The 237,953-nt window shown below is 37.5% G+C and overlaps 10 protein-coding genes across 33 annotated transcripts; 6 read left to right on the top strand and 4 right to left on the bottom strand.

Annotated features, from left to right (window-relative positions):
- Positions 1-9,072: 9,072 nt before the first annotated feature.
- Positions 9,073-61,111, top strand: LOC132129442 (voltage-gated potassium channel subunit beta-2-like). 9 transcript variants are annotated; one of them, XM_059541053.1, is made up of 17 exons: positions 9,082-9,188; positions 13,706-13,788; positions 19,070-19,191; positions 19,334-19,375; positions 47,505-47,548; positions 47,664-47,701; positions 48,020-48,099; positions 49,723-49,767; positions 51,210-51,254; positions 51,529-51,572; positions 51,814-51,900; positions 55,414-55,499; positions 56,215-56,335; positions 56,430-56,548; positions 57,693-57,813; positions 59,517-59,605; positions 60,782-61,111. In XM_059541053.1, the coding sequence occupies exons 3-17, from the start codon at positions 19,124-19,126 to the stop codon at positions 60,869-60,871; spliced, it is 1,119 nt and encodes a 372-aa protein (XP_059397036.1). In that variant the 5' UTR covers positions 9,082-9,188; positions 13,706-13,788; positions 19,070-19,123; the 3' UTR covers positions 60,872-61,111. The 9 variants fall into 9 exon arrangements, with proteins under 9 accessions (XP_059397037.1, XP_059397036.1, XP_059397038.1 ...); XM_059541054.1 differs by lacking the exon at positions 13,706-13,788 and having other exon boundaries at positions 9,073-9,188; XM_059541055.1 differs by lacking the exons at positions 9,082-9,188; positions 13,706-13,788; positions 19,070-19,191; positions 19,334-19,375 and adding exons at positions 23,398-23,967; positions 53,177-53,221 and having other exon boundaries at positions 56,454-56,548.
- A 2,891-nt stretch (positions 61,112-64,002) lies between these two features.
- On the bottom strand, positions 64,003-121,606 carry LOC132129692 (multiple epidermal growth factor-like domains protein 6). 2 transcript variants are annotated; one of them, XM_059541356.1, is made up of 36 exons: positions 121,378-121,606; positions 120,801-120,935; positions 120,113-120,222; positions 95,311-95,433; positions 89,434-89,559; positions 86,868-86,990; positions 86,334-86,456; positions 85,076-85,213; positions 84,630-84,752; positions 84,350-84,472; positions 79,224-79,391; positions 79,013-79,144; positions 78,445-78,573; positions 76,540-76,668; positions 75,579-75,713; positions 75,365-75,499; positions 73,811-73,936; positions 72,704-72,835; positions 72,380-72,508; positions 70,912-71,043; positions 70,711-70,839; positions 70,485-70,613; positions 70,066-70,194; positions 69,737-69,865; positions 69,469-69,597; positions 69,244-69,372; positions 69,014-69,142; positions 68,761-68,892; positions 67,704-67,832; positions 67,444-67,572; positions 67,218-67,346; positions 65,377-65,505; positions 65,138-65,266; positions 64,739-64,867; positions 64,518-64,658; positions 64,003-64,440 (listed from the first exon to the last, which is right to left on the bottom strand). In XM_059541356.1, exons 1-36 carry the CDS (start codon positions 121,458-121,460, stop codon positions 64,385-64,387), a joined length of 4,560 nt encoding a protein of 1,519 aa, XP_059397339.1. In that variant the 5' UTR covers positions 121,461-121,606; the 3' UTR covers positions 64,003-64,384. The 2 variants fall into 2 exon arrangements, with proteins under 2 accessions (XP_059397339.1, XP_059397340.1); XM_059541357.1 differs by lacking the exons at positions 120,113-120,222; positions 120,801-120,935; positions 121,378-121,606 and adding an exon at positions 100,766-101,129.
- A 1,028-nt stretch (positions 121,607-122,634) lies between these two features.
- Positions 122,635-133,999, top strand: LOC132129693 (ER membrane protein complex subunit 1-like). Its single transcript, XM_059541358.1, has 22 exons — positions 122,635-122,750; positions 122,929-123,056; positions 125,397-125,462; positions 125,543-125,636; positions 125,710-125,838; positions 125,945-126,071; positions 126,434-126,589; positions 126,683-126,850; positions 126,979-127,050; positions 127,133-127,231; positions 127,319-127,415; positions 127,792-127,908; positions 128,879-129,078; positions 129,160-129,309; positions 129,755-129,916; positions 129,989-130,108; positions 130,182-130,319; positions 130,423-130,596; positions 130,705-130,915; positions 133,086-133,170; positions 133,278-133,407; positions 133,551-133,999. Exons 1-22 carry the CDS (start codon positions 122,659-122,661, stop codon positions 133,728-133,730), a joined length of 2,895 nt encoding a protein of 964 aa, XP_059397341.1. The 5' UTR covers positions 122,635-122,658; the 3' UTR covers positions 133,731-133,999.
- A 1,749-nt stretch (positions 134,000-135,748) lies between these two features.
- On the top strand, positions 135,749-184,799 carry LOC132129754 (E3 ubiquitin-protein ligase UBR4). 13 transcript variants are annotated; one of them, XM_059541475.1, is made up of 106 exons: positions 135,749-135,906; positions 138,050-138,147; positions 138,282-138,385; positions 138,478-138,607; positions 142,105-142,244; positions 142,372-142,474; positions 142,707-142,848; positions 142,933-143,057; positions 143,136-143,260; positions 143,351-143,410; positions 143,494-143,684; positions 144,208-144,307; positions 144,393-144,530; positions 144,619-144,736; positions 147,187-147,228; positions 147,406-147,593; positions 148,277-148,433; positions 148,518-148,603; positions 148,718-148,887; positions 149,042-149,321; positions 149,404-149,542; positions 149,685-149,764; positions 151,583-151,711; positions 151,797-151,979; positions 152,097-152,219; positions 152,308-152,537; positions 152,890-153,008; positions 153,105-153,202; positions 153,286-153,443; positions 153,527-153,733; positions 153,825-153,926; positions 154,017-154,117; positions 154,199-154,586; positions 155,094-155,157; positions 155,242-155,433; positions 155,518-155,588; positions 155,681-155,873; positions 157,478-157,711; positions 157,786-157,956; positions 158,046-158,228; positions 158,320-158,478; positions 158,569-158,721; positions 159,325-159,552; positions 159,672-159,829; positions 159,932-160,103; positions 160,920-161,121; positions 161,208-161,371; positions 161,493-161,709; positions 162,099-162,315; positions 162,682-162,714; positions 163,031-163,094; positions 163,414-163,548; positions 163,651-163,825; positions 163,909-164,049; positions 164,143-164,264; positions 164,352-164,463; positions 164,563-164,693; positions 165,636-165,813; positions 166,300-166,404; positions 167,425-167,580; positions 167,687-167,855; positions 168,720-168,924; positions 169,012-169,125; positions 170,383-170,592; positions 170,679-170,828; positions 170,906-171,133; positions 171,220-171,298; positions 171,519-171,737; positions 171,845-172,013; positions 172,129-172,273; positions 172,498-172,583; positions 172,678-172,765; positions 172,856-173,049; positions 173,137-173,376; positions 173,470-173,608; positions 173,808-173,933; positions 174,051-174,179; positions 175,066-175,409; positions 175,510-175,600; positions 175,727-175,811; positions 175,958-176,085; positions 176,164-176,293; positions 176,382-176,539; positions 176,623-176,732; positions 176,858-176,999; positions 177,086-177,167; positions 177,249-177,422; positions 177,494-177,615; positions 177,699-177,896; positions 178,157-178,237; positions 178,335-178,422; positions 178,522-178,649; positions 178,737-178,844; positions 178,928-179,047; positions 179,142-179,332; positions 179,432-179,605; positions 180,402-180,501; positions 180,605-180,823; positions 180,915-181,028; positions 181,107-181,249; positions 181,582-181,707; positions 181,789-181,983; positions 182,062-182,286; positions 183,104-183,194; positions 183,306-183,468; positions 183,583-184,799. In XM_059541475.1, exons 1-106 carry the CDS (start codon positions 135,782-135,784, stop codon positions 183,645-183,647), a joined length of 15,594 nt encoding a protein of 5,197 aa, XP_059397458.1. In that variant the 5' UTR covers positions 135,749-135,781; the 3' UTR covers positions 183,648-184,799. The 13 variants fall into 13 exon arrangements, with proteins under 13 accessions (XP_059397458.1, XP_059397461.1, XP_059397463.1 ...); XM_059541478.1 differs by having other exon boundaries at positions 167,443-167,580; XM_059541480.1 differs by having other exon boundaries at positions 167,449-167,580.
- Positions 184,800-185,677: 878 nt separating this feature from the next.
- On the top strand, positions 185,678-203,778 carry LOC132129391 (intermediate filament family orphan 2-like). Of its 2 annotated transcripts, none has more exons than XM_059540970.1 (9): positions 185,678-186,700; positions 197,606-197,666; positions 197,990-198,088; positions 199,078-199,254; positions 199,558-199,703; positions 201,156-201,345; positions 201,512-201,601; positions 201,687-201,823; positions 201,944-203,778. In XM_059540970.1, the coding sequence occupies exons 1-9, from the start codon at positions 186,153-186,155 to the stop codon at positions 202,077-202,079; spliced, it is 1,584 nt and encodes a 527-aa protein (XP_059396953.1). In that variant the 5' UTR covers positions 185,678-186,152; the 3' UTR covers positions 202,080-203,778. The 2 variants fall into 2 exon arrangements, with proteins under 2 accessions (XP_059396953.1, XP_059396954.1); XM_059540971.1 differs by having other exon boundaries at positions 185,682-186,700; positions 201,186-201,345.
- Positions 203,779-208,430: 4,652 nt separating this feature from the next.
- On the top strand, positions 208,431-213,285 carry LOC132129589 (taste receptor type 1 member 1). Its single transcript, XM_059541223.1, has 7 exons — positions 208,431-208,626; positions 208,843-209,131; positions 209,292-210,047; positions 210,144-210,365; positions 211,044-211,164; positions 211,826-212,196; positions 212,681-213,285. Exons 1-7 carry the CDS (start codon positions 208,466-208,468, stop codon positions 213,233-213,235), a joined length of 2,475 nt encoding a protein of 824 aa, XP_059397206.1. The 5' UTR covers positions 208,431-208,465; the 3' UTR covers positions 213,236-213,285.
- Positions 213,286-215,858: 2,573 nt separating this feature from the next.
- On the bottom strand, positions 215,859-217,293 carry her12 (hairy-related 12). 2 transcript variants are annotated; one of them, XM_059540610.1, is made up of 2 exons: positions 217,153-217,293; positions 215,859-217,051 (listed from the first exon to the last, which is right to left on the bottom strand). In XM_059540610.1, the coding sequence occupies exons 1-2, from the start codon at positions 217,219-217,221 to the stop codon at positions 216,629-216,631; spliced, it is 492 nt and encodes a 163-aa protein (XP_059396593.1). In that variant the 5' UTR covers positions 217,222-217,293; the 3' UTR covers positions 215,859-216,628. The 2 variants fall into 2 exon arrangements, with proteins under 2 accessions (XP_059396593.1, XP_059396594.1); XM_059540611.1 differs by having other exon boundaries at positions 215,859-217,048; positions 217,153-217,287.
- Positions 217,294-221,634: 4,341 nt separating this feature from the next.
- On the bottom strand, positions 221,635-222,967 carry LOC132129179 (transcription factor HES-5-like). Its single transcript, XM_059540670.1, has 2 exons — positions 222,512-222,967; positions 221,635-222,398 (listed from the first exon to the last, which is right to left on the bottom strand). The coding sequence occupies exons 1-2, from the start codon at positions 222,569-222,571 to the stop codon at positions 222,081-222,083; spliced, it is 378 nt and encodes a 125-aa protein (XP_059396653.1). The 5' UTR covers positions 222,572-222,967; the 3' UTR covers positions 221,635-222,080.
- A 1,017-nt stretch (positions 222,968-223,984) lies between these two features.
- Positions 223,985-224,460, top strand: LOC132129643 (transcription factor HES-5-like). Its single transcript, XM_059541283.1, has 2 exons — positions 223,985-224,159; positions 224,252-224,460. The coding sequence occupies exons 1-2, from the start codon at positions 224,100-224,102 to the stop codon at positions 224,447-224,449; spliced, it is 258 nt and encodes an 85-aa protein (XP_059397266.1). The 5' UTR covers positions 223,985-224,099; the 3' UTR covers positions 224,450-224,460.
- Positions 224,461-231,817: 7,357 nt separating this feature from the next.
- Positions 231,818-233,202, bottom strand: LOC132129151 (transcription factor HES-5-like). The gene is made up of 2 exons (XM_059540627.1): positions 232,993-233,202; positions 231,818-232,879 (listed from the first exon to the last, which is right to left on the bottom strand). Exons 1-2 carry the CDS (start codon positions 233,050-233,052, stop codon positions 232,466-232,468), a joined length of 474 nt encoding a protein of 157 aa, XP_059396610.1. The 5' UTR covers positions 233,053-233,202; the 3' UTR covers positions 231,818-232,465.
- Between the last annotated feature and the right edge of the window lie 4,751 nt (positions 233,203-237,953).

The raw sequence follows: 237,953 nt of genomic DNA on the forward strand, positions 1-237,953 counted from the left end.
TCTTCTTCTTCTTCTTCTTCTTCTTCTTCTTCTTCTTCTTCTTCTTCTTCTTCTCTGAAATGAATCGCATTTTTGAGGGCCTAAACATGCTCCAAAACTCACGAAACTTTGCACACGCATCAGGACTGGCGAAAATTTACATCTGATATAGGTTTTAGAAGTGGGTGTGGCAAAATGGCTCGATAGCGCCACCTGTTAAATTTCAACGGAGTGCGCCTCGAGCTGTGTTTCACGTACATTCATGAAAATCGGTACACACATGTAACACACCATTACCTACAAAAAAGTTTCTTGGTACAAAATCCAAAACCCAACAGGAAGTAAGTTATTTTGAATTTCCTGTATGATTTTTGTGCAGTTTTTGCCATTTCCATGCCTCGTACTTTGACGAACTCCTCCTACAGTTTTAATCGGATTATCTTAAAATTTGGTGAGGGTCATCATAAGACCTTTGTGATGTTAAATTGCGAAGGTTTTGAGTTGTTGTCAAGGGGTGTGTCCCTGGCGGCCTGACAAAGTTTGATGTTTCGCCGTGAAACAGGAAGTTGCTGTAACTCAGGCAAGCAATGTCCGATCTTCCCCAAACTTCACAGGTGTGATAGGTGTTCTGTCCTGAACAAACACCCATGACCAAATTCAGTTATAGTCATAGCGCCACCTGCTGGTAATAGGAAGTGACATGGTTAACACTGTTACAGATTCCTAGGAACAAATTAAAAAGTGTAAACAAGTGTTAAATAGGCTGGCAACATACTAGATACATACTAATACATGCTAGCAACACTTAGGCCTGGTTTCATAGACAGGGCTTAGCCTAAACCAGGATTAGGCCATAGTTCAATTAGGACATTTAAGTAATTTTTATAAACATGCCTTAGAAAAAAACATTACTGGTGTGCATCTTGAGACAAAACAAAGGCACTGATATATTTTAAGATCAATCAGTACAAGTTTCTTTCATTTGAAACAACTCAGACTTGCATTTTAGTCTAGGACTAGGCTTAAGCCTTGTCTGTTAAACCGGGGGTTAGCTAAGTGCTAAAGCATGCTACTAATGTAGTGAAAAAGGAAGTTGCTTTAACTCAGCCAAGCAATGTCCGATCTTCCCCAAACTTCACAGGTGTGATAGGTGTTCTGTCCTGAACAAACACCCATGACCAAATTCAGTTAAAGTCATAGCGCCACCTACTGGTAACAGGAAGTGACATGGTTAACACTGTTAAAGACTCCTAGGAACATATTAAAAAGTGTAAACAAGTGTTAAATAGGCTGGCAACATACTAGATACATACTAAAACATGCTAGCAACACGTAGCTAAGTGCTAACGCATGCTAATAATGTAGTGAAAAAGGAAGTTGCTGTATATCAGGCAAGCAATGTCTGATCTTCCCCAAACTTCACACGTGTGATAGGTGTTTTGTTCCAAACAAACACCAATGACCAAATTCAGTTATAGTCATAGCGCCACCTGCTGGTAACAGGAAGTGAAAATGTTATCACTGTTATGGATTCCTAGGGACAAATTAAAACCTGTCAAAAAGAGTTAAATAGGCTGGCAAAATTCTAGAAACATAATAAAACATGCTATCAACATTTAGCTAAGTGTCAAAGCATGCTACTAATTCAGTGAAAAAGGAAGATGCTGTAACTCAGACAAGCAATGTCCGATCTGCCCCAAACTTCACACGTTTGACAAGGGTCCTGTCCTAAATAAATCAACATGCCCATATTTGGTTATAGTCATAGCGCCACCTGCAGGCAACAGGAAGTGTTATTTTTAACACTTTTATGTACTATTTGCAACACAGTAAAATATGCCATTGTGTGTTAATCATGCTAGAAATATTTTCAAACATTCCAGCAACACTTAGTATGTCCAAAATGATGCTATTAATACTATAAAACAGGAAGTTGTTGTAACTCATGCATACAATTCCCCATCTGACCCAAACATCACATGTTTTATAAGAGTACTGGCCTGAACACAACTAAAGGCCAATATTCAATTATAAGTATAGCGCTGCCTGCTGGCAACAGGAAATGACTTATTGTATACTAACTTAAACATGACTTGTCTGATCTGCCCGAAACTTTGCATGTTTGGTAAGAGTCCTGGCCTGAAGACATTTACATGTCGATATTCAGTTATAATCATAGCGCCACCTGTTGGCAGCAGGAAATGTGGCACAAATATTTACTATTTTATGAGCATATGGCCCAACGTTCACTGTTCCTCCTATGGGCACCGGGTGGTGGTGAGCCCGAGTGCGAGGGCCCTTTCATCGCTGCTTGCAGCTTTAATATTTTATTGCAATTGCTTTTATCCACTTCCACACTTGGTTATTTTTAAGTAGAGAGAAGAATCGTATAGAATTTCACTTTATTTTTAATTGCTCATAAAAAAAAAAAAAAAAAAAAAAAAAAAAAAAAAAAATATATATATATATATATATATATATAAATAGGCATTTAACACAATTCTGTGTTTACAGTTTTTTAGAGGTGGCTTAAATGTGATCCAGTAACAAGCTTTTATTATTTAATGACAATAGTAAACACACAGAAATGTGGAAACATTTATTTCAATTATAAAATACCATTGATGAAATGCATGTGTGTATATTTACATGTTTTCATATTATTAACCACCGTTCCATCTAATTAATTTTTCTTGCTGAGCAAACAATTCTCTATTATGCAGAGATGAGCAAAAACAGTGCACACACAAAACCTTTTTTTTTTCAGTGGTGTGTTACCAAGAATTTCTATTAAAAATCTTTTCTTTCTTTCTTTTTTTTTTTTAAATATCACGCAGAACAGTTTAATTCTTTATAGTTATATCATATAAACTATAATTATGTATTATGTTTATAATATAATAAACTGAAGCATTTAACAAACTGAAGTAATTAAACTGATAGGATTTAATTGAATAGAAAAAAAACTGAAGCATTTTAAATTTCAAAATACGTGATCATGTGAATTCTTATATAGTTATCTAAACCATGCCCATGTAGTTTGCACACTACTACACCTGTGTCTGTTTCAAGCACTTAATCAAGAAACTCTTCTTTAAAACATGATGATGTTCTCTTTCTATGAAACCTGTAAACCGCGTTCACCGGTTCTAACTCTATAGTGAAACCAAATCTATAGTGGTTTGCCCAAGAATTGCAATCATTTCGCATTTACTAGAATTCAGCTAAATGTCTTTCCCAAGTAATTTTCAGACTACATTGTTTGCAAAGAATAGCTCCGTATGAAACCACTCCCTATCCCCTGTATAGTGCACTATAGTGGTTGTCGGGCATTTTGTATTGGTCTCAATTCGGAATGAACAATTTCATTCCCTTCATTAGTTTACTCCTTTTTCATATAGTGCACTCAACTGCCATACACGTGTATTAGTGAACAAGTGAGCGATTTCAGACACAGTTTGATTTTCATTCACTAAAAATACATACACACACAAAACAACTCAATATAATCTGGTACTCAGTTCTTTTCCACATTCTTATTTATATACACAACACGGCCATGCAATGGTTAAATCACTGACAGTAGCCCACAGAAGACATCAGGGAGCAACTGGGTGGGCAAATCCCATTGAAGCGGAGGCGCCATGCACTGCACAAGACTAAGATGGCAGCTAAATTCTGCTGTCCTTCCACCGGATCCCACAATGCACACGTAGCAACCGACACGCATGCTATGTGAGAGAGGCCTGGGGATGGATACCCAGCTTCACTGACCTGCATTAGAAAAGTTCAGCCATCCTCTTCAGCTGTGGCACATGGCAGTGACTGGAAGTCTTCATTGGTCAAGTGGCTGAAACATCAATTTTCACCCTTTAAGAGGGACAAACAGCTGTTCAAAATTAAAACAAACTGAATCAGATCAAAAATAGAATATAGTGAGCTGTAGTCATTTTTTTATATGTGTATTTTGAATTTCCTCCTTTACATCCCAAGATTAACAGTAGAAAAAGTAGCAAAGTCTGTGCATTTTCATTTGTGAATTTAGAGAGCTTTTCAGAGTCACAATTAAATGGGTAGGTTGCATATACAAGCTCCAAATTGCAAATATCATTTTCTGGATCATTCCACTGTCATCCATCTTTATGATGCAACCCGCTGGGCAGCCGGAAAGCAAAAGATAAATATGTGATGGTGAGTGACTCACTGAAGACAAATTTGACTTGTCTTATAACATGTGGGTTCGAACAGAGGCAAGAGAGGGATGTAGATAAGGAAACATCTGTCCAGTTCTTCAATATGGAAAAGCCTGTTTCTCTGTGCACATTTGTTTCCAATTTACTGGTAGTCAGTAAAAAGAGCTTATTTTTTTAACAGGAGAGGATGGGGCACAGCCTGAGCTGATCTCTCGATTTCTTGTATCTTGATAGTATTCAAGATATATATTTTATCAGTGCATTCCTTGAGAATCTAACCTTTGACCTTAAAGGGGTGGTTCACCCAAAAATTAAAATTCTGTTAGCATTCACTAACCCTCATGTTCTACCAATGTGTATTCATTTCTATCTTTTGTTGAACATAAAAGAATATGTTTTGCATAAGTGTTTAACCAAATGGAAAAAAATAATGAAGTCAATGGCTGCCAGTAACTGTTTGATTAATTATCTTCTTATGTATTCAGTAAAAGAAAGAAACCTGTGAGTGAGTAAATGGTGGCCAAATTTTCATTTTTGAGTGAACTATATTTTTAACATTGGTAACAGTAAATATCTCCAATCTTTTTTTATTATGATGAATGCACAGAAAATTAAATGTGCAAACATGTGACTATCCCATGGTCTTTACAAAGTCTGTTTTTTATTATGAACATTGAATATCACTGTTTAGTGCACTGTTTAATTGTAATTTTAATTAAATAAATACATTTTTATTTGAAGAACAGTCAGAATGTTTAAGTTTCACACATTAATGTTTCCCTGATTGAAAGTTTTAGAAAATTAAAAAAGATAAAATGTTTTATTTTTTATATTTTTATTTTTACAAAAATAAATAATTTGTGCTTTTCTTTGAGAAAATATATTTAAAATCAAATAATCAAATGGAATAAAATGTGAGAATTCTTTAAATCCATATTAATCGACACAGTATTTTAATATTACGTTTTAATATAACATTTTATATAATATTGTTCCAGCCACCAATAGATATTCTTAATGTGTCAAAAACTCAAAAAATGCTGTAATAAAAGCATGTTAATTGGTAAACTGTAAATTACCTTATGGTGAAAAACTGTAAATAGCTTACCATTATATTACAAATAATTTAAATGTAAGTATAAAATATAAAATACCACATCATTTATATGAAAACAGTAAAAGAACATCAGGAGTCACTGCTCATTACATATGATTATATTTGATGTGAATGAATTTTGTTATCAGTAATGTACATGGTGTTTAGTGTTTGATTTTATTATAATTAATATTAATTGCATTATTTTATGTATGTAGAGAAATATATTGTCACAGTTTTTTGTGTTTTTAAACAATTAATTTTTGGCACCACATCTGCCGAAGAGTACAGAAAATTGTAATTGTTCAGCAGAAAGAGTGAAGACAAGATTTAGTTTGCAAAGCTGATTTTGGCCAGATTATCCAAGGCTCTTTACAGTACTGTGATATGTGTGAATAATCTCATGTGGCCTCTTAGTGCTGGCTAATGAAGTGTTACAAACATGTAAACCAAGCCAAGTATTAACAGAAAAACCTCTGTTCTCCATTACCATTGCTATGTGAACTCATAGCACTCAGCACCATGACCAACAACCCAAATGCAAACAGTATAAAAGTCAGTGAAAGAGTAGGAACAAAGAGAGTAAGGGGAATGGAACATTATACCATGATGTTTTGGGTGTAAATCTCCCGTGTGTAAGGGGATTTTGAGGTTTTCAGAGGAAGGGATGGTAAATAGATGAAGTCCATATGGTCACGGAGGTCAGGGTATTCTGTATGTGACATTACACATTGCAAAATCAGAGCCGGCTACTAGATGAAGGCAAATATGACCTGTGTGGAAGCTACCATGCGAAACAAAGGAAAAGGATCCTAATTAATTCATAAAAATAATAACTATAATAGAAGCATTACTTCAGTTCAGTTAAATTCAGGGTCACAATATCCTTCAGAAATCTTTCTTGGAAGCTACTGTTTGAAACAAGGGGAAGATATTGCTATCCATCATTCTGCAGCAGCATATTTATACATGAATATAGTCTATAGTCCAGAAGATTGACCTGTAACTGTAAGACTGACTAAACTGTATTCTGTAAATTCGACTCATATCCTGTAAGAAGTATCACAAATCTTCATGGTAAGGTTCATCTCCACATTGTGTCCCACTCGATGCATAGTGAACTGGTAAATTGCCCTCTCCCTCTACCAACTAAATAGCCTGTAAATCTAATCATGGGCTTATCCAGCCCTCCTCAGATTCCTCCTCAATGGCTCCTCTTGTTTCCCCATTCGAGAGGATCGCGCTATGCAACATTTCATCACCATCGCCTCATAAAGACATCAGTCTCTCCCATGATGGCAGTAAGAAGGAGGGACACTGTGAGCAGTGAGTCATTGCTGTAATCCCAGTGTCTTTATTACTCGGTATGGCAACATTTCCTACAGCTGCGTGCTGTCGCGGGATCAGTTGTCTCCTCACGCGGGAGGAGGCTGTTTGCTGTGGGCTTGCTGAAGGTGTTGATTTGACATTAGGTGCGAGTGATACAAGGCATGTGAGGCTGGTCTGGGGAGAGAGAGAAGAAACTCAGAAAGCTCTACAGGCATACATGTCATGCATATTGTATCTAAGACATGTTGGAAGCATAATAAAAACACCCTGTTATGTGGAGCAACACAGTGCTGCTCTGAAAATTGTGAAGTTTAAGGTATTTTAGAGGTTCTTTATATGATTCATGTATGGACGTAGGTACTTATTGAGCTTACATTTTCTTTTTTTAATTCCCTTTTTTAGCAAGAGGAAATTAGTGTAATATGGTCATATTTACTTAATTACCCATACAAAAGGTTAATAAAATAGTGAAAAATAGTAAAAGAGAAATCTGTTAACCCCAAAACCACTACATTTTAGATTAGATAATCTTTCCATGACATACATAATTCACAATACCATTCAAAGCTGTACAAAATATTTTACAATGTTTTTTTTAAAGAAGTCATAGCATTTATTTGATCAAAAATACAGTAAAAACAGATATTACATGTACAAATTTTCTATTTGAGTACATTTTAAAATGTAATTTATTCCTTTTATCTATTATTAAACAGTTCCGCTGCTTGATATTTTTGTGAAAACTGTGAAACTTTTTTACGATCCTTTAATGAATATAAAGTTCAAACGAACAGCATTTATTTAAAATAAAAAACTTTTGTAACATTATAAGCGCTTTCTTGTCACTTTTGATCAATTTAAGGCATCCTTGCTGAATTAAAATAATAATAATAATACTATATTTAGATATTAATTGGATACTAATAATTTGAGGATGACAAGATGTGTGATCATCTTTAAGCTATCAAACTGTTATTTTTAATGCTTTCAGATGTTCATTATAAATATAGAGAGCAAAATAATATACTCTGTTAAAAAAACACACTTTAAAATGTGATGAGAGTAATTGTTTTAAATTCATTATGATGGAGATTTCTGATTAACCACATTTCTATGTCATGTCTAATATCTCTTTAAATGTCTTTGTGGAACCATTTATTTTGATGAGTCTGTGTTATTGTGAAAAGGTAGTTTGTTACAAAGACAAAGATTACTAACTCCAGACAAAACCTGCAAAGTTTTAAGGGATGCTGCACAATACAGTGGATTGTTCATTTCTGCTGTGTAGGCAGAAATTGAGAACAAATCTTAATTGATCATAAAAAAAGATGTTTTTATTTGCAGGAGGGAAAAGAATAGCTCTGAGTAATTAGTTTACAAAAGGCTTTTTGTTCCTTCCCTCTCTGAGTCTGGAGCGGCTTTCCCCTGCTTTACGACAACAAAGAGGGCAAGAAAAGAAAGTTGGGTGTTTAGGAAGATAGTATGCTATGGAAGATTTAAGTTTGCAGAATTTCACAGATGGCACAGAGGGTGTATTTGCATCGTTAGTGTTTCTCAATCTAATCCCCATTCTTATGAGGTTACCTGGTTTACAAGCAAGTTTAATAAGTGTTTTCTCACTATGATCATATGCACATCATAAGCTTCTTTTGTGAGGAATAAAATAAATAAATAAAAACACTTAAGACGCCTGTGTAGGAAGAAATAGCTGGTGAATCTCTGTTGCTGCTGGATTTGCACTCATAGAAAGAGGCTGGATAAAGCCACCCAAATCTTTCTTTAATCCGTTGTTTCAGTGAATGCTTTTAAGGCACCCAGCTATTATATATAGTTGTATGTGACATTAAAATTAACATTAAACATTAAAGTGGCTACTTATTATATGTTCATTGGATACAAATCAAATGTGTGAGTAGCCTATATTATGAATGATGATACTTTGTGACCAGTACCCTCTTATCTTCCAACCTGACCCTGATTTATTTGCACTCCTGTATGCACTCTTTATTCATCAAATAAAAACATTTATCTTTAACATTTAACTAATCATTTTGAAATCACACTTGTGAAGCCAGTTATCTAGCAAAAGCTAATACTACCATCTAGCGGCAGAGTTGGGAAATCATTTTTTTAGCCTTCGTCTGGAATTAATACAACAATTAAACGTTTAATCTGTAAAGAAGCACGAAACTTATGCAACGTATCTTCGCGTTAAAGAATAATTGCCAGTAATTGCATTTTGACCACTTTGGCATGCGCGATTACGTCATGTCATAACGTTTAGTGCAGGGAGGGATAGGCAACTCCGGTCCTGGAGGGCCACTATCCTGCAGAGTTTAGCTCCAACCCTAATTTAACACACCTGAACAAGGCAATCAGTGTTTTCGGGATTACTATACAGGCAGGTGAGTTTATATGAGGGCTGAAGCTAAACTCTGCAGGATAGTGGCCCTCCAGGACCGGAGTGGATTACCTCATACACAGCGACTCTCACAAATGGCGTCATAAACACCGGTTTGCTTCCTACCACTCCACCGATGCCCAATGACAGCAGCTCGCGTGCATCCGTGGCGCGTGGCTTTGCGATAGAGGTGAGAGCAGAGGGAGTTGTTCAATGTCTATGTATGGAGTTCCCGACACCATCTTACAGCGACAACAACTAGTATGCAAGGCAAATTTGGTGAAATGTTTTTAGCATTATATATATATATATATATATATATATATATATATATATAGGTCCACATGTGGTGTATTCATCTCTGCCAAGGACAGTTCGGGATATGAACCATTAAAAGGTCTATAAATCAGTTAGATGACCTAACATTCTACATGACTTTATCTGTGTAGAGCATTTAAGAGTGAATATCCATATTCATTCAGTTTTAACACACAAATATATGAGACATGATTGCATTTAATTGGGGGAAAAGTGGATGTGATTGTCCTAATTTTGTGCAAAATTGATTTTATATTTGCAAAGAGTCTGTCAATATCAGGTATTTATATGTGGAGGTTTTTTTTTTTTTTTTTTTTTTTTTTTTACAACAACAAGTTATCAAATTTCTGTTTTCTCAGCAGGTGACATCAGTATTTGACCTCTAAATGAAATGTAATATCCATTGTCTTGAAAACGTATAGGCAGTCACTGCTCTTTTTGCTCAGTGCTATCGACCTTGTTAAAAAAGACCAACCGCCCTAATCAGGGCCGTAGCCATCTTTTCAGAAGTGAGGGGGACAGAAATCACACACACACACACACACACACACACATATATAACATTAAGATATAACATTTCTGTAATCTAGCTATATAGGGAAGTCGTGGCCTAATGGTTAGAGAGTCAGACTCCCAATCGAAAGGTTGTGAGTTCGAGTCCCGGGCTGGCAGGAATTGTGGGTGGGGGGAGTGCATGTACAGTTCTCTCTCCACCTTCAATACCACGACTTAGGTGCCCTTGAGCAAGGCACCGAACCCCCAACTGCTCCCCGGGCGCCGCAGCATAAATGGCTGCCCACTGCTCCGGGTGTGTGCTCACAGTGTGTGTGTGTGTTCACTGCTCTGTGTGTGTGCATTTCGGATGGGTTAAATGCAGAGCACAAATTCTGAGTATGGGTCACCATACTTGGCTGAATGTCACTTCACTCCACTTCACTTCATATAGCCTAGGCCTACTAGTCAAAAGTTTTTTAACAGTAAGATTTTTAGTCTCTTCTGCTCACGAAGCCTACCTTTATTTGATCCAAAGTACAGCAAAAGCAGTAATATTGTGAAATATTTTTACTTTAAAATAACTGTTTTCTATTTGAATATATTTTAAATGTAATGTATTTCTGTGATCAAAGCATCATTCCTCCAGTCTTCAGTGTCACATTAATCAGAAATCATTCTTATATGCTGATTATCAATATTTAAAACAGATGAGTAATTTTTCAGCATTCTTTGATGAATAGAAGGATCCACAGATCGGCATTTGTGTGAAATAAAAAGCTTTTGCAACATTATAAACTATATCATTCAAAAGCTTAGTCCGCCCCATTATTTCCCTGGACACTGTTGTCCATATGAGTTTCCTGATATGACTTTCTGCGCGAGAGCGCCCTCCGGCTTCGAGTATGAATGAAACACACACACACACACACACACACACACACACACACTGCAGGAGAGTTTAGCGCTCTGTGACGTTCATCTCGCCTTCTCGGTCCGAAAAAACATCAGGTCATGCGCAGACTATCATGTCTCTTTGAGTTTAAATCTATATTTATTCACACCAGCTCTTGAAAACCTCTATACAACCACATTTGCCCGAAAAATTTTTTTCTTGATGATAAAAGTGGGGGGGGACACGTCCCCCGCGTAATCTACGCCCCTGGCCCTAATAATTTCCGGGATGCGGAAATACAGTCTGGTTCGTAGAATCCAGTCATAAAAACGAAATGCCTAACGCGGACGGAATATGCCACATTTTGGATGACTAAATCAAAAGTAGGTCAGTACACTTGAATCAAAACATGACATGGACTAGTGTCTGTAAATATTAAGCTCCAAAAATGCAATATACAGTATGACTCCTGCACGTTAATTAAATCTCTAATAAGTCATGACGTGTTAATCATGACTCGCGCGCTCTCCGCGCCTCCGCCAAACGGGACTGCACTGCTGGAGCAGAGAAGCAGAACTCCTGTTCATGGTTTCAGGTCAGTTTCATCTGTAAAGATGCTTTTTTGTCTTTGTTTTTTTATTTATTTAATCAAGCAGCAGCACGTTGCTCATCAGTCATCACTCAAAATACTATATAAGGGACATCATTATTATAAACGTTATTATTAACGTTTTATTATTTTACTATAAATCCAGAGAAAATGTTTACTATTGTTTAACTGTGGTAACCAAAAATGTAAAATTATTTTACAAATTTATTTATTTAAAAATAAATACAAATCCATTTGCAAAACAAAAAACAAAACAAGGTTATTGTATTTTTATATAGGCTAATAAAAGCATGGTCAATTTTTGTAAGCGAAAAACATGACTCGTGTACAGTATTAGGATTTTTCTATAAACATATTGTAGTATTGTAGAGTATTGTATTGTAAAGTATAGTTTTGTTCAATCTTGAGTATTAAAGTCATGAGAGAGATGGATAACAGGGCAAAAAAAAGAGACTGAAGAAAAAAAAGGAAGTGAAGGTGCAGTTCAGGAGATAACTTTTAATTATTTTGCATGTCCCCAAATTAAAGATTTAAACCTTTTTTTATGTCAGGTCCATAAAAAAATATAGTTTTGTCCATGAATTTGTTTGTATGAGTTTGAATTTTCCAGTCTGAATTTTTTTCCCAGTCTGCCCCTCCTGTAAATTAATGGCAAAGACATGATTTCATTTACTACACATAGGCCTACTGAAGCTCGCAGTGTTTTCAACCTCTGCCGCCTCAATATAGGAGTACACGAGCACATAAACATAATTTCTAGAACTGCTCTGTGTCACTTCATGCATCTTACTTATTTTGAGAAAACTATCATCATATCATATACAAAGAGACAGTAGTTTAAAAAAAACACCAATGTTTCAGGAGTCTATTATACAGAATATGACACATGCTTATTAGATAACTGTATTTGAGTTGATATATATGCTTTTATTTATTATTCTTTAATTTTCACAAATTTAGAAAAGTAATCAAAAAGTACTCAAAAGTAATTAGTTACATTCCTTTAATAAAGTAATTGAAAAAGTTACACTACTATTACATTTTAAACAGGGTAACTTGTAATATGTAACCTATTACATTTCCAAAGTAACCTTCCCAACACTGTATATATATATTACACACACACACATGTGTAAGTTGTGTGGCCTAAGACTTCAGCTGCTCCAAGCAAGTCTCTCACCACAATCTGTAAGACCCGAAGTGACAGAGAGGATAAAAATGTTCCTGTCTCTGTACTTCAAGGACAGGGCCAGTACCTGAGCTTTGCGTCACCTATTTTAGCAGCTATCATCTCTATTTCTAGTGATGCTCTTTGAGCCTTGGGTTGCGAGTTTCAGTAAAGTGTTGAATGTTTAGTTGGATGGAACAAATGCTGGGATGCATCGTCACCTTATACAGCCCAGAGAGAAACCGGAGCTTATCTAAAGAAAGTGTTCCTTCACCTCTGTATCGCTGGCAGCAAAGTGATAGTTTAGCCTGGTGGAACCTGTAAGATGATGAGGTATTTCACTGTTCCATGTTAGAACACTTAAAAACTCTGAAGTGTATTTGAAATGCTTTGTTCTTTATTTTCTCAATCAAATGATGTACAGTACTATTTTATTCAAATGACAAGTAACCTGATGTTAGGTGGCTTGCTAAAGGTGACAACTCTTGAATGTTAGTAGTAAAAGCTCTGGAAGGTTGTAGGTTTGACCCAGGCCAGAGTCTTATCCTCTCTGCTTTTAAAAATAAAGTTTGAATTTATCTAGTTAGAAGTGGAGAGTTACTATATAGGAAACTAAACTAAACAGATGGTTAAAATAAAATTAAAAAAATCTTTGAAAATCATTAGCAACAGACTTTTATCGGCTGCTAATTCTTGTCTAACTAATTAAATTGGTCCTTGTTCTAATACACATTTATCTTCAAAGAGTGCATGCATTACAAAGCATTTTGTCAACAGTCAAGCAAGATGAAACCGCGGTATATTTAATTCTTAAGTATTTTTTGTAATCCACCGTTATGCATGTTTTGTTTGTCAAAGTGTCTCCATTAAAGACCTACATTAACACGGCTGCTCTGAAGTTTAGTTTACTCAGCACCTAAATATGCACATGTGCAGCTTTTATTATGTTTTTGTTTCACCCTTAGATACTTTTCCTTACATTTTCTCTCTCTCTCTCTCTCTCTCTCTCTCTCTCTCACACACACACACACACACACACACACACACACACACACACACACACACACACACACACATATGCAGAGTTGATGGTCTGCATATAGCCGGGTAGCAGATTCGCTGAGCTTGGAGGGGAATACAATACTGCAAGCCAAAGCACTGGCAACATCCTGAGCACACTCCTCCCTTTCTCTCTCTTCCTTTCTCTGTCTTAACATCTTTCAGACAGGATTCTGCTCTGCCCATCTGTGTTTTAACAGTGAAAGCCAAGCTGGAGTTATCAGGCAGAAACACCGCACAAGACACCGGTGAGTGTGCAACTACTGCAGTATGTCTTTTTAAAATCGTATCTGTAGTCTTGGTTTTTTTACATTCCAGAATCCTTTGTGTTCTTTAATGCTCAACCAGAGTTGTTAAACCGGTCCTATTCTGTGGAAAAATGTTAAATGTCATGTCTGATCATTTTAGAAGAGATGTATTGCATCTTTATTTGTACACTGAAGCATCTCTTACATGTACACTTATGATTTAGTACTCTGTTGGTGATCACTGTCTACTTTCGCAGAGTTTTGGCTTCAGTTCAAACGCTGCACTGTGATTGGCTTGCTGCAGTCTTAGTGTTGTTAGGTGCTTCATATATTCAGTTTTACTGTATTTTCACTATAGTAGAGTTGTAACCCCCCCCCCCCCCCCCCCAAAAAAAAAATCTGTCATTTACTTTCATGTCATTCTAATTCTGTATGACACCGTGTCTTCTGTGGAAGATACAATTTTAATATTTAAAAAAAAAATTCAGTGCTGTTTTTTTTTCCATTCAATAGGAGTCTATGGGGTCTTCAAAATTATACATCTTTTGAATTCTTCAGAAGTGATCCAGGTGTGGATTGACATTAAGGTGAATGAATGATGACAGAATGATGTTGCTTTTGGGAGAACCATCTCTTTAAAAGTGTTATTGAATGCATTATCTAGTTGAAATGGATTAAAAGAAAAACTGTATACAAAGTTCTTAGTTCTGCATCATACCATACCAGTTTTGTTAGAGCGGCACTGGGATGTTTTTTCACAATTTTACAATGGATTTAATTTACAGATCCTCATGAATCCTAATAATGCATTCTATATCATCTGTATTTTATATTCAGAAAAGTGTCCTGGTACTGTAAAAATACATGCCTAATATAATCTTACGTGTGAATGTTTTGACTTATAGCTCAACCCTTAAAATTTGTTGTCAAATAATCAGTAAAATAACTGCAGAAACAAGCCTATGATGTAAAGTCAGACTGTAATTTCAGATTATGCTTCTTTTTTTTGTCAAATGCAACTTTTTTTCAAGTTTAACTTTTTAAAATCTAAGCTTTAATAACATTTAACTACCCCCCCCACCCCATTCCTTCCCATAATGGTGGAAACGCCACAATCACAGTGATACCTTTTTAATATGTCCCATTATTGCCAAGTCAGTCATTGACTTAACATCTAGCGTTTTTGTATGAATGTCCCTTATATTGAAACTGGTTTCAAACTGTTTTTCAAGGCACATCTTTACATTTCCAACCATACTTTCAGATTTTATGTTTTCTAGCATCATGAGATATCATGGTCAGCAAAGGATACGTTGTTTAAAACAGACTATACAAAACAAAACAAATTAAAAGACAAAATGTTAAGGTTATGAATGGGACTAAAGTAAACAAACTGGGAATTTTATTCAAATTTTTCTCAGGTTTTGTGCCTCGTATTGGCAGACTGTAACGGAGCACTTATGATTGATTTTGTAGCCAACTGATGGAGAGAGATAGGCAGAAAGTAAAAAAAAAAACATTTTGGAAGCATTCCTAATGAGAACTGGCACAAGGCAGCCAGCATTTTCTGTGTTCTTCAGCTGCTCTTAAAAGCCCTTGGGGAAGTGGGATGTTTACAATAGACATTGACCACCACTTAGCTCATCTGTAACACACAGCATATTTAGGAGCCACCCCACAAAGCACTGTAGAGGAGTGCTGAAAGAGAGATGAGCATGCTGACAATGCAGTACCCTGGCCAGAATCCTGATAAGGCAACAGTGAGGCTTCACTGCATTATGATCTCAAAGCCTGACCCACCTCTCCCTCTCTAAACCTGACTCCCTCATATGTCTTAAGGGTGGATCATTCTGTTCCCCTGCCTACTTTGTTTCAGCTAGAATGTTACATAACATTATGCGTGCTGTAAACACTAATAAAAGTGATAAGTGGAGTAATGACCTTTTGCCATTTTTAAATAATACAGCTCACATGCATAGGCAAATTAATGGAAGTTATTTACGAGTTGTAATTATGATGTCAGGTGCATTCTTGTCACATTGGTCAGAGCAAGATCTCGATTCCACTTTTCTACAACCAAATTCAGCAAGATTTTTTAACTCTACGTCTATAAAATTATTACTACAAAATGCACATCAGTTTTTTTTTTTTTTGCTTTAAGTTTTTACTTCATAAAGTTGCTGTTGTTGTAATTATACAATACTATATTTTGTACATGCTAGTTTTATCAAAAATAATATTGTTTTTATTCTAATACATTTATTGTCAATACAGACAATACATATATTGTGGCTGCATCTTGCTATCTTGGAAATTGCGGGCTTAAAGATAGTTTCAAACTTCACTTACAATTTCGACTTTGTGGTGGAGTTCATGTGCTGAGAACTTATAGGATATGGTAAATACGATCTTTCCAACATGACATGAAAAAATAGTCGTCTGGCTAATTATGGCACATTTCATTAATGTGCAATGCCCCTGGAAACAAATAAACTTAACTAAACTTGAATGCACCATATGAGCCGATATAAACTGAAATCTAGAAAACTTGTTCTTAATTTTGCATTCTAATATTTCTTTGTCTATTAAATAATTAAATTGAATCAATTCTCAATTTTAGCTTATTTCAAAAACCTAAAAGAGTAAAAAAAAAAAAAAAAGCAAAGTACTTTAAATCCTACATTTTGGCCCCCTCAGGATATGGACATTGTATTGGTGTTCCTGAATCATGATCAAATGTCTCGAGAACCATTGAAATTGGTTTTGTTTTTGAAAGAAACTGCTGAGTCCTGGAAATGACCCATACCTCTGTGTGTGTGTGTGTTGCCGTGGTGCTCATTTCTTACTGTTTATTGATACTATCCCCTCTCTCCACACTTTGCCGCCCATAACAGCATGAGACAGCAGAAATGTGAACTTGATATTATAAATCTTACTTCAATTCCCTTGTTCTCTCACATCTTTCACCTTTCTCACTTTTTATTTTCAATCCATTTTAAAATACCACAGAAAGCAAATATCCACTAAACATCTTACAACCGAGCTGTTATTGAACAGTTTGTCATTCGCTGTAGGACTGTGATCTGAAGAACATATGCAGTACAGAACCGGCAGCTATTATGTCACAATAAATCTTGCCTTGTCAAAATTTTTACTTATCAATGATGCATTAATCAAAAATACAGTAAAAACCGTAATATTATGATATGTTATTATAATTTAAAACAACTGTTTTTAAAAAGTAATTCATCCTGTCTTCAGTGTCACATGATTCTTTAGAAATCACTCTGATTTGGTGCTCAGGAATCTTTATTACAAATTGTAAAGTGTAAATACTGTTATGTTATATAATGTTATATTAATTTTGGCATGTCTAATTCAAAATAACTTTAGTGATGGAAGGAACACGGACATTGGCATTGATTGCCATTGACCCTTTAGGTTGTGTTGAACATACTGTGCATAATGTTTTTTTGCTGTATCTACAGTAGCTAAAGGCCAATCAGTAAGCCTGGCTGCCAACATACACTTTTATGTGTTATGTATAGTCTTCTTCATATTCAAGTCTCTCTTCATATTGCGCATAGCTTCATGTGTTTGTGTGCGGTGTGTTCAGGTCATGCAGGGTGATTTCTAGCTCATGACACCCAGGGTCTCAATGGACACCTTTAGCAAACATATCGAGGGCCAGATTGTGGCTGTTGTCTCTGTCACATTGACATCCAAAACCAAAGTGTTAGCCATCGGACTAAAGGGTATCCTGATATGAGACGTATTCTGATACAAGAGTCATGTGACGTGATGCGACAAAGACTGATAAAACGTACCTGATTGTTGGTGTAGATTTCAGGAGGCTCTTTTAGGTTCTTTAGGGTCTGATAATGGATTTAGTTGATTTCTGTTTGGTGGCTTTATATTAAAATATCACAGCTGTTTATTAGAAAAATTGTAATCATGCATTAATATAAAACTGCACTCCTTGTTCTTGTAATTGTATCTTTGTAAATAATAACTTTAATGCTGTTCTTTGCATTGTTTCCATCTCTTTTCCTTATTATTCTATATAACATAGTGAGTTCCAAAAGTAGGTTATAAATCCTATTTAAACCTGAAAATAAGGCAAAAGTTATAGGATTATTAAACTTAGATCGATTTGAGATCCAAGTTTGTTAATGGATGGTACATGTTTTTGTTGAAGCCATCTTTTAGCATTATTTCCTTTATTTTTTAAAACAATCATGTTTAATAAAATTTATGGCAAAAATCTACATTAGCCATCATTGTAGTTCTTTTCCTCAGTAAAGCCATTCAGTTCACAGTCTTGTTCCTTTGTCTTTTTGTCTGATTTTCAAATACCTTTTTGCTTCAAATAAAAAGTTGTAATGTTGTGATTCACTTTGTTGCTGGTTTGTTTAGTTCAAAGCTAATAACGCTTGAAGAATTTTTTAATATTCATACAGGGAAAATGAAATAAGGGAAAAATCTTCAGGTGGGTATGTACTAATGCACTCTAAGTGTTTATGACCCCAAAATCTACCCCTCTTTTCTGCTGGAATACTGTATTGCTCTCCAGTAGCATCAGTACTCCACGTGCCAAACAGAGCTGTGTAAAGTGTCGACCCTACACTTTCTCACTTCTCTTGCCTGAATGTTTTATCTCTGCAGTTTATAATGTACTGCTGGTAAAATTCTGCCGGGCTGGAGATGGGCCAGTTGGCCGTGCGGTGAGAGGAGCCAGCAGGTGGACCTCATCAGGCTTTCAACAGACTCATGCTTGTTAATACTGGGAGTTCGCCCATGCTAAATTGGTTTTTAGGTTAAAGTTACTCCATAACACATCACTCAATCATTAGCGTACTTGTAAGCTCCGCTATTTATGTCACAAGTCATTAATGCTGAAATATGCATTAGCATTGTAGCTAAATAAGTTATGAGTGGGTCACCCTTGGACCAAGATGTGCAGAAATCAATTAAGACCATACTATTTTTTTCTCTGTTTAATGTCCTTTAATGTGTGTATTTCAAGAATAAGAAAAATGAAGTCAGCATAACACCAGCTTTAGTTTGGCTTAGGAAGCAGAACCAATCAGGTCTAAACAGACGGAAGATATTCCGGCTAACCAACAATACGTAAATGCAATTTAGTCTTTTGAGTGATTTTCAGAGAGAGCTTATGTAAGTTCCCCCATGAGTGGCAAAAATCAAATATGTAGCGCCACCTCCTGGCCTTGCGCTGTTTTGCTTTTTTTACCAGACACATTTTCTCTGTTTTTCTGTACAGAAGCTGAGAGTCTGAGTGAGAGCTGTCAGCTGGTCTCTCCTCGCTCTCGGCTCCATGTACCCTGAACCCAACACGGATTCCCCTGCTCGTCTCTCCACACGGCAGACTGGATCCCCCTATATGTGAGCAGCACCTTCTCACTCAGAGTGAATAGTTTACTATGCACTGTATTTATATCATTCTTACCCACCTCCACTAAATAAAGTTAAAAAGGACAAACTAGGTTGTATAACACTCCTTTTTTCTTTTTTGCTGTTGCTGTAGAGCTCGATGTGGGAGCCCAAAGAGACAGCTGCAGTTTTACAGGTACTGTACATCTGCCCTTCATGTGTAAATATAGCCAGCTCTCCACAAGATTACATAAAATACTTTCATCCATAGCACTATACAGTAGAGTAAACTGCAGAGACGGTCCCCCTGGAGTATCCTGGAGATAAGTGCCTTGCTCAAGGACAATAGTAATGGAGCTGGATTGTAAAATCAGTAACTTTCCACTTCCAGCATGTGCTGAGACTAAAACATTTGTGTTAACAGCATGGTTTTTCTTAACCATTTGTAGGGCTGGTGATGGTTAAAAAATATATATCTTAGGTGGCATTTACACAAAAGCATTTACAATTCAAAATTAAAACGATTTTTAGCCATTTAGCCATTAAAAAGCCATTTTAATCGTTCATTTACACAACGACTGTGTATTTAGGGGCCTGAAAATGCAAACTTTCAAAATGCAAGTTTTTGAAATCAATAGCATTATTGTCTCTGTATAAACTACAAAAACATGACTTTGTGAAAATGGTGGTGATATGCTCATGCGTATTATGATTAGTCTATAGTTATGTGTGCAGATGCGTATTGTTTCTTTATAAAGTAACATTGCCAACTGTTGGCCTGGCATGCATAATACAGCATGATGCGGTCTCTGTTTAGCTGCTGACATCAACAACTTACACAAAGCCAAGATGTACTGTAATTATTTCATAATGAGCATTGCTGAGTCATTTGAGAGAACACTGAACCTGCGCTTACTGGTGAACTGGTTTCACACAAGAGACGCAGGAACGTAGACTCGTACTGGCCTATGAAATGAGTTATATATTTAGACTGGATGTGACATCACAGGCAAATGGTGTATGCTAAATAATAGATGCTACTGTTTCAAGGCAAGCCTGGAGTCTTTAGTCACTGGGAAATGAAGGAAACGGCAATGTTCGCAGCATTGTCAAAGTTTCTCTGTATGGCGAACTGTAATTAACACAAATGCAAATAAGCTACTGTGCTTAAACATTAAAAACTAATGTGTTCCCTGTTGTAATGGGCAGCTGAGAACAGCACTCACCATTTACTGTATGAACAAGTTTACGGTCTGCTGGGTTTGACTTTCACTTGAATACGTAACCTCTTTCTCGTAACCCCTGTGGTCCTGAATCTATTGTCATCATTATCTAAAGCAGAATATCTACACTTGAAAACCGCAAGGAGTGACACTCACATCATTTCTTCTTATGAGACATTTGCATTATTAAATTATTTGTAGCACCTTATTTAGAGTTTATCCCATATGTGTAGAACTTTACTGTGTGTACCGAAATGTAATTTTATTTTACTTTGTTTTAAAATGTAATAACTTTTTATTAAATGTATTAATTTTTACATTTGTTTATTGTATTTTTTAAATCCTTTAAAACGTATATACAAATATTTTAATTAATTATATTAAATACTTAAATAATTTTAGTTCCATTTTAAAAATGTTTTTAAATTCCCTCACTATACCCTGAACAAGATAATTCAATGCTTTTTTTTGTTCTTCATTCTGCTTGCGATAGCTGGGTTGTACTTTTATATTTTGTACTTGTACGAAACACAGAACAAGCAAAAATTGCTTTTAGTACACTTTCTTGTGGTATGACATCAAAGGATTTTAGAGCTAAAGCTGTCTTGAATAATTTATGTTTGCACAGCATTCTGGCACTGAGAGAGGTTCACAAAACATCCTCTCTGTGACATTTGCCAGAGTGGGTGGTGTCTGGTGTTTTTGAGGGGTGGAGCTTTTATTTTGCTGTTCACTAATTACTAAAGCTCATATTCGAAAGAGACTCAGTTTTTATTCCCAGTCTTCTTTAGTGTGCTGACCATCATTAAGTTGTCAGATGAGCAGTGTAGTGCAAAACCCGTACGTGACTCGACCTCCGAGGAACCGGGTAAGTACAAGGCTGGTAGTTTAGCTGAACATGGGTACCACTAGAGGATGTTGCATGGTGATCCCGCTCACGCCCACAGTCCTCTCTCAGGTTAGAGGCGTTAGTGTGATGGGGGAATGGAGAGCAGGGCTTAGATCCACAGACTCTCTTGGTCTACTGTTAGCTACTGCATCATGATGTTTAACTTATGAGAGTAAATAAGGTCGGTTTGCCTCATACTGAGTCACTTTCTTCCCACTGTAGAGTTTTTGCAGGGTACAAAGATAAACTAAGCTGTGGAAAATGAGCAGAGGCTGTGATGTTGCAGATCTGGTGGATTTTGTATCTCTTGCTTAATGTACTGTTTTCGGTGTGATGTAAAGCCAGATGCTCCTTTTTTTTTAGATGGGAGAAAAGTCATTTGGGACCAGGATTGACTACAGACTCATATGAGATGTGGATTCAAATGATTATTACATGGCCTGAACATGCTGTCCTGACTGCAGTGAAACTATTGGCATTTTATGACACGTGTTCTGCTTTCTTGTTATTAATTATGACAGTTGAATACAGACTGCTCTGTATTCAACTGTCATAATTAATAACAAGAAAGCATCTCTTCATAACGTTGTTTCATAGATGTTTGTTGAGTAAATTATTTACATGTGTCCTATGCATACAGGTCTTGTATATTGTTTTAAATGGATTTCTGTTGTCATTTTTCAGCAGAACAGTCAGTTTGACGTTGTTTGAGCAGTGACTATTTTCAGCATTACTCATGACAGTTACACTTTTATATATTATAAGGATTTAGATTTGTGATTATTAATTGGTTATCGGTCAAAGCCACAGATAGCATTAAACTACTTCACTAGTAATTTAAAACAGTTGCTTTATGAACATATCCTATGACTATGAAAATATATGGGTGTTTCTTTGGGCTATGGGTACTTTTGACCATGTGTATTTTAAGTATCTTAAAACACACTTTTCACACTCTCACTAGAGTCCCACTACATTTTTCAGCTAAAAATGTCCAGCAGTGATACATGTGCATCACAGAACAATTTATTTTCATTCTTTTTTCCTTTTTTTCCCCATAGTGTAATTTCCAGCACATCTCAAATTATATTTTGAGTTTAGCTTCATTCTGACCTGTAACTGACATGGTAGAAAGCTAATTTCATAGCTAATATCTTATTTATACTTAAAACACACTTGGATAAAAATGAAGTAAATACATGTGGCATAATTTGACAGTTTATATAATAAATAATATATATAATATTTTAATACCATGATTTTGTTCTTTGTTTTCATTACACAATCATCATGCTCTTCACTGTTCACATCATTAACTCTTTAGTAACCAAGTTCACTAACATTAGAAAATTTGGCAAAAATTGTTCTGTGTGACAGAAATTACACCACATCAGAAAGTCATTCAGAAAATCCAGATGATGTTTTAAATAATTTCCCCACCATAAATATTAAATTGGATTATTTCTATATTTATAATAATTTTTAAACGTACAATAATTAATATTTTATGGTGGATTTTTAATTAAGTTAAAAATTGTGACCTTTTAATTTATAAATAAAAAAGTACCAAAAAAGTGATGAAGGCATGATCATTTTAGATCTTAAATTTTTGATCTTCATATAACAATGTAACTGGAAAAAATCGCTGTGATTTTAAAAACAAACAAATAAACAACCTAAATCACCCAAAACCTAATCAACCTGGTATATAAAAGTGCCCAAAGATGAAGAAACATGAATGTAAACACATTTTATATTTAGGCCTCACATTGTTCTTGTACTACAAGAGAAAAGTATATGATGTTTATTTTTAGGATTCTGGCCTTTGTTGGGGTCAATGCCAGTCTATTTTTTGACTGTCATACATTACGAAGCCTTTTTTAACGGACTGGATTCTGGATAGTTTTGGCATTCGAGTTCTCCAAAGCAACTGCAGCAGGCCTTACAGCATTCTTCACACATGCCTGAATGTTCACTCACCTCTGTTGCTTGATCATGCATGTGAATGAAAGAAAAATACACCTCCCATTTAGCCAGCAATGGACTTTATTCTATGAAGATCAGCCTGTTAAAATTAGACGCTGTATTGGAGTCCCACAGGAGAAAAGGGGCCGGGAGAGTGAGCTCTGAATGCAGTGCATGGATGTGTGATTACAGTGTTGATTGCCATGGGAGGCGGGCGCTATTTAAAGCAGGGGCTCTGACCTGCAGCAGTCTGCTGGTCTCTGTCATGTCACTTGGTTCACTCTTCTGTCTGTGTGTGTGAAACCCGGTCACCTGGTTGCAAGGTATGTTTGGCACTCACAGAAGCAGTTTGACTGAGCTTCGGGTCGGGCACACCGGTCGCCGCCTCAGCCGCCAACACAGTGTCCCCTCCGAACCCCTGCAGATCCCCAAGAATGGGCCGCCAGGGAACAGCATACGGAGGAGCAGCAGCATTAGTAGCAGCAAGATGCTGTCCTTGTCCTTCAGCGAAAGCATGCGGAGTGACATCGACCGCTACCTGTCTGACCAGGGCCTGTACCCTTTGCGGCAGGGTGGGGGGGAACTGGGTGAGATTAGGAGTCTGCGCGAGGTGCGGGCTGCTGCCCAGCTCAAAAATCTGGAGGACTTTCTGAGGACCAATGGAGTGTCTCTACAGGAGTCCATCTCCTTCCAGACTGGAATGAGGTACAGGTAAGGGCCACAGAGCACGCAAGTCCTGCTTTAAAAGTCTAAGGGATGAGTTTCACAAATGATGACTAGCTCGATGATTAAAGCTGGATAGAAAAATATTGTTGATCCCAGTTATTTGGGAAAATATGCTTTCTTCATTGATAAGTTACTTGTTGGTCTTTCAACCAGTGAGATTTAAGTATTATTTAGGATTTTATAGTATATATTGAATTAGTTTTTATTTAGGTATTTTAATTTTGGTTTAATTTGAGTAATTTTCTTATGCTGTTCTCATTAGATTATTATTTGTAAAATAATTCTAATTAGCTTTTTATTTGTCAGTTATTAAAGGTTTTTATATTTATATTTCATTTCTTAATAACATAAAAAATAAATGTATAAAATATAATATATAAATATATTCAAATATATATTGTTTATATTTATATTTAATTATAGTTTATTTTACTTAAGTTTTTTAATTTCCAAAAACAAAGTTTTATTTAACAATAACAACACTCAATATTTCTGTTGTAGATGAATGGTCTGTTCGACAGGAAAGTACCCCTTTTGATAATTTTTACACCAATATTCATTGGTTATCTTTCTGCATACATATTGCCTGTTGGTCTATTAGACTATTGGTTGTCACTTTGGAGGTGTAATGAAGTCTTGTTTTGGCCCGTGTTGTGTGTATCTAAGTCACCCGGAGAGAATAGTAAGTGTTAAGCAGAGACTGAAGTGCTGTCTGGACCAGCTGTGTGATTTGGATTAAGTGCTTTGCTTTTATAAGCCATTGGGAGGACATTGGTCTCATGTTGGCCTGCTGGTATAGTCTTCTCGGTTTTTTACATGACTGTCCTGTCAGCAACAGATCAGGCATATCAATATATCTATCAGAAATGATACTTAGAAATGATGTGTTTTTGTAAGTGATGCATTGCTAGTCATTTTTGTTTTAATTCTGCAAGGATTTTAATTCATTAACAAGGTCTCATTTGTTATTATGTTAGTTTGAATAGTTCTTTGAATTTGCTAACATGAACTTTTTAATGTTAATGAATCTAATCTTATTATAAAGTTTTACCAATACAATCTTAAACTATGAATAATTTACCTGTAAATTTGTATTGTGTTGTTTTCCAGTGCACCTTGTGGAGGCTTTTGGAATCTGAGAGACAGAATGTCTTTGCACTGATGGTCAGGGACAGTTGGTGTTTTGACAAAAGTGGTGTAGAATGTCAGCAGTCTGCGTTTGTGTCTTCCAGTTTGGATCAAAGATTGCTCAGTGTGTGACAGATGATTCGATTAAAGAATATAATAGCACAACTAATCACAATGGCTTTAAAAACCACAAATGGTGAAGCAATGCTATCGCTCAACAGATCTTCACCGATTAAACAAAGCAACATTAGCAAGTAGTTAGCCAAGTTAGAAATATAAATGATCTTTCTGCTAAAAGGTCCACTGTTTAGAGTCTTCATACTTTACACAGGATCATTTCATAACAGTTTTGATATTCACAGCCTGGCATGTTGTTGCTGAATTATTGAAAGCAGCTGTCTATTTTCTACCTGCCACATGCTCTCATACATTACATCTATATCGGTCTGTATTATCACTAAGTCCATCATCAACTTCCTTTACTGTCCTTTTTGTTTGTGTGGATTTAAATAGTCTCTGTGTTGTCATGTCTAAACAGTCCCAATCCCTTTACTAGCAACTATCATTACATGAAAAGCAGCAGCCAGGTCTATTCAGGTCCAAACAACTACTATAATGAAATATTAGCATTTTATAAATTGTTTGCGGAATATACAACTGAATATACAATGTTTTTGGGGTCCACTCCAGATAGTGTAGTTCATCTACCAACGGGGCCAACTGGATCATGCTAACCAGTCCAATCTGGTGGCACTAAACTATTGCACTACTGTGATATGTATGTCCACTAGATGGCAGAAAGTGCACATCATTTTGACATCGTGTGTTGTGAAGACTGTGTCTCTCCAAAACAAGACCGACCAGTCCATCTGTAGTGTCCTCATTTGTCAAGTTCAGTTCTCATTGAATTCCACTATAACCCTTACATTTTGAGATTATATTTTAAGTTTTACCATGATTCATTGTTTGTCCCAGAATCCCATTGTAGAACGATAGCACAATGCAATTAGCTGCCATTTCAAGATTACTGAAATTTAATGTAATCAGTTAGCCATACAAGAGTAATAATTAATAACCAATTAAGTGGTGTGCAGCAGGGAGTTGGAGCCCCTGCCTCTGTCTGTCTGTCTTTGTTTCTGTCCTACAGAGCTAATGAGGCAGGCTTCTTTTCTGCTCTACTTCCTCTTCAATTAAAGGCCGCTCATTCTGTCTCTTTGTTTTTCCTGCTGTGTCTCCCTTTTATTTTTTATGTAGTATTTCCCCTTAGGGAGTGTACAGATTATACATGCACTTACGTAATGCAGCCCAGATTATACATAAATACATATATATTCACTGGCAGCCAAAAGTTTGTAATAATTACCGTTTGTTTAATGAAATCAGCATATTAGAATGATCTCTGAAGTATCATGTGACACTGAAGACTGAAGTAATGGCTGATGAAAATTCAGCTTTACCATTACAAGAATAAATATTTTTAAAAAATTTATAAAAAATGCAACTCAGTTATTTAATATACATGGTATTTTTGATCAAATTAATGCAGCCTTGGTGAGCAAAAGAGAAACATTAAAAAAACTTTATTCCAAACCATTTATCATTGGCAGTGTATACAGTATGCACACAGTGAGGGTTAATATTAGTATAAATTTCATGTCTCTGTATTTATGTCCCATTTTAGCAGCGCTCAAGCTGCATGAGCTTAATGATTTGAGAATGATCCAAAGAGAATCTTGTGTTTCAATACAAGAAAGAAACAGAATGAAAAAAAGAGTGAAGAATAAATCTGTTAGCACGTCCTTCAGTCTGGCATAATTGAAGTACATCAGACTAATTGGGATAATCATATTTCTGGAAAAAGGGTTTTCTGCAGGCCGATACCAAGATACCAAGCATAAGACATGGTTCACTGGGCCTGGATTAGACGGTGCTGTAAAACTGCCTTGAATGGATTAGATTCCTTCACATCTTCTCTTCCCTTTATAAAATTTTTACAATAACACTGTTGACTTTTCCCATCTTAATAGACGGTGTAAATCTGAAGTTTTTTTAGAAAGTGCAACTTGAATGCAATAAGTACATTGTACCAAACTGTTTTTTTTTTTACATAAGTACATACTAATTTAAGATACCTAATATAAAGTGGGTCCAAATGTGCTTAAAAATTCAAAAGTCTAATCTAAACTCATTGATCTATTGTGTTCTTTTCCTCTATTCAGTAATGCTGATGGACAGGCGGTCTCCTGCTGTCTCCTCCAGGTCTGCCCAGTAAAAGGCTAGTCTGTTATGAATTCAATTTAAAGAAAGTGCAGTTAGTTTTTTTTATTTTTTAAGAGCGTGTCTAGAAGATGGAGCGATGGAGCAATTTGAGAGACCGCAGGCGCTGTAGCTGTGAATTAAGCTGCTAATGCAGCGTAAGCTTGAAATGAGAGACCCGACATTTCATCCTTATAACTGCTGCCTTATAATAGATAGTCTTTTAGGGGAGTTAAACATGTGCAGATCCTAGCATTCTTTCCCTGTGTATCAGGAATTTGTCTTTTATATGTTTTTTTATGTTTTTTTTTATAGTTTTTACTTGCAAATAAATAGTGTTGTCCAAAAGTCTGACATCACTAATGAAAACTGCTTCCTTTTTAAAAAAAAATTATTTATTTAGTTGAAATAAAATACAAACAATATTAATAATACAAATAGTTACAGAGTCTGTAAAAGGAGATTTGGAAAAAAAACCTTTCACATACACACTAGATAACAACCTATTTTTAAACCAATTTAAAAGCATTACAAACATTTTCTGTTTGTGTTTCTACTTGAGTTTTCACATGCACACATAGATGCCCACAAAATTCTATTATTTTCTCTAAATGTCAACATTTTTGAACATGCAGGAAAAATTACATGCACATGTTAATTTGAGTAATTTGAATATTTTTTTATTCATTTTACATCAGCGGTTCTCAAAGCAAGCTTTCAGTGGGCACTCAGTTATATTTTATAAGTAAAATGCTTTTTTTTTTTAGTTTATTTTTATTATAACAGCTTCGAGCAGGGCTTGGAATATTGTCCAGGACAAAGCAAGGGACTTGGAGTCAAAGAAATTGAGAACCTCTGTTTTATCACACTCTTCACATTTCTTTATGTACGGCCTGACCATATCCTCACATGTAAAGACTAGTGAACCAGGACTGACCGCTTATATGAAATATGTTTATGGATTTTGCACACTATATTGGCAAGCCCATTTTCTGAGAAGCCTGTCGTGTGTGTGTGTGTACTGTATGAGTGTGTGTACTTAAGTCTCTCTAATGTGATCAGGATTGCAGAGCTTAAGGATATGTTCAGTAACCTTCAGGGCTCTTACAGAACAGCGTTATAAATATACATGAGAAGTGACTTTATGATTGCCTGCTTGTTTTCCCGTTTGGTTGGGTTGTTTTATTTTACATGTAAGAGAGTAGTTCATGCATAACATATGCATGAATTTTTTCTTTTATTTACTTTAAAGAGCATAAAATCAAGCACCATTTCCAAGCCAAAACCATCTAGGGAAAGTTCTAAACAGATATGTCTTTGAATTTTGTTGTGAGACGACAACAGGGAATGGACCTTTTCATTGGAGGAAGCATTATTATAGATTTAGCATTAATATAGGTTTATTGTTAAAATGCATTAATGATTAATTTGTTTCTTACAAACAAGCAGCTTTTAATTTCACAAGATATTGATTGATGGCGTTGTGTGGATTACTTTTGGATTATTATGATGTTTGTAACAGCTGTTTGGACTCTCATTCTGACGGCACCCATTCACTGCAGAGGATGCATTAATGAGCAAGTGCATGTAATGATAAATATCTATGTTCTATTGAACAAACAAGCTCATCTACATTTATGATGACCCGAGGATGTCCATTTTCAGGAAAATTTTTGGGTGAAAATCCATCAAGATTTTAAGATTTAAAGGTTACAATGTTTAATATTTGCTGCATAAGAGAAACATACATTTTTTTAATTGCCTTTTTTCATTAGTTTATTTTGAAAGTATTGTTACGTAATTTGGCCTATCTGTTAATTTAAGCTCATAAAAACTGGAATCCACTGTAATTAATCATAATGTTTTAGTTTTTTCTGTATGCTTCAGTCTTCATCACTGATCTGATGAAGTTCTAGTTCGATTCCTGCTAAGAAGCCTCAAGTTGAGTGAGTTGGTGTGCTCTTTTGTTCTATTTTCCAGAATCAGGGCTGAGCAATGGGTAATTCACAGCATTAACTGCACAATTAACGTTCAGGCACTCAGAAAGGCTGTCTTACAAAGAGCTGATAGAGGTTTTGTGTACTGTATGAACCTATTAACAGATCTGAAGACACATTTATCACTTTTTACCATTGCTTGTGCTAGATAATTTGGTAAAGAAGCAGTTAACCCCAAAATTAAATTTGCCATTAATATTCTTTTTTTTTTTTTTTTTTTTTTTTTACTTTTTGCCACAAAAGTATAATTGTTGCAGCTCTTGGCATAAAAACGCATCATAAAAGTAGTATGTTATAGTAGTAGACCTTTTTTTTTCTCAGATTGCCAGCATATAGATAATGAGCAACCACCAATTAATAATTCCTCAAATATTTTTTGGTTGGAGCCACATGAGTAAATGCTGATAGAAGTTAGATTTTTCAATGAAAGTTGTGCATATGATGAGGATGACAGTGCTGTTTTTACCCCTGAGAGGTAATTGTTAGGTGTTTGTGTGTGCTTCTGATGAGAGCCGGAGCCCTGCGGTGAAGCTCACTATGGAGAGACTGAGCTCTGCTGTGAGGTGCTAGATGATTGAACGGCTCTGGAGGATTTTCCAGAGCTTATTTGACTGGATAAGTCTGGAGTCAGGCTGCTAATCAAAGGCAAAAAGAGAGAGCGCTTGACAGTTTAAATAGAGTAGAGGTGTTTGAAGCGCCTGGAGGTTAAAAGTGAGGAACAATGGGAGATTATTACTTTTGGAGACCTATGGCCCCAACTCCCAAATGACAGGGCGCCTCTCTTTAAGAGAAGAATGGAGGATCTCACCAGTGCTGAGATCCAGATGTAATTTTAACATTTTTCATGATGAAGTCATTCTCTGTTCACACTTTTTGTCTGATGTCATAACTGTATGAAAGAGGAATAGTATTTGACATGCCGTGCAGGAACAGCAGTGTTCTGTAGTGTGCTGTACCATTTAAAATGCTTCTTCTTTAATTGTTCAACTGTTTTTATGACCTCCATAATAATTTAATTTAATTTAAAAGCTGTAAATAAAGCAAAGATCAAATTAGTGTAAATACGATTTTAACTTTTCTACTTTCAAACTTCATATTTAATTCAGTTTGTTGCTCGCCATTTCTTTGTAATCGTTTATGATATTTACTATCAATTTCTGAGTGAAAACAGCTTCTACACCACTCTTTTTTCCAGTTTATGTACACTTAAACTCTTAAAGTTTTACATTATTTTTATTGTGTGTCTAGTGTCATAGCGCATGGTTTTTAGTATATTAGCACAGGCTTTAGGAATTAAAAAGTCCTATTGATGTTTTATCTGTAATATTCTCAGTCCATCTGTAATTCTGAGAAGGTTATGATTTACAACTTTCACCTCCAGACTGAAGGCCTTACTAGGCAGTGCATATGCCCCACTAAAACAAGCACCACAGCCTTCTCTTTCTCAAGTACACCTCACACATCCCACCTCTCTCTTTAGAAAGGTCACATCTCCCCTGGTACAACACAAAGCCTTATACTCAACCGTTTGACATATAATGTTCTGTGGCTCTGGTTTCCATTCACTAATGATAATTCAATAACTGTTTGCGCATCCGGCTGCACTGTCATTTAAAACTAGCCTTTAAAATCTAATATTGAAACTATCTGGTACTTGTGGCAGTGGTGACAGATTTGATTTACAGAGGTCAGGTGTATTGGAATGGCAGGAGGCTGACAGGTGATCGGGAGCGTTGTCTGTATGTTAACTCATAACTTCAGTGTTAATCCATTCACAGGGTCACCATGACATAAATACATTTGTGACCATGACAAAATGTACATTGTTCTCTCCCCCTTGTTTATTCACAGTGTCCGGTAAGTGGACTCTTTTTCCAGGAGGATCACATTGCAGCACTCTTGGAACACCTTAGAGTGTAGCGTCTTTTTAGGGAACAACAGCAGCATTCAATAGATGGCCAGCAATGTCAAATGATGGCAAAGTTGAATTTTCAGCAGCCATTATTCCAGTCTTCAGTGTCATATGATCCTTCGGAAATCATTGTAATATATGCTGATATTTTTGGTACTCAAAAGTCTTCTTTTCCATGTTGAAAACAGTTGCTTAATATTTCTTTGGAAACTGTGATGCATTTGTGCCTCCTCCGCCTGCTGATCCTTAGTCGGCACATCCACAGTGAATTTACTGAACACGTCAGTCATCACCATCACATTCTCTTGTCCCAAACGAGATGGCTCTAAAACAGTGAAATCGATAGCCACAATCTTGTTCGGCCGGGAAGCCAGCAGATGCCCCATTTAACTTCGTGCAATCGGTGCTGCATCCTTGGCCCTTTGACACCGCTCACACTCTCGCACCCAACGAGCTACATCGGCGGACATACCAGGCCAATAGCACCGCTGTCGCACCAGCTCGAGGGTGCGTTCTGCCCCTTGGTGACCATGGTGCTGGTGCAACTGGGCCAGCACATCCGATTGCAGCGACGTTGGCAACAGCTGGCAACAGCTTAGCTGTCGCCAGGTGACTAAGCGGGTTGTTGTCCGTACATACCAGGCACTTATGGCCAAGCAAGTACTCTCTGAATTTCTCGCCCATGGCCCACTTAAGGGCCAGAAACTCCAGTCGCATAGAACTATAAGTAGCCCTATTACCGCTTACCTATGCCTTTGGTCGCCAAAAAGTCGTTCCATCAAACGCTGGAATGTACTGGGCGCATTACACAGGCCAAATGGCATACGATTCCATTCAAAAAGCCCGAACGGCGTACAAAAGGGGCGGTCTTGGGACGATCAAGCTCGGAAACTGGAACTTGGTTGTACCCGCTGGTCAGATCTAATGTAGAAAACCAGCGGGCACCTGCTAAGGAGTCCAACGTCTCCTCAATTCAAGGCAGTGGGAAAGCATCTTTGCGGGTCTTGGAGTTAAGTCGACGGTAGTCAACACGCATACGGAGGCTACCGTCCTTTTTCTTAACTAACACGATCGGAGAGGCATAGGGGCTGCAACTCTCTCGAATGATCTCTGCATCAAGCAACTGACTGATATGAGTCTTCGCCAGCTCATATTCTGATGGCGGAATGCGACTGTACCGCTGTCGAACCAGAATGTTATCGATAAGGGGGATCTCATGTGACAGGAGGTTAGTACAACCTACATCTCCTTCATGGGTAGAGAACACACCTTGAAACTCCCGGAGTAGGGCTCTAACCTGCTCTCGTTCCTCTGCGGTTAATGCCCCCAACTCAACTGACTCGATCTGTTCCGGTATTGCGGTGGCGGAAACACTACACGATGCTGCCTGAATGCTCACGGGAGGAACTTCAGTTAACCCGACAGGAAGGTCCACAAGATACACCTCACGCAATGTACCTATTATAGTAGTGGGGTACAGCACTACATCGATGGTGCCAACATTAATTACCGGTACATAAACTGTACCCCCAGCTACTCGCACCAACGAAGAGGAGGCTAATAAACTCCCGGGCAACCCCGTCTCTGGGGGCTCAAAAAGCACTGTACTGCTCATATTCTGGGAAGAACACGTAGCTGCTACAAATTTAATAGTGCCAGCTGGAACTCGACATGCACTACGTCCTCTTACTCTCACATTACTGCCCTGCTCGGTAGTGCGAATAGCACGTTGGCATTCTTGAAAAGCCTGAATAATTGTAGAATCCTGCATTACGGACGGTAGCGTGTATAGCATAGACCCATAATGTCCAAAAAGCTCCTGTTAACAGCGACTAAGCACAGTCATCCCCAGAACACCCGGAATATCAGCGCTGCCCCCAGGAGGATCACGGACTACTAACACGCCACAACTCTGAATGAGATTACCGCAAAGTTCAACGTCTACTTCCATATATCCAATATATGGAATCTCCAGCCCATTAGCTGCTCGGAGCTGCAGCCAATGACACGACCGCAAACGATCATGGCCCCATGGTTCAAACCTGAGCTGAAAACAGCTCTCGGTAATGGTTGACACCATGGAGCCAGTATCGACCAGACAAGACACAGGTATCCCTCCGATATTAGCAACCAAGTGTGGACATGAGCCATATTATGAGACATATTACGAGTGTTCATACATGCTTGGGCCTCTTTGACCCACTCTTCAATGCTAATACCAGTTCTACCATTAAATCTCGGACAACGTCGTTCCCTTGGAACAAACATGAATCGTTCAGGTGCGCTACCACTCCTATCTGCCAACTGAGGCGCAATCAGCGGTGCTGTGCTAGTAGAGGCTGCACCAGGGTCAGGGACATCAGCAGGTGCCCGCTCCTGCCGCAGCCTCTCATTGTCTGCCCGCCATTGGGTCACCAAATCTCGCAGCTCCCGCAACTCCTCTTCCATGATGAACCACTACAAAAAGGTCACTTACCCAAATGGAAGGCCCGATCAAACAGTCACCAATGCTCTGAGAAAGAAAAAATAATAATAATGAAAAAAAAAAAAAATACACTCCCCAATGTCTTCCATACAGCTGTAACCCTGCCGACTACGCCAAAATGTGGCAAGATGCTAGTGGGCAAAGATATACAATTGACAGTTCGCACCAGGGAGGGAACTGCCTATACCAGCAGCTCATCCCCAGAGGACATTTTTTAAGCTCTACCCCTCTAAAATACCTGACTACACCATCCCAGAGGCAAATTTACTGGGGAATCGCCTTATAAGATTTTATTCAAGGCACACAGATTTGATTACAGCTGAGGTTGAGACTAGAGACAAAAGGTGGAATGTAAGTAAAAATAAAAATTTTATTTGTAATCCCTGATACACATAAATCTACAGATAAGGAAAATATATACACGCACACACTCACTCTTCGGCCTCCACCCCAGGGCTGAGACTATTCACCCATTCTTTTGTAAATGACACAACAAACACTCGTGCACTGCGCCCACACCTCAAACCACACACACGTGGAACACCGCACTCAGAAGGGACCACCACCAAGCAGAGAGAGAGGCTCGCCACACAGACACGAGTCCTGGTCACCCCAACCGCTGGAGAGGAAGCAGAATTACAATTTTAGACAAATTATCATCTATATCCACACACACGCAGACACATCATTATAAAACTAGGCATTCAATAGAATGGCAGAGACATAGATCTGCTAGTTACAGTATACCAATCCACAGAAACAATGGATGGCACGAAAACTACCACGTCACACACCTAATCAAAAGAAAAATATAATGGTCGGTCAACAAGTTCAAAGAAACAATGTTGACAAAAATAATAATAATAAATTCAACACTGATCTGCAACAAAAGAAAAATGCATTGTTTTTAAAGTAATAGGTTCACATCAACAAAGAAGCCAAAAATAAACAAATAAACTAGTTAAATGTACACAGGGATTCGATCATAAAGAGAGACCAGATAACGATGGAGACTGCTGGATGGTCAAGCCACTGGATGCATCGGAGAGAGAGCAGGGCACTGTAATAGACCAGGCAGCTGATGTTATAAGTGCCCAGCGTTGAAATAAACCCGTAGCGTAAAGCAAGCAACACCCCAGCAGTACACCAATATAGTTCGCAGATATTACACCTCCGCTCTTGCGGTCAAGCCAGCGCCGCCCCGTATAATGAAACCGTGTGCAGCACAACACTAATCCGAAGTTAGTAGTGAACGTCAGCATAGAAGAATATGGCCACAAACATCCCCGACGAGTGAACGGTTTAACTTGCTTGCCGTACACAGGGAATTAAACTCCAGGATATAAACTGACAATCTGGTACGACACGCGTTGTACCGCAGGATTCCTCAGTCCAAACGGACAAACACTCCCGCGACACACCGGAAATGGATGACGTCACCCGGGACTACGAGACGCACCTTCACACTACCTTCACACTACCTCTTTATAGGCCACGTAAAATAAAGCACGCCTTATGATGATGATTACCATTGGCTACAATCGTTTTCAAGATGATTTGATAAATAGAAATATTATATAACGGTATAAATATCTGCATTGTTTGATCAATGTAATGCATTCTTGCTGAATAAAAGTATTCATTTCTTTTAAAAAGTTTTTCTATTAATTATTTTCTTTCATTTATGTGTGCTCCTGAGGTTAGGTCAGCTAAGGTTAGCATTGCCATCAATATTTCAATAATATTTCAGTGTGTTGTTAACATGTGGCACGCCTGTGATTGTGGATCTAACAGATCCAAATGGGGGGATGCTGGTTGCCAGTGGATTGTACCGTATTTTTCGGACTATAAGTCGCACCTGAGAATAAGTCGCATCAGTCCAAAAATATGTCATGATGAGGAAAAAAACATATATAAGTCGCACTGGACTATAAGTCGCATTTATTTAGAACCAAGAACCAATATAAAACATTACCGTCTACAGCCGCGAGAGGGCGCTATATGTTTTCAGTGGTAGACTACAGGAGCACTGAGCAGCATAGAGCGCCCTCTCGCGGCTGTAGACGGTAATGTTTTCTCTTGGTTCATTTGTCTTAGTTCATTTCTCTTGGTTCATGTCAAATTAATTTTTTTAATAAATAAGTTCCACCTGACTATAAGTCACAGGACCAGCCAAACTATGAAAAAAAAGTGTGATTTATAGACTGGAAAATACGGTATATATATCCATTTTATTTTATTTTCTCATCTCATCTCAAGCCATGATTTCCTGTCAGTTCTCTTTCTCAAGATACAGTATGAAAGATGCCCGAGTTCAGTATCCTGTTTTTCTGTCTGCCTGTCTGATTTAAATGGACAGCTGCTTTACTCAAGCCTGCTGGCAGAGTCTTTGTCCTGAGGCTACAGTGTGTCAAAGTGCCATTCAGGAAACTCTGTATGTTCACTTAAGCCGCCTGTCCACTTCCTTTCATCTAGAGGTGGGATGACACACATTCCTCTAATCCAAAGTGCATTAAAACCGGGCAGTCGCTCTGTCAATCAGTGATTTTATGCGCAGTAGTGGCTTTAGGCGGAAATAAAATGCAGAAATAACGCAAGTCATTTTTGTGTCAGATTATAAAAGAGCTCATCTCAGTGTTTACAGTCTGCGGGACGTACACTCACATGCACATTCACAGAATCCATCACGCTAAGGACCACAGCAGTTAGCTTAGACTTGAGTATTTAAATTCTTTTTTTATTTATGGCTTCCTCTCTGATCTCTGACTCGATATGATAAGCAATGTAGCAGGAGAAATTTGTTCAACCTTGAAAAATCCCAGCCAAGATTTTTTCTTTGCCTGTCTGTCTGTCGGTCTGTCTGTCGGTCTGTCGGTCTGTCGGTCTGTCTGTCTGTCTGTCTGTCTGTCTATCGTTCTGTCTGTCTGTCTGTCTGTCTATCGTTCTGTCTATACTCAATATAGCATTTTAATGAATTATTTGTAGCATCTTGATCAATACTTAACATAGCATAACATGCAGCAATCATGTAAGTCTACTCATGTGAGAATTCTGCTCATAAATTTCCTTGCACAGTATGTTTTGTGATAAAACAAATAAAAATAAATTAGAAAAGGACACATCTGCTATTTTATCAGCTCTTTCAAACCAGACTTTTTATTTGTCCTCGGACATTCTGTCAAGCGTAGGCAGTGTGGGATGTCAGGTACGACCTGATCTAACACAACATAGTCAGAGCTTAGACCTTCCCACTTTCTCTCTAGTACACTCTCTTTTGCTTGCTTGCTCAAACATCATACTATGCTGTTTTATATATTCTCTCTCTCTCACTTAGCATTAATGCATTTGCTCAGCACACAGTGGCAAACATTACTGGATGTTGATTTAAACCAGAAACCTGAATATGAAAACTCACTGTCAGTTAATGTTAGGAATAGACGGATTGGCTACAGTGTTACTGGATGGACAACAATAAATAAAGCAACTGAAGAGTGGGGAATAAAAAGGAGTTTCAGTGCAGTCAGAAGCAAGTGGAGAAGAGAAGAGTGGATAAGCGTGCGCTTGATGTGCTGCAGTGTGACGTGGATGGATGTGGGATTTCTCCCCTGATCTATGTGTTGATGTGATTGGTGCCCAGAGTTCACCGCTTCACAGGCTGCTGCTGCCCTGGAGCCAGAGCGCAGGAATCTCACCGAGACTAGCACACAAGACATTTACTTACACACGTTTCACACACCAGACGCCACATGGACAGATACACACTCTGGCAGCACTTCAGAGCGATAACTGCACTGCATAGCTGCCACATCCATTCCGACCTTTTTTAACAACATTTTCTTCAAGATTTAAGAAAAGGGGCTTTTTTCACCTTATTGTCCTCAGGGCAGGAAGACATTTGTCTTTAGTTTTTGAAGTAACAGCATTGGGAGATTTTTGGACTAGTTGCTCTTTGTAGCATCAGCATCCTTACTGTGGTAAAGCTGTCTGCGGAGGCTCGCCTTCAGCATGCAGGTGTCTTTTGTGTGCACGGACCACCGAGCCGTCAGCCGCAGCACAGAGGACCGACTGAACCGTCAGAACACCAACAGCCCGGGTTTGGGGACCAAAAGCAAGTTTCGTGCCGTGGCAATGGTGGCCCGTAGCTTGGGCCAACTGTCTGTGCAGAACATGCCTTCGTCTGGTGACCACTGCTTGAGAACTGGCATGAAATATAGGTAGGTGAGAGGTGGACTCCAGCAGTTAACATGTAGCACTTCAACTCTTATGTGCTGTTCTTGGTCTTTTTGCATCATTTAAGACTTTGAGCAAAGCTAAGTTGTCTCAAACTAAAAATGTGGTTTTTATTTAAGATTTGATTTTGAGATTTTGATTTATGTAGGGTCAATTTGGTTCACAGGTTTAACAGGTTAAAGTTGTTGTGGTTTAAAAGGAATGTCTGAAATGTTGTGTTAACGAGTGTTGGTTGTGTAGTTGGCTGGTTAGTTAATCTGTTCATCAAGCTCTTGTGGCAAATTTAATAATTGTGAATGTTAAGAAGATAGTGGTTGAGAAGCATGTTTTAGCGTATTTCATTCATTATGCTTATAGAAATAAAAAATTAATATTACAGTAAAAAAGTAATATTCTGAAATATTATTACAATTTAAAATAAATTCAGTCACACATTATTTAAAGGTCAAATTTCCGCTATTAAACCATTAACTATGACTTTTGCCTCAATAAACTCCTAATTTGCTACATATAGTTAGTAAGGTAGCTGTTTAGTTTAGGTATGATTACAATTTAGAATATTTTAGAACGATCTAGAAAAACAGTGCAGAATACAGTATGAGCTTTGTAAACAGCCAATATGTTGATAATAGGCATGCTAAGCAACTACTTAATAATGAAAATTGGTCCCTTTACTAAAGTGTTACCATAAATTACTTATATTTTAATATTTTCTAAAAAATATAATTTATTCCTCTGACAAAGCTGAATTTTCTGCAGTCACAATTTTCGACATAGTCTTTAGTTTGACATGATCGTTCAGAAATCTAAATCAATAAAATATTTATGAATTTAAAAATTTGAATATTTCAAACAATGACATTTTTTATGTTTTAATGTCTTTTATATGCTTTGTTTTCTTTTTGTATGTACATATTTAAATATATAATCTTAATATTTTTTATGGCTCTTTTTTGATAAATGCATGCTCCATATTGGTTAATATCCTGTATTCACATTTGTTTATGTTTAAATGGTTTAACTGGACATTTCCGAATTTATATTTTAATTTCTATCTAATGCTCACTTAATCTGACACTACTAATTAATAAATTTTTTAACAAATCTCGATATGAACATCCATTATTTTCATGCTGTACATTGTTTTCATGCCTAAATTCATTTGTAGCATTCAAAGGAACTGAATTCAGTTTTTAGTTTTTTTATTTAGACAAAATAGTACAAATAGTAATAGTTTTAATATCGACCTCTTGACATTTCCAAAGTTAAAGATCAAGTCATTCACTTGACTAATGAACTGAATTTGTGGGTCTGGGTTCAGAGGAGGTAGAGATGGAGATTTCTGTTAGTGCCTGAATGTTATATCCATTAGCATGTTCTCTATATGAAATGGAGATGCAGTGTGATCATGTTCCACTGCTTAGCATTATTGGGAGCACAAGGCTCTCTCTCACTTTTTCGACTGCAGCACTCATACACTTGTGTAACACACACGTGCTGCTTACTATCTGCTTACTGCAAAATAATAGTGTGCTCGATCCTTAAAGTAAGCCCACCCTCCCTCCTCATTTTCCCATACTGTAATTTACGTAATTGTACATCATAGGCACTTTGTAGCCATAAGGTAATGTAGAGTGTCTTCTACTTCCTTATTAAACTAATGTGTAACTGAACACCTGAAAAGCTCTCTCTCGCTGTGCTGTTACCAAATTGCATGGCTCTTAAGACTAATTCTCTCATTGTAATTAAGTCTTTGAAATTAAATGCTGTAAATTTGTAAATGTCATATCATAGTCATGAAGGCTGAGATGTAGCTCCCTGACGGTTTTTGTACATACTTACTATGATTTGTGTGTGTAATATTAATTTACCTGATCATACATTGTCTTTTTGATAAAAAAAAAAACTGTCCAATTTGCACTACTTTCTGTCTTCTACACAAACTGGCTGTAAGGATGAATCACTTACAACATAGTTGTACAATAATTTAATGGATCTATTCATATACTGTAGTTACGCACTACTAGAATAGTTTACAAACAATTTGTAGTGTATTTATGACACAATCACAATTTTCCTCTCAGCAGTTTGCAGCTACAGTGCAATGATGTTGATTAATAGAAACAGACTATGAATGAGTAACATTGCAACGTGGAACCTCTGTCTGATGAGCAGACATTAAATGTGCCCCGGCATGTTGTGGTGAGGATGCGTTTCTGCACATGCACCTCAGGCAAGAACCTTTAAAAACCCTACATACTTGTGTGACTTGCGTCTGTTGTGGTCTTACATTTTGTGAACGCTCACTCATGAAATGCCCTCAGCTGATAAATGCAACCTGGAGGGTTTGTTCCTGTCGTCCCATTCTGTGGCGTGTATCTATATGGGCTCTACAATTATCCCTTGACTATTATCAATGTTCATGTGCTCGTTTTTGTTCAAGATTTTGAAAGAGACAGGAAGAGACAGAATTAGAAAGATGAAGAGGGTGGTGTTGAGGCATCATGTAAGCGTGTGTCTCTCTGGGGTCTGCAGAAAGAAAACTGAAGTGATGATTACATAAACGCACAAATGGGCTGCAGTTTCTGCTTGCTGTTCCCTGGGCAGTAAACAGCAGGACTGCTTTGGTCAGGCCAGCCAGTTATGCAACCTTTATTTGTCCAAGATAAACCCATGAATTCGATGTGGACTCTTATGCATGCATGGAAACCGCTTTTGTAAAACTATGCAAAATCCTACAGGTTTTTACCTCAAATCAGCAAAGAAAATGTGAAAAACAGTCAGCAGATTATGTTTGAGCTTGGAAATATGCAAAGATTTCTTCACATACAGGCTGAAATGTCACCATTTTTACAAACTTTGCAGCATTATTTTCTAGATATGTCTTGAAGGACCTTCCTTTTTTGCAAAAGAGGAATACAGAAGGACAACACAGTAAACACAAAAAAGTAAAAATGTTCCTCTATGTGTTACTTTCAATTTTGTTTCAACCACAGATGTCAACAGAGAGCTCTTAATTCAGTTCACCATTTTGCGGTTTGCTGCATTGTGACTTACACCTCTACCAAAATGTGGGTTGAAGGTGCATTCATTTTTCAAATTTTTTTTTTAATCATTTCTTGATCCAACAATAATCTTGTATAGCATTGTTTCTGTAGTGACTCTATCCTCTAATTTCATCGATATACACTTAATTTCCAAAACCATTCCTTAGCAAAGATTTTCCCAACAGGCCATTTTTCATACACCCATTGTGATATTTTGGCACCCCATGTGAAGTGTTTGGGCAGGGAGGAGTGGGCCCCTGTGGGGATAAGATTACTCATTTTGATAAAGTGCCCATGCCTCCTAGGCAACATCGTGCCTGTAGTTCTCTAGTGAAGCGTAGCCTACAAAAGCCTTGTTGATGTATCCTCCTCCTGGTTTTCTAACTCTTTCTTCTTAACCTTTTGTTTTTTACATCCCTCATTTCCTTTCTTTGCCTTTTCACTTACGTGTGCCCCCAGCTCTCTTATGTAACTATGTTGCACACCTTTCTACTCCTCCACATAAAGCCCTTTTTTAGTCTAGAGTGATGAAACAGTGAGTATACTGGCTTTTTATCTTGCCTGAGTGGATCTTGTTTGAAATTTCAGGCTTGATATGATGAAAACATTCCCCCGAGGGATTCCTGGTGGCTTACTGTACATTAAATGTGTGTGAGGTCAAATGTATGCCGTGAACTGTGTGTATTGCTATTCTTAACCTTCTTTAAAGCTCAGGGTGTTTGCTCATCTGGCATGCTAATGAGCTTGTGTGTGTGTGTGTGTGTGTGTTCTTTAATGAAGATATCTGCTGTCTGGGCCAGCCATAGGGCAGTTTTGGAGTCTGCCTGAGCCGAACTCTGCTGTGATGTGTGAGGGTCAAAGACGAATAAAAGTGTACGTTCATGATAAAGAAAAGGAAAACAAACTTTTAAAAAATGAGATAAACTAATTTATCAATATATATATATCACAGTTCAGCACTATCTAGTCACTGTACCTCCATCAACTGCTGTGATAGTGCAGGAAGGCACTGTGCTGCATTTAGAGACCCATTTTGATCTGTGGTAAAGGCTCTGTCGACATCCATTAACGAATGCCAAAGATTAGTGGAGCAGGCCCAGCGTTTCCCACACATGCAGCCTCAGCCAAGTGCAGCGTTCTGGGAAGGTACTGAGCGAGTTTCTCCTCTCGATGTGCATGTGCCTTTTCAACACCCACACAGTAGCTTAGCTGCCATTCACCTTAGAAGATTAAATAATCTTGGTTTGTTTAAAAACATGGTGAATTTTTGCAGATTTCATGTTTTGATCAATTTTAGTAATGGGTTTTCCATGTGTACTGTTAGGTTAGCAAGATCTCTGGCTAATAAACCATAGTTCTTGTTGCAAATGATGTACATTAAGCAGTCTGCATTGTCACTCTAAGTTATACTATAGCAATTTACTATAAATGTGTCTATATGCATCTTGCTGTATTGTAATCTAGACTAACAGAACAGTATTGATCATTAAGCAAATCAGCATGCACTAATTCACTTCAAACTCTGTTTTCATATCTGTCCAGTAGAATCATCTATGCTGTTATAATATTTAACTGGTTATAATATTTAACTGGTTTAGTGTAAGTACAGTATGTCTTTTTTTTCACCAGAACACCTTACTCCACAAAATCAGGCATTACAGTGTGTGTCTTTCTCAAGATCCTGATACATTACAATTTATGCCTTTAAGGGTTTGAACCATCAACCTTCTGGGTGCATGGGCTGAACTGTTGCAATGACGTCATGCTGCTAAAAACAACTGATTCATTTGTTCATGAATCAGACTACACTGGTTATGTAGCATGTTTTTTATTCTCTAAAAAGAACCAACTCAGTAGAGTCATTTGTTTAATCAGTCTAGTTGCACAGTATGTGTTTGATCCTTCAAATTAAACTTACAATTATTTAAATAATCAACTTCCAAAGCCAACTAACCATAGCATTTTACCTGTGTTGTCTGGCCACATTGACCCTGTCCAGCAATCTTCAGCTCAGACAGAGCCAGAAAACCTGCCACAGTTTCATCTAACAGATACGTAACTGGAAATGAAAGCAATATGGAGCATTACAGTAAACTTTCAATACATCAAACTTCACCTTGAGAATCAGAATAAAATTAAAGGGGAAGGTTTGTGAGGGAGAAGTACACTTTTAAGGAAATCCCAGGTCACTTAAATCAATGAGTTAAAAAGTTAATTGCTTTTCTTAGAGGAGCTTAAAAGCCTTACAAAGAAAAGAAGACCACTTTCACAGTCCCCGAGCAGGTCTGAGCTTTTAACAGGCCAGACATTGGACAGGCGATTACTGGTGCTCCCATCCACCCAAATACTATTATATGACTACCCCAGAATATATGTATATATATATAATTGAATTTCAGTCATTTAACTATAGAAGGGAACATTCTCTCCAATGATTATGTTCTACAGTTTGCTGCGTTCCATAATTAAAGAGGGCTAAAGACTTGCTTGACTGTCTTTGTCTGCTCTCTGGTTGCAGCCGCAGTCATCTAGCACTAATGCATGCTAGTCTTAAACATTCAGCATTGTTCAGCACTACACCACTGTACTGCCAGAGAGGAGCCTGTGTCTTGTTAGATGGAAAGATCAGTTATTATTGACATGTGAACATGTACAGGGCTTTGCGCATCAGTTTGAGCCCCATCAGCAGGTGGCCAGTTCACCTTCACAGACTGGTCAATGGATCTCCCTTCCGGTAACTCTATCTCCATCAAACCAGTTAAAAATGTATCACTGGTTTTCAGGACCTCCATGCTTACTGATAATTTAATTTGAGTTGATAAGTTCCACTTAAAGGTGACATTGATGACAGCCTGTTTACAAGTAATGAATACACTGTACTTGCTTCGACTACAGGCGTTTATTCAGAGTCCTAAAACATTACAAATTATTAATCTTGGTTAATAATTCATAATAATTAGTTGTAAAACAAACCTATAGAAAAAACGATATTAATTAGCACAGTAACAAGATCGACAGTTTAAGACATTAACTTGTAAGCACGAAACAGAAGATTCTTCTCTTTTCAATATGAATAAGGCTTTATTAGATAAATCTAACACATAAGCACATGCACTCACACATTCATACAAGTTGCAGGAAGATAGAAAGTTAGGAAAGGATGAGTTTAAGAGAATGAAAATGTGGAATCCCAAGTTTACAGCAATACTTGAAATTACATAGACATGAACAGCCATCAATAACTTAATTAACCCTCGCATTGAGTTCCTCAATGAGGTTAAAATTATATAAGATACACCAGTACAGATGAGAGTCTGGAAGTACTTGCGTCTTCTGTGTAAAGGGGTACCCTTTGTTGTCATTGGAAAGGGGGTTTCCCGATGTTGCTGATTGGCTGGAAGTTCAGTAGTCGCTGAAGTGACTTCTTGGGAAGCCCGTGGTTGGGTTTTTAATGAAGATGCGGAGTTGTGTGGCTGGTTGAAGTTGAACAGGCATTCGAAGTCAGACTCGGAGACACGGCGTTACAAAACTTAACCCAGAACACAAAACTCTCAATGGAAAAGAAATGAAACTACAGTAAAAGAACAGAAGTAAAGTTTGACGAGACTAGGTGGTGTTCCTTCTCATCGTGGTTAAGTAGCATCAGGTGTGCAGGCCGAAGCACGCTGGAACCGCGCTCAAAGAACGCTAACAGTGATGACTAAAAGCTAAAGCTAGGAGCAAAAGCTAAAAGCAGGCTAAAAACCGGCATGACTGATAGCAAAAGCTAAGAAGCAAACTAAAAGCTAAAAGCAGAATTTGATGGTGTCCTGGGTATTTAAACTGGCCTTTTGGCCACACCTCAAATGTTGTCTTGACCAATAAGATATTGTCTTTGCTCGGGGTATCATAAATCATATGTTATCTTATCAAGCATGTGGTCCGAATTTTCCCGCTCTTGCAGGGTTTAATTTTGGACATGATTTCTATAACAAGAATATGATACATTTTAAAATAACTGATAGTCAGAAACATTTCAAGGAAGCAGATTGAAACATGTACATACTAAACATGAATATGAATCCATAAACTATTCAATAGTTAAAAAGGCATACACAATAAGTAAATCCAACGATCTTGTTTACTCTAATGGGTTTACATGTGATGGTCGGCTGTGCATCTCTTTGACCATCAATCTTGATTACTTGCCCCAAATTTGACAATCTCTTCTCCGAATTGAAATTGTCAATAATTGTTCTAATGGTGTTAATGTTGAAAGCTGTTCTGTGAAAGAGTTGGTTGGTTGGTTATCTTGCTTCTGACTTGTGGCACTAGGAATTGATTTACAACATCCTGTTGCCTTTCTGAGGAATTCGGCTCCATGTTTCAATGCTCCTGATCAACTCTTTAATTTGTCTGGTTTGGGTCTGATACGCTACAGCGGGTAAAGTACATAAGGCGTATGTCTTTGCTGCTCTAAGGAGCAGACTTAGCATTTAGCATGCTAATATGTGCTATTGCATGCTAACAGTTCACTATTGCATCGCTGAAAGCACATTTACATCTAAGAGACGTCTATTTGATATGCGTCCTTACATCCGGAAGACATACTTGTTTTAGAGTGTTTGCCCATCTGCAATACATCTCTAGGACCATTCCTGTCAGACATTAAATAGACATTTAGAAAATGTTTTTAAGATGTTCATGATTTAGAATGTATGTAAAACTGACTTTTTAAAGACGTTTATCAGATGTTTGTACACAGCAGATGCTTTCCAGATGAAGTGCTTTTTAACAGACATCTTGCAGATGTATGTGTACTATTTGGGCTCTTACAATATTCAGTCATGAACCTTACGAAATCACTTTTGAGACTACTTTTGGTCACTTCAAAATAATTTATTGTTGAAATTGAAGTTACATGAACCAATTCTGTTTCTTTTACCTAACCGAGTTGTGTAGAACTGATGTACATGATTAAACCATATAATTCCATCACACATTTTTGTCAGTATGTGGTGAAAACACAGTGAATAACTTCCCTGAGGGGTATACAGTAGGAATGTCTCAAGGATAATTTCATGACTCTTCATACCTTTTAAAAGGTTTTTAAAAAAAAAATTTTAAACCATAAAAAGGTCTTTTAAAGCAACATCTTTGTTTTGTGCCAGTCATGAATTGCTTCTCATTCTTTAAATAAGAATCAAAAGCTCACTGAAAATCTATAATTATGAAGGCAGTCTGTGTCCTTGACTGTGTGGTCTTATAGTGATTGCTCAGCACTGTAACCTTGGCTCTTTGCAAACTCAAAAGATATCGAACAAAAGACCCAGGTGGTCTTCTGATTGGTTCATCGGGCTGAAGGTAGCTGTAGTGTTGTATCCAGGCTGGATTTAATTCTCTTTTATTGCCTAAGTATGAGTGGGAGTTACAAACAATGACTACTACATAGTGCTGGGCAGTAAACCGGTTCATACCGAAAACCGGTGTATATTTTTGTCACGATGTTATGCTGCGCCGCGGCCACGCGACACTGTTTCAGATGGACCCTTTACAATGTTGCACTTCTAAGCAGCGACTGCGAGGCGTGGTGAGGGTAAACTCAGCAGTGCTCTGGTGTTACGTTATAACGCCTGTTTCACAAATAGTCTGTCTGCAGTGCGTATTAACGGATTCCAGTTGCACAAGGTTGCGGTCCATCAGTTCGTTCAAGGAGCGGTGCGTCATCTGCAGCAGTGCAGCGATTGTTAACATACTGAGTCTATTTTTGCTGTGCTGCAGGCGCTGAATTAAAGTGAAAGCGCATTGTTCGCGGGAAAAATGAACATGGATTGACATGGAAACGCAGTCACATGGGTTTTTGGCTAGGTTTAAAACAAGAAAAGAGCACTTTTAGATAAACAAGGAAAACAATATATAGAGCAGAAAAACAAAGTTCATTAATAGTAGCGGACTGCAAACACGTCCTGTGTGAAAGCTTAAATGAGTCCAAACATCCATTTTATGCAAGTGCTGTCGGGCTAAAAAATGTCGCCAAAGGCGGCAACATGAGCAATTTGCTCCAGCACCTTAGCCGAAAGAACATCTTGGAATATCAACCAGCAGAAAATGCATTGTACACCTGATTATGCATAAAAAAAAAAAAACGTCATAAACCGGTATAATTTTGAAAAAGAAAACGTGATATATATTTTTGGTCAAACCGCCCAGCACTACTACTACAGTACATATGTAAACAATGGCCAAGGTTACACGTAATGAAAACACAATGAGTTGTGCACATAGGTGTGCTACTGACCACAGGGCAAATTACAATATACATCCTTAGACCAGTCTTAAACATTAAGTACAATTTATGCATCACAGTACAGTACATTTATTTATGCATTACATTGAAACAGCTATCATTGTCATTGATTGTAATCAATCAGCATAATTGCATCTAATTTCATCTAAATTGTTCTAAAGTGTTTGTAATTTTTTTATAGGAACCTTGGGAAATCTGGCTTACGGGTATCATGTCTAGGGCTGGGTGAGTAAAACATGATAGGCTCACACTGGTAGTCTTTTATAAATATCTGAAAATTTAATTAGCTTAGGATTCCCTGAGCAGCACTGTTACATGTTTACACTGTGTATCTTTTCAGGCACATGGGTGACGTTTGGTGGTCAAATAACAGAAGAGGTAGGGTTTTCATGGATCGTTACTCTTTGTTTATTTACAAACTACTGGACAATAGCATTTAGCATGCTAGCACTTCTTCAGCAAAGCATTAAAACCTGAAAAAAAAAACATTGACATCACCCAAAGTACAGTATGTTATAGTAATAAGTAATTAAAACCTGTATGCAATTATGTCATTTTTTGTGATAGGTGTATGAGGTCAATTGTCATATCCATGAAACATAAACATGTGTTTAGTGCACCTTAAGGGTCTCTCAGCTGTCAGTTTCTCTCCATCTGGGATCTGTCCCCATCTCTCCTCTCTCTTTCTTCTCTCAGATAGCTGAGCAGCTGATGACGCTGGCGTACGAGAACGGTATCAATCTGTTTGACACAGCCGAGGTGTATGCGGCAGGGAAGTGAGTACTGATCTCCCATCATTCAATGCTGCCGCTTTTCATCAACCAGAGGGATTTACACTTACATATAAGGAGATTAGTAAAGTATTAAGTATACTTTTAGCAACATTTTCATCTTTGATTGGACTGTATAGACCTACTTCTCACAGATCTGAAGAATCTAAAATGGTTTTCAGGAAGCCAAATCATTGTTTGCTATTAAAATGTCTTTAATTTTATTTTTTTAATATAAGGGCAACAAGATTTATGCTTCTTAGTGAAGATGTGGCACAGTATTAAAAATTGCAGAGACCAAATGTTAAAGTTGAAGAACTGTTTATTGAAAAACCCTTAGTAATCGACATGAATATTTGGGAAGGATGTGTTTTTGTAAATGTCAAATAGAGTGAACGGCCCTGGATCTAATAAATTAATAAGCATTTTACTGAGACTATTCATATATATATATATATATATATAAGTAAACACTTTAAGTGATAATATTTTTTTTTATATAATACAAAATATTGATATTTATTATAATACATGTTTATATTCGTTTAAATTAAAAATGTATTATATTTGTATTTATGTATTATAAGTTGCTGAATGCAGTACACTAATATTCATACTCATAACATTACAACTGCTGTTTAAATACACTTAAGGTATCTATGTTTAGGATGACTTAGTGAAAGAAGTTAGTGTTTTGTCAGCAGAATTCACTTGTGCAAGAAGAGGAAAAAAGATGGAAAGGTGAATAGCCAAAACCTGCTAGCTTGCAGTAAATTTAGCAGTGCCGTCTTTATTTTTCTGCAATGCCGTGGAACTGTAACGTCAGGGAATTGCTGATAAAGTCGAGCGGAAATAGCCTGACTCAGTGCAAATCCACTCAACGGTACAAAATGGCACTTTAATGTGGCAGACTTTATGAGTGTTATAGGACATAACCTTATATATGTCGTCTGTGTATGTGTGTGTGGGTCGTTTGTCGCATTTTTCATCCATGTTTCCTGCCATGTCAAGCTGGCAATGAGGCTCATGCAGAATGATGAAGACAGTATGTAAATACTTCAGCACAGACGAACAACCAAACCTTTATTACTCATACACAGATACTCACCGTCTTCACAAACAGTAGATTTACTAATCTAGACTGTTAGTTAAATAGAAGACGAACACTAGTACTGTTTGTGAGTTTGTCTAAGGACATCTGCTGCCCTCTTGAGCCCACGTTACAATAGCGCTTCATTTGTTACAAGCTGTCACAAGGACTCGCATTCCCGCAAAGGGATGACGAGGCCTGATGGGAGAACCATTCATGAAGAACACATTGGTCCTGAGGGCAAAAATTTAACATCTGTCATCAGATGCTCTCCCTCCCTTCCACTCTTTCCCCTTTAAAAAAATCTGCTCACAAGAGTAAAAAAAAAAAAAACATGAAGCATTTTGCATTTGTTTACACTGGGAGTTCCTTTCATATTGCTATAAAGTGAATGCTTCATTAACTTAATTCTCCAGAAGCACAGAACAGGAAATCCCCCAGTGTAGAGGATGCTTTTGCTCACCCACTGTGATGTTATTGAGGAGGAGAAGGTTTAGGCTGAAATAATAGCATGATAATTGCTTCTCGCTTTCTTGCAGGGCTGAAACGGTTCTCGGGAGTATCATCAAGAAGAAAGGGTGGAGGTAAACATATTGATTTGCTGTTTTTAGGGGTTCAGAACATTCTCAAGCTCTTATTTGATGTGATTTTCTATATTTGTGAGCTGTTTTCTCTTCCTCAGATTGTCAGAATAATTCTGGCTTCATCTCAATGGAAAGGCACTTGCTTGTACCTTGCAGCTACTGTTAGGTTGTGAATTATTAATGTAGAATTTACACTTAAGGGGACATTAGCTTTTATTCACCCTGCTTACCCTATTTACTGTATGCAAGCACTTTTCCCCGGGGAAAGATGTCTAATTTTGGACCCATGTTTTTGCCTTTTTTTAGAAACTTGGCATGACTGCAGTTTCAAGTATTCAAAAAATCTTCTATTGGGAGATGAGAATATTTTTAGCATGACTTTTCTAAAAAGGCGTTTATTTAGATCGTCTTCTGCAAAGAAGTTTACTTTTTCATTAACAGAAAAGATATTTAAATTTCTAGATTATTTATTCTATAATATGAATGTCATTTTAGGGTTAACATTATTATAAATTTTATTATTTTTAATAAATAATTATATATATATATATATATATATATATATATATATATAATTATTTATTGAAAATAATAAAATTTATAATAATGTTAATATATATATATATATATATATACAGGGTATCTGCAAGATTTTGAAGCTTAAATGAAAGAGTTTTTAAGACCTGCACAAATAAAATGAATACCATATGAGCAGATATTAAACTGTAAAATGACTTAAAACCATGATTTACATGTTCAGATACAGGTTTTCACAAAAACTTTTTTAAAAGTTTTATAAAAAAATACACATTTCAGCCTTTAAACCATTTTTAAGAAAATGAATGAGTCAAAACAATCAATTATGTTCATTTAAACTATTTTTGTAGTTTAAAATTGTTAATTTTTATCAAAATCAATTATTATATATATTTTTATCAATTATTATATAAATTAAATAACATAAATATAATTTTACATATAATATATTTTACGTTTTTATAATGCATTATCTACTTGTTAATTTACCAGTTCACATATACATTTAAAACATGGGTTAATTTTCACATCGAACAAAAACAAATTGAAGACCTCTGGAAATCATAACTAAACTTTTTAAGGACCCGTGGAAACCCTGTATATATTGTATTTGAATATAATATAATATAATATAATATAATATAATATAATATAATATAATATAATATAATATAATATAATATAATATATTAGAATTAATTTAGTAAAAATAAAATAAAAAAACCCTGATTATTATGTGCAAATACAGTGGTTCCTGGACTTTTCATTACCTGGATTACAGTGTAATTACAGTGTAGTTTCCTGAAGCCTAAACTGATGGGATGTTTACCCATCGTCCATCATGATGTCAGGCCAGTTCTTGTCTTTGTTTTGCTTTCAACCACTTTGTCTCCTGTCTTTCATAGACGTTCCAGTTTGGTCATCACCACCAAGATATATTGGGGTGGAAAGTAAGTGGACGGGGACTTCTGTCCATTGTTTGTTGATTGGATAAAAGCAGATCTGAATACAAGCCTGCTGTTGATTTTAAGAGAGGGGCAGGATTTAAGCAGATTAAATGATTGTAGAAGTCTGACATAAAACAAAAAAGAGAAGTCTGTTATTCGCAGAAATATCAAGTTGACATTTTGATTAAAAATTAAAAGGTTCAAAATAAAAGTTAAAGAATCATTTAAGTTTATAATATTTCAGTGTGTAGACGTCACATCCTTGATTATTTTTCAGAGCAGAAACAGAGAGAGGCTTGTCTAGAAAACACATCATAGAGGGTAAGACAAGTTAGAAATGTTCATGGTTGCATTTTATATTGTAAATACAAAAATCCACAATGCCATGTTTTAACCCCATAAAGATCTTCATTCAAGATTTATACAGTGCTAATTTAATGCTGCATTGTATAATTGAGGTGCTAGTCACCAGTCGTAAATGAAAAGATAAGAAAATGTACTTTAACATGTAAGAAATTACTTATTTTGGTTTGAAATAGTACTTTGTTTTTCTGACCTTCAGGTCTAAGGGCGTCACTGGAGAGACTTCAGTTAGAGTATGTGGACGTGGTGTTTGCTAACAGACCCGACCCCAACACACCAATGGAAGGTATGCTTGATGGGATGCTGGGATAGTTTTATCATCTTTGACTCACTTAACTGCTTTGCACTGAAACATGGGACTGTATCAGACCAGCCACACCGCTCTCAACACATAAAAGATATCAAACACATTGAGACCAATGGCAGAGAGTTGTTTAACTTTTAGGTGCAAAAGTTCCATAAATAGACTAATCACGCCATTAATTTTGTAATAAACTACAAAGTCATACACAATAATGGAGCAGTGAATGGAGCATGTTGTCTAAGTGTGCTGTCAAGATGATAAATTTTGCATCACAGCAGTTGCATCCATTATGCATTTAATGGTTGAGTCAAGTTGTAATTTAGTCAAGGAAGAGTACATGCTCTTGCTTTAGAGAGTTTTACAAATGCATTAAACGGACTAGTACCTACATCTCGTCGCAGTAGAGTTTTGAGGAGCTAAACAACTGAAGCAGCATGAATGAAAGAACTTAGCTTACTTAAATAGCATATTCACAGCACTAAAGCATGGTCATTTTATTTGATTCAGATCAATATGATTTTCTTCGCCTGAATTGGCTGATAATGATCACCTTAAGAATGGTGAGATATTAAAGGAATACAAGTTAAGCTCAGTCAACATCGTTTGTGTCAAATTTTTCATTAACACAAAAGTTCATTTTGATTTGTTCCTCTTTTTCTTTAAAACAAGGTAACTTGCAGTTAGGTATTTAAAATGGAAGATTAGAAATTATGATTTAAACAACTTTGCACCCCCCCCCCCCAAAAAAAATCATTTTTTTTAAATGAAATAAATTTTACAATTAATTAAAAATGTGTGCCCTTATAAAATCATAAGCTTCACATCTCTCTGTCTTTAAACCCTCCAAAATCTGCTTCATTCAATTCCAATTTAACTTCCTCAGTGTAACCTCCTTTTTTAAAGAAAATGAGGGATGAGTCTAAATGAAATTTTGAGGTAATCAACATATTACGGATGCTGTTAATTGAGCCTAACTTAACTAAGCAACTTAACATGCCGTACAGCTGTGAGGGGTATGTGGATAGATTGATTAATGTCAGAGACTGAGCCTGATGCATCTGAGGTCATGGTCATGTAGACATGATTGCTCATGCTTGGGCACAGACCTCCAGAGTTCAAGCGTGGTCCCATTACGCTGGGATTTGCAGAATCCGCTCTGGTCCAGTTCTGCTGCCTTTTTTCCCCTTCTTCAGAGATTTCATTCCATTTGCTGAGTGGTAACCTCTTCACAGTCTTTTGTTTGTTTGTTTATCACCAGGAGATCCATTTAACACTTCAAAATCAAGAACATTCATCATAGAAGGTACATGGTACCCTCAGTAAGAGTTTTGACCTCTTGTCTCCAAAAGCATTTTATGGCTTTGATTTGTGATAGTTTGCCCTCTTGTCCTGGTGTGAGAAACCTGACCGTGTCCATAAAATGCTGAAGATTTCCAGCAGTTCCTCTTAAACCTGGTATGCTGTAGAATGATTGATTTCTTTGACTATCCTGTCCATCTTGCAAGTGAAATTTGGAGTAGGTCATTGCATCTTACTGACTGACTATAGTGTCTGTTTTTTATCCTTTTTCTTTTTTACCATGCATTTTCATTCCATGTTAATATCTTCTCCATTATACATTTTTCTTAGTTCAAACATAGTTCATTACAGTTCAATACAGTTGCATATATCATACATATCATAATGAAAGATTAATAATTAAATACATAGTAGCACTTTAACCAGCTTCCGCTCATACTTTGCTTTTGCCTTATATTTTGTAATATTTTTTATTTATTTTTTTGCACGATGATTGACTGCAGCCTCCTCGGCTTCCCTGCATGTGAATATTTTATTATTGCAAGCGACTGCTCTCTTTTTTGCATGTGTCTGTCTTTGTATTTAGTCTTTTTTGATATTTTCTCTTTGTCTGCTAATGGTTTACACTGATATTATTTCGTAAATCTTAAAAAAAGACAAATGTTGCTTGCAGATCCTACTGGTAAATTGCAGATATTTTACCCCATGAACACATAGTCTGTCTTCAGATTGTAAATTTGATTTACTAGGTTTGTGCATGCTGTCCTTTCCAGCCTGCAGTGTTTTTACTTACTAAATAATAGTAATAAGTAATTGGATGCTTTTTAATGTTTATTTATGTATACATTTTCTTTTTTGCAGTTTATGTTAATATGTATTTCTTGTAGTTGTGGCCTCATCATTAAACTATAAGATACAGAAATGTGTAACATTAAATTATGTGAATAGGAGCACGTTAAATATATTGGCATCTAATGTGGGTCTATAAAAAAGGGACTCTATAGATCCACACAATGCATTTTTAAATGAGCAGTTTTTGAAATCCTTAAAAGTGTTACTAATCAAAACATTTCAAGAATTGAAGTCTGAAGGAGGGAGACCTGCTACTGTTTCTTAAATTAATGTTTGTGTGAAACTATTGCAATGTACAAAATATGGTGGACACCTCTACTTGACACATATGTTCTATTATTAACATTTATCCATTTTATCTGGCTCCTTTCTTATAATAGGGTATATACAGTACAGACCAAAAGTTTGGACATTCCTTCTCATTCAAAGAGTTTTCTTTATTTTCATGAATATGAAAATTGTAGAGTCACACTGAAGGCATCAAGGGCTATTTGACCGAGAAGGAGAGTGATGGGGTGCTGCGCCAGATGACCTGGCCTCCACAGTCACCGGACCTGAACCCAATCGAGATGGTTTAGGGGTGAGCTGGACCACAGACAGAAGGCAAAAGGGCCAACAAGTGCTAAGCATCTCTCGGGGAACTCCTTCAAGACTGTTGGAAGACCATTACAGGTGACTACCTCTTGAAGCTCATCAAGAGAATGCCAAGAGTGTGCAAAGCAGTAATCAAAGCAAAAGGTGGCTACTTCGAAGAACCTAGAATATGACGTATTTTCAGTTGTTTCACGCTTTTTTGTTATGTATATAATTCCACATGTGTTAATTCATAGTTTTGATGCCTTCAGTGTGAATCTACAATTTTCATAGTCATGAAAATAAAGAAAACTCTTTGAATGAGAAGGTATTTCCAAACTTTTGGTCTGTACTGTACTTGTAACAGTGTATAATAATCTCATGACATGAAGAAGATTGTAGGCTGGACTGTGGAAAGTTGCTCCTCTGCTAAATGTCCATGAAGTGGAGATGTCATGAAGTCCTGATTAATTTTCCACCCACTGAGAAACTCTTTGAGTTAGAGTTATTATAACATGCATAACCTTCAGGCCATTTCTAATGCCCTGTCACTTTGTATAAAGAAAATATGAATAATGGCCTGTGTTGCTCTTAGTCTTTCTTAGAATCTACTTCTGCTCCACTTCTATTACTTCACCATTATATTCGTCCTTGTTTTTTTATTGCGGTCATCCTCTGTCAGATACTCTCTGATCGCATCTGCTTTTGTTTCTCGGTCCCTCAATGTCTAAATGTTATCCAGACTTTGATTGTTAATATTGTGATTGGCAGAGACGGTCCGAGCGATGACCCACGTGATTAACCAGGGAATGGCCATGTATTGGGGCACGTCCCGCTGGAGCTCCATGGAGATCATGGTGGGTTTGAAAGCACAGGGAATTGTTTAACACATTCAAAAAGATTCTTTGTTTTGAGTGAGATAAATATTATATAATAAGTATTCAGGTTGTTTCAGCATCTCAGTTTCTGTCATTAAAGTGTATTTTGAATAAGCATTATGCTAATTCATGTAATTTAAAAAAAAACAAACAAACATTTTGAGAAAAACCTGTTCCCTTACACGGTTCATTAGCTAAGACTTTTCTCTACAAATATATACATGTATAAATAAAAAAAATAAAATAAAATTAAAACATGTTTTCCCCCTTATCTCAGGAATCAGTGATAGACATATTTATCTCCTCATGATAGTTAATCGTGGTCACACAAACTCACTACTAGTAAATTCTTCCTTTTGTTGTTCCATTGTTATTGTAAATCCTGGTATGTTTTACTAATTGGTTCCCTCATTTTAGTAAATCATGGCTGTATTGTACTGATTAGTTCCCAAATTTAGTCATGAGAACTAATTTCTTAATTCATGGTCACAATAAAAACATTTTTATCCCAATGTCATCTGCTCTGTTGTTTGGCTAATGCCCTGAAAAAATCTGACATAGAATTTATTTTGAAAAAATGTGTACATTAAGCTAAGTTAAGTAACACATTGAATTAAACCTTAAATGAAGTAAAAATATACTCATATACATGTTTAAACAGATATGTTCTATTATGAGCATCTCTGTTTTTCAGGAGGCGTACTCAGTGGCACGACAGTTTAACCTGATCCCACCTGTCTGTGAACAGGCCGAATATCACATGTTTCAGAGAGAGAAGGTGGAAGTACAGTTGCCTGAACTCTTCCATAAGATAGGTGTGTGTGTTTTCACTAGAGAAACTTAATTTTCTTGCAAACTCAGAAAATGAAATGAAGTAACAGAGTTGCTGTAATGGTGGCTGGTTCGTAGTATGTCACAGTGGTGTATGTGCAGGTGTGGGCGCCATGACGTGGTCTCCGCTGGCCTGTGGGATCATCTCAGGAAAGTATGACAGCGGTGTGCCTCCTTTTTCCAGAGCGTCTCTCAAGGTATTCCTCGGCTATGTGTTACAGTCTCTCAGCACTCTTGTTGGTCTGTCCTGACTGTTGTCGGTGGTCTTCTTCATTGATGACTGTGTGTGTTTTTTAAATGAAGGCCCTGCTTGCGTTTTCATTTGTATTTTGGGATTTTTTTTTTCTACCATTTATCTGATTGTGAAGTGCTCCAATTCATCTGCCCATGCATGTAGATGAATGCACAAACATTTTTGTGTTTCTTCTCTTTTCTTTCCTGTGATATAGTGCCTTTTCTATACATATCTTTACACACAGCCATTGAGTGCTTTTGATTTCTGAATGATTTTATATACAGTACTATGCATTGCATTGTATGCATAAGAATACATGCAGATTTAAGTAGACTGCAACACATGTCCAACATGTCAATAACAGATTCACCTGAGGTACACATGAACATTTGAACATATACATAATTAGCATGATAATAGATGATTAACAGTTTCAACAAAGAAATGTTTCTTGGGCAGCAAAACACTATATTAGAATGATTTCTGAAGGATCATGTGACACTGAATAATGATGCTGAAAACTCAGCTTTGCAACGCTGGAATAAATTGCATTTTAAATAGTATTAAAACAGAAATAAAATTTATTTTAAATTGTAATTATTTCACAATAATTTTTTTTTACAGCACTTTGTCTTGGTGAGCATGAGACTTCTTTCAAAAACATCAAATATTACCAAACATTAAAATTTTGAACAGTAGTGTATGGGAAAACTATTTTTTGTGTGTGTGATCAATGGGAAAAAAAAATTACAGCATGTGGGTTTTTTTTATGAGATGTGCTTTCATCTAGCAGCAAATAGCATAAATGACAACATTATGCAACTTAATTATATCTACAACATAGCCCTGTCCTATTTCTTGTCAGAGCATGTTCAGTTGAGCAAAAGTTTGAGAAGTATAATGTTCACCACCTTTAGGCAGCTGGTACCCATCACTATCCCATCAGCACCCACTCATAAAACGCTCATGTTCCTGTGGCTGTGTGTACAGATATCATCCATTCCATCATTACTCCACAAACACAATGAATTTCCAGCAGCTGTTCCTGTGGCTCATCAGCAGTGGTGTGTGGCTCTCTGAGCGGGTGTGCTGTCTGTTTGAAACAGGGCTACCAGTGGTTGAAGGACAAGATCCTGAGTGAGGAAGGCCGCCGGCAGCAGGCGAAGCTGAAAGAGTTGCAGGCCATTGCGGAGCGGCTGGGCTGCACGCTGCCCCAGCTGGCCATCGGTAATTCTGTCCAGGCTTTGCTGCTCTCTCTCTTCTTGTCTGTCTGTCTGCCTGCCTGCCTGGAGCTCAGGACAGGCTGTCTGTCCTTGTCTCCTGCTTCTGTCGTGTGTCTTTTTGTCTGAGGTCTTGTGTTGGACAGTGTTGTGTCTGTTAAATGTTTGTTTTTGTTCCTGAACTTCCACCAATCCAACCAACCAATCAGAGGTTACCAATCATAGTCAATTTACTGACCTGATGCAATGTTGATTAATATGGCCCTATTAAGTCATGCTGGTAAATACTGTAATGACATTATTATTATTGGATCAAAAAGCTTTTTTTTTTTTTAGAGGGATCTGTATTTGTTCAATTTTACAGAATTTTACATGGTTCGTACTTCATAAGTGCTTGAACTGTTTTGTTTAAGGCACTTCAAGGGTTAGTTTGCTGCAGGGTCAGAAAGATCTCGGATTTCATTAAAAATAATTTCATAAAAATTTGTGTTCTGAAGATAAACAAGGGAGGGTCTTACGGGTTTGGGACGACATGAGGGTGAGTAATTAATGACAGAATTGAGATTTTTGGTTGAACTGTCCCTTTGAGGCAGGAATACCGTGGACAACTTTTGCTCAGATTTTTTGCCGCAATTTGCAGCTTGGAGTTATTGTAGTTTTAGACTTTATTATATGCAGTTGGAGAATATCAAATAAGATTTTCTGCTGATTTTAGAACACATTGTTTATATTTCTCTTGCTTCTGTCAAGGACCTTCATATCTCTTTTTGGAATGACTTGAAATACAATCTTTAGCCGTTTACTGTATGATGCACCGTTTTTCTCTGAAACCATTTACAAAGTCAGCAAGCGGATGATGCCTAGTGTGTTCAGATCTGTTTAGGTTTTAAAAGCCATGTAGTGTATCCCAGCCTTTAGTAGTAAGAAAACTAGATGCAGGAATTTCTCTCTAGATGGGCAGTGATTGATTAGAATTAAAAGCTGATTTCTTCTCTTTTGTATACAAATGTTAAAAAAAAAAAGTTAAAAAGCTGTCACCTGGGAAATCCTTTTTCAAACACTGCTAAAATGTACAATTCAGATATGAATATATACACAGTGTACTAATTCACACCCTTTAGAGGTAAATGAAATACAAAGGTGTACCCAGTGACAGCTTTTGTATCTTTTCTTTCGATTGTGTATTTCAATGTGTAAGGCAGTTACTAGTTGTTCTTTGCATTATTAGATGTTGTTCAGGTGGTCTCTTCCTGTCTTAGTGGGCTGTTCTTGGCCACAGTAAGTTATAATACAGTTTGAATTTGAAACCGGGATATTCAGTGCTAAAAATGTTGTGGATTTACTGTACAGTAAGAAGAGGAACATGCATTAACTTGTTTAATAGCTGAAAATACGAGCCTAAAATACGCTTCTCATGTGAATCTCTGGTAATGGAACAAAACTCAAATTTATTTTTATAATTTAAAGTGCACCTGCTTTAGCGGTAACTGCTTAGTTCAAGTTTAATGCCCACACGTTTTTTCTGTTCAGTGTTCTGACATTGTTGGTTATATAAAAAGCACACAGGTCTGAATTGCTTTCTTCTCTCCTTAAAGAATCTAATATCTAGAATTAGCTCTTTTACCTGAGGCTTTCACATTTTCAGTTCTAGAATTTTTCTGTCGACTGTTTAGAGAGATGTGAAGTGTCTGTGCTTTGGTGTGTCTCTAGCGTGGTGTCTGAGGAATGAGGGGGTGAGCTGTGTGCTGCTGGGCGCCTCCAGCACTGAACAGCTGATGGAGAACATAGGAGCCATTCAGGTAAGCCACTCACAGCAGGATACATACATCAACAAAGCTTTACATTCTATAGATGATGCTGATGCTGAGGTTTTTGCAAACAGCAATGGCACAAGAACAATGTGATGTAGCAAGCTGTGAAAATGAGCATTAGGTCATTTTTGATACAAATTGTAGTTACAAAAACATTTTGTGCAGAAATGTTTGCGATTTTAAATCAATAGGATACATAATCTAATTATAATAAAATAATTTAGAAAATATGAATAATATCATTACTAAATCAAAAGTAATGTTACTGTTGTAATATAACTTTAGAATAATTGTATTTTATTGTTTCACTATTACTAGCTATTGAATTACTGTAAAATAAAAAAATAGTATTTAAAAACTATTTAATAATTATTATTTTATTTTACAGTAGAACAAATATATTAATATTTATGGTTGTCGTAACTGTCCTAACTTTAAATGTTAAACTATCAAGCTTTTATTTTAATTGAATTGAATTGAATTATTTTGGTTTAAAACATCAAGGAGCCCTTAAAAGCTTCTCTTGTCTTGACAACAGATGGACTATAAATGCTTGTCATTACAAGTTTGGGAAGATGGTTGATGCATGTTGCCTTTCCAAATGCACATTATAAGTGACCCAAACTCAGACACAAAGATAAGTTTGTGCGAAGCATTTCTTGTAAATTGAGCCACTCCAAAACTCCAAGACCAAGAAAACACTGGGTCAAGAGCAGCTTGAGTATACATTAACACGGTGAGCGTGATTTCACCAAGTACAACATGTTCCTGGATCAACATCCTTGTTGATCCTGGAACAACATTCCAATCAGAATTAAAATATAACTTTTCAGAAAATATCTGTTTTAGGCTTACAACCAGAGTTAAGTTATTCTACACCTTGTTAATTAGCTATCATTTCTCACTGATTTTAGGAATAAATTATGGGTAGGGTTAGGTTTAGGGGCAGGGATTGGGTTAAGTCTATATTTTTAGACATTGATCCAGGAACATGTCCACTTGGCAAAATCACGGCGACCACATTAACATATCGCAAATTAATCATGCAGCCCTACTATATGGTGAAAATTCTCAATATACAACCTAACAAAAACACGTGCTTGCTGTTAGTAATGAATTTTTTACATTAAAAACACATTAAACTTAAACCCAGTATTCTTCCAGGTTCTTCCAAAATTATCATCATCAATTATACATGAAGTGGACAGTATCCTAGGCAACAAGCCATACAGTAAAAAGGACTACCGGTCTTAAAAGGAAAGCCAGTGACAGTGCTTCTTTCTCTGAGCTTTGACTGAAAAAACACTGGCACATGGGATCAGCACTGTCACAGGTCCTGCAGGAGAAGCCAACTCACACACTACATGAAGTCTGCCGACATTAGCCTGAGAGGAGGCCAAGAACCGCACGGGCAGAAGGGAAGCATGCTCACATACAAATCAGCTCAGTAAGCAGAACGCCACTCCAACCAACAAGAAACCACTGAAATCAAGCGCAGCGTCCCCTTGTAGTAAACACTAAGAAGAGCAGTATTCGAGATCCAGAATTTGTACTTACTCTAGAAATGCATGAGCTCTGGCCATGGCACATGCTTTTTTCCTACATATTGGAAAACAAATACATTTGCGTTAGCTCACAGGAAGTAATGAAGCAGTTTGGTGAATGCAGAAAGTTACATGACTGAACAAACTAAATAATGCATTTGATTTTACTCATCTCTAGTTTTATATAAAAATTGTTAGCCAATCTAGTGCTTGTTTACAAGACCTCATTTATACTACAAACTATATCAATTATTGCTGTGTTTTAGCTGTAAACATAGACAGAGGAAGCCATTAGAGTTACATATACAGTAATACTGTATAAAGCTTTGGGTTGTGAGACTGTAAGAAATATTAAATAGAGAATACAGGCCTCAACAAATGTGCAGTATCAGAAAGTGTTTGTAAACTCATTGTTCTTTTTACTTTTAAAACCTTTGCTAAGATGTAAATGAGCTTATACAGTGTATACAGACAGTAGTTGAGTGGTGGCCTGTGTGCTCATTTGTCATCTGATTCGGGCTGAAACCAAAGAAACTTCTGTGCTCGAGCTTCCCTTCTCTTACCTCCAAACCACGCGTACAAGATTTGACCACGTGACCTACTGTTTCAAATGTTATTTGGAACTTGTCATCTGTTTAATGTCTAAATGTTGTTTATTTTAAGTAGTTTTCAATGTATGTGGAAATCGCTGTTACTATTGATTTAATTATTTGTATTTGTATTTCATCCATTGGCGCCCTCTACTGGCTCACTACACATTAGCCTACTACATTAAATTACTCATTAGAAAAAGGCTTTACATTAACTAGTGCTTTTGATCAATAATAATTTACACTAATATTTGCAAGGCAGTGCAAGTTATTTTGCATGTGTTTTCCATGAAACATAATTTATTTGGACAGTGTTAATTTGCTGTCTGAGAATTACTAGATTATATGCCTTATTTAGTACTAATGCAAAATATTCAGTGCTGGCAACCATTTGTTTAGCATGTTTCATCTGAACCTGTATGTTTATGCATTATGACATTTTAAAACCGTCAGTGCTGATTGGAGAGCATAAGCTGGTGTGGGAGGCTTTATGGGGTTATTTATATGTTATCATAATTATTAACTTTAAAATAAATGCCTAAATACATTCACAACATATCAAGGCGCTTCAAAATATTCTGACACTCATTCCAATATGAATGGACTTTTTACTGAATTTATGCATTAACATCTTCAAGGAGTTGCAATACAGTTGGCTGCATGTACATAATGATGAATTTTAATAATGGCCTATTATTTTAGTGTAGAGCAAAGCTTATGCTTGGCTGGGTATGAAAGTGTTGGCCTGTAGTTGGAATGTAATGCATCTTATAAGGGTTTTGGTTGTCGTCTGAACTACATCAATTCTTAAGGGAGAGGAAATCCATCCAATATACTGTTAAGCAAGAAAAAAAGCAGAGAGATTATTATTTGTAAGGCTTTTTGAAGTAGCACTTTAACCAAAGACTACATTACTTCTGTAGCCTTTAGCTGAGGGTCATTATAAATGTCCATATGTTGAGTCAGGCTGCATCTATCATTTAGATGTTAGTGGGTTGCTTTTGCTCAGGAAGTCATAATATCTTGTAAGTTATTAGATGGTAAAAATGAACCCGTTTTACCAGTTTAGTTATGTGGAAGATAAACATCATTGAATGAGACATTGTTAATGTAGTTTTCCCACCCTGCAAGGACAGAGGTTATAGAAGGAGCCTAAGTTGAATACTTTGCTGTAATTATTTAAAAAATAGTCCAAGAGTAACTGTATGTACAGGAAATCTGATGTTTTAAAGCTGATTTGATAAGACTACTGTTTTTTGTTTTTTTTGGTATAACCTATAATTCTGACTTTCGTTAACTGTAATATGACCATTACTGTTACAGATATGCATTACGTTATGGTGATTTCTGTAGATACATAATGGAATGGTTTGATAACATGTATATAATCTAAATATATATACACTATACTATACTGGTCTTAATGACCATTATCACATTTGCCTTCGTTTATTTTTTCATTGGCAATTATTGCTTATAACATTGTGCTTGAAGAAAAAATATGTACAGTTTCAAACTGAAAATAAACTATTCTAAAAAAAATTAATTTAGTCTTTGTGTTTTATATGTTTAAAGACCACAAAGGGAATACATTTATTTATTGGTTAAGTGTCCAAAATATGTGTAAATGTGTAAAATGTTTGATATAATTTTTTTTCCTCTTAAATTTTTATTTTAAATTATTTTAGAGAATTACAGGGTGGCAAGAATTTATTATTATTATTAATAATAAAACAGAAGCATATAGGTTTCTAAATAATTCTTAACTGCGGTTATCAAAAACATTCTTTAAAAATTCAACATCTATTTCTATAACCCTTAGAGACGTTTAATCATGAATAAAACACGTGTAAACCTTCAGAAATGTAACCATTACAAAACGAAGAAAAAGCATCCACCATGTTTGCCAGGGTTGCTTAAAAAAATCTTTGGTCATTCCTTAGCTGCAGAAATATTGAAATATACATTTTCTTTGAGTTCATAGTTTGCACTGAGAATACAAATCACACTTCACAAATGCATAGTTATGTAGAGAAGGTACTGTACAAAAATAAATCTATAGCAAAAACCATAAAAGGACAAAACACTGGTTCAATATAACGGGAATCATAGTGATTATAAGGTTTACAGTACAGTTTTCTTTCAAATAAATTTGTACACATAAAACTTACATTCATACAGTTTCCATCCAGTTTCATGTTTTTGTATTACTTGAAATAATTTGAAATACGGACATCATTAATTTTTTCAGGTGAAGCGAAGGCCTTGATTTGGTGCTTTTCTTGATTAGAATTAGACTGAAGTCATCAGGAAGTTCGATCTCCATGAGCAGAACTGATGCTGAAAAAACTTGGAATTTGTCCTCATCCAGGAGGAACTTCAATCTGAATAGTCTTCACCATGTTGTCCACTTTTTCACGAGAAAGTATATTATTTATTGACTAACTAATGGATGTCTCCACCTTAACTGCCACAAGAGTTTGTCCTTGACAGAGTCATCTGACAGTTTGGTGGCCCTTTGGGTTCAAAGATACAAGGCTTCAGTTTTAGCCAAGAGTCCACTCACAAATTCAAGCCAGGTCAGTTTACTGTCAGTGAAACTTTCGGTGTCTGTTACTGAAACTGTGAGATTGCTATACTGATGAGTCCTTCCTTTTGCTTCTGCTAGTATTCTGACTAGACATGATCCCTGTTATAAAAAATAACATTACACAGGAAAGTTGTTATTTGAGATTGCTGTAAAAAGTGAAGGTTATTGTGAATTACCAGTGAAATTACCCTCTTGACAGCTCGGTCCGACCCAGCTGTTGAGACAGGTGCAGCGTCCATTGCGTGGATTGCATTGACCTCCGTTGTGACACTCGCATCTCTCTGAGCAGTCGGGTCCAAATCGATTCACTCCACAGTCTGATGGGAATGCAGAAAGACATTTTTGACTAAATGACTAAAGAAAAAGTCAAGTGATACAAATTCAGTGTTAGGCTTACCTATATCACAGCGAGATCCCATTTTCCCAGGTGCACACAGACACCTCCCACTGACAGGGTCACATGGTGTGTCTCCGTCACAGTCGCATTTGTGATCACAATTAGGCCCAAATTTGCCTGGATCACATTCTGAAATATAAACATACAGTTTACATAATATTCATATATAATAAATGTGTGCATACATATGTACAGATATATGTATGCATGTATACTACAGATACATACAGATATATAGATTAGACTATTTATCAATAAAAAATAAAATAAAAATCAGTACTTTTACTCAGCAAGGATGCATATTTGACTGAAAGGAACAGTAAACACATTTGCTAAATTTTCAATGAATTTTAAAACTCTATTCAGAGATTGATATATTGATATTGATATCCTCTGCACCTCTATCACAGCGGAGTCCTTGATAACCTGGAGGACAGAGGCAGTGGCCAGTTGCAGAGTCACAAGGTACATTGGCACGGCAGTCACACAAAAGCTGGCAGCCATGTCCATAGAAACCAACAGGGCATGCTTTTGATAGAAATATATATATAAAAAAACACCTGAATTAGAATCATTACAAAACGGACTAAACTGGTACGGATGCAAAATTAGCTGAAACAGATGCTGTGTTTTCTCACCATGTTCACAGAGATGTCCATAGTACCCAGGAGGACAGTGACACTCGCCCGTCACTCTGTCACAGGTGCCATGATTTTTACATTCACATATTTCCCTGCAGTCAGCCCCATATCGGCCTCTGGGACACTCTGATCAACACAACAACACATTTAAACAGAATTTAATAATCTTTTATTTACAAACCCGATTCCAAAAAAGTTGGGACACTGTAAAAATGGTGAATAAAAACAGAATGCAATGATGTGGAAGTTTCAAATTTCAATAATTTTATTCAGAATACAACATAGATGACATATCAAATGTTTAAACTGAGTTGATGAGTTGAAATTTCATGGCATCAACACATCTCAAAAAAGTTGGGACAAGGCCATGTTTACCACGGTGTTGCATCCCCTCTTCTTTTTATAATAGTCTGCAAACGTCTGGGGTCTGAGGAGACAAGTTGCTCGAGTTTAGGAATAGGAATGTTGTACCATTCTTTGACTAATACATGCTTCTAGTTGCTCAACTGTCTTAGTTCTTCTTTGTCGCATCTTCCTCAATATGATCCGCCAAATGTTTTCTATGGGTGAAAGATCTGGACTGCAGGCTGGCCATTTCAGTACCCGGATCCTTCTTCTACACAGCCATGATGCTGTAATTGATGCGGTATGTGGTCTGGCATTGTCATGTTGGAAAATGCAAGGTCTTCTCTGAAAGAGACGATGTCTGGATGGGAGTATATGTTGTTCTAGAACTTGTATATACCTTTCAGCATTGATGGTGCCTTTCCAGGTGTGTAAGCTGCCCATGCCACACGCACTCATGCAACCCCATACCATCAGAGATGCAGGCTTCTGAACTGAGCGCTGATAACAACTTGGGTTGTCCTTGTCCTCTTTAGTACGGATGACATGGCATCCCAGTTTTCAAAAAAGAACTTCAAATTTTAATTCGTCTGACCACAGAACAGTTTTCCACTTTGCCACAGTCCATTTTAAATGAGCCTTGGCCCAGAGAAAACACCTGCGCTTCTGGATCATGTTAAGATATGGCTTCTTTTTTGACCTATAGAGTTTTAGCTGGCAACGTTGAATGGCACGGTGGATTGTGTTCACCGACAATGTTTTCTGGAAGTATTCCTGAGCCCATGTTGTGATTTCCATTACAGTAGCAATTCTTCTCTGAGAAACTCCTTTCTGATATTGCTCCACTATTTTTGACCGCAGCATTGGGGGAATTGGTGATCCTCTGACACTGCCTCTCTGAGAGGCTCTTTTTATACCCAATCATGTTGCCAATTTACCTGATAAGTTGCCAATTGGTCCTCCAGCTGTTCCTTATATGTACATTTAACTTCTCCGGCCTCTTATTGCTACCTGTCCCAACTTTTTTGGAATGTGTAGCTCTCATGAAATCCAAAATGAGCCAATATTAGGCGTGACATTTCAAAATTTGATATGTTATCTATATTCTATCGTGAATAAAATATAAGTTTATGAGATTTGGGAATTATTCCATTCCTTTTTTACTCACAATTTGTACAGTGTCCCAACTTTTTTGAAATCTGGTTTGTACATTTTCATACTATACATATGTTATATTATAGTATTATTATAGTATTTCATTAACCATTTATTTTATTAATATATGTAAAAATAGTATCCAGATATTTTATCAATAAATTATTTCATTTATTTTAGAATCTTAAATGTTGGATAAAAAATAATCTTTGGCTTATTAATACTGGCTTGAATTTTGATTTAGGTGCATCCCTAGTCACACTGAGTTTTAACTGTATTTATAAAAGCTGCATTAGCAGAATGTCTATGTTTGGGTGAACTGTGCACAATCAGCTGACCTCTATCACAGCTGTTTCCTGTCCAGCCGAGCCCACAGGTGCAGGTTCCTGTAACCGTGTCACACAGTCCTCTGTTACTGCAGTCACAGCGCTGAGCACAGTCCTCACCAAACCAGCCCTTAGGACAACCTGAGACACAATAACTCTTCATCGGCTTATTTCATACAAACTCAGCCAAACATTAGTCAGTCCCTTAAACATTACTTTAGCAGGAATACATTCAGACCTTTCCCACAGTCTTCCCCTCGCTGGCCCGCTTTGCACACGCATCTGCCAGTGACCGGATCACTCCTGGCCCCTTCACCACACAAAGCCACTCGTGCACAGTCTTGCCCATAACGCCCTGATGGACAGGCTTTAGAGAGAGCAGCCTGTTAGTGATTACTCTAACCTTTATATATATATATATATATATATATATATATATCGAAATTAGACAATATTTGTTATAGAATAATGATTAAAAATTGTAAAAGTGTGACTGACTGATATTGCAGTTTGGTCCAATGAATCCCGGTGGGCAGGTACAGGTGCCAGTGCTGGTCTTGCACACTCCTTTATTCAGACACTGGCACTCCTGCTCACAGTTGGGACCATAACGGCCTACCACACACTCTAAAACAACAAGGCATCATGGGTACGACATCTATAATAACGATTTACAACTTCACAGCATGTAGATGTTTCTTCAACATTGGGCATTTTGGCCACTAATACAAATTACTTTGAAACATTTTCCTTTGTCTAATTTCATAGCTTTTATATCCTAAATACATATAACCGAATAACATCCATAATTTGACAAATACAGATTGACTGAAAATTACATGCTATAAAGTTTTATTTGTGATGGAAATGATGCCACATTTACTGAATTTTAATTTACTGAATTGTGACGTAATTAATTTAATCATTTTTGATTTCATAATCTAGGCCGAAGATCTATATATTAAAGGTGTTTGAAAAAAAATGTGAAGGAAAAAAAATATTTAAAAAAATGTATGTACAAAAAAAGTTTTTAATATGACATAAGAGTTCAAGAAAAAAGTTGAAATATGTTCGTTTGGTAAGAATTTATAATAAGGTTCCATTAGTTAAAAGTGGTTAATGCATTAACTTACATTTCCTATCAATAAGCAGTATTTATTTATCTTTGCTGACATTAGTTAATAAAAATACATTCATGATAGCTCAGGTGCATTAAATAATATTAACATACAACTTTTAATAATGTATCAGTAAATGTTGAAATTAACATTAACTAAGATTAATAAAAACTTTAGAGGTAGTTTTCATTGATAGTTCATGTTAACTAATGAAACCTTTTTGTAAAACTATTCGTTTTAATAAAAATCGACACCTGTGAAACAATAGTGCCTGTATACAATTACATAAAAACATATTTTGCCTGTCTGGTGTATTCAGAAATGATTACTATATTTTTTTTCCACATAGCCATATTGTCACATCTTGAATCTTTACTGTACATTTCAGTGTACTTGATTTATTAAGATAAAAGAAGGTAAGATCATGAAGGGCACACCTGTATCACACTTGCTGCCGTGATATCCTGGAGCACAGTAGCAGGCACCAGTGACGGGGTGACAGAGCTGATTAACCTCAGAGCACTGGCACATCTGATTACAGTTCAGTCCAAACGTACCTGACTGACACACTGCAGAGCAGAGGAACAAAACAACCTTTGAGATCCAGGCCAGCAGGATTAGTGTTTAACAACTGATATGCTGTCAAACATTTCAACAGGAGTGTAATGAGATCAGAAGATCAGCACTCACTTCGTTCACAGCCGTTACCAGTAAGTCCAGGTGGGCAGCCACACTCCCCAGTAGCATGATTACAGGAAGTGCCGCGGGGACAGTGGCATCGCTGAGCACATCGCTTCCCATATGAACCAGGTAAACAAACTGAAAGAGCACAAATGAGTTACATGACGCTGGATCTGCCAGCAGGGGGCAATCTAACAGAAAACAAAAACAAAACAATATAGATACTGGGGGGAAATTACTTTTCTCGCAGTGCAACCCTCTCCAGCCTGCAGGACACATACAGGTGCCAGTGATGTGGTGACATGGGGCGTTATGATCACACCTGCACTGCTGCTTACAGCCTGGACCATACAAACCTTGAGTACATGCTGATTAAAACACACCGAATGAGAATACATATTCTTCAAGGTCAGTTTTTTAAGCAGACATTATGATGACTACTGAGGCACTATGATGTTTTTTACCCATCTCACAGCGTGAGCCCATCCAGCCTGCGGTACAGGAGCACCTGCCATTCTGTCGGTCACACACTCCGCCGTTCTCACACTCACACTTGTGTTGACAGTCCACGTCGAGGTGTCCCAGAGCACATTCTGAACATAAAACACAGAAACAAGATGTTTGAAAAATAAAATCACCTATTTGGCATCTGAAAATTGCTATATATTTTCACAGGTATATGAATTTCTGTAAACATTGCTGTGTGTCAGAAATGTCTGGTTTATGTCTCACCCTCTTCACAGGCCACTCCAGTCCATCCACGTAGACATGTGCAGTGCCCGCTGATTTGGTCACATGACCCTCCATTCTGGCACAAGCAGTGCTGGTGGCAGCCCACACCATAGAAGCCAGCTGGGCACTCTGGAGAGAGAAAAAAAATCTCTTTCATTTGAACTTTCAGTTAAGTTTTAAATAATTCAGCTTTAGACCCCTGTAATATTTATATATGTGTATATATATATTATTTCTACAAAACTAACAAAAAAAAATCTTGGCATGTTTTTGATTAAAGGAAGTATAAACATCTCTCAGGATTGCGTGAGGACAGTTAAACACACTACCTTGTTCACAGCTGCTCCCTGTCCATCCTGCTCCACACTCACATTTTCCATCAGCAGGGTCACAGGTGGCATTATTGTGGCAGTTACAGGTTTGACTGCAGCCAGGGCCATAGGTGCCAGCTTCACATGCTACAGCAAGACAGATATAGATACAGACAAATATGAAACTCTATAAACAAGGAACTACAACACATTCTGAAATACAATGCCACCAGGTTTCTACATCAAAGGCAGACATCAGGATGAGGTTGTGTCAGCATTCGTTACTGCAACGTGTACCGATCCATGGACACACAAACTCAGAGCATCTGTTTTATTTCTTTAATTTTACCTTACACGAAAGACAAAGGGAATGCTTTGAACATGCGTCTTGTTTCCATTTATTGTCATGGGATGTTGACCACAGTAAAATGACTCACTGGTGTTGCAAAGGGGCCCTACCCAACCAGATGGACACTGGCAGTCTCCAGTCACGGGGTGACAGCGACCACCATTTAAGCACTGGCACTTCTGCTGGCATTCGAAACCATGAAAACCCTCCGGACAAGCTGATAAAGATACATATATAAACTTAAATATGTTAAATGGACTAGTTTTAGTGATAATTATACCACATAACCAACTTCACCCCTTCTCCTCTCCTACGTTTTTCACAGTATGTTCCAATCCAGCCTGATAAACAAATACAGGCACCGCTCACATGCTCGCACGCTGCTTTATTCTCACACTGGCATCTGTGGCGACAGCCCTGGCCAAAGAAACCCTCTGGACACTCTAGAAAACACATTGAAAAAATATGAAAAAGCTAGATTTGTGTTCCCTGGAAATAGCAATGGTTGCTCATACTTTGATCACAGCGTGGTTCCGTGTAGCCTGCTTCACAATGGCACTGTCCAGTCGTAGGGTCACAGCTGGCCACGCTGCTCCGGCAGTCACACTGGTTGGCACAGTTTGGCCCCCAGTGTCCCACCTCACAAGCTGCCACAGAATATGCATGCCCCATTACACCAAATAATTAATTCCCACTCTACCACTGAGATCACATTATGAGTGATTTAAATTAACCAGATTTATTAAAGCAGACAACTCATTTATTTTAGGTTTAATTTTTTTGCAACAAACTGCATGTAGTGGATCCACTGAGGGCAAAGATCATTTATATCCAGAAACCTGCTGCAGGTGATTGAATGTATGTTGAGATAGGTGCTCAGAAATAAATAAGGCATAAGCTAACTATTTACTTCTTTTAGATTAAAAAGATCTAAAATATAAATATATTTTTTACAAAAAATTCAAAACACAAGCTAAAAATACAAGTGTCTGTATTATTTGAAATAAACATCTAATTATATTTTGCCTCTCAAGTGTTTTTACAAAAAAATGACTGAAAAACACTGATTACAATTATTAAATGCTGAAAATAACTGATATAATTAGATCTTGTTTAAAAGACTTTTTTTAATTACAAACTCATTAAATTATGAAGACTTTTAGATTAAAAATAAATAAATATGAATTACTATTATTATTATTAAGTACAAAACACATGTCCAAAACAACTGGAATAAGAAATATATTTATATAATAAAAATTAAATTATTTTTCTTTTTTTATATATTTAGAATTTTTTTACAAATTTTTTGCCGTTTTGTTTCTCAAATGTGTATTTATTTACTGGGGACTGATTAACATGAATAAAAAAATGAAAGTTATATTTGCATTGATGGGAGCAGTGATTCTAATTGAGCTTTGTCTACACTGAAATAAGAATGTGACTGTTTGACTGGATCTGATGTAACATCTATTAAAGTACAGGCTGACTTGTAGGTAATGAGCTCTTAAATAAATGAGCCAATGCAGAGAACAGTGAAAAGGCATTACTTGGAGCTTCATTTTGGGTGAACTCAAGGTGCTGCATTAAAAATATACATACATAACAGATGTATGCTGACCAGCAACGGGTGAGGTACAAAAGTAAAAAAAAAAAGTGTGTGTAGTGGCAATGCATGACGCTCTGGATTTTGTTATTTTATGGGGCATGGATGGGCAAAACTAGGTAGTTGCCACAAAGAGAGCAGCAAAGGTCAGTAGTTACTACAACTCAGTCTTATGTTGCATGGCTGAGGAGTAACAAATCTTGTAAAAGCTGAGTCTAAAGCAATGTTGAAGGTGCTAGATGTCAAAGAGGCATCCATGACATCCACAGTCTCATTGGCATGATCACTGAACGACTTTCTTTTGCTTCTGGGTTTGATTTAGGTTCAAGACAAACAACTAAATCTAAGTGAAGTGTGACTTCTAAGTGTGCCCTTACCTTTTGCGCAGTTGGGTCCCATCCAGCCGTCTTTGCAAGCACAGAGACCTGTCACGTGGTGGCAATGCCAGCTGTTTTCACAGGTGCAGCGCAACTGGCAGCTAAGGCCAAAGAGCCCAAATGGGCAGACTGTTAGAAATAAAGTTTATTGACAGGTAAGTTCAAATCTGAGGAAAGTTCAAATCTGACATTTGAAAAACACATATATGCAACAGATGTTTTCTCTTATGTGTGACACAAAACTCTAAACAAATGACAGATGTCTGGTTTGAACAGAGGTCTGAAGAAACATTAAGATTATGAAAATTAAATATTAAATCTTACCACTCTGACAGAGATTTCCCATGTATCCCGGTGGACAAATACAGGTGCCGTTTTGCCGATCGCACAATCCACCATTATCACAGGAAGGGCATAGTTCTGCACATCCCAGCCCCCAGCGACCCTCTTCACACTCTGAACATTAAAAAAAATTATAGAAGATAATTCATAAAGGGATACTCAAACAAATACTCAATTTCAAAATAGTAAATTTGATTAAAGTCATAATGATGAGTTAAAAGTGTAATTTTGACATGAAAAGTCACTTTTTATGTCATAATGTTGACTATATCTCATAATTATGACTTTTTGTCATAATTTTTACTTTGTCAATCTCATATTTTTATCTCATATATGATGTCATCATTTCGTTTTCTCATAATTTCATAATTATGACACAGCATGTTACAATTTAAAAATGTTATTCCATAATTATGGTTAAGTACAATATCACAATTTCGACTTTCTCATAATTATGATTTACCAAAGCATTTCTTTACTCTTCATAAGTTTATCTTATTCATACTTGTCAACACTGGAGTCCTGACAGCTTCACAGCAGCACACCTGGCATCTAAACACACTCTCAGCTGGAAGCCACTGACTGTTCATTAATAACAGCTATTAGTCGTCTCTGTGGCATGGCTTCGCTCCTCTCCTTCTGCACTGCGGCTCGTTATGACTTTATGTATTTGAGAGAGAACTCCTCTAATGGATTGTCCTGTGATATATTACCATGGTTAGGTCTGTGATCTTTGGCTCAGCAAAATGTGGTTAATAATAGACCTCCAAAATCACAGCGATTTCTCCTCTCTAAACTACCCTGTCCACTCCTAAACAGAACAGACTGAAAAGTCATTAATGGCAAAACAATTTTCCTCTCTTTTAAACATGTGCAGAGCAAGGAGATAAAGCAGAGGTCAGCGTGTTTAATTTGGTTCAGATGAAACACCGTGTAAATGTGATTCCAGATCAATTTGGAATAAGTGAATATGATGTTTCACTTGCAATCTCTCTCTTAACTATTTGATAGCATTCTACAACTCCCTGTCTTTGGTTTCTTGTTTTTTGGTTTGCAGTACTCATTGATGTCCAGTGCTGTTTTTCGCACCTTTTTCACAGTGTTCTCCTGTCTGCCCAGCAGGACAGTGGCACGTTCCAGTCACTGAGTCACATGGAGCTCCATTACACTCACAAGATTGTGAACATCCAACTCCGAACTGTCCTACAGGGCACTCTGTAAAAGACAGTACATACAGTTTTCACAGAGTGAACAGTGTAATATAAACCTAATACTGTTTGTTTAATAAAAAATATGAAAACACCAGCTTTTGCTTCTGGACCCAGATTTTACATTGGCTAGACAGTCTACTGAGCATCTAGAGAATGGACAGGTCAAGCAACCACAGAGGCTACGAGTGAAATGCCGAGGCAAGCCAAATCGACTCCCTTCACAGCCTGTTGTTTTCTAATTGATGGCAGACATAGCACTCTGATTGTTTATTGACTTCCAGGTTGTGAGGTTTGACTGCCAGCTCAGTATTTCTGTTGAAATATTCTGGATATTTACGTATACCCCGCCAGGTGGACTGGACTCACTCACTCATGAAAGCTGCTGAAATTTTATTTTATCCTCGTAAAAAAATCATAGATACATATCAATTCAAGTAACTGACTGTCATCTGGCCTGGATATCTTTAATAAATAAAAGTTTGCAGGTTACAGTATTTCTTACCTTCTTCTTATCTGGTATTATCCCCTTGTGATTTTCTAAAAGCTTTTACTAAAAAGTGGTTACTAACATGTGGCTAAATAGGGCTCACTAACTCACTAGTCTGCTTATACGGCCTCATTGTATAACCACACTCTAACTCAAACTTTCAGGGAAAATATATTTAAAATAAAGGCTGAAAGAGTTGTTGGAAGCTTAGTGATTTTGACGCTGAAATCATGCGACTCTGGTGTTGTTAATTTATAGCCTATGTTTAACATTTTACTTCTGGAGATTGCTTCGAAGTTCACAAAAGTTGTGTTCATTTGTGAAGATCATCATGATGAATAAAATGTGTAAGAACCATAAACCTTTGTAGGCCACAGAGCTTATTTTCTGCTATAATCCAATAGCCAATGGAAAAATCTGGTTGGGTTTCTGTCGAGGGAACCAGGGTTATGGTCATTTCTGTTTTGGCCTACAAAAATATGAAATCAATGTTGTAGCAATACATAATTCAACTTAGTTTTAGCATTTAATTTTCCCCTGTTGACCAGGTCAGAACTGACCTGTAAAGCCTCTGCAAAGTTCTTTCGAAAACCAAAATATTCATGTTATTCAAGACATTTCCCCTTTAAAATCTGTTCTATAACATGTTGGACTTCAATATTTACTCTAGATTTTGATTTGAGTAAAATACAGGATCATATCTTTGTTAAGGGAACACATTTAACAAGCAAGCCAGGAGATAAAGGTATTTCCATCATGTATTCCAGTGTTTGACAGCTGTATTTGGCCTGACCCGCTTATGTTATTTATCCTGTCAAATGCTAGTCAGCAAAACTTACACAATGACTCTCAGAGATCGCCATAAATCTACTTTTATAGAAGCTCTTCTAGCACTGTGTATTGCGAATATCACTGAATTTCAGCGAATGCATTACTTTAACTCACCTTGGTCACAGTGATCTCCATAAAAACCGGCTGGGCACTGACGCTGACATTGTCCAGTCATGTGATGGCAAGACACTCCTGCTGGACACTGGCATTTTGATTTACATCCTGGACCATAGTATCCACTATCACACCCTAAAACACAAAGAACAACAGATAAAACACTTCCCACACACAAGCTGTCAATCAAGTGAATGGTACTCCCTGAACTGACCCAGGTTGCAGGTCTTGCCCTGATAGCCAGGCTTGCACACACACGATCCATGATGTCGATGGCATTCAAGCGTGTTCTGCTGCACACAATGACACTCCGATGAGCAGCCAGATCCATAAGACCACTTGGGACAAGCTGGAAAAGACAATGTGTAGGATATTCTGTTAAAATCAGGAGAACCATCAGATGTTAAAAAGATAACATGATTAATCCAAATATGACATGTGCCTGGATCAACATCTTCGTCAGTTCTGGAACAACAATCCACTGAATCAATATATCAATGAATCAGATATTAAGTTCAGGTTTAAATCACATTGAAAATCTGAGAATGTAATTAGGTTTTATCATTGTATTTGTTAACATTAGTTAACCATGAACAAACAATGAAAAATATTTCTTAAACATTTATTATTATTAGATTAATATGTTAGCACCTGAGCTAACATGAACTAACAATGGACAGCTGTATGTTTATTAACCAGCTCTTACAAAGATTAATACACACAGTTACAAATGTATTGCTCACTTTTACTTAATTTTAGTTAATAACATTAACTAATGGGTCCTTACTGTAAAGTGTTTAAGTTTTATTAGTTAAAAAAATTAGCTTGTTGCATCTCTAATCATGCTAGAGAACATGACCATCAGGTTTTACACAAACCTGTATTAAATTAGAGAAAAAATATTATTAAACTATCTAAAAAAAAAAAAAAAAAAAAGCTAAATAGAAACATTTTCGTTAGAGGTCTCAAACATTTGGACCACAAAATATAATTTCCCTTTGATTTTATGGTTATGGTTTGGAATAGGATTAGGGCTTTGATTACTTCATAGGAATGTTGTTAAAGTCAAAAAAAGGATGTTGATCCAGGAACATGTCCTACTTGGGTAAATCACACTGTGCGAGTATCTCCTGGAGTTTTAAGTCATTGTTGGTCTGATATACAGCTATACTTACGTAGGTGACAAAACCTGCCGTAGAGCCCTGGATCACACAGACAGGCTCCATACGTGCGATGGCAGCGGCCGTTATTAGCACAGTTACATTTCTTGTTGCAGTGTTTTCCATATAGTCCCTTTGGACAGCCTGAAGAACACAGAATGAAAATTACACACTTAACATGATCTAAACTAATATGAATGTAATTTGAGACATTAAACACAAGTCATATTTCATTTACAACCCGAATTCCGGAAAAGTTGGGACGTTTTTTAAATTTTAATAAAATGAAAACTAAAGGAATTTCAAATCACATGAGCCAATATTTTATTCACAATAGAACATAGATAACGTAGCAAATGTTTAAACTGAGAAATTTTACACTTTTATCCACTTAATTAGCTCATTTAAAATTTAATGCCTGCTACAGGTCTCAAAAAAGTTGGCACGGGGGCAACAAATGGCTAAAAAAGCAAGCAGTTTTGAAAAGATTCAGCTGGGAGAACATCTAGTGATTAATTAAGTTAATTGATATCAGGTCTGTAACATGATTAGCTATAAAAGCTTTGTCTTAGAGAAGCAGAGTCTCTCAGAAGTAAAGATGGGCAGAGGCTCTCCAATCTGTGAAAGACTGCGTAAAAAAATTGTGGAAAACTTTAAAAACAATGTTCCTCAACGTCAAATTGCAAAGGCTTTGCAAATCTCATCATCTACAGTGCATAACATCATCAAAAGATTCAGAGAAACTGGAGAAATCTCTGTGCGTAAGGGACAAGGCCGGAGACCTTTATTGGATGCCCGTGGTCTTCGGGCTCTCAGACGACACTGCATCACTCATCGGCATGATTGTGTCAATGACATTACTAAATGGGCCCAGGAATACTTTCAGAAACCACTGTCGGTAAACACAATCCGCCGTGCCATCAGCAGATGCCAACTAAAGCTCTATCATGCAAAAAGGAAGCAATATGTGAACATGGTCCAGAAGCGCCGTCGTGTCCTGTGGGCCAAGGCTCATTTAAAATGGACTATTTCAAAGTGGAATAGTGTTTTATGGTCAGACGAGTCCAAATTTGACATTCTTGTTGGAAATCACGGACGCCGTGTCCTCCGGGCTAAAGAGGAGGGAGACCTTCCAGCATGTTATCAGCGTTCAGTTCAAAAGCCAGCATCTCTGATGGTATGGGGGTGCATAAGTGCATACGGTATGGGCAGCTTGCATGTTTTGGAAGGCTCTGTGAATGCTGAAAGGTATATAAAGGTTTTAGAGCAACATATGCTTCCCTCCAAACAACGTCTATTTCAGGGAAGGCCTTGTTTATTTCAGCAGGACAATGCAAAACCACATACTGCAGCTATAACAACAGCATGGCTTCGTCGTAGAAGAGTCCGGGTGCTAACCTGGCCTGCCTGCAGTCCAGATCTTTCACCTATAGAGAACATTTGGCGCATCATTAAACGAAAAATACGTCAAAGACGACCACGAAGTCTTCAGCAGCTGGAAATCTATATAAGGCAAGAATGGGACCAAATTCCAACAGCAAAACTCCATCAACTCATAGCCTCAATGCCCAGACGTCTTCAAACTGTTTTGAAAAGAAAAGGAGATGCTACACCATGGTAAACATGCCCCGTCCCAACTATTTTGAGACCTGTAGCAGAAATCAAAATTGAAATGAGCTCATTTTGTGCATAAAATTGTAAACTTTCTCAGTTTAAACATTTGCTATGTTATCTATGTTCTATTGTGAATAAAATATTGGCTCATGTGATTTGAAAGTCTTTTAGTTTTCATTTTATTAAAATTTAAAAAACGTCCCAACTTTTCTGGAAATCGGGTTGTAAACATGCCAGCAGTTTTTGGAACAGCAGGTTTGGCACAGATATGGTTTCATTTAATGTTGTAATCTCGCAGTCACTCACCGTCCTGGCACAGGTCTCCACTGACTCCAGGTGGGCAGCGGCACTTCCCGCTAATCGGGTCACAGGTGCCACCGTTTTTGCACTTACAAGCGAAGGAACAGTTTTTCCCAAATGTTCCCTCTGGACAGGCTAAAATGGACAAAGGAAAGTGTTATTTTATACAGAGTGATTATGCAAAGTATATCCCTACACTACTGTTCAAACATATCACAGTTTCCACAGAAGTATTAAAGCTGCACAACAGTTTTTTTTAACATTGATTATAATAAGACATTTTTCTTGAACACCAAATCAGCATATTAGAATGATTTCTGAAGGATCATGTGACACTGAAGACTGGAGTAAGGGCTGCTGAAATTCACCTTTGCCATTACAGAAATAAATTAAATGTAAAAATATATTAATAGAAAATGGTTATTTTAAATTGTAATAATATTCCATAAAATTACTTTTTTTACTGTCAGTTTTTAAATAAATACTGTACATGCATCCTTGGTGAGCTCAAGAATCTTTAAAAACATTACAAAAATCTCAAACTAAATGGTTTCACAAAACATAAAATACATACTTTGGTTACAAATGATTGCTGTCCAGCCATCTGGGCAGTCACAACCATCTCTGTCAACGTTACACAGTCCTCCATTAGAGCAGTCGTCACACATCAGGCTGCAGTCGTGGCCAAATGTCCCATTCAAACACACTGTGACAAGACTACGGGAAGATTAACAAGAAGCAAGAGCCACTAATAATAAATAAAGACATTTGACTGAACGACAAACCAAATTTCTCAGAGAGGGTGCTATCTGCTCGCAGCTCTCCAAAGCCATCGTCCTCATAGTCGTGATAGCGCTCCAGGGGTTGTGGGTAGTCCTGGAGGAGAGTGAGATGAAGGAGAGGTCTCTCAACCACCACTGGACCGGACAATTCCTCAACTGCTCTCTCCAGGGCTACACAGAACAGAGAGAGAGAAGTAGATTTATTGACATGATCAATGTTGTCTTGCTGTTACACCAACTATGTAAGTAATAATGTCTTATTATTGCTAAAAAAAAGCCTTAGATGATTAGATATACTGTAGTATCATACTGAATAGGTTTATCAGCTGGCTGGACAATATGCTGCTCATTGGACAGATAATTATCAAATACCAAAATGCCAGTGTTGGGAAGGTTACTTTGGAAATGTAATAGGTTACAGATTACAAGTTACCTTGTTTAAAATGTAATAGTAGTGTAACTTTTTCAATTACTTTATTAAAGTAATGTAACTAATTACTTTTGAGTACTTTTTGATTACTTTTATAAATTTGTGAAAATTAAAGAAAAATAAATAAAAGCATATACATCAACTTAAATACAGATATCTAATAAGCATGTGACATATTCTGTGTAATAAACTCCTGAAACATTGGTGTTTTTTTTAAACTGCTGTCTCTTTGTATATGATGATAGTTTTCTCAAAATAAGTAAAATGCACATGAAGTGACACAGAGCAGTTCTAGAAATTATGTTTATGTGCTCGTGTACTCCTATATTGAGATGGCAGAGGTTGAAAACACTGCGAGCTTCAGTAGGCTTATGTGTAGTAAATGAAACCATGTCTTTGCCATTAATTTACAGGAGGGGCGGACTGGGAAAAAAATTCAGACTGGAAAATTCAAACTCATACAAACCAGTTCATGGACAAAACTATTTTTTGTTTGGACCTGACATAAAAAAAAAGGTTTAAATCTTTAATTTAGGGACATGCAAAATACTCAAGATTGAACAAAACTATACTTTACAATACAATACTCTACAATACTACAATATCTTTATAGAAAAATCCTAATACTGTACACGAGTCATGTTTTTCCCTTACAAAAGTTAAACATGCTTTTATTAGAAAAATAAACTTTTTTTTTTTTTTTGCAAATGGATTTGTATTTATTTTTAAATAAATACATTTGTAAAATAATTTTACATTTTTGGTTACCACAGTTAAACAATAGTTTTCTCTGGATTTATAGTTAAATATTAAAATGTTAATTTTCGTAAGGGTTGTGTTGTTGTCTGTCGTAGCTCCCCCTTAACCTATATAAAAAAATCTGATTTTTTTCAGCTAAATTACTACTGTAACATTACAACTGATAATAATGATGTCCTTTATATAGTATTTTGAGTGATGACTGATGAGCAACGTGCTGCTGCTTGATTAAAAAAACAAAGACAAAAAAGCATCTTTACAGATGAAACTGACCTGAAACCCTGAACAGGAGTTCTGCTTCTCTGCTCCAGCTGTGCGCTTCCACACTCCACTCTCTCTCTCTCTCTGAGTCTGATCCAAACCGTTTGGCGGAGGCGCGGAGAGCGCGCGAGTCACGACTAACACTTCATGACTTATTAGAGATTTAATTATCAAATGGCGGATTCACAAATGATCGCTTTAGTACATTCGGCAGGCAATTATACAATAATGTTATTAAATAGCGGGCCAAATCGGCTGCCAGGCCATCGGGAATTGTCCCGGTTCTCCCGGTGTCCAGTCCGCGCCTGATTTCCAACACGCAGAATGTGCAGGTCATATATTGCATTTGTGGGGCTTACTATTCACAGACTAGTCGATGTCATGTTTTGATTCAAGTGTACAGACCTACTTTTGATTTAGTCATCCAAAATGTGGCATATTCCGTCCGCGTTAGGCATTCCGTTTTTATGACTGGATTCTACGAACCAGACTGTACTTCCGCATCCCGGAAATTATTAGGGCGGTAGCTATGTCTCAGAATAGTCAGTGCAATTTGGGAAAGAAATCAGTTAAATCTGTATGTGGATGTGTGTAAATATTCAAATGTAATCCCCTTTGTAATCGTTAAAAATTTCATAAGTAACTGTAATTTAATTACTCATTTTTTCTTAGTAACTGTAACTAATTACAGTTACAATAATTTTGTAATTAAATTACGTAACGCCGTTACATGTAACTAGTTACTCCCCAACACCGCAAAATGCACAATCTTTATTCAAATGCCCATGAGCTTTCACAAAGTGGTTGCTAGTCTTCCCAGAGCCCATACAGGTATATTTTCGATCAAATAAATGCAGCCTTGGTAAGAATAAAAGTTCTTTCAAACACATTTAACTTACCAACCCCAAACTTTGTTTGATGCTAGTGTAATTAAATCAATGAATAGCACAGCTATGAAACTCTCCATGCATTCGAATTGGTTCATTCAATTCAATGTTCCCATCAAAAATACTGATTATTTCATTATCCAAAATGGTTATGTACTGTAGAAATCATATCAGAACTATATACAGGTCCTTCTCAAAAAATTAGCATATTGTGATAAAGTTCATTATTTTCCATAATGTAATGATATAAATTAAACTTTCATATAATTTGGATTCATTGCACACCAACTGAAATATTTCAGGTCTTTTATTGTTTTAATACTGATGATTTTGGCATACAGCTCATGAAAACCCAAAATGCCTGTCTCAAAAAATTAGCATATCATGAAAAGGTTCTCTAAACAAGCTATTAACCTAATCATCTGAATCAACTAATTAACTCTAAACACCTGCAAAAGATTCCTGAGGCTTTTAAAAACTCCCAGCCTGGTTCATTACTTAAAACCGCAATCATGGGTAAGACTGCTGACCAAAAGGCCATCATTGACACCCTCAAGCGAGAGGGTAAGACACAGAAAGAAATTTCTGAACGAATAGGCTGTTCCCAGAGTGCTGTATCAAGGCACCTCAGTGGGAAGTCTGTGGGAGGGAATAAGTGTGGCAAAAAACGCTGCACAACGAGAAGAGGTGACCGGACCCTGAGGAAGATTGTGGAGAAGGACCGATTCCAGACCTTGGGGGACCTGCGGAAGCAGTGGACTGAGTCTGGAGTAGAAACATCCAGAGCCACCGTGCACAGGCGTGTGCAGGAAATGGGCTACAGGTGCCGCATTCCCCAGGTCAAGCCACTTTTGAACCAGAAACAGCGGCAGAAGCGCCTGACCTGGGCTACAGAGAAGCAGCACTGGACTTTTGGACAAATTTTGCATGTCATTCGGAAATCAAGGTGCCAGAGTCTGGAGGAAGACTGGTAGAAGGAAATGCCAAAATACCTGAAGTCCAGTGTCAAGTACCCACAGTCAGTGATGGTCTGGGGTGCCATGTCAGCTGCGGGTGTTGGTCCACTGTGTTTTATCAAGGTCAGGGTCAATGCAGCTACCTATCAGGAGATTTTGGAGCACTTCATGCTTCCATGGCCGGCAGCCATATCACCCTGGAGCCCAAGACCGGTTTCCCACTGAAGCTAAGCAGGGCTGAGCCTGGTCAGTACCTGGATGGGAGACCTCCTGGGAAAGCTAGGTTGCTGCTGGAAGAGGTGCTAGTGAGGGAGTGTAGGGGGTGCTCACCCTGTGGTCTGTGTGGGTCCTAGCGCCCCAGTGTAGTGATGGGGACACTATACTGTCAACAAGCACCGTCCTTCGGATGAGACGTTAATCCGAGGTCCTGACTCTCTGTGGTCATTAAAAATCCCAGGAAGTCTTTCGAAAAGAGTAGAGGTGTGACCTCGGCATACTGGCTAAATTTGCCCATTGGCCTCTGACCATCATGGCCTCCTAACAATCCCCATATCCACTGATTGGCTTCATCACTCTTTCTCCTCTCCACCAGTAAGCTGGTGTGTGGTGGGCGTTCTGGCGCACTATGGCTGCCGTCGCATCATCCAGGTGGATGCTGCACACTGGTGGTGGATGAGGAGATACCCCCTGACAATGTAAGCGCTTTGAGTGCCTAGAAAAGCGCTATATAAATGTAATGAATTATTATTATTATTTATTATTCCATCTGCTGAAAAGCTTTATGTAGATGAAGATTTCATTTTTCAGCATGACCTGGCACCTGCTCACAGTGCCAAAACCACTGGTAAATGGTTTACTGACCATGGTATTACTGTGCTCAATTGGCCTGCCAACTCTCCTGACCCGAACCCCATAGAGAATCTGTGGGATATTGTGAAGAGAAAGTTGAGAGACGCAAGACCCAACACTCTGGATGAGCTTAAGGCCGCTATCGAAGCATCCTGGGCCTCCATAACACCTCAGCAGTGCCACAGGCTGATTGCCTCCATGCCACGCCGCATTAAACCAGTCATTTCTGCAAAAGGATTCCCGACCAAGTATTGAGTGCATAACTGAACATAATTATTTGAAGGTTGACTTTTTTTGTATTAAAAACACTTTTCTTTTATTGGTCGGATAAAATATGCTAATTTTTTGAGATTTTGGGTTTTCATAAGCTGTATGCCAAAATCATCATTATTAACACAATAAAAGACCTGAAATATTTCAGTTGGTGTGCAATGAAATCTAAAATATATGAAAGTTTAATTTTTATCATTACATTTTGGAAAATAATGAACTTTATCACAATATGCTAATTTTTTGAGAAGGACTTGTATACAAATTAAATTCACAGTTTAGCATTTATTTTACAAAATTATTACCATACATAGTTGTCTGGAATACTCGACTCTGATTGGTTGGCATTCTGAGGTCCAGTATTTTTGTATGATGGCCTATAAACTATTTGACTATTTACTAATAAACTGTTGTATGTTTCCCAGCCAACCCATTTCCTATACTGTGCTTTAAAAGTCTCTTTGCTCTTCATAAATTAAAATAAAATATAATTATCGCAGAACAAACACCTTTCATGATTTAAGTGATGTACAGTACATACTGTAAGGTTTATTTTGCACTATGACCAGATGGTTGTATTGCTGTGTATTCGCTGACCACAGAATGTTGTGATTGACCAATCAGAATCAAGTATACTAGAGAGCTGTATTATAAAACAATCCTATTGCACACCACACACAGTAACTGATATCCACTGTGCCCTCATGGTATACTTACGAATACAGGAGTGTCTGTCCTCAGCGAGCCGGTTTCCAAACTCACAGAAGCAGTGATAGGAGCCAGCTGTGTTCTGACAAGCGTGCTCACAGCCCACATTATCAGACAGACACTCATCCACATCTAGACACCAGTGGAAAACACAACACTCAATGTGATACAACGTGACTGCACTGTGATGTAACTACCACTGTTTATTATTATAGCACATTGACAGTAACTGATATGTCTCCTCGCTCTTCTTTAATAGTCGATCAGCAGTAAAGAGGTTGTGAAGTACCATCACATCCACATCCGTCAGTGTTGAGTCTGTATCCTGCCCTGCAGTAGCATTCATAACCTCCGGGGTAGTTTGTGCAGTCCTGCTCACAGCATGAAGTTCCCTCCTCACATTCTTCCAGATCTTAAACAAAAAAAGCAGTACAGAAAGTGAGGCCACAAGCCATCGGCATGTATTAGGACTCTGTAGACTGAGTATTTACATAAGTACATTTCCAGCTATTAAGAGGGTCGTTATTTGGAGAGACAAGCCAGAAAAACACAAGACCTACGACTGCTGAGATCCAGCTGGCTGACATTTACTTTTGTAGCAAATAGTCATTAATACTCATTGAGGAATGATGATTTTAAAGGTTTTTCAGTGCAGTTGGATGCACGTCGAATCTAAGAGATGGATTTCATTGGAGTCATCCTGTAAAACTAATTTATGTACACCTGCACACTCACCCAAACAGGTTTTGAGGTCCTCTGCGAGCTTATAACCCTGGTTACAGCTGCAGATGGGTCCAAGTGTGCCGTGCTGACAGTGGTGTGAACAGCCACCATTATATGAGTCACAACTATTAACAATCTCCATTTCAATACCTACAGAGAGTTAATAATAGAAAGAAACAATTGTTCAAAAAAATGATTATGAACATAGCATGAATGTCATTACATTAGATAATAAAGAAGCCAACTATGTGTAATTTATTTCAAAATTTGTTAGGTTTTGTTGGACACTTTCTGGTTGTCAAATGTTAATGGACCATGTTCATTGTAGTTAATAAATCAATATCAAGGCAAAGGCCAATATCATGAATTTTGATACCAACACTACCAGTATTATTTTTAGTTTTTACAGCAATCTTTTACAATGTTCTAGGTTCAAGGTTTTCTCCTCAACAATAAACTAAGCTAAATTCATGTCCATTTATTTACTTGTCAAGTTCCCATAAAAAATGCTGATAATGTACAGTCAGTCAGTCATTATTTTAAAATAAACCTCCTCCTGATTGATGAACACCTGATCACCCACTCAGGGATTATCTGTCAGTAATGACCAGCTGACTGTTCATTAGCCCTTGATCAATCAGTCAGATGCTAATGGATCAAATTCATAGTTAATTACAGAACATAATGAATTTTAACTTCTAATCTTGTCTTTCATCATTTTTTTGCATGTTCAGATGAGAAATAGTTCTTATCGTAATATAATGCTACAAAAAGACATTTATAATGTTACAAATTATTTCCATTTTAGATTAATGCTGTTCTTTTTAATTCTTCTTTCTACATATTAAGAATCCTAAAAATAAAATGTATCAATGTTTGCATAAAATAGAGAAATTTTTATATTTTTAAGAACAAATGTTTCTCGAACACCAAATCAGCATATTAGAATGATTTCTGAAGGATCATGTGACACTGAAGACTGGAGTAATGATTGCTGAAAATTCAGAATAAATTACACTTTAAAATATGTAATATTTCACAATATTACTGTTTTATTGTATTTTGGATCAAATAAATGCAGCCTTGGTAAGCATAAGAGTTCTTTTTAGTTATCACTTGCTTATCCAATAAGTATGATTAATTCTCTTGATACAATAACATTATTAAAAGTATCAATACTTCACACTTAACTCACCAACCTCTAATTTTTGAGACCACTGGGGTATGTTTCTGTGCCTTTCTGAACCTTGCTTAGGTAAAGGTAACTCACGGTAGCATTTCCTGCCATCAGAGCCCAACTCGTATCCCGGATTGCAAAAGCATGAAAAAGAGCCCAGCGTGTTCCGGCAACTGTGAGCACACGCTGCCAATTCCGTTTCACACTCATCGACATCTGAAACACACCAGTTACAAGCTACTGATGACATGTTGCCTTTTTCTATTTATACAGACGTCTAATAAGATGAGAACCCCACTTTGGATTTGTTGAGTCACTTTCAGTCGGACAAACAGACATTTCTGCCTCTTACAATCACTTAAGCATTAACTGGTTCCATCATGGACTTCAGAGTGGAAATCTCTGCTCTCTCTCTCACTGAGAAGATGAACCATGTTCTCCAGCTTTCAGACATCTAATCAAACACAGAGCTTCCACTGTTCTCACACCATGGGAAAGAAACTTCTTTAAAAACTTTGGAAACAGAGGATTCGGCAGATGAGAGACCATTTAATACTTTCCATGACAGTGTAACTGAACCCTAGCGCAATGGAAAAGCTCTTTACTGCTGCTGTCAGAAGCTTTTACCTTCACAGCTCTTCTGGTCCTGGGCCAGCGTGAAGCCTTGGCTACAACTGCACACAGCTTGTCCGCCATCACTGCGACATAAGTGCATGCAGCCGCCGTTCCTCTCCGCACATGGGTTCCTCACTGAAACACATGTCGTTTAAGTCAAGATCTTATAAGTCATTTCAGTGGCTGTCTCCCTCATGCACACAAACTCTCATTATCTTGTCAACACCGTCCATGTAATACACAAACATAATTTCTGCAGTCTTTTCTCTATCTGAATTCCCATATTTCCCTGGCCAGCTCTGTTCCCTCAGTCCCATTATGACATAAAACATCATACATATACAATGCAATTTTGAAACCCTTATCCAGAATAAATAAGGAAAGAAAAAGGTGTTTTTTAACGTATGGCGTGATACTGCATCAGAGAGCATCAAATAATGTCAGGTTTATAACAACCATAAACTTACCTTTCAACACATTTTTATAGATTTGGGTGAGCAAATCAGAGTCATATGATCTGTTCAAAACCAAAGAAAACTCTACATTAACTAAGTACTTACCTTGCGTCGCATTGCGCCAGGTGCATGATAGGGCCCTATGAATATGATATTCATTGTTTAAATACTTTTCACTGTTTGACTGTTTTTGTGTGTTTAAGTGGTAGGGATTTTACTGTGACTCTTTCTGCATATTACGCCAGTAGGTGGCAACAAGTGACTGTCTATATGAGTGAATCATTGAATCATTGGTTCAACCGATTCATTTGGCACTAATTTATCAAGAAATCAAACATATGGCTCCCATTGCGTTAATCTGCCTATTTTTCTACTATATAGTAGGTGAAAAACTGTATGTATAAAGAGTAGAATGTCGAATTCATAGTATTCATAAGACATAAATGTAAAACGCCTGGATTAAACTATACAGCACAGACAATTCTATCATTTGCAAAGTAAGCTCTTCATTAGATATATAACTCAGACAGTACGTGATTTTGGATGCAGCTAGTGCCTTTATGAGTGAGCCATTGAATCATTCACTCAAGCGATATGTTCAAAATCACAGATTCATTTACCAACGTCACTATTGTGTGTTGTCCTGAGACACATAACCTTTAATTCTGCTTTGACTTCATGTCATATAAATATGATATATTGAGTTTAATCTTTTTTTTCAGTTCATATTTGACCATCTTTACCATCAGATACCATCGCTGAAGCATTGCACAACCATAGTTGTTTTTGTAAGGATTGTCTAAGTATTAAACTAGTACAAAAACTTTTGTCCCAAGACTCGTCTGTACTTTGAACACAACAGTATGAAAACAGTTAAACTTTGTTATTGATTTGCTGAATTGCACTGTCCACCACTCTCTCACGAACACAGATGCTAGCATGTTTTTTGTCAATGTCAAACAGATACTAGTTACACAATACCATACTCATTCTCTCTGTCCCTTGTTCTTTCCCCTTGTCTTCACCTAACTCCCAGTGGTAACACTTCATAGGGGAACAGTTGGCTCTGGCGAGTGTCAGGACACTGGATCTGTGGGGCTGTGTACAATGTATGTGAATTTTGGCAGACACACTGGAATTGGCACAGTGTTTGCCAAGATGATGATGCAGTAGTCTGAATAATATAAGTGTTTCTCTGTGAAAACTGCTATTTAAAGCAGGCCAAGATGCACAGCGGTTTCAGATATTGCTGTTCAAGTGACTCACACTGCACTAAGTGAGGTCTGTTTGGAAGTTCATAGTTACTGGAATTCTTGACCCTGTTATTTAGGTTAGTAACTGCTCTTGAGCTGTAACACTTTTTTGATAGTATACAAATTCAGTCTAAAGTTGGTCATTTGTAACTCAACGTTTGCATGGTTGTGATACAGTAGTCCAGCTTCATATGAATTGATTTAGGACTGATACAGATACTAAGTCAAAGTATCCAAGGCAGTTGCCAATATCTCTGAAAAAACAGCACATCTGGGTTTTAGAGATGTTGATCACTTTCTTTAGCTTCCACTTTTCTGCCAAGAACCCTTCCATCCACATACGTCCAAGAGCTACATACTGACTTTATGACATAGCCTTAGACCAAAGCTTTTCCTACTTTCATCCTCTTGTCAGCATGCTCTTTGACTAATAGCATGTTATATGCACTGGCAGGAGATTTTATGGACATCATGAACATAACAAAACTTTCAGAAGGTAAAGAGTTTAAATAAATAAATCTGCTTCTACACCCTGCTGAAATGAACGTGTTGACCAACATGAACTTCCATACTGGTCCAGACTGGTTAGCACTAGTCTGTTGCTGGACTAGAGTCTAAAACATATGATATTTGAGTTCAGATTGCTTTAGTAAAGTCTCATATTAGAATTACTGTACAAAACATGAGGCTATCTAAGTAAAACAACTCAGCAAAGTAAGTTGAACATGGTACAGTACCTTGCTGTTTTGAAACAGTAACAATAAAGCATCATCTGATGTTAATTTCGGTAGATTTTTCAATAAAACTGAGCACCACAAACTTGAGCCACTGTTAGATGTCAAAATTATATACATGAAGAGCAAAACTCACGTCTACAGTGCTTGCCATCAGCTGTGAGCTGGTAACCATGTCTGCAACGGCACTGGAAGTGAACTGGAGAAAGTTGGCTACATTCATGCTCACAGCCTCCATTATTCACTGCACAGGATAGGACAGCTGTGGGAGCAATAAGGAATAAGAGAAAAACTGTTAAGATGTGTGTGTATTACGGAGCCCCGCATATGACATGCAAGAAAAAAATAAATAAATTGTGCGCACAATTTACTAATTCGTTCCCTCAATGTACTAAAACGTGCACACGATTACTATTGCATTCCCTCGATTTACTATTGCGTTCCCTCGATCTGCTAAATAGTGCATACAATTTATAAATCGAGTGAACGAAATAGTAAATCTGCTCTCACAAGCATTCTTCACTAATCATCCAAAATTGTTCCAAGCAATTATTTTCGGAAGCTGAATCATTTAGTGAAAACAGTTCAATGCAAATGGACCATTTTTCTCAGATGACTGATATGAAGCTTTGATGGAAAAACAAGCAGTCTCTCATCGTACTCAAGTGTTTGGATTGTGATGCTTGGCGTTGTTGCCATTCTTCAGTTTTTAAAAAAGGATAGTCATCTCAGGACAGACACCAATCATAATATTCAGCAAAATACCACTAATTAGCTTTGACATGCACTATTTAAAAGCCATCTGGTGTGGTGATAAGAGATTAATCAGTGTGGATTACTGAAAACACTCTGAACACCCAGTAACCTGTACTGTTTAATCTTAGATCATGAATACCTAGATGCCTTTGGAGTAAATCCTGAGATGTGCAAGATTTCAGATATAAGACTGGTGCATTCACTCTTTCATTACTTGTTTCTAATAATGCAGCTGGAGGTGGATGATGTCCTAATGTCAGTGGGCCAAATGTTACAGCTGAGCTCCAGATAAACACATACAGTTAAATTAGTCTCAATTCACTGGCCATTTGATTCTTCACAGAGGCTCTTTCTATACAGTAATGCTGCTTTTGTACTGCTGTTAATACAGTATGTAAAGTGACGTGACATTCAGCCAAGTATGGTGACCCATACTCAGAATTTGTGCACCATCACAAGGAGGATAATACTCCAAACCACAAATCTTAACCACTGAAGACACTTGATATCACATGTCTTCAATGAACAGTCTATATTTCAGCAGTGAGACTAAATATATACTGTCATAACAGGCATATCTGTCATCCTCAATGAGGAGGAGTGAGCCGACTGTCCTCAAAAATCCTTCCATATAATATTTGAACAGTAGCAAAAACATATTTAAAAATGTCATATAAAATCCTATATAATCAGACAATTGTCTCTCTTTTCAAATCAATTATCAAATAAAAGTGATAATTTGTTGAAACAGGATTATTTTATGAAGTGGTTTAGTGGGAAAGTGGTTGAAAAAAATGACAAATCATTTTGGTTATGAGAGTGTGTCTGATAAAGGATAATGAAAATCCTTGAGTGAATTAAACATAATTAAGGGTTTATCTGTCGGTCATAAATAATTCACAAATTAATAAGCTCCTTGCACGAGGTATCGGCAAGATTACCAACTTCTCAAATTATGTTAACCAAAACCAAATGATCCTCGATAAAACCCTCATTGAGTAATTAGTGGCATCTGTTTCTGGTTTAGTGTTCCATCCTAGACTGTGGTTCTACAGAAGAGTTGGTTTGATAGCGGAAAAAACTGATAAACGAGCCTGAAGCCTGACTGGAGCTCACAGCCCTGGACTCTTCAGGTCTCTCGAGAAGGTAACTGATTTAGCTGCTGATTCAGCTAAAGCAGAATGAATGGCAATGCTGCTACTGCATCAGACTCACAACAAAGAGAACAGATCCCAGAATGCATCTGGAAAACAAATGGCATTTGCTTTTTTCCCATGTCAAACCGCCTTGAAAATGAAAAGGAATGTTCTCAGTTTAATACAAGTTGAGCTCAATCATCGGAATATCTGACAAGCAGTTGATTACGATTGCTAAAAATTCTGACTTTTTTTGTTTGTTACAACAGTATTTCAGTGTTTTTATTGTTAAAACTAAATCAAAACAAAGTTGAAATCAAATAAAATGTAAATATTAAATGAAAAACTTTTTGGAAAAGTTTTAGAAACTTTTAGAAAAACTTAGAAGTATGCCCTGGCAACAAACAAGTTTAAATAATTAATACTAAGATTACTAAAACTAATATAAAAATTAATTAAATCTAAATAGAAATATAAAAAAATTAAAATAAAAAATCACTAAAGCGTAAACTAAAGTTAAAATTAAAATTTTAAATATAAGATGAAAGCTAATTTAAAATATATAAATACTAATATATATATATATATATATATATATATATATATATATATATATAGATGATATATTTACATGATAAGTAAAAATTGATAGCCTGAATGTACTGTAAGTCGCTTTGGATAAAAGCGTCTGCTAAATGCATAAATTTATATATACATATATATACAGCATGGCTGGACTGGCCATTGGGCATACCGGGCATTTGCCCGGTGGGCCGACGTGCTTTTTGGGCCGATATATCTCATACTCATACTTTTTTTTTTTTTTTTTAAATGGCCCATAAAATTTGTACATCGGCGGCCCATTCGTTTTGTTTTGTTTTGCTTAATTGGCGGCGCTGGGTTTGTGCTGGTGTAATGCATTGGTCAAAGTCAGTGTTAGTTTTTTTTTTCTGACAGACCAACCCATGAAACACGTAGATCAGCGGCCCATTGGCTCTTTTCTTGATTGACACTGGGCTGGCCCAATCACAACTTTAAACGAGTGAGCGAGCGGCAGCAGTGTCAGTGTGTATCTGTAAAAAAAGATGGAGAAGAAACGCAAGGAATGTGCAGATAAATAGCTTGAAAAAATAGAACCAGGCCCTTAAAGCAGACACTGTAAACTGTGTCAAAATATATGTTTTCTGACCTTCATCAGCTCCTGTGGCAGATGATGATAGTGAGGACGGAGGATCAGGAGAGAGATGAGAAAGTGTAGAGCTTGCGGTAAGCATAACTACTTTCAAAACACTTAATCAAAAATGTCATGAGTGTAGATTATTTCCACATCTGCATAGTTGATGATTACCGCAATTCACTAGAAATTTAATAAGAGGCGTTTGTAAACCATGTTTTCCGCCAAAATAAAAGCTTGATGCAGTTTGCGTCAAAATAAAAGATCATGTGCTTATCTCTTTCAAGTACAGAAATTGGTACAACTAATTAAGAAAGTTTCCTTTATTTTTTTGTGCATTTGTTTTACAAAATATGGCTATTACTGTCATTGGATTAATATTATAACTATTATTATGTATAGGTGTAATGTAAATAGACACTGTAACTAAAAGAGGTTTGAATTTTTCTTTGTTTAATTTGCACACTGAATATGGGTTGGCGCTTTTAATTTTGAACTCTCAAAGTGCATCAGATTAATGAATTTAACATTAAAATGCACAAAATTTTCTCACGGGGGGCCATGCCCCCGAACCCCCCTAGAAGGACCGAGGACACAACACCATAGTTTTAACAAAAATCCTGTAAGAAACACTGGTATTGCTATGCCAGAGACGCTTATAGCTTGTTTTAGGATTCACCTATGTGGAGTATAGTTCAACTGTATTAATAAATATACAATTTTGACTTATTTCATCTGTTAACTCTCACTCGTTCCTATACTCACTCATTACATGGCATTAGTGGTTTTAATGAATAGGAGTTGGTATGCATATAATTAAGGGCGTGCAAAGATGGGTGGTGTTTATGATCATATAGTGGGCCGGTCTGGGCAAAAATGATTTTTGTCCCAGTCCAGCCCTGATATACAGTACAGACCAAAAGTTTGGAAAAATTACTATTTTTAATGTTTTTGAAAGAAGTTTCTTCTGCTCATCAAGCCTGCATTTATTTGATCAAAAATACAGAAAAAAAATAATATTGTGATATATTATTACAATTTAAAATAATTGTTTTTAAATTTATTATACTTTAAATTATCATTTATTTCTGTGATGCAAAGCTGAATTTTTAGGATCATTATCACATGATCCTTTAGAAATCATTCTAATATGATGATTCATTATCAAAGTTGGAAACAGTTCTGCTGCTTAATATTTTTTCAGAACATGTGATACTTTTTTAGGATACTTTGATTAATAAAAAGTAAAAAAAAAAAAAAAAAAAAAAAAGAAGCTATGTTTTTAAAATATAAATATTTTGTCATAACAATATACACTACTGGTCATTAATCTGGGGTCAGTAATTTTTTTTCTTTCTTTTTTTTTTTTATAAAATCAATACTTTTATTCAGCAAGGATGTGTTAAATTGATAAAAAGTGATAGTAAAGAAAATATATTATTAGAATATATATTATAAGATTTTTTTTTTATTTTGAATAAATGCAGTTCTTTTTAACCTTTTATTCATCAAATATATTAGACAGCTGAACTGTTTCCAACACTCATAATAATTCAGAATATTAGAATGATTTCTAAATGATCATGTGATAGACTGGATGTTACATGTGACACTGAAGGCTGGAGTAATGATGCTGAAAATTCAGCTTTGCATCACAGGAATAAATTATTTTTTTCAAGTATATTCAAATAGAAAACTATTATTTTAAGTTGTAATAATATTTCACAATGTTACAGTTTTTTTCTGTTTTTTTGATCAAATAAATGCAGGCTTGATGAGCAGAAGAAACTTCTTTCAAAAACATTAATATTGTTTCCAAACTTTTGGTCTGTACTGTGTGTGTATATATATATATATATATATATATATATATATATATATATATATATATATATATAATATACAATAGTATACAATACTAAAATAACCGCTGCATTCCCAGAGCACTTACATTTTCTTTTTCTTTTTTCTTTAGGTTGTTGAAACTATTTTATGGTAATGAAGAGCATATCACAGATGCTACTGAATACTCAATTGCATGTATTAATTATCCAAAACATTTCTTTAATGATTTATTCAGTAATCTGATGAAATGTCATGCACTTTACACAAATAAAACTGGGTGTTTGGAAGTAATCTGGCAAATATCAGAGCCGAGAGTCCCAATTCCAACCCAAGACCACACACAGAAAAACACAAGATTATAACCATATTACAAGGAAAGAAAGCTACAACATTTCCAAATAATTTCCAAATGAAAGTCTTTTTCAGCTGACATGTGGCATCCCAGCTGCATGGAAGATGAAGCACAGGACTCGCTGTGCAGCATAGCATTGGCTTTGAAGAAGGTATTTGACTGGAATCGTCAAGGTAATTTTTATTTACTGTGCTCTGTGAAATGTTTTTAGAGTTTGTATAAAGAAATTCCTGAGCTCTGGAATGGTACTGCAAAATCCATTGTTATTGCCACATATTTGAAAAACAAATACCATATCCAAACACCATTAGCTAAAATGATATGCTTGCAAGAGCTGTTTATTCCCACAGGGTTTTCCTTTGAAAACTGAATTGTTGGGTTTTACCTGAAATGTTCCACACCATAGTCACATATGAATAGATGGATGTGATGGTTTGATAGTGGGCCTGGCAAGAGAACAGTTGGGTCCTGGTCTGCTCTCTCAAAGGTCCATCACAAACTCACCATGACAAGACCCATACAGTACAGAACAGTAGCAAACATTCCACTATTAAAAAAACAAGAGGCTCTTTGTCTCCCCCTCATACACAGAGCTCAATTTGGAGACCCCTGCTAGCTTTGAATAGAAACCCGTTCTAAGCAACTTTTCTTAGTCTGTGATGATTACACTGTCTAAACGTTTGGATGCAGGCCAGTGTGTCAGCTCTCTGTCAGTCACCTCTCTCGACCCCTCTCTCTCGAAAGACTCACCTATGCAGGTGCGGCCATCAATGTGCAGACGAGACCCTGGGTTGCACTCGCAGTAGTACGAGCCTCTGGTGTTCACACACCTATGCTGGCAGCCTCCGTTGTGAACCTGGCACTCGTCAGTATCTGAGGAGGAAAAAGCAAACACATGAGGCCACGTGTTGGAATGCGGTTTGATTCTTGCACAAGTTTTCAAAGCATTCACCTAATGCTAGCTAATTTTTCTCATCACATTTTCATCACATATGTTTTTAGTAAAAAAAATTAATTATTGTCATAATGCACATTTTTCATCCTTTTTATTGCTTTAGAAATCAGAAAACCCTTAATCAATTAGCAATTCTGTTAGTAATTCATTGATGATATTGCAGGATGGTTCATCCAAAAATGTAAATGTATTTATGACCACACACACACATTATAGGGGCACTCCATAGACATAATGATTTTATATATACGGTTGACATGTGTCATGTAAATGCTGACAATTTCATATTTGGGCAAACTTTCCCTTTAAAACTGCTTGTAGGCAACTCAAAAAGCTATTAGACTAAGTCCACTTATGAAAATTTAGAAATGTGCAATCTGCACATAATGAAGATCTCAGAGTCAATAAGCTCTTTGTGTCCTGTCAGACTCAGGCCGTCGCTTGCAATCAGCCTGACCTTTAAAGTCAGGGTGTCTATGCTTAATTTAATTAGAGTAACAGAGCTTTTCCCAAAGCAGAACAATCAGTAAGGGTCAATATTGGCAATCTAAATCATTAATCTAATTAAAAATAAGGGGGGGGGCATAATTTAATATTAGTTATAGAATAAATGAATAATAATGAAATTAATTGATTAAATAATTAAATTAAAATGCTTTTATTATTTAAAAAAATTAAATTCTATTATTGTGTTACACTGGAAAACTAAGAGCATTAGGGTTTGAGTGTAAATAATGACATGATTTTCATTTTTTATTTTAACTACTCAATTCATATACTCCTTTCACATGGCTGCTTGTCCTATAGCATCACATATCTTTCCAAGAGATACAGTGAGCCATGAGATTTTCTCTAGTACTTCTTTTAATCCTTTTTATCTATAAATGGATTGGCTATTGAAGGTTTTGGACAATTAATGGAGGACTGAATAGTGTTTTAAAGTATGCAAACTTTTTCAACCTCCTTAGAGCATATGCAGAAATGTCTAAGATTCAGTAAGCAAGAATTATTTCCCGGACAAATGATGCCAATACATCCAAATATATTTACTGCAGAGCCAGAGAGAATTTTAGCTTTTGGATGCATGGAAAAAATAGAAGAATCTAAGGAAAGGAGAATTTAAAGTATGAGCTATTGCTAACTATAATAGGATATCCCCATAACTGCTTATTTTTTGGAGATTAATGATTCAGACTCATTTATACATAGTCCAGTTTGAACTCCACAAGTATTCCTATACTGTTATAAAATATTCTCCTGTAAAGAATAAATGTGTGAAGGTGGTTTGAGTTCATTTAAGCATGCACCGTTCATCTTCAGATCATTATATGTGTATAAAAACTTGGTTAGCTTTTATAATTCATGCCTTAAATGATGATTTCAAGCAACCACCACTAGCCAGGGAGATGGAAGTGATGATCCACTTAACTGAACCTTAAAACTTTACACCAGGCATTTAGACAGAAAATAGAGAAAGGTGTTATATATTGTAGCTAAATATGCTAACCTACAGAAAAAGTATCTTAGATTGCAAATTTATCATAATAAATCAATATTGTAATGTTGTGTCTTGTTGCTAGGTGGATTGTTTTCTTCTTTGTAACGGACTTTATTTTAGCAAAAGCTTAAAGCTAATCTACAAATTTAAATCTCAAATCGGTACTTTATGTCCACGTTTTTATTTATTTGGTAAGAAGCCATGAAATAAGTGGGATAATATCCAGTCAGCTGCTCATTATCCCAAAATAATCCCCTTCAGGGTGAGCAGACCGGCTGGCTGTACATTATCTCTAAGTTATTTAAACCACAATGACAAATAACTAAGAGATCTAGTTTCGTTTTGGATGACGGTTAAAGGCAGGGTAGGTAATACATGTATAAACAACTTTCTTCCAAATTTGTTTAAACTTTCTATATATATCAATGCATAATTAAAATGTAAGTACTCTGATAAAAAGAGTATAAAAATCGAGTGACTTTAGACCGTTTAATCTGTATTAAACACAGCTCATTATTTCCATTTCGGGACGAAACATAGGATTGGCTTAGGCGACTGTCACTCTCTCGCAACCATGGCAACCACCCTTTTGCCACACATGACCTGCCCACTTGCGCGTGCACGTTTGATTTGAGGAAACAGCACGTTTGATTCAACAGGCACGGATCCTAGGAATACCAAAACAATGGCAGAGAAACAGCAAGCAAAATTCACAGTACCAGCCTATGCAGTTAGTGAAGGCAAACCAGGCAAAAAAAGGAAGACAGTAACAGTACAAGAAAAGGCAATGAAATAAAGAAATAAAACGCGAGTTTATATCAGCGTGGCTTTCCAGCGATGGCGAGAACTGAGGGAACTCAAGGGGCTGAAAAGTGACTCCTTGATGGCTTTATTTCTGCTGGACAGGTAAATCTTTCTTTTTGTATTTTGATCATACATATTTTTTTCATGAAGCATGTGTCATTAGCACATGTAGCTGCGTAATATAGCTAACATAACATTACTTAGCGAGCCGTAGTAGAGGCTTTGGAAGGAGCCCAGAAGGGAGGGGGTGGAGTGAATGGAAATAATGAGCTGTCTTTAAAACAGTCGTGAGAGGTCTACAGTCACTCGATTTTTATACTTTCTTTTTCAGAGTACTTACATTTTAATTATGTATTGATATATAAATAAAGTTTAAACAAATTTGGAAAAAAAGTTTTTTATACATTTTTTTTACCTACCCTGCCTTTAAAGCAGTGGTTTATAGGCTGATTTTCAATATTTCAATATTTACTTTTAATAACGGTTACTAATGATGGATCATTTCTGTTTTGTTGCCAGACAAACAACTACACTGCAAATGGAATGTAATAGCCTGCAACCAAGAACTAGATGAAATCCATATTTGATTTAGAATAAACAAGTGATTATCTGACACAAGGGACACATGCTTGATATAATATAAACAGAGGACAAAATAGCACCATGAATATAAATCTAAATAAATATTAAGTGTGTGCACTTAAGAAAAAAATGGTGGTGAAACAATTTTCAGAGTCAATTTCACAAATAATTATAAAGAAACATATTACAATAAAAATACATTACAGTGTACTTTTTGTAAGTTAAAATACTTTCGCCTGTCTGTGCTTATATTTATATTTGTCAGCAAAAACATTTCACAACTGTTTGTATCCTTGCTCACAGATAGTCCAGCGTGGTGCATGATGGGTGTTGAAGTTTGTTTGTTTTTGCCAAAGCCCTTTTTTCTGTTCTCTCTAGTCATGCAGCACCAAAATCATGTTTCTACTGCATAGATACCCACATTTTATTAAATTTCCATCTTGTAAGCGGTGAACTACCTCTTTAATATAACTCTGTTCAACAGTCTTCATTTAAGTTTTACTTTTTAGTGAACTCCACAAGTTTGTGTTAAACCTGATGATCATGTTCTCCAGAATGATTTGAGATCCAAATCTTGAGCTTCAATGGAAACAAGAACATCTGACCAAATGTACAGTTGCTGACATGATCAATGCCACAAATTTGCTTAGTGACCTAGAAAAAAGTGCAGAACCTGACATTTCTTTTTCAATTAATGTCAAACCTTGTGCTTATTTCCAGGAAAAAAATCTCAGAACTTCAATGTGGTCTCAGACTTCTAGATCCCACTGCACACAACGTAATAGGGAAACCCACATTTCAACCAAAATAACAGATGTTATGTTGTTTTCCCCTCAAAGTCCTGCAGTTATGTGAGGTGCAGCTGGGATACTGCAACTGAATCAGAAGGTGAAATCAACGACATATGTGAGCTCGAACGCCTCACGCCTCATATTACAAATATCACAGGCTTGTTGGATTAAAGAAGGCACATAAAATAGCAAATCAGGAAGCAAAAAGTTAGTCCAATATTCATAAATAAAGAGGATCAGAGGAATATAGGAATGAAAAATAATGGACATCTCTGACTGCAGACTGATTATGCCAAGTAGCCTGTCTTTTATCCAAAACATCTTTTTCCTTAATCTTTCATTCTGTGTAAGAAAGAATTACCCTGAAGCATGTTCTTTTTAGACCAGCTGCCCGTTTAAGGAAAGGAAAGGAAAGGAAAGGAAAGGAAAGGAAAGGAAAGGAAAGAAAAGAAAAGGAAAGAAAAGGAAAGGAAAGGAACGGAAAGGAACGGAAAGGAAAGGAAAGGAAAGGAAAGGAAAGGAAAGGAAAGGAAAGGAAAGGAAAGGAAAGGAAAGGAAAGGAAAGGAAGGGAAGGAAACTAATTCTGCAATAATTTGCAAAACACACTCCAGTAGGAAAGGTTTGGGGTCAATAAGTTTTTTTTTCTTTTATTCAGTAAGGATGCATAGAATAAATTGATAGTGAAGACATTCGTAATGTTACAAAAAAAAAAATTCAAGTAAATGATGTTCTTTTTAACTTTCTATGTAAAAAAGAATCAAATAATCATGGGGAAAAAATATTACAAGTTTCGACAAAAGAAATTACCACAAATATTTCAACATTGATAATAAAAATAAATATTTTTGGAGCAGCAAATCAGCATGTTAGAATGATTTCTGAAGGATCGTGTGACACTGAAGACTGGAGTAATGATGCTGAAAATTCAGCTTTGAAATCACAGAAATAAATGTATCTCTAATTATATATTACATTACAAACAGTTATTTGAAATTATATTTCACAATATTACTACTTTAACTGTTGAAAACTAATGCAACCTGGGTTATCCTTTAATTTCTTTAATTTTTTTGCCCACAGTTAACAAAAATCAACTTCTATGACACTGTGAGAAAAGATGCAAAAGTGCAAGTGAAATATTACTTGGAAAGACTAAGTTCTTTGCCTAGTTTTAAGTTCATTGCATAGTTTTAATTAGTTGCAGGTTCCTAAATCTTAAAACAAAACATTAGCCTTTCTTATAGTATTTGGCAAACACTAATGTACCAGCTTATTATTTGTTTTATTACACATCTGACATCTGTTCAGTGAAGGCATTATCGTCTCCAGTCCTTCACAGTGAATTATGAGTGCTGAAAGAAGCTCCTTCAGTCACAGCCAAGATGTTACCAAATCATACAGCATGACTGAGTTTCATGCGTTTCACCACATTCCGGCTCTCAGAAGTAAAAACAAAACCAAAACCATAAAATAAAATAGCAAATACCTGAAAATCTAATGCTAAGTAAAAGTAAAGGTTATTCCCTTAACCAGGCGCAATCAGTTCTCTGAATCAACAATCCAGTAACACTCACCTGCCCCCAGATGTCCTGTGTTGTATCCCTGATATCCACCAAAGCAGGTGTAGCAGTTCCTGTGATAGTAGCGGTAACGTGTATTCCCAGCACCCAAACATGGGACCAGGTGAGTCCAGAAAGTCAATATGAGCACTATCCTCAGCCAATCGGACAGCATTGTCCAAGCAGAACGTGTTATAGACCTCACTCAAACAGAAAGAAATAAGATCCAGCTAACACACTCTCAGCATGTCCATTATGTAACAGAAGAGAACAACTGCTGCTGTGGGCTTGAGTAGCTATTTAAATAAGCTGTGTGTCCTGGCATCAGAATCAAGTCATTTCATTCTCTCTCGGCATTGACAGACATGTAGTTTCTCGTGGCTCTGACTCTCCTATTATGTCTCCATCGCTTGTGTCCAGGGCAGGCCTCCACAGTCCCACCCTCCTGTCTGTCTCTGCTCCTCCCTCCTCCTCTCTTAGGTATTGATGCTGAGAAGTTTACCAAATGTTGGATGAAATGTTCACTCAAAACAAAGCAGTGAACAGTGGAGGTTTTCAAAAGTGTGCTGATATTCTGGTCACTTTTGCTTTTACTACATTGAGTTTTTCTTTTAGTTATGTAATAATTGTAAAGACTGTAATAAAATTAATTATGGCAACTGGGAATAGTGTTGGGTGTATTGCATTACTAAATAATTGTTACTGTACTTTAATTATTTTTTTCCTTAAAAAGTAAAGTTAGGGATCACTCTTATTTTTTCTGTAATTTGACTATGGTTACTTTTGATGAAATTGCATTAAATAGTACTGTATGGACTAACAATTCTATATAAAACAAGAGTGGATTTAACATCAAAATTTAGTATCTAATGTTACAGTAAAATGTATGTTTTTAATGTAACCTTTTATTACATTAAATTAATTTATGCAATTTTATATTATTTGCATTGAAAGAATTTAAAGAACAGTTTCATGTCTATCCTTGTATTATTCAACTGGTTGAGGTTGATATGGGATTTAGACTTAAGTAGGATCCAGTGGGTTGTGACTGAAAATAGCTGAAATATAAGACTAGGGCTGTCAATTAGAATTTAAAGAAATCACTTTATTTTGCAGATGACTTTTGCAGCAGAATATATGTGCTGCTTTACACTCGCAGTATATTTCTAAATGATTTCCACTGTAATATAAGTTAAAAGTGACACATTTCTGATAATGTGTCTAAAATTGCCCACAAATAAAACTAATATTACACATGGACCATTGCTACTGAATTTGCTTGTAATTCCAGCAAGACCAGGAAAACATTTGAAAAATCCATTATTCAATGATTTTATGCTGATTGTAAAAGATAGGCTTGCTTCAGTTTTGCATATGAACGACAAATGAAACGCACCTGCTCGTTTTTTTTTTTTTTTTTTTTGGTTTTGCTGGAACCAAAATCACTGATCCTAAAAACAATACATCAAACTAAACTGAGCATAAACTCAGTCCTACTAAATTACAGTCAGCTTCACAAGGAGATTCTTTTGTGGAGACTGACAGTACAAAAACAATCACTTCTCCTACATAGATCTGATCTCTGAGTGTCCACATGTGTCTTGAGAGAGTACAAGACAGACATGGTCCAGTATAAACTCACAGAGCAGATACAGTGCACTGCCTCGAATCTGCAGAAGTAATCACCCGAAGAACAGGACTTTTCTTAATCGGTTTTAAAGGAGTGCCGCGTAACTCTATAGTGGGTTCAGAAATCCATTTTGCCACAATAAACTACAGTATAAGATATCAGTCTTCTTGCACAGGTGTCTGGACTGGGAAGAATTAAATGGACAAATATACTTGGTGATATTCATGAAATTTTGAAACAAGATTTCCATTTGAAGGACATTGAATTTTTAATTATCTGCATTAAGTCATGAATTAAGTTAAATAGACCATACATCTTGCAACCATGAAGCCCTTCCAATGATCCCTCCAGTGACTGACTATAAATGATGTGATGTCTCAGATGTTAAAGGTAGTTAAGGGAATTAAGAGAGAGCTGTTTTTACATAATCCATCATAGCTGCTGTATTTGGACTGAATGTCAAGCAGACTGCCAGTTTCAGCTCAGCTAAATATTTAGAGCGTTGCCATTTAGCTTTAGTGATGTGTCAGGTAACTTGTCAGTGATCCAAACAAAATACACAGCTATAGTTCATATAGATACTGCAAGACCTGCCCTATAGTTTAAAGTCAAAGGCTCTTGCAAAATGGAGGCTTCATCAAGGAGGGTTTACACACACACACATATACACACCACACACATGATGATTACTAATGAATATTATGAAAAAGTCTTTGCTCAGGTTTTCTATCTGCCAAGGCATCTTAACTTTGGCATGAAACAGGTTTGAAATGGACACCAAAGGAAAAGTTCAGACACTGGCTTTCAGTGGCATCACTTTAGTCTGTAATTTGGTTAAATCCAAATAATAATGCTTCTCATGTATCTAAAATATTTGTCTGTATAGTCCATACACTGCCAGTTGAGCTCACTAATATTCTATTGATTAATGAGCAGAAAAAAATACCTACAGTTTTAGCCAAAAGCTAATGCAAACCGTTTATGCTATCTTGATTTATAATATCGTCCAAACCTCCCTCTTTATCTCAAAAGCAAGTCTTATTGATGGACTTATAGATGGCTGAAGGTTGATATTATTGTACGCAGTGGCCGATGGGAGCTTTGGACTGATCCATCACCCTTGAAGATGTGAATGAACATCTGCAGTACTGTATACACCTACAATAAACCATTCAGACAAATTAACCCTAGCCTCGGAAGTGTGCATTCACTGTGGAATGTCTTTATGAAAACAGTTTTGATAACCTTCTTTATCCAGCACACTTTGTGGTAAGAAAATAACTACTGTGGAGGAAAATGTGATCCACAATTCAAAACAATTTCACTATGTAGTCTCATTCATTTCACTTTAATGTAGGGGGTGGATGCAATCAATATATAATAATGCAATGATTCATGTGTCAGTCACATTCATTCTTTTGTGAGACCTTTCAGCATATGAAGAACAAAATAGTTTATTTTTAAAACACTACACTGGCGCAAACCTGCCACAATATTTACATCGATACACTGCCAAAACAACCCACTCCCAAGTTTCTAAGATCTTGAGATCCAGATATGCTTGGGGAACTTTGCTGTGTGGTTACCACGGCATTGTTATGTTGTTGCTAGGATGTTCTGTGTGGATTCCAGTTTGTTAGAGGCTGCGGTTTTACAACCCGAATTCCGGAAAAGTTGGGACGTTTTTTAAATTTTAATAAAATGAAAACTAAAAGACTTTCAAATCACATGAGCCAATATTTTATTCACAATAGAACATAGATAACATAGCAAATGTTTAAACTGAGAAAGTTTACAATTTTATGCACAAAATGAGCTCATTTCAATTTTGATTTCTGCTACAGGTCTCAAAATAGTTGGGACGGGGCATGTTTACCATGGTGTAGCAACTCCTTTTCTTTTCAAAACAGTTTGAATACGTCTGGGCATTGAGGCTATGAGTTGCTGGAGTTTTGCTGTTGGAATTTGGTCCCATTCTTGCCTTATATAGATTTCCAGCTGCTGAAGAGTTCGTGGTCGTCTTTGACGTATTTTTCGTTTAATGATGCGCCAAATGTTCTCTATAGGTGAAAGATCTGGACTGCAGACAGGCCAGGTTAGCACCCGGACTCTTCTACGACGAAGCCATGCTGTTGTTATAGCTGCAGTATGTGGTTTTGCATTGTCCTGCTGAAATAAACAAGGCCTTCCCTGAAATAGACGTTGTTTGGAGGGAAGCATTTGTTGCTCTAAAACCTTTATATACCTTTCAGCATTCACAGAGCCTTCCAAAACATGCAAGCTGCCCATACCGTATGCACTTATGCACCCCCATACCATCAGAGATGCTGGCTTTTGAACTGAACGCTGATAACATGCTGGAAGGTCTCCCTCCTCTTTAGCCCGGAGGACATGGCGTCCGTGATTTCCAACAAGAATGTCAAATTTGGACTCGTCTGACCATAAAACACTATTCCACTTTGAAATAGTCCATTTTAAATGAGCCTTGGCCCACAGGACACGACGGCGCTTCTGGACCATGTTCACATATGGCTTCCTTTTTGCATGATAGAGCTTTAGTTGGCATCTGCTGATGGCACGGCGGATTGTGTTTACCGACAGTGGTTTCTGAAAGTATTCCTGGGCCCATTTAGTAATGTCATTGACACAATCATGCCGATGAGTGATGCAGTGTCGTCTGAGAGCCCGAAGACCACGGGCATCCAATAAAGGTCTCCGGCCTTGTCCCTTACGCACAGAGATTTCTCCAGTTTCTCTGAATCTTTTGATGATGTTATGCACTGTAGATGATGAGATTTGCAAAGCCTTTGCAATTTGACGTTGAGGAACATTGTTTTTAAAGTTTTCCACAATTTTTTACGCAGTCTTTCACAGATTGGAGAGCCTCTGCCCATCTTTACTTCTGAGAGACTCTGCTTCTCTAAGACAAAGCTTTTATAGCTAATCATGTTACAGACCTGATATCAATTAACTTAATTAATCACTAGATGTTCTCCCAGCTGAATCTTTTCAAAACTGCTTGCTTTTTAGCCATTTGTTGCCCCCGTGCCAACTTTTTTGAGACCTGTAGCAGGCATTAAATTTTAAATGAGCTAATTAAGTGGATAAAAGTGTAAAATTTCTCAGTTTAAACATTTGCTACGTTATCTATGTTCTATTGTGAATAAAATATTGGCTCATGTGATTTGAAATTCCTTTAGTTTTCATTTTATTAAAATTTAAAAAACGTCCCAACTTTTCCGGAATTCGGGTTGTATACCGTCCTTGTTAGTGTGTCTGACTACCATACCATATTGTAGTGTTCCTGTGGCTCAAGTAGCATTGCGTTAGCAGCACAAGGTTGTGGGTTTGATTCCCAGGGAACACATGTTAGGTAAAAACTGTTAGACTGAATGCACTGTAAGTCGCTTTGGATAAAAGCATCTGCTAAATGCATGAATTTAATTTAATACCAGAGATGCCAATTTGTGGTTTCTTGGGCATTATGAGGTTACTAGGGTGTCTGTTGTTTCTTTTTTGTGGATAGTAACCAAGGTGTTGCTAGATGGTTTGCTAAGGTGTTTTAGGCAGTTGCTAAGCCCACGCACAAGTCTCTATGATATTCTGCAAACATTATAAGTCAGGTAAATTAGAAAAGACATCCCTTCTAAATAAGCCATATGATATGAATTCTCATTAGTATCCATGTGTCATGAAATGGTGTTGAAGGAGTAACTCACTAAAGTTTGTCTGGAAGAAGAATGTATATGCAAGAATTTACTCTGAAACCATGTTTTCAGTTGCTGACCTAAATAGAGGTTGCATGGTATGAAGGTCTGGGCAAAGACAGATAGATTAATGAGTACTCCCAATGGCTAGATGCCTTACCCAGTACTTAAAGAGGAAGTTTATTTTGGCCTCCAAAGTGAAGTGTCAGCGGTCAATGCGCCTTTTGATGTCCTCATAGTACAATGAGTGTCATTACAATGCCAAGCCTGTCCTATCTAATGAGAAGCACTTCAGGTTTAGGACACTAGCCAGAGTCCACAGACCACACCTAAACTCTTTAAAGCAGATCTAATGGAGCAGGGAGTGTCCTTCTGGACTCTTGCATGCTTATTAGGAGTTCTTGGGCATATCCAACAGACACCTGATTGGTGTGACATTTCCTTTCTTTTATAAATAAAAATGCAAATTAAACAAAATATGACTTTCCATTCTCTGAGAGTTTGGTTAGTGTTAGAGTAAACTCTCTCACACTGGTTCATGTGTATAAAACAGAGATCGAGAAAATGTAAAGTGGTTGTGGTGCTGTGGGAATGCAGCCTTTCCAATAAGCAAAACTGGAAAGCTGGTGCAGAAAAGCTACTTTGCCATTTCTTTTTTCCCCCCAGTGCTTTTGAGAATGAAAGGCCATAAAATTTTACTGTATGAACAAAGTGAGCATTCTTACTCCAGAAAAAGCTGGACACAATTTAGTTGCAGGATCAGCCACAAAAGACTTTCTGGTTTATTTTATTTATAGAATCACATAAATAGTGACAGGAAAAAAAAAGAAAAGCCAATATACTTTCCAACATCACTAAAAGCCATTTCCTCTAATTTCACAATTTGGAAAATTTAAATTATTTTATGTAACTATGCATCTCTCTTTTTTTATGTGCAGCTGCCATCTGACCAGAGGCATGAACCATTCAAGACCAAAAAGGGGAATAGTTCCATACCTAACTGGCAATCGTTATCACTAGCATGTGTATCTATTGCACATATTATGCTATTAGATCAGTCGAATTCACCACACTGAAATATTAAGGTTTTAATTAAAAAATTAAAAAAGCTTTGGATGACTCTTCTAAAGTTCCTCAGAGAATTTTAAGTTCTCTAGAAAACCATCATCTAAAGCACAATTGCTTAAAAAAAAAACGATACAGAAGAACAGTACAGTACAATGTAATATTAAATGGACAGTTCACCAAAAAAATTCAAATTTGCTGATAATTTACTTATCATTTACTCACTGTTCCAACCTGTTTAATATACTTTCTTCTGTGAAAAAAAAGAAAATATTAAAAAGAAAAAACGTTTGAACTGTGTCAATGATGGCTAAAGCAACACTGAAGCACCACTGACTTTAACTATACGGACGAAAACTACTACTACTACTACTTTGTTTTTCCATTTATTTACTGACAGCTCTCCTGTCTGCATGTTGAGAGAAATCGGGGGTAATTGCAGAGTCTTTGTGTGCACTGCGTGTAAATACGATGCCTACTGTAGTTCTAGACTAAATGTGCACATGCATTTATTCATCTCACTTGCACAAAAACAGATTCAGTATTCCTTGAAATGAAAACTTTTTTTCATTGCTGAAGAGTGCTGAACTTTCTCCTGCATCCTATTCTGCATGCAATCCAGAATGGCAGCACAGCTGAAAGGTTTGTTTGAGCTGCGCCTTCTACTGTACAGACGTAATTTACATTTCCTTCAGCCTGACACTTATTCATTTCACTTTTGGTGTGAAAGGACTTTTACATTTGCCAAAAATAGAACTTTTTATATTAAAAACAAATAAGGAAGCCATTTCAAATGAGAAAAAGTAACTCAAAAGTAATGTAATGAATTGCTTTCCATGAAAAGTAACTAAGTAATGCAATTAGTTACTTTTTAAGGAGTCTGTCTAGACAGGTCTGCTGTCACCTATCCCAACACTGATTTATGCAGCAGAGACTAGAAAAAATTATTGCATCATATTTTATTCAATTGAGATTATAATAACCTGTTATAAAATTTTAGGATTACTCTACTGGGTCATGTATTGTAAGCCAACAAAAAATTTAAAGATGCCTTATAGTGTTGTCAGGGCCGGCCCGCGGCATAGGCGGTATAGGCAAATGCTAAGGGCGCCACTCATCCATAGGGGCGCCAGAATCAGTGAACGAGTGAATTTTTTTTTTTTTTTTTACATTTTTTTTTATAATAGGCTACTATTTAAAAACCATTAATTCGAAATACTACCAAATAAAGGAAAAAAAAAAAGTCTTCAATCTTCCCCCGCCCATCGAGTGCTTGAAGTGCGTCAGAAACAGAGCGCGCGCACGATCAGTTGTTGGTAATTTGTTGTGTAGCGTGCCCAACGCCGCATCCAATGTAGACAGCACTGCTTTTGTTAACACACAGCTCGTAGAAACGCGCCTGGCAGCTCGCGCCAGTTCAAGGCACGGTGAAAGTTTCCTGATTGTGACGGAAAGCCGAATTTACATGACACATTATAAACGAGCATAGTCTGCGATAGATACAGTGCCAAAAAGAAGAGAAGAGGATAAAGACAGAGGTAAAGAGATGTAGTGAAAGAACAATTTTTTGCATAGGAGTAAGATACTATAATTTCATGGCAGTTATTTTTACCTTAAACTTAATGTTAGCAGTTGTTCTGAGTTCTGAGTCCCCAGACTGTGATTTTGTACAATCATGTCAGTTTTAAGACGCATTTTTTATTATCACTTTTTTTATTAATGTTTTACTCTACAGTTGTGCAGTTTTGGGGGGATACAGTACAGGCCAAAAGTTTGGAAACATTACTATTTTTAATGTTTTTGAAAGAAGTTTCTTCTGCTCATCAAGCCTGCATTTATTTGTTCAAAAATACAGAAAAAAATGTAATATTGTGATATATTATTACAATTTAAAATAATTTGTTTTCAATTTATTATACTTTAAATTATCATTTATTTCTGTGATGCAAAGCTGAATTTTCAGCATCACTACTCCAGTGTCACATGTGACATCCGGTCTATCACATGATCCTTTAGAAATCATTCTAATATGATGATTTATTATGAGTGTTGGAAACAGTTCTGCTGTAATGTGTGTGTGTGTGTGTGTGTGTGTGTGTGTGTGTATGTATATATATATATATATATATATATATATATATATATATATATATATATGCTAAATCATGAACACAATGACAGGGTGAAATGGGCTGTGATGCATGGGGCGCCAGGTAAAATCTTGCCTAGGGCAGCAAATTGGTCAGGGCCGGCCCTGAGTGTTGTATCATGACATCACCCTTTTATCAAGCTTTCACTATGGACGGTTGAATTTGTGGAACCAAGGAACTGAGATGAACAGTTTCTGCTTGATTGCAGAGCAAAGATGTAAGCGAGCTCTTAAAATATGGCTATATATTTAGACCTTGTTTTGTTTGGGCTTTTTGCCCTAATAATTCTCTCATCCAACTTGTACATTTGAACTCCAAGAGCACTGCAGGGGGGAAATAAATCAAGCAGTTTTGATCTAAATAAACAGAATGGATGTAAAGACACATCCATCACAGAGGAGCTTGGAAGTCAGGCTGCTGAAGGACTAAAGGGTCATACATGTTCAGTAAGTCTTTGTTTTAAGAACATAATACAGTTGCTGCAATAAATCCATAATGTGATTTATATTATACAGGGAATGCAAGATCTGTGTGTATCAGATTCAAAGTGTGCACGACAATGTGAGGTTGGCAGTTTGAGAAGTATTTATTTATTTATTTTTTTACTTTTAGTTTCTAATCTTTCCCCGATAACATCTAACCTAAATTCTCTTGAGGGTGAAGGAGAGCACACACTGGGTAACTATGAACAGATGGGAGATTTTTGACTTTATAGTCCACTGGGAAGGGAGGAAAAAGGGCTCAGTGTCATCATCAAAAACACTATGCAAACTACAAAAATAAATCTTGTGGGTCCTGACATGCTGACCTAAACAGAATATTTTCTTTTTAATTTGGACTTAAATTGAGGGTCTGCTCTGAGGCTCAATTACTCTTGGCACCTGCTTCAAAAAGAATCATTCAGCATTTTCTGAAATATATTTTATTTTATTTCCACGGAACCCCAGCATCAAAGCAGTACCACTTTTTTAACTAAACAAAACAAAACAAAGCAAGAATAAAAAATAAATAAATAAACTATTAAAATTAAATGAATGAATGAATGAAAATTTGCTATTTTTTCTATTTTCTATTTTTATTATTATTATTTTGTATTATTCTATATTGTGATTTTTATTTTATTTAAGTATTTAATTACAGGTCACCTCTTACTCTCATAATATTCTAAACACATATGACATTTTATTTGAAACAAAAATTAACCTTCTGTAAAATTAAAGGGTTAGTTCAGCCAAAAATTGAAATTATGTCATTAATAACTCACCCTCATGTTGTTCCAAACCCGTAAGACCTCCATTCATCTTCGGGACACAGTTTAAGATATTTTAGATTTAGTCCGAGAGCTCTCAATCCCTCCATTGAAGCTGTGTGTACGGTATACTGTCCATGTCCAGAAAGGTAAGAAAAACATCATCAAAGTAGTCCATGTGACATCAGAGGGTCAGTTAGAATTTCTTGAAGCATCGAAAATACATTTTGGTTCATAAACATTATTCAGCATTGTCTTCTCTTCCAGGTCTGTTGTGACACAGAGCGTCTATACCAAAGTGATTCTTTTGATGATTGATTCTGAACTGATTCTGTGCTAATGTTATGAGCGGGTAAACCGAAGGCTTGCAGTCATCGCCAATGACGCCATTACATCGAGCGCAAAAGAACCGGTGAACCGTTTTCTTTAACCGGTTTATTGAATCGAACTGTCCAAAAGAACTACTGGTGATCTGAAAACCGATGCAACCGGTTCTTGACTCGTGAACGAGTCTTTATCTGGCTCGGCTCGGTGTTCATCTCTCTCTTCACAGCAGTTCAGTCAGTGTACTGTTTGAGTAAATGAATTACTCCCGGATATTGGTTTGTTTTAACTCAGAGGGAGTGTCAGCCACAATAAAAAAGTTAACAGCTTAAGTCATTTGTGGATGAATGCGTATTGGAGACGCGAACCGTTTAAAACGATTCAGTTCGATTTGGTGAACTGGTTCAACCGGTTCACTATAAGAAGAACCGGTTAAATCGAATTATTCGTTCGCGAACCCGATATCACTACACTGCAGTGAACGCGCTCACAACAGACCTGGAAGAGAAGACAATGCTGAATAAAGTCGTAGTTTTTGCCATTTTTGGACCAAAATGTATTTTCGATGCTTCAAAAAATTCTAACTGACCCTCTGATGTCACATGGACTACTTTGATGATGTTTTTCTTACCTTTCTGGACATGGACTGTAGACCATACACACAGCTTCAATGGAGGGACTGAGAGCTCTCGGACTAAATCTAAAATATCTTAAACTGTGTTCCGAAGATGAACGGAGGTCTTAATGGTTTGGAACAACATGAGAGTTATTAAAATTAATTTAGATTTTTCGGTGAACTAACCCTTTAAGTAGTAATTTCACTTTATTTAAATTAAATGTTGTATTTTAAAATATTTAAAAACATAAATTTATTTGTGTTTTTTATAGATTTTTTTAGATATTAAATTTTAATTTTAGGAATCTGAACAAAAAAGTTACCTTTCATTTTTATTTCTTAGCTTAATATATGACTCTGTTGTAATTAATTTTCAACGATAACTAAATAAGGTTTAGATTTTGTTGTATTTTTTTAAGGTTTTTATAAAAAAAAATTATAACTTTTTAATTATTCAATAAACCATATATTATAGATATTATAGCAGATATTATAAACCAAACAGAGAGAGAGGGCAACCCCACTAGAGGGCAACATTGACACATTTCTGGAAATTTATTTATTTTGGTGATACTTCTAATGACAGTGTTTGGAGCAACATGAGGATGAATAAATACTGACAACATTTTTATTTTGGGGTGCACTATCCCTTTAAAAGCAGGGAAGAACCATTTAGTCATTATAAATAAATAAAGGCAAAACTCTTGACAGAAAAGAGCTTCAAGTAGCATGTGGGTTCCTGCATTTCCATGCAATTTGGTTTTAATCTCAGTTTCATAGAAAGGATATGTGAATAAAAACAGAAACTTACTATGGCCTTTTTTTTTTTTTTTTTTTTTTTTTTTTTTATAAAACCTTCTTAATGACACTATTTATGAACACAGATGAAACCTTGAGAATATATATACATAGAAATAAACACCATCTACTGTAAGATCTCAAAGGAAGCAAGTCATATTGTTGGACAGCTGATGGTTTATTATTTCCACTTATCTGCCACGTATCAGTCAGACTGACGCAAAGTATTTCTTTCATACATAAAGGTCCAGTGCTATCATGTTGCTTTAGAACCATCTAAAAAAATGCTTTCATTTTTATGCAATTCCCAGAATTTTGGACCAAATAATTTCCATGAATTTTATTCAAATTAAGTTAATCAGACCAATTTGTGAATCGACTGATTCATTGAACTGACTTGATTCAGCAAGTTTTACTCTATCCAAGAAAAATATCCATGTCTTTTCCAGGCCTGGCATTACCCGGCCTTATTTCAATAAATACAGTGACTCTTTTTCATGTGCATGTACATATAAATAACAGCTAGTCAAAAGCCCCAGCATTGAATGTGACTTTCTTTCGTATCAAATACAGATACAGGACACATCATACATAATATTATGAATGGATGGATAGATAGATTAAAAAAAAATGGATGGATGGATGGATGAACAGATACACAGAAAAAAAAATGGATGGATGGACAAATAGAATCAATGAGATCTTAACCATGTAATGCAACACCAAACACAGGTTTTGGCTTCACTAAATAGTCTTATGATAAAATATGGTTGTGAAAATGTCATAAAGATCTATGAGTAATCTGATACAGAATTACACAACAACATACCTAACAAACAGCCTACCTAACAATCCTGAACACGCTTTACAAATAACAATGATAGATGAGAAAGACGATCCTTATACACTCTTGATTGCTTCTAATCATTTGCCTTATTATTTGATATTAAGGTTTATATTTTGGGATCACTACAAGGGAAACCTCTGACTAATTAGGCTGAACAGTCTTGGTAATAACTGCAATTTACTGCGGATAATTATGTTTGTATGATTTTATTATCTGAGATAATTTTTTTTCAAAAGTTTCCTTTTCTTTCTTCACTAAACCCATTGCCAGTGCAGAATACTGAAATCCTAATAAGCTATTACCTTGGCAATATGAGCCTTTAATACCTTGCTGCAAACTACAGGTAAGTGATTTCCCAAGTAATATTCCATCATGACAGACCAGAGACACAAGCAAAGAAAAGACTCTTTAACTTTTCATATGAATCAATATCAGTCAGTAACTTAGTAAGCTATATCCTAGTTGTTTTCTAGTATTCTCGTATTCAATAAAAAGAACTGGCTCATAAGAGTCATTCATTTTTTTCTTGTATTTTTCAGACTGTAGATTCAGTAACTGTGCTGCAGCACCATTGAAAGAGTACAGTATTCCTTCCACAATGGAGAAGGAAAGCACATATGAAAACCGTTAACAGTATATTTTTATTTAATGGAACTGATTCTGCATAAGAATCGGTTCTTATTTCCAGACCCTGGGAAATTATAAAATGCTTTCCATTTAATCACACTCACATGTATCCATTTCCAAAACAATCATTATCAGTCAATCAAGCATACATTTCTATTTTCCAAGCACTTGTTATTTCTGTCCTTAGGGTGCTTAAGTGCCCTTCGAAGGAATCTATCACAGGAAGAGAGCAGGAGGGAAGAAAAATGAATCGCCCATATTGCAAAGCAGCATTACTCAAAACTGTCACTCTGCGCTGCATGGTTTTAATGAAAAGTTTCCAGATATATGAGTCCCTACAGACTTCATGCTAAAATGCATCACCTGCTACTGCTAGTACAAACTGTAGCCCAGAGGGTCTGTGAATTAAATTAAATCCACTTAACAAAGTGTGTGGCATGAGTGGTTAAGTTCAAGAACAGGAAACAGAATCTTTTAAGTTTTAAAATGTCAAAAGTATTTGAAAAGCATGTTGTAAAGACTCATCTGGCTCTACTAATGCCTTCAGGATACTCTTGTGTCATCTGAGAATTCATTTGTGGAGTAGCCAGCACAGCCATGGAAAACTAGGATATTTTCTAACATTTATCTAGGAATGTGGGAGCATGACCAGCATTTGTCTTTTATCAGGGGTTTAGTGAATAGTGAAGTGACATTCAGCCAAGTATGGTGACCCATACTCGGAATTTGTGCTCTGCATTTAACCCATCCGAAATGCGCACACACACAGAGCAGTGAACACACACACACACACTGTGAGCACACACCCAGAGCAGTGGGCAGCCATTTATGCTGCAGCGCCCGGGGAGCAGTTGGGGGTTTGATGCCTTGCTCAAGGGCACCTAAGTCGTGGTATTGAAGGTGGAGAGAGAACTGTACATGCACTCCCCCCACCCACAATTCCTGCCGGCCCGGGACTCGAACCCACAACCTTTCGATTGGGAGTCCGACTCTCTAACCATTAGGCCATGACTTCCCCAAGTGATATGGCAAACTGCTGAAGTATTTCCTCCTTTATCAAACACATTTCGGCACTGAATTTTCAGTAGATACTACAGACATTACACAAAAGACATACTATGTAGTATGTAGTATGTAGACATACTACAAAAACATTGCTACTGCACCTAATGACAATAAACATGACTCGGGGGGAACGAAGAGAGCATGAATAGCATTTATTTTTAAAATGACAATACTACATGAAACTTAAGGTGATGGCATCATTTAATGCAATATATTCTATACAGCAAATCTCAACAGCTTGATTGTATGCATTTTCACAAAACGTAAACTATATCAGCGCCCAGCAAATATTAAAAGTTTTAAGATATATAGTACATCCAACCATACATTAAAATCAAGAAAAGCAATACTATATATACAAAATCTCGTCTGCATGATTGTTTGTCATAAAATGTAAACTATATTATCTCTGAAAAATTAGTTCTATATATGCTCCTTTAGCTCTATAAATTGGATATATACAGTATTATTTTCAATTTCATCCACATACATACATACAGTACACTCCTGTAAAGCGATACATACTGTACTAGCAAACATTAACTGCCTGATTACTTATACCATCGAAAAAAGAGAACTATATTTTCACCTAGCTCTAATCTGCCAAATGCGACTAAGGCATCAAGATATTTAGATATTACAAACATTAAGATTTTCTGTAAAGCTGCTTTGATACTCTGTGTATTGTGGAAAGTGCTACATAAATAAATCTGACTTGAATTTACACAACCTTATATCATTCTGTGAAAAAAGTCAGTTGTATACAGACTTTACATTTTAAGGTGAACTATCCCTTTAAGACAAGATTAACTGAGTTCTGTTTAAAATGAAATTCTGTTTAATAAAATGTAAAAGCTGTTTTTTGGCCATTCATCAAAGTTCTGCCCACAGACAATCAACAATGCTCCAGTCTCCTCTGTGCTCACATGCCCTTTGACCTCAGCGGCACAGATCCTTCATGTTGCAAACACTGCCCTGTTTGCTGAAGGAAACACTAGCCCATTTTCCACTGATACTGCTTCTGTTGCCTTTTCCACTGGTTTACCTAAAGGCTCTAACTACAGCAAGAAAACACCAAAAGCAATTTGCTTAATCACACATCTGAGATTCATTGAGTCTCAGGAAATTAAGCTACTGTCAATTATCAAAAGAATAAATAAATAAAATGAAAACTTGCATTTGCACTCATCAAGAAAAGTTTTCAAACCACATTTTTGTAAGATATTTAAGTGAAAGTGATAAATGAGGCATATTGAAGTGGTCATGACAGGAAGCCTACGGGATGTTTGCATTGCTTCTGACACAGTGAAGGATGGCCATAAAAAGTCAAATGAGGCTTGACAAGAAGAAAAGAGGCAAAGGATCTGTATTAAACTGTAATACAACATGCAGCATACAAAAGAACTATTCTTTTTGTGCAGTGAATGAAAAGTTTATACAGGGTTGCATATGTTGTTTGCACACCCGGGATGCTCACAGAATATCTAAATACAGAATATCTAAAGGGTTCTTTCAGTATAGGAATGCAACATACTGTACAGTATGTTGACAATGCTAGCTACAGTATAATGTCCAAGCCTCAGAAACTCCACTTTAAAATGATCAGTTTTGCCCTAGCCACTGAAAATATTACAGTAAGAAAACTGTTATGTCCAATATGTCCATTGAAAATTAGATTTCACAGCCTCTCAATGTAATGACATTCCTTAAGGGAACCACATCAAGAATAGACCAGACACCTCAGTCAAGGCTATTTGACACGGATCGGTTTAGATGTAAGATGACACAAGGTGCATCGAGGGACCACATATCATGTTTTGTATGTTTTATCCTTAAATGTGCACAACAAAGCTTCAGAACTTGACACAAAGGAACCAAAGAAAACTGGTGACAACATGGACGATTTAAATAACTACCCATTTACTCCCTTTGCAAAACACTTGATTTGTAATAATTATGTGATTTATGAGGAAAATGATGTGATCATAGCAGATTGAGTTATAACCTATCGACCTGCGCCATCTACAGTTTTATAATAGAACTTTGTATTTACGATGAAATCAGTTACCGCTACAATGGGGCTTAAACTAAGTGATTAATGTAGCTGAAGTCAAAGTGTTTTCTTTGATGTATATCTGACAACATTCTTGACAAATCACATTACACAACTGAACAGGTTTTCTTTCTATTACGATGAATTATTGCACACCAAAACTGTTCTTCTCCTGGAATGATAAAATATCAGATCTGAACATAATGGATAATGCCATAAAAGAAAGGACTATTATTGTGCCATCAATTGGAGAGAGCAATTCCCTAGATGTTCTTGAAGACAAATGGACAGCACAGGACACAAAAGCAGCATAAATCTGCATTAAGCACTTGGCATACATAAGAACTGGGATTTGAGGATTTTCTTTTGGCCTGTTGTTGATGATTCTCACTGACGTTCATCCAGAATGTTTCCTTCAGTCTGATACATGTGGTGTGACCGATGCCTGAGGAGTGTGATCGAATAGCACAGCTGTGCTGCGACTAAACTCTTAGATTTGATCCTCCAAACATTTGTTCTTACAGTCAGCGATCACTATCAGGGCTTAGAGAGCTCTGGGGTCACATCTCTGGTTGGTTTATGCAAAGCTTGCTCAATGATGTCAGTGTCATAAAGGGAATCTTTGTGGAGCTTCACACAAACCACATCACATCTTTTTCACGTAATTAAAAGGAGGAAAACCTTTCTAAATAGAATAAGCCTTTCTACAAAAAATAGTTAGCTTTAATGGATCTTTCCTAGTATTTCAGCATTGTTCTAGTATTTTTATAATTTATTCTAGTATGTAACTTAAATAAAAATCTGGAGGATGAAGAAAAAAATGTCATCAACATCCCCATGTTCTCCTATCTATCTTTTAAATAGAGCTCATATTTATTAGCAAGATCATCTTTTTCCTGTCAGCCGTAGTTAACGTTATGTCTGTAAGACACTTCTCACCCGGTATTATAAACACATCCGGCAGGATGTGTCTGCACATAGTTGGCTTTCCTCCTGTGGGCTCTGCCAGCTATACTAGCTATACAACACAAACTTTCATCATTGGCCACTTTTGACGGTGTCACAGAAGAACATCAGAATGGGTGCTGGTTACCTTTTTACCAAAGCCAAAAACAAGACAAGTAAAATTAGAAACTAACTGATTAAATGTGTAAAAAACTGCAGATTTGCTAGGAGCTGCAGTGATGGAAAGCTATTTTGTTATTGTAGCATGCTACATAACAATTGAATGATTTTAAGTTTATGAAGTCAAGCTGTTCTTTTGACAGAAAGTAGTTAGCAACATTACACACCACCAAACAATAACTACACTGAGGCTACTTAAGGGGGCCATACATTTTTTAACACATAACAAACCAATAGCAGACCAGATTAGCCAGAAAAAAACCTATACCAAGACCTTTTAAGCAGATCTTTGAATATTTATTGCCAGACTTAATCACATTTTTACACCTCAGAGCATCTAACACCCCTGTAGTTTGTCTGAAACTGAAACAAATTACATGGCATGCGGTACACTGCCTTATTTTCCAGCACTTTCTGCAGCAGCCAGAAGGTCTTTGGTATATAACCTGGATGAATTTCCCACCCGCACAGACAATGCAGCTGTGCAGAAGGACCCCCGAAGCCTCCAGAGATCTGCTCTAAATCACAGTCACTTCACAGAGAAGCCTGACTCTCTTCCAGAACTGTATTCTCACACTCACTTTCACAGAAGTGCCATAAGGGAACACTGATCCTACAGTGTAAGGAAAGGGATTTAGCTGCCCCGTCGGCCCTGCTGTGACCTCAGAGTGGATATGTTCCACGATGCACCTGGAGGCTGTTCTATACAAAAGCAATGGTAGAGCTGAGGAAACAAAATGAGTAGAGCAGAATATGAACTGACTGAGAAGTCCAGAAGATGCAATAATGAAAGTGAGAAGCCCTTTGGGAGGACAACATATATTTTGATTCAGGGGTTGGAGGTGCATTCATAGCTAATTGAATCTCACAGAAAAGTGCAGTGAAATAGGGTAGTGATATTCTGTGATAATGACAAATCTCTTATAAAATTATGTTTGTCATGGCAATCCAGCTGCTAAATCAATTACAGTAAATGAGAGAACCAGATGAAGAAATTTTGGTGAGGAAGAACATAAATATATATTTTTTGCTTGTTTGTTTTTTGTTTCACAGATACAGATCCACAAATTCATGATGTGTTGATTTGACAGCCTGTTCATCCAGAAATCAAAAACACCATAACATCTTTATTTCATATTAAAACTGCTCTAAAAATTGATGGAATTTTTTTAAATACCCCTTCTATCTGTTGGATGTAACTGAACAACAGTTGATTACTGATCTCCTGACAGAGGCTGATCTTAGCAGGAACTATTCACTCTCATTAGAGATTCATATGATAGGATATTGCAGAATTAAGAATCTATGAGGATCCAAAAAGTAAGTGATTTGCCCTGAGACAATCACCAAACTCACTTCACTGAAAGCTACAGTTAATGTCCTCCACTTACAGCTGTCTTTTGATTATCACAAAGGTGCATTGTGTCCTAGCTCACTGCAAGAAGAGGTCACATAAGCCTTCCAGATTCTTACAAAACCATTAATGAGAAGCTACGCTCTGCCTTTTTATGGCATCAAAGAATTAAAACATGTTTAGGCTGCCATGAAATGGCTGCCATGTCATTTATAAAATGCAAAAAATGCTTTGTCATCATCAAGAGCAAATCACTGCACAAAATAAAGCAGACGTTACAGTAGTAAGAGACCCAAAAGAGACTTAGCAATGTGGACTTACCATTCAAAACATCATCTTTTGCATTATTCTCATAGATTTCAACACAAACATTGACTGAATCCAGAACACAATGATTTACTATTTGATAAATAGAGAATATACAGTTCAAACAGTACAATCCTGAACCATCCTGAACCAAGATAAAGAGTCTATTGAAATGTTGCTGGTCCCCAAAATGAGCATCTGATGAAAAGTTTCTGTAGATGATTGACATTAGCAACAAAGCCAGAATCCCTCTCATGGAATCTCCAGAGAAGAACAGGAATCTCATAAATCATGTAAGCCATTCACTTCACAATCCTTCAGTGAATGATGTTGAATCATTAACCTCAGCCCAACAGGTCCGCATCTCATCACCTAAATTTTAGGGCCTATATTTTTGTTTTTTATGTCATTAGAAATAGGTCAGACCTGACAGTGGACATACTTACAATAAAGGCACCCTGCCTCTGCATTGAGCTGGGACCATCCAGGACAGCATCTGTATGTAGTCTTAAAGTCTTGTTTGTAGACGTGTCTGTAGCCTATGTAGTAGGCAGTCCTACAAAGTGATACAAATATGGTTACTATAAAACTATTTCAGTAAAATTTGAGGCAAATAGCATGGAGTTTCACAATTGGCCAGTTAAAATTAAGTATTTCAGAGAGCTGTATAATAAAAAAACAGATTGCTTTAAACCCCAATTAGTTCAGCATTTGTTCAGTGCAATGGCAACATTTAGCAAGCACATTGCCGGTTTAATGAGGGCTATTCACTGATCTCCAATTATTGCCAAGGGGGTTAATGGCTCTTAGGGGTCTTGAGCTTCCTTTTGTTTCACAAAGCATCTGAGACCCCTAATAACCATCATCTCTCGACAAAAGGATCAGTTTCTAACTGATGTCTTTCTCTAGCCCTCAGTCCATTCTCAAAAGCGGCTAGAAGTCAGCTGGCACTGAAAGGTGTGCCAATGAGAAATGGCTGTCAGGTTGAAAAGGACTATTGATAGTGAATCAGGACAGAGGGATTTTTTACTACATGTAAAATCTAGTGCTGTAAACTTTCAAAATACTTCATTTTGCTTCTTATTCAGTCTGACAAGCAGTTTAACTTGATCTTAAAGTCAAATGAATATGTACCTCCTTTCATAATCCATACACCAAGCATGACCTGTGCATCCTTGCCTCCAGACCTTCACCATACGTGTAAACGCCTGTAAACATGGCTGTTTCTCAGCTGTGATGATTCTCTCTTGTTCTGAGCAGACATTTGGCCTGAACAAAGAAGAATCTCTTACATCAACAATGTTTTAAAGTCTTTTAGAACAAATTAACTGGAAATAGATTTGTAAAGAATATATAAAAATAATAATAAATTACATTTTAATAGTGACTTTTACTGTGTATATTTAAACTAAACAAATACAGAATTGTTTAATAAAAAATTATAATTTATATGTTAATTTAAATCTCATATACTACATTATATAATACAATACTGCTATACAAGATATACTTTTATACTTATTAATACACTATTAATTCAGTAAGGAAAAAATATTCTTAATTTTGAAATTTAATTCTTTTATTATTCATATTAGTAACACATGTTCCATGCAAGAAAATAAACATTTGTGCACACAATCTTCATTCAGTCAATACAACTGCAAAATTAAAATAATAAAAACGTAATGCAATTTATGTCAATGCTACTTACATAAAATGCTGCAGAACTCGATGACAGCACGATGAACGGATCTCTGAAAGCAGGAATAATAACATCACAGCGCGTATATCCATGTCATAGAGCCTCACAACACTTTTCCATACAGATTAAGCTGTGAGTGTTCAGTGTTTCTTCTAGAAGCCAGTATACAGCTGAGAAGGAACCGCATATCTGGTACCGAGGTTCAGCTGAGTGTTTACTAACAGCATGCAGTAACGTGTTGCACGGATGAGGCAGGCGTGGACCTGCGAGGGATATTTTGGAGAAGGGTTAATGATGAGCATCGTTTCTTGTCTTTTTCCCCTATCTCTCTAAAAATGTTTCAATTGATTGTAGTCCTAGGCAAAAAAGTTTTTAATAGCATTTTCTTCAGTTGCATTGAATTGCACTGCAAACGTGTTCATTGAGCATGCTAATCATAATTCCAAAATCCTTAAATATTACAGACTCGTTAGTGGTAGATCGATTTGGGTTATAACTGTTTTTGCAATAAGTTTAGCAACAGAAACAACAGCCTTTGGGCTGTAGCAAACACTGAACAACACCTGCATAAATGTACAAACTTAAATGTTTGAAATTGACTTTATATTTAATTTGCTGCCACCTAATGGTTTAAACTGTACTACAGTAAAACTGAACGATTTAAAATGACAATTATAAAAACCCACAAGCAGGACAAAATCATATTTAGATGGACATATTTACAGACCATCCTATTAAAAACTGCACCCCTGTATCAAGGTTGATTCACATGGAAACCCATTTATAAACCAAATGCAAAATCACATGTAAAAGGTTCCAATGTGTATTATGATAGTATCTATATTTACATTTTATATTATTGTGAAAATAAGTAATAATTCCATAATGTATTTAATAGTTTGCGTAAAAATTCATTACATTTGGGACTCAACTTTAGCAGGTCTTTCAGGTTATTTTCAATCATTTGGTCATTTTATAATATCGCTCATATTTTATAACAAATACTACAATATTATATTAGTGTACTGCTTAAATTGTACATGACCCTTTAAGAAGCATTAAAAATGCAGTCTATAGGCAGCTCACGCGAATGCCTGATGTAATTTGTTGTGCAGCAGTTTCACACCGATAAATTTTTTTACATTTAAAAAATAAATACATTTGTATATAAAAACTAAACTAAATTCGAAACTCTTAAAGGATGGAAAAAAATAATTTTTAAATTGTTTTAATAAAAGCTAGTTTGGGTCCTTAACCGCAGAGCAGTGTGGGAGTTGTTCCTCTGCAGCAATGGCTAGGCTTGTAGTCAGATTAGCAATATCTATGTCTTTATTATATACTGCGTCGGCGGTATTTGAAGATCAAGTTGGAAAGTTTGATTGGTATGTAAACGGATTTTATAGGTCTGTTTTGGTTTGGTATAATCCATCGCGGGATTTCTAGGACTGTAATAAATAACAGCCTGGATTTTGAGCAGGCTGCTGACTGATGGCTAAGTGACACCGGGCTGATTAGTCTTAATGTGCTAACATCTCTCTGAACTCCCTCCATCTCTTTCAGGAGACAGCAGTTTATCGGCAAGGTGCGCTTCGCCTTGTTTGACACTCATTCTCAAGCGTCTAAAAAGCTCCTGCTGGCAACTGACAAGAACGTGTTTGCGTCCCTCAACTCAAGGACTGGAGACCTGTGTAAGTCTTTCAGCTCTTCTGCCTGTGTTTTCACCTCACAACTTAAAGAGGCGTTTATAAATTACAGACAGAATCCGATTATATTAGTTTTTTGGTTATTAGACACTGACAGAATTAGCGTCCATAATCTGATTTCAACAGTGTTGCAACAAAAACGGATATAAACCACTATTTGACAACTTTTGACCTGTGTGTGTGTGTGTATTTAGATATATATATATACATATATATATACATACATATATATATATATATATATATATATACATACACAGTGCTTTAAGTGGCCCAAAAGAGGTGCCGGTACTCTATTATAGCATATATATATGGTAAGGGGGTGTCTGCGGTCTTGGGTGACGGGATGGGGGGCTTATGAATATGATATTAGACTTCGTAGCCTATAATAAAAGATAATGAATTTCAAACCTTAACTAAATACATTTTTATTCAAAGATCAACCTTCTGTCATTACTCTTTAGTCTGCCACAAGAAACAACAACATTAAAATCATGAACTCAAATGTCATTGTAAAAAGAAAAAAAAAAGACTGTTGTAACAGTGCATAAATCAGACCTTTCTGTAACGCTAACGCTAATAAGCTTAAATGAAAATAACGAAATAATTGTGTAACGGAGTATTTTTTTGTACACAGTGCCGCGAACTGTCAATCACTCCTGTACGCGTACATCACTGTCCTCCTCGCAGCTGCAGAAACTTTTGCTCTCTTCATCAAGCTTTAAAACAAAAAGGGGACAAAAAGGTCGTATTGTCTTTGTGCATATAGATTAATTAGATAAATGAATATCTAAATTCGTGCCTAGCTGCCTACGGTATTTTTTTAGAACTTAGAAAAAAGATGCTGCAGCCAATGAGCAGTCGGCGGGGGCTGGTTGCAGGACGACTCAACCTCCGCAGACAGTTTTTAATGTTTATCAGACAATAACTACTCAAGATTTTGCTTTAGTATAATTTTCGGGACAATTAGGGCCAGATTCGGGATTCGGGACAACAGTTTAGATTTCGGGACGTCTGGTCACCCTACCTGAAAGAGCTACTGCATTACTTCATTAGCTTGCGTCTGACCTACAGCGTTATCTTTTAGGGGTGTCAGCCAGCGAGTCATCTGATTCTGACCGTGATGTTTGAGTACTCCGAGTCTGAAGCCAGGAGAGCATAATAAGTGTTGTTCACTGTATTTGAATTTTTAATGAACCGAGTGTGTGCTTTTCACACACTCTCTCCGGCCACGTTGAGTTGTTACTGACAGCAACAAGAGCGACGCATGCGTTTTTCACTTGGAAAACTCAAGAGTGAATGGGTAATTTAGTTTCTGCTCTCGGTGGGACGAATTAGGAAGCTTGCATTGTGAAGGGCGCTCTGAAAAGCGGCGGCGCAGGCAAAAGATTAAAACCTCTATTAAAACAGATGTCCAAATGAGCGTACCGGTACGCTAAAAGCACGTTCTGTGTGCACGGAGAGGTGGCGGTCTGCTCAAGAGGTTGGTTGTTTATTATGGCTTATGGTTGTTTATTAACAATGCATTCACGTATGCATACAATGCAAATGGACAAACCATCCAAAAATAAAAATTGTCTAGGTGATGCATTGTGAAATTGTTTGTGGTTGCTTCTTTAAAGGGATAGTTCAACCAAAAATGTAAATTCTGTGATTTATTTTACGAGTCCTTTTGTTGTTACAAATCTGTATTTAGAATGTTGGGACACAAGCAGTTTTGGTTTCCATTGACTTCTATTATATGGAATAATATAAAAAAAAAATTAAAGTCAGTTAGAGCCGCAACATTTTGGTTACCAACATTCTTCAAAATATCTTCTTTTATGTTCCACTGAAAACAGAATGTCATACAGGTTTGAAACAACATCAGGGGGAGTAATGGCAGTATTTTAATTTCTAGGTGAGTTGTCTCTTTAAGGGTTATGCTATTATGTACATTATAGTTTTATTTATATAGCACCATTAAAAACAGCAGCAGCTGACCAATGTGCTTTACAACATCAGATAAAATAAGAATAGGACATCACAAAAAATATAAAGCACATCTAAAAAAGTCATTATATTAGCATTTAAAAGATGTAACGTGTATATATAAAATATATATATTCAACTTTAACACCAGAAAAGGTATTAGAGTTATTTAAAAACAATAGTATTTACCCTAATTCCCCTTTATCACTTCAGCTTTATTGCTCTTTATTATTCAATACGGTTGAGCTAACTAATTTTCTGAATACCAAATGTATTCATCTTGGGTTTAAGAAATATAATCAAAGTTAAAAAGCAATAAAAAGTGTGTTAGTGAAATGTTTTTGGTTCTTGCAGTCTGGCGTCATGTGGATAAGACTGGACCAGAGGGTCATATCGATGCGCTGCTTATGTATGGACAGGGTAAGCGACAAGCAAAAAGAGTGTGCATTGTGGATTGAGTATTTGTTTTTGCCTCTGAACCAGTTCTTCTTGTCTCTTAGATGCTGTTGTTGTTGTCGGGAATGGCCGTCTGCTTCGCTCCTGGGAGACCACAGTCGGTGGCTTGAAGTGGGAGGCAGTGCTTGATACAGGAAGGTTGTATGTTTTATTGTGACAGTATTAGGACTAACTGATGCATCAAACTGACATTGTCCACTTCTGGCTTCAGCTTTCAGGCTGCTGCTTTAGTTGGAGTTCAAGACTTTGTGAAGTATGTTGCTGTGCTGAAGAAATCAGCAATCTCTCTCCATGACCTTTCAAGTGGCAGTGAGATATGGGTGGAAAACCTACCTGACAGGTGATGAAAAATCTTGGAATTTAACATAACTTATTGCAGTTATTATTTTGAAATTAAATGATTTTCATTGCTGTAATTAATTATGTGATTTTTTTTCATCCCACAGTGACTCTGTGCAATATCAAACTATTTATTCTGGTGGGAATGGACTGGTGTTTGTTTTGGGAGTTGTGCCAAATTCCCATATTGTTATTGTTGAATACAAAATTGAAGATGGAGAAATCATGAACAAGGTATGGAGTTAATATGCATTAAACTGATCAAAACTGACAGTAAAGAGATTTACAGTATAATGTTACATAGATTTTGTATGAATGATATTATTTTGAATTTTGTTCAATCATGGTATCGTGGTTTCCACAGAAATATTACAAATATATTTAAATAGATATAAATATATTATCATTTCAAATTTTAATAAATATAATTTACTGTTTTTACTGATCAAATAAATGCAGCCTTGATGAGCATAAGAAACTACTTTAAAAAAGAACTTAAAAATCTTCTCTTATAATAATACACAATAAAAACGTTTTCTTATTGAGAAAGTCAGTTACTTAGATAATGATACAATCACACGTTGGTTTTTTTGTAGAAATCAGTTGAAGCCGCATGGATGTCAAGCCTGGAGAGCAGCTGTGCAGTCGTCAGCTCAGGAGTCCTATTGTGTGTGGATCAGATCACACAGTCCCTGTACACTTTTCCACTGCAGTCTGCAGAACAGACAGAAATGAGACAGATCCACCTCCAGGTGCAGATGGTGCTACGCTTGTATTTAATGTACAGTCCTTCATCAAACTTCTGTAACTGTCTATAACATCATGGGTGGCTCCTCTTTTCAAAGACGCTAGATTTGGAGGTGGCGTCTGGATTCCGGCCTGTTCTGACATCCACTCAACCCGATCCAGCTCAGCCTCCTCTCTCTGAGTTCTTCTTGCAGCTCAGTCCAGATCATCACATCCTGCTGCAGTTCAAAGATGGCCTTATCGCTCCACTCCGAGACTTCAATCCAGTAAGAATTAATCTCACACTGGACCAGAACCATTCAATTTCTTGCAATTGCCATTCACCAAACTTTACTGGTTACAGAAATGTTATTGGTTACTCTTTATTCAAAGACCAATGTTCGTCATATTTCAGGCATATCTGGCTGCTTTTGCCACATCTGGAGAGAGGACAGTTGCTGCTGTGATGTCCCCAAAGAATGATACTGTGAGTCATATTTCAAATGCGATACAGAAACGTCTTCCTAGGTATTTACTTGTATATTAATGGGTTGTTTTTGTTACTCAAGGCTTGTAGCATCAACCTGTTCAGTGCTGACACAGGGCGGAGGCACCTTGATACCACGATTATCTACCACATGGACCCTAACGGAGGAAAGCCAAACAGAGTGAGGACTGATGCTGAAGTATATATGTTTAACCAAGTATTGGCCAATCATTTTGATGTAGGTTAATTTGATTGGTCTGTTCTTTAGTTATATGTCCACGCCTTTCTGAAGAAAGATGATTCTGTGGGCTACCGAGTCATGGTGCAGACAGAAGACCTTGCACTCACATTTCTACAGCAACCTGGTATGAACTTCACTATGGAAGAATTGGTTCATAAAAAAATTAAAATGTAAATAAATAATTCATATTTAAGAACCTGGCAAATAAATATAGAAAAGCGGCTTCAAAATCCTTTCATTTGAAAAATTATTGAAATTATTATTTACTATATTTTAAATAAAATTAAATAAATAGCTTTAAATACATTGTCCATTGATTTGTTTTTGATTTGAAAGTTAATTATTTACATTTATATTATTGAATTATGTTTGTTATACTTTGTGGCTCTGCTAGACCTCTGTACTATATATGAAAAAAAAAGTAAAATTCAACTTAGCTCCACCCCAATCTAGTAAAAACTACAAAAGGCAAGGAAATGGTTTTTTGTATCCCGGTGTAGGCAGGGTCGTCTGGATGAGGGAGGAGGCCCTGGCTGATGTGGTCACCATGGAGATGGTTGATCTGCCATTCACTGGAACACAGGCAGAACTGGAGGGAGAGTTTGGAAAGAAAGCTGGTAAAGTGCAGCATAAATGGGAACCATTGTTTATTATGTCGTCTTGACATTTCATCTTGTCATTTCTGAGAAATCCAGTTAGGAAGTGTTAGTTCAAAATATGAATAAACACATTTAAAAGGGTTAGTTTACCCAAAAAGGACCGTTCTGGTATAAATACACACCCTCATAGCCTTCCAAACCTGTATGACCTTGTTCATCTTCAGAACCAAAAATTAAGATCTTTTTGATGAAATCCGAGAGCTTTCTGAACCTGTCTAAACCGGGACGCAACTGACACGTTCAGAAAACTCTGATTTCATAAAAAATACCTTAATTGGCATTCCGAAGGTGAAAAAAGGTCTTGCAGGTTTGGAATGACATGGGGATGAGTAATTAATGACAGAATTTTCATTTTTGGGAAGATTTGGGTGAACTAAACCTTTAAGGAAAAGATCAAATGTATTTTATTCATGAGGATGTGAAGTAATTTTTGCAAATGTGTCATTAGTGTACATAATATAAAATAGATTAATTCTAATTTCATTTTCAAAATCTGTTCCGGTTAAACCTTCTAAACATTTGTTAGATATTATGTTTTGCCACCATGCACTCTGTGTTTATGATGTATGACTAATGTGTTATGATGTTGCTGCTTTTGCTTGCTAAGCAAAAAAAAAAAACCTCCTGTCTTACTCCTCTGTCCTACTTTCCATGGCTTTTTTTTGTATTTATTTCCTTGTGTGTTTTCTTTTGCCTATCTGCTGCACTCGGATCCAGCCATTCAAGGTAAAGCAGAGAGCTTCCTCTAATTTTGCTTCTCTTACTAATCACATACATTTATGTCATGTCTTTGTTAGTGTCTCTAACTTTTGGACAATGCATTGGTTCAAGAATCTAACTAATGTTAAAGCTGAAGTCTTTGTTTTTTGTGTGTTTTTTTATTTTTTATTGAGTTTTGTTTACCTCTGTGATCTCTTGTTGCCTGCAGATGGGCTTTTACCCATGGTTCTCAAGCGCCTCTCTTCCCAGTTCATCCTGCTGCAGGCCTGGCTGGCCCATCTCTGGAAACTCTTTTATGATGCCCGGAAGCCCCGAAGCAGTGTGAAGAATGAGGTCACCATAGACGTACTGTCTCGGGATGAGTTCAACCTGCAGAAAATGATGTTGATGGTAACTGCCTCTGGGAAGGTAAGTTTAGTAGGCACAGCTGTTGCTTTGTTCTTTTAGCTGTCTTGTCGGTTAACATAAGGCTGTTGTTTTTCTACTCAGCTCTTTGGCATCGACAGTAAATCGGGAACCATTTTATGGAAGCAGTATTTAGAAAACATCCAGCCCAACTCTGTTTTCAAACTCATTGTGCAGAGGACCACTGCTCACTTTCCTCATCCTCCACAGTGCACACTTCTTATAAAAAACAAGGTAAGCCTTTGAAGTTTGCTTTTGTATGATCTAAGGCTGTTTTTTTGTTTGTTTATTTGGGTGCCTGCTGTTTTTTTTTATTTGTGCATTTGTTTGCTTGTTCTTGTGCTTTTGTTTGGCTGTTTGCTTTCATGTTTGTTTACTTGTTTATACATTTTTCTGATTGCTGCTTCATTTGTTTAATATTATGCGCATTTGTCTTTTTGTTTATTTGCTTGTTTGGTTGTTAGCTACTTTGGTTACTTGTTTGTTAATTTGCTTGATTTTGTTAGTTTGTACATTAGTTTTTTGTTTGCTTGTTTCCATGATGATTATTAGTTTGTTTACTTGTTTGTCAATATTTTCATTCATTCATTTGTCTGTTTGATATATTCTTTATTCTTTTCATGCTTTTGTTTTATTGAATTATTTATTTTTGCTCAATTTAAAAATGGACTATTTATAGGACACTGGTCTTGGAAGCCTCTATGTCTTCAATCCCATCTTTGGCAAGAAGAGTCAAATTAGTGTCCCTGCCTTACCCAGACCAATCCTTCAGACCCTGCTGCTGCCTGTCATTGACCAGGACTATGCTAAAGTCCTTTTACTTATTGATGACCAGTACAAGGTGGGTCTCTGTCCTTTTGACAAACTTTCTGGTTTTCTTGGAGAATGTGAACCCATTTCTTTTCTTATTCAGGTCACAGCATTTCCATCTACAAAGAATGTTCTACAGCAGCTTCAAGACACAGCATCCTCCATATTTTTCTACCTAGTGGACTCCAGTCAGGGAAAACTGTCTGGTTTCCGTCTGCGCAAGGTTAGTGTCCATTCGTGCTAAGCAGATGTAAAGCACTTGATGCTGGTGTTCATAAGTGATTTTGTTCCTTTAGGATTTGTCTACAGAGCTAATCTGGGAGGTGGTAATTCCCACTGAGGTGCAGAAGATAGTAGCTGTCAAAGGAAAACGTGCAAATGAACATGTGCATTCCCAGGGCAGAGTCATGGGGGATCGTAGTGTGCTCTACAAGGTACTGCTGATTCGATGACTGCTCTTAGTAGACAAATGTAATTACACCCTTTTCTAATCGCATATATTGTCTGTTGTTTGTCCTTCCTGGTGTTCTTCTGCAGTATCTGAACCCTAATCTCTTGGCTGTGATAACGGAAAGCACAGACACTCATCAGGAGCGCAGCTTTGTTGGAATCATCCTGATTGATGGTGTCACCGGACGTATTGTGCATGAAGCAGTGCAGCGGAAGGCCAGAGGACCTGTTCACTTTGTACATTCCGAAAACTGGGTGGTGGTAAGAACACTGGTTTATCTATCCATAATGATTACTGTGATAGATCTAAATGTTTCTGGCACAGAATTGAACAATACCTTTTGTGTTTTTTGGGTTTCTTCCCTATAGTATGTGTACTGGAACTCCAAGTTCCGTAGAAATGAGTTTTCTGTGTTGGAGCTCTTTGAGGGAGCCGAGCTCTATAACAGCACAGTGTTCAGCTCCCTGGACAGACCACATCCACCCCAGGTTCTGCAGCAATCGTACATTTTTCCTGCTCCCATAAACACTTTGGAAGCCACACTTACGGAAAAAGGCATCACAAGCCGTCACCTTCTTGGTAAATATTGTACATATCAAGCAGTTAGGAATGTTCAGATACTGACAAATTATATATATCTCTCTCAATCGGGGTGGAAAGGTACACAGATGTCACAGTTCGGGGGTCACGGTTCGATACAATTTCGGTACAACAGGAGAAAGGAAAAAAAAAATCTACTATGCTCAGTTTCTTTTAATATATTTTGAACAGACAGAAGTACAAATTACATTTATTTCAACCTATATGTGAAAATAAATCTTTATATATATATATATATATATATATATATATATATATATATATATATATATATATATATATATATAAATTTAAATTAAATAAATATTTTTATGCATTTAGCAGACACTTTTATCCAAAGCAATTTACATTGCATTCAGGCTAACAATTTTCTCCTAACATGTGTTCCCTGGGATTCGAACCCCCAACCTTGCGCTTGCTAACACAATGCTCTACCACTTGAGCTACAGGAACAAAATATATAGGAATTTTTGTATATATATTTGTGTGTATATATATATATATATATATATATATATATATATATATAAATATATATATATATAAATATATATATATATATATAAATATATATATATATAAATATATATATATATATATATATATAAATATATATATATATAAATATTAGTGGTGGGCATAGATACATTTTTTTAATCTAGATTAATCTCACTGTAATCTAGATTAAAATGGCTCATTTGAATTCTGCCGAAGGCATTCAGAATATGTGTGCTACCCAAATAAAATAATGACTAAAAGTAACGTTAAGTCTTTGAGAACGGGTTTCTCAAGACAGGTGGTGCATTAGACCAGGGGCTCATCTCTGCAGTGCGTATGCGTTGCGTATTTTTTTTACTCACCCATGTTAACGGATTCCAGCGTTCACTTGGTTGTGGTCCATCAATGCATTCCAGGAGCGGTTCATCTGCAGCAGTGCAGCAATCGTTGTGGTAATTCGTTGTGGTCTATGTGGTAATTTCACAGTAGGCATACACACAGGTTTAAAGACTCGTTCTCGCCCCCTACAGATTCGACTAGGTATACATCCACGCTAAAATATCAAGGTGAAAGTCATCATAGCTCGCGTAGTATAGACCCAGCTCCCAACCCAACTTTGAGAATAGATTAACGGTGATATTTTTTTTTTATCGCCCAATAAGAGTCTCACATTAACACAGCACGTTAACGCTGATAACGGCCCACCACTAATATATATATAATCTAGATTACACATATACATAAAAGGAGTAAATTCTTTAAATGTTTTATTTAGTTTACAGATAAACAAGGGGGAAAAAATCAGTGTGACACGTAACGTAGATTATATATGCTGTTTCAGTTCATTTTTGTGACTCGCTTAATTTGTTTACAGAAAAGAAGCTCAAATGGCAGAAAGCGATTTGTTTTCTTTATTTTACAAAAGCACAAATAAAAACAGACCTTTATACAGTGATGCATTATTAATAAGACAGTAAATGTTTAACGTTGATTCTGCTGGGAATAAAGAAACAGTTGAAGTGATTGCGCCAGCGCGCGCACACACACAAAACGCATTAGTTCCAGCATTGCTAACTTGACAGCACAGTTGGTACTTTATCAAAATAAAATACACTGAACCAAACATCAGCGTGTACAAAGCCTATAGTTTACATAATAAATAATAGTTTGGCATTCAGATACATTACATCGCAAATATGGAAATATTATGGAATATTTGGATTTGTGGTAGGATACACGGGCATAAAGCTCCATTTCACAAACAGTTGAGTACACAAGCCTATAAAGTATATTCCATTATCAGTCTCTGAGAGACGTATTCAGAATCAGCACATGGTCACTGTCTAGTGGGCTTTTTTCAAGTTCGCAACTCAAGTTCTTCTGCTGGCAGCTGGTTATCAAACAGCATTGCATTGCTGAGGGCGCCCCCTTCTGGATTGGGGGTGATTTGCCTGTATTCGGTATAAAGCCACATGCACCGAACAGAGATGTCCATACCGTGACTTTTCTGTATGAATACATGTACCGTTCCACCCCTAATATATATATATATATATATATATATATATATATAGATCTTAAAAGATCAGAGTCTTAAGACAAATATCAGCATTCTCATATTAAATGCTGGTTGTTGCTTTTTACTTTTTAGTCGGGCTGCCATCAGGCAACATTTTATCCTTACCAAAACTGTTTCTGGACCCACGGAGACCAGAGATGGTCTCAGAACAGAGTCGGTAGGTTCTCAACTAATATTTACTACGTTGAGACACAATTCAGTCTTTGTGATTTACAATTTGCTTGCTGAGTAACCAAGTTAAACAATGACTGTCTCACCATTTAGGGAGGAAAACCTCATACCATATGCCCCAGAAATGCCCATTCGTGAAGAGTGGTTTATAAACTACAACCAAACTGTGTCAAGAGTAAGGGGCATCTACACTGCCCCCTCTGGCCTGGAGTCTACCTGTTTGGTAAGTGTGATGGTTTAGGTTTTTTTTTTTTTTCACAATATTAAATAACTTGTTGGTAGGATTGTTTTATTTGAGCTATTAATATCCATGCGATTCTTATTACATAAATTAATTCCATTGATTGTAATTTCTTCACCCTGTAGGTGGTTGCGTATGGTCTTGACATCTACCAGAGTAGAGTGTTCCCCTCCAAGCAATTTGATGTCCTTAAGGATGACTATGACTATATATTAATCAGCAGTGTACTCTTTGGCCTTTTCTTTGCAACCATGATCAGCAAACGTCTAGCGGAAGTGAAACTGCTCAACAGGGCATGGCGATAAGACTCATCCGAATGGCCTGTTGACTTCACTCTCGCCCTAACTGCAATGTGGTTGACACATTGATGGCAGGAGACCAGCTGGTGACCATGTCAAAACTGCAAGATCATTTGATAAGTTTGGTGTATGTTTGCAACCAGCTGTCTTATGGATCTTGTGGTGTTTTGAGTGTAAGTGCATAGACGGCCATGATATTTTTTCCCCTTTCAGAGAGAGAAGTAATGTAGGTCTAATAATCCCTCCCAACAATGCCCCGCCCCCCCAGCATTGAACCATTCACAGTCTAATTTATTTATTGTGCCTTTCGGGGTAACATAACTCATGTGATTTAACACCCGTCCTGTTTATTTATTTTTTTCATTTATAGATTTTGTTCACAAAGTCTGAGTCTGCCTTTTGAAAAAATTTTACTTTTCAAAATTAATATTGAGGAAGGAGTATTGCAAAAGAACTGCCATTTGTAATTTTAAAGTTAATGAAAAGATTAAATAATGTGATTGGGTTTTAAATTTGATATGATCTGATGAGGTGTTAATGAATATTTCCTTATGTACAGGATTTGAAAGGGCAAACACTAGTGCACATGAGAACTGTGAATTTTACAAGACAGTTGGCAACAGTTGTCAAAACAGTTGGCTTGTTTTCTCCTGTACATTAATTATAGAAGATTCTGCATAGGAATTTAGATAGTCATTTGTAGTTATTTTATGGTATGTCAAATGCACTGGATGGTTTGGAGCCATGTTCTTACTTGATATATTTGAGCAAGATTCTAATATGCCATATCATACTTTGATTTTGACATGTACACAATACAAATCCTTGTGATTTTACTATTGTGTTAAATGTTTCTACTCTTTTGATTTTCATGAATAATACGGCCTGTTTATATACATGATTTTGAAAGCATCCCCGCTGCTGCAAATTAATGATGTCAGGACAAAAATGAGTTTAATAATTGTATTTGTAACAAAAGAGTAGACATTCAATTAAGTTGATTACAAACCTAATGCTTTTTTAAACATGCATAAATTATTTGTTCTTTTCCCCTTTAATCTATAATAAAGAATATCCCCTTACTAATTGTTGACTCATGAATTGTTTTGAAAATTAAAGGTAAACTGCTGCATTTGTGGATAATCTGGGCAATACCAGTTGAAATATTTTCTGGTTGCTTAATTAAAATAATTCGTCCAAAAATATAAGTTCTATAATTGTTACTCACCATTTTGTTAAAAACCTGTATGATTTTTTTTCTCTCTGCAGAACAGATATTTTGAAGAATGTTGGGAACTAGACCGGTTTGGTTACCATTGACTTCAATTGAATGGGCAAAGAGTTATGACATGTAGTCTACAATTTGTCTGATATGGGATGATTTTAAAGAGATGGCCACTGAACAATAAAGATTAAACCATCGATCACTCACCCTTATGTCGTTAAAAACCTCTTTTTTTATTAATTGTTTCAGCGACACAGAAAATTATATTTTGAAGAATGCGGGGATCCAAAAAGTTTTGGTTACTATTGACTCACTCTGTTATGGACAAAAATGATGACATGGTCTGATTTTGGGCTATTTTAAAAGGACAGGCACCCCAAAAAATTACATTATCATGTTTACTGAATGCTGTTCTTGTTTACAAGAGGCAGTCACCATTCGCTTACATTTGATCTGTTTTCCCCATAAAATTAAAGTGAAAAGAGGCGCATTTCGCCCAACATCTATTTTTGGGTTTCAGAGGAAATTTTTGGAAAGACATGGTGACTAGCTCAAGACGACAGAATTCAAATTTTGGGGTTAACTGTATCTTTAAGCTCACGTTTCCTGAGCTGTCTGGCCACAGTTGTAAATAGCTAAAAGATAAGGTTTTAAGCTTATGGGTAAAACCGTGAACCACGGTCCTATTATTATCTCAAAAGGTTTCTGCGTGCTCACATGACGTAACACACAACACTTTTCATGTTTATCTCTGACGAGAGTTCCTGTTTGGCGTTTGGCGTCTGATGATCAACCTCATTTCCGCTCTTGGATTCTAATAGAGGATCTCAAGATGGCGTCGAGTGGAGGAGATGGAGAACCTGAGTGGACCGCAGCCGTACGGCCACTTTTATCAGCCTCCTACACGGCTTTCGAAACGAAAGAGCTACCTCAGCTTATAGGATCCATCATAAACAGGTCAGACGAGCGCTTGTTTGTTGACTTGGCTCGTGCAGGACTGATATAAACTGCTGAGTGACTCTGCAGTAGCTGTGATGCTATGGCAGCACCGAGGCTGTGTCTCAAAACCTAGTCAGCTGACTACGTTGACAGTATTTCGGCGCATCATGAGAGGGTTTGGCCGGTTCCAAATACGCATATGATGTCCAAAAATGCTGTTTGAGATTACTTTCGGTGGTCAGATATGATTTTGAGTTGACTAAATGTGCCGTCAACGCATGCAGTTCGCTGTGTTTTGAGACACAGCCCTTGTTACTGTGCATTTAAGGTTACAGTAGCAGATACATCAGATTCTGCTTCATCATCAGGCCGGAGAGCCACTCTTTTAGTCTCATATAACCTGCCTGGTTGATATTTTAACAATGCCGCTTACTTATAATGGACTTGCAGGATCCCACGGTTCTGCCTCTAAATAAAGTGATTTTATATTTGTCTCGGAAGTGAATTAATTGACGCCGAATTGAGCTTGTTAGCCTCCCTCGGTAACAACCAACACTAGCTAGCCTGTTAGCCACTGTCAAAATGCCTGCTATTCATAATACTCAAACTCGTATTTTTTTTAATTGGCATCCAGATAAATCTTTCTCTGTCAGTCAGCGACGACCACATTAGTCCTAGTTACTCAAAGTTTTAATTGCCGTGGGCTCAATTTAATGCATATAGGGGGTGTGCCTGCTAACTAGCAAGCCGTGACTTAGCAGCTGATGCTAGTGTTGCTGATGGTTCGCTAATTGTGAGTTAGCCTCTTTTGGTCAAGTGTACAAACGTTTTAGATTGTTGCAGGGTTAGTTGCCCATATTAAAAGCTTGTTTGTCTGTGTGTAAATATCATATGTGTAGTGTCATCAGTTTCGTTTTTACGGAAACAGTGCTTGGCCTTCCCAAACAAACACATTACAGTGTGTGTCATTTACCGCGGTGTTGATCAACTGTTTAGTTACGAGTTTTATAATAATCAGTAAACACACTGAATTTCATCTATGATATAAAAACTTTAACTGTCGTCTAGTCGATGTGCATGAGCTAGGTGCAACTTAATCAGGCAAAAGTTAAGGTAACACGATTGATAATAAATTGAGTTGCTAACCTATACTAGACAAAACCAGTTAAAATTAGCAGTTAATTAATGATTGAATTTAAAATGTTTTCATTGGTTGTTACTTTTCCATGTCTGTGACTGGGCTCAGATTAATTTGATTTGATCAGTGTGTATAATCAGTATGTTCCTTCAAAAAGGTTTATTGCCAGTGGCATTCTCTGAATGGATACGAATTACAATAAAGCAGAAAGGTGTATTTTTCTTAAAAGTTCTTTCTTGAAACTCATTCAAAATATTAATAAATACTATAGTAGTGTATGAATAGTATTAAAATAACACTGGTACTAACTGGATGATTATTAAGAGAGATTTTAGGAATCAGTGAACGGCTTTAACAGCTTTTGTGTTGTTTGTATGTTGTTGCACTCAAATCAAAGTTCCCCATAAGTGTTCGGTCTGTCAGATAAGGTCATGCATTCCTACTCCTGTGAGCTTATCTTACTAAGAAATTTCCTTTGAGCTTTGGAATTTGTTTTTCCCCTTTTATTGCTAACCAGTTGTTACATGCTTACTATAGGAGAGATTCATATGTTTACATCTCTGGAAGAATCATGTAGATTGCTGGATGGAACAGCATTTTGGGAGTAATTTTAGCCTCAGGAATGTCGACATGAAGATAACTAATTAATTTATTAATGTTTCCATCCAATGATTCATTTGGTTATTCTGTCAGAAAATTGTCTTAATCTTTTATTAGAATGTAATAACTTGCTTTATCTGTAATGATTTAGCTTTTCCACTGACGTCAGAATGGTCAGTTCATCCAAACTACTGTATAATATTATAAACCAATAGCCAAATAGCTGTTTAGGTACTGGTTTAGCACACTTGCATTTCAGTGCACACTGTCTTTCACCATTCAATTCCCGATGGATAATCAAGTCCCGTCTTAAATTTGATCTCATTGAATACATGGTTTCACTTTGAAGCATCACATTAAATGAGATGCAAACTGAAAATTACATTGACTTAAACTGTTTCACTGTTCTTCTTTTTTCTATAGTGAATCTGAGGTTCTTCACCATGACAAACAGTATGAGCCATTCTACTCCTCTTTTGTGGCACTATCTGCACATTACATCACCACAGTTTGTGGACAAAGTATGTCACATTTCCGTGTTTTATTCTAAAACTGTCATTTCCTTAATTTCTAGCTGAATAAAGTCATGCACAGGTTTAACAGGCTATTAAAAATGTTCCCATTTATCTCATAACAAATTTCTGTCCCTTTTTAGTCCCCAGAAATCAGTTGCTGTCAGTAGCTGCAGCATGTAAAGTATTGATTGAATTCTCATTGCTCCGTCTGGAGAATCCTGATGAAGCATGTGCGGTCTCTCAGGTAAGATATGCACTTCTTGATCAGAATATGTTGTTTTGTTTAAGCATAACATATTCTTATAGGTTAACTCCCCTTCTCTTTCCACTCCACAGAAGCACCTGATCCTCTTAATAAAAGGCCTTTGTACTGGCTGCAGTCGATTGGATCGGACAGAGATCATCACCTTTACTGCAATGATGAAGTCGGCCAAACTACCACAAACTGTCAAGACCCTTTCTGATGGTAAAAGTACTTTCAAATTGTCACAGCCCTGTGCTACCAGATAAGCTGTGGTTTGGCTTAATGACCTGTTTATATAGAAGTAATCTCTATGATTTAGATATTAGAGCCAGTGTTACAGGAAGGGGATATGCAACAGCAGTGTTTTTGTGCATTTGGTTGTTGAATGTCTGTCTTGTAAACTCAACACAGCTGTTCTGAAATAAACAGCTTGTGGTGGTGAAGACGTTTCGCTTGTAGGATTTTCTTGTTTGCTTTCTTTTTTGCGTTGTAATTAAAGGGTCATAATGTCCAATTCTTACGGGTCTAGCTGTGCTGATTTTGAAGGACATGGTGACCTGTATGATGTTTCAGAAGTTCCAGTAGAGTGTAAAGGTCCAGAGTTGTGGACCGGGCAGATTTTTTACAGGGGCAGATTCCATGTGGACAGATGCCTAAGGCCTTTTTAAAGGGTTAGTTCACCCAAAAATGAAAATTTGCCCATAAATTTCTCACCCTAAAGTCATCTTAAGTGAATATGACTTTCTTCTTTCATACGAATCCAGTCAGAGTTATTTAAAAAAATCAAGCTGTTGGATGCAACTCAGGTGTTGCACTGCATCGGTCCTTGAAAAGTTTAATAGAACGCACATCCATTAAAAAAAAGTGTCTCGTACAGCTCCGGGGGGTGAACAAAGGCCTTCTGTAGCAAATCGATGCATTTAAAATAAATAAATAAATTCCATATTCAAAACATAATAATCGCTTTAATCTAGCTTGCGCTCACTGTAGTTAAACGGAAGCAGTTCCAGGGGAATGACGTAAGAGGTCAGTGTTGTGCATGTGCCGGTGAAAACCAACGTTTGTTACCAGGAGCAAAGGAAGCAAAGTTTCCGTACTTTAGCAAAGGAAAACCTCTCCTCTTGGCTTTAGGGCTGTCACTTTTTATTCGATATTCGAATATGCAATCGAACATGACGTGAAATATCCATAATCGAACTATAAATAAAATATCCGGTTTTTAAAATGCCATGTGTAGCGCATTTCTTACAGTCTATGAATAGACCGTTTGTTTTTTATTTTATTCTTTGCCATCTTATCTAGTAGAGGGCACTCTAGACTTATTGTAGCGTAGGCCCATGACCAAATCACGCGAATAATAGCTAGTAGCCAGGCAGGCACGTCTGTGCGCTCCGAACGTGTGTTCTCCACCGCAGGGAACATTGTAAATAAAAAGAGAGCCGCACTTGATCCAGATCAAGTTGATAGACTGGTGTTTCTTGCAAACAATATTAAGAAATGAATTAGGCTAGGCTATATGCCTTACTCCTGCTGCTGTTTAAGTTGTCACGTTATTGTTTGTCCCTGTTCTGAACCTTTTTTTCTTTTTCTTTTTTCATTTAGCCTAACGTTGTGAGATATGCATAGTGGCACTTCATATAAGTTGACATTCTAAGTTGATAACCTGCTGTTTCAAACATTAAGTTAAAAAAAATGATAATCCAGATAGTCCTGTTTATGACTCACTGTTAATACATTTGTGATTGAATCTCCATTAGGCTACGGTGTATTTTTGTTTTTGTTTTTTTGTTTTTTAATTTATTATTTTTTATATGCGCAGGGAGGGGCGGGCACGTAGATATTCGAATATATTTATGGCGTAAATTATGGCTTAATATAAATTTTTGGCTGAACAAACCCTTTAATACTTCGTCTTGTAATGTTGATGCGGCGCAGGCAGTATACGTATGTGCAGATTTTACTCGTCAGTGTGTGAGTTGGAGGCTAAGTATAAGTTTAGCACAGATATATTTTCACTCGCCAAACACACACTGTCAAGCGATCCGTGATATTTTTCAGTTCATCTCAATGGACGCACAGCGCACCTGTGTTTGTGTATTTGGTGTACCTTAAACTCTAGTGTGAAGGCGCACGACTCGCGTTGCTTTCTCTCACATGCGGAATTAATGCGCAAATGGCAATCTCATTGGCTGGTGCTGTTATTATTGTCCCGGTTTTGATTTCAGCAAATTAGTTCCCGCGAACCGACACAACCTGATTAATATTCACGAATCCAGCAGCTCGTTCATCCTAAGTGCATTTTGTTACTGTTCTTATTAGTAGAATTCGGATTATTAATATTATTATCATCATCATTTGAGTATTAATGTTCGGGGTTTCCCTTTTTTTTCTGTTTTTTTTTTTATACAGAAACACTGAATGACAAACAAAGCACCACCAACAGTCCTAAATTCAGTTAAAATGTCTATGCATTCATAGATGGTTACCAAGTTAATTATAATTACTAAAGTTCTATCATTAAATAGTACTTGATTATCCAGATATCATATTATAATGTTTGTCTGACTGATGTTAAGAGTGTACTTTCAGATGTGTGTGTGTGTGTGTGTGTGTGTGTGTGTATATATATATATATATATATATATATATATTGTGGTGGGAGGAGCACAAGACAGACACAGTGGGCGTGGCGTCAGGCCTCGGAGAGGCTTTTATTAACAGAAAATCAAATAAAACATTGGTTAAAGGCTTTTAAACAGCGGCGGTGATGAGGCTACATTTCCTTCAGGTGTGCCCCATCACACGCCGCCAGCCCTGACTCGTCCAGCGCCCCTCCTCTCACACACCCACTCCAGTCGGGAGCCTGGTGAAGGGCTGGATTTAGGACGGGGTGCCGGTGACAATCAGGGAGGAGGCAGCTGACTCGTCACAATATATATACACACACACACATATATATATATATATATATATATATATATATATATATATATATATATATATATATATATATATATATATCAGTCTGGCGAGTAAACACAAAAATTGACTAGCCAATGGCGATTCAATTGGCAAAATGTCCATAGAGGGTTGTGTAAACTATATTTGTCCACGAGAATTAACAAAGCATCATTTTCTTGTGTGCCTGTTTTGCTCCTCATTTGATTATTATGACTAATTATAGGCTCTCTTGTGAAATTTACTCAGTTTAGATCAAGTCAGGAGGGAGCTGTTCTGTTTAGTAATTGAGTTCTTTAATATTGCACATTAGTAAGGCATTCTTTTAGCTTGCTAATTTAGTACAATTAATTATTAAAAAAGGGAACATGATTTAAAAATGAATCGATTAAGTCAGGCCCCCTGATCTGTATGCAAATTCCATAAAATGGATTGTCCTATGGAATATTATGATTATATGCAATTAATTTGACTGATTAAACAATGTATCATGAAAGGATAGCCCTTCCAAATTAAGCATGAAATCAAATGTTCCAAAAATAGCATCCTTCATGGAACAGTTTGGCAAGTAACCAATGGCACAGTTCAGTCCAGACAAAGCATGGTCTTATCTGACTGAATTAACTTTTTTTCTCATGTGAGTGCCAGGCTGCCTTTTTCCTTTGCCAGGGAGGATTTGAGATCATCCAAAATAATTCACTCCGATACGAGATTCTGTCTCCTGATAATCCACAATCGTCTTTGGTGCTCTTGTTTTACAGTGGAGGACCAGAAGGAGCTTCCCTCCCCTGTTAACCCTGAACTCAGACAAAAAGAAGTTCAAATGAACTTTTTCAATCAGCTGACCTCAGTCTTTAACCCTGACATTACTGTGCTGGCCTCTCCATCTGCTCACATGCAGGTGAGTCAATGAGATGAATCTTTTGATTGAGTTCACAATGATGTGACCACTCCGGGGTTTACTGCGGTTTTGTTATGAACAAACAAAGATGTTTTTAGACAAAACCATAAAGTCATGTGTTTTACAGGGTGAGAGTGAGTGTGATGACCAGACAACAACAGATCAGGCAACGCAGGCCAAAATGAAGAATGCCTTCATCTCTCAAAATGTGTCCAGTTTACAAGAATTAGGTGAGTTGCACTAAATCAGTGGTTCTTAAATGTTTCATTCCAAGTTGTGATGTTTCATTTGTGAACATTATGGTCATCAAACATGACAGAAGTTGCACTAAGCTATTAAAATTGTTCAGTAGATCAGGAATTAGAAATGAAACTTTGATAAACAAATAAGACCTGTTGAAATGAAGTTGTATTTATTTTGTTACACAACATAAGCCTTTATTTTTTAACTCTTGCGTTACAGGGGGCTCAGAGAAGTTGCTGCGCGTGTGCCTCAACCTTCCCTACTTCTTACGGTATATCAACCGCTTCCAGGATGCGGTATCTGCCAACTCTTTCTTTATCATGCCAGCCACTGTAGCAGACGCCACTGCTGTCCGAAATGGGTAAATAAAAGACACCCTAAGCTCACTGCTGTTCATTAAATCTGTTGAGAGTAAGTATGCTGACTTTCCCTTCCTGGGTTTCAGTTTTCACTCCCTGGTGATTGATGTGACCATGGCCTTGGACACACTTTCCTTGCCTGTACTGGAGCCTTTGACCCCTGCGAGACTACTTGATGTGACTGTGTTAGCACTAAGCTGCCTCTATGCAGGTGGGTTGATGTAAAAATCTCTTTTTGGCGAGTTGAGATGTGCACAGAGAATTCAGGAGTGTTTTTTTTATTTCTCAGGTGTGAGTGTGGCAACTTGCATGGCCATACTGCAGGTGGGCAGCGGCTTGCAGCTTCGTGCGGGGTCCACTGGCTCCAAGGAGGAAGACTATGAAAACGATGCTGCTACCATCGTGCAGAAATGCGTAGGTGTCAATAGTCAAGGTGGCAGCTGACTTTGATAGTTTTTTTGTCTTTGGTACACTCCTCATCTTGTGCTTTACTTTTTCCAACAGCTGGAAATCTATGAGATGATTGGACAGGCTATCAGTAGCTCTCGCAGGGCTGGAGGAGAGGTGTGGTGAACTATTTGCAGTAATGAGAATGTAACATTAATGAGAACAGCCCACGTCTTAGATTGTTCTTTGTGTTTCAACAGCATTATCAGAACTTTCAGCTCTTGGGTGCCTGGTGCCTGTTGAACAGCCTGTATTTGATACTAAACCTGAGCCCCACGGCCCTGGCTGATAAAGGGAAGGAGAAAGATCCCCTGGCAGCACTACGGGTCCGAGACATCACCACCCGAACCAAGGATGGAGCAGGATCTCCTAAACTTGGCCCAGGGAAAGGGTAAGTGCTTCTGAATTCTGTGCTTCAAATGATGACATAATGAATGTGGGTGCATAAAATATAAGTGTCCTAAAATGCATGTGCCAAGTTCTTAGAAATGGACTGTTGATGTTAGTTTAAAAAAAATTAAATTGAGTGACTTTAACGTCTCAGTGCCATGTGGTGTGACGATCAAATACAAAGTAAAAACAACCTATTTTCATTACACCTTCAGTACATGTGAATGAACACATTGTAATCATTATTTTAAAAAAATATATAAATATATATTTATTCATTTATTATTATTATTTATTTAATTTATTTTTTGTAAAAGATTTAGTCAAACTACTTTTCAAGGTTTTATTCTTTTGAGGGGATTTTTCTTTATGATATCAGGACAGGACATTTTTTTATTTTATGCCCCCCTTAACAATATAACATTTCTTATACAGAAATAAATTAAACATAATAGATGAAATGTATTGAATGTATTATTAAATTGTTTAGTGTGTCAGTAAGTGTGACGTTTTTCCCTCGTCAGGCACCAAGGCTTCGGGGTTCTGTCAGTCATTCTGGCCAATCATTCAATCAAACTGCTCACATCACTGTTCCAGGACTTACAAGTGGAGGCTCTTCACAGAGTAAGACCTAACACAACTGCCTCTTTTAAACTACCAGAGCATTTTTAATTTGTAAATACAAGTGAAACTGTTTTCTGTCTTCCAGGGCTGGGCCAGTGATGGGCCTCCAGCAGAACTGAACATCATGGCCCAGAGCACGTCCATACAGAGAGTGCAGAGACTCATTGACTCTGTCCCTCTCACCAACCTGCTCTTCACGCTGCTCTCAACTTCCTATAAAAAGGTATGTGACCACAAGACTCGATCGTTCTTGCTATGAGGAAGTCTGTTGTGCTTGCTGAATCTGCTGTCTCTGGTTCTGCCTGATTTAGGCGTGCGTGCTGCAGCGGCAGAGGAAAGGTTCGGTCAGCAGTGACGCCAGTGCCTCCACTGACTCCAACACTTACTACGAAGATGACTTCAGCAGCACAGAAGAGGACAGCAGTCAAGGTAGTGAACACTGCAGATTTCTCAATATTCAACCTTGTAAATAAAGCCCACAGTGAGGTCAGAGATTGAAACCGATTTAGTTCATATACAGGTGCATCTCAAAAAAATGTGAATATCATGAAAAGGTATTTTTATTTATTTATTTAATTTAAAAAAGCAAATTTTCTTATATTACAGATTGATTGCACACAAACTGAAATATTTCAAGAGTTTTTTGTTTTAATTCTGATGGTTATGACTTACAGATTAGGAAAATTCAAAACAGAAATGTTCAAGATCTCCAAAGAAGGTTTAATTATGCACTCAATACTTGGTTGGGGCTCCTTTTGTATGAATTTCTGCTTCATTGCGGCGTGGCATGAAGGCCATCAGACTGTGGCACTGCTGAGACATTATTGAAGCCCAGGTTGCTTTGATAGTGGCCTTCAGCTCCTCTGTATTGGTTGTCATATGTTACTTATCTTCCTCTTCACAATTCCCCAAAGATTCTGTGTGAGGTTCAGGTCAGGTGAGTTGGCTGGCTAATCAAGCACAGTAATTTCATGGTCATCAAACCATTTAGAAGTGGGTTTAGCATTGTGGGCAGGTGATAAAAGTCCTGCTACAAAATGAAATCAGCATAAAATGCTCCAAAATCTCCTGGTAGATGGCTGCATTGACTTTGATCAATTTCTGCATTGACTTGATCAAACACAGTGAACCAACACCAGCAGATGTCACAGCACCCCAAATCATCTCTGACTTCAGAAAATTCACACTGGACTTCAAGCAGCTTGGATTCTGTGCCTCTCCAGAGCCCCTTTCACACTGCACGTTGGACCCGGAAAATTGCCGGAACATTGCCGGGTCACCTTCTGTGTGAAAGCAAACACGTCCCGGGATTGATCCCGGGTCGGGGACCTAGTAACACAGCCGGGTTCAGTCCCGGAACAAGCGCTGTGTGAACAAAAGCCAGAACTAATGCCGTAAAGGGTGTGTCGTAGTGATGACGCATGCTATCGACTCTTTTACTGGCTGTTTTGAAGGCAGATCAACGTTCGCAATGAAACAAATATGTGCAAACTGTGGCGAAGCGGAGATCAGAAGACGTCTGAGTGTGGTGACTCTTGATGCGCTGACTCCAGATTCAGTCCACCCCTTGTGAAGCTCTCCCAAATTCTTGAATCGGCTTTTCCTGACAATCTTCCCAAGGCTGTGGTCATCCCTGTTGCTTGTGCATCGTTTCCTACCACACTTTCTATGAATATATTTTGATACAGCACACTGTGAACAGCCAGCCCTTCCAGCAATGATCTTATGTGGCTTAACCTCCTTGTGGAAGGTGTTGATGATTGTCTTCTGGACAACTGTCAAGTCAGTAGTCTTTCCCATAATTGTGGTTGTATGTTCTAAACTAGCCCAAGAGGTACCTAGTATTTATACTCAATTAATCAAGCTCAAAATGGAATATTCAACATTTTCTGAGATACTGAATTTTTAATTTTCCTAAGCTGCAAGTCGTAACCATCAGAATTAAAACAAAAAACCTCTTTAAATATTTCAGTTTGTGTGCAATGAATCTAGAATATAAGAAAGTTAGCTTTTTTTTAAAATTAAATTACAGAAAATAAAGACCTTTACAGAGTAGTTGCTTTTACCAGGAAATTTCCCCATTAGATTGATGTTTAGCCTGGTTGAATCTAACAAAAAATGTCCAAGTAATATTCAAAATCAAACAGACAAAATATATATTTTGCATATTTTTGGACTTTTTTCATGAATTTCTATTTTTGTTTTGCACACTATTTTTCCTTGATTTTCAAAATTTTTTTTTTTTTTTTTTTTTTTTTACCCCTGAAGAGCTAAACTATATACATGGACTTCACTGTGAATTAGAAATTAATTAATGATTTTATTTTATTTTTTAATTACAGTAGACTGCTTTTTTTTTTTTTTTTTTTACATTTAGACATACACTTTCTAAATGTAGTTTACCATTAAAATATGAATTATGGTAATGCTGATTTTACAATAAGCTGCTAACAGTTGGGAAGGGTGGATTTAAATGTGCTTTATGTGAATTATATTCATTTTCTTTCTGCAATATATAATTTGTATATTTTTCCCCACTTTGGATTGAAACATGACGTGTGTAACTTGACAGTTTTTGCAAGATTCCCCAGCAGTTTTATTTAATGTTTTTAGCATGAGTTATTTTCTATGCAGCTGAGGTCAGGGTTTGCTTGTGGTTTACTGAGCTAGTGTCAGGGCTGAGGAATCTCAGGGACATTCTTAGGCAGTTCCTGAGCACTGCACACTGTAGTAGAAGGACCGTAGTCAGGCCTCCCCAGAGCTCAGAGTCAGGTCAGTTTACTTCCTGTTCCTGAACTCTGTGGCACGCTAAGCATGCTCTGCTTACTACACGCCGATCTGGCAGCCGTCACAGCTAGTGACAGTGTTCATTATTTCAGCAGAGAGAAGACAGGAGAGGACAAGAGCAGCTTGTTTCTCAGGTCAGCAGATCTCTGTCTTAGGTCAGATTCATAGTGTCTCATTATGCTTCTATTTATTGTGCCTTTAACAGTAACAAGATCTGAAGTAAATTTCCATGGCTAATGTAACTTTGTTTGCATACAGTACAATTACTTGATTGAATGCGGTGCTGAATATGGCTCTTGGCGTGTTTTCAGATGATGATAGTGAGCCCATTCTGGGGCTGTGGTTTGAAGAGACTATTTCTCCCAGTAAAGAGAAGGTGGCACCTCCACCTCCCCCTCCACCCCCACCTCTGGAAACATCCCCGAGACTCAAGAGCCCCAGCAAGCTGAACACGGCAGAGAATGGCAACATCCTGGCTAGTCGCAAGGACCCGGAGTTGGTAAGGCCATGATATATAGTGCAGTGCTGATTTGAAGTAATATTGCTGCAGGAGCTGAAATGTTGGTTTATGTCTTGTACAAACTCATTTGTTACGTAACTGATATCCATCCTTGTCAAAGCAAAGTTAAGAGTTGTTCATGATTTAGCTGCTCAAAATCAGTGTAGGGAAATGAGAAAACCGCTGAGGCTGGTTTAATGACTTTATACATTTTTTTGATAAAATTTTATTTTATCTGTATTTTACTGTTTAATTTATCAATTTTTTCTTTTAAATACATAAATAGTACTGGAAAATTATTCAAAATTATTCAAAAACAAGATTTAAATTCTGTGTGGTTGTAAATATAAGTCCCATAAAACTGCCATATCTGCCATTGCAGAATAAATAAAATCATTAAGTTTTAAATTTGTAATATATTTTATATAATTATATCTTTAATAATTGTAATATATTATTTTTGATTATTCATTTTTATTATTCATTACATGATGAGTGAAAAGGTTTGCCATTTCCTGTTGACTTTATGAAATATATAGTATATTTATTATAATGGATTTCCAGTAATGTATCATTATTATGTATTTAATTAATTTATTTACTAATTTACATCACATAAAATGATGAGGGAGGTTTTTCGACAACGGTTTCATGTTGACTTAAAGACACGTTTCTTGTTCCAGTTTTTGAGTCTGGCCTCAAGCATACTGAACTTCATCACCACCTCCATGCTGAATTCCAGAAACAATTTCATTCGCAACTACCTGAGCGTGTCTCTCACCGAGCAGCACATGGCCACCCTCGCAGGCATCATCAAGGATGTCGACAAAGATGTCAAAGGTTTTTTAAATCCCTCCGTCTAATCATACATTTAGGCTTCCATTTTAAGCTTTTCCTTAATATACCTTCTTTTTTTTTGTCCAGGGTCCTCTGATGAAGAATTTGCCTCTGCCCTCTATCACTTTAATCACTCTCTGGTAACATCAGACCTGCCCTCTCCGTCCCTACAGGTAAATTTAGAAATATGCTTACAAAAATACCTACACTTCATCTCAGTATTAATATAACACATTTTTGATAGGTGTCAGGTATCTGATACTTAGTTTTCTATAACGTTTCCTCAGAACACTCTCCTGCAGCAGTTGGGTGTTGCCCCATTCTCAGAGGGCCCCTGGCCCATGTACATCCATCCTCAGTCCCTCTCAGTGCTCTCCAGGTTACTGCTTATCTGGCAGCATAAAGCCAGTCAGCAGGGGGAGCCTGATGTACCCGAGTGCATGAAGGTCTGTGAAAGGTAAGATGTCACCAAATCTTACAGAATTACAGCTCTTTTTTTCAAATGTAGAGTTGGATTCTACACCCAATTCTGACCCATGTGCTCCCTATGTATTTCCATGAAGTTCCTATAACATCATGTTACATTCTCAACCTGTATATGTTTTTTTAAGGTTTGTGGGGACTCTAAAACAGCATACACTACAGGGAGCAGTCCCTGCTGATGAGGACCTCAACGTTGAACACCTTCAGCTGTTTCTGCTCATCTTTCACAACTTCTCTGAAAAGGGCCGCCGCAACATCCTCACGCTCTGCATGCAGGCCATCGCTGAAATCGCAGCGCATGTGGAATCTCAGCTTCAAGCTGTACCCCTCAACCTGGCCCGCATCTTGCTTGTGTTCGACTACCTGCTGCACCAGTACTCAAAAGCTCCCGTGTACTTGTTTGAGCAGGTAAGACTGTAGCTATACTTTCACTGGAAACACGTCACTGCTTTATAGCTTGTTTGTAACAGTTTTTTATCTGCTCACTCAGGTTCAGTATAATCTTCTGACACCTGTGTCATCTGGGGCCAGTTCAGGACAGGATGGAGGAAAGAGAGGTGCTGTCCCACTTTATTATGGCTTCAAAGAGGTGGAGGAGAACTGGGCCAAGCACTGCTCGGCAGGTAGGAGTAAGTTAGAACTCTTTTATTTCTCTCCATTATGCCCTTGATGGTCGATATCAAACATACTGCAGTACAACAGTCGTAAGCTTTGCTAATCTAGTGCAAGAACTGTTTTGATTGTTATATGTCTATCAACACTCTCATTTAGATTCCACAGTACAGCCGAAATTCTACTGCGTTCTGTCTCCTGAAGCCTCAGAGGATGACAGGAGTCGACTTGACGGCAAGGTGAGGCTCCTCATCACAAGTCCACACAAGTATTAGAGCCATGGGAATGTCTGTGCACCTAGTAAAATACATTTGTTTTTGGTCTTTACCAAAATATGTCTTCGAAAAGTGGCACAAAATTTTCAGTCTTAAAGTGGACTACTTTACTGTATTTTTCAGACTATAAGTCGCACCTGAGTATAAGTCGCGTCAGTCCAAAAATACGTCATGATGAGAAAAAAACATATATACCGTATTTTCCGGACTATAAGTCGCACTTTTTTTCATAGTTTGGCTGGTGCTGCGACTTATAGTCAGGTGCGACTTATTTATCAAAATTAATTTGACATGAACCAGAGAAATGAACTAAGAGAAAACATTACCATCTAGTATAAGTCGCGTCAGTCCAAAAATACGTCATGATGAGAAAAAAACATATATACCGTATTTTCCGGACTATAAGTCGCACTTTTTTTCATAGTTTGGCTGGTGCTGCGACTTATAGTCAGGTGCGACTTATTTATCAAAATTAATTTGACATGAACCAGAGAAATGAACTAAGAGAAAACATTACCGTCTACAGCCGCCAGAGGGCGCTCAATGCTTCTCAGTGCTCCTGTAGTCTTCCCCTAATAAACATAGAGCGCCCTCTCTCTCGGCTGTAGACGGTAATGTTTTCTCTTGGTTCTAAATAAATGCGACTTATACTCCAGTGCGACTTATATATATATTTTTCCTCATCATGACGTATTTTTGGACTAATGCGACTTATACTCAGGTGCGACTTATAGTCCGAAAAATACAGTAAGTCGCACTGGACTATAAGTCGCATTTATTTAGAACCAAGAGAAAACATTACCGTCTACAGCCGCGAGAGGGTGCTCTATGATTTCAGTGTGAGTCTACTGGAGCACTGAGGAGCATGGAGCGCCCTCTCGTGGCTGTAGACGGTAATGTTTGCTCTTGGTTCATTTCTCTCGGTTCATGTCAAATTAATTTTGATAAATAAGTCGCACCTGACTATAAGTAGCAGGACCAGCTAAACTATGAAAAAAAAGTGCGACTTATAGTCCGGAAAATACGGTACTCCAAAAAAACTACAACAACATTTGAAACATTTTTAATACTTATTGTTCATTCATTGATTATTATTTATTTTATTTATTTATTTTATAATGTTATTATATCATATATTATATATCATATATTTTTTATTACAGTATAATAGAATAAATTTTTTTAATATTATTTTTTAATATACAATTATTTTATTAGAACTTCAAATATTTTTAAAAATACTTTTAAATGTCACACAACTAGACTATTTAAGAAATCACATAAATAATACAAATTGTGAAAAACTGGTGAAAAGGTACAGTACAAAAAATGTATACACTTCTAATTTTGTTGTTAAGAAGCTAAAAATCAGCTAAATGTTTCAGTGTCTTTTTCACATTAAAATGTATTAAATAAAATTTTAATATAGCATACAACATAGCACTCTGTACACCAAATATTGTATTGTGTGCATATATGTATATATCACAGTAAAATAGCAATAATTTATAATATACCAATAATTATTATATTTTAATAATAAACACATTAATATGGTGCTATAAAAAGGAAATTATAGGCCATGCTTTAATGTAGTTCTCAGTTTCATACAATATATATCGGAGGTTCTGCGCAGTCTCTTTATTTACCTTGAGCTTTTTGGGATTAAAAGCTTTATATAAAAATGTTAATTTTAACCTAAAATCTTGTGAATATAAAAACTGTAAAAAAAATGAATATAAGTTGTTAATGTGTGTATTCTTATTTTTTTTACCGTTACAGGCTTTCCAAGTGCTGTTCAATGGTGCAGTAAAGTATGATGACTTGTACTTCTCTCTGATCTCCCTGCTGGCTGCGGGATCCCGCTTCGACACTGCAAGACGGCAAGAAAACAAGCCCATCACCCCAGTAGTGAGTTACACACATTCTCCAATATTCACAGTCATCTTGTGCTGGTTGACTTTGCCCTAAATGTTGCTGTCACTCTCTGGTACAGGAAGCATGTTCCTTGCAGTACTACTTCCTGGTGCTGTGGAAGATCCTGGGAGTGCTGCCACCCTCGAAGGCCTATATTGAGCAGCTTAAGAGTGGCAACAGTGACCCCTGTGAGAACGACATCTTGCACACCCTAAGATGGTCATCAAGGTTACGAGTCAGTACCTACGTCAACTGGATCAAGGTCAGTTTTATCACTTTAACAATAAGAAAAAAATAATGAGTTGATCAAGGCGTCTTGAAGTTTTGATGGTCAGTCTAAGTGTCATTCATGCAGTTCATCGCTTCACTCTTTTATCAGGAGTACCTAGTGAAACAGGGAATGAAAGCTGACCACGCCACTTCTCTGATCGAAGTGGCCTCAGCCAAATGCAGTGCAGTGAAATATGATGTGGAGCTCGCAGAGGAATACATCGCCAGACAGGTACACTCTTAGAGTAGCCATTAATGGCTGATATAGATTTTTCTGCTTGTCTCCTAATATATGACCTCATAAATCCTCTCCTCCATAGATCTCATCATTTTGCTGCGTGGACCCCAGCAGCATCCTACCTCTTCACCAAGTACCCTCTCTACAAACCATCTACACATTGGATGCTGTGATTTCCAAAGTGCAAGTGTCTTTAGATGAGCATTTCTCCAAAGTAGCTGCTGATACAGACCCCCACAAATCCTCCGACATCACCAAGAACCTGCTGCCCGCCACACTGCAGCTCATCGACGTCTACACAGCCTTCACCAGGTGCTGATGATGTTTGTATTGGGGGCATCTGAGGAATAGACAAAAATTTAAGGGGGTGTTGTTAACTCTAAATCTCTGTGATTCTTGAGTTAAGGTATGATTAATATCATAATGTCTTTTTATGTTTTTTCAGTGTCTTCAAACACTTTTAATATGGTGCACATCATTTGATCACCTTTTATTGGTGATTTGGAACTTGTTATTTGGGAGAAAAAAACACCTAGAATTTTGCTTTAAATAATATTAGAGTAAATAATGACATTAATTTTAATTACATTTTTAGGTGAACCATCGCAAATAAACATTACAAATCCAGATATGTGAATGGTCTGCTGGTCATATGTTTGCTCAGGTCATACCTTCTGATGAGCCTGCCAGAGGAAGGAGAAAAAAAACCCACAGAAGCTAAACTGCAGGGTTATGCAGCTGTGTTGTCCATTGGATCCACGCGCTGCAAAGCCAATTTGCTTGGTAAGAATTTTGGATAAAATCAAGATAATATGGACTCAATGGCTTTTATGTAAATTTGAATATCTAATCCATTATTGTTCTATTTTACTCTTTCAGGTCAGACTGTGATGCAGAATCTGCCATCAGCTGTTCAGACACTGTGTGAAACATGGAACAGCATTCACACCAATGAATTCCCTAACTTTGGCTCATGGGTTAGAATTTTTTTCCTTCAGCTCTTCGAGTAAATACGCTCTTGTACTACTTCACCTTACACTGATCGCTTCTTTCCCCACAGCGGAACGCCTTTGCCAATGACACTATCCCATCAGAAAGTTACATCAGCGCCATTCAGGCTGCCCATCTGGGGACCCTCAGCAACCAATCGCTGCCCGTAGCCTCCTCGCTCAAACACATTCTGCTCTCATTAGTGCGCCTTACTGGGGACCTCATAGTGTAAGTGTTGAGTGACAGTTGAAACAGACAAATCGTATAAAAGATTGACAGATGTTAAAGATTGCTTGTGTTTTTTGCTGCAGCGCAGAGGAGCCGAATAGTCCACAGGTGATCCGCACGCTGCTGCCTCTCCTGCTGGAGAGCAGCACAGAGAGCGTGGCAGAGATCTGCAGCACTTCGCTGGAGAGGATCTTGGGCCCTGCCGAATCAGACGCTTTCCTGGCTCTCGTCTACGAGCGCCTCATCACAGGCTGCTACAACATCATCGCCAATCACTCTGACCCCAACAGGTTGGACCCCAGCTGACCATATGGTTTTTAAGTAGACTCCTGAAATGCAATCTAAAATAATTTAGTTTAATATTGTTCTGTTTCCAATCAGTGGTCTGGATGAGTCCATTCTTGAAGAGTGTCTACAGTACTTGGAGAAACAGCTGGAAAGCAGTCAGGTCCGCAAAGCAATGGAGGAGTTCTTCTCATTCAAGTAGGACTTGGTCAAAAAATATTTATTTCGAAATAGCTAGAAGTGTTTTGCATCAATTTAATACATCCTTTTTCCCCTCTTGTCTTGTAGCGGAGAATTGGTGCAGATCATGATGGCCACTGCCAATGAGAATTTATCGGCAAAGTTCTGTAACCGGGTTCTGAAATTCTTCACTAAACTTTTCCAGCTCAGTAAGTAGCCATGCAGTGTCTCCCAAAAATATGTCATCTGATTTCCCCCTCTCACATGTCCCATCTGTATTCACTCCTCAGCGGAAAAGAGCCCCAATCCCAGCCTTCTGTGCCTGTGCGGCTCGCTAGCCCAGCTGGCTTGTGTGGAGCCCACGAGGCTGCAGGCCTGGCTCAAGCGCATGACGGCCTCCCCTCCCAAAGATTCGGACCAGCTGGACACAGTGCAAGAGAACAGACAGCTACTGCAACTCCTAACCTCCTACATTGTCCGTGATAACAGCCAGGTGGGCGAAGGTGTCTGCACTGTGCTTCTGAGTACTCTCATACCCATGGCAACGGAGATGCTGGCCAGCGGTGATGGGGCGGGCTTCCCTGAACTCATGGTCATCATGGCCACTCTAGCCAGTGCGGGACAAGGAGCAGGACATCTACAGCTACACAGAGCTGCCATTGACTGGCTCACGAGATGGCAAGTGACTTGGACATAAATTTACCGTATTTTACGGACTATAAGTCGCACTTTTTTTCATAGTTTGGCTGGTCCTGCGACTTATAGTCAGGTGCGACTTATTTATCAAAATTAATTTGACATGAACCGAGAGAAATGAACCAAGAGAGAACATTACTGTCTACAGCCGCGAGAGGGCGCTCTATACTGCTCAGTGCTCCAGTAGCCTATCACTGAGCAGCACAGAGCCCTCTAGTGGATGTAAACGGTAATGTTTTCTCTTGGTTCTTGGTTCTAAATGAATGCGACTTATAGTCCAGTGCGACTTATATATGTTTTTTTATATGTGTGTGTGCTTGTGTATATATGTGTAAATATATATATATATATATATATATATATATATATATATATATATATATATATATATATGTATGTGTATGTGTGTGTGTGTAATCATGTGGATCATAAATGTATGCATTACCTACAGTTGAATCTAAATCTGAACTTTTCCTATTTTTCTTTCAGTAAAAAATACTTGTATCAGAAGAATGTTGTGGAAAAAGTTACAGCCAATGTGTCACAAGGCAAGGTAGGTGTTAAGTCCATTTTAAGGATAACCATTTGCACATCTTGTATTTGTGTGGCACCGTAAGTGAAACACTCTTGTTTGCAGCATGCAAGCATGCTGGAGTGTGCCTGCCACATAATTTCCTACCTGGCAGATGTGATGAATGCTTTGAGGCAGAGCAGTGGCCAGGGCTCGTCCCAGCTCCTGATGGAGGGAGAGGAAAAGGCTATTGAAGTTGACTCTGACTGGGTGGAGGAGCTGGCCGTAGAGGAGGAAGACTCACAGGCTGAAGACTCGGTCAGGAGACAGTCTACTCACTGTGCCTTATATTTAAATATTGCTTCAATTTTTCCAATCATATCTGAGTTTCTTGTGTTTTAGGATGAGGATTCTCTCTGCAATAAGCTATGCACCTTCACCATCACACAAAAGGAGTTCATGAACCAGCACTGGTAATGGATCAACTCGGCATTCCTATGCTATGCAACAGAAGCTTCCGGAAGCTGTGCTGTCGCGCTTTAATTTCCTGCTCTTCCCCATACAGGTATCACTGTCACACCTGTAAGATGGTGGATGGGGTAGGTGTGTGCACAGTGTGTGCCAAGGTCTGTCACAAAGATCATGAGATCTCCTATGCCAAATACGGCTCTTTCTTCTGTGACTGCGGTGCCAAGGAGGATGGCAGCTGCCAGGTGAGACCGAATACTTCAGGTCATCATGGGAAAAGAGCAACTGCGGTAACTTTGGCTTGCAAATCATTTATCATTGACTGCCATTAGCTCATTTCAGACCTCCCTCAATTCATCAGGGTTTGCAACATTTAATCTTTTCCTTTTTTGATAGTTTAGCAAGTTTTTCCTTTACTTTTTGGTAGTTTATTACTTCAGATTAATGCAGTCTATATCATTATATTGTTAAAGGAATAGTTCACCACAAAAAAAAAAATTACTCATGTTGTTTCAAAGCCACAGGAACGGTTGTTGGGTACCTGTTTCCATAGTAATAACTATTGCTGTTAAACTCCCCAAAAGACAAAAAACAACATAAAAGTAGTCAAAAATCTACTAAATAAGGACTTTTGCATTGTCACAAGCTGTAACAATTGAAAACTATTTATATATGTTATAAAAATGTCATTTTATTTCAAATATTACTGAATTCATATTCAGTTCATTTACTGATCAAGAATGCAATATTTAAGTCTCCAACTTTCTGTGTGCAACTCTGTGTGTTATTTCTTGGTTTTAGCTTATTACAACAACAAATGTAGCATTCCTTGAAATTTTACAGCCAACACATAATTTCAATCCTTTTGTACTGCATGGACGGACAAAAAGTAAATACCGTATTTTCCAGACTATAAGTCGCACTTTTTTTCATAGTTTGGCTGGTCCTGCGACTTATAGTCAGGTGCGACTTATTTATCAAAATTTATTTGACATGAACCGAGAGAAATGAACCAAGAGAAAACATTACCGTCTACAGCGGCGAGAGGGCGCTCTATGCTGCTCAGTGCTCCTGTAGTCTACACTGAACAGCATAGAGCCCTCTAGTGGCTGTAGACAGTTTTCTCTTGGTTCTAAATAAATGCAACTTATAGTCCAGTGCGACTTATATATGTTTTTTCCTCATGACATATTTTTGGACTGATGCGACTTATACTCAGGTGCAACTTATATTCCGAAAAATATGATAGTCAAATCCTTTTATTTTTCAAAATAGTTTATCAATGACTACAAAAAATCATTTGAACCCAAACTAGCATAAGCTTAAGTAAGCTTAACTTATACCAAATTTGCAACCTTTTATTTTCTTGCAATAATGTTTAAAAGTTAGGAGTCATTTATTATTTATATATATATATATATATATATATATATATATATATATATATATATATATATATGTTAATATGTTTATTATTATTATTTATTTATTTTTTTTATGTCTCTTATTCTGTCAAAGGCTGCATCTATTTAATCCAAAATACAGTTAAAAATAATAATACTATTTTTGAAATAGTATTGCAATTTAAAATAATGATTTTATATTTTAATATTTTAATAACTGTTCCTTTAATCTTCAATATAGGTGTTGTCTTTTCTTAAGATTTGCGCTTAATTTTCTAGTCTAAAAAGCTTTTTCAGATGATAATTTCAACATTTAAGCCATTTCCACTCATGCATGTCTCCTTGATGGAAACGCAAAGCATGTAGCAGTCCAATTTGATTCCCTCTTCCCTGTGGTGCCCCCTCCTGTCATATACATCCTTTGTAATTTATTCAGAGTAATGAAATGTATCCCATATCCCTGATCTTGGGTCTGTATCTTTGTTTTACAGGCTCTAGTGAAAAGAAGTCCCAGCAGTGGAATAAGCTCCACTATGAAGGAGTCCTCGGCATTCCAGAGCGAGCTGCGCATGCCGGAGAGCGCCATCCGCCACCAGAGCTCCTCACCCGCAGACAAGGGAAAAGTCACCATCTGTGACGGCAAAAGCAGCGACGACGACAAACCTAAGAAAAGCAGCGTGTGTAAAAACATCGAGGGCTGCAGAGAGGATCTGCTCGTCCAAGTGGTACGAGAATTTCTCTGAAACTGTTTTGAAATCAAAAGCGCATCTGACTCACTATAATCATTATCGTTTTACAGACGAGTTCCTCCACTGCAGCCCTGGTGCTGGAGTTGCTCATTTTCCTAATGGACGCCATTCAGACCAATTTCCAGCAGGCATCGGCGGTGGGTAGCAGCAGCCGGGCTCAGCACGCTCTCAACGAATTACACACTCAAGACAAGACTGTTGAGATGACAGACCAGCTCATGGTACGAACCAAACACCTTAAGAATAATTCTAACACTCGTGGATTTCTTGAATCACAATTGCTAACACTAAACATGTTTTTATCCTCCAGGTTCCCACACTGGGCTCACAAGAGGGCGCTTTTGAGAACGTCAGGATGAACTACAGTGGAGATCAAGGACAGACCATCCGCCAGCTCATCAGCGCCCATGTGCTGCGTCGGGTGGCAATGTGTGTGCTGTCTTCCCCTCACGGACGCAGACAACACCTCGCAGTCAGCCATGAGAAGGGCAAGGTATTCCAGAAAACCAGAATGTGTGTTTGTATCTTTGCTGCTTTATGTTTAATTGTGACTACATGGCAATTGGCTGGGTTTTTTTTTGCAGATCACGGTCCTGCAGTTGTCTGCGCTGTTGAAGCAGGCTGACTCCAGTAAGAGGAAACTGACTCTGACTCGCCTGGCCTCCGCTCCAGTCCCCTTCACAGTGCTCAGCCTCACAGGAAACCCCTGTAACGAGGACTATCTGGCAGTGTGTGGACTCAAGGTAACAAACACAGTGAAGGAAACTATGAAGGTTTTATTTCACAGGTTTGTTTCTGCTGACTTTAGTCTTGTTTCTCTGTCTAATCTACAGGACTGCCACGTTCTGACTTTCAGCAGCACAGGCTCCGTCTCAGATCACTTAGTCCTGCATCCGCAACTTGCCACTGGAAACTTCATCATCAAAGCCATATGGCTTCCTGGATCACAGACTGAATTGGCTATCATCACTGCTGATTTTGTCAAGGTGATTTAATATTGTCAAATAAATAAAATAAAAAATGTATAAATTAAAAGTTAAATTAAATGTATAAAAAATGTTGGGCTCAGTAATATTTTTGTTGTTTGACAAGCTGCATTTATTTAATAAAAATTGCAGTACATTTTAAATATTATTACATTTTTTGTTTTAATATGTTCTATATTCCTGTGATGGTGAATTTTCGATGCAATTACTTCTTCAGTTTCGCATGATCCCTCAGAAATTATTCTAATTTGCTTATTTAGTGCTCAAGAAACATTTCTTCTCAATGTTGAAAAGTGTTTATTTAAATTTTGTAGAAACCTTGATTAAAAATTTCAGTATTTTTTTGATTAATAGAAAAATCTTTGAACTTAACAAATGTCTTTAGTGTCACGTTTGATCAAGTTAATGCATCCTTGCTGATTAACTTTGTTAAAAAAATAAAAATTCTTACTGACCACAAACTTCTGAATAGCACTGTATGTATAATGATAATACATGTATTATAAATACATTTATCCTCAAAAGTGACACAGATTTGCCAATATAGTCATGTGCCATCAGTTCTATCAAAAGAAATGTCTCTTACATCACAATTTTTTGCAGATTTATGACTTATCTGTGGATGCCTTGAGCCCCATGTACTACTTCCTGTTACCGAGTTCAAAGATCAGAGATGCCACATTCCTGTTCAACGAGGAGGGCAAAAACATCATTGTGATCATGTCCTCCGCTGGCTACATGTACACACAGGTGATGGACGAGTCCAGCAGTGCCCAGCACGGCCCTTTCTACGTCACCAACGTTCTGGAGATCAACCACGAGGACCTGAAGGTTTTACAATGTTATATTTTCCTATAAAGTCAGATAGACTGCTGCTAGTTAACCAAGTAGATTCAGAACGGATTGAGTGTGTGGCCGCTTGCTGAGTTTGTTGTGTGTTTGCTTCACAGGACAGTAATGGCCAGGTGGCTGGAGGCGGAGTCTCTGTGTATTACTCCCACGTCCTGCAGATGCTCTTCTTCAGCTACAGTCAGGGCAAGTCATTCGCTGCCACAGTGAGCTGCAGCAACATAGAAACACGGAGACTCTTTACCATCAATGTCAAAGGGTAAGATTCCTCTTCTACATTTGTGCAGAAACGTTCAGTCTTTAAATTAGATTATAACACTGGTTTTGTTTTTATCTAATGGTTGTTCTCTTGCACATGCAGATCTAATGGAAGTAGTAAGACATCTCCAGCACTCTGTCAGTGGTCAGAAGTGATGAACCACCCAGGATTGGTGTGCTGTGTCCAGCAGACCACAGGAATCCCTCTAGTAATCATGGTAAAACCGGACACATTCCTCATCCAGGAGATCAAGACCCTGCCTGCAAAAGCTAAGGTCATTTTCTAGAATTTCCTAGTGGTTCTAAGTATAAAATATATTATGAAAGTTTTAATATTTTATTGCAAAAAACAATGTGTGAATCGTTTAATGCAACATCTGTTGTTTTTGACTCCTGAGGCTGTGCTAATGTTTTTACTCAGTTTCTGTGGCTAGCATATGCTCTATAAACTAATTAATTGCAATCAACAATGTTAGATGTGATTAATCACAGAAAACTGTGCATTTGGCTTTACATTTATTCACAGCCTTGGAAATATTATAAAATCATAAAAAACTGTACAAATAATTAATATTAAATTAAAAAGATATATTTGTCTCTGAGTTTAGTGTTTGCATTACTGGTTCATTTTGATTATTATTGAATGCCAGAAGTTGACATAACAAGCATATTGACTCTGAACTATTAAATCTGTTATCATCCTTAGTTAGACATACAAAATAGAACATTCCAGAATCACACACAAGTTCTTAATAAAAAATTTAAATCCACTGCTGTGCTCCTCTTACCAAAATCTTGCATCTATTTTTCTCTTAGGAAATTATATTTCAAATAATAGCACTTTAAAATAAATTTCCACGTAAACCCTGAATCCATTTTAGCGTTGTATACAAGTTTAAAAAGTTGCTCTTTTGTGGTATTGTTATTCACAATTGTTACTCGCCATGAAAACAGCCAAATAAGCAGGCATGGCGTTAAAATGCCAACCAGCCAAACAAATTTAGTCCCAATAACAGAGGCTGGAATGGGAAAAATGTAGTTTTTAATAAAACCTAAAATGGTGCAAAAAAAAGTCTCTCTCTTCCCCTCAGATTCAGGACATGGTTGCGATCCGTCACACAGCAAGCAACGAGCAGCAGCGCACCACCATGATTCTACTGTGTGAAGATGGCAGCCTCCGTATATACATGGCCAATGTGGAGAACACGTCCTATTGGCTCCAGCCCTCCCTTCAGCCTAGCAGTGTGATCAGCATCATGAAACCTGTCCGCAAACGCAAGACAGCCACAGCCAGTGAGTCACGCAACATTTGCTCTGATTAATCACGTTGTTTATTGTTTAGAGAGATTTATGGTCCATTTTGTGTTTTTCCTCATCAGCCACACGCACATCCAGCCAAGTTACTTTCCCTGTGGACTTCTTCGAGCACAATCAGCAGCTGACAGAGGTGGAGTTTGGAGGCAATGACCTGCTGCAGGTCTACAACGGCCAACAAATCAAACACCGTCTGAACTCTACAGGGATGTATGTGGCCAACACCAAGGTAAAAAACACGATTCCAACTAGCATATTATTTAGAAGTTGCCATCAATGTGTTGCTAAAACATTTTAGGTTTTTTTTTTTTTTTTAACTTGGAGTCATTTTTGTTGGTTCCTGTCAACAGCCTGGAGGATTCACGGTGGAAGTAGTCAACAATAACAACTCAATGGTAATGACAGGAATGAGGGTGCAGGTGGGCACTCAGGCCATTGAGCGAGCTCCCTCCTACATTGAAATCTTTGGACGCACCATGCAGTTGAACCTGACCCGCTCCCGCTGGTTTGACTTCCCGTTCACTCGTGAGGAAGCCCTTCAGGCAGACAAGAAGCTCTCCATTTTCAGTAAGAGACCAACAGACAAAACAAAAAGAAAAGAAAAATAATTAATTACATTTTAAATTAAATAAAATGACTTTTTTTTTTTAATTCAGAATAATACATTGTGAAATACATTTTATGAAGTAGATATTGCTTCATTGCTTCAATATACTGATTTGTTTTGTTTTTTTATGTCATTTACTTAATTAAATTATGATCGGTCATATATGTATATGTGTGAGTGCCATAATAAAAAGAAAAAAGTAATTGTCACATTTTACATATTTCTGTATGGAATTCCTATAAATTACTGATTGCAATTTTTTATTAAATTATTATTATCATTTTATTTTGTTGTAGAAGATTATTTAAGCAGTGATTATAATTATCAATGCTGATGTTTTTTGTCTCAGTTGGTGCTTCAGTTGACCCAGCAGGTGTCACCATGCTGGACTCCATTAAGATTTATGGCAAAACCAAAGAGCAGTTTGGCTGGCCAGACGAGCCCCCCGAGGACTTCCCCTCGGCTGCAGTCAACAACGTGTGTAGCCCCAACCTAAACCAGGGCAATGGCACCGTAGACAGTGAGATCACCAGCCCCATCACAACAAGCGGCACTGTACTAGAGAGGTACATTTGTCTTCTAAGCCAGTGTGCTCTGATTTCAACATTTTATTTAATATGATTTCCTGTAAAGAAAAAAAAACATGTCTTCTATCTTTGTCTTCATTACACTTAATTCACTGCATTTAATCTATATTATTGTCTCAAGAGTGTCCGTAATTGATGTCAATTAACGTAACTGAAATGAAGAGCAGAGGAGAGAGAAGGGAATGGGGGGTGTGTGCGACGTGTCCAGTGCATGGCTGCCATCATAATGACGTTGTGCATGCTTACGTTTTCTGTGTTTGACATACAAATCATTTTTACACATTTCTTTTCTGTGATCCTCACACATTTTTCTTTTTCTTTGCTCCCTAAAACAATAAAAAAAAGTTGTGAAACTGAGTCCTTATCAGCCTTGGACCGGTTAGTAACCGCCCTTTCTCTGCTTGTGTGCATGGTGGTTTGCTTGTGTGTGTGTGTGTGTGTGTGTGTGTGTGTTTGAGAGAGAGTCAGACTGAGCTTGCTCTGCTGTAGATCATGCAGGACAAACAACAGCATTTATAAAGGCATTAGTAATCAAATAGGTGTTTTACTTTAATGTTTTTAACGTTTGATAATGTTTTATAGTTTGAAAATGCCAATGCTTTGAGTGATGTAAAATTGGGATATGTTAGTATGGACTATTATAATTTGAATATTATACATTGCTTTCCCTATCTAACTGTTGTCTGATCTCTAGGTTGGTGGTCAGCTCACTGGAAGCTCTAGAGAGCTGCTTTGCTGTGGGTTCCCCCAATGAAAAGGTAAGGAAATCTTGTTCTTTTTGTGATTTAGAATTATCAAAAGTACCAGTACCAGGTGATCCAAAATTGGAATACATATATATATATAAATAATATTTCTGTTTAACTTTCTCATTTCTTTTTTTAGTAATTTTAATGCTTCTAGTTCATTTTACAAGTTTTTACAGTTTTTATTTTTATGGTTTATTTTATATTTTATTTCAGTTAACAAAAACAGTTTTGAATAGTTTTAATGCAAAATTACAGCACTGCTTTTTGCTGAGGGGTTTCAGAACGACATTTTCATTCACTTGTGACATTCCATCCGTATGATCTATAGGAGAAAAATAAATCTGCTGCTCTAGAGTTGGCCACTCTCCTCCTGTCCATCCCCACTCCTGCTGGAGTACTACAGCAAACCAAGGGCCTTCTGGCTAGCCTGCACACCAGCCGCACAGCCTACCACAACCACAAGGTACAAACATGATCGCTGCCAATCAGAACTTTATTCTGTTTTAGACATGAATCACCATATCTTTAAACTCCGCTTTCTAATTGGTGCTTAATCTGTGTTTAGGATCAGTCTCTGCTGGGCAATGCAGTACAGTGTCTGAACAGCTGTAGTAAAGAAGGGAAGGAGCTGGACCCTGATGTGTTCCAGAGGCTCGTGATTACAGCCCGCTCCATCGCCATCATGAGACCCAACAACCTTGTGCACTTCACTGAGTCCAGACTTCCTCAGTCAGACACTGGTACACCCACTGAACTTCTTAGACATTCATCTTGTTGTCCTTTTATGCGCCTTTTTATAAAGTCAGTGTTTTTCTTCCTTCAGATATAGGTGATGATGGGAAGGATGGACTGAAGCAAGCTGATACTGAGAGTTGTAGCTTTATCATGCAGCTGGTCACTAACTTCTGGAAGCTTCATTCTCTCAAACCCAAGAATGCATTTTTGGCTCCCGCCTGTTTGCCAGGTACATAGTCGCACAGTGGTATTTATTGATTTAAGTCACACTAGTAGTTCATTGATTTATTATTTCAGGAAACTGACACGTTTTTTCTTTTAGGTCTAACTCACATTGAAGCCACGGTCAATGCACTGGTTGATATAATTCACGGTTACTGCACCTGTGAGCTGGATTACATCAATGTGGCATCTAAAATCTACATGCAGATGCTGCTCTGCCCTGTACGTATCCTATTTTGGTTCTTCTCCATGATCCTTACCTTTTTAAAATAAATAATTTAGCAGTTCTCACATCTTTCTCGTCTGCAGGACACCTCTGTGAGCTTTGCATGCAAACAGGCTCTGATCAGAGTTTTGAGACCCAGAAACAAACGCAGACATGTGACCTTGCCTTCTCCCCCACGCTCCAACACGCCCATGGGTACGAGCCGTGCCTTTCAGCTTTGTGATTTGTGACTCATACAAACACCTCACAATGAATCAACCCACAAAAATGCATTGCTGTGCTTTCATATCCTAGGAGATAAAGATGATGATGATGACGATGATGCTGATGAGAAGATGCAGCCCTCCAACATGACAGGAGGGGAAGGTGGCAGGCAGGGGAGTCAAGAGCAAAATGAGGTGGACCACGGAGACTTTGAGATGGTGGTGAATTTCGCAGTCCAGCTGTTTTTCACTTAGAAGTGTTAATATATATATTTGACAATGATTAGACTGTGATATGTATGCAGGTCATGCAAAGTCATATAATTATGTATTAAATGGATGCTATTGTGCTCTTTTAAAAAGTCTTGAGTTTGTTTTGGGGGTGTACTAGAACAGGCTCTCATGCTAGGTTGTACTACACCTCTCTCCCCAGTCTTGCATGAACGGCTCGAATAGTTCCTGTATCAAATGAAGGCCCGTCCTCTGAAATACGAAATGTGTTGTGATTGGTTAGCTGGGCCAGTGTGTGTGTTGTGATTGGCAGCACTCTGCACCTGGTTGGGAAATGTCATGCTACTTACTATAGCCGCTGTCTGCAAGCTTCAGTTTAAATATTGCGTCAAAATCAAATCAATTTGAGTGCGATTTAAACCAAGATGATTGTAACCACTCAGATATCATCTGCCTTGGGAGAGCTAGCGTGTCTCACATAGATAACACTCGTTGCCTTCTCTAGTGCAGCTCAACCAGGTCTCGTCCCATTCGTCCAAAATATGCATTGTAGTCCAAACAAGTCTTTCTTGTAGTTTTTGAAAATTTCTGTTAAATAAAATATTTCCTTTGGAAGTGGACTTTGAGCTTTGCAGAAGTTCCAAATTTGTGCAGATCGTTTATATGCTCAAACAGCGACATTACTTACTGACGTTGAAAAAGCATAATAACACCCCTTTCATATACCACGTAAATAACAAATAATCATCACACATCAGTCTTTAAAGAGCCAGCTCCTTAAAAAATCAGCCTCTGGTGAAAAATCTGTAATGAACACTTTAATAAAATAATTAAGATGGCAGTACTTGCTTTAAAATAGGTCTTTGTCCAGTCTACTGTATGTAAAGAAGGCGGTTGTTATGTAATCCTCTCCTCTCTGTGTTTGATCTGCAGTCTGAGTCTATGGTCCTGGAGACAGCAGAGAATGTGAACAATGGAAACCCTTCTCCACTAGAAGCTCTGCTGGCAGGGGCGGAGGGCTTCCCACCCATGCTGGACATCCCTCCAGACGCTGATGATGAGACCATGGTGGAGCTGGCTATAGCTCTTAGTCTGCAACAAGACCAGCAAGGTCACTCTTTACATTTTATTTGGTTAGCAATTTTTGAGATGGAGGCCGCTGGTCAAATGTTTGGAATACATTTATTTTTTGCGCATTTGTACATTTTTGTAAAGTGTCGTCTTATGCCCAACAAAGCTGCATTTATTTGTTCCAAAATACAGTAAAAACAGTACAATTTTGAAATATTATTGCAATTTAACTGTTTTCTGTTTGAATATTTTAAAAACTATTCATTTGTGTGATGAATGTCATTACAGCTTTGGAATTACAGGAGTAAATTACTACTAATTATTTAAAAGCATTAATATGGGAAACTGTTCTTAGAAATTAAATTTCACAGTGTTGCTTTTTTATGTATTTATCAATTAAAAATGCAGCCTTGGTTAACATTAGAGCCTTGTTTGAAAAATCTTAATTGTACTGAACTTTCGACTGGAGGTGCATATGGTCATTCATCGTCTAATGTGGAGTGTATGTTATGGCATGTGTCTGCAGGCAGCAGCAGCAGTGCTTTGGGTCTACAGAGTCTGGGTCTGTCTGGTCAGGCCCCAAGCTCCTCATCCCTGGACGCAGGAACCCTTTCAGACACCACTGCATCAGGTAACTGCCCCCATCTCTTTACAAAACACTCTTTCAATTAGGGGTGGGCGATCTGACGATTTTAGATTGTGATTTTAAAGATGCCCACAATATAATTTTAAAGCCAATAGCAGAGATCATGATCTTTTATGCCCTCGTAAAACTACAGCATTGACTACCTGCTAGATGACTGTGCTGACTGACCAAATTATGTCTTGTCTCCTTCATGTGTCTTGGATTCATGGTGACATATCTGAAAAACATTTCAGTGTGAGCTAGAAGCAGAGCTTTGCTATTAATCTAATTTTGCATTTTATGTCGATTTCAAACTGAGTGGAACATTAGCATGAGTCAAAAATTCTTGGGATTTCAGGTGCGTGCCTAAACGGTCAAATATACACAAAAATATTTAAATGTAAAGTATCTTAAGTATTTTCATAAAGAATAAAAGTGAATGTAAACATTTGGGAAAGAAATGTATCATATTAGAGCCGTTCACTCAGTCTAATGCAAATACATGCTGCTGTCTGTCATTAAAGTTAATCAAACAAGTCAAAGAGAAAATCACTCACTGCTTTTGACTGAATAACTTTAGTAGAATTAATAAGAATTAATTTAATTCATACAGTGAAGACTTTGCCGTGTTTTAAGTTTTACTCAGGTTTTAATGACTGTTTTGACAGCTAATTATTTAATGCAGTACGGTGTTTTAAATTGTACAAATAGATATGTCCATAGGCTTGTTCAAGTCTACATATTCTCTATAGTACATCTCGAAATTGGGTAGATTGCGATTCAGATTGTAGATTGTGATTGTCTGTTATAAGAAGGTTATATTACATTGAGAAGATTGCCCACCCCTATTTTCTGTCATGCTTACTGTATGCTCATCCAGGATTCCTCTTGGCATCCCTTTCATGTCATTGTTTATTTCAAATTTCAATCATTTTCAAACATATGGCTGTTTTTCTCTGTATATGTTTGTGTGCACCTTTAGAAACCCCCCCTTAGCAAAGCCTGCTGTTTTTTTTCCTGTAACAGCTCTGGTTATGCTTTCAGCCCCAGCCTCGGATGATGAGGGGAGCACAGCGGCCACAGACGGCTCCACGCTGCGCACCTCTCCCGCCGAGCACGGGGGCAGCGTGGGTTCTGAAAGCGGAGGCAGTGCCATCGACTCGGTTGCTGGAGAACACAATGGTAAGACTTGATTTTTACTGTTTGCCTGATGTTTTTGAAAGTAATTTCTTTTGAAATTGATTACTTTGGAGAGTGGCATCCACTCAGGACGATGTATGTGTTTCAGTGTCTGGCCGCAGCAGTGCTTATGGAGACACGACTGTTGAAGGACACCCTGCAGGGCCGGGCAGCGTGAGCTCCAGCACAGGAGCCATCAGCACCACCACAGCCCAGCATGAAGGAGACGGATCAGAGGGTGAAGGAGAGACAGAGGGCGACATCCACACCAGCAACAGGTCTGTCTACTGGATGGAGTACTTGTCTCCTACTATAAACTAGAATAAAATACACTTTATATATGTTTGTTGCCTTTGGCTTGCTTAGAATATTTAGAAAAAAAGATCTCTTTGACTGTCCTGCAGGGCTTGCAAAATTTCAAAATCCTTGGTTACCCGAAATTAATTTAACCAGTCTGAATAGAAAAAAAGACCTTTTTTTAATGGAGAAAATTGGATCGGAATGAACTTTTTATGGCCTTAAATTTGATACAACTAAATGTAAGAGGTTTTAAGGACCTGTGAGAACCCTATATTTATGATACCCCCTATAACAATCGGGCAAGGCGGTGATACATTTTGGTAGCCTGACTGAAAAACACAACAGCCCTGGGACATCGGGTTAACAATACTATTAGATTAGAACAAAACTTGAACTGGATTTAGCTGCTTTATAGTTGAATCCAATGTTTCATAGTTAAAGAATTTCACAATGTTGACACTTGTTATGGAATTAGTGAACATACACTTTGCCCAGCAATTAAGTCAAAATTAAAAAAAATCTGACATTTTTAAAAACTTTATTTTGGTGCCATAATACTGATAACAGAGAAGCTGCAGTACACAGACAGACACAGTGGGACAGTTACACTGATTTAATGAGGTCACAGCTATATTTCTAGAGTAATTTACAGCGGCTTTGAATGTGGCTCAATCAATCATAATTAAGGCCCAGAACTATCCTTTTTAGAGTTTATTGTTTGGTACTGTTAAGCTTCTTTAAAACAATCTGTATTGCTATATAAAAGATCAATATTAATAAAGGTAACTTTCTGCGTTTCTATATAATGATTGTCTAACTGCCTGTCTCACTCATCTTTCCAGGTTGCACATGGTGCGTTTGATGCTCTTGGAACGTCTCTTGCAGCACCTGCCCCAGCTCCACACTGTAGGTGGAGTTCAGGCCATCCCCTACATGCAGGTCATCCTCATGCTGACCACAGATCTGGACGGAGAGGATGAGAAAGACAAAGGAGCACTAGATGACCTACTGGCCCAGCTCATCGCTGAGCTCAGCATGCACAAGAAGGTGAGACTACATTAAGAAAGAATTTCATTTAAATGCATTTTTCTTGTATGGAAGCAGAATATGGACTGTGTCTTTTTTGGTTTCCAGGATGTTTCAAAGAAGAATGAGCGCAGCTCCATAAACGAGGTGCACCTGGTCATCATGAGGCTCCTCAGTGTCTTCATGTCCCGCACCAAATCTGGCTCAAAATCCTCCTCTGAGGTAACGCTCTTCTTCACTCTGGTAATACAGTGCTTAAAAGGCTTTATTGTAAAGATTTAAATGTTATTTTTGAATCACAAAGCCTGAGAATTAGACTTCATACCAAACTCAGTTTCTCTTATGCTCACAAAGGCTGCATTTATTTGAATAAATACAGTAAAAATAGTAATATTGTGAAATATTACAATTTAAAATAACTTGTTTTCTATTTGAGTATATTTTAAAGTGTAATTTATTCCTGTCATGGCAAAGCTGAATTTTCAGCATCATTAATCAGTCTTCAGTGTCACATGATCCTTCAGAATATGCGAATATCTAAAGTGTATTTGCTGCTCAAGAAACATATCTTCTTGTTAAATGAATCCTACCGTATTTTCTGGACTAGAAGTCACACTTTTTTTCATAGTTTGGCTGGTCCTGCGACTTTATAGTCAGGTGTGACTTATTTATCAAAATTAATTTGACATGAACCAAGAGAAATGAACCAAGAGAAAACATTACCGTCTACAGCCGCGAGAGGGGCTCAATGCTGCTCAGTGCTCCTGTAGTCTACACTGAAAACATAGAGCGCCCTCTCGCGGCTGTAGACGGTAATGTTTTCTCTTGGTTCTAAATGAATGCGACTTATAGTCCAGTGCGACTTATGTTTTTTTCCTCGTCATGACGTATTTTTGGACAGATGCCACTAATACTCAGGTGCGACTTATAGTCCGAAAATACGGTATATATCTTTACCATAGTTTAATGTATCCTTGTTGAATAAAAGCATTATTTCTTTTTTTAAATTATACAGACCCGGTCTTACTGTGTCTCAGTTTATGTTTTCCTCAAACATTATACAACTTTTTTTTTTATTAAGATTAATTCTTTAAGAAATAAAATTAAACTTTATAATTTAATTTATAATGTTATTATAATTTTATTTTCTTATTTATATACATATTTAGGAAATCATTAAAGCATACTTTTAACAAACCTAATAAGAAAATTTGAAATCTGCCAATAATTAAGATTTGATCAACTTCATCATTTGAAATGTCCCTGACAACACTGATGGGCAGCCACACTATTTGTTTGGGATTTGGCCTTCTTTTCACATTTAGAGTAGTCTTCCTGCCGTGAACATCAGCTACATCAGCTGTTACACTTTTGCTTCAGGAAGTCTACATTTCTAATACTGTTGTTTACGTGTTCCTACCAGGTTTTAGTTTAAGCAGTGAATGTGAAAACTTAATCCCATCTCTGTTTTCTTGCCAGTCATCTTCTCTCATCTCTAATGCAACAGCTACCGCTCTGCTCAGCATGGGAGCGATAGACTACTGCCTGCATGTGCTCAAATCCCTGCTGGAGTTCTGGAAGACTCAGCAGGGCGAGGAGGAGCCAGCGGCCACCAGTCAGCTCCTAAAACCCCACACTTCCTCCTCACCCCCAGACATGAGCCCCTTCTTCCTGCGCCAGTATGTCAAGGTACAGGCTGGGTCTTTATAAGCTTGTGAGAATAAGCTTGCTAGGATAAAAGATATCATGATCTTCAAATTATGGGTGTTTTTCAGGGCCATGCTGCTGATGTTTTTGAAGCATACTCTCAGCTCCTCACCGAGATGGTCCTCCGACTGCCGTACCAGATCAAGAAAATCGCAGACGCTAACTCGCGCATCCCACCGCCAGTCTTTGATCACTCCTGGTTCTATTTCCTGTCAGAGGTAATTCACTTTTGGCCTGTCGAAGAGATTTCAATGAATAATTTAGCATGAATCAACTTTCTTCAATCATCTTCCAGTATCTGATGATCCAGCAGACGCCATTCGTGAGGCGACAAGTCAGGAAGCTCCTGCTTTTCATATGCGGATCCAAAGAGAAGTACCGTCAACTCCGAGACCTCCACACACTTGACTCCCACATGCGTGGCATCAAGAAACTCCTGGAGGAGCAGGGCATCTTCCTGAGGGGAGGAATTGTCACTGCAACATCTGGCTCCGCTCTACAGTACGACACACTCATTAGTCTGGTGAGTAACAAGCTTGTGCAATGCCCTATGAATTTTACTCTTATTTGAGTTTGGTTTTGCATGAAGTTCCTTTTACTTTTACACAGATGGAGCATCTTAAAGCATGTGCTGAAATTGCCACTCAGAGAACGATCAACTGGCAGAAGTTCTGCATTAAGGATGACTGTAAGTGCACAGTGTGTCCTAAATTAACATTTATGCATTTGGCAGATGCTTTTATCCAAAGGGACTTGCATTTGCAGTTCTTGCTTTCCCAAGGAATCGAACCCATGACCTTAGCGTTAATGCCATGCTCAATATTTTCAGTTACAGAAAGGCTTAGCTATTGTAGTTCTCCTAGTTGTAATGTCACTTGTGGTACTAATCGAATTCTCTCTCTGTGTAGCGGTGTTGTACTTCCTGCTGCAAGTGAGTTTCCTGGTGGATGAGGGTGTTTCTCCAGTCCTGCTGCAGCTGCTCTCTTGCGCGTTATGTGGCAGTAAAGTCCTGTCGGCCTCCTCCTCTGGAGCTTCAGGTGGAGGTTCTGGAGGTTCATCTCAGCCTTCTCAGAGCAAATCCTCCAGCAAGAAGAGCAAGAAAGAGGACAAGGAAAAAGACAAAGAAGGTTTGATGACTGATGATCTCAGAGCATTACACAACTATCATTTAGAATAAAAAAAAAAAAACAGTTCCATGGCACTTTTCTCAATGTTCCTGTTGTGTTTTCTGCAGGAGATGGGGCTGGCAGTCAGGAAGATCAGCTATGTACGGCTCTGGTCAGCCAGCTCAATAAATTTGCAGATAAGGAGACACTTATTCAGTTCCTGCGTTGCTTCCTGCTCGAGTCCAACTCTTCTTCTGTGCGCTGGCAAGCCCACTGCCTCACGCTGCATATCTACAGGTACTTAGCTACTAGATGCGAACACCTTCCCTAAACACACTCTCGTGTGTCCTGTGTTTTGAGCTTGATCCAAAAGTTCCATCATGTTAAATCATATCAATGTTTGTTTTGCCAGGAACTCAAACAAATCCCAGCAGGAGTTGCTGTTAGACCTGATGTGGGCCATTTGGCCAGAACTACCCGCTTATGGTCGTAAAGCAGCTCAGTTTGTTGACCTGCTCGGATACTTCTCCCTTAAAACACCTCAAACGGAAAAGAAGGTAGTGATACTTCAATATGTGATTTTAGATTAAATGACTGGGTAGAATTTAATTTCTGCATTTATTTGAAATATAAATCTTTCTTAAAATATTTATTTAGATCAATCTAATGCATCCATGCTGGGTAAAAGTATACATTTCTTTCAAAACAAAAAAATTATAATAATTTTTTTTAATGTGAGTGTTTTGCATTGCAATTAGTGTTTTGATTTTGTGTTTTCCAGCTGAAGGAATACTCTCAAAAGGCTGTAGAAATTTTGAGGGCACAGAACCACATCCTGACCAATCATCCCAATTCAAATATATACAAGTAAGAGTTCCCAGCATGCTCTCATTGAGGTATTCTGGGCCATGGATGTGATAACATCCCTGAATTTTTCATCTATTCACACTTATCTTCTCAGCACCCTGTCTGGACTGGTGGAATTTGATGGATTTTACCTGGAAAGTGATCCCTGCTTAGTGTGCAACAATCCTGAAGTGCCCTTCTCTGTGAGTGACGTTCATGACATGTCACTTTTAGAGGTTGTTTTAGTTGCTATGGTTCTAAATGGTGGCCTGCTTTATTCCCTATTCTCTTAGAACATCAAACTCTCATCTATCAAAGTGGACACACGTTACACTACCACTCAGCAAGTGGTGAAGCTGATTGGCAGCCACACTATCAGCAAAGTCACTGTGAAGATTGGGGATCTCAAGAGAACCAAGATGGTTCGCACAATCAACCTGTACTACAACAACAGGACCGTACAGGCCATTGTAGAGCTGAAGAACAAGTAAGCATGCCAATCAGTCAATTTTTTGGAACAGTGTTTGTAGACATTTGATGATTCATTAAAATAATAAAAAAATTGTGTTCACAGACCTGCTCGCTGGCACAAAGCTAAGAAGGTGCAGTTAACCCCTGGCCAAACTGAAGTGAAGATTGACCTCCCTCTCCCCATTGTGGCCTCCAACCTGATGATCGAATTCTCTGATTTCTATGAGAACTACCAGGCGTCTACGGAGACCCTGCAGTGTCCGCGTTGCAGCGCCTCTGTCCCTGCCAACCCAGGGGTCTGTGGCAACTGTGGAGAGAACGTGTATCAGTGCCACAAGTGCAGGTACGCATTGGTTGGATGTTGTCCAAATACTCAAGAAAACAGACAGAATTGCACTGAAATAAAGATTGTAATTGTCTGTTTTGAATACTCTAGATCCATTAATTACGACGAGAAAGACCCGTTCCTGTGCAATGCCTGTGGTTTCTGTAAATATGCACGCTTTGACTTCATGCTGTATGCAAAACCCTGCTGTGCTGTGGATCCTATAGAAAATGAAGAGGATAGGAAAAAGGTATTGCAGGCACACACACACACACACACATTAAGAATAATATCTAAATAAATAAATAGATTGTAAGTTAAAACAGGAATGTGTACAGCAACAACAGAAAACGAGAGATGCAAACAGACCTGGTCAAGTTAGGAATAGTGTAAATGTAAATGTAAAAAGTCCACTTACTGAAACAGATGTAATGATTTATTGTGTCCAGGCTGTTACCAACATCAACACTCTACTCGACAAGGCTGACCGTGTTTACCACCAGCTCATGGGTCACCGGCCGCAGCTGGAGAGCCTGCTGTCTAAAGTAAATGAGGCTGCACCTGAGAAACCACAGGTCTGTCAGTCTGTCAGCTTCTGCTTCAGATAGATCAATTACTTTTCTCCTGAAAAAAAATTATTCCTGAAATACAATTTGTGGGTGTGGTGTTCATGATTTCACTTCACTTCACAGGAAGATACAGGAGCAGGCGCTGGTCTCGGTACCTCCACTGCCAGTGTCAATCGGTACATTCAGCAGCTGGCACAGGAATACAGCGGAGACTGCAAGACTTCATTCGATGAGCTCTCCAAAATCATTCAGGTTAGAGTTAAATAGAGCTGTTACTATACCAGAATAGTAGTCGCAAACAATTTTCTTTCACATTCCTACCACAACAAATTTTAGTAGTAACTAATATGCCACTGAACTTAAAGAATTTTATGTAAAGATTTAATCATAAATTAAATACTTTAAATTGTAAATGTAAACTTCTTAACAAATTTATTTTAATATTAAATAACTACAGTAGCAATAATAATAATGGCAGTAGTTACAGTTGTTTTGTTAACATTTATTATTATTATTATTATTATTATTATTATTATTATTGTTTTTATTATTAATTATATAATTAGCTATTCATGTGTCTTGTGTTGATGATAATCACGTCCAAAATAAGTGTTTACATATTTTGTACAGTATATATGAAGAAATATTTAGGTGTGTGTATATATATATATATATATATATATATATACACACACTTAAATATTTCTCTATATATATATATATATATATATATCAAATTTAAAATTAAATTAAAAATTATATATATATATATATATATATATATGTATATATGTATGTGTGTGTGTAAACAAACTTTTATTTTGATTGTGATTTAATTGATTTGACAGCCCTGTTAAATATTAATATTTTTAATAATGAAAATGTTATTATTGCTATCATTTTTTTATTGTTATTATTATTTTATCCATCACTTGTTTAAGTGTTGATAATCATTTAATTTTTACATTATAGTAGATACATTTATGCAGCTTGTTGATAATTTAATATAATTAGAAATAACTATGTGTGTAATAACATAATAAAGTTAAATAATATTACTATTTAAGTAATATAATGATAATTAAATAATTGTATCATAAAATGGTTGTTGTAAAGTCTGTTTATATTACTCATTCAGAAAGTGCTTGCATCGCGTAAGGAGCTGCTGGAGTATGACCTGCAACAGCGGGAAGCTGCTACCAAATCATCCCGCACCTCCACCCAACCCACCTTCACAGCAAGCCAGTATCGAGCCCTCTCTGTGCTGGGATGCGGATACACGTCCTCCAACAAATGTTACGGCTGTGCGTCCGCAGTCACGGGCCACTGCATCACTCTACTGCGTGCACTGGCAACCAACACTTGCATCAGGCAGATCCTGGTACTGCAGGGTCTCATCCGAGAGCTGTTTGAGTACAACCTGCGCCGAGGCACTGGATCCATGAGGGAGGAGGTCCGCCAGCTCGTCTGTTTGCTTACCAGGTGTATACACACACACACACATATGTCCAAATCTCTGAAGAGAATAGCTAAAACTGTTTGTTTTACAAGATGTTAACTTTTATATCAATGTGTTTTGCAGAGATCACCCAGAAGCCACACAGCAGATGAATGACCTCATTATTGCCAAGGTGTCAGCTGCCCTTAAAGGTCACTGGGCCAACCCTGATCTGGTAACGGTCTCTATTACATAATACATTTTAAAGATCACCTGTAGCTATTGTTTTTAATGCATGTGGTAGATCTGTAGTACTTATTTGACTGTTTAGTTCTTACGATTGTTGTCTCCTGTCATTTAGGTTAGTAGTTTGCAGTATGAAATGCTGCTCCTTACAGACTCCATTGCTAAGGAGGGAGGATGCTGGGAGCTCAGACTTCGCTGTGGTGAGTCCTGTGATGGATTTCCAGAGCTAAAAGTCTGAACAGCTGTAGCTGTTCAACAGAAATATAGTCTCGGTATCAGATCATATCAGTTATTGGTCAGTTTTAATATCAGTGCTTCCTACTGAAGCCTCACTGTTCGTTTTCAGCGCTGAGTCTGTTCTTGATGGCGGTAAATATAAAGACCCCTGTGGTGGTGGAGAACATTACACTGATGTGCCTGAGGATCCTGCAGAAACTCATCAAACCTCCTGCCCCCACCAGCAAGAAAAACAAGGTAAGACAGACTCATAGTACCAATGATGTATTACTTAATACATATTGATGCACTTACTTGACTTGAACTCTTTAACAGGATGCTGCCATTGAATCCCTGACTACAGTTAAGCCATATAACAACGAGATCCATGCTCAGGCCCAGCTCTGGCTCAAAAAAGACCCCAAGGCCTCTTATGAAGCCTGGAAAAAGTGCCTTCCTGCTAGATGTAAATACCCAAATTTTGCGTTCACAAATGTTACGGGCTTTTTGCATGAAACATTTTACTCAATTTTGGATTTCTCGTCTTTCAACAGGTCAGGAAACTGTCTCTAAACCTTTGAATAAGGCTGAGATCAGGAGGCAGTACCTGATGGAGAAGTACGTGTGGAAGTGGAAGCAGTTCATGAGGGCCAGATCAGAGGGTCTGTTCCCTCGGCTCCTCAAACTGGGTCATAACAACTGGCTGAGACAGGTACATGCTCCCTCGGACGACTCTAGAGTGTCTGATTCTTTTCTGCATTAATGTGCTCTAATGTAATCTGACTCTTCTCATAGGTGCTCTTCACCCCAGCCACCCAGGCAGCGAGACAGGCGGCTTGCACCATCGTCGAAGCTCTAACAACTTTCCCCAGCCGCAAACAGCAGGTTCTGGACCTTCTAACAAGGTACACGTGACATGGATGAATAAAATTATCCTTTTTGGAGCAGATGTTTCCATGTTATGCTCAATCGAGCCAGATGTAGGAGCCATTTCTTACTGGACTGAAGTTTTTGGTTGTTTGTTCTTCAGTTATCTGGATGAGCTGAGCATTGCAGGAGAGTGTGCTGCAGAGTACCTGGCTTTGTACCAGAAGCTCATCAAACCTGCTCACTGGAAGGTATACCTGGCTGCTCGTGGTGTCCTACCATACATCGGCAACCTGATCACCAAGGTATTGTCAGAAACTGTAGATAATACAAGGTTATATTGTAAAGATGTGTCATTTTCATTAACCTGAACTTGTTTGGCGTTCTTTAGGAAATTGCTCATCTTCTCGCCCTTGAAGAAGCCACATTGAGCACAGACTTACAGCAGGGATATGCCCTCAAGAGCTTGACAGGTGAATTTAAACTTTAAAATTAAACTCAAAGAATTTCCTGAGAGCTTGTGGTTCGTTTTAAACGTCTCTGTTCTCTTACAGGCTTGCTGTCCTCATTCGTGGAGGTGGAGTCCATTAAGCGTCACTTTAAGAGCCGGTTGGTTGGCACAGTCCTTAACGGCTACCTGTGCTTAAGGAAGTTGGTGGTCCAGAGAACCAAACTGATCGATGAGACCCAGGACATGCTGCTGGAGATGTTGGAAGATATGACTACAGGTTCCAGCCTTCACATTCAGGTCTTCTCTGATAGAGACCAGATCAGCTCAATGCTGTGTCTTGTGTTGTAGGGACAGAGTCTGAGACCAAAGCATTCATGGCTGTGTGCATCGAAACTGCGAAGCGGTATAACCTAGATGATTATCGGACCCCTGTCTTCATCTTCGAGAGGTTATGTAGCATCATTTATCCGGTAAGTAGCCATCAGCACATTGACATGAACTTTTGGAATAATGATTTTGGTAAAACGAATGTCTCCCATTGGTTTCTATGAAGGAGGAGAATGAAGTGACCGAGTTCTTTGTTACGCTGGAGAAGGACCCACAGCAGGAGGACTTCCTGCAGGGCCGTATGCCAGGAAACCCATACAGCAGTAATGAACCGGGCATTGGCCCACTCATGAGGGACATCAAAAACAAAATCTGCCAGGACTGTGATCTTGTGGCACTACTGGAGGACGACAGCGGCATGGAGGTACGTAATCAGTACTATGCCCTAGGACTTTTTCCAAGTAATTCGCGTAGCATCATTTTGCATTATTTATTATTCACTTTGCAAGTTATGAGGTGTGCCTAAGAGTCTCAAGTGGTGCAACCAGAAACATGCATGACTGAAAACAAGGGTTTTAAGTGATTTAAAAAATAAATAAATAACACAATTTATTTTCTTTGTTTTGGACACTCTTATCTGATCCTCAGTGGCATTATGTTTTTAAGCATGACTTTTCTTTGCAGCTCCTTGTGAATAACAAGATCATCAGTTTGGATCTGTCTGTCGCTGAAGTCTATAAGAAAGTTTGGTGCCCCACCAATGAGGTGAGCTAAAGAAGATTTTTTTTTTTTTTTTTTAGAGGTACTTTATTTATTTTTATATATCAGGCATGGTTTAATCCCTCTGTTTCTTGCAATAAAGGGTGAGCCAATGAGGATCATCTACAGAATGAGGGGGCTTCTGGGTGATGCAACAGAGGAGTTCATTGAGTCTTTGGATTCAACTACAGGTTGGTTTTATATTGCAGGACTCTTTCTTAACAGTATTCAGTTTTTCCCTGTGTTTTCTCATGTTTCTCACTTGTAATTGCTGTTTTCTCTCTGTTCAGATGAAGAGGAGGATGATGAGGAGGTATATAAGATGGCTGGAGTGATGGCGCAGTGTGGAGGTCTGGAGTGCATGTTGAACAGGCTCTCTGGAATTAAAGATTTCAAACAGGGCAGGCACCTTCTCACAGTAAGTATGAAGTTTAACTCCAATACATCACATTCTAACAAGATCCTCAGAAACCTTACATTTAAAAAAAACTGTTTTGCTTCATAGGTTCTCCTCAAGTTATTTAGTTACTGTGTGAAAGTGAAAATCAACAGGCAGCAGCTGGTGAAACCAGAGATGAACACACTAAATGTTATGTTGGGCACGTTGAATCTGGTAAGTAATATACCTGAGGAATCAGCAGATGAGAGAAAATTGTATATTTAAGAGAATATTTGTAATTGGAGGTTATGTTTTAGGCATTGGTGGCAGAGCAGGAGAGCAAGGACAGTGGAGGAGCATCCATAGCAGAGCAGGTTCTTAGTATTATGGAGATCATCCTGGATGAGGCCAATGCTGAGACTGTGTCTGAGGACAAGGTGAGCAAGACATTTGGATTCATGCAGTGAATATCGCAACAAAAAGGAAGTGAGCCAGCTATATTCAGATTTCTCCTTTGTGTTCCTCCTTCAGGGTAACCTGCTGCTGACGGGTGATAAGGACCAGCTGGTGATGCTGCTGGACCAGATCAACACCGTGTTTGTGCGTTCCAATCCCAGTGTCCTACAGGGGCTGCTCCGCATCATCCCTTACCTGTCCTTCGGTGAACTAGAGAAGATGCACATCCTGGTCGAGCGCTTCAAACCCTGCTGCAACTTTGACAAGTATGGAGTTTGTTCATCTCTGTAACCTGGAACTCTGATGTCTCTTTGTCGCAATAGGGGAAATTAGCTGCAATAAACACAATTTGTTTTCATATGCAGGTATGATGAGGAGCACAGTGCAGATGACAAGGTCTTTCTGGACTGCTTCTGTAAAATAGCTGCTGGAATCAAGAATAATAGTAATGGCCATCAACTGAAAGACCTCATCTTACAGAAGGGCATCACTCAGAGTGCTCTGGACTATATGAAGAAACATATCCCCTGTGCTAAGAAGTATGATGTGTCATAATATTGTAGATGGTGTTTATTTATACTATAATATTTTAATATAATATATATTATAATATAGCAATTTTAATAAATTCTGGTATATGCATTTATATAAATTAAATTATATTTAGATACATATTATACTTTTTGTTTTATGTTGCTTGTATGTATGTATGTATGTATGTATTTACATATCCATATCCAATATGTATTATCCATAACCTGAAATACATTTTATAGATACATATTTATCATTATATTTATATGTATTTGATTGATTTTTGTTTTGGTTCAAAAATTATTTATTCATATTTTTCATTTATGCAATGTAAAGTAAATAGCTTGATTTATTTTTTTAAATAAAAATATAAAACTACAATATATGCAATTAGGGATGGGCGATATATCGCATGCGATTGTCACGCGCATTTCGTCAGTAAAGCCGGTTCCCTGATTAGCGGTAAATCGCCATCACCAGCTTTCAGATGGAGCGGCATTTAATAGACAGAGCCGTAGATAATTGACAAGCTACGCAATATCGCATTCATTATCGTAGATGAATCGCTTTCAATAATGAACGCGATATTGCGTAGCTTGTCAGTGAACTACGACTTAAATGTCGCTCCATCTGAAAGCAGGTGATGGCGATTTACCGCTAATCAGGGAACCAGCTTTACTGACGAAATGCGCATGACAATCGCATGCGATATATCGCAATAAATGTATGTCTACCCATATCCAAGAATCATTACTGTTTAAAAAATGATTATCCTCACTACTCACTAATATTATTTTGCAGCTTGGATGCAGACGTTTGGAAGAAGTTTCTTGCTCGACCAGCCCTTCCATTCATCATTCGACTGCTGCGTGGTCTGGCCACCCAGCATCCCCCTACACAGGTAACACTTATTACTAGTTTGAAAAGTTTTTTATTTCATTTCAAGCAGTATCCCTGTACAGAGGAAAATAACATGAATTAAACCATCTCTTCTTCTCTTATAGATGCTAATCGGAACTGATTCAATAACCAATTTGCACAAGCTGGAGCAGGTGTCCAGTGATGAGGGTATCGGCACTTTAGCAGAAAATCTTCTGGAGGCACTAAGGGAACACGCAGAGGTTAACCTGAAGATCGAAGCTGCCCGAAGGGAGACTCGAGCAGAGAAGAAACGCATGGCCATGGCAATGAGGCAGAAAGCTCTCGGCACCCTGGGAATGACAGTGAGTTGCATTTATTGATAGAATCTTGATGTATAATCCAGGAAATAATCAACTGTGAATGCACATCTTTCTGATTTCTGCTTTGTTTTAGACCAATGAGAAGGGTCAGGTGGTGACCAAGACAACCCTGCTTAAACAGATGGAGGAGCTCATAGAAGAACCTGGGCTGACTTGCTGTATTTGTAGAGAGGGCTACAAGTTCCAGGTCCATTTATCTACCAATGACGTTTAAATGTAATTGAACCTTCATTGTCTGATCCTTGAACTACTTTGTACCCCACAGCCTACCAAAGTTCTGGGCATCTACACATTTACGAAGCGTGTGGCCCTTGAAGAGTTCGAGAACAAACCCCGCAAGCAGCAGGGCTACAGCACCGTCTCACACTTTAACATAGTCCACTATGACTGTCACCTTGCTGCTGTCAGGTGCGTGAAACTGCTGTGTATACAGTGGATTTGACACCCAAAATGACAATTCGGTTTCATTTACTCACCCTCAAGTTGTGCCAAACCTGAATAAGTTTTGAACTATTTAATCTGTTGAATACGAAAGAAGATATTTTAAAGAATGTTGGTAACCAAACAGCTGACAGTAGCCAATGACTTACATAATATAAAAAAAAATACTATGGAAGTCAATGGCTACCGTCAACTGTGGGTGAGTAAATGATGACAGAAATTCCAATTTTGGGTGAACTCTTTAAGGAAGGTTTTATCTTGCTTGTTTTATAATTTTCTCTCTTGTTGTTCTGGATCAGGCTTGCCAGAGGGCGTGAGGAATGGGACAGTGCCGCACTACAAAATGCCAACACAAAGTGCAATGGGCTCCTACCAGTATGGGGGCCACACGTACCCGAATCTGCCTTCGCCACCTGCCTGGCAAGGTTATCCTTGAAGATTGTTTAAAGCAAGAGATGAACTCCAGAATAAATACAGGATTTAAACCTTGTTTTGTACTGTTACAGGCACAACACATATCTGCAAGAGTGCACAGGGCAAAGAGAACCCACGTACCAGCTCAACATTCACGATACCAAGCTGCTGTTCCTGCGCTTTGCTATGGAGCAATCCTTCAGCGTGGACACAGGGGGAGGAGGCCGCGAGAGCAACATCCACCTCATCCCTTACATCATTCACACCGTTCTCTATGTCCTCAACACGTATGTTTATCAAAGATGAGATTTGAATTCCAGTGTGTTTTAAGATTCTATACAGTTTTTTTCTGAATTTCTCAACAGAACAAGGGCCACGTCACGGGAGGAGAAGAATCTTCAAAGCTTCTTAGAACAGCCTTGTGAAAAGTGGATGGAGACTTCTTATGAGGTGGACGGGCCGCACTACTTCACCATATTGGCCATGCACATCCTTCCACCAGAGCGCTGGAGGGCTACACGTCTTGACTTCCTGCGTAGGCTGCTGGTCACTTCTCATGCCCGCAATGTTTCACCAGGGGGGGCTAACAAGTAAGGGAACAAAGCATGACTGTGCATGTGTCAGAGCTTGAACGTTAAAGAGCTTGTACAAGCATGTGCTGTACTTGACGTGCTTAGGGTGTCTATTTTTGGTTTTGGCAAGTGTTTTGTGGTTACTTAAACTGCCATGTTGGCTTTAAGCCTGTATTATGCTGAGAAGATTGATGCAAGATTAAATCAGACATGGCTGGAGCTGGGTGTGTCAGATTGTTTCAGGCTTCAGTATTACTGTTTGTAAAGTTTTTCAATTTGAGAGTGACTATTGTGTTTTTTAATTGTTATTATTATACATAATGTCATATATATGATTTTATACAATATAATTAAATTATATTAACATGTAAATACATTATGTCTGTGTGTGAGTGTATATATGTGCGCACACAATAAATATTCATGGTTTTATTAATTGTTCTAATTACAGATTTTATTTTATTCAATAAATAACATTTTTGATATATAATATATATATACACAACCACACACTCTTTATGATTCATATACACTTTATAGATACACATCGGTGAGTGATTTAATTGCATTTTTTTATTTTGTTTATGCTTATTAATAAACATTAATATACACATTTAAAATTCTTTTTATTAAATAATTGCAGATTTGTTTCGTTATGTTAAATGTTTTTTTTTTTTGTTTTCTTTTTTACATTAACACACACACACATATATATATATATATATATATATATATATATATATATATATATATATATATATATATCCCATTTTTATTTGACTTGAATAATATCTGTCTGATGATTTAACTGCATATTTGATTTTTATCGTTTCAGGCTCACAGACAAAGCAGTGAAGGAGTATGCTGTTTACCGCTCGCCGCTTCTCTTCTGGGGTCTGGTGCATCTTGTCTATGAAATGTTCAGGGTATGAGAATGTGTTCTTTTTTGCTGTTCCTCACACTTGTGTCTGTAATTTCTAATAAGTTCATGTTTCCATCAAATCTCATGTTATTTGCTCATTCTTTTCCCACAACAGAAAGTGCCCACCAGCAACACAGAGGGAGGCTGGTCCTTCTCGCTTGCAGAGTACATAAGGCACAATGACATGCCCATCTATGAGGCTTCAGAAAGGGTGTTGAGGGCTTTCCAGGATGAGCTCATGCCTGCTGAATCCTTCTCAGAGTTCCTGGATGTCGTAGGTCAGACATTAATGCATTTTCCTGCCATGTACTGAACACAAAGCTCTGCCGGAAGTAATAGGCAGTGTTGAGCTATTCAATAATATTAATCTCTTGTACTGACTCTTTTCCCAGGTCTTCTGTCAGACATCCCAGACCCTGACACCTTCCTGCAGGACCTGTTGAACTCTGTGCCCTAATGGCACACATTTATGCACCTCACTTATGGATTTGTGACCTCTCTGTCCAGTGCAGGTGTTCCTTAAACACGGAGTGTGTCCTTTACCCGGACACAGCTATTAGCAACTCTACAAGGACACCTTTCAATCGGGGCCCAGGCTCCCAAAACTTCTATCAGCTCACATACACACTCATTCACCTCCACTTCTGCTCTTGATCTCTGTGTGGGTTTATTCAGCTATTACTCTCTCCTAAACAAGAAAGTGACGTGTAGCCTGACGAGTTAATGCGCATTTATTCTACAATGGTTTTGTAACACCTAATACACATAAACACACCATGCTGTTTTGATCCGACATGTTGCAGGTAATCTGGTTGGGAATTATTTCATAAACAACCTTGATGGCTTTATGTGTGCGTGTGCGTGTGCGTGTGCGTGTGTGATTTGACTGAAGTTCTAAATTGGCTAAGAGTTACAGATTCACACAAGAGCTAATCTCTTGTTGTCTTGTTCTATGTTTCTGGAATTTTTGTTGTTGTTGCAGTGGTGTTCTATGAATTGTTTGCAGAACCTGACTGGTTCTGTGATGCGATGCAAATGTGTGACGATTGTTTTTCATGTGTAAATGGTTGAACCAGTGAGATGAAAGCTTGTTTAATGTGTTATTCCCAAGAAATGGAAATACTTTCTGTTTTCTAAAGGGTTTTACCTGCATCAACAATGAAACAAAGAGAGAGAATAAAAAGGGCCTGCATATTTATTTTGGGAGCGTTTTTTTTTTTTTTCAGTTTTTCTGGTTGGGTTTTTGTGTTTTGATCAATCACGATACTAAATGTATTTTTCGTTTTGTCTTCCATGTGACCGTGATTCACACCGTAATATTCAACAGATTTAAGATTTTCCCCAGAGCAAGTTGTGCTTCTGGTAAGCAAGGTGCCACTGAGAGAAGAGTCTCAGTGATTTTAAGTTTATTCTTATAATATGTAAACACCTGCGATAGGGTGTTCTTGAGCTGAATCCATGGTGTGAAGTTTGTTTTAAAAAAAGAAAACAAGAAAAATCCAGTTAGTGTTTATTCGCCTATTCCCGCTGCTACAATGTTCAACTGTTGCTGAATGTCTGCTTTTTGAATTAGCTCAACTTAATAAAGATGTAAGAATACCATATCTGACTCACTGTGCCATCTAAGCAGTATTATTTATTATTTATATACTATTATTGAATTTTATATTTTTAGTTTATTTCAATTTAAGTTTTAGTATGTCTGTTTTTTTTATATTTCTATTTATCTTTATTTTTATTATTATTCATTTTTAGTAGTTTTAGTTAATCTAACTTTCTGTTGACAAAAAGAGTCAATAATAACAACACTGCATCTAATATATAATAAAACTGCAAAAGAAGGTTTTTCACTTCTGGAAGGTTCTTTCAAGGTTCTCTTATTCCTTCTATCCGGTTAATATTAAGACCTGTTTTTAAAGACTGAAATCCTTTTAGTTAAATTATTCTTTCCATATTATCGTAATTAATTGACTGTATAGGTGAATTTTTATTTATTTCACGACTTTGGTTTAATTAGAGCCATATGATGCCTAACTGAAAATTTATAAAGATTTCAGAAAGGTTTTCTTTCTATAACCAAGACTGAACTTGTTTTCTGTTGTTTTAATTAGGTTAAACTGGTTGTCAAGTCAGTTTGACCATATTTCTTTCCATCCTGTAAAGTCTTAATAATCCTTTAACTAACAAAAGCCTTCCTCTGAGAAGTGACATCAGTTTGGTGTGAAAAATAACAGCACAAATGCAGCAATATCTATTAATGGATCTTTTGAGTATTGTTATCATTTACAATTATAAATGTTATAAAATGAAAAGTCTCAAAGCATATTTCATCATAGCATAGCATATTTCATCACGTTTTCGGTACCCTTTTATATAAACATTTGCATAAATGAAAACACACACGAAAAAAAATTTAAGTTACAAAGTTCAAATAAGTACTGTAATAATGACCCCATGTCATATTTATTAAGACCGGAAACAAACAAAGTTTTCTTTTATAACTTGAACACTGTATACAAATCCAAATATTTAATATGTAAATACTTTTAAAGGCACTGCACTAAATGCTACGGCCTATAGCGCTAATGATCACGCCCCTCATGTAATATGTTAATTAAAGGGGCGTATCTTACAGGAGGGCGGAGCGGACATGTCTTTCTCTCCTCCCGTTTCCTGCGGATGGCGTTCCCAGACTGGGCTGAAACCTGAGTCTCTCCGTTAAGTCGAGACCAATAACTGGCCCGTTTAATCACCAGGGGATGGTTGGGGGGCAGCTGTGAGTTCATGAAATGTGTACTGGTTAACGCGCTTTATCCGACCGCTAGAAGCGCGACTATGGCCTGTTATTTGTGTGGCATTAGATAAAGGGAGTACACCTTGCGTCCGAGAGAGCATGGAGGTGACGTATGCTGCTTTACAGCATCTGCAGTTTGATGCATAGAAACTTTGCTCACGAATAAAGATGGATTTGCCTCGACGTTCCCCGGACCCGCTTCTCAACCCGATGTTGCTCAATGAATCCTTGGCACCCATCGGTATGAATGAAGCGTGTTTGGCTGGGAGCGGGTCCGGCGCCATGGCAACCAGCACGTTGAGAAACGATTTGGGCTCCAACATTCATGTGTTGAAAACACTAAATCTCCGCTTCCGCTGCTTCCTTTCCAAAGTCCACGAGTTAGAGCGCAGAAATAAGTTATTGGAGATCCAGCTGCAGCACGCCCAGGAGCAGTCCCGGTACCGACTGTTGTTTTCCCGGGACCAAGCGGTCCAGACGAGCCTCGAGCTGCCTCACTCAGACGCACTGTGTCCGTCGAGACTCCCCGGTAGAATCTGGAGCTTCTCACACAGCGCCCGATACGGAGGACGCTTTGAGACGCATCAGGGGCCTGGAGTGTCCTGGACTCATCCTGACGGTGTCGGCGTTCAGATCGACACCATCACACCTGAACTCAGGGCCTTGTACAATGTTTTGGCCAAAGTCAAGCGCGAGAGAGACGAGTACAGGAGAAAGTAAGTCCAGCTCGAGCTTATTTCAAGTGTTTGTCTGCAAAATTTTCACAATTTTCTTATAAATCAAGAAATAATATTGTAGTTAGGACAATTATTGTTACTATAAGACATTGGTAACTTGATATTAGTTACCACTGTCATCTACAGTCATCCACTGTCTGAAACAAAAATGAAAGCTTGTTATAGGCCTATTAATTGGAGATGTCATATTACTTTACATTGGCTTTACTAACTGTAACACTGTGTTATGGTTACTTTGGTACTTTGGCCAAAACTATGCTTCCCATTAGAAGCAATAATTGGTTTGACCAGACCAAAGTATTGATTAATGGCTTTTATTTACCAGAATGTCAAAGTCACCTATTTAATCTTTTGCTTAAATTATTCAGCTTTTATTTAACAGCCACTGATCAAAAAAATAAATAATAATAATAACAAGCAAAGCAGCCAATATCAAAATCACAAAACACCTTTAAAAAAATGTTTAAATATCATAATTTTTACAATATTTTTTTAATAATAATTATATATATATATATATATATATATATATATATATATATATATATATATTAATCTGTATATTCCCTACAGGGAATGTTCTCAGAACTTTGGTGAATTCCAAAAAGAGTGATCACTTACAGGCTAACTGCTAGTTGGTCAAATTTGTTCTTAAAGTGGGGCTACAATGGTGTTTAGTGTATTCAGAGTTGTTCACAGTGTTAAAGAGATGGATTCTCATCCAAAGTTTAAAAAAAATAATTTGGATGAATGACAGAGAATTTCTGTGCTGAAAATCTTACTTCCGGGGTTGGTACAAGTTTCGGCTGTTTTTTTTTTTTTTTTCGATCGTGGATCTAATGAGATAGACGATGGTGGAAAGCACGCCCACGCACACATCGACCAGAGGAGAGCGAGAACATGCACATCAACGTGCTTCATCAGGAAACCTTCGGTGGCGCTGCATAGGATGTGTTCGAGAATGTCTCCAAATAAGTGTGTTTTTGGATGTGAGGGAAAGTTTACCGTGTTCAGCTTCCCAAAGAACCCAGCGTTACACGAACAGTGGATGCAGTTTGTTTTTCCGGGGCAGCAATGGATTGTAGCAAGTGCCTTTGTGTGTTCTTGTCATTTTAGTGAAGGCTAAAAGGCTCCAGGAGCTCGGCTTTTTCCGGAGAGAATCGGAAAGCTGTATTTTTCTTTTATAAATATAAAGTGTGAAAGAGCTGAAGACTTTTTGGAGATATGAAGGATGCAGTCCTACTCTATAGTTACTCAAGATTAACATGAGATTAGGTGAAACCTTGTACGTTATGTACCCTTTAAGACGCTTTCTTAAAGGTGACCTATTATGCCCCTTTATACAATGTTTAATGTAAAGCTCAGGTGTCCCCAAATGTGTATGTGAAGTTTCAGCCCAAAATACCCCACATATCATTGTATCATTTTGAAAATGGCTATTTTAAGAGGAAGCAGAAACACTATTTTCGTGCATGTATCTTTAAATGCAAATGAGCTGCTGCTCCCCACCCCAGAATAGAGCCCTATTTTCCAGAATAGAGCTGTTTCCTATGTCAGATACTCTGATTTAAAAAATATATATATCTGTTTGGTTTTGATTATCATGTCTATCGCGCTGAAATCATGCGTTTTAAAGCCACATTAGTTTAAACTTCTGATAAACGATTTTCTGAGTGCACACATCCAAAAGCACACGCACAGAAAGCGGCTGTCACATGGCATGTGAGTAACTAAACTAAGTTCTCTTTCACATCTCATTGCACTTAAACTTTTTTTTTTTTTTTTACATTTCAGTTGCCTTTTACTCATTTCAGAACATTGTGAGTACTTTCAAAAGTAACGTCCCTTAATTTTTTTTCGCATAACCAAGAAAAATTTTTAAATCTGTTTTAAAGTATAAAAAAACTGGACATTCTGAACATTTACAAAACATTCATATCCTAATGTGAATGTTAGCAACACATTCTTGGAACATATTCCTGTTAGCTGGGTTATAAAATACTTTAAACGAAATAGCCCTTCTCATTCTAAAAACAAAAACTTTCCCCTCTGTGTGTTCATACTATACAACAGTGTGTGTTTCCTTTCTATTTAATGTGATTGTCCTTGGGGTCAGTTTTAGTCTTTACAGTAAGGCTCTATCAGTAACCCATGTATGTTCTCCATTATCCCATTACAAAGTGTCTGGTTTGGATATGAAACATGAGAAAGCAAGGGTGACATTTTATCTGACAAAAACCATTAGCTTTTTCTCTCCCATAGGAGAGTTTCTGGGATCTGTCCTAAAACTACAGTAGAATCTCTTTACAGTTTCTCTTTCTCTCTTTGGGGACTAATTATTATTGCAATACACTTCCACCAATTTTTTGTGGGTTTGCTTGATACATAAGGAATTTCCCGATTATATTCTCTTTTTGACTGTTTGGTGTGTGTCATTTAGTTAATTTTCTGATTCGACCAATTATTTTTGTCATGTACAATAGGAATAGACCAAATTGGGAAAATGATGTGCCAAATTCTTTGTTTCTGACCTGCAGCAGGCAGTATAGGGGCTCATTAATTGCTCAACACTAATGAGTTACTGTAACTTTAAGGCATTTCCGGTCATCTAGAAACCCCAGACTTACAATAAATACAGTAACCCTGAGATGCTTTTGTGTTTCACAGACTGTTCCTCTTGGCTGTGCTGCTATCTTAGTTTGTTTCAGTGGCTCTGTTGTAATAATAATTTTATAGTCTGGCTGTAGAAGGCCCATAGAGGCTTTCTCGTCTGCCAGAACAGATGTAGACTGTCTGTGAGCAGAAGCAGACAAATGAGCCACATTTCCAGATCTTGAGTGAGCTGGAAACACCACTTTATAAAGAGTGCCTGCATCCATTGATTATTCAGTGCTTACAATAGCCATTCTGTTAGGAATGGGCTATTTTTGAGATAAATAATTGAGTAAATAGTCATATGTTTGCCTGACTTTGCTCAAGTGGTCAACACAAAATTAACTATTTTTTGCATTGCTGTCTTTGCTGTCGTCTCATGTTTGTTTTGGCTGTCAGATAGAGTTTCACAGTAGCAGCCGGTCAGTTAGGATGGATGTTGGTGGTCTGTTATATATTAAATGTGATCCGGGACAGGTGGAAAATGTGGCAGCAGGCTCATTTGCAAATACTGTCTCCCAGGAAATTATTTATACAAATATAAAACCATCTTCTAAACTAGGCATAGTTTTGGCAACAGACTGAATGTTTTGAATAGCTTGTGTTCTTTAAAGTACAAAGTAACTTGGAACCAGCTTGCAAGGAACTGCAATCTGTTAATGTATTTGCATTTGGCAAATTTTTTCCTTTTTTTTTTTTTTGTATCTGGTTATTTTCAGAGTCTTTAGGAATGGGATTTGTTCCTGGCTAGAGCACAGCATGACAAAAACCATTATTGTTGTAAGGGGAAAAAAGACATTCAGCCCAGATATTTTCCAGACTCAAAACAGCACAAAACCTATAAAACATCCATATAGTGACAGACTGAATATTTTAGGAAGCTTAACATATCTAGTGTATGGAGTCATTCAGCTCCACCCCTTGGAGAGTTGTGGGAATTCTTTGCCCATCCTCCCATTCCATTGGAATTCCGTCTGATTAATCATTTGTGGGAATTCTATGGCTTTGATAGAAATTCAGGTTTATTAAGACAAATGTGTTACTCATGTATTGTATTGGAAATAACCCTATAATTTTATATTTTTTGGTTTTGCATTATATTTTAATTCGTATCTTCATTGGCATTTCTAATGTGGATTGTCTGAGGCTTTTTTGCCTATGATTTGGTTGCGTTTTTAAATCAGATTTATTTATATTCACATATCATATGAATGTTGTTCTGGGAGAATGTTTATCATGTCTAGATGCTTTATGATTAAACACATACCAGATTTCAGAGAAATACACTCAAGCTGCCACAATGATATTCAGTTTAGATTTTCTGTCCCTGTGTTCATTTCCTGTCTGCGTGGCTGATGTGTTGCTATGGACTCTGATTTGATTGTATCATCCTGTTCAGCTGTGTTTGCCTCATCAACCTGTGTATTTAAGTACCTCTGTTTGAATCCTCATTTGTTTGGTATCATCAGTCTTTCATGGTTGTTCTATTTTGCCTGCCTGCCTTTTTTTGTTCTATGAATCTGTACTGTGAATGATTATTTAGTATCTTTATCTTCATCATCATGCTTTGAATTACCATGATTTGTGACAGAATACTGGACCTAACAAAAGAATATGAATTGTCATTTCACCACCCTCGCAAGAGAAGGACTTCCTTTGCTGGAATATACTGCTCGATTCTGCCAAATTGTCCAGCACACAGCTTTTGATGATGTGACCACTGGAGCCAATTATTATTTACAGATGGACCTACCTGATCTGAGTAAGGGAACATGGAGAGAGGCAATCCTCAGGTGTCTGCAGTGGGATAACCCCAACTGATACCATCACTTACAGCCACTGCAAAACCTGAGCCAAGCACACAGCTCACTATCCACAGCACGGAGCATCTGCCTGAGCCCGCCACAGATGGAGACCATGATCAATTGACGTGTGTGAGCTGCCAACATCGCATCTGCCGGAGGGAGTATTAGTGGAGTACGAGGGGATGGAAAGAAGCCCGACCAACACTTACTGCTGAGGGTGAGCTACAACAGGCCTCTCTCTGGAAATCCTTTGGATAATTTCATGTATTGCCCTGTTGTCTGTCTTCTCCCTGGTTCTGTCCAGCCCTGACCCATACCCCCCCCCCCCAACCTCGAATCTCTGGAGCCTCCTGTGTTCGCTCCCAGCCGCCCTCTCTCTCTCCTCCTCCTTATATATCTGTAAGTTCTTCAGCCCTGTCTCCGCTGGTTCCTGCAAGCCCCTCAGCTAACCCTCAGTCAGCGCCATCCTGGAGCTTTGTCTCACTGCGGGTCTTCCAGTCTCCAGCTTTGCCCTGCAAGACCCCGTCTCCACCTTCAGTGTCTGAGGCCTGGATTCCACCTCGGCCCTTAGACCCACCAGCTCCGCCTTGGTCAGTCATCATCCATCCATCGCTACATAATTCCACTCCTCTGGCTTCGCCTTGTCCCTCCATCTCTCTGGCTTCATCATGCTCCTCCTTCCCTCTGGCTACACCTTTGTACACAGTTGGTCCTGCTTCACAGCGGTCTTTCAGGTCCCCGCATCAGTTGCTGGAGCCACCGACTCTGCCTTGGCCCTCAGGACCCTCAGTGTCACCCTGGCTCTTTGGCTCTCGGTCTCTGACTGGGGCTTCTCTTCCATCGGTGTCATCTGTCAGTCAATTCAGTCAATGGTGCTGTCAACCTTACCTCCACCACCTCCCTCCTGCAACACCTCCTTGAGGCACCATCTGGGCATTTCCTTGTACTCTCACAATACCCCCTTTCACACAGCGATTACGGAAAATACACGGGTAATGTGTATTGGAAATGATCTACACGTCTAATGTGTTGCTATGGTTTTTGATTTGATTGTATTATCCTGTTCATCGGTTTTGGCCTCTTCAACTCTGTTTGAATCCTTATTTGTTGGGTATCGTCCTGTTCATTTCGGCCTTTTTCTGAGTTTGTTCTTTGAATCTGTACTATTAAGAATTATTTATCGTTACCTTCATCATCGTGCTTTGGACTACCATGATTTGTGTCACATGCTTATAAACCTTTCCTAGCACAAATACCATGCATTCACTAGATAACGGCTTTGTGGAATGCACATTTTCAAAAGGTGTTTTATAACCCCAGCAGATGATCTCCACTGACCCGTGAGTCAGGCTGTAGAGCCATGGCTGTAGACTGTCCAGTTCTGGTCAGGGATCTTAGAAGTAGCTACATATGAGGTGGGCTAATGAAGCTAACAAATTATTCCAGCCTGCCGATTTCCCTGAAAGATGCTGTTCAGCCCTTTTCTCCTAACTTAGCAAGTTATTCATGATGATGCACATGATTGACTTTCAAAAGATTTTATTTCCTCCAGATAGATAGATTGATCTGGTGCAAAGCTATCAGTTATGTGGTGAATAAATGCATTTCTGAATGACTGTGTTTATTGTGCAGGTTTGTAAATTTCCACCTAGTGTACAGACAGATGGAGCAGTAGATGCAGCCAGCCAATGCATTATGCATTTAAAAACTGAACCTCAAAAGCCCCAGTGACGCAAATGCTTTAATAAAAGCTTAACCGTCCCATCTTTAGTTTGGATGTTGTCTATTCCTCTGTGAACAGAAGTACACTTTAACATATTTTTAAAAAGAGTACTTATTACAGAAAGAGTACACAGTAACACAGAAAATACTTAAGTGTGAACTGAATGCAGTGGTTTTGAACACATAATTGCATGTTAATTGCAATTAAATGAAAATGTATTATAGGTTTTATATAATTTATATTAAATGAATTCGCTGAACTTTCAAGAGGAGAATGTGCAAAGCTTGTAAGCAATGCCACGTAACCTCAGAATAACCATTTGGTGTCCATAAGCTCATTGGTCCACTAGTAAAAATAACTATAAAGAGAAGCATTTTGCTAAATATATGCACTATATTGCATATTCATAGTTTTACTTAACCTGCTGTCTACATGATAAGAGAGAATGCAAGGAGCTAAAGATAAAAGTGTGTACAAGACATGTGACAACATTTGTAGGATGCATTGAGGAGGAGCCCAAACTGCACTCAATGGCCAAGTGATCTAGCTATGGTCTGTGATATTGGCACAGATTCTGTGTAATAAACAATTCTTTGTGACTGTATGTAGTTCTCAAGTTGGAAAATATGTTTAGTTCCCAATTTAAGTGAGCCTTAGTTCCCTGGACATCTGGAGATGGATTAAAATGCTGATGCTGTTAAAGGAGGGGAGACATAAAATCATGACAGTATGACTGAAATGTTAAAAGTGCTTATAAAAAAGAAAGAATGAAATAAAACACGTTTATTCTTTGGCACTTAAAACAATACGCACTTAAATAGGCACAATAGGCACTTAACAATATGGCAACTTTTTTGTTTTGTATAGGAGCCAATGGCTCCTTAATTGATTTTTTTTTCAAGTACTTTGTCTGTATAGACCCTCTGTGGCACAGAAGGGAGGGGTTTAGATCTGTGTGTTCATGTGTGTGTGATTCTTTAGAGCAGCTCTATGTATCGATCTGAAATACAGCTCGCTCTTCTTCTGGTGTCCGGGTGCAGACTCTGATATGCACAACTGAAGACCCATGGGACAGTCTGGAGATGAATCAATATGTAGGTCATCTTTGCACGTATTTTCAAGATTTTCTTTTAGCACTCTTTATTTAAAAAATGTGTTCATAACAATAAAATATGTTGACGTTTGAGCTACACCACCTTTAGCAATTACCAGTCAAGAAGAATGTATTTGGTTTTACAAAGTTATTAACAGTATTTGGACATTATAAACTCGTGTTTTGGGTGGTTGCTAAGGTGTTTTAGATGGTTGCCCACCCTAAGCAAGCATTTCCAATTAAATGTTATGTACCCCCTTTTTTATTGAAATGTATGATTGACTTTGGTTCTTGTTGATTAACAGCTCAGAGATAATGTCTGTTCATTTAGCTCATGGTTTAGAGGGTTTAGGACAGAAGGACTTTGCCAAGAGTTAATTATGGCACAAGAAACAAACTTATGTTTCATCATGCTTATGAAATGGTCTGTACAGCCTGACAGCTTTTGTTTTGTTAAGCCACAAATATTGCATATACAGCAGTATTTGTGTATGTACAGACATTGTAGGATTCTCTTGTTTTGTAAAAGGAAAAACAACTTCATAACTCAGTACTGAATCATTTTATACCATTGCATTGATTGCCCATGCAAGATTTTTTTTTAATGAAAATCAAAGGAGCCAGATTATAAGATAGATTATTATATAGATTTTAATTACTTAATATTTATTTTAGCATTAAATTGCATAATAATACTATTATTGTATTTTCACTTTTATCACCCCAACCTCTTTTTGACTTCGAATCGTTTTATGGATTTATTGACCAGCAGCAATTCCAATACTGTCCATTGTTTTAAAATGGCTGATAAACCACTTTGCTCAATCACTTAAACACTTAAACTGAATCGTATCATAAGAAATCAAAGCAGTTTAAAGATCATTGTCTTTAGTGAAAGGGTAAGAAACAAGCTTAATGTGCTGTACATGCACTGAATGTGGCACACTCCTTGACAACAGTGGTCAAAAAACAGACATTTATAGAAAGCAAAGGTGATCATTTACATGCCTAACATACCACTGCAAGCCACTTACTACAGTATTTTCTTGAAATAGCTGAGAGCTTATTGGATTACAAAATCCAAAACTATGCTGGAGAGTTTAGGACACCTAAGTTTAAGATAATGCTCAGCATGTCATGTCAGCTACCCAAAAAAACAATTTAGCACAAGAAGATATTTCAAGCAAAAGATATTTCAAACAGTGTTTGCTAATTCTTTGATCGTTTTCATAATTGATCATTTGCAACATTATGAAAATCATAAAACAAATCCTAAAAAATAAAACAATTTATGTCAGCTTCCAATTTGTAACCTTTAAAAAATAATCCAGAAATGCCAGAAAGCATGTGGAATGGTTGGTGTGGGTCATTTGCTCATTAGTTCAGATTTTAAGAGGAGTTCATTTACTGTACATAAGATTCCAGCTCATGACTACAGTGTGGCCTGTATAGCCTTCTCCACCTTTTCCCACCATCTCTGTCTGCAAAATATGTTTAGGGGGCAATAGTGGGTCATAGGTCATATCATCCTGTCTTCTAGGTTGCTTCCCTCCCCCATCTCATGAAAAATGGCATGCATTTTTGAGCATATTGTTTAGCCCTCATATATATGTATAAAAGTTTGTGGTTGGTGAGATTTTTTTTCCAGTGTTTTTGAAAGAAGTCTTAACTAGACCAATACCTATTGTCTCTTTGCATTTCAGAGGTGGTGGACAAATGAGACGATGGGTGTGTCTCTACACCCATTTTTAGGTCTTCACAGGTGCTATGATGATCCCCTCACTGTCACTGTCTGCCCTATTCACTTGTACACTTTTGAAGCGGTTTATGACAACAATGGTACACATGGAACATTTGACCTAAAACCAGATTTTCCTCTTTCTTTACCTATAATAGCCCTTTGAAACATTGGAAGAAGTCATTTGAACTCTCCCATAAATTGAACAATGTGTATTAATATCGACTGGCCTGATCTCACATAATGGAAGAAGTCACAGCAGTGTGTACAGTGCTGGCTAATGGTGAAGAACAAAGAGGGCAGCTCTTCCTTTTGTAGTGCGTCTCATCTTTCTTTTTCTAAATAGCAGTTAAAAAGTTTTAATCCTGTGCTTATTTTCGACCAGGTGAGTGTTCAAAAACATTCAGTATGCAGTATTCTTCTACATTTCTTCTTGCCATTGTCCACACTGCCTTATTTTGGAAAGAGTTTCCATTTGTATTGTGTTCAGTGTCTTTTGAATAAAATGAAAGCTCTCGTGTGCAGTGCTGCAGCAGAGGAAATGAGAGGAGTCTGATTCTCATGACCTTGGGCTGTTGTATAGTCAGCTCCACTAGATCCCACTGACATTCAGAGAGATCCACACTGTCCCTGACTTTGCAGTCTTGTCCGCCTGGATCCATGATGTACTGAGTACCGAGACTTGCTACTGCCAATACATTCACAGACATGCTGCTGTGAGCATGTAGGAAATCCTGCTGCTGCACATAAAACATATATGATAAAACCTCCATATATAACATACATGACATTACCCCGTAGGATATCTATACAGGTGGAGATTGGGAAGGTGGGTAGGTGGAGGGTTTCTGAAGCACACTGCAACTGCTACAGCAAGCACTAGCCGAGTACGTGAATGTTGAGCAGCAAGCTCATTGGCTGCTGATGTGAAAAGAAACCAATCAGCTGCACCATTCATTGTCATAATGTCAGATTGAGTTAGAACTGCGCCATCTAGAGTTTCATGACAGAACTTTGGATTGAAAATGTGCACCCATGAAAACTTTTTCCCCAGTAGCTTATTAAAAATACAAGAGTATATATAATACCTTATACTAGCGATAAGTGAAAAGTTTCCAAGATTTTTTTTATGCTTTTGAAAGCAGTCTGTTATGCTCACCAAGGCTGTTTTTATTTTATTAAATATAAATATTAAATAAAAACTGTAATTTGTGAAATATTATTACAATTTAAAATAACTGTTTACTATTGTAATATATTTAAAATGCAGTTTATTCCTGTGATGGAAAAGCTGATTTTTTCAGCAGTCATTACTCCAGTCTTCAGTGTTCTTAACATTTGGCTGCCAGTGTAAAATGTAATATAAAATGAAGTAATCATAAGAGCAGTGGGGTAAATGTGTAAGATTATTTGTTTATTTCAAAGCACCTTCACTCTTATACCTTGAGACACAATAGATTCCCAGTCGCTGAAAATCAAATCAAGCTTTTATGTGCATATTCTTCAATGTGCTACAGTCTCCATAGTTATTAGAAGGGAGCTTGTTAGTGTCTTCAGGGATCTTTAAAGGTTTTAGGAAGATTCTCCATGGTTCAGTGGCAGTGGGTGGATATTGAACTGTTTTTCTTACTGCAGATGTAACTGAACATGCTGTGCCTTTGATACTTGTATGGAAAGCCCTTTATGTACATATGATATTCATGCAGTTGTATTAATATGCAGTTTTACATGACTGGTGAATTGAATTACTTTTAATAACTTTTGTCCTCTTTTGAGTGAATCATTTGAATGACTCCAGATCGTGACTTTGACACGCCGTGCCCATTTATTCCAAGTACAATCAATGCCCATGTGGCCTGTTATTGTGTTCCAGATGGGAGGAGGAGGTGTCTAAACGTCAGCAGATGGAGTCTTTGGTGGAGACATTACAGGAGGTGAGATTTCCATCATATTGTGACTGTTGATGTTTGACATCCATACAGATGCACTGGCCCATGGCTGTAAGATAATGCTAGTGCAGAGAAGAAAATTCCACACCCAGACTATAAAAAATATATTCTGAGACCAAATAAACAATGGTAAAAGAAACAACCAAAGATTTGCTTGGAAACTCAACATTAAGTTCAGTCAAAACATTTCATTAAAACAATTAAGTAAATGAATTCTGCTAAAAAAAAAAAAGTCAACTATTGCTTTCATTGACAACACCGTCATTTTTTCAGTGCACAGGAGAACTTTCTAAATGCTCTCTTTACAGACTGTTCAGTCATCTGAAGCTGTGCAAGGAGAACTGAATGAGAGGATGGATCGTCTTAAAACAGAGCTGGTGGTCTTCAAAAGCCTCATGCCTCATGATGTAAGTTAACTCCGCTATTGACTTCTACACACAACTGATGGCACACGAAAGATGCAAATATCCATTTACAACAGCGCCTGATTTAAAACCGGGAAACAAAAGCATCATTTGACTGCACCTGTGAGCGATTATGAAGATTACAAGATTGACATTCAGGGAAATACAGATGAACCCGTAGGTAAATTTCTCTGATATCAGGCTGAATCGTTGCCCATAGATATGTGTGGGAAAATAAGCATCTTGTTCGTTCATGTTGCTCAGTCTCAGTAATAAAGCACAGCTGAGTGCTGCCTCCCTGGATATGTTCTTCAGTGTAAATGCACAGTTGCAAAGCAGTTCAAAAGAAGCTGAACCATCTGTTGCAGCCAAATGACCTTGGTGTATTTTATCAGCCCTTTGAGGTTTGCTTAGGCTTACTAACCCAAAAAACAGCTGTGTAGTGCTGTTTATGTATATAACTAAAAAATAAATAGGTTAAGTCAAGGTATGCTTACTATAGTTACTAAAACTGAAATAAAAAGAAATTAAAGCCAAATATAAATATCAAAAAAAAGACAAATGCACTTAAAATAAAAATAAACCATTTATTTTAAATATAAATAACACCAAAATAATTAGGAAATAGCATATAAAACAAAACAAAAAACACAGATATTGTGTGTGTGTATATATATATATATATATTATTCTAAATTGTCATCCTCATACAAACAAAGATTGACACATATACATATAATTATGTTATTTATTTTCTATTATTATTTTTATTATGCATGCAGTTTTTCATGATTTAATTGAGATTGTATAAGAAATTGCATTTTTACTTTTAAAACCAATTTGTCATACTTCATGGATGTTTGCATGGTTGCAATAATTCTTAACTATGTTTTTATGGTGCAATGTTTTCCTCTTCCAGTTTTCTGTTAAATCAATGCATGACAGATCAAGCCTGAAATATCTTTTATTCACATTCTCATGTTCTTGTATAGGAAGTGTCTGACTTGGACACTAAAATCCAGGAGAAAGCCATGACGGTTGATATGGACATCTGCAGACGCATCGACATCACAGCCAAGCTTTGTGACGTGGCACAGCAGAGGAACTCCGAGGACGTGAGCAAGATATTGCACGGCAGCCCATCCAGAGCTCCTCCTGAACAAAAAGGGGTACAGAATCTTACAATCACAGTGCTCCTGTAATGACGCACAGCTTTAGATAATGGATTTAACAATACAACATTCAATAATGTGCTAACTTTGGTACAGATTTGATTTGCAGTACATGGAGTTTATATAACAGCTTAGCTTATCATGCAATTTGGATCTTTCAGCAATGAGAGTATGTGTGTGTGTGTGTGTGTGTGTGTGTGTGTGTGTGTGTGTGTGTGTGTGTGTGTGTGTGTGTGTGTGTGTGTGTGTGTGTGTGTGTGTGTGTGTGTGTGTGTGTGTGTGTGTGTGTGTGTGTTGTAGGGGATGGTGGTGTGTAGGAGGAAGGATTGTAAGGGTGAATCAGAGGAGCAGAGAGTGGAAACTGATGGTGATTCTGCCCACCGTGAGGAAGATGTGCCTGGTTCTCTCAACATCACTGATGAGATGAAGAGGATGCTCAACCAGATGTAAGTCCTCATCGCCATTAGAGGGCATCTTCTGATGTTTTTGAGTGTGTGTGAATGAATTGTAAGCTAAAACTTAAAATGAAAATATAAAAATAAAAGTCAGTTCAAAATATTCTTAAATACTATAATAAATCTCAGCATTTTGGTGATTAAGAAACCTTGTGTAACTTTATAAGTGGACTTAAGGGGCAAAAAAATGCTGTTAAAGTATATAATATGGACTGTGGCTTGGTGTATGATCACTTACTGCCATCTAGTGTTCATATCCTCCTGGGACCCAGGCATAGACTTTTGTCCTCTATACTTCAGTGAATTTCTCTGAGACCATACATGCCACCGTTTTAATCTTATTTAGTCTGAATGTCCTGTATATTCCTGCATATTCAGGGCTTTTCAGAGATATCAAATGATTGGCGGTTTGATCAGAATGATCAAATTTAGCACTCTTAGGGAAATATGATATCATTTTGTAATTATCTTTTAAATCTGTCTAATTTTCAGGACAAACAGTATGTTAATCAGGCATTTTGGGGAGACAGAAGTCAATAGGGAAAGAAATATTCTTGTCTGCAAGGAAATATTCTTATGAAACTGAACAATGTTCCTGTGGCTCAGTGGTAGAGGATTGCTTATTGGTAAAAAAAAAAAAAAAATGCACAAAATTCATAGCCAGAATTCACTGTAAGCGTCTTCTGAATGCATAAGTGAAAATGTAAAGAAGTTATTACTCCCATTATTACACTTGTTTTTTATTACGGTTTTCCCTAAGAACACATTAACACATGCACATTAGATGCAACGTATAGATACATTGAGTGGGAATACCAATTTATAGACATCTTACGCACATATTGCATAAAGTATATCAAATCATTCCGTTATATATTTCATAACATAGTTGAGAATATAACTTAAAATAGTTATAGTTTAACTAAAAATAGTTAAAACAGCCTGAAAAAACTGATTGGTGAATGAAAAAATAAACCATTGTTTGTGCCTGTACATGGCTTTTCATGTCTATTAATTTTTTTTTTAAAGTCAATCCTGGTTTTCTCTACAAAGAGGAAGTTTCTTTCTGGTTCTCAGGATGATATGGTGAACATGTTCATTTAGTGTTGCTTTCATTTTTCCTATTTGAGAATGAGATTTTACCATCTATTTTTTATTATGCTATTGATTCTTCTTACTTTAATAATCTCTATAGTAAAATATGGTTATTAGCATGTTTTTTCCCTTGTTTATTAGATTTACGCTTCCCATATATATATATATATATATATATATATATATATATATATATATATATATATATATATATATATATATATATATATATATAGCCTTTTGTTTAAAATCTTTTTGATTGTGGATCTGTTGATTTTCCTTTTCTTTTCTTCTCCTTGTGTCTCTTTTCTCTTCCACATCTGTGTCTGATGCCTGTCTTGTGCGCAGAGGTTTCTCAGCTAATTGGTTTGTTGGCAGGCGGGAAACGTTCGAGTTTGACGATGACTGTGACAGTCTGGCGTGGGAGGAGACGGAGGAGACGCTTCTGCTCTGGGAGGATTTTAGTAACTACAAGAGTCTGAACCTCAGCACCACAGCGTCCTGCGCATCTGACTCTCATGGAGAGACTCATGAGCAGGTCTGGCACCAAGTCAACACTCACTATTAGTTTGGCGAAATGAGCCAGATGTATAAAATGTAAAGTAAAAAACACATGGTCAATGTCTGGCTATAAGACTTACTTAAAAATATGAAATAATGCAATCAGACATAATGCATTCTGCATTTATATGTTGTCCTGCCAGGATCGAAGTCTAGGAAGCCTCATAAATGAAACCGAGTCCCTCTTTAAGACCAGAGAGCAGGAGTACCAGGACACCATGGGACAGATTGAGGTGAGAGAGGACGTTTGTGAATGCCATGTTTCAGACAATATTTGCTTTAGTTGGTTTGTGGATGAATACCATCTTCCTGCCTCAGCTGGAATTGGCCACAGCCAAGAATGACATGAACAGACACCTGCATGAGTACATGGAGATGTGCAGTATGAAGAGAGGGCTGGACGTACAGATGGAGACCTGCCGGAGGCTCATCCAAAGCACAGCCACCACCGGCAGGTTGGTTTAACCGTACTTCATTTTCAAAGTTAATCTGTCTGTATGATCTGCAAATATCAAGTACAACATTATGACTCTACACAGAGGATTTTAATGATTAGTGTTGATTTTTCCTTGCAGACAATCGCCATCCATCAGTTCCGTGGCCAGCAGTGATTCAGGAAACACCGATGACATCCAGGACGAGCTGGAGCCTGATGGAGCGAGAGATGGAGAGAAAGAAGAAGCTGCAGCGATGAATGGAGAAGTTAGATGATGATCAGCCCTTCATCATTCTGGTTTCTCAGCTTCTTTGTCAACCGGTCACTCTTTTAAGTGTCTGGTCACTTTTCCACTTTTTCAGATGAGTGTGGAATTTCAGATTCCCAAAGAGCAAGTATTGGTGCTTTATATGCTATCTTAGAGCAGGACTAGCCGAAATAAAGCGGTTCCCTCTTCATCAGCACTGCCAAGGCATGGCTACGTCGTTTTCCTCACAAGCTTTAACTGAGGTCACAATCTTTGTAGTATGATGAGTAGTACCATATATAATAATGCATATAAAATATATGATGTTATATTTTATCATAGTAATATATTATCAATATAATATAAATATTATGGTATTATAATAACATATGAAATAGACAATTTGTGCTATCTGTATTGCTCATTTGTTTACATAAATCTGAAAGGCAAGTTACACAACCACAGTCAGTTTATATAACAGATTAAAACAAATTATAGAGGAAAGTATTACTCTACATCGAGCTCTGGAATAAGTTCAGGCTTTTAACATCACAACAGTCGATAGATCAGCCATGCAGTATGCTTCACAAGAATATCTCTGCTCCAAGTAAGTTCAGATGTTTTCACCACGTACAATTGTTGCTGAACTAAACCACTGTGCACTAAGATCTATGCAATAATCTGGACTGGACTGACGTTACTTTCTGTGATTCTCAGTATGTGAGAGTTGATTCTCCTTGAGTGCACTTTTCCCCTGTTTCTTTATATTGTTGGAGAGTAGCAGTTAAACCCAAAATCATGTGCCTACAAATATGCTGTATACAGTGTCTTAGTTGCCTTGTATTTTTCTTTGAATATTTCCAGTACATGCTTTTGTTGTGATATACACCATTAAATCCTAAATCATATCCTTCGTACAGATGATGATAAAATTGATGTCAAAGATGGTAAATGGTGTAAGGTTCTGGATCATAGAAAATCTAGATTCGGAAGCCATACATATATCTGTCCTCAGGTTTTGGAAGGTTTGTTTAAGCTGCAAAATAGCTAAAGAAAATGATACTATTACTTTAAGTTCAGTATGTGGGTCATTCTCAGGAAAAGGTGCTATTTGTGCTAAGACTTTTTATTTAAAAAATAAATTATAAAAAATGTTAAAGTTACAATACCAAATATCAAAGTAGAAATACGAAGCGTTATGTTATTTCAACCACAATAAAAAAATAATAATTGATGTGCTTATAATAGACAACTGAGTAGATTATGTAAATTTAGTATCACTCATTTAACTGTGCCTTTAAATATATCTATAAAATAAAAAAATAACTAATAATACGAATAATAGCATTTTGTCAGAAAAAATGTCACATGGGATTGCAAATTCTGCATTTCTCAGAAAATGCATTAATCATTTTAAAATATTACGTAGTGAAAGCATGATATATAAATTTCAATAAAATACAAATTTGGGTTAAAAAATTTACAAAACATTATATTTATTCTAATTGTAATAGTGATAAATGGGGACTAAAACAATTTCCAGACATTTCAATCAAAAACAATCATTTAAATTAAAAAATTTCATTATAAAGTATACTGAATATATTGCATTACAAACAGTCAAACTGATTGATTGATGTGACTGAAGAGGCACACTACTGTATGTCATCATCACTTCCTAAGAATGACCCACAATGTCCCCCTCACAAACCCCCAAAATATGTTTTTGACGACTTATTCAAGAGTTCAAGAGGCCAGAAAAATAGAAATAATATTTCATTATTTACTTATTTTATTCTACATGTGTAATTCATGTTATCATATTACTTTTCATGTTATTGTATTGCTTTTGTTTACGGTTTTTCTCGATTGGTTTGGCTCATTTCTTGAAACCGAGATGACATTCTCAAAACCATAAGGTCATTTGGCCAAACAGTCTTACAGTTCTGCTCAACATTATAGCTCACTAGCAAAATCAAATATCTTTCCCCAAACTCTTCTTCCATGCTTCAAAAGCAGATTCCTTTCCCATATAAAAGGTCAGTACAGTCAAAATAGCACAGATCCTTCTCAATTGCCTTGGCACATGTGCATTCATTTAGTGCTTTTGTCAAAATAACCTGGATGGTTTAGCACAACACCATGGATCCCCTGCAAAAGCTCATATCTCTCCCAAAACAGTTTATCCATGTGTCAAAACTAAATATCCTTCTTATATAAATAGTCAATGCCCCCAAAATGCATTATACCTTTGGCATTGTTTAAGCACTGCAAGTCAAAATGCTTAGACGTTTTGTCACTGAGGCACAGGTCTAGCAACAGAATACCACTATGAATAAAACTAAAAGATTTTACAGTAAAATCAGCCTCCAATAAACCACTCATACTCAAGGAAACTGTAAACATTTTTTTTCGTACAAAGAAATGTTAACATTAGAGAACATACCGTGAAAAGAAAACATATACAGGATTCTGTAAATGTGAACAGTTATAAACAAACAAAAAACAAAAAAAACTCTAGCCTACCATACTGTAAATAAAGTTTCAGAACTATAGTACAGTAATATTTTCAGTGGTCGCCATTGTCACCCTGTCTTTCCTGGCCACCATCCTCATCCTCCTGGCCATCGACGCGCTGCTCTCTGTTAGGCCATAAATTCTCATCCACATCGCAACGGATATTTTCTCTTGCGATGCAGCAAGGGAAGAAAGGGCGTGAATGTCTCAACCATCCCCTACATTGATCCCCTGTGATGTCCTCACATGCAGCATCCATTGCATGCAGCAGGGCCCTCTGGTCTTGAGCCTGATGCTCATACACCCTCCACCTCCAAGCTGAAAAAAACTCCTCAATTGGATTTAGGAAAGGAGAGTAAGGTGGAAGAAACTCCATTAGCATCCGGGGATGGGTGGTGAACCAGGTTCTGATGCGTGGGCCACGGTGGAAGTTCACATTATCCCACACAATGACATAATGTGGTAGCTGAGGTCCTTCTTCACCTCTCTCATTTTCCGGGATCAGATCAGTATAAAGGTGGTCCAAAAAATTGAGGAGCTTTTGTGTATTGTAGGGCCCTAAACTGGGAATGTGTTTGGCCACACCTCTTTCTGATATAGCGGCACACATTGTTATATTTGCTCCTCGCTGGCCTGGGACATCCACAGTGGCTCGGTGCCCAATGATGTTACGGCCACGCCTTCGACCTTTGGCCAGGTTGAAGCCAGCTTCATCAACGAACACTAGGATGTGAGAGGTTTCGTTGCCTTCTAATGCCATTATTCTCTACAATAGAATAAAAATAAATCTAATCAGTCAAGTACAGATACTGCAGGGAGGATCTAAAGTACTGTAAAAAGAGGGAGTGAAAAACTGAAGACAATTTCTAGGCAAAATGCTCTAGTCACACAAAGCTGGATTCTGAAGGTAAAAAGGATAAAGCAAAACAAAAAAAAAGTGGTAACCATGTCTTACTGTAATAGTGTTACAATGATAGACAACCAGTAGTTGACTTACATGCACATACTGGTACCGCAGCTCTTTCACTCTGCCAGAGTTTCTCTCAAATGGTACCCTGTAAATCAGTTTCATGGTCATCTGATGTTTCTTCAATACCCGGTCTATTGTGGAGATGCTGATAGAGTTTATATTTTGGAACATTACATTGTCTAGAAGGATTGCATTACGAATCTGTCTCAGTGTGATGGCATTATTTGCAATGACCATGTTGCATATTTCTCGTTCTTGTTGTTCATTTAGAAGTTTTCTTCTGCCACCCACTTGAGGCTGTCGTCCAATCCTAGACATACAAGTCAAAGGTCAACACTGTAAATTTGTTACAAAATGAGTTACCAATGTAATTGTACTGCTGTTTTATGGTACTAAAAATGTGATGCACTGCACAGTGACTGGAATACTATTCACAGTATTTTTCTTTGTCATTTTTATAGTATCATATAACATCACATGAAGATATTACAGTACTCTAGGCCTACACACATACCAACACTGAATAGTTCAATAGAATAGTTCTGTACCGGTTTTCCCTGCGAAAGGTTTGGATGATGGAGGAGACTGTAGACCGAGGCACATTAGGCTGCACTCGGCGACCTGCCTCTGCCATTGTGAGGCGATGGTTTATAACGTGGTCAATAAGGGTGGCCCGGATTTCATCTGGGACATCATGGTGCCTCCGTGCTCCTCGGCCTCTTCCCCCTATTCCTCCACGCATTCTCACTCCTCCTCTTCCTCTTCTTCCTCCTCTTCCTCGAGCAGGAAGTTGCTGTTGTACTTGGCGAGGTGCTTCCATGTTCACACTGCAAATGAAACTGGCCCCGGGCCAAGCTCTGTCTATATACTTTTGGCAGCAGTCATAATCATAGACAACACCTGTCAGGTAACTAAACAAACTGTTTGATTGGTCATCTGAGATGTGGGAAACTGCTCCTTCGTTAGTTCTAATTTCACCTGATTGATTGTCAAGTACTGTCATAAATTTATCAAATGTTCCAAGAAATTCTTTCATGGTATTATATCTTTGACTAATTTTGACAGTTGAACAGACAATTGTGCATATGATGACTTACACAATGAAACCATGCTGATATGTTTTGGAGAGAGTAACCATTTCACTGAAAAATCAACTAATCAGTTTAGATCAGCAAGATCTATTTATTTGGAAAATGTGCTAAATGTGGGCTCATTGTGCTAACTGTAGCTACTTGTACATAATCATTTGAAAAAAAGCAGAGTCACTTGAGACATGTACTAAAGCATTTGCAATTTGATAAAACCAATGAAAAATGACATTCTGTTGTGAACAATTGCAAGGTGGTTTGGAGATTTGTCCATGTTATTTTGAGAATGTCATCTCGGTTTCAAGAAATGAGCCAAACCAATCGAGAAAAACTGTAATATATTTTTGTTACGCTTGTTTTTCAATCAATCAACATGTATTGATTGCTGAAAACAGTATCTGGGTGATGGAAGTTTGCTATTACTGCTTTTTTATTTTATTTTTTATTAATGGTAATGAATTATTTTATATTTTATTATCCTCTATTTATAACCATTCAGTTATATGTTGATACCCTTTATTATTTAATATTTAAGAGCTAAATGTGGGTCATTTCTAATATAATGTATTAGTTTGTGCTGTTTACTAAAGAACTCTGCTGACTGATCTTGTGCTGAAATCAGCATGTCTGGAAATGAGTGTTTGTTGCTGAAAATCTGTAGGACTATGCAGGTCTCATGAAATTGTAGTCTGGTTTTATTGCTGGTTTTAAATAATAATAATAAAAAAGGTTTGCCTTATCACAGTTTAATATTTTCCATCCAAAATATGCTTTATTAAACTTTTGAATCAACTTTGCTGCATACAATGTTTATTACATCATAATTTATGACAATGAATATTGTTTTGACTTCCCAACAGATTTCACATGGATTTTTTGGTTTTGCATGATTAAGCAATTCTCACTTATTTTGCATGAATTTGCCTGTTGCATGGGTACTGAGGTACTGTTCAGCATAACTCTAGAAGAAAAATGAAAACTTTGGTTAAATTGTATAGGTCGAAGTTCTGGGGAAAAGCTGCTGAGACAGGCAAATCTATTCCCAGTGGTTTAGTTGGTGGTACAGAAGTCACGTTTTTGAGGAATACAGCTTTGTTTAGCAGATGAAGACCATCATTACAGTGTCACATTCCTTTAACAGCATTTAAATGCACTTAAATGTCATTTATGTTATACAGCATAATATGGATACTAAATGCATCATATGGATAATAAAATAATAGTTAGACCTCTAGCAGCATTCCAAGAGCGTCACTTTGTTACACCAATAGGAGGCAAAAAAATTAGTCATTGAATAATGTCTCTTCATTGGATATTTAAGGATTATCGGCAATAGTGCTGTTGCACATTCATGCTCATATTCGAGCCATTAAGCCAAGATTTGGGGCACTTTAGCAGTGGTGATTAAAGGGGCAGGGGATGATTCAATGACTCATTTTTTGCCACCTATTGGTGTAACAAAGTGACGCTCTTGGAATGCTGCTAGAGGTCTAACTATTATTTTATTATCCATATGATGCATTTAGTATCCATATTATGCTGTATAACATAAATAACATTTAAGTGCATTTAAATGCTGTTAAAGGAATGTGACACTGTAATGATGGTCTTAGTTACCATATACAAACCTCAGCATCGCATTTGCATACCTGTGCTTTTACTTACAATTGCAGTAGCCATCCAAACACTTTGGTAACAAATTTCAGGCAAATGCATCTCTCTGTGGTAATTACAGGTAGCATGCAAATCCTTGCCACCTAGAGAGTATGGAAACACAGTGGGCTGGTGTGAAGAGTTTAAAAGCTCATATGTTTCCGAGTGGCTCATAACAGAGGCAGAATGGGTAAGATATTGGTCTGTTCTGTGTTTCTCTGTCTGTTGAGCTATGGTGACAGTGGAGGGCTCCACCTTAAAGGAGATTATATCATCTCTGGCTGGTTCCCTCTCCATAATTCAGATTCCACCATCCCATCGACACCTTACCTGACCGACTGCACACAGTAAGAATGAGCCGATTATAAAAAATTACAAAAAGTCATTTTATAGTACTTTGCATATTCCATTTGTCTATGATCATGTCAGTGTTTTCTACAGGTATGTATTTATTTTCTCTTGCTCAGTGAAAATGTGTATGGGGTCTTCCAAACAAAGATATATTATCATCTACCATATTTACCCGAATGCAAACACTTCTTGTCTTTAATTTTTATTTCCAGAGGCTTGACCAATAAGCATGGCTATCATTTGGTGCAGGCCTTCAGATATGCCGTGGATGAAATTAACAATGGCACCCAGAATAAACAGCTACTTCCAGGGGTCACGCTGGGCTACCAGACATATGATTTATGCTCCCTCCCGGCCAGCAATCTGGCCACCTTGGATCTGCTGGCCCAACAGGATGACAGTTCAGTTGTGGACAGCCGCACTGTGGCCATCATCGGTCCTGACAGCAGTTCCTACTCTTTCACACCAGCCAGTGCTCTTGGTGCATTCCTGGTCCCTCAGGTATTGCATGGTCATAACAGGATTCACTAGATTATCATCATCAGGTTATTGTCTAAATAATAAATTCATTTGTTAATATCAGTTATATCAAACCAGGGTTTAAAATATATATATTAAACCCTGGTTTGATATAACTGATATTATTCTTCTGTATTTGTAGATCTCCTACGAGGCAACAAATGAATTGCTGAGCAACAAGATCCTCTATCCAGCTTTCTTCCGCACCATCCCCAGTGACAAAAACCAAGTCAGCGCAATGATACAGATTCTTGTCAGATTTAACTGGACCTGGATCGCCCTTCTCGGTAGTGACAATTCATACGGTATACAAGGAATGCAAGGCCTATCCCAGCAAGCTTCCCTTTACAATTTATGTATTGCATATCAAGCTGTGATACCCGCCGTAACTGACAAGACGAAGCAGTACATGCAAGACATGGTCAAAAAAATCCTCAAAACCAAAGTCAACACTATAGTTGTCTTTGCTAATAAGAGGCGGGCCGCTGGCTTCTTTCCTTTTGTTATCGACCAAAACGTGACAGGAAAAGTGTGGATTGGGACAGAGGATTGGTCGGTGGCGTCAACAGTGAGTAGTATCCCAGGGATCAGTACAATAGGGACTGTCCTTGGCGTCGCCGTCCAATATACTGAATTCAGTGGTTTTGGCGATTTTGAAAGGCTTTCTGTGCCCAGGCTGAAAGACACTGGTCTAAACAATCCATTCAACCACAGTGTCCCATGTATGCAAAATACAAACCTTTATGAAATAGCGATTCAAGGCTTTTCTCTGTCACAGTATGACGTTGTTTCCTCCTTTAACGTGTATAAGGCCGTGTATGCTGTGGCTCATGCACTGCACAACATCCTGCATTGTGACTCAGGACTGTGTCAGAAATATAAGGTGCAGCCATGGGAGGTGAGTGCTTTTAGAGAAAAATCACTGAAATATTAGAGCACATTTGCAAGGTGCCTTGTGAATTATTAATGAACTTACTTTCTTTGAATCCCACAGGTATTTCATCAGCTGAAACGAGTTCAGTTTTCAATTCGAAATACATCATTTTATTTCGATAAGAACGGAGACCCTCCTACAGGTTATGATATAGTGACGTGGGTATGGACAGATGGCCAGTGGTCATTCAAGGTGGTGGGAAATTACAGTCCAGTTCCAACTGAACTTCATTTAGACGCCTCTCAGATTAAATGGACAGGTCAGGAATCTCCTGTAACCAAGGTAAGTTTCTTCTTCTTTATATGCATTTCCTTAAAGTTTCCTTAAGTGCTATTTACTGGCCCTGTATGACATACTGTTCAGAAAGTCTGGGGTCACAAAATTTTTCGTTTTCATTTTGAAAGGAAAAGAAAAGAAAAGAAAGAAAAGGCAAGGATGCTTTAAATCAGAGGGGCCAGACAAGAGCCTGTGGCAAAAGTTGGACCTACCATTCCATATCATAAGAGTGGGGGGAAATGTGAAAAACTAAAAACTTTCTAATTCATCTTAAAAACATAAATAAATAAAATAAAATAAAACTGGCTCCTAAAAATTCATTTTTGTATCAAAGAAGTAAATTAGATTTTAAAATATATTAAAATAGAAAATTATTATTTTAAATCATAATATTTCAAAATTATAATGAATTTTGATCAAATAACTGCACCCTTGGTTAGCCCTTGGAGAGACTTTAAAAAAAATATTACTGACCCCAAACTTTTGAAGTGTACGTGCTTCCAAAAAGCTTTCCATGTGCATCAGCAATCTACATAATGAAATGATAAATAATAATTGGGATAATAAATGTAATTAATGTATTAAAGACTGAAAAATAATTAAAATAAAGTGCCAGAAATTGTAATAATAATAATAATTATTATTATTATACATGTGTATCAGAAATATTTGTTCTCTGTCCAGGTTCCTGAGTCACTGTGTTCTCCAGAGTGTCCTTTTGGACACAGAAAGCTCATGACCGGACAGCATAAGTGTTGCTTTGACTGCATGGCATGTCCTGCTGCCACTTTCCTCAACAAAACAGGTTCTAAAACACTCTGAATGTCATAGAATTATGAAGTGCAAGTGCACAAGGTTGTTCAATGGAGGAAACACATAGGATGTTGTTCAAAGTATATCCAGCAGATGGCACACTTTTTTCAGCTGTGACTTCCATTTTCTCTTGTTTGTTTGTTTGTTTTTTCTGTTGACTTACTTTTCAGTGCACATAGACAACTACAAGTAATCCATTTGTAAACTGGGGGCTGTTTCATAAAACAGGTTTACCATACAAGCAGGGCTTATTTAAGTTATTCTGACTTATTTTGAACCAAAATCAACTGACAATAAGTCAGGCAGACTATAACTAAAATAAACCTGGCTTATTTGCTAAACCTGTTTTATGAAACAGGACCCTGGTTTACTCAAAGAGTGTAAACACTGAGACTCTGAGATGGTTGCAAAACATTGCTTTGTTTGTTGACTTAAAAAAAAGTTAAACAATATACATCCATTTCATATTAGCACTAAAATCTGTTACTGATAACTCACCCACGGTAATGTAATGAAATATTTGCAATTTACATGTTTCTAGTCAGAGTACCATGCTAACCAGCCAGTCAAACACTGCACCTTTAAACTCTGTAATGTAGCCTCATTATGAAACACTTCAAATTATGCTAACTTAATTTCATATGGTCTAATAGGTTACACTTTCTGCCAAGCGTGTGCCAGAGACTACTGGTCTGAAGAAGAGAGTGAGACATGTAAGAAGAGAGCCGAGCTGTACCTGCCGTGGGGCGCTCCGCTCACTACAGCCCTGCTCATATACCTGGGTGTGACCCTGTTTCTCACCCTTGGCACGGCTGTCATCTTCCTGTTCAACCTCAGTACTCCTGTTGTGAAGTCGGCCGGAGGGAAGACCTGTCTGCTGATGCTGGCGTCTCTGACTGTGGCCTCCTGCAGCACCCTGTGCCACTTCAGCAGACCCTCGCACATCGGCTGCCTCCTCAAACAGCCCCTCTTCATCATCAGCTTCACTGTGTGCCTGGCATGTGTGACTGTGCGCTCTTTACAGGTTTATGGGGCACTCTTTATTTCACAATGTAATGTAGAGGGTAATGGCTGAAGAGCTCATTTCATTTCTGTCTGGTGACCCCAAAAAGTACTTGGATGCTTAATGTACACTTAAATACATATTTATATACATTAGATAACAAAATATCTAACAAACCCCTTTTTTATGAAAGATTGATGAGCCATTTTGCTACACCCACTTCTGAAACCTATATATGATGTAAATTTTCACCACTTTTGGCATGTGCAAAGTTTCATGAATTTTTTAGCATGTTTATGCCCTCAAAAATGTGATTTGTTTTGGAGAAGAGGAAGAAGAAAACAGCAATTCCAAGAGTAAAAAGTTAAAATTATAATCCTAAAGAAAACGTACATGTACACAATATTTGCCAATAACCAATATGGTATCTCTGTATTGTGCATTCTTAATAAATAACAGTCATCCTCATCAGTTCTCATAATAACACAAATCTCTCTCTTTTCAGGTGGTTTGTATATTTAAATGGTCCTCCAAGCTGCCAAGATCCTATGAGACCTGGGCTAAGAATCGAGGCCCTGAGATGTTCATCTTCATCATGACAGTGGTGGAGGTCTTCATCTCTCTTCTGCGCATGCTCCTCGACCCTCCCTTTCCATCTCAGGACTATGACTTCTACCATAACAGCATTATTCTGGAGTGCAGTAAGACTATGTCTCTCGGGGCCTTCGCTGAGCTCTTTTTTGTGTGTGTGTTGAGCTTAATTTGTTTCTGCCTGAGCTACATGGGAAAAGATCTGCCGGCCAATTATAATGAGGCCAAATGCATTACATTTAGTCTCATGATATATATGATTTCTTGGATCACGTTCTTCACAGCTTACTGCATTTCCAGAGGGAGCTTCGCCATGGCCCTAAACGTAGGCGCCATTCAATTAAGTGTGCTAGGGATACTTGGTGGCTACTTTTTGCCAAAGGTGTACATAATCTTGATAAAGCCCAAATTGAATACAGCAGCTCACTTCCAAAACTGCATTCAAATGTACACCATGTCCAAGCAGTGAAAGCAAATAAGACTTTCTGCTGTCTCTCAACATTAGAATAATCCAGTAGAGCCTACTAACAATACAGAGCAACATAATCCCAGTTTCAGTCTTTTAGAAGCAGCCGATACTCTAATTGTCTCTGGACTGTGACTGCTTGGCATATGCGTAGCCAGTGGGCAGAATGACAGGGAAAGCCTAATTGTGTTGGCTACCAAAAGGGCAAAGTAACCAGTTTAGCTGCCTTGCGTGAACATCTGTCATGTGCTCCAGTCTCATGGGTGCCCAGTTTCACTCTAAACAATTTGGAGAACAGATTTAATTGAGCGGCTGGTCATGATCTTGGTCTTGCAGATAAAAGGACAGATGGCTTCACTTTTCCTGTTTGTCTTTAGTGAGTCTTTAAAGGAATAGTTGTTGAAAAAACTATTCACCCTCAGGCCATCCAATATGTAAGATGAGTATGTTTCTTCATCTGAACAGATTTGGAGAAATGTAGAATTACATCACCTGCAGTGAATGGGTAGGGTGGCCATATGCAGCCAGGATTTTAATAATGCCTAAAATATCCAGGTTTTGGCTATTTGCACTGTGCAGGTTGATCGATGTGTAACATTCATGAGAGCTATAAAGAGCAGAGCGGATGGCTCCTTGTGCTTTCGAATCACTTTCACGTGCTTGTTTGTTTGTTTGACTTGAAGCATTGTGGCGCACTTTGTTTTTTTTTGTGTCCAGTGATGCTTCAAGACAATCGAACGAACAAACACGTGCGCATATTTACATCGCTTTGATCGTTGCCTCTAGATCTCACCTTCTCACACGCAGCCCCACCATTGGTCGATTATGTACAATACCTGCATGTTATTGGTCAAACTGCTCTGGATGTTTTAGGCAATATTAAAATCCTGGCCGGGACGTGTCCCGTATGAACGGCGCATATGGCCACCCTAATTCTGAATGGGTGCTGTCAGAAGCGGATCAAAAAATCACAATAATCCACAAGTAATCTACATGACTCCAGTCCATCAATTAATGTCTTGTAAAGTGTAAAGCTGCCGTTTGTAATAAACAAATACATTATTTTGGCACTTCTGGAAGTCCATAATTCATAATGGCGCTTGCTCCAGTGAAAAAAGTCCTTCCACTGTTGTCATCTCACATCAAAATACACACACATTTTTGTTTATAAATGTTTTGGACTGTTTTTGTCTGTAAAGAGTGTTTGATTTGTGCATATGATCTGTTCCAATAAAGAAAGAAGGATGAGGATGAGGATGAGAATGTTTTCAACAAATTTTCTTTTTTGGGTTAAATACTTTTTATTGCCCCAAACAGCATTTGAGCTTTAAAGGGTTAATTCACCCAAAAATGAAAAACCTGTCATTGATTACTCATCCCCCATGTCATTTCGAACCCGTAAGACCTTCATTCATCTTTGGAAAACAAATTTAGATATTTTTGTTGAAATCCGAGAGCTTTCTGACCCTGCATAGACAGCAATGCAACTGAAATATTTTATGGTCCAGAAAGGTAGTAAGGACAGCGATAAAATAGTCCATATGATATCAGTGGTTCAACTGCAATGTTATGAGCCTACAAGAATACTTTTTATGCACAAAGAAAACACAAATAACAACTTTACTCAACAAATTCTTGAGTCATTAATGAAATTATTTTACATTTTTCAACTAAACCTTTAATGGAGGAATATCTGACCAGCTGTTCTTGAATAGTGGCATAGAAATAGTGTAGAATCTGAAATATTTCTAAATACTTTTTATGCTATTTTTTTTTTTAATCCTGAAGTTTCCTGTTAATTACCAGATTTGAATAAAAATTTAAATCCTGAATTTTCCATGTAGACTTTTGGACTCCACTTGTTGCTCGTCTAATTGTTCAGTGACACACACACACACACACACACTTGCATCAGCCCCTGGGAAAAGATAGGATGAAAGGCTTGGTGTTGTTAGGGAGGTCATCTCCAGTGACTCCGGAACGTGTGAGTTGGGAGCACGGAAGTGTTTCCCACACTACTTTCCTATTGTGAGTGTGATATTCTCAGGAGGGGAGAACAATAGAAGTGTGCCTGTAGAGGGGAGGCTGTATTATTGTATTTACTTGACGTTACCCATCTGTGCTGGTAGAAACCTCATATAGACATAGTTTAGATTTATTTTAGAGCTTAAAATTGCACAATTGTTTTTAAAATAAAACATTTGTTTTATTAATGCCATATGAAATTTGAAAAAAAAAAAAACTCTATTCCAGAAAAATGATAATATAAATAAATAAAAAACTGTATTTCTCTCTCTGCCTCACAAAAAAGGTCAAATTGGACATGAAGTCATTTTAAATGTTTTAAGATTCTATGTGTTTTATTTTTATATTTTATTATATACAATTCCGGAATACCTTATTTGACAGAAATTTAATAAATCTATTAATTACAAGTAATAATCAGTGGTTCACACAAATTGAGAGCTAGTTTTTAAACCTGTTAGCTTAGTTTACCTGCATCAGCCCATGAGTGATGCTCAGTTCCCTAACCTGTTCACATATCGGGCAAGTTTCTTAAGCAACTAAAAAAACAGATCAGGGTCTGTAACATGCAAACAGTGATTAAAACACCAAAAACCATGAATTGATAATGTAGAATTTTATTAACAGAAAATATTTGACATAAGAGCTCATTTTCAAAACATCACTGGCCAAGACAACAAACTGGATCCTTTATCAAAGGTACAACATCCCTTACCTACCAAACGATGGAGAATACTCAGTGGAAACATAAAGATACTCTGAAAAACTTTTAAGTACAATTTCAACTCCACTGGAGTCAACCTCAATTAAATATGCATACATCAATATGTCTATATATATTTGCAAAAAACTATTCATACGAAGCCCCGCACATGACACGCAGGAAAAAATATTAGGCTAAATCGTGTGCACGATTTACTAATTCATTCCCTCACTGTACTAAAATGTGCACACGATTACTATTGTGTTCCCTCGATTTACTATTTTGTTCACTCGAATTAGAAATCGTGCGTACGATTTAGCAAATCGAAGGAACGCAATAGTAATCGTGTGCACGTTTTAGAACATTGAGGGAACAAATTAGTAAATCGTGTGCACAATTTATTATTATTATTATTATTTTTTTGCATGTCATGTGCAGGGCTCCGTAAATTCAAGTAATCACATATGTAGTACAAAATCACATTATGACCTATTAAAACGGAACAAGAAGCACATTAATACACCTCTTTCAATTGACAAACACATGTTTGTCTAAAGTTTTTGTCAAGCAATATGATGACAACACAAATGTACACTTTGGAAATGAATCTCCTACTTTTATGAGAGGCGTTACTGTGACTCCCTCAGGGTTTACAGTTCACAGCATCTCTACCAGGGTCTCCAGACGGGCCTCCTGCTGTCAGGCTGTTGCAATCCAGCCATGTTCAGTTTAGAGAAAGATGCTGGTGGAGCGGAGCCAGTAGCAGTACTCACTAGCTGAGTGTTGTGGAGGTGCTGGAGCTCCTGGCCGGATCCACCTCCGGAGGAATGAAGAGTGAGGAAGTGGACAGACTCCCTCCAGCAGTGAGAGTAGCCTTCATTATGGTCCCTCTGAGGAAGCTGCTGCTGCTGCTGCTGCTGCTGCTGCTGCAGTTGTTTGAGAAAGTTGACGGTCATTTCCAGAATATCAGCCTTCTCCAGTTTGGCACTGGGATCGTGGCTGTGAAACTCCTTCTCTAGGAGACTCTTGAGCTGGTCGATGCAGTTGTTGATACGGTCTCTACGCATCTTTTCAACAATCGGCTTCCTCTGCTGAAAGCAAATGGGAACACTGATTAGAAAATGTTTCAAACTACATAAAGAATACAATTTTGGTGAAACGCTTTGAAGAACTGCATTGAAATGAAACATACCTTAATTTTGTCCTTATCACTGAAGTGAAGATGGTCAAAAGAGGATAGTGTACCCAAATGAGGTGCCATGTCCAGGCTGGTACAGCTTGATTTTCTTCTGTGGCAAAGAGAGTTGTGAGTCTCTTTGAGGAGCAGCCCCCTGTATTTATACAGCAGCATTAGCATTACAAAGCCATGTGGCCTGTGCTGTGTTACTGTTCCCACACTCTGAGACCAGAGGGCCGGCTCATCACAACAATAGAGGACATTAATTTTATGGGTAACTGCCTGCTTGCCTTCCACTGAAGGAATGTTTCCCAAGGTATCGAGGGGACGCCACACTTAAAGGCTTAGTGAAGGAATTTGACCCTTTAGCCAATTAGAAAAATATGATTGAAATTCTGTATCAAACAATTTTTGATGAATATAGGTTGTGCATGTTTTCAAATGCACTTTTCTTTTTTTTCTTTTTTACAAAAACATGCTTGGTAGAATACAAAAGATAATAATAATAAAACAAATAATAATAATAATAATAAATAAAATTAATTTGATGGACTGTGAAAATGCTCGATGGATGTCTGGCAATGCATCTAGTTCACACTTTGCGAAACCAAAATATAATGAAAAATTCTCAACACAGCACAAACTGTTCAGTGATTAAAAAGAATAAACACTATAAAAAGTTTTTTTTTCAAAGTTGTGAATAAAACAAGATTATTTGAGTACAAGAAAATAGTGAAAATTGTTTCATTATTCAGTTTTTATTTTTATTCATTATTAATATGATTATTTTCAGTATAAGGACATGCATTTTTCTATGCAATAATATTTTTTAATATTTGTTTTATATAGCCTACTATAGGGTTAATTCATACCAAAATATGCTTCAAAAACTCTGGATTGCACTGTCCAGTGAGGAAAAATAATCATGCACATACAATTTTTTATGCAGTAATAAAGTATATTTTATATTCAGTGTAACCACATATTTGAAGGTTGTTTTTTTTTTTTTGGTAAGCTGTTTTATGCAAATTTTTCACGAGCGTGACCAACACCTACTTGCTACAATGGCACGTGGTTAAAACTACTACATCACATCAAAGGCACGAGAGTCCCAGCTGGAAACACAGACTCGAGTCCGTTCCCAGGCCAGGAATATTCTTTTGATAACTGTTAACAACATGACTGTCAGCTTCAAAACTGTCGCGTTCACGTGTCAGATTACGGAAGTTCTCGTGTAGCTGTGGAACTAAAACATCTACATTTTCATCTTCTAAAAATATTTATGAGGCGAAATAATTCGATTTGAAACGTGTTTTGCTTTAGCTTATTTTCTGCAAGGTGTCAGACTCAGCACGCGCCAGTAGCTCATGCTCTGAGATCAGTGCCTCTGATGGATTGTATGGAGGCCAGCTGTAGCCTCATATAACTGCTGTTACCGCCGCTCTACTGTCCCGATCACACGCCCAGCAGACGCCGAGTGTTTATCAAAGCCAAAAGCGTCAGAATTCGCCTACTAGACACAGACTAAATACAAGCACGCGATTAAACTGGTTTCACTGTGGCAATGGAGTGCAATGAGAACGAGCAGGTGAATATCGATTATTAATGGGGCTTGCTGTTTGAACACGCTTGGAAATCCCTCAGAACACATTGAAACACAGCAGCAGCACCACCTTTGCGTGTCGTGACGACATTATTTATGTTTTTTTTTTAATGTGGAAGCAGCATTTACATTTTGTTCAGAAGACACAAAATCCTTTTTATTTTTTTCAGTTTTATAGTCTATTTCTTCCGTCTAAAATATTCTAGGTGGTACGTTCTAGTTATTTTTCGGCTGAAAACCGTCGATTTATTCGTTGATATTACTATTGTTGTTAATAATGTTATTTTAAAATTTTAACTTTAATTTTAAAAGTTTTAGTGATTTTTGTTGTTTTATTAGTTTTTTAGTAAGACTATTCATTAGTTTAACTTTATTTAGTTAAAGAGAAAAGGAGAATTATTGCCTTTTTATTTTTTGTTAATATTTTAAGTTAACATTGGTCCTTTCAAGTAATTTTATTTTATTATTATTTACTTGGTGGAACTGCCTCTTTTTGTATTGTGATGGATAGCAAAGACTACTGTTTATATTGTGTGTGTTCTGTGTGTTTGTGTTTGCTTGTATTTTACACACATAGGCTATTGAAATACTGTGAGTTTGTGTTTGAGGACATTCCCACTATTCTGGGTGTTTTAATCTGACTAGTGCAAACAATACACTAATTGCTTCATTGGAAATGTTAATTGCGTCTTTGTTGTAAAACAAACAGTCCGTCTTAGTGTCACACACAAACTTGGGAAATCAAGCTTGTGGTTTTGCAGTAGTGAGGAATACAGACATTTTAGCAAATAAATTATATTCATATATATCAACTATGGCAGATATGAAGTCTTTTCTAAGTTTCAGTAGTGTTAAATATTATGATTTTGTTCCTGTTTCCTCTACCCTCATGTACCTAAGCAACAGGCCATAAGACGTATAATGTTTGTGTGACATAAGGCACTGGGCTTTTACTGAAGATCCATGAGTTCTGTATGAGAGGCCAGCCTTCCTTCCCACAGTCCGTTCATTGATTGCCCACAGTAAGAAAACCAAAGAAGTGTGTCTTGTTACACATCACATTATTCACGGTGTTTGAACTTGCTTTATAAGAGGGGGGGGCTAAGACATAGCAAGACCATCTGGACTTCAGACACTGCTCACACTCTTTTAATACTTTCCCAGTATTTAAAATCAGTTTAGATTTAGAAATTTTCGAGCCAAGGTGTTTGTTTCTTTATTTATTGCATTTATTTATTCATATATATATATATATATATATATCTGTGTATATATGTATGCGTGTGTGTGTATATACATATATATATATATATATATATATATATTAGTAGCAAATAATATATTTTTAACATTATAAAATATTTTAACTATAATTTCTTTAGCATAGTGAGTAGTACAGTATGTTATTGGTTAAGGCAGTCAATCTGGTCTGCAGTATTTCTGCATATTTATTTTGCATAGGTCTCTTTGTCTGTGCTTAACTTGTTCAATGAGCAGCACCTGAGAAACATAATGTTTCTTCGAGAACGTGATTATAAAGTAATTTACCTGGAATTGAATTTGAGAATCTGTACAAGATGTGCAGTTTTGTAGATCTGCCCCTTTGAGGCAAATTGTAGTAGGAAGTTCAACGGTGGACAGTAAGTACATTTACTTGAGTATTGTACTTAGGTACACTTTTTGAGTATCTATACTTAAGTAATTATTTTTTGGGGGGGAAACATATGATTTTAACTTCAGTATATTTGAAAGACATATATCATACAGCAGTTGGTTTTATGATTTTTATGAATGGTTTTATGAATTTTTTCTCTTCTCTTAAACGTGACCTCTTTTTTTCAGACAGTTTATCAGTAAACACTCTTGTAGGGCTATTTAAAGTGATTTCCCAGCATTTTTTTAACACTGACCAGTAGCAATTGTGATATTTATTTGCAACAATTCAAGAATAAGAAGTTACTATAGTGGTATGCATTAGACATAATATTCTCTGATTTTGCTAAATTGTGTAAATGAAAATATTTCCTATAAAGAAACAGAAGAACTGTTGTGCGTCTCCTAACAAAACACAATAGGTGTTTGACTTGAAGCAGCTCTGAACTGTTCTGTAAATACAAGACATCAAAGTACCACGAGTGCCATGATTATAGAGCATTTTTGAAATTGTTGTGTGTCAAATTAATCTTGCTGTTTTGCTTATTTGTTAAAGCAGTGTTGCTGTTGTAAAGTTATACAGATATAGTTGTGTTGATGGGTTTCGAAGCAGGTTTAATAAAAAAAAAAATTCAAATCAGTCTGTATTTACAGGCATTTCACTAATCACTCAGTTCAAATGTGGATGAATTGTTACACGTAGATGTGTGCACACACTGCCAGAGCTGCGAGGTCACTACCATGCTGCAAACAAGTTTTTTTTTTTAAACTCACTTGTTTCTTTATTCCAAAGATACTACAAGCTAGTTAGTTTATTAAGAAGGCATAATGTATTGTACGTTGCTTCAGAGGCATAAACAATTGCCAAGTATTACATACAACAATAATAAAAGTGCATTGACAAAAAAAAAATTACTTTTGATAATTAAGTACTTTTAAATCCAGGTATTTACAACTTTCACTTGTAATGAAGTAATATTTGATCAGCAGTATCAGTCCTTTCTCTGAAGTAATGGAGTTGTGTGCACCTCTGCTTTCTGGTGACAGGGATGCCTCCTATCCTAACTGATTATAAGGTATCTTGTTAGGAGATAATAATTGCTTGAGTGGATATTTATAAAATATGTAATTGCAGCCAACTGATGCAACTAAAAATTTTGTGGGACGTGTGAGAAGGTGTTTGAACTTTAATGTACATGAGTTTTTTTTTATGAATGAGCACATTGACATATAATGTAATTTAAAATAGACATTTATTTTTATAAAACATTTGATGACATTGCACATCTCCATTTAGTGCTTTTTTTACCACTGTGCTTGATTGTTAGACCAGTCTCTCACGTTTAAAATACATTTCCCTAAATAATCTTTATAAAAGAATTTGCCATAGTTGATTATGTAAGACTTACAACACCAACAATAAAACATTCTAAAAAGAACAAGAGGTTAATAAAAATCAAAAGACCCATTGGATCTATTCAGGAAAATGTTTATAGAAATTTGTTATTGCATCTCATTGTGAGATATATATATATATAGTTGTCAACATAGCAGATTCAGTTCACTTGAAGCATGATTTGCCAATAGCAAAAATACAGTGAATTCCAAATGTAGGAATACAGTCAATTATTTTCTCATGAAAGAGAAAGACCTAGAATAACATGTTAACTTTACAGCTGCTGATGAATTAAGCTGAGGCGGCACATGTATGTGATTTTCTCTGTAGTGCTTCAGCAGTCCGCACTGGACACTGAGACAGGAAGTTGACGACCTCCTGCACACATCTGAAGTGTCCGTCATGAGCTGCAGTAGAGCTGCAGGCCGAGGGATTCTGGGAGCACTGCTGGTGTCTCGAGAAATCAAGCGTCATCTCCAGGATTTCAGCTTTCTCCTGTCTGGAGTCGGGCTGCTGCTTTAGGAACTCTTGACCCAGAAGAGACTTGAGCTTCTCAATGCTGCTGTTGATTCGTTCTCTGCGGATCTTCTCCACTATTGGCTTTCTCAGCTGAGGAAACATTAGGAACATGCATTAAGAAACTCTCATCCATCATTTTTGCTGGTTATATTTCATAACAATCTATGATTTATGCAGTCAGATATGAGATGTTGAATATTTACCTTGTTTGAGAGTGGAAGTTGTTCTCTGCTGATGATTGATCCAGTGATTGTAGGTGCCATGGCTGTGTGTCTTGTGTTTGGTTCTCTGTTAGGATCAAATCAGATCTGTGCTCAGCTCTCTCTCCTCTCCCTCTATTTATACTCCCAAATCTCCATATGAATGTGTGAGTCTGGAGTTTGCTGGAGGTTCTCACAGTCTGCAGCCAATGGGAGCATTCCAAGAACTCAAAGGAGCAGAGGGCTGCCACATGCTCAGTGAGGCATTTATTGCACAGGAAACAATGAGCTGGCAGATGGAGAGGGATGTATTACAGGGAGGAAGATTGTAAGAAAGTGTAGACCCCGTTTGAAGCCGCATCTGATGCTGAGAAACCAGTAAAAGAACGTGCACTATTTTTAATAAATGTATGTTTGAGATCACTAAAGAAAATGCTTGATTTGCTTCTTCATTTAAACAGATTATATCTGATTATAGTAATATTATATATTTTAACTGTTTTTAATTGATCAATGTATTATTTGATGAGTGACCTATAAGAATCAAAGAATAAAAAGTTTTTATTCATTTTACATAACTTTTTTTTGTTAAATCAATACTTATTTTTAACTTTTAATTCTTGTAAAAGTATGTTTAAACAAATGTTTCATTCTCAAGTTTAAATAGAAAAAATATCTGTTCTACTTCAGATTTCCTCAAGAAACAGGACAGCAAGTCGATAGTAGGTGCCACAGATTTACTCTTTCAAATGCAGTTCAGATGTCCTCTCTCAGAATGAAGTTCTGTAGGTGGGTGATGTAGTGCAGGACTGGGACTGCACTTTCCACAGCTTTCCCACAGTCTGTCCATTCATCAGAGATGAATACAAGTGTGCCTTACTGCAGGCAATTAGGCATATCATCAAGGGCCTCTATAGAAACCTCACAGGGGTGTTTATGACACTGTCCCTAATTGAGAAGGGCATTAATTTGCTTGTTTGGATTCAGATTCATGCTTAAAAGTGAGAACTCAATAAATAGATTCATTCAATAACATTTGAAAACTATAATTTTCCAAATGTTTTTGCCATAGTGTAATTGAAGATGATTTTATTGATAATTAATAGATTATTATTTACTGGCTGAAATATGAATTTCAAACCTTCTGTTTATTATCCTTATGACCATATTTGATTTCTTACAATCACTATTAATATTGATATTTAATAATTCTGTAAATAGTTCTAAAATAAGGGTGGAATGGAAGAATTTTTCCACCACTATTTTAATTGTAGGTCTTTCATATAAACAGCAGGTGCTTTTGTGAGCAATTAATCCTAATGGGGAGCAACAAGGCTGCACTTTCTCACACACTCTCCCACCCTCCACCTGCTCCCCAGAGATGCACTCATTGTGTGGGAGCAATAAGGGCTTCAGCAGCCACATGGCGGCCCAAACGCTCCCATTGGCTGCAGACTGTGAGAACCTCCAGCAAACTCCAGACTCACACATTCATATGGAGATTTGGGAGTATAAATAGAGGGAGAGGAGAGAGAGCTGAGCACAGATCTGATTTGATCCTAACAGAGAACCGAACACAAGACACACAGCCATGGCACCTACAATCACTGGATCAATCATCAGCAGAGAACAACTTCCACTCTCAAACAAGGTAAATATTCAACATCTCATATCTGACTGCATAAATCATAGATTGTTATGAAATATATAGTTTCTAAATGCATGTTCCTAATGTTTCCTCAGCTGAGAAAGCCAATAGAGGAGAAGATCCGCAGAGAACGAATCAACAGCAGCATTGAGAAGCTCAAGTCTCTTCTGGGTCAAGAGTTCCTAAAGCAGCAGCCCGACTCCAGACAGGAGAAAGCTGAAATCCTGGAGATGACGCTTGATTTCTTGAGACACCAGCAGCGCTCCCAGAATCCCTCGGCCTGCAACTTGTGACGGACACTTTAGATGTGCAGGAGGCCGTTAACTTCATGTCTCTTCTCTCAGAAAACTGCTGAAGCATCCTGCAGCTCTACACAGAGAACCTCACACATTCACCGTCTCAGATCAGTTCACCAGCCACACAGAGCAGCAGCAAAGAGCAAACTCTGGTGCTCTGGAGACCCTGGTAGAGCCACCAGGACCCGTGTGATTTATTAGACAGAATTCATTATGCCAGTCTGAGATTGGCGTGGACTGTAATTCTAACGCAGGAAATGATTTCCGCCTCTGCTGCTTATGCAGGACCTTTAATCTGCTTTCAGAGAAAGTTTGTGTTTCATTGAAACTGTGTGACCAGTAATATTTGATCAGAATGTATAGAATCTTTTGCCATGTGTGAAAATTAAGATTGATATAAACATACAAGTCTGATTTAGACTTTGAGCTCTTGTAGCTCTTTCACCCATATCGGGTTTGTTTTCTTACTGCTTTCATTTACTGAGAAAGTTTGTGTTTCATTAAAACTATGTGACCAGTAATATTTGATAAGAATCATTTGCTTTGAATAATGATTATTACATTTGTAAATATTAAGATTCAAAGAAACGTCTGATTCAGAGATTTGAGATTTGAGCTCTTGTAGCTCTTTCACCCATATTGGGTTTATTCTCTCTTTCATTTACTGAAAGCTTTTGATTTATATTTTGTTGTTTAAAATAGATCCTATATTTCTTATGAGATTTTTATTATTTTTTTCATTTGAAGGAAAGATATTGTGAAAGCACAAATTGCTGTTTTTAATGTTTGCATGGGTTTACATGAATGAGACATATCCCCTGTACAGGGCAGTTGTTTATCGTCACTGTTAGTGATTTGAATTTTACTCTTTGTATTCAAAGTCAAGTTGTTACTTTCTTTAAATGTATCTTGCATTGCACTTTTCACTGGATAATAATTTTAAATGTCTGTGACATTCCCAGTTCAAGAGAACTATACAGATGTAATAACATGAGTTCTTCATGATTGTAAAAATATGTATTTACATATTGTTACTGATGTTACTTCGGGTACTTTAAGGCACTTGAATGTCCTTCAAAGTTGAGCTAGAAGTTCACTGTCAGATTTGCTCTCATATGAAGAGCAGCGATCATTTTGCTTATGACAAATAAATTGTACAATCAAGTTTATGTTCTGTGTTCTGTTTTATTTTACTTAATATATAATATTAAGTATAATATTAATATAATAGTGTGTTTCATTAAGAACAATTCAGCATATGGCCATAAGAAGAGAGACAGAGAACCACGGGACAGATTCTTCTCGATCATTAGTAGTCGTCTTAATCACTGTAAGAAGTATTTAAAATATTTGGAGATTACCCTTTTAAAGATGTTATACATACATACATACATATATCAATATATATATATATATAGTACAGACCAAAAGTTTGGAAACATTACTATTTTTAATGTTTTTGAAAGAAGTTTCTTCTGCTCATCAAGCCTGCATTTATTTGATCAAAAATACAGAAAAAACAGTAATATTGCGAAATATTATTACAACTTAAAATAATAGTTTTCTATTTAAATATACTTTAAAAAAATAATTTATTCCTGTGATGCAAAGCTGAAAATTATAATTTAAAGTATAATAAATTTAAAACAATTATTTTAAATTGTAATAATATATCACAATATTACATTTTTTTTCTGTATTTTTGATCAAATAAATGCAGGCTTGATGAGCAGAAGAAACTTCTTTCAAAAACATTAAAAATAGTAATGTTTCCAAACTTTTGGTCTGTACTGTGTATATATATTATATATATAATAAAACAGAGGAAAAGACTGAACTAGGTAATGTTTTATGTTGCTCTGAAACTGCTATTTTAAATTATTGTATTCTGCAAATCCTTTATAATTCCTGTTATTTGCCTCTTATAAAGCTTAAACCTACACAAGATGTAATTCTTAAAGTTTACTCTTCTGTTCAATAAATGTCTTATGCTCACCAAGGCTTTAATTATTTGATTCAAAATACCGTAAAAATGATAATATTGTGAAATATTGTTCAAATGTTTCTATTTCAGTATATTTTACAATATTTTCCTGTGATGGAAAAGCTAAATTGTCTGTTTCAAGAAACATTTATTCTTATTGTCAATGTTGAAAACCTAATATTAAAAGTATTAATATATTAAGTATTTAAAAAAGTATTATTAAAATATTGAAAACTTAATTTTTTTTTTTTTTTTTAGGATTCTTGATGAATAGAAAGTTTAAAAGAACAGCATTATATATTCTGACTGTAAACCCTCGTTGAATTTCTTGTTTATCAGACAAAAAAACTTTTTTTTATTTTTATTTGCTCACTTTAAAAATTATTCAATCACTATTTAGTTTAAATCTCATGGTTTGGTTCAAGATGCATACTTGAAAATATCCCTTTAAATGATGCATTTATCAATTCAGATATAAGCAAAATTATAGTGTCTCTATTCAGGTCTAGTTTGCATTTCATTCATGTCATGTTTGACTACTGACCTTTTACTACATTAACTGCAATTATTCAATGAAAAATAATGTATTTTCATCACATTGAGCACACAACGTCCAATATAGCTCAGACCTGAATTTACGGAGCAGAGATAAACATACAATTACATATAGTAAACAAGTTTGTCATCTATTAGAGGTGACAGCAGCACAATCCTTCATACCATTACAGGAAATCTGGTCACTTCAGAGGTAAACTGTTATGGGAGAGAAAGAGGCCTAAAAGGCGAGACTCTCAATCACGGTCTCTTTATGTAAATGAGACAGTCAAAGAATCAAATGGGAAACATAAATCCACTCCGGAGACAGAGGTATCAGTCAAACAGAATTCTTCGCTCGTAAACCCTGAGCTTTAACAAAAGGTAGCAGATAACAGGTTACTGGGATTCGGGATGAGCGGCATCCGAGCCAGGTGCACAGGCAGATTCCAACAGAGGGTACGGCGAGAGGCGAAGCCTGCAGAGAGCGTGGGTACTGTAGGCTGGATACCGCGTCCGTTCAGGACCACAGCGTCTGAGTTGGTAGAGCACAGTAAGGAGCGTGAAGGGGAATGACTTCCAGACCAACCACTCAGGACGAGACAGGACAGGACAACACTAGATACAGCAGGTAAGAGATGCGTCTTCAGCATTGATCGCTAGGAATAAACTGACAAAAGGGTTAAAGAAAGCGGAGGTAGAAATAGCAGGAGGAATCAGGTTAAAGGGGAAACAGGTGGAAGGATTGGGTAAGTGGGAACAGCTGGGACAAATGAAGTTAAAGTGATGGTGTAGAGAAAGAGTGCAGGATGACCACAAGAGGGGGACAGAGAAAGGAGGAACCTGGATCATGACAGTACCCCTCCCTTAACGAGCGCCTCCTGGCGCTCCCGAGGTGGAGGACAGGCGAGACCGAAGGAAATCATCAATGAGCGAAGGGTCCAAGATGTCCCGGGAGGGGACCCAGCTTCTCTCCTCCGGCCCATACCCCTCCCAATCGACTAAGTACTGGTGACCACGACCCCGGCGACGCGTGTCAAGGATGCGACGAACTCTGTAGACAGGGGAATCATTCATTTGAACAGGAGGACAGACCGGACGAGAGGGCGCGCGAACGACGGGCTTAATATGTGAAACATGGAAAACTGGATGAACGCGACGGAGATGGGATGGAAGGCGAAGCCATACCGCAACAGGATTAATGATCTTATTAATATGAAAAGGCCCGATAAAACGGGGTGCCAGCTTACGGGACTCGGACTGTAATGGTAAGTTAGCAGTGGAAAGCCATACTCGCTGGCCACGAATGTAACGTGGACTCTTAATTCGTCACCTATTGGCAGTGATGCACATGCGGGCGTTAAAGCGACGAAGTGCAGTTCTCACCCTCCTCCAAGTGCGCCTACAACGATCGATATAGGCTTGAACAGACGGCGAATTGGACGCGGTCTCCTGAGACGAGAATAAAGGAGGTTGATAGCCGAGGCAACAATGGAAAGGCGAAAGACCTGTAGCAGAGGATGGGAGGGAATTGTGCGCATACTCTGCCCAGGCCAGCTGCTCAGACCATGATGCGGGACAACGATGAGCAAGGCTGCAAAGCATACGAGCGACAACTTTATTGACGCGCTCTGCCTGCCCGTTGGTTTGCGGGTGAGACCCTGACGAGAGGCTGGCCATTGCCCCAATGAGACGACAAAATTCCTTCCAAAAGAATGCGGACCCCTATCTGAAACCATGTCAATGGGTAGACCATGTATCTTAAAGACATGATCTACCATAATCTGGGCTGTCTCTCTGGCAGAAGGAAGTTTAGTGAGCGGAATGAAACGAGCGGTTTAGCTGGACCCTATATTCGAAGTGACCGAGGGGAGTGTTAAAGGCGGTTTTCCACTAATCACCTTCCTTGATACGGACTAAATGATAGGCGTTACGAAGATCGAGTTTGGTGAAAATCCTAGCCCCCTGTAGGATCTCGAAGGCCAACGACATTAAAGGCAAGGGATAACGATTCTTGACAGTGATCTGGTTCAGCCCTCGGTAATCGATACAAGGATGCAACGAACCGTCTTTCTTTTTGACAAAAAAAACCCCTGCTCCGACGGGTGACGAGGAAGGTGCAATCATACCGGCATTGAGGGAATCGGACAGGTAATTCGCCAGTGCCTCCCGTTCGGGAGCCGACAGGGAATATAACCTGCTGCGCGGGGGCATGGTCCCTGGGAGAAGGACGATACTGCAATCGTACGGACGCTGGGGGGGGGGGGGGTGTCCCGGGCTCAAGTAAAGACCTCCCGCAGATCGTGATAGACCCCCGGAACTCCAGACAAATCACCGGATTCCTTCTGAAAAACAGAAACAGCAGAGACAGGTGGAACAGCAGAGGTTAAACATTCAACATGACAGGACAATTTCCAAGACAAAATGGTACCATCTACTACTAGCTACTGCACAAACTACTAGCTACTACTAAATATTGTAGAAACATAATTTTCTGTAAAGTTGCTATGTAACGATTTGTATTGTAAAAAGCGCTATACAAATAAACTTGAATTGAATTGAATCTGACCAGTTAATCTGGGGGTTGTGTTGTACTAGCCAAGGGTGACCAAGAACCACAGGAGTAAAGGGGGAATGAAAAATAAAAAAGGAAATTGTCTCTTTATGATTTCCCGAAACGGTAAGCGTCAGGGGCACAGTCTTTTGCTTAATCCTAGGAAGGGCGCTACCATCTAAGGCAAAGAGAGGGGTGGAGTCTTTTAAATCTAAGAGGGGAATACCTTTCGAGCCCACAGCTCATCGATGAAATTACCCTCTGCCCCCGAAATCGACCAGAGCCCTGCAGGAGACAGACGAGATGGGCCACCGAAGAAGGGCAGGAAGGGTAGTACAAGACTTGGATGGAGAGGTCCTAGACATCGCGCTTTCCAGTAACCTCCGACTACTGGCGAGCTCTGGCTTTTACCGGACAGTTGGAGACAAAATGGTTTGCTGAAGCACAGTACATGCACAGGCGATTGAGGATGCCTCGCTCGCGTTCCTTGGCAGAAATACGGAGCCCACCGTGCTGCATGGGTTCGGTGTCGGTGTTGGAGGCTTGAGAGGTGGAACCAGCGGGCAGAGTCAAGAAGAGGGCGGCTTCTCAATCCGAATCGCCAGATCAATAAGAGCATCAAGCCGAGCAGGTACCTCGCGCATGAAGATCTCGTCCTTGAGGTCAGGATTTAACGCCTCCAGGAAGCGCGCAACCAGAGCCAGTTCGTTCCACCCACAGGACATGGACAGGGTGCGAAACTCTATGGAGAAGTCGGTAACAGAGCGCCTACCCTGGCGAAGGGAAGAGAGGAGTCATGAGGCCTCTTCTCCGTGGGCTGACCGGTCGAAGACACGGATCATCTCTCGCTTGAAGAGAGTAAAGTCTCAACCACTCTCCACCTCCCAGTTTACCGTTCCCCATTCCCGTGCTCGTCCTGCGAGGAGGGAGATAACGTAGGCCACCTTGGCCCGGTCCTGAGCATAAGTAGCGGGCTGTAACGAAAAGACAACCTCGCACTGGGTGAGAAAGGAGCGGCATTGAGCTGGCTCACCAGAGTAGACAGGGGGATTGTTGATCCGTGGTTCAGGCCCCTCACGTATCTCAGTGGTGGGTGGTTCGTGACGAATCTGGTTGGCAAGGGAGTCAACAGCCTTGCGAGTGGTGGATATCTCCTGCTCGTGTCTGCATAAACATAGCGCCCTGGAGCTCGAACGCCGCTTGAAAGGGATTGCTGCTCGCCTGGTCCATAACTGGTCAGTTTATTCTGTTATGGGAGAGAAAGAGGACCAAAAGGCGAGACTCTCAATCACGGTCTTTTAATGTAAATGAGACAGTCAAAGAATCAAATGGGAAACATAAATCCACTCCGGAGACAGAGGTATCAGTCAAACAGAATTCTTCGCTCGTAAACCCTGAGCTTTAACAAAAGGTAGCAGATAACAGGTTACTGGGATTCGGGATGAGCGGCAGCTGAGCCAGGTGCAGAGGAAGATTCCAACAGAGGGTACGGCTAGAGGCGAAGCCTGCAGAGAGCGTGGGTACCGTAGGCTGGATACCGCGTCCGTTCAGGACCACAGCGTCTGAGTTGGTAGAGCACAGTAAGGAGCGTGAAGGGGAATGACTTCCAGACCAACCACTCAGGACGAGACAGGACAGGAAAACACTAGATACAGCAGGTAAGAGATGCGTCTTCAGCATTGATCGCTAGGAATAAACTGACAAAAGGGTTAAAGAAAGCGGAGGTAGAAATAGCAGGAGGAATCAGGGGAAAGGGGAAACAGGTGGAAGGATTGGGTAATGGGAACAGCTGGGACTAATGAAGTTAAAGTGATGGTGTAGAGAAAGAGTGTGCAGGATGACCACAAGAGGGGGACAGAGAAAGGAGGAACCCGGATCATGACATAAACAGGAAACGGTATGTCATACTATCATATTCAAACTTATTAAGAGCATTCTCAGCTGTCACAGGTGCATTACCCTTACGAAAGGTACACCTTTATACTGTATTTGCCAATAAAGGGTGCATATTAGTTCCTTAATACGCATAGTACCGAAAGTGTACATTTTATTACCTAAATGGTTCCAACCCACTGACAGATTTTGTACCTTTTGAGTGTAGCTGTGATTTCATTTGACTTGTGAAGAGCTTGACAGATGAAGAACTCGCTGAAAGTTTTCCGATTATATTTTATGTTTTAATGTAATAATTATTTTGTATGGCAAATGAGGGACCTTGATGTGCAGACTGACTAAAATTGACAGCAATTAAAACATCTTTATAGTGTGCAAATGTGCTGTGATTTATTTTGATTGATGAAGAAAACATTCAAAACATTGCACAGATTATATTCTACAAATTCATTTTAATGTTCCACTTCAGTATGAAGTAATACAAATGCTGAACATACCTTCAATGAAGGTAACAACTTGACTTTGAATATAAGCAATAAAATTCAGATCACTAACAGTGACAATATTCAACTGCCCTTTACAGGGGAAATGTCTCATTCATGTAAACACATGATGAAAAACAATTATATGTGCTTTCAACACCAAATCAAATATCCTTCAAATGAAGAAATATTTCTTATATAATAAGAAAACCATTAGGTGTATTTCAAACAACAGAAATATACATCAAAAGCTTTCAGTAAATGAAAGCAGTAAGAAAACAAACCCGATATGGGTGAAAGAGCTACAAGAGCTCAAAGTCTAAATCAGACTTGTATGTTTATATCAATCTTAATTTTCACACATGGCAAAAGAATGCTGTACATTCTGATCAAATATTACTGGTCACACAGTTTCAATGAAACACAAACTTTCTCTGAAAGCAGATTAAAGGTCCTGCATAAGCAGCAGAGGCGAAAATTATTTCCTGCGTTAGAATTACAGTCCACGCCAATCTCAGACTGGCATAATGAATTCTGTCTGATAAATCACACGGGTCCTGGTGGCTCTACCAGGGTCTCCAGAGCACCAGAGTTTGCTCTTTGCTGCTGCTCTGTGTGGCTGGTGAACTGATCTGAGACGGTGAATGTGTGAGGTTCTCTGTGTAGAGCTGTGTGTGCAGGAAGTGCTTCAGCAGTCTTCTGTGGGACTCGGTCTGCTCCGGACACTTAGACAGGAAGTTGACGACCTCCTGCACACATCTGAAGTGTCTGTCATGAGCTGCAGTAGAGCTGCAGGCCGAGGGATTCTGGGAGCACTGCTGGTGTCTCGAGAAATCAAGCGTCATCTCCAGGATTTCAGCTTTCTCCTGTCTGGAGTCGGGCTGTTGCTTTAGGAAATTTTGACTCAGAAGAGACTTGAGCTTCTCAATGCTGCTGCTGATTCGTTCTCTGCGGATCTTCTCCACTATTGGCTTTCTCAGCTGAGGAAACATTAGGAACATTCATTTAGAAACTCTCATCCATCATTTTTGCTGGTTATATTTCATAACAATCTATGATTTATGCAGTCAGATATGAGATGTTGAATATTTACCTTGTTTGAGAGTGGAAGTTGTTCTCTGCTGATGATTGATCCAGTGATTGTAGGTGCCATGGCTGTGTGTCTTGTGTTCGGTTCTCTGTTAGGATCAAATCAGATCTGTGCTCAGCTCTCTCTCCTCTCCCTCTATTTATACTCCCAAATCTCCATATGAATGTGTGAGTCTGGAGTTTGCTGGAGGTTCTCACAGTCTGCAGCCAATGGGAGCGTTTGGGCCACCATGTGGCTGCTGAAGCCCTTATTGCTCCCACACAATGAGTGCATCTCTGGGGAGCAGGTGGAGGGGCGTTTAAGAGGTATGAAGACTGATTCAGCTAGTGGCCTATGAATGTGGGAAATTTGTGACCTCGTAAAATGATCTGCTTGCAAGTAATTTCAGTCTTTAAAGCACAGTTTATTGTGTTCTTCACACAAGCCCCAAAATTGCCGTTGTCTCTTGTGAGTTTGACATGAGCCTCAAGGTATATATGGTATATATATGGCATATATATATATATATATATATATATATATATATATATATATATATATATATATATATATATATATATATATATATATATATATGGCATATATATATACATATATGGCATATATATATATATATATATATATATATATATATGGCATATATATATATATATATATATATATATATATATATATACTTTTTTCATTCTAGGTACTTATGACATATTTTACATAAAAACAACAAATAAATAGAACAATGGATAGAAAACATCTAGATATAATGTATAAAAAAATCTACAGATGTAATTATTTTATCATATTTTATTTTTATTTATTTGTTTATTTTTTTAAGCTTTTTCAGTGGAAGTAGAGTACCATCTCTGAAGTGTGTATACAGGCAGTTTTCCTCTCAGCTTTATGGGGTCTGAGCAGCACACTTCTCTCATGGCACACTCTCCTCACACATACTTAAGACACTTCCAGCTGTCTGGCCTGCTGTCACACGCTCCACTCTGTGAGAACCTGGGAACGCTTGTGTGGCACGGCTTCCCACACTTATTCACTGACTCTGATCCCACTGATAAAAGAAGCGTGGCCCATTATACAATGTCAGAGGGACCCTGCCTCCCACTTCCCAGTGTTGACTGTTCTCACAGCATCTCCCAGGCAGCCAGGCTCACCATCTGGAGACATCATTCAATTACCATCCTTAAATAACAGCGTCCCAGCCCTAGAGTGTACAACCTAGGCTATATCACATAGCATCTGCTCATTCTAATTTTTTTTTTTTTTGACAAAATTGTATCATAATGCAGCAATTAATCATGATTTGATGATTAAAGTGTGAAAATAAAAATTTGGACGTTTGACCAACATTATATGCATCAGGTTTGTATCAACTTTCATGTATGAACACAATTATTTGCATACTCAATATTTATATAATAAATATATTAAACAATTATAAATAAATACATTTTTAATGTGATTATTTAATTTAAAATGTATTAAAATAATGAATAATTGAATGAATGAATGAATGACTGAACGAATGAATGAATGAATTGATTGACTGATTGATGTTGAATCTCTACACATTAATATCTTTACCATCACCTTTTTTTTTCGCTTGTTTGAGCTATGAGAAAAATAATCCACCACTCTATATTAAATAAATAATAATATAAATAAATAAGTATAATAAATAATTTATGAATAAAATAGGAATACATTTATGTTTAATGTGTATTATATATATGTAAATAAATAAATATTGCTAACTTTTTTTTAACTATGTTGAGTTTCACTTGTTTTAGAGCTATGAACTTCATTGTATATTAAATATTAATGTGCATAATGAATGAATGAACTATATATGACTAAATACATTTTTGATGTTAAATGTCTTTAATTTTTAATCTTTAATCTAAAGTTTTGCTTTTTTGTAGTATTTCCAGGCAGATGTTTAAATGCACATTCCCACACATTATTGTCTGACAGCATGAATGAGGTCAAAGCTAATTCACATGCTCACTTCTGCTCTTTTAGCAATGCCTCAGTCCTTGACTGACAGACAAAATAAAGCCACCTGCTCATTTTGGTTTTTAGGGCCTTGGCATTAAATGTTTAAACAATCCACCCTCGCACTATAGTCATACTGCAGTTTCCTGATTGGTTCAAAAGTGTGAGAACTTACATCTCATTAAATTCATCCCATCTGCATATAAATTCAAGCCAAGGGAAAGAGACAATTCAATGCATATCACTTCTCAACACAACACGCTGAAGAACAACCCAGGCCTTCACCATGAGAGATCTGCAGAAAACGCAAGTTAACAAACAGTCATGACTTATTGTCTGTTACAGTTATTTTCAAACTATTGAACTAAGTCATGTAAATGCTTCTTGTCTCTTAGGTGTAAACTTATGAGTCTGGAGAGGAAATCCTCTGATGGTGTAGAGCAGATTATGAGCGTCCTGGAACAGCGGCTGCACAATGGTGTTCCTCCCACTGACCTTTGGGGGAAAACAGTCTCTTTCTTCACCCCAAAGAAGACCTTGCTCTTCCACAGTGGATACTCCAAGTATTCAAGGGAGACACTTCGCTTATTACCAGACTTAGCAGAGGATGTGGCTCCTCTGTGTATTCAGCATTGACCAAAAGCAGTGCCATAGAAGATATGGAAATGCATTCACCAAATCTTGATCTGCTGAAAGAAGTTATGATCTGAACTCACCCTGTGCTCTTGAAATGGAGGCGTTATTCTCCTCTCTTATTTTTCCCAGCAGCATATTAATGAAGAAAAGTCTTTTATAAAGACAAATTCTAAATCGAAATGAACACTGCCCTGAGGGAAGAAATGGATCTTATGTTGGGATCTGTTGTAATATCAACAATTGTAATTGCTTCGATACAATACACAAGGAAAAGAGATATTCAGAATTCAACATTTAGCAAATATGAATGTTGAATCATAAACTTAAAACTAAACTATATCCCTTGATAAAAAAGGAAAAGTCTTGTATGCTGTTTATGCAAGAGATTGTGTTAGTATTATTACCTAAGAATATTCCAATTTAATTTATTGACGGCATTTATTGAGGATTTAATTAGACGTTTATGTGAATTGTTTTGTTAATAAAAACCCATTTCATGTGTATTTTTTTATTCATGTATAGTTGTTGTCATGTTTTGTGGATTCAGTAACAAAAGTGACAAAACTAGGCTAAAGTACAGTGTTTCTGCCGGTCTTTAATGTCTTAGCATTAAATGTTGCAGGCATTGCTAAATATGTATATCTTCCTCAGTATTTTTGTCATGCTTTCTAATACAAATAAATCAATCATTCTTTAAAATCAAGATACATTTATTTGAGATGCAAAGTTATAATTTTTCATTTTGCTTCTTGAATAAAAGGATCTTGATTTAGGAATCTTTAGATATATACACAGGTAAACAATACTATATATATATATATATATATATATATATATATACACAAATATACTGAGGAAGAACATCAGTATTTTGCGGATTTATCAGAAGTTACAGTAGAAATCACTTCCATGTTCTAGTTTTTGGGAGCTGAAGTATTCAAGTCTTAAACTCTGTGTGTGTGTGTGTGTGTGTGTGTGTGTGTGTGTGTGTGTGTGTGTGTGTGTGTGTGTGTGTGTGTGTGTGTGTAAAATGAATTTAAAAATAATAGAAATCCACTGGAAGTCGTAGGCTATATTCAAAAGTGTTGTTAATGTGTGCTCTTTAGACATTTACATGTAGAGAACATACTGACCTATTGTGTTCCTTTCAGTTTATTCCTTACATTTTCCTTACTTGGTCTAAAAAATTTATTAAAAAGTTTTACATTTACCTTCATAAAATCTGCAGAAATACATAGTAATGTAGTACACAAGCTGTTCTGCACTGCCATCTCGCGGGCCCCAAGAGACACTACAACGAGAATCATTTGGGGATCTGTGTGTTATATTAGTTAAATGTTACAAAAAAAAAAAAAACCTTGTTGCAGACTACAAAGACATTTAATATATTTAAGGAAACTTCCACTTAGATTGTCACTCAAATATGGCAGTGTTTGTTTTAGCTGCCTGGAAATAAATCTCATTCTAACCTAAATCCTCAGTTTGATGTCCATTGCGATTTACACTGGGCGAAGCTCAAAATATCACTGTGTTCCACAGTGTGTCGAGCCTAAATTGGTACATCTCAGCGGTGTGTGATGCACTTACATTAAAAAACAGGAGCAGGAGGGGGAGGTTGATTTATTGCCTCCTGCTGAGGGGCAGCGTGTTCCCCTGGAGATGTGAGCAATTATTTAACTGCTGTTCCACTGGACCCCAAAACCTCCACCTCCACATTACTACTGTCATCCACCAATCACTCTCCGGGCTACTGGCCTGGTTTCTTTATATGATCAAACCCCTGGGAGATGTACTGGGAATGAACCCCTCCCAGTTTAATCACAGAACAGAACAGCAGTAATGTAGTTCAGAAATATCTCTCGGTGCATGGCTGCACAGTGACATTATTTGTCATTGTCTCGCCATGTCACATTATTAACCTGTGCAGAAAACAAAACATTTTAGAGTGGCAGAACAATGCACTTTCAAATTTCACAGATCAGTACGCTGTAATTTAGATGTTGTTGGATGACTTACCATTGGCTATTACACACTTTTCGCGTTGCTATAATTAATAGGGCCTTCTAATTAAAAATCATTATTCCTGCACCTGCACTGCTTTCTGTAATAGCCTGCTATGTAATAGTCTCCTGCGGTATAGAACATTCAGTTTTTGTTTTACGGAAGCTAAATTAAAGATTTTAAAACAACTGCGCTACTTTCATGTGACCTATCCTGCATTTCTCCGCGGTCGCGCTTTTCTCATATCAATGGCGCCATCTCGCGACTATATTCAATTCATATAAATGGCCCTGAAGATGCATAGTAGGCCGCTCATTTTAATGCAT

The sequence above is a fragment of the Carassius carassius genome, chromosome 46, assembly GCF_963082965.1.
Source record: "Carassius carassius chromosome 46, fCarCar2.1, whole genome shotgun sequence".
NCBI lineage: Eukaryota > Metazoa > Chordata > Actinopteri > Cypriniformes > Cyprinidae > Carassius > Carassius carassius.

Excerpts from the sequence above, each read along its gene's own strand:
- LOC132129692 (XM_059541356.1), bottom strand. The coding sequence starts at position 121,460 with ATGGATATACGCGCTGTGATGTTATTATTCCTGCTTTCAGAGATCCGT. Across the intron at positions 67,573-67,703 it reads TGGACCAAACTGCAATATCA|CCTGTCCATCAGGGCGTTAT; the intron begins GTCAGTCACACT and ends CTCTCTCTAAAG. Across the intron at positions 65,506-67,217 it reads AGGAAACAGCTGTGATAGAG|AGTGTCCCAGAGGCCGATAT; the intron begins GTCAGCTGATTG and ends TGTGTTGATCAG.
- LOC132129643 (XM_059541283.1), top strand. The coding sequence starts at position 224,100 with ATGGCACCTACAATCACTGGATCAATCATCAGCAGAGAACAACTTCCA. Across the intron at positions 224,160-224,251 it reads AACTTCCACTCTCAAACAAG|CTGAGAAAGCCAATAGAGGA; the intron begins GTAAATATTCAA and ends ATGTTTCCTCAG.
- her12 (XM_059540610.1), bottom strand. The coding sequence starts at position 217,221 with ATGGCACCTCATTTGGGTACACTATCCTCTTTTGACCATCTTCACTTC. Across the intron at positions 217,052-217,152 it reads GTGATAAGGACAAAATTAAG|CAGAGGAAGCCGATTGTTGA; the intron begins GTATGTTTCATT and ends ATTTGCTTTCAG.
- LOC132129754 (XM_059541475.1), top strand. The coding sequence starts at position 135,782 with ATGGCGTCGAGTGGAGGAGATGGAGAACCTGAGTGGACCGCAGCCGTA. Across the intron at positions 153,927-154,016 it reads GAGGAGTTCTTCTCATTCAA|CGGAGAATTGGTGCAGATCA; the intron begins GTAGGACTTGGT and ends CTTGTCTTGTAG. Across the intron at positions 161,122-161,207 it reads ACGCAAGACAGCCACAGCCA|CCACACGCACATCCAGCCAA; the intron begins GTGAGTCACGCA and ends TTTCCTCATCAG.
- LOC132129391 (XM_059540970.1), top strand. The coding sequence starts at position 186,153 with ATGGATTTGCCTCGACGTTCCCCGGACCCGCTTCTCAACCCGATGTTG. Across the intron at positions 186,701-197,605 it reads AGAGACGAGTACAGGAGAAA|ATGGGAGGAGGAGGTGTCTA; the intron begins GTAAGTCCAGCT and ends ATTGTGTTCCAG. Across the intron at positions 197,667-197,989 it reads TGGTGGAGACATTACAGGAG|ACTGTTCAGTCATCTGAAGC; the intron begins GTGAGATTTCCA and ends CTCTCTTTACAG.
- LOC132129693 (XM_059541358.1), top strand. The coding sequence starts at position 122,659 with ATGGCTAGGCTTGTAGTCAGATTAGCAATATCTATGTCTTTATTATAT. Across the intron at positions 129,917-129,988 it reads TTATTGATGACCAGTACAAG|GTCACAGCATTTCCATCTAC; the intron begins GTGGGTCTCTGT and ends TTTCTTATTCAG. Across the intron at positions 130,109-130,181 it reads CTGGTTTCCGTCTGCGCAAG|GATTTGTCTACAGAGCTAAT; the intron begins GTTAGTGTCCAT and ends TTGTTCCTTTAG.
- LOC132129589 (XM_059541223.1), top strand. The coding sequence starts at position 208,466 with ATGGGTAAGATATTGGTCTGTTCTGTGTTTCTCTGTCTGTTGAGCTAT. Across the intron at positions 209,132-209,291 it reads GTGCATTCCTGGTCCCTCAG|ATCTCCTACGAGGCAACAAA; the intron begins GTATTGCATGGT and ends CTGTATTTGTAG. Across the intron at positions 211,165-211,825 it reads CACTTTCCTCAACAAAACAG|GTTACACTTTCTGCCAAGCG; the intron begins GTTCTAAAACAC and ends ATGGTCTAATAG.
- LOC132129442 (XM_059541055.1), top strand. The coding sequence starts at position 23,582 with ATGTTTGGCACTCACAGAAGCAGTTTGACTGAGCTTCGGGTCGGGCAC. Across the intron at positions 51,573-51,813 it reads TAGAAAACACATCATAGAGG|GTCTAAGGGCGTCACTGGAG; the intron begins GTAAGACAAGTT and ends TCTGACCTTCAG. Across the intron at positions 56,549-57,692 it reads TTTCCAGAGCGTCTCTCAAG|GGCTACCAGTGGTTGAAGGA; the intron begins GTATTCCTCGGC and ends TGTTTGAAACAG.
- LOC132129151 (XM_059540627.1), bottom strand. The coding sequence starts at position 233,052 with ATGGCACCTACAATCACTGGATCAATCATCAGCAGAGAACAACTTCCA. Across the intron at positions 232,880-232,992 it reads AACTTCCACTCTCAAACAAG|CTGAGAAAGCCAATAGTGGA; the intron begins GTAAATATTCAA and ends ATGTTTCCTCAG.
- LOC132129179 (XM_059540670.1), bottom strand. The coding sequence starts at position 222,571 with ATGGCACCTACAATCACTGGATCAATCATCAGCAGAGAACAACTTCCA. Across the intron at positions 222,399-222,511 it reads AACTTCCACTCTCAAACAAG|CTGAGAAAGCCAATAGTGGA; the intron begins GTAAATATTCAA and ends ATGTTTCCTCAG.